This window comes from Schistocerca nitens, chromosome 3 (genome assembly GCF_023898315.1).
Source record: "Schistocerca nitens isolate TAMUIC-IGC-003100 chromosome 3, iqSchNite1.1, whole genome shotgun sequence".
Classification (NCBI taxonomy): domain Eukaryota; kingdom Metazoa; phylum Arthropoda; class Insecta; order Orthoptera; family Acrididae; genus Schistocerca; species Schistocerca nitens.
The window spans coordinates 310,411,761-310,655,553 of record NC_064616.1 but is presented as its reverse complement, the minus strand read 5'-3'; the positions used below and the strand labels follow the sequence as shown (position 1 = coordinate 310,655,553).

Sequence of the window (243,793 nt, the reverse complement as noted above, 5' to 3'; positions counted from 1 at the left end):
TTCACACTTTTAGTAACAGAATGCCCATCTAGTTATGAAGAATGAATAAAAATATTGTCTATGGCTGTGCTACTGTTCCCCTGCACCATAGTTGGGAAAAACACAGACTGCATCAGATCATATGAATTTAGGAGATCTACCAACATCCTTTTTCTTGCACCAGCGTATACAAAATTAATATTGAAATCACCAAATATAGCTAATTTCTGGTACTTCCTACAAAGTGAATCAAGAACCCTCTCTAGCTTGAGCAGAAATGCTCTGAAGTTGGAGTTAGGGGCCCTATAAACAACAACAATTAGAAGTTTAGTTTCACTAAATTCAACTGTCCCTGCACAACATTCAAATATCTGTTCAGCACAGTGTCGTGATATGTCTATGGATTATAAATGGAATACTGTTTTTTATGTACGTAGCCACTCCCCCACCCCACAAGGAACTTGTTGAGAAACAGCCAGCTAATCTGTATCCTAATAAAGGAAGCCTCTGAATTGTCAAATTATTTAAGTGGTGCTCTGAAATACCAACAGTTTCAGAGTCAACATCTATAAGCAGTTTACTAACTTTATTTCTAATACCTCTAATATTTTGATGAAATCCTTCTCAACTTGGAAACATTACATCCTCGGAAGGTGAGCCCTTAGTTAGAGGGACTTTCTTTAAGCAGTTATACCTATCAGCTGACTTCAATCTAAAAAAGGTGCAGCTCTAACACCAACTACTACAGGAATTTTTCCACGAGTGACCCCACCACCACCACCACCACCACTACCACTACACTGTCACCTATACGCTTTGCCAGCCTCCCCTTCCAATACCTGTTGAGGTCCAGGCCATGCCTAGTGAAACCTGATCTACTGATAGACCCAACTGGCCCACTGACAATGAGATGTGACCCATGCCCTCTGCCATCAGTGCTCTCCCCAGCCACATTAAGGTGAAGCCGATCGTGACACTGAAACAATTGCATGAAATGCACATTAGTGCCACCAGTTTGAGTAGCTATCTTTACCAGATCACCACCTACATCATATTCCCCGTCCCTATCAAGACTGTTTCTTGCTCCACCCACTAGCACTACCTGATCCTCCTTTGTAAAATTACTACGTAACTCCCCTATGCTGTCAGTCACTTGAGCCAACCCTGCACTAGGCTTCACAATGCTGGTGACCTGGTACTCACTCCCCAACACTTCCTACAACTGCTGGCCCACACCTCTACCATGAGAACTAGCTAGTAGCAGAACCTTCTTCTTTCTGTTAGACTTTGCAACTAACCCAAGCCTCCTAACTGCTGAGGACTGCTGCATGTTCCCTACATCTACAGCTACACGAGGCTCCTCTCCACTCAACTCGGACAGTTGGTCAAATCTATTGCATATATGCAAAGTAAAACTGTCTGAATACCTCTTCTTCCTAGCTGCCTTCTTGCCAACTGCCAGTTCCCATTCCCCACCACCCTTCACCCTCCTCAACCTATCTAGTTCCTCCTTTGCGCATTGTAACTGCACCTGAAGGGCACAGATCTTATGCTCCTACTTCTCTATCAACTTATTTCTATACAGGTTATGCATTCCCAGGAGAGGATCTCACTAGAATGCCCACTGACTTCCCCACTGCATTCCTCCCAATGAAAATACTTTGAACAAATCCCACACCGTAATTCACTACTCAAAAACCTATGGCAGAGCCCACACCTCTCACTCATGGTAAAATTTTCCAGTTAGTGGGAAAAAAAAACCTATATGTCTATGTTACCAAAGTTCAGTTACACCAACAGAATTATTTATAGAACTAACAATAGCGGTCTCGAAATTCTCTGTCTACTAAGAAAGCCACTACTTGTTTTAATACTACTACACCACAGCTAATACCAATACCAACAAAACTTCACAAAATTAGTAGCTAAAACCAAAAAATTCAAATGGCCACTGGAACACTAAACGCAGTTAAAACACTGAACGAAAATTTTACTGAAATATTTCACTAGAAACGATAAGAAATGTCAGTTGAAAACTAAAGCAACAGATTTACTAAATGACTTCAATGCACAGAAAACTATAAAAAAACGCAGCGAGCGAACATTTCCAAAAGTTTATTAAATCATTATTTCGCCACAAAACACTACTGAAAACTATTAAATTTAATAACTGTATAACAGTGCACAAATAAGTTTTTAGTAGAATGAGCAGAGACACCTGATATTTTATAAATAGTTAACAATTTTCCTGTCAATATCTGCAAGCACATGTTCTAAGACTCATGCTGAACTTTGATACCCTAGTAGCAGTGTTCACCATTTATGCCACACCAAAAATGTTCAAAATGTTGAAGGACTTATTACTAGTTTCACCCTCAACACATTTTAATATTCATGTCTGTACATATTGTTATATTAGTTTTGGGAGCTGAGACTTTTTCTAGAGCTGCAGTAAACTTTCTGAAAAAGAGCTTTCACATTACCACTGGGTGATTAATACACAGACAGAATGGGTTTCTTATTATGGATGTCTGGCTCTGTTAGTTCTAAGGCTTTCAGCTAAGAATGATCTCGTGGTCGTGCGGTAGTGTTCTCGCTTCCCACGCCCGGGTTCCCGGGTTCGATTCCCGGCGGGGTCAGGGATTTTCTCTGCCTCGTGATGGCTGGGTGTTGTGTGGTGTCCTTAGGTTAGTTAGGTTTAAGTAGTTCTAAGTTCTAGGGGACTTATGACCACAGCAGTTGAGTCCCATAGTGCTCAGAGCCATTTGAACCATTTGAGCTAAGAATGTTTATCTACACTGTTGTGATCAGATCTTATCTAGATTTAAAATGTGTCCCCTTACTGATATAAATACATGATCCCCCATCCTTTAATTTACCCGTAATTGTACAGTAGCAACTTGCGCATTCACATCATAGTATTAAACATGGTATTTTGTTTTATCTACACCAGTGGTCTATAATGCATAGGCCTACCAGCATGATATTCAAACACTGTAATTCAACTTCAAACTAGTGTACTTTATTTTTAGTAGACTGCACATTTTGGTGAAGAATATGCGATTCTGATCAAATTTCTGTGGTGTTTGTGTGCTCCAGTCTATCTTTTGTGTACACTCTCACGTAATCTCTAAACTGGTTGAGGCCCTTGTAAGAAAGGGGAGCCTGTTGTCATGATATACCCTAAACAAATGCCTACTCCTCCTACCGATAACAAGCTTGTATTAGAAACCATTGATTTGTGACAGTACGCACCAGTACACTGTACGTACTTCTGATGAGGAAAATCAGAGCGGCACATTCTGAGACGTGCTACGATAGAACCTCTACTGCAGATGAAGCAATGTAAAACAAATACTGCCTTCACAATTTTAAAATCCTCAGATAAGTAATAAAATAATGTTTTCCTAAGTCAAAATGTCAAAAACGCACACTGAAAGGTTACAGTACCCCGGAACCTCTCTTTTTACAAATCAAGCACTGTAAGAGCGATTCAGCTGCCCCTACCGATATCGTTTTATGCAACCCGCAATGTTATATCAGGCCTTCATAAACAACGCTCGAGATTTTCTTATTCTCTCGCTCGCTACGCGCAAACTATTAGCCCTACAGAAAGAATGAACAGCGCCTTTCATAGGAAATGTAATGTATTTAGTGTTGTACTGGGATACTTTCTGCTAGAGGCCGTAGTTTTCGAGAAAAACGTACAAAGGTGACCTACAAACGTACACCGACTCCCACAATCAAGCCCCACCGATCAGTATTATTTTATTGGAGGCACGAAAAATCTGACACATTTATTTTCTTAAGCAACACTTCTGGTGGCTTTCTGTTCAGAGGCAGTGAGCTTCGCAATCAGCACAGGTGTGTGTGTTTTTGTACATATCATCTCTGAGGCACCGAGTGCGATGTTACGTATTTCTGTCGGCGGAAATGACGCCAAAGCTGCACATGCGCGGCTGAAGCAAACTAATTCTTTCCGCTTCGCTTCCTTGCTTGTAGACGCTTTCGCCGTACTGGATTTTGTAGCCTGATTAATCAATAACTAAACAGCTGTCGGAGCATTCGCCGTCAATATCATTTTGTGCTGCTACTCGGCAAACCAGACGGACGTGTTTGCACATAAACTTTGTTGAATCAATACAGCTACATGCGAAAGCATCAATACAGGTTTGACAGTCATGGCGCCTCAGCTCGCATTTGCATGAACTATTTTTATTTTCTTCAAGCAGTATGTCTCATTACTATTCTCTGAGAGCACTTTCCGCGTATCATTTTTGCAAACCATGTTTTCGACGGTGAGCTGCACTGTGCCACAGCCTTATGGCCGAAAGCTTTGATGTTACTTTGCTTTTATTTAAATATATTACTCTGTATACAATTTGTCTCGCAAGTACCGAATCAGTGAACAAATGGGAAAATCTAATCGTTTAGATATGTTATTTTATTATGTGTGAATTTGTTCTAAGTGCATGCTCGTATTTAGATGCGCCCAGTGGTGCTAGCAACAGGCCCAGCTTACGACAATTTATGGAGGTTTAAAAAAAATTGCAAGTCTCAACAATTAGAGTCGTCTTGCATTTGATTGTTATCCTCATCAGACAAATTCTGAAAAAGCTTTTTCTGTTCCATTAATGATCTAATAATTTTGAAAACTTCCGTCCATTTCTCGCGTCCTGTGAATTTGGAGATACATTTTTCTGCAAGCGGCGGTCAACATTACAGGAACAATACAATGTTTCGGTGGCTCCATGAGATTCGACTAGACGTTGTGAAACACCTCTGCCATCTCGGAAATAAATACTTCTTGACTTAAAAGGGCGTACCGCAAAGTAATTCAGGACCTTTAACAAATAGCACGAAGATCATCCCTGTTCGAAAACATGGCACAATTCGTCCAGTACAAGAATTGTTAGATGAAAACTAGTGACATTTAATCCAAGTGTACAGTCCTTGTAAATGCAGTTCGTACCGTACTGACAGAATTTCTATCTGAACCCTATTCATTACAACAAACTTGATTTCATCATGAAGCAGCTGTAGATAAGTCTCCGATTTTGAGCGCTGATATCTGTAGAGCTTAAATTCCCTGTCTCACTACTTCAGACTTGCTATATTGTGCAGATCTTTTTTTTTTTTTTTTGGACAGCACGTAGGTTTAGTTCATCGTTTGTAACACACACGCTCACGGAATCTACGACGTCATCGAAAATTATTTTTATTGAAATTTTTGTAGCGATTTGCTCACTGCCTTCCCTTCAAGCGGGGCCTAGCTTTGATTGATGGCTGCTGTGTGTGTCTTGCAAAAGGAAACAGCAATTCTACTTGTTGAATTGCACATAACGTCCATGCTGGCTGGGTAGGAAACACCAGTTTTGTTACTACCCAACGGTTTCTGATGACGTTAATTTGTTTCTCTGGATTTGTGAACACCATTACAGTGGAACCGTTATCTACATGTTGTGCACAAAATGATCCTAGAGTTTCGTGACCTATGGGAATCTCTTGATAAACGGGGTTATGTTGAGGCACGTAACGTCGTTTTGCACACGTATAGTTCGCGCAGTAACGAAAGGAGACCTAAACAGCTCATTTATTTCTCGTCTGCTGACCACAAATGAAAACAATAACAAGCAGAAAGCCCGCTCGAAATGCTGCGTTCTGCGCATGCGTATTTACACCTACTGACCATGCGCAGAACCACGGCAAACTACACTTCCTATTGAAACTTCCTGGCAGATTAAAACTGTGTGCCCGACCGAGACTCGAACTCGGGACCTTTGCCTTTCGCGGGCAAGGTTCGCAGGAGAGCTTCTGTAAAGTTTGGAAGGTAGGAGACGAGGTACTGGCAGAAGTAAAGCTGTGAGTACCGGGCGTGAGTCGTGCTTCGGTAGCTCAGATGTTAGAGCACTTGCCCGCGAAAGGCAAAGGTCCCGAGTTCGAGTCTCGGTCGGGCACACAGTTTTAATCTGCCAGGAAGTTTCATATCAGCGCACACTCCGCTGCAGAGTGAAAATCTACACTTCCTATTACTCCCCGGTGGATAAATCGTCCGCTAAATCCACAAGTTCACCATAGTGTTAGAAATGACCATGGCACAAGTGCCGTTCCCTGTACGCAAGCTCCGCCCCCTGCCCTCCACAAACCCTGCCCAACCGTACTTTACATCAAAATTGATACAGGCGCAGATATGAAAACCAAGGTTATATTATCGAAGGATTACGTTAAATACACAGACATGCTAAAAATATTCAGTAATTAGTACGAAATTTAAGTGCATTCCTATACTATTTTAAAAATTAATGTGTGTTATTAACAAAAATAAAAGTATCTTTAGCGAATTCAATAGCTGAAAAAATCACCTTCAGTAGAAAAAACTGAAGTATGAGTGTGACATCTGTTAATTCTAATGGGCGACGATTTTTGTAAAGTAATTCTCATAATATAATATAGTCACGCAAGGAAATATCAGAGATTGTAAATCAAGAAGAACTAATGCTAGTAAAAATGTTACGTTGGTAATAAAACTGAGGATACAGTCGATAAATTCGATTTTCCTAATAGACTGTGGTTGTACAAAAAAATAAATAAAGACTTCAGACCTTTTGGTTATATGTATGTGAATTCTGAGTAACTCATCAAAACTAAAGAATATAAGAGTGGCTTAAAGTAGAAATGCATGATAACAGCAGGAAGATATTGCAATACGTGTGATTATGTAGTTCATTAGTATTTGCGTCAGTAATACTTGAATATTAACTTACGAAGTTTTTATAAATGAAATTTAACTTGTGAAATGGGTTTCCTGCCACGTTAGGAACAAGGGATTAATTTAAGGGACTTTAAGTCATTGTGGCTGCTGCTGTGTGATCTGCTGGTGTAGAGAGAGCTGTTGAAAACAATGGAAACGCCTCAGTTAGATCATCTGTTTTTGTCAGTATTAGAATTGCTGTGCCCACAGTTCCGCAACGGTTTCAATTTCGTCAGTGTGATTCCGACCAGATAGTTTTGTCACACAAAGGGCCGCGTGAATATAAGAGACGCGCTGGAGGGTGGGATCATGTGGCACTAATGAATGCTCATACTTGATCGCTTTCCATCCATGAAATTCTTACGTGGATCGTACTGCAACAGCTTGAGTGACGCTGAGAAGAACACAGTGATCTAACTGCCCAGTGAAAATATAGTCAAAATTTGTATTTTATCATATATACTGCCTGAATTCCACCCGCCAACTACTCAACAATTCTGCTTTCCCAAAGTTCTTCCAATCATTCATATTTCAGGTTGTCACATAACATGCATCAGAACCAAGACTGCAGTTTTCTGTTTTTGCCTTGTGTTTTTTGTGTGGCTGTGCTTGCTGTCTGCAGATGGGGTTGTGTTGTGTGTTAATGTAAAGCCCTACTAAATTTGTTTTCCAGTTGACTCTGCTTAGTCCCAGAGTCATAGTAATGTATTTTGAAGTGTATTTAACTTTCATAATTTTCATACTTTACAGACCAGTAATTTCCCAAGGACTTGTCATGTATCTTCACAGACTGGGGGTCCTTTCATATCTTGCCAGGGTTACTGAATGTAGAAAATGTGAAATAAATCAGTAATCCATTAATGGGCCTGTTTTCATTGCAAAATTAAGCAGTTAGTCTCTTCCCCTGACCCCTTCCTTTTCTAAACCCTGTGACCTAAAATAATTCTTTGCAAGTTTTATGAAAAAGTGGGACAAGTAATTTAGCTGAGTAAGAACCTACATTCCTCTCTTGGCCCCCCCCCTCCCCTGCACTCTTCACTTTATACAGGTTCTTGGAATGTAGTAAGTAGGCTCTCACTGTATGATTGGCATCTGATGTGAAGCATGTGCCAATCTAGGTTCTTCAGCATTTCTGTGACACACTCCTGATAGTCACGTAAACCTGTGACAATTTGTGCTGGCCTTCTTTGCAAACAACCAATATTGGCAGTTAGCCTTGTTTGGTATGGGTCTTGCACAATTGTGCAATATTCCGATATGGGATGCAGAAGTGATTTATAAGCTATCACCTTTACAAGCAGATTGTGTTTCCCAGTTTTCTGCCAACAAACCAAAGTCTGCCACCTGCCTTGCCTACTATGGAGCGAATGTGATCATTTCATTCGTATCCCTTAAAATTTTTACACCCAAATATTTGTACGAGTTGACTGACTACAAATGTGACTCATTGATGTTGTAGTCACATGTTACTACATTTCCCAATTTTTGGAAGTGCACAATTTTACATTTCTGGGCATTTAAAACGAGTTGCCAGTCTTTTTATCACTTTGCAATCTTACCAAAATGTGACTGGATATTTGTACAGCTTTCTCCGGACATTAATTGCTGTAAACAACTGCCTCATCTGCAAAAACTCTTGAGGTTACTAGTAATATTGTCTACCAGGTCATAGATATACAACATGAGAAGCAAGGGTCTCAACTCACATTCCTGGGGCACACTTGATGTTACCTATACTTCTGCCAATGACCCTCCATCTCAGATAATATGCTGCATCCACCCTACGAATAAATCCTCAAACGAGTCTAGAATTATGTCTGATATCACATAAAATTGTGTTTTGGTTGTAACTGGTGGAGTACCAACTTGACAATAAATCCGTCTCTTTTGAAGCGTAAGAATTCACCTGCTAACACTGACAGGCAATGCTAGCAACATAAATTGGCCATGTGGTGCTTGTATCACATTGCACAGAAATTTGATGAACTTATATATGCTGGATGAGTCGAACAGCAGGGCTATGGTAATAATACTTCAGAAATTATGTAGCAACAACTCTTTTGTACCATTTTAGGATGCTTTTGTGCCATCTTCTGAAACTGTGCTTTTTATGCCATACTAACACATTTTAGATGTACTGAAACATGCATCCCTATCTTCCATTGTGTGACAGTAACTAGTATTCGTTGTACTGAGAAACGGTCATGAATATTTATTATGTCGTGTGGACAATAGTTATCCTGTAAAGATGCAGCTCCAGAAATACATTGAAATGAAAAACAGTTACCACTTCGAGGTCTACAGTGTCCCGGACGTAGTGGTCACTGTTGAGGATATCCAAATTTTGAAATAATACCCAGTGGGGATCCAGATCATTGCACCAAATGTGTATTCAGTATTATGCTTGATAACAATGTGGGCAACAACTTTCATAAGTGCAGTATCACATGAATGCTCCACTATCATTGCAGTCCAAACTGTAGTAAAGATCCTTTAATAACAGTCAGTACACTAGTGCCTGTATGGATATATTTGTCGTGCCAAAGGTGTCTTTTGTATGATACCAGGGGTATCTGCACAGAAAAGTAGATGCAGAGAAAATGTTGTACTATAGTACCAAAGTAGATGCCGAGAAAATGTTGATGTACTATATTAAAAAAAAGTAAAATATGTACCTGTGCTTCTAGATTGTAGCCATATGCAAGGTGATGTTCATTATTCTAGCTCAGTCATCCTGAGCTTGTATCAGGTTTCGTGATGCAATGTTGAATTTTTAACGTCTGAGGTCCCAATGGCCCGCATTTTTTTTTCACAAATGTGTTGTAGTGTCACTAAGCCTTTTTTCTAGGCTTTAAATTACGACACAACAAACCACTACCACAAAGGCTGATCAAATTCACATTGAAGTTCTGTTAGCTGACAATATGACATCTACAGTGAAAATAATTTAACACAAAATTGAGTAAACTGTAATTTCTTGTGTAATAAAGTATGCAAAAAGGAACAAGAAAACAGTATTGTATTTTTGATCTTGTAAAATTTTATAGAGTTCTGTAATTCAGTTTTCTTGCAAAAATTTACTTGTAGTTACATACTGTATATGGAAAGTGGAGAAAGGAACTACAATGTTGATACTAATGTCAAATTTCCTGTCATGATCTTCATTGGTGTGATATTTCGTGGTGTGAATGATCTCCAGAATGTTTTTGTCTGTTGTAATCAGTGCTGTGCACACATCATCAATTACAAATTTGACCGGTGGCACTATAGGAAGTGATTTCCCTAAATCGTTTGAGGCAAATGCCGGGATGGTTCCTTTGAAAGGGCACGGCCGATTTCCTTCCCAATCCTTCCCTAACCCGAGCCTGCGCTCCGTCTCTAATGACCTCGTTGTCGACGGGATGTTAAACACTAACCACCACCACCACCACTATAGGAAAGTCTTAACAATGTAGAAACTTGTCAACAATTAGTTGCACCTTCACATTTTTCTTGTAGAAATAACTGATGCAAATAGAGAATACAGTTGGTGAACGTGAAGGCCATCCATGCTATCTTTTTCACCATATATTCCACTGGTAGTGTTCTCAAAATCTTAAAACAGCACAGTGTTTAACTTTTCCCAGTGATAAGGGTAGCTTTAGAGATCAATTGAAATTGCATCGTACCAATAACATATTTCTTTTCTTATAGGTTTTTACTTCTTATCCTGAACAATAAAACATTTATTGGATAAGCAGTAGTAAAATAAGGCAGTTTTGTCAGCTTTGATGTGTCACGATATTTGAGTGATGATTGCAATGTAGACTGCAACCAATCTGTAGTCATAGTAAAGCTTGGTTATCTTTATTGCGAACTGTATTGTTCTATTTCTTGAACCTTACCAACCAAACCCTTAAGGTTTGCTGTTTTCTACCTCTATATTTCATTAACTGTCTAAAGCAGATTTACCTTCCATTTAAGTGAAATAGCATTTTGTTTTCATCTTGATTTCTCTGCCAATGCACACAAAAAATAAATGTACAGTACCTGTATTTAGAAACAAAACAAAATAAATGTACTGTACCTGTATTTAAAAACAAAAACACACAACATGATCTTGACACAGAATCTATTGATTTCAACTCACAGTTCACCAAGTTCGACATATCCATCACTGGGTTCAAAAACTGACTGAAGTGTTTTCATAATGGCGGAGACAAAAGGCAAACAGTAACTTAACAACAGTAGCAACCACTGGGTTCTTTGTTTCATTTGTGGCAGTCCCCTACTTGTGTTATCCTGAATGACCAGATCCAGTTTGACATTTGTGTATCATATGCAGGTAGGTACTGCACACTCCCATCTCCATTCATAATCCAGGTAACACCATTTCAGAAGAGTGACACAAGAATCAGTGAACACACTGTAGAGTTGACACAGTGGAAGTACATCATAACAAGCACAGTGCACACATTTTTGATATGTAGAAAGGTATCAGCTTGATTAAAATATGCAGGAACTAGGTTTCCCAGGGCAGTTACACTTAGATGTTGCATGTTTGCTATCACACACAATTGTAACATGAGATGTTACACAATGACTAGTTTGCTCGAGACTTTTTGTCTAATAGTCTGGCATAGGTATTACCTGTAAGCTTTTGGACTGTGGACTCATTACATGCAAACTGACATAATTGTTACTCATGTGATATCGAGTGCAGACTCACATGGTTGTTAAATCAAGCACCAACTGATTATTTTGGGGTGGGACTTGACTATTTAAAGCCCGACCTAAGGATATTTGTTGATTTCAGAAACTGCTTAACAATTTGAAAAATGTCTAGGTTAGATTTTAATTTCTAACTGGGTTTTATACCAATAAAGTAATGTCATTTATAAAATATGCTGAAAATTATTAAATTATAAACACACATAGAACCATCTTACATAAGTGCACTGGGAATATCCTACTTATGAGTGTGGCAGCCATCTTGAAAATGATAGTAAATTATGCAACATTGTTAATTTGTGGATTTATTAATTAGTGAATTGTCTCATGTTACACAGAAAAGTTAGATCACCAAAAGTATAATATCAAAGTTCAGAATGTAGCGAGTACATAGGTAAAAACAGCAACAGAAAATTGTGAATGTCTGGAGTTCCAGTGTCAGTTATCGTATAAGTTAATTAGTTTCAGGTAATTTAAATTATCTTACTGCAAATTTGCATGCCAGCCTTTTTAATATGCTGATTAGCTCACTACATATTGCACATAATGAACGGCAATATTACATTTTAACCATATTTTCTAATTAATAATGTTCTAATGAAAGCTAGCTATCTTAATGAAATCAGCATAACCAAAATAATCACTTAAACAATGAATTTAAGTGAATCTCAGTCTAATTACTGATTTGAAGTATCTGTGTGTATGTTACATATATATTACACAGTTAACAATATGAAAAGTGAATAATAATCAGATAAAAAAATTAATAATTTAAAAAGTGCAGAAACATAACAGATGGAAAGATTCCATCTTGCTATGTCACAAGTCTAATAATAATAAATAATAATAATAATAATAATAGAAAGGCTAACAAATTTAGGTGACATAATGACTGCAGAAAGCAGGTATATTTGTTTATGTGAGAAGAAAAATCTTTTCATGTTACATGATTTTTGTTTTATGTCAAAAGTATATGTAATTACATAGTATTTTGTCTGGACTGCAGTATTATTTTGTGTTAACTAATGTTTATGATAAGCATTTTTTCTGTGCCTCTATAAAGACTTGATCTTCAGCGGGTTTCCATAACAATTTGGACATCAATACTGTTGGAGATGAAATGTCATATTTATTAAATCTGCACTGGGCAGCTAACTTTTGAAATTGGTAAGTTTTAGAAAGCATAGACAAGGAAAAATGTACGCACTGCCTGGGTGGCGCATATTCATAGTGCGCATGCTAATATACAATGTAGTAATTACCTTGGTGAATAGAGGGAATTGTGGAGGGTAAAAATGCAGGGAAAGACAGAAGTCACTGATGTTGTTGAGGTGAATGGAGAGTTTAGCAAAGGAAAGAAGTAACTGGAAAATGGTCTCAAACTGTGGCATATGGACACATTTGTTTACACCCAAAGCTTTACTGAAAATTGTGACACTCAAACCTTATGGTTTACCAATCTTTACTGTAATGATTCTGTTATAACTAAGTGCAGTGCAATTAATTTTTTGTCCTTTTTTATACTTTTGTTCACTTGAACTTTACGTTACTATGCAAATACATTGTTCAGTAACAGTGCAAAATAAAAGTTGGTCATTATTGGATCCTCTTTCAAATATTCAATCACAGTCATACCCTATATGTCCAATAAATCAACCTATTTTTTCCTGCTGACTAAAGGGGTTTTGATATTTTGGGCACTTTCACTTTGCCAGCCCACTGTTTAAAGTGCAGTTTTGTCACGAAGGTGTGATGGAATCACAATTTATTTAAGTCAAAAATTCAGATTATGATTCAGCTTTTTCTAATAATGTTTTGAAATTGCTTTGGCTGAGAAATTTTGGCTCTGGCATCAATTGCGTATTGAGCTGCTTCGTTTGCAGAACTTAATTCAGGATATTATGTATCCAATCATAAGAGGTGCCTTCCCTCTCAACAGTCTTGTAAATCTTATGGCAAGTCTCTTCTTTCCTGATATCATGAATGTTGTCAAATATTTCTTCAGAGATTTATATATTTTATTCATTGATAAATGGTTTTCCATCTCCACAGAAGGCAGTCATTGTGTCCAACTGCCATGCAGAGGACTGGCATTCAATTCCAGGCACTGTTAGGGTCTTTGATGAGAGGACTGGAATACGGTGCACTCATCCTTGTAAGGACAATTGAAGAGCTAGATGAGCGAGAAGTGGAAGCTCCAAGTTCTGGAAAGCTGACAACAGACAGGATAGTGATGTGCAGAACCATGCCCATCCATAACTCAACCAAATGTCACCATATGACAGAGTATGGCAAGGCGGGTGGTCAGCATCACTAGTTCCTCTGGGCATGGTCGTGGAGTTACTGATAAAATGTTATGAATGCTGGCAAAATTTTTTCCACTAAATTCCCTCTAATTGAGTTGTATCTAGGCCATAGTTCACTCCTTTAAATAAAAATATTTCTTCGCTGAACAAGAACCATCTTTGTCACTTTTTATGAAATGTTTGACATTGATCACATCAGATAGCTGCCAACAAACAACTGCATGTTGCCTCTGTTTGAAAGCTAGCTAAAACTCGTTATAAGAACCACAATTCCCATCAATAATGCCACTTAACAAAAATTTCCTGTTGGTTTTATAGAAGTTTATCAGACTTACCACGCCACACCTGTATTGTGTCAGGGGTTACAGTCAAATGTTTCTCAAATATCTGGCCTTCCTAAACACTGAAATTACACAACTCTTAATTGACCCAAATCAGATAATCACTCTCTAAGCATCAGATTTAAACTTGTGAGCAATTATATGTGCCTGCTCAGTAGCATGCAGCATCCCCCTTCATTTGGATATTGATGGCAATATGTCATACGCTGGAGTCCACAAGACGTCAGAAGTGTTTGGGAGCCATTCTGAACCATGAGTCCACTTGCTTAGCTGAGTGGTAACATGTTTGCCTGCCATGCAGCAGGCCTGGGTTTGATTCCTGGCCGGTCTCCGCTCGTGGACTGGGTGTTGTGTTGTCCTCATCATCATTGATGCGCAAGTCACCTGAAGTGGTTTCACCCAAAATAAGACTTGCAACCTGACGCCCGAACCTCCCCACATGGGGTGTCCTGGCCATCAATGCCACACGATCATTTCATTTTTTTCTGAACCATGAAAACTCAATTGTGGCCCACAACTCACAGGGACTGGTTGGAGTTGGATGTAAGGTACACACTTCTTGCTTACTGTTGTCCCAGATGTGGTCAATAGAACTGAGGTCAAGTGGCCTGGGGTGAGATACAAGTACCTTCATGTGCATGTAGCATCCTTCAAATTATTCCAATATGATTTAAACACAGTAGAGTGATGTGCATGATTGGAAGGTTTGTTTAATCTCAAATAATGTCATTATATTTAAATCATAGGATGAGACAAGCACCTAAATTTCTCCAATGAATTGTCTTTAACACATGACTGAAAGAACTTTGAACACCTTCCAATAATCCGAAACATCACTGGGATAAATTTGTGCTGAATCACATTTGTTACCTTTTTGAAAGTTGTAGATTATTCGTGGGTTTAATTTGGGTTAATCCAAAATGTTTCAGGAGGAGCCATAATTGATTAAGAAGTTGATAATTGTATATCCAGTTTTAACAGAAAGTTCAAATGATTGTATCTTCAGTTTTCATGAAGTTTTGACTGCTAGCCATTCTAATGATCAAGAACACACAAGTGACTTATAAGTGGAACACCATTAAAATTTCTAGTTGTTTAAATTAACTCGGTTCTCTTGATTGTAGTACAAGTAGCACCTCTGGTGGTGTTACAACAGAGGCAGTTGTCATGACATAAGCCAGCAACTACTATTGTTTGCACCCTTTTGTTGTATTTAGGCCTTCATTGTTTGTCATTGAGCCATCACAAAAAATCTGAGGAGTAAAATCCAAGGACCGTGTTAACCAACTCCACTCATTATGATAATAAGGAATGACATTCTGGGACAGTGCTACATTAAGGTATGAAGTAGTTGTGCACAACAGCATGCAGTTAGAATTTTATGTGATGCACATTCCCAGACCACCTATAAACAAACTGTCTTTACGTAACCTGTAATCATCCATTGTAACTAGGTGCCCATACCATCTTAACAGATATTTAATAAGAAGGGACACTATGCTGTGCATATTTATCTTCATAGAATTTTGGTATTTGGTACATGGTCTTATCATTTCATTTTAAAATGGTAGATATCTTCAAGACAGAGGATCTTGAGGATAATTCATTGACGGGCACTGTGTTTGGCTCTAAAGCATGAGATGTCAAAGTCATCACTGCCACATCTAATTTTGAAGTTAATTTATTCATTGCCTTTCTTGAGGTCATCAGACATCACATCAGAAAAATAGAGGGTGAAACCCATCCCTGCTTGACACAATTTATGAGTGGAAACTGACCTGTGAGGCTGTTGTCATGCTATATGCAGACAGCTGTGAATGTGTGTATGGGCTGCTGAACTCAAAAAAGACATTATGCCATCACTCAGCTTTCGAGAGAAGGTTGTGATCAGACCGGGGCTATGGCCCCATCTAATAAAGGAATAGGTTGCTTGGAAAATTCCAGTTCTTGCTCCCTAGCTGCAAGCCTATCACGCAAGTCTGCATTATCTGCTTTCAATTGCACCAGTTCAGTAACCAATGCTTGAACTGCTTCCCAACTAGTGAGACCCTATGCTTGAGACACTGTCATTGCATAACCATAACCTCCTGTACACACTAAAGAACACAAAATACACTTAAAACAGGCTGTATGACACAATACATATATATAATAGAGGGAAACATTCCACGTGGGAAAAATATATCTAAAAACAAAGATGATGTGACTTACCGAACGAAAGCGCTGGCAGGTCGATAGACACACAAACAAGCACAAACACACACACAAAATTCAAGCTTTCGCAACAAACTGTTGGCTCATCAGGAAAGAGGGAAGGAGAGGGAAAGACGAGAGGATGTGGGTTTTAAGGGAGAGGGTAAGGAGTCATTCCAATCCCGGGAGCGGAAAGACTTACCTTAGGGGGAAAAAAGGACGGGTATACACTCGCACACACACACATATCCATCCACACATATACAGACACAAGCAGACATCTCATATGTCTGCTTGTGAGATGTCTGCTTGTGTCTGTATATGTGTGGATGGATATGTGTGTGTGTGCGAGTGTATACCCGTCCTTTTTTCCCCCTAAGGTAAGTCTTTCCGCTCCCGGGATTGGAATGACTCCTTACCCTCTCCCTTAAAACCCACATCCTCTCGTCTTTCCCTCTCCTTCCCTCTTTCCTGATGAGCCAACAGTTTGTTGCGAAAGCTTGAATTTTGTGTGTGTGTTTGTGTTTGTTTGTGTGTCTATCGACCTGCCAGCGCTTTCGTTCGGTAAGTCACATCATCTTTGTTTTTAGATATATATATATATATCTCATGTCTTATCATTTTCATCATCCATTTTGACTATGTTCACTGATTGTCCATAGGTGGTCTGTTAAAAAAATTCCAGAACTTTGTCCACAAAATTTTTCTACTCTTACCTTTTATTTATTGTGCATGGTCTCCTTCAAGATACTCTCCTCTACAACTGATACACTGCTCCAAATTCTGTTTCCATTTCTGGAAGTAGTCTTGGCACACTGCTTGTTGGATCGCATGAAGCACCGTCTGCAAATGTTCTTTTATCTCATCTATCGTTGCAAATCTTCGTCCTTTCAATTGGGTTTTCAACTTTGGAAATAAAAAATGTCCACAGGGGCCAAGTCTAGAGAGTATGGAGGATGAGGCAGCACAGTGATTTCGTTTTTTGTGCAACAGTCATGCACCAACAGGATGAAACTGCGGGTGCGTTACCATGATGCGAGAGCCATGAATTGTCTTGCCACATTTCAGGCCATTTTGTTCTCACATTGTCTCATAGGCATCACAACACGTCCCGATAGTACCACCAATTAACAGTTTGTCCCTGTGGCATGAATTAACGATGAACTAATCCTTCAAAATCAAAGAAAACTATCAGCATGGCTTTGACATTCGACTTGACCAACCTTTCCAGACCCATTGTGAAGATTGAACCTTGGTCTCTCAATATCATAACTGTAGACCCACGTCTCATCACCAGTTATGATTCTCTTAAGGAACATATTGTTCTCATTTGTGTGATCCAAAAGCTTTTCACAGATTGCTAGGTGAAGGTCTTTCTGGTCTTGACTCATGAGTTTTGGGACAAAGTTGGCAGCAACAAAATGCATTCCAAGCTGATGTATCAGGATTTCATGACATGATCCAACTGAAATGTTACATTCTTCTGTAATCTCCTTGATTGGCATGCACAGTTTCATTGATGTTCCTGACATGAGCATTGTCGGTAGATGTTGAAGGGCACCCTGAAAAAAGGTCATCTTTATATTTTTAAACCATGAGAACCATTTATAACATCGAGTATGGCTTAAGCACCGTAAGCTTCCTGCATCATATGATGTGTCTCTGTAAAGGATTTCTTGAGTTTCATGCAAAATTTAATGCAGACATGTTGCTCTTCTAACTCTGCCACCTTGAAATTCACAAACTGTGTGACACAATGTTCTACTCAATACAGAACTGAACAATATATAACAGGCATACAACAGTGAAATGTCTGGCAGTTACACATTAAACACAGGCATGTGCAGCGATCCAACCACATTTTGCTCCAACACATCATTGGCGCGAAATTATGAATGCTCCAGAATTTTTTGAACAGACCTCGTATACTCATACTGATGACAGTTAACAAAAGTTACTGATATTGACGCCGTACAGGGTGCTGACTGCCCTGTCAAGTTAAGACTAAGCATATCTCACAGGTTGTAAATAGTGCTCCTTTGTATTACCATGGAATTCTGAAAAATCAGTGTTTCCCTGGCTGTATAAATGTAACCCTCAAATCCTTGTGCATCACTCACTTAGAACCCATGACCTCTGGATATAAAACAAGGAAAAAACCATAAAAACCAATAGTCTGTTCACTCACCCCACTGTTTGATGAAAGTGCGTGCTGTGGTAGCAAAACTGTGCTGTGTGGAGGTTGACTGTGCTGGTATGAGTTGCCAGACGAGGTCCACAAATACTTCTGGGATTGTGGTGGTTCTGGTCAGGGGTGGCTAGGAAAACTCAACTGCAAAATAAAAATATTTTATTTGAACTTGAGTTCCAACATTGGTGGGCTGCGCCACTCCTGGATATGCCGTCTGCAGGTGCATGGTACACTGGTGGCTGATGGTGTCGGAAGGTCATGATGCCAGGATGGCCATTTGATGTGTGTATCCTGCTTTGCTGACACTGTCACTTAGCAACACCTACCAGAGTTGTCATTACATGGCCATGAGTGGGCAGTGCAAGCAATGCATAAGTCTGCTGAATTTTCTTAAGCACCCACTGCTACTGGGTTAGAAGCTTGCCCTGATGCAGAAGGATGGCAGCAGTACTGCCCTGGCTGTGAACCACTGCCCTCCAAGGTAGAAGTTCGGGGCTGCCATGAAGTCTGGGGAACAGCTCATCTGTTGTGTTATTCTAAATCTACAGGTGCAGACTTAGAACTGTGAGCTGATCTGGTGGAGTTGGCTGCCCAGACCAGCATAAGCTTCTGGCTGGCCCATAGTGTGATGAACACTTGTGCAATTCTAGTGTCGCAGAGGATGCTGTCAGACAGCATATAACTGTGCTAGAACCAGAGAGTATTCATAGTGGTCAATAGCACACTTGTTGTGTTGATACATTGCTTCCAGGCACGTCCTTTTGTGTTTCTGTGGTGTGCAAATAGTCCACAGGGTGGCTAATAGTTGCATGGCCTTTCTGCAATGCCACCACGATTGTACGGCATGGTCTGACCACCTTGCAGCACATACACAGGCTTGCTTGTGAAACTACATACCAGTGCCTGCCTGTTTGCCTCACACACGGCTGCAATGGAGCTTCTTTTAATTCAGTAATGCCCAAAATTTATTGACGGCATTACAAAATGATGACAACATCCACATAGTGTTTTTTGTAAATGGTATTTTGCTTTAGCGTACTATATTTTTGAAAGAACTTGTTTTCCAGATAATTGACAAATATTTCAGCAAAGGTGCCAGAAAAACTATTGCCCATAGTGAGCTCCTGTTTTCGGTGATAAATCTTTGCATTAAAAGTAAAATAGTTTTACATTAGTGACAGCTCAATCAGCTCTGTGACTTCACCTGTACTGTTCTCCTTAGGTGACGGCAAATTTGTATTAATGTGTATAGATTTAAGAATAAGAATAAGAATCTTTATTAGCCGTTCAGTATTTTCTTATACAATGGATTTCGTCAATAAGTTCAATTACAGTATAAAGATGGTTATATTCTCATAACAATGTATATATAAATCATATGAAATTTAGTGTAGTACAATAGCACACATTTGGAATTTTATATATTATTAATTTTACTATAAAAAGGAAAACATTATACAGATTTATATTAAGCAGGGAGTATTCATGTTGATGACACTATGTCATTATCATATACATGTTGATAACACTGTCATTATCCTAAGCTACTGATACAAATTTAGGTCCTGCTACAGGCAGAGGTACCTTTCTCTATGTTAAAACAGCAAATCTGCCATATTACAATCTTTAAATTCATCAACTGAGTAAAATGCTTTACCTTTGAGCCATTGACCCAATGTTGTCTTAAATTTACTTTTAGATGCTGTTTGTACAATTTTAGGGAGCATATTAAACAGTTCGAGGCCTACATACTTATAACTATTATGTATCTTAGACAGTCTAGAGTATGGCAGATCAATTGTGTGGTTTCGTCTTGTATTGTGGGTGTGGACAGATGACCTAAGGGGATATTGAGCTATGTTTTCTTTTACGTGTAGTAAGCAATAATAGATGTACAAACAAGGAACTGTCATGATGTTAAGTTTTTTGAAATGTTCCCTGCATGTATCCTAGGAGATAAACCCACTACACATCGAAGAGCTTTTTTTTTGCCATCTGAAAATTGATATTGAATTGGGAGAATTTCCCCAGAGCAGAATACCATATGAAAGATGGGGGTGGATATAAGCAAAATATGAATGCAGCAGTAAGTTTTGGCTGACATTACTCCTAAACTTATAAAGTAGGAACATAGCACGTGCAAGTTTAGAACAGACGTATGTGATATGTTTATCCCAGCTAAGTTTCTGGTCAATCATCATTCCTAGCAGTTTAATGGACTTATTTTCTTTGTTTGATACCTTCAAATTAAAGAACATTTCCTCAGTTTTTGTTTCATTTATGAATAGGGAGTTTGCACTAAACCAATGAACTGATTTTTCAAATATTATATATCTTTTTTCTCGTACAGATTCAAGAGTCTGTCCTGAATTGATAAAAGTTGTATCGTCTGCATAGAGGACTGTTTTACAGGGTAAATACTGTGGCATATCATTAACATACACTACAAACAGGAAGGGCCCAAGTATGGAGCCCTGTGGCACACCTCTTGTTTGTGGGTTTGACAGCTGCCCATTTACACTAACAAATTGTACTCTGTTGCTTAAGTAGGATTCTAATAATTTCAGGGTGTCCTCTTCCATGCCGTAGTGTCTTAATTTCATGATCAAAGTACTATGAGATACAGTGTCAAATGCTTTACTCAGGTCTAGGAGAGTAGCACATGAGATTAATTTATTTTCAAAGCCATCATATATATCACTAACAATATTTTCAACTGCTTTAACTGTGGATAGTTTAGACCTGAATCCATACTGTGAGTTACTTAACAAATTATTCCTCTCAAAATAGTGATTCATTTGTTGGTGAACACAGTCTTCGATTATTTTAGATATTATTGGGATTAATGAGATAGGGTGATAGTTACTTGGATTTGATTTATCTCCTTTCTTAAATATGGGAATAGTTACTCCTATTTTCAAACAGTCGGGGAAAATCCCTTGCTGTAATATACAGTTAATGAGAGTGGTTAGAGGGGGCAGAAGATCACTTGATATCTTCTTTATGACAAAGTTTGACAGACCATAAAAGTCCTCTGCTCTGGAACTCCTTAGTTTGCCTATTGCTTTGCTAACATCATTTTCAGTTAGATTTTGTGATTGGAACATTTGTAAGTCAGTTGTCAGTGTCTAGAGATACTCATTTTGCAAGATGTTATGAACATGCTTTACCTACAACTGAGTCTGTGTGATCATTCTTTTTCATAACCCTACAAACTCTTAGATCATGGTATTTGTATTATTTGACCAGTTACAATTGTGACTCATTGATATGGTTTTCATAGCATAATATATGTTTTGGATTTTTGAAGTGCACGATATCACATTTCTTAACATTTAAAGCAAGTTGCCAATCTTTGCACCACTTTAAGTCTTATCAAGATCTGATAGAATATCTGTGCAGCTTTTCTCAGCCAGTACTTCATTATACACTGAAGAGCCAAAGAAACTGGTACACCTGCCTAATATTGTGTAGGGCCCCAGCGAGCTTACAGAAGTGCTGCAACACGATGTGGCATGGACTTGAGTAATGTCTGAAGTATTTCTGGAGGGAATTGACACCATGAATCTTGCAGGGCTGTCCATAAATGCATAAGAGTACGTGGGGGTGGAGATCTCTTCTGAACAATGCATTGCAAGGCATCTCAGATATGCTCAATAATAGTCATGTCTGAGGAGTCTGGTGGCCAGTGGAAGTGTTTAAACTCAGAAGAGTGTTCCTGGAGCCACTCTATAGCAATTATGGACATGTAGGGTGCCGCATTGACCTACTGGAATTGTCCAAGTCCGTCGGAATGCACAATGGACATGAACGGATGCAGGTAATCAGACAGGATGCTTACATATGTGTCACCTATCAGAGTCATATCTAGATGTATCAGGGGTCCCATATCACTCCAACTGCACATGACCCACACCGTTACAGAGCCTCCACCAGCTTGAACAGTCCCCTGCTGATATGCTGGGTTCATGGATTCATGAGGTTGTCTCCATACCTGTACACGTCCATCCGCTCGATAAAATTTGAAACAAGACTTCTCTGACCAGGTAATATGTTTCCAGTCATCAACAGTCCTATGTCTGTGTTGGCAGGCCCAGGCGAGGCGTAAAGCTTTGTGTTGTGTAGTCATCAAGGGTACACGAGTGGGCCTTTGGCTCCAAAAGCCCATATCTATGATATTTCGTTGAATGGTTCGCACACTGACACTTGTTGGTGGTCCATCATTGAAAAGCCCATATCTATGATGTTTCGTTGAATGGTTCGCACACTGACACTTTTTGCTGGTCCAGCATTCAAATATGCAGCAATTTGCGGAAGAATAGCACTTCTGTCACATTTAATGATTTTCTTAAGTTGTCCTTGGTCCCTTTCTTGCACAATCTTTTTCTGGCCGCAGTGATGTCAGAGATTTGATGTTTTACCATATTCCTGATATTCACGGTACACTCATGAAATGATTGTACAGGAAAATCCCCACTTCATCACTACTCGGAGCTCGGAGATGTTGTGTCTCATTGTTTGTGCACCGACTATATCACCACTTTCAAACTCACGTAAATCTTGATAATTTGCCATTTTAGCAACAGTAACAGATCTAACTACTGTGCCAGACACTTGTTGTCTTATATGGGCATTGCGGACCACAGTGTCATATTCTGCCTGTTTACGTATCCCTGTATTTGAATACACATGTCTATACAAAGGTGTTCTGTAGGATTAAAGTCAGGACTTTGTGCAGGCCAGTCCATTACAGAGACATTAATGTCATGTAACCACTCCATCACAGGCGTGCATTATGAACAGATGATTGATCGTGTTGGAAGATGCACTCGCCATCCCCGAATTGCTCTACACCAGTGGGGCATAAGAAGGTGCTTAAAATATCAATGCAGGCCTATGCTGTGATAGTGCCATGCAAAACAACAAGGGGTGCAAGCCTCCTCCATGAAAAACACGACCACACCATAACACCACAGCCTCCGAATTGTTCTGTTGGCACTACACATGCTAGCAGATGATGTTCACCGGGCATTTGCCATACCCCACCCTGCCATCAGATCACCACATTGTGTACCGTGATTCTTCACTCCCCACAACGTATTTCCACTGTTCAATCGTCCAATGTTTATGCTCCTTACACCAAGTGAGGTGTCGTTTGGCATTTACCGGCGTGATGTGTGGCTTATGAGCAGCTGCTTGACCATGAAATCCAAGTTTTCTCACTTCCTGCCTAACTATCATAGTATTTGCAGTGGATCCTGATGCAGTTTGGAATTCCTGTGTGATGGTCTGGATAGACGTCTGCCTATTACACATTACAACCCTCTTCAACTGTCAGCGGTCTCTGTCACTCAACAGATGAGGTCAGCCTATACGCTTCTGCGCTGTATGTGTCCCTTCACATTTCCACTTCACTATCACGTCAGAAACAGTGGACCTAGGAATGTTTAGGAGTGTGAAAACCTCACGTACAGATGTATGACGCAAGTGACACCCAATCACCTGACCAAGTTCAAAGCCTGTGACTTCTGTGGAGCACCCCATTCTGCTCTCTCATGATGTCTAGCAGCACAATGCATCTAATATGAAAACGTTTTTTTTTTTTTTGGGGGGGGGGGGTGTCCGGTTGCTTTTGATCACATAGTGTATGTATTCCACTCATATTTACAGTGATACAAGTGTTAAATTTGGGCAGTCCTCTTGAATCTGATTTTGCAAAGGAACATTTGAAATCAGGGTTCACAATTTTTGCTGCTATTTTTGTTTGAACACTATGCTGTTTCATTGAATACTGACATTCTGCTCCCGTGGCTGTGTACAAAATACAGGTTGATTCTTGCAAAGAAGATAACAGCAACCACTCACTTTTTATAGTGCTATTTATTTATTTGAATAGTGCTGTTACTGGTTTTGAACTGATAGGTTGATCATCAGATGGCATGTTCACATTCAGATACATTCTTGTTACTCTACATTAGCTGAATGTGAACAAGCTGTCTGATGATGAACCTATCTGTTCGAAACCAGTAATAGTGCTGTTAAAATAAATAAATATTGCTCTAAAAAGTGGCTGGTTGTTGCTATCTTCTCTGCAAGAATCAACCTGTTTTGACACTAACTTTGGCGCCACTACTACCTTTAAATATTACTAGAATTTATTTGGGTTTTGTGAGAGAACTTTTGATAATATTCTGCTACAGTAGTCATTGAAGGCCTTATGTATTGCCTTCTTAACAGCCAAACCTGTCTCATTCCTCATCTCTCTAGCTGTAGCCCTATACTTGGTTTTAGACCTATTATGCAGTTGTCTCCGTTTCTTTAGAAGTTCCTTTACAGTGACTGTATAGCATGGAGGGTCCCTCCAATCATGAACTGTTCTAGGTAAATGTCTGTCAAATGTCTGGTCAACTATTGTTCTGTGTTTGAGCCACAGTTCTTCTGAATGATCCTGTCTAAAGCTAAATGTTTCAAGTTACTCATTCAATATGACACTACTGCCTGTATCTTAGTGTGCTGAGCATATAGATCTCTCTACTTGTTTTAATTGTCCTTTGCACTTTGGTAATTAGTATTGCTACAACTGACTCACAATCGCTGGTGCAATGTGGACATTGTCAAAGAGATCAAGTGTATTTGTTGCAATTATAACTAATAAATTTTCATCACAAGTGGGCTTCTGAAGTAGCTGGTCAAGGTTTTCAGGGAAGGCATTTAGTAATCTTTCACAGGATGTCTGGTTACACTCACCACTTGCAAAACCGTAATCATCCCAGCTGATTGATGGATAATTTAAGTCTCTTCCAGTGATAATTGTATGATGTACATAGTAGCAAAATGAGGTTTTCTCTAAAGTTTTTGGTTACATTTGGGGCTCAGCGTGTTGGTCAACAGAAAGATCCAGCTATAAGTGTATGCCTTCCCTTGATATAAGTCTTGCCTAAACAATGAATTTCGTTTCCTGCTGCATCATTTTCAACAACTAAATCTATATCTACTCACATAAGTTGTAAACCAGTGTGGAGTATTTAGTAATATTTTTATTGAATAAATTTTGTTGTTGGTAAATTATCACTGTGCTCATTATCACTGTTAAAATGTGCTTGCAACAACCTTAAAACGTTTTTATCTGCATTAATGGAACTGCTAATGTGGTGCTTTAATTTATTTGCAGAGTAGCACATTTAAACTGCCTAGTTAGTTAGCACAGCCGGGGAATGCTCGGGATCCCTGGGGCTTGGTGCATGACAAAAAATGCAAGAAACTATCAAACATTGAACTAACAACAATATCATGGAAAGGATAGATTGCTTCTCATCCCTTAGGGGAGACACTGAGCTGCAGACAGGCACAGTAAAAAAGACTGCTAAAATATATACTCATAAGCAAGTCGTCCTCCTGAAGTAGAACACACAATGGGTCAGGCCTGGTGTGTGTGTGTGTGTGTGTGTTTGTGTGTGTGTGTGTGTGTGTGTGAATAGTAATTTGTCATTTCTGTAATTACCAATTCAAGAAACTATTTTGTTTTAGATCATTTCCAAGTTTTATTACATATCAAATAATACACTTCAGTCAATCATATCTGTGACTCTAATGGTCTAGTCAATGAAGGAAAAATAGGGGAAGAAGTTCGAGTAGTCACAAATTTTGGTACAGTGGTTCAGGGTTGTATTGCGAACAACATACTAAAAATCCTGACCAGAGAGATGTGGACATGGGGGTGAGAGGGCGTGTAGAAGCCACTTTTTAGGTTTTTCTTTAATATCTCAAAAACCATAGCAGAGGATGGAAAAATTGCAGATTATTAAATATAATGTTTTCATAGTATAAAACTAATGTATACAATTAAATAACATGGATTAAGAACAAATATTAAATTTTTGTACCACTTAAGAATGCAGTAGAACTGTATTAAGTGATAAATTGTGTTCTGGGGGTGTAACAGTGTGGAAAAACAGGTTGGAGGTTGGAAGTTTGAGGGAAAGTAGGTCGCCAGATTGTGGTCGTGCACTTCCCTCTTTCATAGACCTGCAAAATTGAAAGCAACTTGGAAATTTCCCATACTCTCTAGTGCATTATGTCACAAAAGGCAACTATGAAGTGTTTCACAAAGTTATGCCAACGCTTTCACAGCTTGCCTTATGAAACACTGACAAACACTGTGCACAGACATGCCCTTGGATATTTATTTTCCACAAAGTTTGTTAACACTACATGGAATGCCGATACAAATTACTAACAATGCTAACACAAAAATGCATATTGGGCATAATCTATGTACATCTCTGCACACTATTTTACAATGCTAGATGGAAATTGATTCTCAGTCATCCTGTACAGCAGCTGTAACATTTGTAGCATTCTTATGGGAATGACATCTCCCCCCCACCCGGACATCATGAGTGCTGCACTTCTTTCAGTTTGCAGACAGACTGTACCTTCCCAGCATTTCATGTCCAGTTCTCTCATGTGAATAGAAAAAAATAACTTCATTTGAGTTATTTTCAGTTTACTGAGTGAGTACTTATTTGTGCATGTGTGGTAAGCAACTCCACTCATTGCAGCCCGCTCTACAACTGCCAGCAAATCCTGAATGGAAGAGATTTATGCAGTCTACTAGTAACACAATTAATGGTGAGAGAAGTGCAGTAACTTTCTGGTATTCATTAATTCACCACCAAATGACTACATCATGGTTTTACAGCTTTAAATATGCCATCAGTGACAGACAGCAGCCAGATGCCACATTTACCAATCTAATCCCTTTCCCACCAAGTCTACATAGGCCAATGACAATATCACACTTACAGATTAAACCTTCACCAGCCACTGTTTATAGAAAAGTATTTTATATAAAAAGCTCACTTAACAACTTCAAGTAAGTTCTCACTTAATAAACTGAAAACAGCTCCACTGCACAAACACGAGCTCAGTGAAGTTCTTTTGTCTACTTATGTATGAGAACTGGACAGGAAATGCTGGGGCGGTATAGTCTGTCTGCAAACTAAAAAGCAAGTAACACTCATGGTGTAGGAAATCATCTTTCCCATAAGAATGCTACACATGCTGTGCAGAATGACTAAGAATCAGTTTCAACCGTAGCAATGTAGAACAGTGTGCAGAGATTTCCATAGAATCTGTTCATATGCTTTTCTTGCATTTGTATTATTCGCAACTCATATCTGTATTCGATGTTACATTAACACACTTTGTGGAAAATCTATACCTCCCGCCCCCATCCCCACCCTCTCTCCCCTGGGAGTGTCTGTGCACTGTGTTGCCAGAAATTCATAAGGCAAGATGTGAAAGGTTCAGTAGAACTTCATGAAATACCCTGCAGTTGCTTTTTGTGACATAGTGTCGTAGAGAGTAAAGGGAAATATTTGCTCACTCTTTGTTTTGGAGGCCTATGAAGGAGGGAACTGCATGACCACAATCCAATGACCTACCTTCCCTCATGCTTCTAACCTCCATCCTCACCTTACCACCCTCTCACACTCCCAGAACACAATTTATCACTCATGTGGTTCTACTGCACTTTGATGTGGTACACATGTTTAATATTTGTTCTTAACCCACGTTGTTTAACAATATTCACTAATATTATACCATTAAATTATTATTTTTAATAATCTGGTGCTTTTTCATTCCCTGTAATGTTAGAACTATTAGTACTAGAGAAAAATTGAATAGCAACTTTTTGTTGGAAATTTAATGAAGTTTAATTTTAATTTGGTACTGGGAAACATTTTTGCTAGATGCTGTGGTTTTCAAGATATTCATGAAAAACAAAAAAAAAGTTAACTTTGTGTGTGTCCCCCTCCTCCCTCCCACCCGCCACCCCTCCATCCGCATGCTAACACCCCACTGGTCAGGATTTTTAGTATGCTGTTCATTGTACTCTCCCCTACCGCTGTACCAAACTTTGTAACTACACAAATTTTTTCCCAGTTGACACATTTTGGATTTTATTGACTGGACTATGAAACAAAAGCAAAACAATAATGAGCTGCTAGTCACATGTGCATGAGCTATTTATAAAATTTTAATTAAACAGAAGCGTACTTAATTGTTAACATGTCTAGTTACAGTCAAAACTATGAGGGCATGCCGAAAGGTAGTGAATGCCTGCATATTTTTTACGTGAAAACTCTTAGGGCTCTAAAATAAAACATATACTATTAAAATTCCACATATTTATTCTTCATGTTCAAATACCACTAATTATTTCTCAACAAAATTACCCTGGCAACAAATACAGTTCTTCCAACAAGAGACCAGTTTGTTGATACTGTCACTGTAGAAAGTTTGGTTTTGTTGACTCTCGTGTGTTGTCTGGCATTGTCATGCTGAAGGAGAAGGTGCTCCACAGCATGCTGTTACTCATGCACCGACACGGTTAAGTTATACGCTGCCATGTTACATGCAAAAATTCTGAGCTCACTAGCGACAGAGGCTGCAAATATGTAGGAGTGAAGAATAAAGATGTAGAATGTTAATAACATTTTTTTCATTTAAAAAGCTTTAAGAGTTTTCACATAAAAAATTTAAAGGCATTACTTTTCAGCATGCCCTCATATTGATTTACAAAATGTTACAAATTTTTCATAATGTCTTTGTGTGACTTAACTTCAGTCTGAATGTTCAAAAGTGTAACTGTTTGTGAATATACATAAATAACTAATGAATTACTTAAAGGATTGTGAATTTACCAGTCTAGTTTTCATATTAACAATTTACATATAAATCCATTCCAGATTTGGTACTAACATTTTCACAATGATTATTCATCATCCTTTACATTTCTGGATATGAAGTTTGTTAAAAAATTATCAAACCATCTCCTTAACTCATAACCTAATGTAGCATGGAAGACTGCCTTCAGTGAAGATGTGGTGGGGACATTCATGCCCAGTCATGAACCTGTTCCTGCCAGCAGAAGTCATCAGCTGCAGGCAGTTGGCCATTGAATGAGGACGTGTAGTGAGCAGTAGTTGGTGTATAGTAAAATGATGAAACAAATTGAGCAGCAATATTGCACCAAATTTTGCTAAAAACTTGACAACACCCAAGTGGAAACCATGCACAAGATTCAACAGACTTTTAGGATGATGCTGTGAAAATTGTTGGTCTACTTTAAATAATTTCATAGATTATAAGTGATTAACACTTTATTTTTTATTAACTACACTTTGCACTAAGTAGAACACTTTAACTACATAATCAAAATGTGGACCATCACAAACAAGTACCAAAGTGGCTAGTACTATCAAAACCAAAGCCAATTTGGATATCGCAAATGAATTACTATTTTAATGTTTGCATTTGAGCTCTGTTGACTTCCTTTATTGCCGTCACTACATCAGACTCCCTCCCCCCCTCCCCTCTCACTCCCCCCTCCCCCTTCCACTTTTTTCAGAGAACTGTGGCTTGGAAGACCTTGCAAAACATCACAAATATTACCCATGGAGTTCACTCCTCACTTGACAGAATTAGAAAATCCAGGAGCTCCTCTAAATAGTGGCTACTTAAAAGCTACCTGTCTGTCAGACAGCATATACCCTAAATGGTTTATAGAAGGGTTTGGAATAGATGCCACATCTGACACATCATGCATTACATTTTGTGACTGAGGTATGGGTCAGATGGGCCAAGTGTCATTGGTGTAAGCAGGCTTGAGAAATTCAGTTAATACAGTATCTCGTTTCCTGTTATTTTCAGTTATGAATTTTTTATCCCTGTGATCTATGACCTTAAAGGGGTCTATATACTGTGGAAAATGTGGTGCTTCAACTGTATCATCTCTCAGCCACACAAAATCTCATCTGAATAAATATTTGTGAAAGAAAATGGACCTGTCACAATGTCAAAAAATATATGTTGGCAAGAGGTGATGCATGTGCGACTGAAATCTGTGTAAGAATGCACCCAACTCCCCAACCAGTAGCCTAGGCTCAAGTGTGGGTAAGAAAAATTCACCAGGGATCTTTAATTGCTCACCAAAGACAAGCTGAATAGGCGAGCAACCCAAGTCATCCTACAGGACAGTGTGTAGCCCTAGCAGTACTACAGGCAGTGCATCCGACCAGGCCTGATGTGGTAGGCAAAAGTTGTCTTCAATGTGTGACACATATGCTCTACCATCCAGTTACTAGATGGTGGTAGTTCATGGTTTGAATATGTTTTCAACTGTACCATCTCATAAGCTCTTCAACAATTGGGATACTTGTGGAATGCCAAATCTTGAGAACCAGCTATTTAGGAGGGTCATGGTGACAGAGACTGCAGAAATATCGGGTAACTGCACAGCCACAGGCAACCTAGTGAATCTATCTACCATAGTCACCAAAAAGCAAAACCCATCAGAGAGGGTTAGAGGACCCACAATATCAATATATAAATGGGAGAATCTCCCCGAAGGTGATGAAAAGGAGCCTATGGGGGCAAAAACATGTCAAGAAATCTTGCAACACGGGAACTTCCGCAACACTGTGCCCAGCACTGATTATGTTTTTGCATTCCTGGCCTAACCACTTTGTCTCTCACCAGTTTAGCAGAAGCTTTGATACCAGGGTGTGATAAAGTGAGAAAGGCATTGAAAACAGTGCATCAACATCTTGCAGGAATGAATCTTGTTGTTTGAAGCATAGTGCTACACCTGTTCACTCATTCCATGCATTGGTCAGCATAAGCTTGTCAATTCAGGATTCGCATGATGATGTAGAAGGAAGGTATCTGTCTCTTGCTGTGCTTCAGTTGCCGCCCAGTCAGTAGCAGCGAAAGTTGCACAGTTTTGAGACAGTCAGCCAAAATATTACCTTGCCCCACAATGTGATTAATGTCCATTGTGAATTGAGCAATGAATGTAGCATGTCTACATCATCATGGTGAATTAAGTTGTCACATGCTGGAATATGGATGTTAAAGGCTGTGATCACTGAAAATTTTAAAAACTTGTCCCTCCAGCCATGACCATAAATGCTTTACATGGAAGTACATTGCAACAATCTCCCTGTCAAATGCACTCCACTGTTGTTGCTGTGTACACAGGTTCTTTGAAAAGAAAGACAAAGGCTGCCAGATCCACAGCTGTTTGGCATGTGCCCACCAATGAAGCAATGAGGGCACCAGAAACAGTGTATGCCAACATGATAGCATTAGCTAATACAGTTTTTAGATATTGAAAAGCATTTTGAGCTTCATGAGTCCAAGGAATGTTTTTACTGCCAGATGTGTTTTTGCCTGCAAGCAGCTTATTTATTGGTTCTTGTATCTCAGCTAAATGTGGTAAGTGTTGCCAGTAATAGTTTAATATTCGGTGAAAAGCCTGTGCGAGAGGCTGCATATGCTACAAATTGTACTTCTCAGTAAACCATGGCACCATAGCTCTCTAGCCATTTAAATAGTGCATGTAAATATCTGAAGTGTTCATCTTTGATTTTAGAATATGCTAATATGTCATCCATGTAATAGAATATGAACGGAAGCCCTTGGATCACTTCATACATGAAATGCTGCCAAGTTTAGGCAGCATTTTGTAGTCCGAAGGGCATTGTGTTATGTTCAAAGAGCCCAAAGGGTGTAGTCAGTGCAGTTTTATGCTTGTTGTTTCTGGCTGTGGGGTTTTGTGAGGAAGCATTTTAACCATCTGTCATGCTGAAAAAACAAGCACCTGCCACACTGTTGTTCAAGTTGGCAATGTTAGGAACCAGGTATCTGTCCAGAATTTTGTGAGTGTTTAAACTCCTTTAATCACTACACATTCTTCATGAGCCATCCTTCTTCTTTACCATCTGCAAGGGTAATGCCCATGCACTGAGAGATCTTGTCACAGATCTGTTGGAAATCATCTTCTCGAGCTCAGATTGCACAGGATGTAACTTATTGGGAAGTAATCACCAAAGTCTAGGGGCCACTTGTTTCCTTGTGTTGCTTGGATATGGCGTTGAGTTGAATGGCCTCTTTTTCTCTTCGTCGTTACTGAGTCTGTTAGCGCTGCATATTCTTGCAACAGCTGTTGGACAAGGTCACTGCCCACCTTTGCCGCATCCTTGACAGCGTGAGTGAGGGTAGCCACCTGGTCCATGATGCAACAGTGCAGTATAAATGGCAGAAAAGTTCAGGTGTTTTGGTTAACTCACATTATGTTGCAGAAACTTTTCTCTTCAGTTCAGCATTGCCATCTTGTAACACCAAAATGGCAAACTGCTCTTTATTAAATAATACATTGACTTCACAAATCTTTGCTTTAAGTACCTCACATGTCCCTCTCAACTGTGAGGCTTCCATGAGTGCAGGCGATGTAGAATGAGGAATTATCTTGTGTAACACAAATGTGAGCTTTCCGCATCTAGGCAGTAGCAACAATGAATGTTTAACACATGGCATGGAAGACTTCAAGTGATGTAGATCAGTGGCATTGTGCAACACATGACATAACAAGTTAGAAAGAAGAGGAGAGAGAGGCACTCTGTTAAGCAATGGTTTAGCAGACCTGGAATAACACAAAAATGATGGAGAAAATTGGCCCTCGATATTGGCCCACTCACATCAGTGATAATAAATGTCAAAGTAGGGCAAAAGTCATCATCCGGTTCTAAAAGTCTTCCTGAATGTCTCAACTGCCGAATTGTTATCAGTGTTGAAAAGTGGAACTGTTGTAGATGGGCAGCATTCATTCAACCTCTTTGGATCTACACTTATCTCAGACCCAGTGTCAATCAAGAATAGGTCACCAGATTTATTAATAGTGTAGTCCAGACTGTAACTGCAGACACCATTGCATTTCTGTTGCACTTTCAGTGTTCTGTGTGAGTGCATGTGCTTAATGGCACTTGTAATTTACGTTTTGGGTAGAGGCATGGCTTTGTGCACTATCTTACTGCCTCACCGAAGTGTCTGCAGTACTCGCCACATTAAATTTTGTTGGTTACTATTATGGCCTTGAAAACTTCTGTTGTCCTCCTGCCCCTGTAGCCTCGCATTCAGCCTAGCAAACTCATGCACCAGTTGGCTCGTAGATGGCTCTGTTGCAGTGCTTGCATTTATGGTGAAGTAATGTGTGTATCTGGCCTCCCTGCCACTGCAAATGGCTGAATGCATGGTTTGGGGTCTCCTGTCATAAACTCTTTAACTGCTGCACATGTTCGCGTGAATTATTGTCCATACATGCAATGGTAATAGTATTCACTTTATGTGTCAGCTCATCAATAGAGAGCTCAGTGAAGATGATAAAATAGCCCCAACATTCTGTGGCAATCTATGTATCCAAAAAATCCTCAGAGATTGTTCAGACAAGAGTTCATTTCCAACCACCATGTGTAGCGAATCAAGTACTTGTAAACAAGAACCACTGGAACGTATGTCACTTTCAATAATTCTGTGAAGCTGTGATTCAGGTGGTATCACAAAATGTTGGAGCACTGCCTCCTTAAGAACTATATATGACTTGTTAGAAAACATCATCAAATTGTTCTTTAACTCTCAAATACAGCTGTGCTATAAGCACTGTAAATTGTTTGAAGTCCGACACTGGTCCATGTAAACAGAAAATGCCTTCCATCTGGGTCAGCTGTAGCTCATACTTTATGGACCAAAAAGACAGAAGTCTGATATTATTCATCAGTAAAGACTTCCGGGCTAAGCTGCTGTGGTCGATCTGTAAAACTTCTTCTCCCTGACGTTTTGTTCTCAACTACGGAGAACATCTTCAGAGGTGAGTCGACGACTGGCTGCTAGGAGCTGGGGCCGCTGCTTATATGGAGATTGTAGAGGGCACCACCGCACGTCACGTGGCGTCGATGTGTAGCTATCTCTGGCTATCGTCTGTTCTCTCGATTGCAGGCAATCGATTGTCACGTGATTGATGCAACATCGACCGCCACCCCTGGGGTGGCTAGGGGGAAAGTACTAGCCAAGTTTCAGGTGGAGACTATTTTCAGACCTACTAAGAAAATTAGTGAATGCCTAAGATCAACAAAAGATGCTCGTCACCCCCTAGCCACCCCAGGGATATATAAAATTCCGTGTAGTTGTGGCAGGGTTTACATAGGAACTACAAAAAGAAGCATCAATACACGGTTGACGGAGCACAAAAGAAACTGTCACTTGGGACATATCGACAAATCGGCAGTAGCGGAACATGTTTTTAAGGATGGAGATCACGAAATAAAATTTGGTGAGACAAGCGTGCTAGCGAGGACGTCGCATTATTATACACGTATGTATAGAGAGGCAATTGAAATCCACAAACATCAATACAATTTTAATCGTAAAGAAGAAGGATTAAAATGTAAAGAAGAAGGATTAAAATTGGACAAGATATGGCGGTCGACGTTGCATCAATCACGTGACAATCGATTGCCTGCAATCGAGAGAACAGACGATAGCCAGAGATAGCTACACATCGACGCCACATGACGTGCGGTGGCGCCCTCTACGATCTCCATATAAGCGGCGGCCACAGCTCCTAGCAGCAAGTCATCGACTCACCTCGGAAGATGCTCTCCATAGTTGAGAACGAAACGTCAGGGAGAAGAAGTTTTACAGATCGACCACAGCAACTTAGCCCGGAAGTGTTTACTGATGAAGACGCCGGACGTGAAAGCCAACATGGGATGATTCTGATATTATTGTTCATGTTGCTGTTGCCTGAGTCATTGTTGTCACTTGATGTAGCCGTTGAAAGCATAATGTTGCTATTACTGGCAGGCTCTAGGGCTCCTCTTTCACTGCTGTGTTATCAGTGGGGTCCACTGTTCCACTTGTAAGTATAGAACATCGGTTTAAACATTCAGTACAGGGTCACCACTGTGGGAATTGTTGATCCATTTTAAATAAATATGTGGTTGATAAACAATTAACACTTTATTTTTTATTAATTACACTTTGCACAAAGTAGAACACTTTTACTACACAACCAAAACATGGCCCATGAAACACAGGTACCAAAGAAGCTAGTGCTACCAAAAACAAAGACGATTTGCATATCACAGATGACTCACTATTTTAATGTTTGCATTGTTTGTTCTCTGATGCTTCCACAATGCCATGAGGAACTCATGGATAAGTGACTAGTACAACCACTTCAAAGATTGCCGCACATCAGTGGACAGCAGTCTGCAATGCTCAAAAATCCAAAATTATATCACTGAGCAAGTGTGGATTTGGGTCATGGTAAACCATCCTATCACATTACAAGAACTTGCAAACAATGTAGGGGTAAGCAGTGGATTGGTACATTCAATTTTGGCTGATGATTTTTGTATGAGGAGAATGTCTATGAAATCAGTATTAAAACTGCTGACAATGGAGCAGTAATGCCATCTGGAAATCATACAGTATATGCTGGACACTGCAAACAGTATGCTCATCTCAATGTGACTTTTGCCTATTTTCCCAGTGAAAATGCCCCTGAAAGGAATACAATTTCAGTCCAGAAGAGTCATGATGTGGAATGTTATTGCCCAGCTGATCAAAATACCACAATTTGTGTGGGACTGATGACCTTAGCTGTTTAGTCCCCCTTAAACATCCCAACAACCAACCAAACCACAATTTGTGTTCCTGACAATGGTTTAAGTGCTAGGAGAAGTTTTTGCGTTATCAAGGTGACTACTCTGAAGGGGATTAGGCCTCTGTACTTCCAAATCAATAAATGTATTTCTGTCAGAAGTGGGGTGGTTAGGTGAATGATGGATCAATGACAACCAAGAAGATACAAGGAGTGCTGATGGTAGAAGTTTGTTAGCAGTGATTTAAAACAATGCACATCTTCTATTTATTAGCAAGTATTATGAAGTGATCCCAAGTAGGACTAATGGGGAACATTGACTGTATACAGAGCAGGGCAGCATGAGTGATCACAGGTTTGTTTGACCCATGGGAAATTGTCATGGAGATACTGAAGAAGCTGAACTGGCCGACACTTGAAGATGCAAACTATCACAAGAAAGTCTAACTTACAAAATTTCAAGAGGAACCTTTGAAAGATGAATCAAGGAATATACTACAACCCCTTACAGATAGATTCCAGGGATTGAGAGGACTAGATCAGATTAATTATGGTGAGCAGAGAGGCATTCAAACAGTCATTCTTCACATGCTCCATACATGAATGGAATGGGAAGAAGCACTAATAACTAGTACTATGGGAAGTAGTGTCTGCCATGCAGTTCACAGTGGTTTGCAGAGTATGGATGGAGATGTAGATTTAGAAATGTAACATGTTATAAAAATTGAAATTAACACCAAATAAACATAAAACATAATTTGGTATGCAGAATTCGGAATCATACCCATTGGGCACCAAAATGTAGCATGATCTGAGGTAGATGTGGGAAAACCAGAGCTAAACAGGAACACTTCTTGCTTCCCAGGATGGGTTAGAGTATTTCTGTGGGTGTGGTAGTATCTGTAGATACACTCCTGGAAATTGAAATAAGAACACCGTGAATTCATTGTCCCAGGAAGGGGAAACTTTATTGACACATTCCTGGGGTCAGATACATCACATGATCACACTGACAGAACCACAGGCACATGGACACAGGCAACAGAGCATGCACAATGTCGGCACTAGTACAGTGTATATCCACCTTTCGCAGCAATGCAGGCTGCTATTCTCCCATGGAGACGATCGTAGAGATGCTGGATGTAGTCCTGTGGAACGGCTTGCCATGCCATTTCCACCTGGCGCCTCAGTTGGACCAGCGTTCGTGCTGGACGTGCAGACCGCGTGAGATGACGCTTCATCCAGTCCCAAACATGCTCAATGGGGGACAGATCCGGAGATCTTGCTGGCCAGGGTAGTTGACTTACACCTTCTAGAGCACGTTGGGTGGCATGGGATACATGCGGACGTGCATTGTCCTGTGTGAACAGCAAGTTCCCTTGCCGGTCTAGGAATGGTAGAACGATGGGTTCGATGGCGGTTTGGATGTACTGTGCACTATTCAGTGTCCCCTCGATGATCACCAGTGGTGTACGGCCAGTGTAGGAGATCGCTCCCCACACCATGATGCTGGGTGTTGGCCCTGTGTGCCTCGGTCGTATGCAGTCCTGATTGTGGCGCTCACCTGCACGGCGCCAAACACGCATACGACCGTCATTGGCACCAAGGCAGAAGCGACTCTCATCGCTGAAGACGACACGTCTCCATTCGTCCCTCCATTCACGCCTGTCGCGACACCACTGGAGGCGGGCTGCACGATGTTGGGGCGTGAGCGGAAGATGGCCTAACGGTGTGCGGGACCGTAGCCCAGCTTCATGGAGACGGTTGCGAATGGTCCTCGCCGATACCCCAGGAGCAACAGTGTCCCTAATTTGCTGGGAAGTGGCGGTGCGGTCCCCTACGGCACTGCGTAGGATCCTACGGTCTTGGCGTGCATCCGTGCGTCGCTGCAGTCCGGTCCCAGGTCGACGGGCACGTGCACCTTCCGCCAACCGCTGGCGACAACATCGATGTACTGTGGAGACCTCACGCCCCACGTGTTGAGCAATTCGGCGGTACGTCCACCCGGCCTCCCGCATGCCCACTATATGCCCTCGCTCAAAGTCCGTCAACTGCACATACGGTTCACGTCCACGCTGTCGCGGCATGCTACCAGTGTTAAAGACTGCGATGGAGCTCCGTATGCCACGGCAAAGTGGCTGACACTGACGGCGGCGGTGCACAAATGCTGCGCAGCTAGCGCCATTCGACGGCCAACACCGCAGTTCCTGGTGTGTCCGCTGTGCCGTGTGTGTGATCATTGCTTGTACAGCCCTCTCGCAGTGTCCGGAGCAAGTATGGTGGGTCTGACACACCGGTGTCAATGTGTTCTTTTTTCCATTTCCAGGAGTGTAGTTTGGGAAACATGGGGAAGCAGTAGACAGACCAGCAGTGGACATATGCACAGTACTTTAATTAAACATTCAACTTGATTCTTCCATAAACATGAAAAAGTATTTAATTAGTCCATCTGGCTAGTACAGTCAGTGCAGGCTTCTTCACATGGTATTCCATGCTGAGTGGCAGATGTGGCAAAAGACAGTGATGCAGAGAGGTGAAGTGCTTACTCAGTGGAGCATCAATGTGGTGCACTGATTGGTGATGATGGCACAGATGCCGCACGAGACTTCATATGGCCGTGGAGCACAGCAAGGCCAGCTAACAGCATCTTCTGTCTTTATGGTGGGCTGTGGTGTTTCTGGTGGTGAAGCGATGGTGTTGGCCAGGAACAACCTGTGGACCAACGAGTAGAGAACAGAGGTGGGCAGCTGGTAGTATGTTGGCCATCTGGGCTGGGCAGACAGGCAGCTGTCATTGTTTCATGACCCAGTGGCAGCAGAGTGAGGGTGACAGCTCTGATTGACGCATACTGGGTTTCATATATTTCCCAGCTGGCCGAGTGATGCCAAGTTGTTTTGGCCATGGTTAAATACTTCTTCCTCCTACTGATTTCTGCTGTGTACATATGTTATTGTTGTACAAAATTGTCTGGGTGTGTTGGTGATCACCCTCCCTTCCTCGCAGTAGTTACTTGGAGATGAAGAGGCTTGAATAGGCTAGAGTAGCATGGAGAGTTGTATCAAACCAGTCTTTGGTCTGAAGACCACAACAACAACAACAACAACAACAACAACTTCATGTGTCCCACATTCTCATATTGCTTATATCGAAATTTCTCTAACAACTTAAAAAGCAGTTTCAAATATCATGCTAAGTCATACCCCACATGTACACAAACCCTATGACATGCTATTAAAAGAAAAGAAAAGAAAAAACTAGGCACTTCTTGACCTGTACTTTTCTTTTCATTAATCTATACACATACTATCCTATTGCTTTAGCACTATGGCTTAGTAAATGGTGAAAACTGTCTGCATATTTATGCTAATATCTTACAACTGATGAACAAGGAGAATACATGTACTGTGGCTACATTCTACCTTAACCAAGATGGAACAGAACTGACCTATGCATCAGAATTATTTGTGAATTGCCCTATTGTTTAGTGATACTGGCCTGCATGAACTCTGCAGTTGTGTATGTCCTTTTGCTCCATATTCTTATACCTTAGCAATTCGGAAAAGTTTATTTACAACAGTAGGAGATCTATGGTAGCCTTGCTTGGGTCACAGTTTCAAGACACCTTGACTTGGGTATCTAACTAAACTTTGTTCCTCTTTTCACACATTATTAATTTCTTAATTAATTCCTCTCATTCTGAGAGATTTATCCAATGGCCCCACTTCAAGTGCGTTTTGATACTACTGACCCAGCTACAGGTGCTATAACAGATCCATCTGTACTGTATTTACCAGACAGAGGAGCTATAAGAGCCTAACCTGTGCTGTCCAATAGCATATAACTTCCCAGTCACAGGTACTATAACAGCCCCACCTGTGCTGTCCTTGATTCTTCCCCAAACCTCATGTGCTATAACAGCCTCACTTGTGCTGTGCTTAATTCTTCCCCAATCGCAGGTGCTATAACAGCTCCACATGTGTCATACAATAAAAAATATCTTTAATTCCATTACTTCCACATCTCTTCCAACATATGACAGATTTTCTCATTTTTGTCACTTGTTTTGCTTGGTCAGCTATTGCTGGTGGATCTAACACCATCATGAGCATTGCTTCTTGGGGTCCTGCAATGCCTGAATGGACGACATCACAGCCAATGATGTGTTTTGCATCCATTTGGTATCTCAGCACTTTGGCTGTACTGAGACAATGCCACATGATGTGAAGATAGTGAAACCTTACAAAAAAATACTGGTTTGACTCTTTATTCTACTCCTACTCCATTGGCATTGTACCACAGCTTAAACCTATATTAACAAACTAAGTACTACCTGTTAACTACACACATCAAAAAAATTTTTGCATCACCTCGGTTCCGAGAGTTCCGGAACCTGTACAGAAAACTGGAATAGAGATCAACATAAACATCATTTCCACCCCTTTTATTGTTCATGATAATCCCACATTGCGCATTGCACCACCATACAGCGAGACTTTCAGAGGTGGTGGTCCAGATTGCTGTACAAACTGGTATCTCTAATACCTAGTAGCACGTCCTCTTGCATTGATGCATGCCTGTATTCGTCATGGCATACTATCCACAAGTTCATCAAGGCACTGCTGGTCCAGATTGTCCCACTCACCAACGGCGATTTGGTGGGTGGGTCATGTCGTTCATAAACAGTCCTTTTCAATCCATCCCAGGCATGTTCAATAGGGTTCATGTGTGGAGAACATGCTGGCCACCCTAGCTGAGCAATGTCATTATCCTGAAGGTTATCATTCACAAGATGTGCACAATGGGGGCACGAATTGTAGTCCTTGAAGACGAATGCCTTGCCAATATGCTGCCAATATGGTTGCACTATCGGTTGGAGGATGGCATTCACATATTGTACAGGCATTACAGCACATTCCACGACCACCAGCAGTGTATATAGGCCCCACATAATGCCACCCCAAAACAGCTGGAAACCTTCACCTTGCTGCACTCGCTGGACAGTGTATCTAAGGCATTCAGCGTGACCGGGTTGCCTCCAAACATGTCTCCAATGATTTTCTGGTTGAAGGCATATGTGACACTCATTGGTGAAGAGATCACGATGCCAATCCTGAGCGATCCATTCCACATGTTGTTGGGCCCATCTGTACCACGCTGCATGGTGTCGTGGTTGCAAAGATGGACCTCACCATGGACGTCAGGAGTGAAGTTGCGCATCATGAATCCCATTGCGCACAGTTTGAGTCGTAACATAAAGTCCTGTGGCTGCACGAAAAGCATTATTCAACATGGTGGCATTGCTGTCAGGGTTCCTCCGAGCCATAATCCACAGGTAATGGTCATACATGCCTGAGCAAGGCATGTCATTGACAGTTCCTGTCTCTCTGTATCACCTCCATGTCTGAACAACATCACTTTGGTTTATTCCAAGATGCCTGGACAGTCCCCTTGTTGAGAGCCCTTCCCGGCACAAAGTAGCAATTCGGACATGATTGAACTGCAGTACTGACCGTCTAGGCATGGTTGAACTACAGATAACATGAGCCGTGTACCTCCTTTCTGGTGGAATAACTGGAACTGATCGGCTGTCGGACCCTCTCCGTCTAGTAGGCGCTGCTCGTGTATTGTTGTTTACATCTTTGGGTGGGTTTAGTGACATCACTGAACTGTCAAAGGGACAGTGTCTGTGATACAATATCCACAGTCAGTGTCTATCTTCAGGAGCTCTGGGAACTGGGGTGATGCAAAACTTTATTTGATTTGTGTATTTTCCCATGGTGTCACATTTTCCATGTTACATCTCCTACTTTTCCTGGCTTACCCATGACCTTAAATCCTATATTGCATGTCAGTAACTTCTCATATATATTTGTACTCTTATTGTCATTTTTCATCCTAAAACGTTTGCTTTAAACAATTCCTTATTTACTACAAAAGTCCTTAGTCCTCTTCTGACTTATCCTTATGAAAATAACATAGTTTATGAAGTACTCAAGGTTTTCCACACTTAAGCCAGGCACACTCCCTGTGCTGGCTGGCATAATTCCCATGATTATGCCAAACCCAACATACTATGGGCTGTGAATCTGAGCTTGGGGTGAAGTGCCCAGGTAAACTGTACTGGATGCATATTGCTGGAGCTAATATTTCAGCCCTCGGGCCCTTACCAAATGCTACAGTGGTACCTAGTCCTGAGATTATAGAAAACAGCAGAGGAAGGCAAACCAAAGGAAGTAGGGAACCCCACAAGTGAAAGTAAAAAGATTGGTGCAGCTACTTATATATATTGCTATTCCTGTTGAATCACTGCTAGCAAACTTCTGCCATCAGCGCACCATGTATCTTCTTGGTTGTCATTAATCCATCAGTCTGCTAACCACACCATCTCTGACACCAAATATAGTTGGTAGACCACAGAGTCATCCCCTAGGGTGCCAAAATGTAGGCATGTTCTGACGTAGCTGTGGAAAAACCAGAGTTAATCAAGACCAGTTCTTGGTTGGCAGAATGGGTTCAAGTCTTCCTGTGGGTGTGATAGGGCCCATAGATGGTTTTGAAGGCACTGGAGACTTGTGGGGAAGGGGCATACAGACCAGCGGTAGATATATACATAGTCCTTTATTTAATCATTCAACCTGACTCCTCTGCGAAAATGTGTTTAATCATTCCATCTGGCTAGTACAGTCAATATGATGTGTTTCCTTCTTAATGTAATATTCCACACTGAAAGACAGGTGTGGTAATGACCAGTGGCACAAAGAGGTGAGCTGATTACTCAGTGGAGCATTGACCCAGTGAGCGGACTCGGTGATGGTGACACAGACGCTCCATGAGGCTTCACAAGGCTGTGGTGCAGAGCAAGTTCAGCCAGCAGCATATTCTGTCTGCATGGCAGCTGTGCTGTGCCTGGTGGTGCAACAGTGGTGTTTGCTGGGGTCAACCAGTGGACTGACGACTGGACAGGAGAGTTGAGCAAGCAACTGGTTGAGTGTTAACGGTCCAGGCTGGGTGGACATGTGGTGGTCATGTGGTCATTGTTTCGTGACCCAGTGGCGTGGTGATGGTTCCAAATGAAACAGACTGAGCATCACATATTGCCCAGCTGGCTGACGTTTGAAGAGCTGGTTTGGCCATGTTTAAATACTGCTTCTACCTGCTGATTTCTACTGTTTACGTTTGTTATTGTTGTTGTACCAAATGGTTTGGATGTGTGAGCCCCCCCCCCCCACCCCCACCCCCCACCCCCCCAATGTCATAATTGGGTTTCAGTACTCATGCAGGCTGCAGCACACATCTGTGGCAAGTGTGGTCTGTTACCACAAATGTATTGTGGAGCTGCTGATCATGCAGTCCCCTTGCCGGCTGTGACCAACTTGGTGGTCACTGGTTTCATCATGGCACTCTTCTGCTGCCTTCTGCTGGTTCCAAGCCTTGTTTATAACTTTATCCCTTTACACACACAAAGCAAGCATAAAACACACAAGGTAAATACAGCTCATTGTAGTGAAATGAAATATCTTTGCTGAGCAAAATGGTGTAATTATGAAAAAATACACATGGTATCAAATACTTTCATAAGTACTCAGTAGTGGTATTCAATTATGATCTTGTATCAACAGTTAGATCCCACTGTGAACATGAATACTGCTGAAAAAGTGTCTCAATAGCTGTTTCCATCACCAGCAAGCCATGGCAAACAACGCTCAAAATCCACAAGAGTTAATGTTGGTCTAAATTATGTGGAAGAGGCACCAACTGCTGGATGTTTTTCTAGTGTCCAAATGTTATGCATAATTGGGAAAAGAGCAAAATGCACAGAGTTGAAGTGAAGTGAGCACTTATTGTGAATGACTACTCACGTTTTGAAATAAGCAGCAATTGTGCTATCCCTATGTGAAAAGTGGTCATTCAAAGATGCTAAAACACACAATGTCTCAGTTTTGTTTGCTGTTTTATTGTGAAGTTTATAACATAATGCCACAACAGTATCATATGGACACTGCTTTGTGGGTAGACTCTTCAGACTACTTAAAATAAGTCAGATGTAGATTGCAACCACAGTAGTGTTGAATGTGCCTCAATGTGTCATTTTAATGTTTTGGAAATGGTTCTGAGACACAAGAGTATTCATCAAAGCCCAAACAAGGTTGACCAAAAGTAAGCACTTGAAAACAGGACCAATAGTCGTCCTTAGCTACATGATGAAATTAAATGATATTTCTAAGATAATTGTATGCAGATCTTATAACTGTCACAGGATTATCCAGAAAACTATATCTTAGAAACTCAAAATAGCTGGCCTCCATGAATGCCATTTTAGTTTACAGAATGAACTCCATTGCAAGTTTATCTGGAGGGAAATTAGTAGCCGATACAATCCTAGGTGTATAATCAAAATAGACCACTTTGATTGTGGTGGTGCCCTGGTTTGTGGGGTGACCCAGACCTTCACATTTGTGATGGCTTGAGAAATACTGAGTTAATGTCCAAATGTGCATTGATGATGCACTGCAACCACAAGTAAAATTTTTTAGAGGTGCAATTGGTCCAGATTTTCTCTTCATGGACGATAATGCCTCTTTAATGAATAAACTTCTCCCAGGTGAAGATATCCTCTGCACAGACTAGTCTCTGAAGACTCTGCAACATACCTGATCTGGAATTCATCCTTGGTGGTCTCATAATCTGATGTCCTTAATTACTCTTTTGTCATTAATTGGTTTGAATAACATTCATTAAAGAACATGCACTACACTGCAGTACATAGTTTTCAATTCCTTCAGTTCCTTCATATTTACTGAAATGCAAGTTTACTTTTATGATGATCATCATTTTAACAGTCAGGAGTCTCAATATTTAAACCAGATCAGTAAACTGCACTTGTTAACAAAGTCTCACATTTCACTGGTGGCAGATTAAATCAGTGGTACATGAGTATGATACAAATAGGTACTTCTCCCACACATGCTGATTCATAATTAAATGATGTTAACATAATGTTCGATACCGCAGAGTAATGACATCATGTTGTTGTGATTCACTCACAAGGAAGTATATATTATGACAGCTAACCATGCACTGTCTGATGACAACACAGAGATGCTAACATTTTGATGGCTAAACAAGAACTGACTTTAATACTGGTTACAAGGTGTAGATGCAGGTAATGTGAAGTGTTGACTGACTGGGTCAGTGTCCTGCACACTTACTTATAGATGAACATGAGAATAAAAATAAAAATCTGGTGTTACATATAAATTATTGACAGAATAGGTAACAAACTGAGTACACAAAATTGTGACAGGTAAAACAGTAAGTCTGTTTAAATTTGATCTGTATTGTCAGAAAGAAGCCAGAATTATAGGTACAATTTTATGGTATTCACAGAGCCCACCATGATAATGAGAGCTTTTGAACTACCTATACCAATTTAGAAACAAACATCTATTAGCTCACTCATGTGTTCTTGACAAATCTCAAATTATGACTATTTATTTATGAAAATTGTTTCCAGTTAAACTAACCACACTATTGTCATCATTAATTGGGAAATTACACTTTGAATAATAAAATTTTAGGAATCCCTGCTTGACTATGGAAGCAACTATTTGTGTAATTGTCATATATGTGCTATTAATAAAACTAGAGCAACCTTCATTGGGTTGTATAGATAAATATTGAAAAATATATAACCGGGTAATCCAATGTAAAAGACAAATTAGTCACACACATACACATAGTAGTAGCACCTATCAACTCAACACAGAAATTTTTAAGTGAACCATAACCACTACATACAGTATATAATTTTGTAGCAAAGTTCTGGTAGAATGTAAATACTTTAAGAGTAAAGGAGACAACTAACGGTAAAGCAGAAGCATTGATTAATTGACAGGCGCACACAAAAAGGTGCGTATGCCCCTACAAATTACAGATTTCTTATGTGTTGTAGGAAAGTTCTTGTAGAGTGTAAATATTTTTGGATTAAAGGAGATTATTCAGTTATGACTTCCAGTGAGTGGTCTCCTTTAATCCAAAAGTATTTATAAATTTCTTATGTTGCTATAATTATAATTTTAAATTTTTGGAAAATGTGTTTTTCATAAATAAATCTGAAATACTTTTTCCTTAACTCTGCCACACTCACTGCACTGTTGAATTCATTTCTCCAGATGTCCATTTCTTAGCATGACCCCCAGCATTCACAAGATCTTGGGGAAGAGTCCTTTCTAGTCTTTCATGGCACTTTCAGCACATAACTCAGGGTCCATGTTTGCAGGTACATGGAAACTAACAAAAAAACATACATTACCAAGCTGTATTATAAATTTACAACATACTTTTTAAAAAGTTTAGGTTGCTATCACAAAAACGTAAGTTCTCAATTCAGTATTATAAATTTTAAATTAAGCAGTTGGAAGCACATCCTAATTGTAGTACCTGGCCACTTGCCTGGCCATAACCACCAAGAAACACATCCACAACCAGTGCGTTGCCATACCCCTAGGCATCTTCGGCCTAAGGCAGACACATGCTACAATTCAAATTCTGGTTGTACACACCATGTTCTTACAAACTGTGGCAGATGTTAACAGCAACATGCCATTCCATGCACTTGTTGGACTCCTGCAGGCTCCACGAGAGGCACCAGCATTGCCCACCAGCAGGGCACACAGCTGACCATGGTGCTGTGAACATGGTACTACATTTTGTCTGCATCCCACATGTAATGCAGCCGCATGTCACATAACACCACATGAAAATCCTTCTGCTGGATTGTGTGAGATGATGCACAGCCACTAACAGAACTTATGCTGTGGGCTCAATGCCAGCTGTTCCCCGCCATTCATCTGTCAGTAATGTCTTCAGTAGCAGTCTTCAGCACCACCTAGATTGTTGAACCAGGACTACAACCAGCCTGCACATGACCAAATCAGACACCAACCTGGACACTGGCTGGAACACCATTTAGGACACTGACCAGACACTGAGCTATACATCAGTGAGAGACATTATCATTCTAACAGAATATATATTATTTCCTGTTTTATGCTATAACTGTGAACTGTTCATTTGTGTGTTTACTAATAAAGTGTTTCTTTCATTGCAATGTGTGGACCATCATTATTGTGTGCTGTCCTTGCCACCTCGTCAGTACTAAGCTGTAAGAGTAACACCTCCACATCTGCACCCACTATTCGAGAACAAGTAATGGATTACCTGGAACATTCTGGTCATCCTGCACCATTTGGCACAGACTAGCAACTGCTGGAATGTGGAACCCCACAACATGACCATCTGTGTTTGGAGTGATGCTGTGACCAGAAAGCTTTGACTACTGATGAATGGTAACACACTGTGTTCAGTGATGAATCGCAATTGTGCACTACGCCGAATGACCATTGTCGATGAGTGTGGTGTGACCTGGGGAGAGGCCCCACTCTTCCAGAGTTTTGGAGAGACACAGCAGTGTTGCTCCTGCCATCATGCTTTTGGGAACCATTGGGCATGACTTGAGGTCATGGGTGATAGTGATTGAGGGAACTGTGATGACAATGGTACATCACCGGCATCCAATGTCCTCACGTGTTATGTCTCATAAGACAGTATCATGGTGCCATTTTTCAACAAGACAATGCTCATCCATATAAGGCATGTTCTCTGTGAACTGTCTGCATGATGTTGATGTACTCTTGTGGCCAGTAAGATCCACAGATCTGACCTTAATTGAACATGGGTGGGACCAGCTCAGATGTCAACTTTGTGCCAGTGCCAGTATCTAGTATATGAAGGACCAGTTACAACAGTAGTGGGCCAGCTTGCCTTTCGAGAGGATGCAGTGTCTTCATGACACTTGTCTCTACTGAATCAGTGCATGCATTCAGGCCAGAGAGGTTGCAGTGTCTTACTGATTTGGGGGGGGGGGGGGCTGTGGCTCATACTGCCAAGTTATTTGACTTGATTTTATAATCACAGAAATAACATCACATACATTCTCAACCCATGAAGTTCATTTAATTCCTCCTTCCATTATGGGTGCTTAACTTTTTTGTCGGGCAGGGGCAGTGTATCTTAGCGGTCATGTAATTACTTTCCCACAACCGCATGGACTACCGCAGCATGCCTCCCTTTAAACCCAAATTCTCAGCTTATACCACATACTACTGATGTAGTGCCTCTGTTCATTAGCCTCATTGCTCATGGCATCTCGCTGATTCCTGTAAGAGTTCAAGTTTGGTATGCATCTGCTCTGAAGGAATCACTGGATGACATCACCTTAATTATAAATATGTGTATTTTCATCCTGTAGTCATTATGAATCAAGAAACAAAGGAATTACAGATATTAGCTGCCAGTGGAAATTGATTTATATCAATGGGGCAAGCTGGAAATTTGTACTGGACTGAGATTCGAACCCAGGTCTCCTGCTTACTAGGCAGATGCACTGACTGCTGCACCATCTGGACACAATGGTCACCAGACCTGTATGGACTACTGCAGCGTGCCTCCCATTTGAACCACATTCTCAACTTATACCACACACTACTCATCTAGTGCCTGTGCTCATTAGTTCCATTACTTGTGGCATCTTACTGATTCCTGTTAGGGTTTGAGATTGGTGTGCATCTACACTGAAAGTGTGGGGCTCTTCTGTTATGTTAATTTCATTCATAACAGGGTATCTGAACCCTGATTCTAACCTAAAGAAGTTACCTCCCTGATACCAGTAACCACAGGGATCTTGCTTTGTATGACGATGGCTCATCGAACATTTTCTGCAAGACATTCAGCCAACCTAGCTTACCTTCTCTTATTCTACTGTGGGCCATGTCTAGTATACCCTGCCCCTCAGTTGTAGCAACAGACACTGCACTCATATGAGACTTCATATCGTTCAGCAGCAGCTTGCTCAGCTCAGTGTTCATGCGGCCCACAGCACTGGTAACCCAAGGCTGTTCAAGGTGCTGTAAGAGCTCCACAAAACCCATAGTTGTGTGAGTAGTTAGTATACCTATTTTATCATTGTCACCCCTGTAGCTACAATATCTGTCTTTAGCCAGGCTGTTCCCTGCTCCACCTCCTATAATAACCTGATCCTATTTGTCAAAAACCTTTACATAGGTTTCCTATGTACTATTAACACTTGAATTCACAATACTTGTAGTCTGGTACCCTGTTCCTTGTTTGTCCTGTACCATTTGTACATTACCTCTGCCATGGCCACTACCTAACAGCAAGATTGTCTTCCTGCTGCTCTCTTTTGGTACTGACCTACATTTAGTTTCTTAGGTAGACATCTGCTGCACCTTACTGTGACCAATAGCTGGATAGTGCCATTATGTCTTGGCATTGATTCTGGAATAACTAGAAAGGTATCAGTGGCATTTTGAAATGATGAAGTGTGTTTGGATGGCTGAAATGGTAGATGCTGCACACAAAAAATAGATATCCAGCTGCAAGTCCCATTCACATTCACAGTTTCAACTTGTAACATGCAAACCACAATGTCTTTTCTTGTTCTTCCACTCCTCTAAATGAAGATGAGTTTTTAGCAGTGGAAGAAATTTATCCGAAATGAGAATAAATGAAACATATAGGATATTTTCATATTGGTGACACAAAGTTTTGGTGATTTGTACAGGCTTCCAACTTGGAAGAGTACTTGTTCAAGCAAATAATATCACTGAGATATGAAGAATAGATTAAGGGCAGACTGAAAATTTCACAGTCAGACGGTGGCTTGTTGTAGCAACCTCTTGGTTTTCTGGCACATATTTTACCAATAGAGCACCAGGGCCAACAGTGATTTGGACGAGAAGCCATCAATCAGCATTCAGTCAGTTGCAAATGAAATGGGTAATACATAAAGTATTGTATCGAAAGTGATACAGAAAACACAACTACCATTCACAGGAAGTACATACTTTTAACTCCTTATGAGGTTAGGAGAGCTCAGTGTTACTCCTGCTAGTGAATGACATATGTAGCATGCTATTGCTCCATGCTGGTCCAGTGTGCCAAGTGTGCTGGACTGCAGCAGAGCAAAGGCTGCACAAAGAAGAAAGAAGACCAGCTGTGCAGCAACTGCAGCAAGCCACCTGTCTCAAGTCACAGAGGCTGCAGTGCGTTCAAGAGACACGGAGCAGCAAAAAGACTGCAATGAGACACCATCTTTACAGACATGACCAGGGGGAAGGCACCTGCCTGCCCCCATCAGCAAATGTTGTCTGCTCCACTTGCAACAGCAGTCATATGTGGTCACATTATAGGTTGCAGCAAGTGGTTGTAGACATTGTACAGGGCTTCCTAACCCCACAAGGCCAGACAGCAGTCATCAGCCGCTGCCCAGTAATGGTCCACTGTCCCAGTTGGTTGGTTGGTTTTTGGAGGAAGAGACCAAACAGCGAGGTCATCGGTCTCATCGGATTAGGGAAGGAAGTCAGCCGTGCCCTTTCAGAGGTACCATCCCGGCATTTGCCTGGAGCGATTTAGGGAAATCACGGAAAACCTAAATCAGGATGACCGGACGCGGGATTGAACCATCGTCCTCCCGAATGCGAGTCCAGTGTGCTAACCACTGCGCCACCTCGCTCGGTCACTGTCCCAGTACTGGAGTTCGCCGCCACGGCCACCCTTGCCCTGAGGAAGGCTGGTAGTGACCTTAGAGTGCTCCTACAGTCACTGAACGCGTTCCTGAGTCAGCTACCATTCCTTGTCAACACAGTTACGCTGCGGCCACCAGCAACTAGACTCATCATGGATAATGGCCATACCCATGGACTAAGCATTTGCGTGTATAATGCAAATAGGGAAAGTTTTGCCAATTCCTACAGTATGAGGCAATTGATATACATTTCGTATAAGAAATTTTCCTCAAACCTGGGGTCAACATGCTGGCAGCCAGTTACAGCTGCTACCAGACTGACAGGCCAGCTATGGGATTCCACACTTCCATCTACGTCAAGATGTTGCTACGACATCACCAAGTCCAACTGCCGGAGTTAGGCCTGCTGGAAGCCACAGGAGTAGCTGTCAACCCTGCCGCTGCAAAGATCGTCTTTGTTGCAGTCTACAGGCCTTCCAAAGGACTGCTCCAGGAGGTGAACTTCAATGCCTTTCTGGCCCTCGGGTGTCGACATTTCATTGTAGGTGATTTCAATGCAAAGAACATGGAACAGATTTCTCATCTCACCAATACCAGTGGGCATTGTCTTATCCATGATGTGCCACAAAACGGCACTGTCAACCAGGGGCCATTCGACCCCTGCTGCTTTCCCAGCAGAGGCCTGCTGCACGTGCTCGACATTGCCCTGCTGAAGAGCGTTGGGCATTTCAAGTCCACTATTATCTGATCACATCCCATTATTTTCGACATGGGCGTTGTCAGCCAGCACTGGCATCCAGCCAACCGACAATACTACTGAAACATGGATGCTGAGCATTTCTGACGATGTACCTGACCCTGATCGAGTGGGGTCCGATGCAGCGCTGGTCTGTCACAGCTGTAGAATACTCTTTAGCAGCAGATCCAGCCTCCCTAAGGTGGCTACAATGGCTGTGATACTTACCACACTCAATCCTGAGGATGGCAGCTCCTGGAGAGTTGTCAAAAACTCCATGCTTCGTGAGCCAGATGCCAAGGTCAGCATGCTGTCTGACATTAACGGCCAACTTCACGCCAGTGGCCAACATTGTAGAAGAGAATCACATCCGTCAGGTCAAATAATAGCCGCGCACCTTCCTGGCAGCCAGGGCAGAAGAAGACGTCATTCAACCAATCGCAGAGAAAGAAGTAGCTGCACACCTCCAGTCTCTGAATGCCAGGAGGCAGTCATAGGATCAACAACCATCTGCTGAAGAACGTTTCACTAGGGTCCATCAGCCGTTAACCAATATCTTCAATCACAATCTTTCGTCAAGGTGTACCCCTCCGCAAGCAAATATGAGGAAGTGGTGGCTATCCCAACAACTGACAAGGATCCAAGTCAGGCAGCCCACTACAACAGGCCCATCAGCTTGCTCCTGTTCCTCTTAAACGTGTTAAAGAGGCTATATTTGAAGACACAGTTGCAACACGTCACTCGAGAGAGTGTCAGACCAGATGAATAGTTTGGATTCGGAGTAGCCACTCCAACTGTCACCAGCTGCTGCGGCTGGAGGAGCCAGTGATGAAGGTGCTGGAAACAAGAAATTACCTTGGGGTGGTGCTTCTCGATGTGTCCAGGGCATTTGATTACATGTTCTACGATGGCTTCATGTGGAAACTCATTGTCCTCGGTATACCCAGGTCACACGAGGTCCTTTGGTCCTTCCTTGCTGGGAGGTTCTTCCACGTGAGAGCAGACCATGAGTCATCCATAGTGCGGCAGATACGTGCAGGGGTCCTGCAGGGGTCGGTGCTTGGCCCCCTTGTTGTACTCTCCCTACATTGCCGACGCACCGCGGGTGGCGTGTGTAGAATTGGCGCTTTACGCTGACGATAGAACGCTGTTTATCCACAGCATCAACGTCCACGCAGTGAGACGCCACCTGTAACTTGGAAGCGATGCAATGGGAGCATGAGCTACGAAGTGGCGACTTAAATTCAACACCGCCAAGAGCCAGGCAGTAGTCTTCACCCAAAGGATGCTGCCGCCAGATCTGCCGCCTGACAACATCATGGGAGGCCCCATCCCATGGGCAAAGACCGTGAAATACCTTGAGGTGATCCTCGACCAGAGGCTCACCAGGGCGCAGCATGTATGTGACGTTAGAAGCAGAGCAGTGGGACGTCTCTGCACTCTGTATCCTTTGCTTAATTCAAAGTCGTCGCTGCCTGAGCACTATGGCATTACACTCTACCTAGCACTAGTCAGACCAGTGCTAGTGTGCGCTGCCGTGGTATGGGGGCTGCAAAGCGTGCGGAACTGAGCTATGAAACTCGCTCTGCACCCTCCGAATCTGTATTCTACTCGTCTGCAGCGCGAAGAAACGGGCATCTTGCTGCTGCGGGACAGAATGCGGCAGACTGCTGGCGCCTTCTACGAGAAATCTGTTCAATGCCGCAATCGTCTCGTCTTGGAACTGAGCCACCAACAACACCGCAGGTCAACAACACATTGCCTGCTGCAAGAATAAATTTCTCCGGAGCAGCCTGAGGACAACTCACGACCACATCACCAGAGGCCAATCTTGTTGCGAGAATAATTTTCTCCACAAGGATCTCCACATCACCTGAGGCCAATCCAGTAAGTCAGGACCTCATGAAACCACACCGAGAGGTTCAGCAGGATTAACATTTTAATATTTGAACTGCACGCATGCCGAGGAAGGAATGCTCTCCAGATAAGCGACTAGCGACTTGGAGGTTATGAATGTGTAATGTTGAAGGTATGTGACGTTATAGGCATGGCATTGTACACTGATTTAAAAATTGCGGAAGGCGATGCAGTTGTTAGTATTGAGGCTACGTAATTTATAAAATATGCGTAGGTGTTATGTATGGATGACGATACAGACAAACGTACTGAGCTGTTAAAAGATTTGTGTATAGAGAAGTACTGTAAGTGGAGTGCACGGTCTTCAGGATTTGGCAGAAGTGACGGATTGGATCAGTTAAAAACTTTATGATTCTCAGTAACAGTTACAGTTCCAACATGCGAGTGGTTATTATATTCGTCTATTCTGAGCATTCTGTTGACTGGGTAGTTGGTAGCTTTGGTTGATTTGGGGGAGGGGACCAAACAGCGAGGTCATCTGTCCTATCGGATTAAGGAAGGATGGGCAAGGACGTCGGGAAGTTTGCTGTGCCCTTTCAAACGAACCATCCCGGCATTTGCCTGAAGCAATTTAGGGAAATTACAGAAAACCTAAATCAGGATGGCCGGACGCGGGTTTAAACTGTCGTCCTCCCGAAAGCGAGTCCAGTGTGCTGACCGCTGCGCCACTTCGCTCGGTCGGTAGCTTTCAAATGGCTGTTAGTGGCTCAAATGGCTCTGAGCACTATGGGACTTAACATCTGAGGTCATCAGTCCCCTAGAACTTAGAACTACTTAAACCCAACTAACCTAAGGACATCACACACATCCATGCCAGAGGCAGGATTCGAATCTGCGACCGTAGCAGTCGCGCGGTTCCGGACTGGAGCGCCTAGAACCGCTCGGCCACCGCGGCCGGCGGCTGTTAGTCACAAGGTATTTTTGAGTGTTGTGTTTTTACTGCAGTATTCAGAAATCAGTAAACTTGTAGAGATAACATGTCAGTAATAAATGATCTTCTAGCAGGCGAAACTAGGATATCTTTTTTGCACACTCTGCCCAAGAGCAGTATAATTTATTCCCTATTCTCACACGACAAAAAAAAAAAAAAAGACGTATACACGTTATCTGCGGTACTGTACTCGTTATGTTTTGTTTATCTGCTAGCATATGGGATTGCAACTCATAACGCGATACTGCTGAATTTTATATAATACGTCCCTGCCGGACGATGTCACATTCAAGTAAGCCGAGCGTGTCGCTAGTTTCTCCTGTCTCCTGTCGCGTTAAGATGTTCCATCCGGCGTATTTTCTATACGTATCGGCAGAGGGTGCTACAATCTCTGGTATGAGGCCATAAATGCCATTTAACGCTTGTAGACGGAGCATACCACACCCAGGCGTCGAGCCGAGATGGGACTAGGGTATCATGGATGTTACGAATTCCCCCCACTCCACAAACATGACTCAGTAGATGTATGCTTCGTCACTACTAAATAGCGAATCTATTCCACTCCAGGGCACTCCTTACAGTCCAATATCTGATTTCGGAATCTCTGTTTGATCTTACTAATCCAGGTGGAATCTTTCCATGTTTCCAGACCTTGTCTAAGTATATATTCTCCACTTGTGATTTTTGAGCAATGTATTCGCTATTACTAACTGAAATTTATTACAGATCTCAACTGGTATTTCTCCTCTGTTATTCCTCCTATCGAGAGCAAATTCTCCCTTAACTTTGTCGTCCGTTCCGGCCACTAGTACTGTGTTCCAGTAACCCATTATTATTAGATTTCACCTCCCTTTACATGCCAGTTTCCAAGTTCAGTATCGTCATACACTTTCTACATATCCTCGTCTTCTTGTGACGTCGGCATTTATACCTGAACTATTGCTCTGGTGTTGGTTGGCTGTCGATTCTGATGAGAATAATCTTATCACTGAGCTGTTCACAGTAACTTATTCTCCGTCATATTTTCCTATTTATGACGAATCATACTCCCGTTACAGAATTTATGCTGCTGTTGGTATTGCTCTGTATTCATCTGTCCAGAAACTCTTATCTCCTTTCTATTTCACTTCGCTGACCCCCACCTTACCTAGATTGAGCCTTTGCATTTCCCTTTTTAGTTCTCAAGCTTCCTTATCATATTCGGACTTCTGACATGCCAGACTCCGACTATTGGTATATTATCCTTTCATCGACTATTCAGTTTTTCCTCACGGTCATCTCCGCCATGGCAGTCCCCTCCCAGAGTTCCGAATGGGGGACTAATGTGGAATCTTTTGCCAATGGAGAGATCGTTATAACGGTTTTTTTATTACATGCCCCATTTGCTGTGGATGTACAGTAAGCGTCTTTAATGCAGGAGTTTCCATTGCTCTCTGCATCCTCATGTCGTTGGTCACTGCTGATTTTTCAGATTTCCGAGGCCAGTTTTCCGCCCCAAGGGCAAGAAGATGTCCCCAACCTCTATCCGCTTCTTCGCCCTCTTTGACAAGGCCGTTGGCAGAACGAGGGTGATTCCTTACACTGGAAGTATTCCGCCGCCATTACTGATGATTTTTTTTCAGAATATAAATAGTGGCTAGGATCGAACCCTAGACCCAGGGAGCTTTAAGCACTACTCAAAGCCTCAACCCATAGATTTCCTATAAGGGGAAAAACCCAGACAGACTGGCTTCCCAAACGTAGACGGAAACGACTGAAAGAAAAAAGAAACAGCGTTCCCCTAATTTACACTCTCACATAGCCGTAGTCTTCCGACCTCTTCCAGTCATAGCGCTAAGTGGAATACTGATAATGGTGAGGACACACTTTTAGTTTATGCAGCGTAAAAGTAAATTAAGTACATGGTACATTTTGCTCTCAAATTTTTGAACGGGTGGTTTTCAATCGCAAATTGCAATTGAATTCCAATTTATTGGATTTTATAATAAAGCGGTGTGCTGTACTAAGTACTGATGTAAACAAAATACCACTATTTTTCTCCCGTTAAGGGCCATTAGATTCCACCCCAAGTGGAAGTCTTTTTCTCCACCTCAAAAACGTTTCATTCTTCCTTTGGCTGCCTGCTTCCTCTTCCCTGCCCACCTACTGTTCTGTTTCTGCTCATCGCGGAAGCCCTTCAAGTTGTTGATCACTGACCTGTACTTCGAGCGGTTAGAGCTCTCTATTGTGCCTTGTTGTTTATTCCAGTTCGATAGTTTCCTCTGTGAGTTACTGATATGGTGTCCTACTCGGAAAAGTGGCCACACTACTCTTCATGAAAAATGCCCAAAATGTTTGACTTAATAACAGTTAGTTACTTCCGTATATCACGCATAATACCACAAATCAGACTGACTTCTAAATAGTTTTATATACGAAGCTATCATACAGCAATCTATCCCTTTGAGATGATTTTGAATTAATGAATGTATATTACTTAAAGCCGTCTCTGTTCTGTTATATTTTTTATAAAACGAAAATCGTATTGAATACAGTCCGTACCAGCCGCTTGGTATTGCTTCAGATACTAGGACATCAAGATTCTTAGAAAATCTGTCCGAAAATCAAAAAGACAAACACTGGATATTGTTGAGATGGTACTGGCTACTTTAACACCCTCCCCCCCCCCCCCCCCCCCCACGTAAGGGAACTGGTCACTTCGTAAGCCTTCAGAAAAATTAATATAGTTCCTATATATTATTTTTTCTTTCGCTTAAAAACATTTACCTTATACGGTCGCAGGTTCGAATCCTGCCTCGGGCATGGATGTGTGTGATGTCGTTAGGTTAGTTAGGTTTAAGCAGTTCTAAGTTCTAGAGGATTGATGACCTCAGAAGTTAAGTCCCATTTTGCTCAGAGCCATTTGAACCATTTTTTTTTATATACCTTATAATATGTAACTTCAAAATGTGTAAGCGCCAAGTTTCTACCAATAACCATGGTATGGTGAAAAATGCAATTTCCCTTACAGCGTCCACTTTACACCCCCTTCCCCCATATAAAGAAAAAAAAAACATACTACTGGAAATAGAGAAGTGACAGAATATTAATGACAGTCTCTGCATATAACGCTAGAAAACGTAAGTAGAGAAGCAGTAACAGCATAATTGATAGGTTAGAAGAGCTCGGTAACTTCGAACGTGGACTAAACATTGGATGTCACCTGACTTACCCGCCCGGTGTCAGGCACCTTCGCCTTGACACTGTTCGCCTGTTCGCACGCGGCTCCCGCTCCGCCCCCCCCCCCCCCCCCCCTTTCCCCCACGGAAGTTCGAGCCCTCCCTCTGGCATGGATGTGTCGGTTGTCCTTAACGTAAGCTAGTTTAAGTTAGATTAAGTAGTGTGTAAGCCTAGGGACCGATGACCTCAGCAGTTTGGTCCCACAGGAACTTACCACCAGCATCAGAGAAATTTCAACCCTTCTAAAGCTCCGCAAGTCAAGTGGAAATGAGAAAGGACAACCATAGCTAAACCAAGGCCTCAAGTACTGACGGACAGGCACCGTCGAGCATTGCGGCCGGAGCCTATTGAAAATCGCATGAAATCAGCGGAAAGAATCACTCGTGAGTTCCCAAGTGCTATTAGCAGTCCAGCTAGCACAATGGATATTCGATCGGCTTCTCATAAGCCACACACATATTTCTGTAGTCAGTACTAAGCGACGCTTGAGACGGTGTAAAGAGCGACGCCACTGGACAGTGGATGACTGGAAACGAGTGATTTGGAGTGACGAATCACGCTGTAACCTTTGGCTATACGATGGAAGGGTTTGGGTGTGCCTAAAGCTTGGAGAACGTTACTCTTTGTCACATGTAAAGCCAGCAGTGAAGTACTTCCTTATTGCGCTTAATGTAGAAACGCTAAATGTAGAAGGATACGAGCACATTTTACAGTATTGTGTACAACGTACAGTACAGAAACAGATCTGACACGATGACTGTTTCTGTCACCATGACAATGCACATGGTCATAAAACAACATCTATGAAGCAATGGTTTGTGAACAATAACACTCCTGTAATGGACTGTCCCGACCTGAGTCCAGTAGGTCACCTTTAGAATGAGTTAGAACGTCGACTTCGCTCCAGACCCTAGTTTCCAACATTACTACATTCTCTGCTTTTTGGCTCTTGAGGAAGAATGGGCTGCCATTCCTTCACAGAGAGACATCTTATTCAAAGTGTTGCCAGCAGAGTTCAGGCTGCCACAAAGACGAAGGGTGGACACACACAGTATTGTCTGTTAATAGGTGCCCCAATACATTTGATCAGATAGTGTATAGTTGGCTTGATAATAGCTATTTGAGAAAAATGGCGAGCAAGATGAAACTTACGACAAATTAATACTGTGCTGAAACGAGTCTTGAACATTGGACCATTCCAGGACTCGGCGACCGCTCTTAATAAGAGTCCCTGTCTGGCACATAATTATTATATGTCCTTCAGTATCAGTACAACGCACTTACAGGTTCACCCACAGTGCATTGTTCCTGTGAGATCAAAATAATACATTCTTGTGTAAGTCTCTTTCTCGTATAGCTAATCAGAGTTAGTCTTGCTTCAATTTTTTTAGCTGTTATAGAATAGCATCGTGTTAGAGGTAGCCAGATATGATGAGATCTTCTAATCACTGGAAGCTAGATGGATTGTTTCTGCGAAGATTTCTACTTCTGCACTATTATTGACAATCTGCATGCACAGCGCAGCTTTTACACAGTTTTACGGGCCGATTACACAAAATTTCAGGGCTGATGGTGAAGGGAAACTGTATCAATCTATGATCGGGAACCCCCTCCCAGAAACAATTGACTCGAAAGGTATAAGCAAAACTGAGAAATTTTCAGTTTTATCTTTGTTCTACTCATGATGATAAAAATGCCAGTAGACACATTTTTATAATAATTTTATTCGTTCGCACGAGTTGCTACATTCATGGCGATTCAAAGTTGTATCCCACAGCTCCCATGCAGGCTTGACAAAATAGCACAAAATTCTGTCGTATCCGTTCGAACAACCGCGGTAGGTTGCAACAATGCCACTGTTAGTGAATATTCTTGCCGCCCGATTCTCTGTAGTCTCATCATGTCTTTCTCACACAAAACAGTTCATATCACCCACTCGAAGAAATCAAGTCAGATTACCTGAACATTAATTTGCGGACAGTGTAACGTGGAAGTCAGTCGCGAGCATAAACATGCGAGAGCTCCGATCGCCCGAACGGGGAAGGGGCAGCTGTGCGAGGGAACAAGCCCCGCCTCCGGCTCGCAGGGCTGGCAGCCTACGTCCGTGTTCCGTGCTCCTGCAAAACAGAAGTGACACATTGTCCCACAGACCACCGATCCCTTCTGGTGTTGCGACTGTCGTGCTCGAACGCCATGATGGACCAGGATTAGTCTGTTCACTCATTTCAAAATAAGAAATGAAAACAAATAGCGACAGCGACGCACCAGCCACGGATCCATGGTTAGGTTTTGGGGGAAGAGGAAGGGTCAAAGTATCTTACATACTTTCCTCCCCCTTCGTCTGATCCAATGTATAATTTAGTCTCACTCAGACTTTTAAAGTACCACAGTTGTCTAGGATTTAATAATAGCAACAAATATGTGAAACTTTTATTAGAATAATAATTTGTTCACGTTAATGCAATAAATCGCTTTAGCGTAACTTACAAGAATTGTTGTTTTTTAATTGAATTGTGTTTTATTCATATCATGACCTACATTTGCAATCCATTTGTTTTACGTACAGGAGACATGTCAAAAATTTATAAAACAGTTACAATGATTTTTACGTTAATGCATAATAGCACTATAATAAACAATAACACTATAAGAATATTTCTTGGAATGTGTAACACATTGTATCTAGCTCAAATTTCCAGTTTGTCCTACATGAATTCATCCACTGAGTAATAACATTTCAGTGTCAGTGCCTCTTATAGCTTTCTTTTAAGTGGGTGGGGAGCATAAAATTTGCTTTGTTTCTAGTATCATGTGAATGGACAAAATGGTTTCTCTCAAATAATTCATGTCTGGTGTACAAAAATATAATAATCTCATATATGTATAAGGATGGCAGAGTTAATATTTTTAAGTTTCCTAAAGAATGGTCGACATGGTTCTTTGTGATTTGCAGTGCACATATTTCGAACGATTTTTTTCTGTATTTTTAGTATCCGCACTATGTTTGTCGAGTTACCTAAAAAAACAATACCATGCCTAATAATGGATTCGAAGTAGTTTGTATATGCTACTTTTCGTGTCTCCATGTCAGCTGCAGTTGATAATTTTGCGTTGCAAATGCAAAGCTGCTCAGTTTGTTTGCCAGATATTCAATGTGTGCCTGCCAGCTCAAATTTTTATCTACATTTAAACCTAAGAATTTGACTCAGTCAGCTTCTTCTATACCTTGGTTGATGTGTACAATCTTAATCTGCTCACATTTTGACTGTTTGGTTTCGAACTGCATCACGTGAATCTTAGATATGTTTACATTCAACCCATTTAGCTGAAACCAAGTTTCTGATGTACTGAGGGTACTGATCACAGATTTGGGATTTTTTTCCGAATCCTGATCTTCGTCGCACGGTCAGTGGCGTCTTGTCAAGGTCCGGGCGGCTTCCACCGTCGGAGGTTCGAGTCCTCCCTCGGGCATGGGTGTGTGTGTTGTCCTTAGCGTAAGTTAGTTTGAGTTACATAAAGTAGTGCGTAAGCTTAGGGACTGATGACCTCAGCAGTTTGTTCCCATAAGACCTTACCACAAATTTCCAAAATTTTCCCGATCTTCAACTAAGACAGAAGTATCATCAGCGAACGGAGCTGATGGGGAGCTGATATTTAATGGTAAGTCATTAACATAAAAGAGAAATAGGACTGCGCCTAATATGGAGCCTTGTAGAACACGCTGAGGTATTTTTTTTCCAGTCAGAAAATAACATGCGTCATTTGGAGAAATGCTAACTCTTTGCTTTCTGTTGGATAAGTATGATTTAAGCCATTGTAGGGCACTGCCGCTAATACCATACTTTTCAAGTTTGTAAACAAGCAGTGCATGGTTTACAGAATCAAACGCCTTTGTGAGGTCGCAGAAAATTCTTGCCACCTTATTTCTCTTGTCTAATTATGTACTTATTTTCTCAATGAAACTGTTTACTGCGTCTATGGTGTTTTTCCCCTGCTGCAAACCAAATTGATTGTTTAGAATAACAGAATATTTTGCAATGAAGGTTTGGATTTGTGCAACAGCAAGTTTTTCCAATATTTTAGACAGGTCTGAGAGAATCGAGATAGGACGATAATTTCCCATGATCTCTTTTGATCCCTTCTTGAAGAGTGGTTTGACTTCAGCATATTTCAGTACCTCTGGTAAACAGCCCTCTTCAAAATATTGATTTATTATTTGAGCTAGTGGGTTTTCAATTCTATTGTGTACCACTTTAATAACTTTGGTGGGTATTCCATCCCAATCTGCAGATTTTTTGTTTCTTAATGTTGGGATAGCATTTTCTACATCCTCCATAGAAACTTTTATGAGTTTTCAGAGTTTTCACGTACGCCAAAGGGATTTACTTTGTTGTGATAATCTATTACATCTGCATCATACTTTGCTACATTTATAAGGAATTCATTAAAGTACTCTGGTATTTGAGATGTATTTACAATAGTATTTCCTTCAATGTCAATTTTTGAAATTTCTTGGCTACAGGCTTTAACACCTAACTCAGATTTAATGACTGACCACAAAGTCTTTGTCTAATTTATATGATTTAAAATTAACATGTTATTTGCCAGTTGCTTTGCTGTCCAGATAACTCTTTTAAATATAGCTTTATAGAGTCTAACATATTTAATGAAATCGATATCTTTATTATATTTTAGTTCTCTGTGCAGTTGCCTTTTCCTTATGAGGTTTATTTTTATGCCCTGGGTAATTCACTTTACTTTATTTGTTATTTTATTGCTGCAGAGTCTAGGTGGAAATGTTTCATTAAAGACACCAAGAAAACTATTTAGGAATTTCTCAAAGTTTTCGTCACTTGATCAAAAGGCCATGTTTTCTCTTTTAGCTTCTCACTAAATGTTAACAAGTTTTCTTTGCTAAAGTTCCCACTCACACGGGTTCTCATACGTGAAATGGTCCTGTCTGTCTGTGGCAGCTCAATGAACAATGCACAATGATCTGAAATATTTAGATCTATACAAAATTTATACACATCTTCATATACAGGGTGTTTCAAAAATGACTGGTATATTTGAAACGGCAATAAAAACTAAACGAGCAGCGATAGAAATACACCGTTTGTTGCAATATGCTTGGGACAACAGTACATTTTCAGGCGGACAAACTTTCGAAATTACAGTAGTTACAGTTTTCAACAACAGATGGCGCTGCAAGTGATGTGAAAGATATAGAAGACAACGCAGTCTGTGGGTGCGCCATTCTGTACGTCGTCTTTCTGCTGTAAGCGTGTGCTGTTCACAACGTGCACGTGTGCTGTAGACAACATGGTTTATTCCTTAGAACAGAGGATTTTTCTGGTGTTGGAATTCCACCGCCTAGAACAGAGTGTTGTTGCAACAAGACGAAGTTTTCAACGGAGGTTTAATGTAACCAAAGGACCGAAAAGCGATACAATAAATGATCTGTTTGAAAAATTTCAATGGACTGGGAACGTGACGGATGAACGTGCTGGAAAGGTAGGGCGACCGCGTACGGCAACCACAGAGGGCAACGCGCAGCTAGTGCAGCAGGTGATCCAACAGCAGCCTCGGGTTTCCGTTCACCGTGTTGCAGCTGCGGTCCAAATGACGCCAACGTCCACGTATCGTCTCATGCGCCAGAGTTTACACCTCTATCCATACAAAATTCAAACGCGGCAACCCCTCAGCGCCGCTACCATTGCTGCACGAGAGACATTCGCTAACGATATAGTGCACAGGATTGATGACGGCGATATGCATGTGGGCAGCATTTGGTTTACTGACGAAGCTTATTTTTACCTGGACGGCTTCGTCAATAAACAGAACTGGCGCATATGGGGAACCGAAAAGCCCCATGTTGCAGTCCCATCGTCCCTGCATCCTCAAAAAGTACTGGTCTGGGCCGCCATTTCTTCCAAAGGAATCATTGGCCCATTTTTCAGATCCGAAACGATTACTGCATCACGCTATCTGGACATTCTTCGTGAATTTGTGGCGGTACAAACTGCCTTAGACGACACTGCGAACACCTCGTGGTTTATGCAAGATGGTGCCCGGCCACATCGCACGGCCGACGTCTTTAATTTCCTGAATGAATATTTCGATGATCGTATGATTGCTTTGGGCTATCCGAAACATACAGGAGGCGGCGTGGATTGGCCTCCCTATTCGCCAGACATGAACCCCTGTGACTTCTTTCTGTGGGGACACTTGAAAGACCAGGTGTACCGCCAGAATCCAGAAACAATTGAACAGCTGAAGCAGTACATCTCATCTGCATGTGAAGCCATTCCGCCAGACACGTTGTCAAAGGTTTCGGGTAATTTCATTCAGAGACTACGCCATATTATTGCTACGCATGGTGGATATGTGGAAAATATAGTACTATAGAGTTTCCCAGACCGCAGCGCCATCTGTTGTTGAAAATTGTAACTACTGTAATTTCGAAAGTTTGTCTGCCTGAAAATGTACTGTTGTCCCAAGCATATTGCAACAAACGGTGTATTTCTATCGCTGCTCGTTTAGTTTTTATTGCCGTTTCAAATATACCGGTCATTTTTGAAACACCCTGTACATAATTAGTTAGAACTTTGTCAATACATGTTGCTGAGTGCCCGTTGACTCTGGTAGATTCAAGAAAATTCAATTTGAAACCATATTTCTTTACCAAGTCAGTGAGTGAATCTTGAAGCGTGATATCAATATTAAAATCAGCAGCTATCACATTTTTTCTTTTTTCCTCTACAAAGGTCTTCTAGCATAATTTGAAGCTGAGATAAGAATAGTCCTGTTGTTGACGTCCCTGGAATTCTGTATATTGAGGTTATTATAGCATTTTCTAGTGAGTCCACTATTTCTACACAACAGCTCTCAAACACACATTCTTCATTTAAATTATTAAAACAGTTTCTGGTCTCATGATTTAAATCACTATGTAGAAGTATATATGAGACTCCACGTGACTTGTTTCTTCTGCAAAAGCTACTTGCTAATCTGAAGTTCCCTATTTTGTTTAGAATTTTAATTGTGTCCTCAGTAAACCAATGCTCATTTAAACAAACAACTCTAATATTTGCACATTCCGACAGAATGATTTCCAATTCATCTATTTTGGAGCTTTTGTTGTTAGAAGCATCAGTGTTTAAATCATTTATATTCCAGGGGATAACGTACCTCTGAGGCTCTGAGCACTATGGGACTCAACATCTGTGGTCGTCAGTCGTTTAACATACCTACTTTGACTATTAGTTATGGGCTGTAGCACATTTCTTGCCAGATAATGGTTTAGTTTTGTCTTTAATAATGCTACACAAGTGTTTTCACCCCCATCACTACTTATCAGTTTCCCTTATTTTCTGTACTAGTTTCTAAAGACAAGTCGTCGTTTAACGTTGTTCCCAAAAATCTGAAAATGTACTTACCCCTCTATTTCAAATTTTTACACGAGTCGAAAGGACGTAGGCTATATATATTTTTTAATATATGAATATATATGTTGTATGTAAAAGGGAAACGTTGTTGCCAAAAATTTCGAAAAGTTGTTGATCGATTTACTTAAGATTTTTGCATATTTCTCTAACGAACATTCAGACAGACATGGTTTATATAAACTCTAAGGGGAGAGGGGGGAACGACGCACCACGAAGGCATTACTCGAACGGGACGGATATCGGTAGTTGTGGTGTATATGCACAAACAAACAAAGGATTACGATTTCAGAAGAATTGGATGATTTACTCAAGAAAAAGAACTTCACAATGTGACCAAGTCAGTAATGTGTTGGTCCACCTCTGGCCCTTATGGAAGCAGTTATTCATCTTGACAGTGATTGAAACAGTTGTTGGATGTACTCCTGAGGGATATCGTGCCAAATGCTGCCACAATGGCGCGTTAGTCGTCAGAATCCCGAGATGGTTGGATAATGCTCCAAACGTCCTTAATTGGTGAGAGAACTGATGAACTTGCCGGCCAAGGTAGGATTTGACAACCACAAAGACATGCAGTACAAACTTTCGCCGTGTGCGGGCGGGTATTATCTTGCTGAAATGTAAGTCCAGGATGACTTGCCATGAAGGGAAACAAAACGGGGAGTAGAATATCGTCGACTTACTGCTGTGCTGCAATGGTGCCGCGGATGATAACCAAAGACGTCTTGCTATGAGAAGAAATGCCACCCCAGACCATTACTCCTGGTTGTCGGGCTGTGTGGCGGACAACAGTCGGGTTGATATCCCACCACTGTCCGGGGCGTCTGCAAAGACGTCTTCGCTGGTGATCGGGACTCAGTTCGAAGCGTGACTCATCACTGAAGTCAGTTCAACCCCAATCAATGATGTCTGGAGACGCTTCGGACAGCAGTGGGATACCAGTCTATCATTCGCCGCACTGCCCGACAACCAGGAGCGACGGTCGAAGGTGCCATTTCTTTTCATAGCAGACTCTTTTTGGTTGCTCAATTTGTGAAGCTCTTTCTCTTGAATAAACCAATCAATTTTTTTGAAATCGTGATCCTTCGTTTATCTGTTCTCGTACATCACATCTACCGATTTCCGTCCCATTCTAATAATTCCTTCGTGGTGCGTCGTTTTTTTGTCTTTAAGTGTATTTTTAATATATATAATACATATAGAACACAAACATAATACAGAACAGTTAATAAAACAAAGTATGGAAAAATTAAAAGAATTGATAGATTCAAATACCTGGGGGAGTGGATCCAAGCCAATGGACTGGATAACACAACAAATAAAGAAAGAATAAAAAAGTTGGAATTTGCATATAAATTAACACAAAACTACTACAATAAGAAATCAATATTCATACAAGCAAAGATTAAACATTATAATTCAGTTATTAGAACACAAGCAACATATGGATCAGATTGCCTAACATTGAATAAGAAAGGCGAATTAAGAGAACTAGAAAAAAGAGAGAGAAAAATATTAAGAAAAATTCTAGGTGGATTAAAAGGTTGATTAAAAGGAGAAATGAAGACCTATACAAAAATACAGAAAAGATCACAGGTTCAATGAGGAAGAGACGGCTAAAATTTTACGGACATTTAAAAAGAATGGAAGAAACACGGATTACAAAGAAAATTTTTAATTACGTTAGTAAGCTGAAAAAAACTATAGGATGGATAGAAGCAGTAAAGAAAGACGCCAACAAAATAGGTGTTACAGAAGAAATAATACGTGACAGGAATAACTTTGGGCTACTTATAGGAAACGCAAACTTTGAAGAAGATGCGCCAAAACCTCGACCCAGGAGAGTGTGGACAGATGAGCAGAGACGAGCAGTTGGCGAGAAAATGAAGAAGTACTGGGAAGAACGGAAGAAAAAGAAACACCATAAGTCTTAAGTTGTATGCGGTCCATAGCTAGCCAAATTCATAAAAAAATACATAAAAATATATGTAATATATAAAGGGAAGACATACTTACCAAAAATATTGAAAAGTTCTTTACCGAATTACTTCAGATTATTAGACAATACTCTAATGAACTGGGGTCAGGGATTTTCTCTGCCTCGTGATGGCTGGGTGTTGTGTGTGATGTCCTTACGTTAGTTAGGTTTAAGTAGTTCTAAGTTCTAGGGGACTGATGACCATAGATGTTAAGTCCCATAGTGCTCAGAGCCATTTGAACCATTTTCGAATGAACTCTCGGACGGCCGCGACTAAATATATTTTTTAATATGTAGCAAAGAAAAGCGGAGTACACAATGAATTTGGTAATGGCCACCGTGAAGTTGCTTGCTTGGGTTGACATTGTCGTGAACATTGCAGTTCAAGCAGGGTGAGGAACAAATCATGAATTTTTAATTCTGATTTATCCATGAAAGGCGATGTCTCTTCTCTATACAAATCTCTTACTTGCTGAAAATCCTGAAGTATTGGATGATAGTTGATTTCCACGTAGAACAGTATGTGTTGTATACACTGCACTTCTTCGGCATAGAACAATGAAAACTAAGAAACGCGCTGTCTGTGCTAATAAAGCGTAAGCTCTAAATAACCATTATGCTTGTATCACTGGTGTTCGTACCGTTGAAAAAATAAAAAGATGTTATAAAATCACTGAAAAATTTGACTAGCGTTTCATCTTCAAATCCTTAAGCCCAACTATCATTTTTACTAGCGGCAAAGGCGTGTAGTTGTTCCTGGCCTTGGGGTACGCTGTTCGTTGTGACAAGAATGAATGATGGCAGAGGTTTAGTCACATTAAATTAAGGCATAAAACTGTAGAAAAAGTTATCACGAAAAATTAAAAACCTACCTTAATATTAAATCAAATTGTTCAAATGGCTCTGAGCACTATGGGACATAACATCTGAGGTCATCAGTCCCCTAGAACTTAGAACTACTTAAACCTAACTAATCTAAGGACATCACACACATCCACACCCGAGGCAGGATTCGAACCAGCGCGGTTCCAGACGGAAGCGCCTAGAACTGCTCGGCCACACCGGCCGGCAATATTAAATCAGTTCTGACTATCGTAATAACATCCCGTTGGGCATTAAGCTAGTGCGTTCTGTAAATCTAGACAGGACCGACTTGCACAAGGCCTCTTTAGAGCAGCGAAACGGATTTTGTCACCCTGAAGAATACTGTTGCAAGTCGATCGAAACGTCGGCGTTTATCCTTTACTTCCTGTTTAGTTGGGCAGAATGGAGATGCCTAATGCCCAGACAAACGCCGTCCGAACAGGCCTTGAAGGCCCAAAGATACCGACCGGCCACCGCGTCATCCTCAGGTCTTAGGCGTCATCGGATGCGGATACGGAGGGGCATCTGGTCAGCACACCGCTCTCCCGGCCGTTCTCAGTTTTCGTGATCGGCTAATGCCCAATAATATTTTGATCAGATTGGCAATGATCGCGGAAGCCTACACACTCATTTGAAATTCGTGCAGCTTCGTAACTTAGACCTCTCACCGCCCTGACCGTGTTTCACATTCTAATATTTCATTCATGTAGCCCCTTCCCTCGTCCCCGTTGTTTCATTTTTTGTAGCGTATTTATATATAAAATTCATTCGTTTTTATTATTGAGTGATTATGCAATCGACATTTTAATATTGTAGAGGTACCCTTACGGTGAAAAATTCAATTAGTCATAAGGACATGAGTGACAAACCCGATAAGTTCTTGAAATGCTTTGAACTGTTTTTAATCTTTTCTTGGTGGAAAATTACATTCTTTCTGGATCTGTTATACACAATACACATGTCTACTTTCGGAGCTGGGGTGTAATTGGACCTAAATTTCGTCTTTTTGCGGATCAAGCCAGCGAGGTGACAATGGGTTCGTCTGTGGGAAGAATCCCGTCCGGTATTCCGTGATTCTCCCAAATAACTCACGATAAATGCTGTGGTGGTTCCTTTGAAGAGTGCGTCGCCTGTTTCTTTCTCTACCCGCGCTTGTGCTCAATCTGTTCACGGGACGTTAAATTCATAGCTACCTCCCTCAATGAACACTGGCTGATAGCGAAGTTTTCCAATGAATTCTTCAAATCGATTTAATTCGTTAGTCAGATAAAATCAAAGTTATCTTTGTGAATTTATTACATTTCTAAATACAGAGACAGGAAACTTGTCACTGTATACTTTGTAACTGGAAGAAGCAAAGAGAAACGCAAACTGCAAATAGTGTATGGGGCCACTGTTTCCTTCATTTCTATGAACATGTTGTCAAATATCCCGTCGTAAAGATCTTTCCTTAAAAGCGCATGTTCATGTGCCTCTCTACATTTCCATTTAGCATGACTGTCTTCAGAACTGTAAAATGTTCGCTGTTCTTTCGTAGTCTAGTGTTGCTTTCTTCGTTTATTGAACTTCCTTTGAACAAAACATTTAGTAATACACGTGCAGACAAGGAGGTGGCTCTGTTCTAGTCCGAAAAGTCTTCCGGGAAAACGGGTACAGCCACGGACATGTGTCACAGGCTATATCTGGTGTGACACGCAAGAAACACACCAACAGAGAAGAGAACACCACCGAAGAAGAAAGCAAGAAACTTGTGTTTTTGCCTTTCTGTGATACAGTGTCGGGAAAGATTAGCCGGCTCCTGAAGAGATACAACATTTCATCGGTGTTCAGGCCCCCCAGCAAAAATTCGACAGCTCACGAGGCCTGTGAAGGACCATGTAGGGCTTAGAACGCCTGGAGTGTACAAGATACCATGTCAGTGTGGCTGTTACGACGTAGGCCAAACAGTACGCACTGTGGAGCACGCCGAACGGAACCCGAGAGGTGCTTACGCCTACGCTATCCAGAAAAATCAGCCGTGGCAGAACACGCCTCAGAAAATGGACACCGAATTCTATTCGACGAAACATCTGTCGTTATGAGAACGAAGGGATTTTGGGATAGCGTCATAAAAGAAGCTATTGGAATAAAAACATCTGAAAACACCATCAACAAGGACGGCGGTTTGCAGCTCAGCACAGCATGGGACCCGGCCATCGCGAGGTTAATACGGGCGCGACGGACGCGGGATGAAAACATTACCATATATGGCGAGGAAGAGAGCACTAGTGACGTCACAGCCAGCAGTGCGGCTATATAACGACGCGGCCACGGCGACACAGCAGTTATTCTTCGCACTTGACAATGACTGAGGAGAGCTCGGTCGAAAGCTCGTGGGATTTTAACCACCTGACGCGGGCCGGCCGCGGTGGTCTAGCGGTTCTGGCGCTGCAGTCCGGAACCGCGGGACTGCTACGGTCGCAGGTTCGAATCCTGCCTCGGGCATGGGTGTGTGTGATGTCCTTAGGTTAGTTAGGTTTAAGTAGTTCTAAGTTCTAGGGGACTTATGACCTAAGATGTTGAGTCCCATAGTGCTCAGAGCCATTTTTAAACCTGACGAGGCTGGAAGCCCGAGAAAATTTTACTAAGTCTCAGGTGTATCGCAACAACCCTCATAATCCTCAATAAATGCAGCAAAACATTTCAGATGAGACTGCAGCAATTCCAGCAGTCCAGCTTCGAACCGCCTTCGGCAACTCGCTGACCAGGGCCCAGAAAGAAATGAATGGTGGTCACTATCAATATCTGCTATAGTCAAGTTAGTACTATTTCCTTTCCTCTGCTGTGCTTCTTTTTAACCTGGAACTATGTTCTCCGGGCCACTTTTATTTGCCCCGCCCTGTAGCGGCAGTGTCACCCAACAGGCTAGAGAGCATCATAACGCAACTTTTTCATCAGTTGGTGGGTAGAGTGTGCGCAAGTATCGGAGTTCTCGGCTACACCCCGTTACGTCGGAGTCTGGATCAAGGGCTATTCTGCAGACGACATGTTTTCGCTGGGTTTTTGCAGATATTTGGACGACTCTCTAGAGGCGTATTTTGTATCACTGTGCTACTAATGAAGTGTCGTTGGTTGGAGGCACCAGAATTTCATTGCGATGTCACATAATCTAGTACTGTAGTGTGGTATTTCTTATACAATATCTTTGGTTAGAAATGGGTAGTGCTTATAGCATTTTCTACGACGTCATCAACATGACGTCACTGTTTCTGTCAATGTGTTCCTTTCTAACATTATGACGTCACATACTAGTAATGGAGTGGCGGCTTTGCAGTCATACATAAATCGGGGTAATGATGAAGTGATGTCGTGAAGTGACGCGATGTAATTACAACACATGACTCTCGAACTTGCGTAAAATTGTAGAAAAAGAAGAATAATTATATATCTGTCTGAGTGTGGCGTCTGCTGGTGCCTCAGAATATCAATTTTCTATTAAAAATGGATGTTATTTGATGTAATTTGTTATTAAAAAGAGTCTAGAACGTATCCCTATGGTGAACAGCCCCATACAATCCCAGTTATAAAAGATGGAGTTGGGTTGATGTGCTTCAATATTAGGGTATCTAATTCGGTCACATACTACATTGCGATTGCCTGAGAGCATCATGACGTCGACACGGCGTTGGAACAGTCTTTCATAACTGGGCGTAAAATTGTGGGAAAATCCTGTAAAAATGCGTAAAATTGAGGAAAACGTTGGAAAATACGTAAAAATGACAGTATATTTGTATCAGGCTGGGTGTGGTGCCACGAAATATTGTTATTAACAAATAGATCTAGGGTGACGTAATTTGTAGTTGGCATGTAGACACAGCCTTCTCCAGAGTACAACCAATTATAAAAATGGGAAAACTACGAAAAATATGTAAAAATTTGTATACTTACATATCTACGTGGATGTTTCTCGCCTGGTGCCTCGTAATAGTGGTATTGACAAATAGAATTCAGATGGCATAATTTGTTATTAACAAATAGACCTCGGGTCACGTAATTTTTTATGAACAAATAGACACATCCTAAACCTCTTCCGAAGGTATCCAGCTCCAGAGTGCCTCCAGTTATATAATACCAAAAATGTGGAATTATGAGAGTACTTACATATCTGGCTGGATGTGGTATTTGCTGGTGTCATGTAATATTGTTATTAACGTATCCTCTACCTGTGCTGTCCAAACCTATAGTAACCCCTCCCCTATAATGTCCCAGTTCTAAAAGCTGAAGATGTGGAGGAAATGCATGATCGTCATTGGTCCGGTGGGGTGGGAGGAGAAGATGGAGAGGAGGGGAGGGTCTGGTGATTCCCCTGGGTGACTTCGATCACTTCCTGGTGGCAGTCTGGGAAAGAGGGAGTGGGGGCACCAAGGAGCTCAAGTGTGTAGTCTGAGTCTGGATGTGTAACACGGTGCCAGATATGATACGAAAGATATCTTGTTTCTTATGCCCACTGGTATCCTACTTACAGACCATATTGGCCATCTTGGACCATACTGGCCCATTAGTTGAACTGTGCCCCGTCACACGTCTACTGCAGTCTCCAATACTGGGCAAGGTAAAGTAGGTCAAAGATGAAATTTGAGCCCAATTACCTGGGGACTTAATCGTACAGTCTAAATTTCAGATACATTTCTACTAATCAGAGCAATATTTCTAACTGAAAATCAGCGACACGAGTCAGATGCTTGCTATTGGATGTTATTAACCTCAATTTATGTAAATTTCAACTGCTCATGACAACAAAATCCGAGCACTTCGCCAGTGCTGAGGAATAAACTGTTTTCGGACAGAATGACGGGCCCTAGCCAGCTTTGGCACCTCCCTCCCCTTCCCCATTGCAGAGCCGAGAATTACATCGCCACAATCTGGCTGCGACATATGAGTTCGGATGCAGTGTGTAATTGGCCTCCTAGGACGCTCTTGTTCCATACTGCCACATTATTCTGTGTCCGTCTGTCCAGCTCTTTTGTGAAATTAATCTGTGTTTTTACTGTATTCACAACAACAAGCGAACTGAAAAAAATATGCCTGTAAAAAGAAACTATCTGGCGCATGTTATCGAAAAAGAAGAGAACAGGAAAGGAAAGAAAATGAAGACCAACCTAAGAACAAAGAAGCTTTTTTACGTCGCTTTTTACAAGCAGCGAAAAATCTCGTAAACATATTATTTCTCCTAATAGAAATTCCGCGAGCTTAGACGGTGACCTCGCTACAGCTACCACTGACCCTTCTTGAGTTGAACCATTGCTGGTGCAGGTAAGAGGATTTTTTGTGTGGGCCTACTAGCTGCCTAATTTAGTTTCTTGTTCCAAAAAAACCTAATTTACTATGAGTAATTGAATTTTATTAGTGTAATTCTTTGTTATTGCAATCAGCACATAGATTTGTAATCAAATAAGTAAAAGTAATATGATATTTCATAATGAAAAAAAAATTAAATGAAGTGATCGTATGCCATTGGTGGCCGGGAGGCCCCATGTGGGGAAGTTCGACCGCCGTATTGCAAGTCCTTTTTAGTTGACGCCACTTCGGAGGCTAGCGAGTCAATAATGATGAAGAACACACAACACCCAGTCATCACGAGGCAAAGAAAATCCCTGACCCAGCCGGGAAACGAACCCGGGACCCCGTGCGCCGGTAGCGAGAACGCTACCGCAAGACCACTTTTTTTATTTTTTTTTTATTTTTGTTTTTAATAGAGACCGAGATTCGATCTCGGGACCTTTGATTTCGCGGGCAAGTGCTCTACCAACTTTTTTTTTCTTTTTTCGCGGGCAAGTGCTCTACCACCTTTTTTTATTTTTTTTATTTTTAGGATGGTCAGGGCGTGGTACACGGCGCACTAGCAGTGGGGTTTCTTCACGGCACTGCCAGTGCGTCGAGGCCCAAACCCCTCCCACCCCTTTTTTCATGTTCCCTGTTGGGTCATAGCACTAAGTGTGCAGAAATCTTAACACAATATTCCCATTCTTCGATGTAAGAAAGACAAAGAAACTTCTGATAAAAACTTAACAATTCTTCTTAAATCACACAAATACTTTGGAAGTCGAACACGGGTAATTCTGAACAAAATGTTTTGAAGAATAAAAAAAAAACATTTCGTGTAACATAGAAGTTCCGGAAGCAAGGTAAAAGTAAATAATAAGAAGAAACAAAGTGACTTTTAATTTTCTTCTGTTCGTTCTCGTTCAAGGTGTTGTAGTGGTTCCACATATTTAACCAACACCCATTCTTTCAGACATGATCTTCAGTATGTTGCCGTAGTGCTTCTTGTGGTTGCGATACGTGCTGATTTTTGCATATTCACCCTTCATGTAAACGCGCAATTCTATCTCGTTGTCCGACCCAAATTTGTGGATGACATAACTATCATATTTTCCCAGTAACCAGTTAATGGCGCTGGTTTTTAATTTCGGAATGTGTGTCATGTCTGGTCTCAGGAGGAGCGATGGCGTTATATATTACGTAGACGATCTGGTGAGAAAGGCGATTTGTTGCCTGATCCAATTCCAGTTATGCACATTGCCACCACAGGTGAATCTGTGGATGAGTGTATCCACCAGATTGCATTTTCCACAAAGGTGTGTCTGGTTTAAACCGATCCCATATAGTCTCTCGTTGGTGCTGATGACATTGTTAACTGTTTTGTACCATGCGGAAATAGCGTCTGTAGATAGCCCGGCATAGTTGATGTTCCGCCATACAGGTTTCCAGTCAAAATTTGGGAATTTCGTTTCAATTTTGTTTCTGCCCTCATTTAACTTCCTTTCAAGTATGATGTCGCACGCTGTGATACATGTGTTGCTTCTGATTTCGTCACTAAGACAACTTGCGTCGAGGAAAAAGTTCCTCACATACTGGAGACGGGCACTAATCCTTCGCACATCAATCGGTGCTTGCAGGCTATGGGGTGTCACAGCCTCAAAGAGCTTTGCGGTTATACATTGTGGAAGTTCTCTGAGTATACGGAAAGTCCGTTTGAGGAACAGAGCAGACCCTTTATTGCGAACATCCACCAAACCGAGGTCCCCGTTCCTGACATTCAGTATAACGGTAGTCACACCAACCCTGAATATGTCTCCTCGCCATAAATAATTGGTAACAGCGGACATGATCCCTTTCGCTACTAGTTTAGGGATTGGAAATACCTGCGCAATGAAATACGCTTTAGACAAAACGCAGGAGTTGATGAATCTGACTTTTTGCACCAGGTCCATAGTTCGATGGATGTTCTCCATTACAGCACCATGAACTTTCCTCCTAGTTTCCGTCCAGTTAAAAGCAGCCATCCTCATCGGACATGCCATTAAGGTTATTCCCAAAGTTTTTTGTTTGTTGTCTTGTTTTGCCCATGCCAGTCGGAGGTGATCTAGGCCCTATAGATTCAATATTTTACTTTTGTTTTCATTTGTTGTCGCTCCCGACGCTAGACAATACCTTTGGATTTCTCGTTCCCGTGTAACTGTCTCCTCCTTATTCCTTATTACAACGCCCACGTCATCAGCATAAGCTCGTATAACAGTTTTCTCACCACTCAATGTTATGCCTGTTAATCTTGCGTGGACAGTGCGGAGGAAGGGCTCTAAAGATACGGAAAATAAAAACATAGATAAGGGACTGCCCTGTGGAACCCCTCGCCTTATCTGTATGGGTTTAGATGTTTGGCCATTGATTGTTTTTTTCGCATTTATACCTGTTGCAATATTTCTTAGCATGTTGACAATCTGGGGGTGGAAAGCCATTCTTGACAGCGTCGCAAAGAGGTATCTATGACTAACACGGTCAAAAGCTTTGTTGAAATCTATAAAGATTAAAGCACATTTTATACTTGTCACTGAGGTAATTGCAATGACGTCTCTGTGTGCAGATAGACTTTCGAATATCGTTCTGGTCGTAGAATAAGATTGATGATGACTCAATATCTTGTTGGAAAAGGCCGAGAGTCTTTTGTTGATAATACACGAAATTATTTTGTAATCAGAATTTAGTAGCGAAAGAGGCCGAAAATTGTTTAAGTTGGTTTTGCCTTTACTCTTAGGAATCAGTACTATTTTACTTTCCTTAAACTCTGCAGGGACCGTTTTTCCGTTCAGGACCTCATTTGCCATGGAAGTGACCTTGTCCCCAATTATAGACCAGTAGCGGGCATAAAACTCCGCAGGGAGGCCATCAAGTCCCGGAGATTTTTTGAGAGGTGAGTTACGCACTGCCTCATGCACTTCATCTTTAGTAATAGGTGACAGGATGTCAGCGTTGTCTGTTCTCGACAATTGTGGACATAAAATAGTGAGAAAGTCCTCGAGAGCTGCATCTTCCACTGTGGCAGGGGCATATAAGGTTTCATAGTACCTGTGGACTTCGTCCAGTATTTCTTTCTGGCATGTGAGCCTCGTACCAGTATGCGTCTGGACTTCATCAATAAAAGATTGACGTCTGTTTTTAGCATGCCGCACCAGGTGATACAGAGAAGCTGTTTCATCTGCTACGACTGATGTGTCTTTCGATTTAATTTTTAGTCCCTCCATCTGTTGCCGTTTAATGCTTAATAACTTGGCTTTTATTTTTTTGATATCATTCAGACGAATTACGTCATCATGGGCCTGTTGATATGTCTCTTAACACTTTATAATAAAACTCCATTGTATTCCTCAACTCCCTGTGCCTCGCTGCACTATACTGCATGACAACTTCCCGCAGCCTTGGTTTAGCCCTCCTAGTCCACATGCACAAGAAAGGAGAAAGGGGGGGGGACCAAGAGCGCGAAATGATATTTTGCTTGTGTGGAAAAATGTTCTAGAACTAGCCCTGGTAGACAGGTGTAGGTAGTATAAGTATAGAGCTCTGTTAGGAAGTATCTACATTTCTGAATTTTTGCCTCATAAATCTGGTTCTTTCTAGCTTTGTACCTACTTCTACTTTGTATCTTACGAGCGTATACTTACTCGCAGTTGAAAAGTTTCTGAGAGCAGTCGTATCCTTTACAATTTCTTTACCATATGATAAAATGTAATCTCTGTCATTTCTAGACCCATTTGCTCCTCGCCAAGTATAATATGGTCACTAAATATTTGCCAGCGACCATTATGCAGACTTTAAGATTTGCTAGTAAAGTAGTCCAGCTGTTGGGTTTGTTGCATTGTACATATTTCAAAATTTATGGACAATTTGGCAATATTTTGACGAATAAATTACAATATCTGTAAATAAAGACTCACAATTTATCGAATAATATACACTTAAGAAGTAAGAACAGATAGTTACGTAACGTGATCACGTAATTTATTAAGCTTTGTTTAGTGTATTAAGGGCAATGTTGTAGTCAGTTAGTGATATTTGCATATTTCAGGGTGATATAGTGTTGATGCACTGCAGTTAATTCCGGTTGTATGGGTGATGTGACTTAGAGCCATATAAATAATTAAATAAAAATCTGGGATACGGCTGCTCTTGGCCAAATGGCTACCTACGCCACGCTAATAAATGCATGTGTAGCTCCCGCAAATCATCACACGCCACGCCGTACCGGTTCCACATGTATCCGCCAGAGATGCTCGCGGCAATGTGACGATATTCCTCGTGTTGGAAAGTGGAGGTACAAAAGGGTGTGGGAGGGAGGGGGAGGTTGTTGGGGAGGGGGGTGAGGAGAGTGATATAAATAAGCAGAATGAAAATTAAAGTGAAGGAAAGTAACTGTGATGCTTCCTCGCTTCTTCTCCTGGATAAGTAACGCTTACTTATCACATCACGCCCCACCTACACCTCGTGCTATGCTACATATCGGTCTACTATCACACAGTAGGCAATGACGGTCGAGAACTTTTCTGTGTGCACTCGCTAAGAAAGGCTGAGATATTAAACTTCAGCCGCATGCCGCGATAGTTCTTTTAACTAATTCATGGGCTACTTGGTTACAATGCCGTCTCCAATGCGCACGGTATTTTGAGAACTTAAAAATAATTTTCATCGTCCTCTAACACCGGAGAGTCAGTAAAGGTGTAGTAGGTAAGATCACCGTGTAATGTTGAGAGCACGACTGCAAACAGTGCTGCGCAAACAAATCAAATGTTGTAGTACTTACATGGATATAGAAGTGTTGTTCTTATGTAACAACCTTTGTATGTGCGATGTGTGGAATTAATCACCGGCGTTCGTATCAAGGGATATTCTAAATTGACATAAGATCACAAACATATTCTGTGTGCGTTGTTCTGTAGCATATGTGGTCGGATGTCGTTTCTGTCACCCCACCCACCTGCTGGGACGGAATTTGTGGGCCCCATTTGTCTACGTCCAGTGTTATCCCATGTCAAAGTGTGAGAACGTTTCCAAAGTGCTTGTGAATCGTGTAGGATGGAGATGGATACCAGCCCGGTATTCACGAAGTTGGATGTGGGAAACCGCCTAAAAACCATATCCAGACTGGCTGGCACACTGGTCGTCGTCACTAATCCACCGGGCGGTTCTATACAGGTCCGATACATTTTCCCGAATCTCGAAAGTGGCGTGCTAACGCTCGTGGTGATCCGGGCAGGTTACACGAATTACTATATACATGCGGTATGATCTCTACAGGCTTCGACACTACGTACAGGATTGGCTGCAGGGTGCACATTTTACATCATTGTCATGTTCCCTCAGTTAATTCGCAGTGGCTCAGTAAGGAAAGATATGGTCTGGCAAGAACAGATTTACAATGTGTCCACTTATTCTTGAACGGTCTTGTGTGTGTGGGCATGAAGGCCGGTTGGTGGGTGTGGGGAGGGGGGTGGAAGTTGGTGAGACAAAAAGGAGAAGCGAGCTCAGCTCCGTGGACACACTCGTAAGCAAAAAAAAGAGAGAGCACTCCTGTCGCTATGGTTAAAGCAATAGTTGATTACGTCCCGTGACTGGGATATCGCCAGGTATCATACAAACCGTCGGCGTGGCAGTCGAGTCAAGGATAGGCAAGACGTGCGATATCAGCGCATTTGATCGCGGCCAGATCGTGAGCGCCTGACGCATCGCACACTCCGTCTTCGAGATAGTACAACCTGTGAGTTTTTCACGTGCTCTCGTGCCATAGCTGTACCGTAAGTACCTCGTTTTGGAGAGCACCACTGGTGCCATAGTCAGCAGTCAGGGGAATGTGTCAGTGATAGGAGACGAGCGATTACTCGACAACAGCATGGAGGACTGGTATCTCATTTGCTTCGTCCACAGTGTTGACTCGACATTGAAACAACGATTTAAGGAAACCACGGAAAACCTAAATTTGAACCACTTTCCTCCAGAATGCGCATCGAGTGCTGACCACTGCGCCACCTCGTTCGGTCGACGATGCGAAACAGTGCGTTTGGCCGTATGCGTGCCAAACTTCGGTTCTATCGTCCAAATGCACAGATGCCTCAGACTGCAATGGAAACGTTGACAAAAAGTGAGTAAGGTATATAAGGGATTAACCCCTGTCATTAGGGACTGAGCACGAGCTCAGACGGGGTTTGGACGGGGAAGTTTCAAAGGAACAATCCCGGCGATTTAGGGTAATCACGGAAAACCAGTATCTGGATACTCGGACGGACATTTGAAACAGTGTCCTTCCGCATACGAGTCCAGTGTCTTCCAATGCGTCACATCGCATGGTGAGCTCAGGAGAGGGGTGTACAATTTCGGATTGGACAAGGATAGAGGAAGTAATCAACTCTGTCATTCGCCTTAAGTGTTTAAGGGAAAACAAGCGAATTCTTTTTATATTCATTGGTATTTATAGTGAGTTACGTGATCTGGATTCGCACAGTCTGCAAAAAGTATATCAACATTGACAGTTACATGGCTTAGCCTGAAGTATGAATGTGAACATGTAAATAAATGCAGAATGGTCGTAAATACAATTAATGCATCATTCGTATTAACCTGAGCAGAATTTCTTTTCAATTTAAGTCATTATTTAACAGCAAGTACTTACAATAAACTGGTTGTTAGTTATGTCATAATTACATACTTATGATTGTGAACTTGTGATTAAAATGTCAATGACTCATGTCCCAGTTTTAACTATATACAGTAAATGAAAGGGTCTAATATTGGTATTCAATCGGAAGCACGAAAACATAATAACAAAACTTTAGTTGCAGCTAATTCGCAATGCCAAACCTAACTTATCGGTTACTCTCACTTACAGGAAATGCAAATCATCCTAACCGACGTAGTGTCCGTGCTATTAGTATAAAAAGCGTTTTTTGTTTATAAGTCGGACACAAGAGAAGTATCGAAATAGCGGTCGAGGCACGGAACAAGCTGACATAAGTCTTCTTCTTCGGTTATCAACCCACAGGTTGGTTGGCAGCAGCACGCCATTCCGTTCTTTTGTCAACTTTCTTCTTCATATCTGCATAGGTCTGGCACCCGATGTCATTTATTACTTGTTGAATGTAGCTTAATCTAGGTCGTCCTCGGCGAGTTCTTCCTTCAATGATTCCTTCTAATATTCTCTTAATGAAATTGTTATGCCGTAAAATGTGACCTATGAAGGTTATTCTTCTTTTCTGTATATTTCGCCAAAGAGATCTGTTTTCTTTCACTCTTCTGAGGACATCTTCGTTTGTAGCCTTGTCTCGCCAGCTGATTTTTTCCATTCTCCGGTAGCACCACATTTCGAATGCCTCTAATCTTCTCTTTTCTTCTTTTCCACTAGTCCAAGTTTCACATCCGTAAAGGGCTGTACTCCACACATAGGTTTTCATGACTCTCTTTCTTACGTCTAAACTAACATTTCTACTCGTCAGTAAGTTTCTTTTTCCATTGAATGCTATTTTGGCAAGTTGTATTCTGTTTTTAATGTCACTTTTGCTCCTTCCATCTGCTGTTATTTTGCTACCTAAGTAGTTAAATTCTGTAACCTGCCCTAGTTTCTCTCCCTTTATTGTTATTCGTATGGGTTCATTGTAGTTCAGGGCGCCACTCACCATCACTTTAGTCTTTTTCTTATTTATTTTCATTCCATACTGTTCTTTTAAGGTGTTTTCCATTTCATTGAGTGCGGCTTCTAAATCTTCTTTCCTTTCTGTAATTATGGCGATATCATCTGCATATCGCAACATATCTATTTTCATTCCGTTAAGTTTTATTCCTACTTCAATATTCTCTCTTGGATATATGCGTTGAAAATTACTGGAGATAGTGGGCATCCCTGTCTCACTCCTTTCCTTATTCTTGCTGTTTCTTCTTTGTTTTCCTTCTTAACTAAGGCTGTTTCATTTTGGTATATTTTAAAGATTATCCTTCTATCATTATATTTCAGACCAGCCTTCTTCAGAATTCTAAACATTTCTGGCCATACAACATTGTCAAATGCCTTTTCGAGGTCTACGAAGGCTATAAATACTTGTTTGTTTTTGGAAATTTGTTTCTCAATTATTAGTCTTAAAGATAAGATTGCTTCCCTCGTCCCTACACCGCTTCTAAAACCGAATTGGTCTTCACTTAGAGTGCTATTCAATTGGTTTTCAACTCTTTTCAAAATTATTCTTATTAGAATTTTTGATGCGTGTGAAAGAAGACTGAGTGTTCGATGGTTTTCACAGTCCATAGTAGATGCTTTCTTAGGTATGGGGAATATGATGCATTTCTGATAGTCTTCAGGAACTTCACCTGTTTTGTATATTTTCTGTATGAGTTGCAGTAATGTAGCTTTCATTTTGTCTCCTGATTTCTTAATTAGTTCAGAAGGTATATCATCAACACCTGCCGCTTTCTTATCTGGTAGTTCTTTTAGTGCTTTTTCAAATTCATCTTTCAGAATTGTGTCCCCTAGTTCTTCTTTCTCTACTTCTTCGCTTAATTCTATCATATTATCTGTTAGAGGGTCTCCTTGATATAGCTCTTCAATGTATTCTTGCCATCTCTTCAGCGTGTCATATCCAAATAGTACCTTGCCCTCTTTGTTCTTTATAGTTCCTGAAGATTTTACTTTCCGTTTAGCAAAGTTTTGTTTTATTGTTCTGTAGGCCAAGTCAGTTTTTCCTTTAACCATGTTTTCCTCCACCTCTTTACAAATGCTGTTGAGGTAATTTTCTTTTGCTTTCCTAGATTCTCTGTTTATTTGGTTTCTAAGCTTTCTATATTTGTTTTCGCTTTGCTCGTCAGAGGCATTTTTGTATAGTCTTCTTTCTTCCATTAGACAAATTATTTCAGGTGTTATCCACTCTTTCCTGTTTACAGGTTTGGCTTTCCCAATAAATTCTTCTGCTGCTTTATGTATGCCTTCTTTGATTTGTTTCCACTCCTCGTTAGTACTCCCGGGAATAATGTTTGATGCCATCTCATCAGTTTTCCGTGCATAAGGGATCACTAGTTCTTCAGACTTTAGGTTATCTCTGTTCCATACTTTGTTCGTTTTTCTCTCTAATCGCTTGAGTTTGAGTAAGCATTTCATCATTACAAGGTTGTGATCACTATTAATATCCGCAGACGGGTAGCTTCTGCAATCCTTGATTTGGTTTTTAAAACGCGATTTTACTAATATATAGTCGATTTGGTGTCTTCTAGTATCTCCTGGGGCTTTCCACGTGTACCTTCTTCTTTTATGGTGGTTGAAAAGGGAGTTCGCTATGACCAACTTGTTTTTGGCACAAAATTCAATTAGCCGGCTTCCTCTTTCGTTCCTATCTCCTAGACCATATTTCCCTACAATTCCGTCAACTTTCTCTTCTCCAACACTAGCATTCCAATCTCCCATTATAATTAAGTTCTCTTCACCTTTGACATAATTTATAACTTTGTTGATGTCTTCATACACTGTTTCTATTACATCGTCTTCTTCTGCCGATGTCGGCATATAGACTTGTACTATTACCGTGTTCTTTGGTTTGGTTCCAATTTTGACTAGTATTATCCTAGAGTTAAATTGCACATATCCTGTGACTAGATTCCCGAGTTTTCCTTTTAGAATTATTCCAACTCCACCGATTCCAGTTGTTCCTTGGTTAGTACCTGTATGAATGATACGATAATTTCCTGATCTGAAGTCTCCTGGTTCAGGCCATCGCATCTCAGATATTCCTATTATGTCTGTTCCCATTCTGTCCATCTCTAGTTTGAGGTTCTCTAATTTCCCGCATTGGAGGTCTGACATAAGTAACGCAATATTATGATCGCACTACATGCCTTCAGAAAGTACGGAGGTCATTTTAAATGTCACTGAAGAGAAAACCACAACTAGCCACAATTTTGGAATGAATGATTTATCTCACCGTTACTAGTTACGGATCAAGGCCCACTGTCACAAATAAGCGACATTTTTCGTACAAATTTAGAATTTTTGTCGTGTAATAGAATATATATGATTTTGTGTTTTGTAAAATCTTTGACGTTATATGCAAGGTCTACACATTTTAATCACTTGAGCAAAATTTTTACTTCATACATTAGAACATAGAGGTCTGTGTAATTGATATGAAATAGACAGAACCATGAACTTCGTTATGGAGAAGATGGTGGGCATATGTGTTTACGTATTTAATGTTTATATGTGACGACACGTCGGGAAAGTAATTTGGTTTGCTGTACCAAAGTTCAAGATGATAGAGTCATGGAATCTTCTACATCGATGATGTCACTGAAGACATCACGATGAAAGCTATGAATTTAATTTTTAAAATTAGTGACATTGTCGAGTCATAATTTTTTGTTTGTTTTGGTTTTTGGCAGGTTACTGTTTAGTTTTCCTTTTTCACTTACTAAGCTAACTACAGCATAATACATGTTAGATGTATCAATACAAAATTCTAAGAGTTGGTGAGGTTACATTTGGTTTCTTAAATCTTGTTGGTCATTCAAGGTGCGGTCTGGATTCAATGGGGCTGAATATTTCTAATTCTTGTAACAAATTCACCTGTACTCCTTTCTCAGCAAAATGTAGTATTTATACGTTTTAGGCAATGGTATTCTTTGTGTCTGCATGCTGGACCATGTCAGCAGCAAAAGTTGATTTATTTAAGTTGTTCTGGTGCTATGGGTATTGCATCCTACGAGCTTGGTCAATATAAATTTGGTTTATAAATGTTAAATTATTGGTGTGCTGCATTCTTTAAATTTAATATATGAATTAGTTTATTGTACATTTTATTATTCAGGGAAAAACTAATCTTAATCTTGTTAGCAAGGAAGATGTTTGCAATCTGATCCTACACCTTGTCAATGAATGGCATGCAGACGTACATATGCGGAGGGGGGGATAGGGAGAGGTGGGGCGGGGGGATGTGGTAAAACGTTTATTGCAGGAGTGGAGACTAGAACGACAGAATTCTTGGCTGCTGCTTTAGCTAGTTGCGCAACTGTCGGTGCTCGACGGCTTGTGCTTTTCATATGGTTTTCAACAGGCTCGTAAAACTTTGAACCTCGATTTCTCGGAAACACCTGAGAAGTAAATCGCACTATAGCACCATCTGTCGCTTTTAAGTATGTTCTGAAGTGTGCGAAAAATGAGCAAGATCGGTGGTCCGTCGCGTGTATGCGTCCTGTGTTAGATAAAACTTAGCAACCAACTTTTAATTTTGTTTCTGAAACGATTTAGTCCGCTCTTACTTTTGTTACTGTCACAGCAGTATTTAAATTTTATAGTTATCAATGCTATATGCATACAGAAATGACACTCTCTGTTAAGATCCGTCTGAAGCCTCTTCTCTGACTTTTGGGGATATGTTGTTAGCTGATTTTTGAAGTGAAGGTGAACCCAACTCAAAAACAGACTGCTCATCGTGTCTTACTGAAAGTGTAATTTGATGTACTCATTCAGCACGAAAACCTCAAACTGGTATAACGCGATATTGTATATGAAGTTCTCAGTATATAGGTCGTGTCAGATTTAAGTGGGAACTGTGTAAAAGAAGACAACGTGAACTCCACGGCGAAGCTGCGCTATCTCGACTGCTGACCCTGAGAAGGGGCGGAGCCGTGGCTCTCCGTCGCTCATTGGCCGCACTTCGGGCTTGTGCAAACTTTATCATTGGCTACTGTACAATACCGGGAAACGGTACAGAATTCTACATCTACGGCGTACATACTGGAAACTGTATTTTATTTCCCGATTAAACTCATAACATTCGTTATTTCATTCAAGTATATTTACGAATGATTATAGCAAATCACATGTAATAGCATTTAAAGCAGTTTCTATGTATAACTATTGTCTTGTCTGACTGTAAAGACAGAGAGGCACCGCAGGTGCCCTCGCAGTCTATATACAGTGACGGAAAAAAGTCGCAACATCAAAAATTAATTAATGTAGAGTAATGAAAGTCTGGGAATACCTTTGTCTAGGTAAATATATTTAAGTTATTAACATTACAAGATCAGAGGTTAATGCAAGCGCGAGATCAGCCATTGCAAATGTGAAACGCTGGTGCATTAATAACCGTGTAACAAACAGACTGTTGAATGCAAGCATGCAAATGTGCATGCAATGTGTTGTACAGGTGCCGGATATCAGTTCGTGGAATGGAGTTCCATGCCTGTCGCCCTTGGTCAGTCAGTACAGGACGGTTAATGCTGTTTGTGAATGACGCTGGAGTTGTCGTATGATGATGTTCCAAATGTGGTCGACTAGGACAGACCTGGTGATCGAACAGGCCAAGGCAACATATCGACACTCTGTAGAGCACGTTGAGTTACAACATCGGGTATGTGGGCGAGCGTTATCCTGTTGGAAAACAACCCCCTGGAGGGCTTTTCACAAATGGCACCAGACAGGTCGAATCACCACACTGACGTACAGTTTTGCAAGCGGGGTGCCACGCCAGACCGCAATCCCAGGTTTGGTTCAAATGGCTCTGAGCACTATGGGACTCAACTTCTGAGGTCATTAGTCCCCTAGAACTTAGAACTAGTTAAACCTAACTAACCTAAAGACATCACAAACATCCATGCCCGAGGCAGGATTCGAACCTGCGACCGTAGCGGTCTTGCGGTTCCAGACTGCAGCGCCTTTAACCGCACGGCCACTTCGGCCGGCTCCCAGGTTTCGGTCCAGTGTGTCTAACATGCAAACAGATGGACTGCAGGCCTTCAACTAGCCTCGTTCGAGCAAGATACGGCAATCTCTAGCACCAAGGCTGAACAATCTTTCATCAGAAAACACAACAGACCTCTACCCAACCCTTCAATGAGCTCTCGCTTCACACCACTGAAGTCGCAAATGGCAGTGGTTTGGGGTCGGTGTAATACACGCTACAAGGTGTTTGAATCAGAACTGCCCTTAAAGAAACCGATTTGTAACAGTTATTTTATGTCACTGTGGTGCCAGCCGCTGCTCACATTGCTACTGCAGCCAGTGACCACCATTGCCAGCAATCATGTACAGTGGCTACATTCCTGGGAAGTCTTCTGCAGTATCGGAGAAGGACCATCCAGCTTCTCGTAGCCCTATTGCACTACCACATTCAAACCCAGTGAGGTGTTGATAATGGCAACTTTGTCGCCTTAAAGTCATTCTTCATTAACATCAACTCACCACGTCCAATTTCAAAGCTAACTAACTCTCACCACCGTTACAGCGCGTATTTAAAGCAACTTGATTTATATCCTCATAATGGTGTTACTAGCGCCATTCTTATGCGACTGATGTGAAATCTCAATAGACATCATCTTTCAGATGTAGAAACACGCCTATCAAATTTCGTTTGTGCCGTAGAGCTCCTTTTTGGTGCTACGATTTTTCCTCGGTGTATCTACATACAGGGTGATACTGAGTTCTACCAACAAAATTTCGGAAGTTGTTCAGGGATATTTACTGATTATTTTGGTGTAAGGGACGCAAGGTCTCCTGTGATTCGTTACAGAATAATTGCATTTCGTTCTTTTTCTTTTCCCATTTATTTTGTATCTATTTTGCACTGAAAATACACTATGTGATCTAAAGTATCCGGACACTTCCAAAAACAATTTTTTTTATATTAGGTGCATTGTGCTGCCACCTACTGCCAAGTACTCAATATCAGCGACCTCACTAGTCATTAGATATCGTGAGAGACCAGAATGGGGCACCCCGCGGAACTTATGGACTTCGAACGTGGTCAGGTGATTGGGTGTCACTTGTGTCATACGTCTGTACGCGAGATTTCCACACTCCTAAACATCCATAGGTCCACTGTTTCCGATGTGATAGTGAAGTGGAAACGTGAAGGGACACATACAGCGCAGAAGCGTACAGGCCGACCTCATCTGTTGAGTGACAGAGACCGCTGACAGTTGAAGAGGAAGGCAATGTGTAATAGGCAGACGTCTATCCAGACCATCACACAGAAATTCCAAACTGCATCAGGATCCACTGCAAATACTATGACAGTTAGGCAGGAAGTGAGAAAACTTGGATTTCATGGTCGAGCGGCTGCTCATAAGCCAACCATCACGCCGGTAAATGCCAAACGACACCCCACTTGGTTTAAGGAGCGTAAGCATTGGACGATTGAACAGTGGAAAAACGTTGTGTGGAGTGACGAATCACGGTACACAATGTGCAGGGTGTGGGTATGACGCATGCTCGGTGGACGTCATCTGCCACCGTGTGTAGTGCCAACAGTAAAATTCGGAGGCGGTGATGTGGTCGTGTTTTTCATGGAGGGGGCTTGCACCCCTTGCTGTTTTGCGTGGCACTATCACAGACCAGGCGTACGCTGATGTTTTAAGCATCTTCTTGCTTCCCACTGTTGACGAGCAATTCGGGGATGGCGATTGCATCTTTCAACACGATCGACCACCTGTTCATAATGCATGGCTTGTGGCGGAGTGGTTACCCGACAATAACATTCATGTAATGGACTGGCCTGCACAGAGTCCTGACCTGAATCCTATAGAACACCTTTGTGATGTTCTGGAACGCCGACTTCGTGCCAGACCTCACCGACCGACATCGATATCTCTCCTCAGTGCAGCACTCCGTGGAGAATGAGCTGCTATTCCCCAAGAAATCTTCCAGCACATGATTGAACGTATTCCTGCGAGAGTGAAAGCTGTCATCAAGGCTGAGGGTGATCCAACTCCATATTTAATTCCAGCATTACTGATGGAGGGTACTACGATCTTGTAAGTCATTTTCAGCCAGTGTCCGGATACTTTTGATTACATAGTAGCCGGCCTGGGTGGCCGAGCGGTTCTAGGCGTTAGAGTCTGGAACCGCGCGACCCCTACGATCGCAGGTTCGAATCCTGCCACGGGCATGGATGTGTGTGATGTCCTTAGGTTAGTTAGGTGTAAGTAGTTCTAAGTTCTAGGGGACTGATGACCTTAGCAGTTAAGTCCCATAGTGCTCAGAGCCATTTGATTACATATTGTATGTGAACAACAGCGTAAATGTAGGCTTTGAAGACTTTCTGAGTCGTTAGACTGCATGGTACTCAAACTTCTTCAGTAATCGTCTTTGCTGACATCTTCTTCAGGATTCCACTGGCGTCACTGTTTTGCCGAGAACTGTCGAAAGAGAGTGTCACGTTCACTTGCGCTTTTTCGGAGGTGTGGAGTTACTGGGTAAATATCTTCATGCTGCTGTTGGTGCGCCGTCGTCATAGGGTAAATATTGAAAACAGATGTTCTACTGAAAGAGAGGTGGAATTAAAAATGTTATTATTGCTTCGCTTCGATGGTTTTCTGGTGGCTATTGACGTTCAGTCCTCGCCGTGGCTGGTTGTTTACTTCCGTGATAGCGGGTAGCAACGACTATGCAAGCCTGTAGCCGTCATCTCTATCGAAATTGTATTCATTGTTCGATCTTTCGACTGCTTGAGGGACTTTTCTTCTACAAATATTACTTTCTCTTGCTAGCACACTTATGTTCTCAAAATCCATAACATGATCACATTCCACTTGATGCTCCGCTATTACTGATTTTACATCTTGTCTTAACCCTAGATTACTAAACCCTTATAAAATTTAAGATTGCTATTTGAACGAATCTGGTACTGTCAGTGTAGGGTGTAAAACAGAATGTATTGTACTTCTTTTGTATGTGACATACAATTGGAGACATTATAATTATAATTAACTAGTGCATAAACTAAAAATTATGGCTTCTTTTGGAGTAGTAAAATTTACCATGGTTTATTAAAAATGTAACATTTTCCCCACTTTAGTGTTCTAGGGTTAAACGTATGTGACGTTCTTTTGTTGTTCTTCCAGTTTCGCCGTTACATACAAAAATGGTTCAAATGGCTCTGAGCACTATGGGACTTAACATCTGAGGTCATCAGTCCCCTAGAACTTAGAACTACTTAAACCTAACTAACCTAAGGACATCACACACATCCATGCCCGAGGCAGGATTCGAACCTGCGACCGTAGCGGGTGCGCGGTTCCAGACTGTAGCGCCTATAACCGCTCGGTCACTCCGGCCGGCCGTTACATACAGAGTGTTATAATTCAACTTTCGCTACTTGAGAGGGCCTCCATTAAAAACTAGTGATCTTAGGACAATAAAAGGTAGTGGAAACGTTTGTAAGGATATGCGGGAGAGAAATAACGAATAAACCATTAAAAAACAGATTTTAATTTCCACGTGAGAGGATAACATTTGTTAATTGCGTACTATGTTTACGTCCTAGGCTATAAACGTTGGTCAGTGTGACGAACATCTATATCCACGACAGCCTGGGACCGCACTAGAGATTGCTCTACTGCTGCCCGAAACATCTCAGGTGGGATGTTGGCTATCTCCCTCGGTATGCTCTTCTTCAGCCTCCAACGTATGTTAGTGTCCCGTTGATAAACCGTCCTTCAGATAACCCCACAGCCACGGTTTCAAACATGGCAATCTAGGCGGCCACAGGAACAATTCCCAAATCGCCCGTTAATTCGAACTTACGAATCATGTTCTTCATCCTCAGTGCGTAAATAAGACCTCTCCATATTCCTTTAACACGTTGAAACTCGCGAAGAGCAGAAGCACTACTGCTGTCGTTTTGATAAAACAGCTTCACGAGTAAAGCCCCACTCTCCTTATCCAGACCAATGTTGACTGTCTGTAACTGTAATTCACACTATTGCTTGTGTTTCAGCTTTACGAAGCAGTACCAACTTAGGCGCCTAACGGCAGATCATTACACTAACATTACTAACGACGCAAATTCTGCAGCATACAATGTGACGGTGATTTCTATAAAGTTGTGTACCCATACGGTAAATGGTTTTCCGTCTACACCGGCTCAAGTAGCGAAAGTTTAATCATAACCACCCGGTACTTTACCACAGCTACAAGTCACTTCATATACTCCCGCAGTGTGGAGGCAGTCAGGAACATTCGTTATCGGTCGGAAAAAGTCTTTTATCTTCTGCTGACTGAAAAACGTTGTTCGTATACCATTTTTCCGAAGGATTCTGCCTATGTGGTCGCTTACGCCAAATGGTTCAAATGACTTTGAGCACTATGGGACTTAACATCTGAGGTCATCAGTCCCCTAGAACTTAGAACTACTTAGACCTAACTAACCTAAGGACATCACACACATCCATGCCTCAGGCAGGATTCGAACCTGCGACCGTAGCGGTCACGCGGTTCCAGACTGTAGCGCCTAGAACCGCTCGGCCACCCCGGCCGGCCATACTCTTGCAGTAGTTCTGAACTGTGCGTGACGGTCAGAGGCTACTGCACCAATGTAATTGATTCAATGGATAGTTTATTGGAAGCTCTGCGATACTCTTAGATTTATATTATGGAGGTATAGCCCACTTGAAAAAAAAGGTTCAAATGGCTCTAAGCACTAAGGGACTTAACATCTGAGGTCATCAGTACCCTAGACTTAGAACTACTTAAACCTAACTAACCTAAAGACATTACAAACATCCATGCCCGAGGCAGGATTCGAACCTGCGACCGTAGCACCAGCAGGGGAATTTGGTGGTCAAGAGAGTGCGATAAACTCATCCTGGTGCTCTCCACACCATGCATGCACACTGCAAACTGTGTGACACGTTGTGTTTCCCTACAGGTAGATGCTATAGTGCTGAGGAAAACCAAACTGCATGTTCAAAAAATGTTCAAATGTGTGGGAAATATTATGGGACTTAACTGCTAAGGTCATCAGTCCCTAAGCTTACACACTACTTAACCTAAATTATCATAAGGACAAACACACACACCAATGCCCGAGGGAGGACTCGAACCTCCGCCGGGATCAGCCGCACAGTCCAAAACTGCAACGCCTGAGACCGCTCGGCTACTCCCGCGCGGCCAAACTGCATGTAAGGGTGGACGTGGTCCCCCAAGGATAAATGCATACTTGTATCGATCTACTGTGTCTCCGTGGAAATACCATGAAAGCATTCCCCAGATAACAGGGCTCCGTCCTCCGACGATTGTTGCAGGGTGTTTGCTTTCAGATGTTTCTCGCTGTACGCACCAGCTGCCACTGGTCCTATGGAGCATAAAACGTGATTCATCTGAAAATATCACATGTCGCCACTCAGTACTGGTTTCAAAATTCCAGCTAATGATCAGCAGTCAGCATAGGTGCATGAACCAGGCGCCTGCAGCGAGGACCCACACGCGGCATCATTCGCAGAGTGGATATTGAGCGGAGACTGTTGGTAGCCCTGGACGGTCAGCTGCACAACAGTTGCACGTCTATTCGCCTGTACACATCTCCGCAGCTGTCGTTCATCCCTGCCATCTATGGTCCTCGGTGCACCACAGTTGCCTCAGGGCCGGTTTTGGATATCGCCGTTTTGCGATGCACTGTATATTTTAATCACGATGGCACACGAACAGTTCACAAACTTAGCCGGCCGCTGTGGCCGAGCGGTTCTAGACGCTTCAGTCTGGAACCGCGCGACCGCTACGGTCGCAGGGTCGAATCCTGCCTCGGGCATGGTTGTGTCTGATGTCCTTAGGTTAGTTAGGTTGAAATAGTTCTAAGTTCTAGGGGACTGATGACCTCAGATGTTAAGTTCAAATGGTTCAAATGGCTCTGAGCACTATGGGACTTAACATCTTAGGTCATCAGTCCCCTAGAACTTAGAACTACTTAAACCTAACTAACCTAAGGACATCACACACATCCATGCCCGAGGCAGGATTCGAACCTGCGACCGTAGCAGTCCCGCGGTTCCGGACTGCAGCGCTAGAACCGCACGACCACCGCGGCCGGCTCAGATGTTAAGTCCCTTAGTGCTCAGAGCCATTTTTTGATTTCACAGACTTAGCCGTTTCGGAAATGCTTCTACCTTTGGCCCGAAAGACAATGCTTATGCCCTTTTGGACGTCAGATAAATCTCTCCGTTTCCGCATTACGACAACGAATGCACCCTTTTCCCGGTCCCCTCGACACGCTTTATATACTGTTGAGAGCTAGTGCTGCCACCTACCGTCTGTGAGTGGTTATTGCGCTTTGACGTCGATCACAGGCGATGGTCACATTATTGTGACTGGTGTGTGTGTGTGTATTGCGTTGGTTCTGATTGTTTAAGCGTTCAAATCCTGCTTTCCTTCGTTTATGATGTATACTGTGACCTAATATAAAAAACATTTTATTTTTTGTAACCTCAAAAATTTTGTTCAATTGTTATTACATGAGTTACGTTATGATGCATACTCTGTCCATTTACAGAAACTTACCTAATATATAATTTTATAATTCTTGTATGTCTTCCACGTGGCAATAATGACAATACTATGTTGAATTACACTCTAAGAAAAAAAAATTCAGCATGAAGGAGTTATCCGAATGGGACGGAAATCGGTAAATGTGATGGACATATACAGAAAAACACATGATTACAGTTTCAAAAAAATTGGAAGATTTATTCGAGCGTATGAGTTTTATTAATTAAACAAGTCAATAACACGATTCGAAAGCTCAACACCACATAGTCGCTGTCACCAACCATGTGAGCCCACATCGGTTTGTGTTACGTGGCTGATCTGCGTAGCAGAAGCATCATCTGGATGCTGCTAGGATCATATAGGTTGGCACACTCCATTCGAATATTCAACGCAAAATATATCTCTGGGAAAGACGACGTATTTCTTCCAGAAACATAGTGGTAATTTTTGGAAATTTGTGGTAAGATCTTATGGGACCAAACTGTTGAGGTCATCGGTCCCTAAGCCTACACACTATTTAATCTAACTTACACTAACGTACGCTATGGACAACACACACACCCATGCCAGAAGGAGGACTCGAACCTCCGACGGGGGGAGCCGCATGTACCGTGACAAGGCGCCCATAGACCGCGCGGCTACCCCGCGCGGTAAAAATAATGGTGGTTTAGGGTACGCATGGAAGTATATACACAGTCATTTTTTGACTCGATAAGTGCATTAGATTGGGATAGATGGGTAATAATACTAGTGTGAGGTACCATCTACCATGCACTGTACAGCGGCTTGCGGCGTATTTGTTTTAGATGTAGGATGTTCGTAGGTGATGGAGTTGTCTACAAGCGAATGGGAAGATCTGTGGTTGGGCTGGTAGTTGATCTGAACGTAACTTAATCTATTGCACATTAATAGGACTAGAAATGACGCACACTGCAATCGGAAGCTTTAACTGCAGTAAAACGCCTAGCTGTAAGCATCTGGAGCGAGATGAAGGAGAACTCGTATGTCGGACTCAGATTTATTTGCTGTCGGCCTGTCACCTAGAGACTGTAACACTATAATCCGGGCCGAGGCGTAAGGGACACTAAAATGACTGCTGTTTCTGGAGGAAATACCGACACTGATTTGGTCTGGCTTGTACTTGTTGGTTAATTGGCTCTCAATGTACGATAGTCGGATAAGCATCTAAGTACTGGGTTTGCTTAAACATAAGTAACTACCACAGCGCATATGTGTACTACCAATGTGAATATACTCTGCTCTAGACGGAGTACGGTACTACTAACGAATAGCGCGTGGGGAACGGGGGTGGGGTGGGGGAGGGGGAAGTGAATAATGCTGTGGTTTAGCCCCGAATCTTATCATTCTCTGGCAAAATGGTTCAAATGGCTCCGAGCCATTAACTTCTGAGGTCATCAGTCCCCTAGAACGTAGAACTACTTAAACCTAAATAATCTAAGGACATTACCCACGCCCATGCTCGGGGCAGGATTCGAACCTGCGACCGTAGCGGTCGCGCGGTTCCAGACTGTAGCGCCTAGAACCGCTCGGTCACCACGGCCGGACATACTCTTGCAGTAGTTCTGAATTGTGCGTGGCGGTCAGAGGCTATTGCACCAATGTAATTGATTCAATGGATAGTTTATTGGAAGCTCTGTGATACTGTTAGATTTATATTATGGAGGTATAGCCAGCTTGAAAAGAAGGTGATGTATTTCTCACGAAACACTATGGTGTCAACGAAGACTGACACCATTACGCTGTCGTATGTCTAGCGTAGTGATCATAGGAATACGATGATGGAGATTAGAACATGTAAAGGGACATATTTATAGGTAGTCATTTGATATCGACAAAATGCAAGTCTTATTTATTAGATTTTCTTGGTGCAGTCCTCGTATACTAAAGGTGCAGTAGGAAGGCATCCTTGGTCATTAAAAAAGCTATATCTGGCGTAACGATCATAGAAGAGATTACGGAGGATACGTACAGAGGTAAATAGATAATCATTTTTACTCAATCATAACGTGTGTGAGTGGGATAGCAATGAAAAATCGATAATACGGCTACGATATAGCCCATACCGCGCAGTGGTTTGCGGAATATGTATTTAGATGTAGGTTCCTGTCTATAGCAGGGTTCCGACACCGGTAGGATATAGCGATTTGCAGAGGACTGGTGGGAGCTGGAGCTGAATGTGGATGAATGTAATTACTGAGTCTAAAATAGTCTAAGAGATCTGCTATTGTTCTATCACGCGATTTACTACAGGTCACTAGAAGAAGTGCCAATCGTAAGAAATATCTGGATATAAGCATCCACATGGTAGTGAATTTCTTCCTGAACGTTAGTGTGCTATTATTTCTCGTTGTGTCAGCTCTCTAGATAACCAGTGACAGGCAGAGGGCTAGATAGCCTTCTAACTAACGGGACAGAGCTGTCGCAACATGATGGGATTTCGAGAGAATTAGCAGGGGTCTGTGACTTGGCTGGGAGTACCCAGAGACAGCCTTACTCCCTCTCACATACGTCTCGCAAAGTGACCGCAATCAGAAAATTAGCGACTATACGTGAATTGATTGACGAATTTATCAAGGAAGTACAAAAATATTCACGAAAAGACAGAAATACAACTATACAAATACCTCAGGAATGAAATACATAGGAGGTGTAGGGCAGCCAAGGCGATATGGGTGCAAGAAAAAAAACTGAAGAAATCTAAAAAGAAATGATCGTCGGAAGGACTAACTTAGCGCCGGCCGGAATGGCCGAGCGGTTCTAGGCGCTTCAGTCTGGAACCGCGCGACAGCTACGGTCGCAGGTTCGAATCATGCCTCGGGCATGGATGTGTGTGTCGTCCTTAGGTTAGTTAGGTTTAAGTGGTTCTAAGTTCTAGGGAACTGATGACCTCAGATGTTGAGTACCATAGTGCTCAGAGCCATTTGAACCATATGAACTAACTTAGCTTATAGAAAAGTCAAAACAACCTTCGATGAAATTAAAAGCAAGGGTGGTGACATTAAGAGTGTAGTGGGAACCCCCTATTAAACGCAGAGAAAAGAACGGTTAGGTGGAAAGAGTGCATGTAAGGACACTATGAGGGGGAGAATTTGTCTGATGACGTGATAGGTGAAGAAACAGGAGTCGATAAGGAAGACACAGGGGATCCAGTATTAGTCACAATTTAAAAGAGCTCTGGAAGTCTTGGGATCCACATAAATCAGAAGGGATAGATAACATTCTAAAATCATTATGGGAAAAGGCGACCAAACGACTATTCAAGTTGGTGTACAAAATCTATGAGACTGGCGGTCTACCATCAGACTTTCGGAAAACACAACCACTCAATGCCAAGATATAGCAAGGGTAGATAGGTTCGAAAACTATCGCACAATCAGGCTAACATCTCACGTATCCAAACTGCTGGCAAGATTAGTATACAGAAGAACGGAAAAAGAAAATTGAGGATCTGTGGCGATATGTTTTCGGTATTGTGGGAAAAACTACGTTTACACATATGCATCGGTCAGGTACGTGACATAGTTGTGCGAACAGCTGTACAATAATGATTGGAAAATTCGATTTCACTAAAAGTTGCTGATGATTCATTAAAAACTACAGCTTTCGAGATATACATTTCAAAATCAGGATTAAGTAAGTTAGGAATGTATATGTTGTAACCCACAAAAATATTCACTAATTGGTGTTGGCATACTTTTAATAGGAAAGTGTTACGGGTGCATGTATCGATTTCGTCGGTGTATTGGAAGTCCATCTCCTCGGAGGTTGCTAAATCCATTCACGAATGTGACCGAAGCTCATATTTTTTATTCGCTCAAACGAATCAGTGCAATCAAGGAAATCGTTCGCTGAATGGAGTGCAGGCCTATGTGGAGAAAGATCGTCTTCCCTATGACCCTCTCATCTATTTCACGAAAATCCAAAAATGACTGACTCTCCTTTCAAAAACTTTTTTATGTGTCATCCGTCAATCCTATTTGGTAATGATTCTATACCACGCAGAAATAATCGAGAGAAGGGGTGAACAAGCGTGGTGCATGCTAATCTTTTTTTGTATGGATTTTCTGCATCTTCCAAGTGTCATGAGAATAAAAGTGTCTTCGTCCTATCCTTCTCCATGTTGTAAACATATTATTTTGTCTCCGTTTTGTGTATTTAGAAGAGGAAATACATTAAGCACTGTCGAAATGTTACTGTTGTATTACGCTATACTGTCTTGGAAAAATAAAGCATTTACAGTGCCTCGCAGATCTTGCGCACGCGTCTCAGACTTGTCTGCCACGTTCTTTTTCTCTTTCATCAGTAGACAGATCTCGTATTTATGTCTGCTAGTAAGTGTCCGGATACTTAAGATCAGAGAGTCTGTAGAATACAGATTGCATATCGCAAATTCGCACATACGGTCTGCTCGAATACGTAGGATGAGAGAAAGTGGCTCTGAGCACTATGGGACTTAACATCTCTGGTCATTAGTCCCCTAGACTGAGCGCCTAGAACCGCCTAGAACCGCCTAGAACCGCTAGACCACCGCGGCCGGCTGAGAGAAAGTGGTCACAGCAAATTTATTAATCGTGATAAGTGCGGGAGGCTTTCGTAGAGTCTGACAAGAGATGTACTGTCTCGCACGCGGAGGCAAAGCGGCATCACATTGGCACGCGACCAGCCGCAAGAGGTTACACAAAGCACTTCTGTCTTTACGCCCGCTGCCTGCAGAGGGTAGGGGACAGCATTGCTCCTGCGAGGCGGCGCGGCGTCTCATTACAGGCACACACTCTGTGACGTGCGATGCAGTGTGGTGAAGACACAGTGTGTTCTGCTGTGTGATACGGGTTGCTGCGCGGCGTAGGGAAATTTTTTTGTTTTTTACATGGTTTTTCTTAAGGGACCACTGCATTGTGTGGTATTTGTTTAGATATATACGTTATAATTATTCTAATGTTAACCCAGTAGTTATCTCGCGGCGGTACTAAAATGCGAACTGTGGCATATTTATATATGGTTTTAAAATTTTGACTATACCTGTTATGTATTCAGGTGAAAAATGTATTATGTTTCGACTAGACCGATGTCGCTCAAATTTCCTTTTAACCACATGTAAGTTAACAGTTTCTTCTGAAGAGGGCACCCCTAGTTGGCGTTGAAAACTAGTTAAAGAATTTTAAATTCTATTTGCAACCGGTTGGCTGTAAATTTGTGACATTGTAAAATTAGTCACTAAAGCAATATTTACATGTGTCTTTTTAAAAAGTGGGGGAGGACAGCAACGAAACCCGTATGTACATGTATTTTGGGGAAAATAGCCATGAAATGTACACCTTCTTTAAAAATTAGTAGAAATTATCCACGAAACCGTAAATAGCGTCGTATGTTGCAGAAAATAGCGTCAGGTGCCAAACATTTGTGAAACCTAGGCCGAAACCGCTGTGTGCTATGCTACGCTGAAAATTTGCATAACCTTAATTTACTGATACTGCTGCGGTTCCTGTGAGATCCACATTAAGAAATGACAATCTCATTGATGCTAGTGAGCAGTGGGGGCAGTGGTGTTGGTAGGGGAACGACCAATGCAGTGGGGAGCTGTCATTTTTTGGGTCGTAAGTTGCCATAATTAAAAATGACAGTTATCACTTTTAGCTAAAAGCATTGAACACCGCCGGCCGAAGTGGCCGTGCGGTTAAAGGCGCTGCAGCCTGGACCGCTACGGTCGCAGGTTCGAATCCTGCCTCGGGCATGGATGTTTGTGATGTCCTTAGGTTAGTTAGGTTTAACTAGTTCTAGGGGACTAATGACCTCAGCAGTTGAGTCCCATAGTGCTCAGAGCCATTTTGAACACCTGAGTAAACATGCTGCCATTTTGCACGCAAATTATGGTAATTATCGTGACAATTATTGCTCATTAATTATGAGATGAATAAACAAAACATGCACCCAAGGGAAAAGTTCGTTTACATAAGGGTCATTAATTTAGGCTAGCGCAAGTGGCTGGTTTGATTACTAAAGAAGAACAAGGCCCCTAACTCACCAACAACACACTTTCGCCTGTTACGGTTGTTATCTTTGTGTGAATGTACATAAAAGAATTAATAAAATTAGAGAATATGTTATGCTTTGTTATTCACTGGCCAGGCAAAATCCTAAAAAATCCCCCAGTTACGACGATGTATGTGTGTGGGATGTGGGTAGTTGCAGGATGCTGAAAAGTAGCTGACACTATATAATTGAAAGCGTAGTAACCTCCTATATGACTTCGAAGTACCACATCTCCGGCTTTCTTACATAACACATTAACGGTGCTTAGGGACTTATTACTCAGTATACAAACTGTGGAACACTACACACAGGTTGACATGTTTTCTGTATGCAGAGAGGTTCATAATGGGAATATGACAGCAGGCTGCTGTGGAGCGTTTCTGAATTACCGTTGCAAGCTGGTGATATATTATCAATTTTAAATTCTGGAAATGCTTGTTGTGTTCATTGCCAAAACTTTACTTGCAGCTCGCACATATTGGGTTAGAATACCACTGCATTCAGAATCCAAATAAAGGGTCTAATAGAATCTTATAGCTGCGGACAGGATGGACCATGTGCTCTAACTTTAAGTGTACTAAACACCACCTGACAGTATTTATAATGTGTTCCTCTCTACTCCGAGCCACTTGTTTCCATGTGGTGTCAATTAACGAATAATTTGCAGGACAGTCGCTATATTGTGTTTAACAACGTTTCTACTGATTGTCTGTACCTTACCTGTAGACTCTGTCTGCATACAGCTATAATAACCTACTCTGAATCCGACAGAAGTGCTGTGTTAAAACAGGGGAAGCGTTGTTCTCCACAGTACCGTCAGCGGTACACTCTGTACTTCGCGATTCGATACTCTGTCACACACAAATCGCAGTATTTACCAATAAATTATCCTATTACTTTATTTTTCGCCGCCATGTTTTTGCTGAATATGCTATGACACCATTAATTTATACAGAGCACATGTGGAATTAACATACTATTCTACCTCATGGAAGTACAGTAGAAATCTACATTAACGGAAACAGCCAGCTTCGGTAGCTCTATAAAGTTTCTCCTAGGGTGGAGCGTAATGTTCGCTTGGAGGTGACGTCTCGCATATACAGCGACAACTAGGGTTATGTTATACGATATGGATGTTGGGGTTGACTGTTTTACGTGGATGCCTTCCAATTGTAGAGTAAAAATTATGCAACATATTTATGTGTGAAACCAAAAGCCCAGGATTGAGCAAAGTTATTGGTAACTACCTCATAGATTTTGTAAAGTGTCCACACATGCGACTACGGGAAAATTTTGTCTTTCTTGGCTAAAGAACATGGTATTACCAGGTTGGAGGCCACTACACAATGGGTGGTTGTTTGATCCCTGTGAAAGATTGTTTGGACGTGTAAACGATGACTTTTCTATTTCTTTTCAACTACTCTGTTATGGGATATAATTACGTCACTTCTGAAATTACTGGTAATTCCTCTCTATTATTGCTGCTGTAATCACTTTATTTCGTCTCTGTATTTGGTGTATTACAACGTCAATAACTTAGTCTCTGCAAACCGGCACTGTCATGCTGTCACACTGCAGTATTGACGTATCATTTTGGTACCATTTTGTTTAAGCTTTGGTTGTTGGAATTCTGAACATGAATGAAGTGGCTGAGGGCTTGATGTTAAGCGTATATTTCAACTGAGGCAGCATCATGCATTGGTGGATTCTCTAACGTCATTTCCGATTGTGATCCACTAAATTTTAGAACACGACGACTTTCACATCTACATCTACATATCTGTATGTTATAGAGGATAATATCACTTTAATACGTGGTGTGGTTTTTGTTTAGCATTTGTAGCAATGGATGGTGGTCTAAAATGTCTTGCGTTAGAAATTACGTGTATTTTGATGCTTCATTTTGCTTGCAAGGTTTACGAAATATAATTTTCATAGCGATTTAGCTTATACTATAATAAAAATGTATTTTAATGAGTTATGTGGACAATTTAGATTTGCTAATATTTAGTTTCTGCTTAGAAATTGTGAGACGCCTTACAATATACGGTAAGTAGTTTTTCCGAGATATCGCCTCTGAAATTGTGTTTGGAAATGTCACATCTCTCTCTGTTATCGTCTTTGGTCGTGCATTTGGAAGCAGTGCATATTCCTGTTGCGGTCTAGTGATGTTTTGGTAATAAAAGCACCTCATTCCTTCCTTCCTTCCTTCCCTAATAAGACGGTTGCGTTGTGTGTGTGTCTGTGGTGGTGTTGTTCGCTACAGGCTTTATTGTCGCAAGCTATAGTTTTCAGAAAGGCAACTTCACAGATTGGACACACACCTTGTGTATTTAAATGCAACTGAAACGTGAGCTTCGGACTTTTGGGACTGCTGACGTATATTTATCATATTAGGAGCAATATTATAGGAAAAATGCAGTCTATAAAGCTTTTAGGGAACCTGCTGACTGCAGACTTCTGTTATTGTGCATAGCCTTCAGTAGGTCAGTGTCATTTGTAGTAATAGCAGTAATTCTCAATTAATATTATCGATTATATTTTTTCTTGTGAATAAAATGATGCATTATCTATATCCTTCCTAAGACGGTGCATGGTAACAATTTAAAAGTGGGAATTTGTACTTTGAAGGTGTGTTGTGATTTATATCAAGAGTAGGCCTAATTAGTTGCATTCAGTTTGTTTATTTACCTGCTTAGCTAACACATATTTATCTGCAGTTATATGCCTGGTCTGGTTAGACATTGGATTATTATGTCTAACTTCTAAAATGTCAACTGCTATTAGACATGGAAATCGAGCACTGGAGTACACACTTTAGAATAGTGGGCACTAATTTGGCGAATATACGTATATGTGGAAATTAACGCTCACTTTCTTTTACATTGCAGATGTAAAAGATGAGCCAAAACAAATGACCACCGGCTTACTGGTTTGTTTGTCCGTCTTTGGAACGAAAAACATCACTGATTCTGGGTACGAGGGATCCAACAGTTTTTTGGTAGGTTTGTGGAGGTATGTGACATTAGATGTCTACGCACATGTCATGTAATTCGCGTAAATAACGGGTCGCTGCTTTGCATTCACGGTCATGACACCCTATAGCGACCCAGATTGGTGCCATAGGATTTACATCAGGCGATTTTAGTTGTCGAGACATCAACGTGAGTCCTTAAACCACTGTAACACGGTTCTGCCTCCGAGACATGGACAATTGTACTGCTGAAAGATGACATCACCGTCGTGGAAGACATAAAACATGAAGGGGTACAGATGGTACACAGCTGTCAGCATGTCTTAGGTTACTACTACAGGTCTCATGAGAGTGAAGGAGAATGTCTCCCATAGTATAATACTGCTCCCACCAGCCTGCGACCGTGGCGCGCTGCACGTTTCGAGTCGCCGCTCATCTCGATGACGACGTATGTGGAGACGACCATCGACCAAATGTAGCAAAAATGTGATTCACCCGAAAATTCGACACGTTTCCATTGATCGGCGGTCGAATCCCGATGGGCCCGTGCCCACTGCAATGGTAATTGACGACGTCGTTGGGTCAACGTGACCACGTAGGGTTGGTCTGCTGCGAGCTCCATGTTCAACAATGTACGATGAGCATTATCTTCCGTACAGCATTGTGCTCTTTCGGCAGAGATGCCACAGAGCAGACAAGCCTGCAAACCTCACATTCTGTGAAGAGTCGTGGACGTCCAACCATGTAGCGCGTAATGGTAGCTTCACTGTCCTACCTCTTTCGGTAGAAAGTGGCACGTAAAGTTTCGACCAGCTTCACCGTTTTTGAGATACTCGCTCACAGGCTCCGCGTAGTAATGATCTGTCTTTTGTCAACGTAGCTTACCTCTATTAATTTCCCCATTTGCAGCTCATACCTTCGCGATGGTATTCCCCCGTCCGTGTCTGTCCCGCTTACATACTTTTGTTACCGGTCATGTGTCCGTAGCGCCACCAGGCGGCAACCACCGTCGCGGTGACCATGGTCATATTTTGGTTGATCAGTATATGTGACGTCATATTAATTGCTTTGAGTCCTATAGCCTTTTTTTCATGTATTAACCTCAAGTAGCAATGTAAACATCACGTTTTTCACGCTGCCGACGTATTTTGCGAACATTTTTGTATTTTTTCAACATCTTAAACGTGGAAGAAATTATTTTACGACTCTGTTGCGTTTTTTTAACTGTGCAGCAATCTGTTGGCTTCAGTATAAAATCGTGATATATAGATCCGACATCCCTCGATTTTACAGTTCAGATATTGCTGAAGGCGCTAAGAACTCGTTTTCTACAGTGCAGTCATCTACTGGTGACAAGAGCAAGCAAGATGTGAAACAGGGCTTGCTTTTATTTCACGTTTCAGGGTAGGCATATTGGTAGGCATGTTTCTACGTCTGAAAGATGATGTTTCATCAGATTTCACACCAGTCGCATACGAGTGGCGCTAGTAGCGCCACTATGAGGATGCAAATCTGGTTTGCTTTAAATACACGCCGTGACGGTCGTGAGCGTTAGTTACCTTTGAGATTGGACGTGGTGAGTTGATGTTAGTCAAGACTGCCTTTAAGGCGACGAAAAAAGCCATTATCAACACTTCACTGAGTTTGAAGGAGGTCGTATAATAAGGCTACGAAAATCTGGATGTTCCTTCTGCGACATTGCAGAGTGACTTGGCAGAAATGTAGCCACTGTACAGGCTTTCTGGCTATGGTGGTTGCAGGAATGTGCTGTCGCAAGATGACAGGGCTCTGAATGACCATGTGGCATTACCGAGAGGGAAGACCATCGCGTTCGGCATATGGCTTTGGCACCAGAGTTATATAACGAACTGTTACAGATTTATTACTTCAAGGACAGCTCCGAGCCAGATGCCCTGTAGCGTACATTCCACTGATCCCAAACCACCGCCATTTTCGACTTCAGTGGTGTTCACCTAGAGCTCATTGGAGGACAGGATGGAGGTCTGTTGCGTTTTCTGATGAAAACTGGTTCTGCTTCGGTATCAATGATGACTGTGTGTTGGTTAGGAGGACAGTTGACGGCCTGCAGCCAACCTGTCTGCGTGCTAGGCACACTGGACCTGCACCTGGAGCTATGGTCTAGGGTGCGATTTCGTATGATAGCAGGAGCACTCTCGTGGTTACCCCACGCATGCCATTCACGAGCAGCATTCCAGGCAGAGGGTGTTTTCCAACAGGATAACGCTCACCCACATACAGCTGTTGCAACTCAACATGTTCTACAGAATGTCGCCTTGGCCTGTTCGATCACGAGATCTGTCTCCAATGGTGGACATATGGGACATTATCGGATGACAACTCTAGCGTCATCCACAACCGACGTAAGCCGTCCCTGCATTGACTGATCAAGCGCAACAGGCATGGAGCTGGACATCTGGCACCGGTACAACAGAATTAAACATTTGCAATTGCGTACCTCGTGTTTACATGAACTTGTGATCTTGAAATGTTAATCACTTAAATATGTTACCTAGACAAATGTATTCCCGAAACTTCATTATTCAACATTAATTATTTTTTGGCGTTGTGATTATTTTTCTGTCTGTGTATTTGTAGAGAAATATGCTGTTTACTCGTTCTAATACTCCATGGCGAATTATTTATAGCTTCAAATGAAATCTACCATTGCGACTGGTGAGCCAGTCTTTAAACGAATTTTTGGACGTCAGTAATGCAAACGTAGTTGACAAAATTTTCAGTAATTCAGATACCTCGTCGTATTTGGCCACAGAGCACGGGCGTGTGAAACGTGTGGTGGGTGTGGGGTGTGGGGATCTCCCCTCCCCTTCTCAGTTAAATGCCCTTAGCACGTGGCCTTATGAGACGATACTGATTTTTGGAATGGCGTTGTGGATGAGTATGTGCTGATGTTGCGGTCAGCGAAATACTACATGCGCAGCTGCGTCGTTTCGCAATAATTGAAATTGCTGACCTAAAGGTCATTTGAAGGTTATTTAGCTCTCTCCTGGTCCTACTGCTTACAGCAGTGGCATTGAGGAACAAATATTGTACCATGAAATGGATATGATCAGCCAAAATGCTCATATAGTCGTCGGCAGTAATGCGAATTTGCAGAGTAACCACGTAGCCCATGGAATAGCACGATACGGGAGTCCAAATCATCACCAAATACCCACAATGTTTCCTTTTGGGATGGAAACTCGACTAGAGGTTAGAAATAACGTGAAACAAGACTCATCGGATCAAATTATTTTCTTCCCTTGCTCCAAAGTCCAAGTTATATGCCTTCGGCACTAAGCTTTCCTCTTACAGGCATTTGTATCACAGATGAGTAGTATTGGAAATCCAGTTCGCGCTGCAGTTCCCTGCTTACGGAGGTTCCTTCGCGCTGCTTTGCTGTTGGCAGGGTTCACAAGTGCGACGTTCAGTTCTGCAGTGACTTTTGTAGCTGTCGTCGTCTTATATTTCATTACAGTTATCTTCAATGATGGTCTGTCACGATCACTCAACACACACTTTCGTCCGCGTTGTGACTTAGCGAATGAGGTTTTTCTGCTTTCCCTGTATACGGTATAAATTTTCGATACGGTGTCTCTTGAAACATCGAATCCTTCGGCTACCTTGGTTACAGAACCAGCTACCATACGAGTACCAACAATTTGCCCACGTTAGAATTCCCTTTGCTCCTATATAATGCACTCACAATTACACAGAACACTGTTCTGACCACGAGTGACACTTGCAACGTATTGAGGATATAGCACAGGTACCATTCGTAGTAAAATACAACAGAGCAACCTGCGGCCTTGGGTACCATTTGCGTTTATGTTCAAGCAAGCTTTCCTCGCGGAGTTTCCATATTTTTGTCCAACCCATGTACTTGTGCTATATTTATCAAGATGTGTCTTAAAGAGTTATGCAGACATGTTTATCGATAATAGAGTTGACATCTACATCTACTCCCGTGCTCTGTAAACCACTGTGATGTACTTAACAAAAGGTACTCCCCACTGTACTACGTTTGTTCATCTGATTTTTTTCATAAACGGAGCGCACTGTGGTTTAGTGAACAAGATACGAGCTTACGAGTATCGAACTAGATTCCTGATTAGACTCAGGACTTTGTAAGAGACAAATCTCTTTATTTCTTCTTAACGGGGTGAAATCGATAGATGTAGAGAGAATTTCTGGAGTATCTCAAGGGAGTGTTATAGGACCATTACTGTCTATAATATAGATAAATGAACTAGTAGATAACAATGGAAGCTACGCGAGTCTTTTTACAGACGATACTGTTGTCTTGAGAAGCACGCGATCATGTGGCGCTCAGAAGGCCTGTCTGTGCACCCTCTACTTTGACTCTGCAGACAGTAGTTATGCTGAGGTTAGAGGTGGAAATGTTTCCAAGATTCATTCAAGAGTTCAGTCATGCCCGCCGACGAGTATGTTCGCCTGCTGAATTTGAATAGGTAGCATCGTGGACCTGCTGGAAGCTGGATGGACGTATCGAGGGATTGCTGCACGTGTTGAGTACAGTGTATCGATAGTGTGTCGCTGCTTTCAATAGTGGCCTGTGGAATATTTCCAAAACTGTAGACCAGATTCTGGACGCCCGTATAGTACAGACGCACGTCTAGTCCGGCACGCTGTGCGAGCAGCGGTGGCCAACCGGACGTCATCCAGAGCGAAATCCGGACACATGTTGCACCTGCCTTGTCATCAGGGACCACTGGCAACCGTCTGCTCGCAGCAGGATTAAGGTGACTAGTACCTCTGGCCGGGCTACCACTGACCCCGCGACACTGCCAAGTATGGTAACTCTGGTGTCGTGAAAGAGCTGACTGGAGAGTGGAATGGTGCTCTGTTGTCTTCAGTGATGAGAGTACGTTCTGTCTGTATGCAAGTGATGGACGTACACGTGTATGGTGTAGACCTGGTGAGCTGCCCGTTCCAGAGTGCATTTTCCCACGAAACACAGATCCCATCCTAGGATTCATCAGGTACTACTCATGGTCATACCTGGTGTTTCTACAGATTAAAGTAACCAGTGCCCGCTGCATTGCACAGGCTTTTATTCCCGTGCTAGTGCCCTTTCTCGACACGAAGGTGGTGTGTATTTTTTTTTCAACAGTGCAATGCAAGTCTATATGTGCTGCCCTGGCCTGCAAGACCATCAGATCTCTCACCAGTTGAACACGTATGGAACATCACGAAGAGGGAATTTACTCGTTCTCCACGGCCTGAGAGAACCATTGCCGAACTGCGACAAAAGGCGTAACATAGGGCAATCTATAGCAGGACGCCATTTGGCCCCTTTATGAGGGTTAGCAAGTAAGGATACACGCCTGCGTTTCCACCAGAGGGGGATACGTTGTTTATTGACGTGGCTGTTTGGGAACCCTTTACTGTGACAGGTGTGTTGAACTTGGTCTGAATTTGTCATCGTATACTACTACAATGATGAACTATCTGTCACATTAAATAAAAAACAAACACCGTCAGAACTCGCCTTGAAGGTCGATAAAGTGACCTTGTCCTTGAGGGTGTTGCTTTTTTGCCGGCAGTGTAAATCTTAAAAACAGTTGCGTGACACACTTACTTTTCAAATTTTTGGACAAATGATATTCATATAATTTATTTTTCCGAACTGCTGTTTTTTGGAAGTCGCACTGAAGCACTGTACTAAGCACAGTTGTAAATAGATGTTTTAATACGATGATAATGTTTTACTATTATTTTTAAAATACTAGGCATCTGTAGCTCGTTAAAAGTTAGCGTGATGGCTCAAATGGGTCTGAGCACTATGGGACTCAACATCTTAGGTCATCAGTCCCCTGGAACTTAGAACTACTTAAACCTAACTAACCTAAGGACGTCACACACATCCATGCCCGAGGGAGGATTCGAACCTGCGACGGTAGCAGTCGCGAGTTTCCGGATTGAAGCGCCTAGAACCGCTCGGCCACCGCGACCGGCTAGCGTGACAGCAAGTTATATTTGGGGGTAGGAGGAGCGGGAGGGGGGACAAACTGTGTAACACCCCATCCCCCGCAGAACCGAACCGTAGATACGCACCTGGTTTTATAACTTTGTACATCATTATAACCTGTGCAGTTCATTGAGATTTTTGTTGTTGAGATAGATGCCCTGTTTGGTACACTTGGAATTAATTTAGTTTAAAATATATCATTTTTCCATGTGGTATTTTATGACTGTTTGTTCCCGCAGCCAGCTGAAGTCGCCCGCGTGATCACTGGTTATTTACAACGGCGGGAGGGTCCTCGATGCTACCTCTCCGAGCTGCCCGCTCAGCTTCTGCTATCCGGCGCCTAGCTCCGCCTCCACGCTGCGCGTGGCCGGTTTGGCCACGCCTCCCGACTTGCTTACCACGCTTTCCGTCTCACTCTAGCGGTCGGGCCTCCGTCAACTTACCCTTATCAGGTCTTACTTTAAGCGAAAGACTTCAATTACCTCCAAAAATAAATTCCGTATGCTGTTCGTGCGTCAGGTAAAGCAATAAGCAGCGTTTCTGCTGAGAGAGCAGGTCTGGAGCGACGATAGGGAAGCGCCAAGTCGGCACTTGACTGCTGATACCGGGGCGAGCGAGCAGCGCCGGGTTCCTGCTACCACACTTCCTGCGGATTCGCAGAACTCGCTGCGGTAGTACGGCTTCAGTCGCTCCACTGCCGAGGGTCCAGTGCTCTTCCTGACACGCCGCCGGAAACTTCTGCTGCACCTGAATCCTCAACCATTCAGCCATGGACAACCAGGATCCTAACAACGAAGAAGCCTTTAAGGCGGGCATTCGTAGGTGAGGAAACGAACATAGCCAAGCGTTGCATGCAGTGTGCCATCATCCAAGCGGACGTGTGGGATTGGAATCCGACTCGGAGATGTGTGTGGGATTGAAATGGGTCGTTACTGTGCATGGCCGATGTATACAGCTGAATGTCCGACATATCATACCATTACACATAAATTCTACAAGCCATGTTTCGGTGTGTGGCGGAGAGTACTTCTAGTACTACTATGATGCAGTATTTCTTGACATCGTAAAAGCATTTGACTCAGTAGGACACCTACGCTTATTATGATAGGTACTATCGTATGAGGTTTTAAGGGAAATTTTTCATTGAATTGAAGATTTAGTGCCGGCCGCGGAGGCCGAGCGTTTCTAGGCACTTCAGCCCGGAACCGCGCGACTGCTATGGTCGCAGGTTCGAATCCTGCCTCGGGCATGGCTGTGTGTGATGTCCTTAGGTTAGTTAGGTTTAAGTAGTTCTAAGTTCTAGGGGACTGATGACCTCAGATGTTAAGTCCCATAGTGCTCACAGCCATTTGAACCATTTTTGAAGATTTCGTGATAGGGACGACGCAGCATGCTACCTTACATGGTGATTCATCGACAATTGTAGAAGTAACTTCAGATATTTCTCGGGGAAATGTGTCTGAAATCTTATTGTTCAAGTTGTATATTAATGACTCTGTAGGCTATATTAATAGCAACCTCACACGTTTCGCGGATGATGCGGTTATCTATAATGAAATATGGTGTGAATAAGGCTGCAAAACATTTTAAGATTTCAAAGTTTTGTAATTTAAATATTATAACCTTCCTTTAAATGTTCAGAAATTTATAATTGTCTACTTAACAAATCGAATATCAGTGAATCACAATTGGAATAGAACTCATACTACTTGAGTGCAACAATTTAAGGGGCTATGAAAAGGAACGATCATATAGGCTCAGTCGTAGGTAAAGCTGGTGGCTGGCGTCAAATATTCAAATGTGTGTGAATGCGTAAGGGGCCAAACTGCTGAGGTCATCGATCCCTAGACTTAAACAGTGCTTAAACTAACTTATGTTAAGAACACACACACACACACCCATCACCGAGGGAGGACTCGAACCTCCAGTGGAAGGGGCCGCGCAATCCGTGACATGGCGCCTCAAACCGCGCGGCCACTCCTCGTGGCTGGCAGGCTTCGATTCATTGGTAGGATACTAAGGAACTGTCATCAGTCTGCTAAGAAGATTGCTTACAAAGCACTCGTCCACCCATCCTAGAATACTGCTGGAATATGTGAGACTTGTACCAAACAGGACTAACAGATGGTATTTAACGTATACACAGAAGGGCAGCACGAATGGTCACAGGTTTGTCTGATTCACAGCAGAGTATCACGGATATACTAAAGAAATTTATTTGGAAGACTCTTGAAAACAGACGCAAACTATCCCAAGAAATCCTGCTTACAAAGTTTCAAGAACCAATTATAAGTGATGAATCTAGGAATATACTACAACTTCTATGTATCCCTCCCGTATGGACAGCGAGGACAAGATTAGACAAATTACAGCGCGCACAGTGTCCTTTAAACAATCATTCTTCCCGCGCCCTATACGTGAAGGGAACGTATAGAGGTCCTAGTAACTGTTACAGTAGGAGGTGCTCTCTGCAATACACTTTTCATGGTTTGCCGAGTATGGATGTAGATGAATAGGAAGATAATCTTTTCCTGCTCCAGTCGCGAATGGTGCTCTCTGCCACTGGAGTTTGATTAGCATCTTCATGACGCTCTCATGCTTACTAAACAGAACCGTGACTAAACTCGCCGCTGTTCTTTGGATCCTCATAGAATAAAAGTAAAATTTCATCAAGGAATTTATCATATGACTTTATATATTGCTTCACTCGTTCTGAAAGTGTATAAAACTATACAGTATCTCAAAGGGCGGTTTAGGTGACTTCGTCACTCTGTGACACAGGCAAGTTTCATCCAAGTAGAGCTGGACAGTGTATACACTTTTCTCTATTGACATATTTTCTGTTTTAAGATTACTGTCCAATAGTTGGAATTAACAGCCTTTCCATCTGTCAATCCAATGTCTGGAATTAACAGCCTTGCCATCTGATTTTCGGCTTTCGCTTTAAAAAGTCTATTAGTTTCGCAATTTTGGTCCAGAAATATTATCTTTCCTAAGAAACTGTGGTGTGACCCGGTCCTTGGTTCATATGGTCAATGGTCACATAGAGGCTGTTTTTTGTTTCTTGTATCTGTCTCCATGCAATACACACTCTTGCGCAGAACAGTTCCAGCGAGAGCTTACATTCGGTGGACGGTAATTGGCTTGTGACATGCAGTAATGAGGCGCAGCGTTTCACTGAGGCCTATTACCATGTACCTTACGTGAGAGATTGCACTCCGTACTGAAACAGCATAGTTGGCTGTGGCGTAGCAGAGTATCACGACTGAAGGTTTCAGCACCGAGGCCTATGCCACTCAGGCTTCCCAAGCTAAGGTTGTTTCTACTGTTCACCTTTCTTCTTTTCTCGTGACTGTGTTGCCTGAATGTTGCAGGTATCACGGGTGGAAGCTATGTTTTAAGTCTCGGTCACACAAAAATACATTAGGTTACAGGAGGTACTTCTTTCATTCAAATAACGAGTTTTATCATATGGTCACTACGCCCAATTCACGGAAGTGTTGTGGAAGAAATGATTGAGTCTAAACCAAACTATAGGCTATAATGTAATCTCGTCTCAGATTTGTGTGCTGGTCGTGGTGGCTGAGCGGTTCTAGGCGCTACGTCTGGAACCGCGCGACAACTACGGTCGCAGGTTCGAATCCTGCCTCGGGCATGTATGTGTGTGATGTCCTTAGGTTGGTTAGGTTTAAGTAGTTCTAAGTTCTAGGGGACTGATGACCTCAGATATTAAGTCCCATAGTGCTCACAGCCATTTGAACCATTTATGTGTATGCTATGGCAGCAAAATGCTTTATGCATCTAACTGAAGTATACTTCCTGACGTTACAGTTTGTCCAGTGGCAACCTGCTTCTTACATTCAGCATTTACGAATTAAAACTGTCCAATGCGGGTTTAATATTTTTACAAATACTTCCGAAGATTAAGCGTAAATGGGGTAGTGAAAAATGAAATGAGAAACGTAACCAACAACGGAAACATCCCCAAAATCAATCTCACAAAACAGAATTTTCGGATCTGTACAAGACGGTAGGTCTCGGCGTTTCATATAGGCAAGACATTCGATACTAGTGAGAAACCGTTTTTACACTCTACGAAAAAAAAAAAAAATAATAATAATAAAAAGAAAGAAAGAAAAAAGATACGATGCGCCACGAAGGAGTTACGCAAATTAGTCACATATTGATATTCATACAGGTATAGACGGAAAATGCAAAACTGTAAACTTTGGCGGGCAATGGATGAATATGTGACGCTGTGACCCATCACTGCGTAGCTGGCAAGGATAGTAAATACTGGACATGTCGATACCAGGACATTAAGTCTTTGCGAATTCCATTCCTTGTACTCAGTTGGACAGCAACTATTCGTCGCAGATACGCGCGTGAACAATATATGCCGATGCCAGCGTATGAGAGAGGACGAGTAGTAGGGCTCAAAGAAGCCAATCGGCAGATCGCTCGACATTTGAATGGCAGCGATGCTCCTATTTGACAGTGTGAACCTTGGCCAAACACAGCGTCAAGGAGGGCATAATGTGCCTAGAGAGACTACAGAACGTGAGGACCGAAAACAGTCAGGGAGGCGCTCAGAACCCTGGATTCATCATCATTACCGATCCGATGTGCAGATGGTGCTTCAGTGACGACAAGGACCATTAACAGGCGGTTCACAGAAAGGGGGCTGAATTCATGACATCCCCTCGCCAGCTACCATTGACCTCCGTACACAAGCCCGTTTGCAGTGGTGTCTGGCACATTCGACCTGGAACCTCATTGGTTGGAGTAGAATTGCCTTCAGTGATGAGTCCTGCTTCTAACTGAGCCCCGATGATCAAGAAGACGTGTCTAGAGACGCCCCGGACTGCGGTGGGATACCAGCCTGAGTGTCGCCCGCCATACAGCCCAGCAAAAAGGAGTGACGGTCTAGGATGCCATCACAGGACCTCTTTGGTTCTCATCCGCCGCACCCTTGCAGCACAGCGGTACGTCGACGATTATCTGAGCCTCGTTTTGTTCCCTCATGACACGCCATCCTGGGCTTACATTTCAGCAAGATAATACTCACACGCACACGGCGATAGTTCATACTGCTTATTTTCGTGCCTGCCAAATCCTACCTTGGCCAGCAAGTTCCGCGGATCTCTCCCCCTATTGAGAAAGTTTGGAGCATTGTGTGCATGGCATATCAACCAGCTCAAGATTTTGGCGATCTGACGCGTCAATTGGACAGGATTTGGCGTGATATCCCTCAGGAGAACACCCAAAAACTTTATCAATCAAATCAGTCAGTGCCAAACCCAATAACTGCTTGCATAAGGGCCAGAGTTGGACCATCACGTTACTGACTTGATCAATTTGTGGAGCTCTTTCTCTTGAATAAATCACCAAATTTTGGAACTGTACTCATTTGTTTGTCTGCACATGTGCGTCACGTCTACCGATATCCGTCCCATTTGGATAATACCTTCATGGTGCATCTTTTTTTTATCGTAGAGTGTGTATGACCATAGTCATGACTTAGTCAACGTCACAACATTATGCTATAAAGCTATCATTTTTACGGTTTTTTAGTATAGATCCTTAGACACCTTCCAGCACCCCAGACGCAGACCTCAATTTCAAAGGCGGTGAATCACCACAAAGAGTACCACGTTTATGATACGCCTGCGTCGTGAGCCAGTAAAAGCGTGCCCACAACACAACCGCAGTCTGGCTATTAACTGGTGGATGACTCTGGACGATGTCCCCAGGATAACTTTGTCTACAGAGTTTAGGACAGTTTCAGCAGTAGCTGGTCTGCACGTGAGACATTCGAAGGTGTGTCCCGCTCACGGCAGGTCCGAGAGCAACATCGAAATGGAACAATAAAGTGCTCTTCTCTCCCAGTTTGCAGAATAATTCGCGCACCACATTCTGGTTCCGCACGTCGTGGAAAGAAACTAGTTTAACGGTGGCGGGGATAGCCATGTGAAGTTGGCACCCGAATTTCGAGAAATATATATATTTTTTCGGAGTTCTTGATAGACACGCCATAGTTCTAGAGTTCGGATTACAAAATTTGAGTAATTCAAAAAATTTCGCGAAGAAAACAATGGCAGGCACTCCGTCTTCAGGTCACAAGTGGCCCACCGGGACCATCCGACCGCCGTGTCATCCTCAGTTGAGGATGCGGATAGGAGGGGCGTGTGGTCAGCACACCGCTCTCCCGGTTGTTACGATGGTTTTCTTTGACCGGAGTCGGTACTATTCGGTTGAGTAGCTCCTCAATTGGCGTCACGAGGCTGAGTGCACCCAGAAAAATGGCAACAGCACATGGCGGCCCGGCCGGTGTGGCCGTGCGGTTCTAGGCGCTACAGTCTGGAACCGCGTGACCGCTACGGTCGCAGGTTCGAATCCTGCCTTGGGCATGGATGTGTGTGATGTCCTTAGGTTGGTTAGGTTTAGGTAGTTCTAAGTTCTAGGGGACTGATGACCTCAGTAGTTAAGTCCCATAGTGCTCAGAGCCATTTGGACCATTTGAACCATGGCGGCCCGGATGGTCACCCATCCAAGTGCCGGTGATGCCCGACAGCGCTTAACTTCGGTGATCTGACGGGAACCGGTGTCTCCACTGCGGCAAGGCCGTTGCCCAAGAAAACAATAGTACTTTGGAAAATTTTAATCTTATTCAAAAAAATAATTACAAGATAGGAGAAAAAATTAATAATCTCGTTTCTGAATAGCTCGCGAAGAGTTCTACAGGAAATCCTAATGATATTTTTTGTGCAGATAATAGTTTATGAGATAATTGCAAAAATGAGGTACTCATTTGCACAGTCATGTGAATTTGACAACCGATTTTCGAGAAATATACATTTCTTCAGGGATCTTGTACGTATGCTGTAGTTCTAGAGTTCTCTGTAAGAATTTTTAATAGTTCTGTAGAATTTTTCGAAAAAAAACCATGATCATAATTCTGAATAGCTGAATAGCTGTGAAGCTAGCAACCGATTATTGAGAAATGTATGTTTTTTTTCAGAGTTCTATGTACGACAAGTTTTGAATAGTTTTGTAGAATTTGACGAAAATACTATTTGGAAAGAAAATACTATCGAAAATACTATTTGGAAAGAAAATACTGTTTGGAAAGAAATACCGTGGGGGTAAGAGCCAGCAACCTGCTACTGGGGTGGGGGTGATAATCTGGAGAGAGAAGTGGAGGATATGAACAGACAGAGAGGGGAAAGGAGAAGATGGACACATGTAGGGGAGAGGTGGAGGTGGACAGACAGAGGGGGAAGATGAGAAGTTGGACAGAGACAACAGGGAGGAGGAAATGTACAGAGAAAGGACAGAGGAGGAGATGGACAGGAGAATGGGTGGAGGAGATGGAAAGTAAGAGGGGCAGAGAGTGGGGAAGGAGAAGATGGACAGAGAGGGGGCAGAGGAGATGACAGAGAGAGGAGGAAGGAGGAGATGGACTGATAGAGCTAAAATAAATACATACTCCGGCAACACTGGGTATTGAACTGGTGTAAAAATACAAAAACTTTGACTGGAATCAATACTGTTTACGCCACGTCCGGCTTCTCAAATGGTTCAAATGGCTCTGAGCACTATGGGACTTAATATCTGAGGTCATCAGTCCCCTAGAAGTTAGAACTACTTAAAACTAACTAACCTAAGGACATCACACACATCCATGCCCGAGGCAGGATTCGAACCTGCGACCGTAGCGGTCGCGCGGTTCCAGACTGAATCGCCTAGAACCGTTCGGCCACTCCGGCCGGCCCGGCTTCTCAACTGTGTGGGTGCTCCATAGAGGTTAATGCCCGTCCCCATGGGGCTGCTCTGGTAGATCGGTTTAAGATAAGCACTGGTTAGTACAGAATCCTATAAAACAGATCGGGAATATCTTGGGGAGACGTATTGTTGATCAATTCTTCCTGACCTCTGCACAACGTTTTCCTGAGGAAGGGTGTCAACCGTAAAGAAAACTCTGCATTGATGTCAAGCATGTGTGGCAGTCAGGGGCAATCATATTCCCTTTTAAATGTTTTGTTCTCATGGAAGAGATTTTCTTGCTCTGGTTACTTTTTCATAGTTTCAGGATTTATTTGATTTCGTATTAAATCCACAACATCGCGCGATTTAGTTCCACCTTGTTCCGAAATACTTCTTACATACTGTTCAGGAAATGTGTCCCGATTTCTTCATTATACTTATGTTGTGGTCAAAAGTCTACCTGAATGAAATGAAACAAATAGATGATTGTTATTGTAGACTATGATATCTGGGATGGAGCACAAGCTCGTATTGGACAAGACTGCAGTTAGAAATCGGCGATGCCAGTGTTCATATTAAAGAAACCTGCGATTCCTCAAATCTCACGCTGTTGTCGAAGACACACACCCTACATGGTGTTACTAAAGGCGAACAGGGAGGGCGGAAGATGGGTAGCAAAGCCTTCTGTCTCGATACATGCTTCGATACTAGATAACAGGCCGCGAAGGACTGTAAATCTAATCACAGATGACAGAAGAACTTAAAGCCAAGCGCTACGTTTTCTAGCCATCCTTTCGGGCTTGTTCGAACTCTACAAAAACTAGTTTTCAAACCGGAACAAAGTCCCTTGTCGCTATACATCGGAAATTGTTATCTAGTGTAACACGAGTGCTGTTAGATTCCATCAGCAAATTTACACAGTCTGCTCTCAGAGAATGCATTACATAGAACGTATTCAGTGAGCTAATTATCCTTCCGGGCAGCTATACGGAAACCTATTACGGCCCCGAGAGGGGCGGCGCAGTGGTTAGCACACTAGACTCGCATTCGGGAGGACGAAGGTTCAAACCCGCGTCCGGCCATCCAGATTTAGGTTTTCCGTGATTTCCTTAAATCGCTACAGGCAAATTCCGGGATGATTCCTTTGAAGGGACATGGCCTATTTCCTTTCCCTTCCTTGACATTATGCGAGCTTGCGCTCCGTCTCTAATGACCTCGATGTCGACGGGAGTTTAAACCCAATCTTCATTTCTTCCTATTACGGCAACGTTATATATAATGAGAACGTTCTTTACATGAGTGTAATTTTCTCTGGTGCGCTTGACGTTACTTCCCCTTATCTATCCTCTGAGTCTGAATGCAACTCCAGCTCTCGTTTTTGATACTAGGTACTTTACGTATGTGCAACGAGTGTGCGACTGTCTCATCGGCAACGAAACTGGCAGTCACCGCTATTAGTATCATCGCAACAGCAAATTTTTAAAATGCCTCACTTGATTGGAGCTGACGTCACCGTCGCAGTTAGTATTGTAGGTCTCTGACCTGGCAACATTACAGTGCCACTACCGGTTCACTGCTTTTATTCAAATTTCTTATTTCAGGTTTGTTAATTTTTACATCGTATGAAATAGTTAATATTCACTGGATATTTATCCGCCCCAGCTTCCAAGCCTCTTCGCAGTATCCCACTGAGGGGGGGGGGGGGGGCATGTGGCACAGCTGATTGTGATTCTTCCCCTGAATGGGGACGTTAAGCTGGGCGGCCCCTCTGATATTACAGCGCTGGCCATTAAAACTGCAACACGATGAAGGATAGCAAACAACGAAATTTTCCTTGTTATACGAATACAGTATAGTAGGAAGAACAGATAATTAAATTTTCGGTTTATTTGGGAGAATAAGAGTTGCAAAGGAAGCGACTACGACTGTAATCTAGGTGTCCATCGAGAAGAACTGAACTTGGGTGACAGATACAGGTACGTCTTTCCATGATGCATCAGCTCTATGCCAGAATTCATCTTCTGTACTGCCTAAGGAGTAGAGCTGCGCTCTACCAAAACTACGGTTCAGTAGTTTTAGTACACTACATAAATGACGTAGTAAATGGTAGGATTACCAGAAGTATTGGTAGAGAAAGAAACATAAATGAATGTATAAGAGACAAAATGGGAGTCGACGACTTGTCTCTGTTTTTCCGTTTGCGTTATCGTTAGAAGAAGAAGTAACATTTGGGGGATCGTCTAGACAGTTCGCACATAATTAGAACAACACATCAGTCAGTGTTAGTCCATTGTATATTTTATATCCTTGCAGAATATAAATTGCATTTTATATGTATTAAAAATAATTAATCGTCTAACTTCTCTGCTTTTATGTAACCAAGGAATATATACAACACTCCCAATGTACAGGTAATGCGGGTATGAAGTTAACCGACCAGAGCTACTAGGAGAACTACGCTTACTTATAGCAGTCTACGGTAGATCTATAACTCTACTAGGGAGTGACAGTGTGCCATTCTCTGATCTACATACGACCAAACGATTCCAACGGGTCAAAGATTTTGGATCCTGCTGGCCAAGAAAAAGTCGAACACCATCGTTATAGATGTAGTAGGTCAGGACAGCTCGAAGAACACGCGGTCCTGCGTTATCGTTAGAAGAAGAAGTAACATCCTGGGGATCTTCTAGACAGTTCGCAGCCACCCGTCTTTGCTTGTCAGAAATGTAACGTTTGTTCACCACAGTACCTTCTATTCGAACCAGAAGGGACCGCATTGTGTACCCATAGTACCAAGGTAAATGCGACGTTCGTTTCTCCTCGGAACCTTGCACACGTGGTTACGTTCATCATGATGCTGTATGCAGAACCGTCGCTCGTCTGAAAAGACGACGTGGTATCACTCTTGCGTCCAGTGTAGATCGTACCACTGTGTGTGTGTGTGTGTGTGTGTGTGTGTGTGTGTGTGTGTGTGTGAATTCCTAAGGTACCAGACCGCTGAGGTCATCGGTCCTGCACCACTGTCGGCGTGCCGTAACAATTCAGAATGGTTCAAATGGCTCTAAGCACTATGGGACTTAACATCTGAGGTCATCTGTCCCCTAGACTTAGAACTACTTAAACTTAACTAACTTAAGAGCATCACACACATCCATGCCCGAGGCAGGATTCGAAAATGGCTCTGAGCACTATGGGACTCAACTGCTGAGGTCATTAGTCCCCTAGAACTTAGAACTAGTTAAACCTAACTAACCTAAGGACATCACAAACATCCATGCCCGAGGCAGGATTCGAACCTGCGACCGTAGCAGCAGCGCGGTTCCGGACTGAAGTGCCTAGAACCGCTCGGCAACAACGGCGAAGCCGCAACAATGATCGACGTGCTGGCACTACTGTGCTGCTCCAGTTGTCGTCGCACTGTCCGTGAAGATACTTGTAAAAACGCAAGCCGATTTGTTGACACAAGGTATCTGACGTCACTGCGCGGACAAGCGAACAATTTCTTTCCTCTGTTGTTAGTCGTGAGGGAGCCGTTGAGGTCCTACATGGCGTTAAGTATTGTCCCTCTGAACCCTTCAGTTCCACGTTCGCATTGCCGTCGTGAGATCCCGACCAACACGTGCATGCTGGCAGATGTCTCTCTTACACGCCATAACACGATCTACTCGCAAACAACTTCAAATTCGATTTTTGAACGAGATTCCACATGCGTAAACTTTCTTTGTACAGGGTTTTCAGAAACAGTCTGAAAACCTTACAAGGTTCTTCCAGGATAAGTTGCGCTGATAAATAACTGTTAAAAAAATTCGATTCCTTGCACCGTTTCCGAGTTAATTAGCTTGAAGGCAGCCAACCAGGCCGTTGTGCGCGCAAATTCAAACGGCCCGCCAGAGGCAGTCTCGCCAAGCGTGTCTTTGGTTTGGTTCCCTAAAACCGAACAATAGAGAGGTACAAAAGTTGGACACGAGACAGTAGTAAGACTCGAACTCGAGTCAAAAGCTGAACAGTCTCGTGCGTTATCATCTACGCTGTAACAGCTGACACTAATTATATCTGTCGAGCCACTTGAATTTATGCGCGCAGCGCCCTGATTGGTTAATTTCAATGCTAATTAACTCGGAAACGGCGCAAAGTATCGAATTATTTCTTAACAATTAGTTCTCAGGACAACCTACCCTACAACACCCTTACAAGCTTTTCAGAATTTTTCTGACCACCCTGTATACAGAATAGAGGTGCTTTTACTCCTACCTACTTAGCGCGGTTGGGCTGAAAAGCTAATCCTATGCATATTCAGGATTGTAGTACACTTCACGCCAATTGAATGTTTATTGTCTGCCTACTATATAGTGTTGCAATTTTAATGGCAAGCACTTTATTCAAGAGCAGTAAGCTATGTGCAGACACCCTCTCACTTCCGTCATCATCATCATCAGCACCACCACCACCAGCAGCAGCAGCACAAATGCGATACGCCTCTCTACACGCATTCATAAGTCACTTAACCTGAGAGTATCACATTTAAGAGACAAAATTCACACTTCTAAAAGCAACAGTGCCCAATGAATGCGAATGAACAAGGACTTCTCGATTTAGGTTGCTGAATGCCGATGGGATATTCCGGGTAAAAATGCCATACCATATTTACATTTAGTACAAGTATTGCTTTCAGATATCTTAAACACCGTAGTACTGTGTGTAAATTTATTATATCTGGTTTATTTATGTCTCTGCCCGTGAGTTTCCTCTTTAGGTGTTTCAGACTATTTTGGAGTAGGTGACATTCCAAAGTGGTTTGATCCTATATGCACACGCCTGTATTTATTGTTAACTTCAATGTTACAGGTCCAAGCTACTGGAATAAACTTGATATCTTAACGTTACTTAAAATATTAGTTTTTATCCGTAGCTCTTAGCTACAGATATAACAGCCAGAACGCAAAAAATAGCAGAAAAGCAAACTTGTCATTTAACAGGCAACGTTCAAAAGTCTGGTTTAGGACTACGGCATTCTCTAATTCCAAGCAACAAGAATCAAAGGAGTGACTAGTACTGCAGTTTTGCTTCACCGTCATCAGTTCGCTCATTGAGTATTCATATGCAGTACTGTTACTAGTGACGAGTTATAATGAGTTTATGTTAAACTATTAAGAAGAAATTGTCGGCTGAGCCCAAACAAAAGGCATATACTCGAGCAAAGGTCAATGTGAACATAATATTTTGCATCTGGTGGCTCAAAAAGCGTGTTGTGTACTACGAACTCCTCCTCAGGAAGCATACCAGCTGATGTGTTCCTTGAGCAGGCTCGGAAGTGACTACAGCTTGCATCTCAAAGACGAGGATGCCTGAGCTTCGTTAACGCTTTCTGCTGACTTCACAAGCAAAACTCTCCAGGAGGTTGTTTGGGAAATCATCCCTCGTTCACGTATTTTTATGACCTTGTGCCCTCAAATGTTAACTTTTCCAATTCGTTCTAGACTAACCATCAAGCAAAGGCCTTTTCGGTCAAATATACAGTTCAGACCTGGTTTGATGACATCGTTATCTCAGAGCCAGTAGATTTCTACAGGCACACACTGTTTTAGATGATGTGAGAGAATATATTGTTGCACAATTTTTCTGTGATGATTACTATTGTGTTGAATAAATTAATGGAAAACGCAGTTGAAATATGCACTGTGCTAATACAAACGAAATATAGCTTACCACGATAACCTTACGGCGAACTTCTATTTTATTAAAACATACAGAATCTGTAACATGAGCATGCCTGTATCGAAACGACTTATTAAAATATTTCTAACTTTGTTTTTCGCCCGTTCACTGTGGGTTATTGAAAGAAGTAGGACGATTTTTGATGGATACGTACTCGTAAGATATTCTTATCGACTTAAGTTGTGGGAACGACCGAATGAAAACAATAGATTTAGTCGACTGTTGGAAAACAGTTGACTCATTCGGTTGTAATTTTACATATCGGTTGAATGTTTCATTCATTCTTTTGAGTGAAACGAGTCTATAAGAGTAATCGAATGAAAGCAATCGATTGAGCCGGCTGCAACTTTATGTGTCGGTTGGCCTATTCATTCTTTCATGCGTTCACTCATTCATTCATCCATTCTTTTCAGTGAACCAGTCTGTGGGAGCAACCGAATAAAAATAGTCGACGCAGTCCGGCACATTCAGTTCTGAGCGGAAACATTCGATCGTTTTGCCATTGTTAAATCTTTATTATTGTTTGCACTCTGTTGTCACCTGGCGTCACTGTTACTGCCGTTCCTATATTTGACTTTTATTCAGTGCCAATAAGTAGCGTTTAGCACAGTTATTCATTCGTGTTTATGAATAGGTGTTTTCGTGATAGTGAACTTCGTGTGTGGATCACAATGTCGAAATGATCAGTGACGTGGGAATGGAAGAAATCGTATGAGTGGATAGAAAGTTATTCTGAGGGTAAATTCAATGTGATATACAAAATCTGCCAGGATGATTCATAACATGAAACTCTATTAATTGAAGAAATTCAAACAAAATTGGCGAACGATGACTAATATTTCTCGCAAAAGAATACTTCTCGGAATTTACGGTGTATGCTTAAAAAGTAAGTGACTAAGTTAACAAACAATTTTAAAAATGTATCTTATATGCTTTTTGTTCACGTCACATTAACATTCAACTAAATGAATTATCGATTATGGGCAAAAATCAGCGGGAGGACAGAGAGAAAGAGAGAGAGAGAGATAGAGAGACAGAGAGAGAGACAGACAGAGCCTCAATAAATGTGAATAAAAATTAATTGTTCATTTACTTAAACATAGTTTTATAATGCAGCACCAGTTATTACCCTTTTGAAACCAACAAAACCCCGTTTTTAATGTTAGAAGTACAAAAAGTTTGTAATTAACTAAATAAATACCTGTTGTTGTTGTTGTGGTCTTCAGTCCTGAGACTGGTTTGATGCAGCTCTCCATGCTACTCTATCCTGTGCAAGCTTCTTCATCTCCCAGTACTTACTGTAACCTACATCCTTCTGAATCTGCTTAGTGTATTCATCTGTCGGTCTCCCTCTACGATTTTTACCCTCCACGCTGCCCTCCAATGCCAAATTTGTGATCCCCTGATGCCTCAGAACATGTCCTACCAACCGGTCCCTTCTTCTTGTCAAGTTGTGCCACAAACTCCTCTTCTCCCCAATTCTATTCTATACCTCCTCATTAGTTATGTCATCTGTAACACCAGATTTCGAAAGCTTCTATTCTCTTCTTGTCCAAACTATTTATCGTCCACGTTTCACATCCATACATGGCTACACTCCATACAAATACTTTCAGAAACGACTTGCTGACACTTAAATCTACACTCGATGTTAACAAATTTCTCTTCTTCAGAAACGCTTTCCTTGCCATTGGCAGTCTACATTTTATATCCTCTCTACTTCAACCATCATCAGTTATTTTGCTCCCCAAATAGCAAAACTCCTTTACTACTTTAAGTGTCTCATTTCCTAATCTAATTCCCTCAGCATGACCCGACTTAATTCGACTACATTCCATTATGCTCGTTTTGCTTTTGTTGATGTTCATCTTATATCCTCCTTTCAAGACTCTGTTCATTCCGTTCAACAGCTCCTCCAAGTCCTTTGCTGTCTCTGACAGAATTACAATGTCATCGACGAACCTCAAAGTTTTTATTTCTTCTCCGTGGATTTTAATACTTACTCCGAATTTTTCTTTTGTTTCCTTTACTGCTTGCTCAATATACAGATTGAATAATATCGGGGAGAGGCTACAACCCTGTCTCACTCCCTTCCCAACCACTGCTTCCCTTTCATGCTCCTCAACTCTTATAACTGCCATCTGGTTTCTGTACAAATTGTAAATAGGCTTTCGCTCCCTGTATTTTACTCCTGCCACCTTTAGAATTTGAAAGAGAGTATTCCAGTCAACATTGTCAAAAGCTTTCACTAAGTCTACAAATGCTAGAAACGTACCATTTCTTCTAATATAAGTCGTAAGGTCAGTATTCCCTCACGTGTTCCAACATTTCTACGGAATCCAAACTGATCTTCCCCGAGGTCGGCTTCTACCAGTTTTTCCATTCGTCTGTAAAGAATTCGTGTTAGTATTTTGCAGCTGTGACTTATTAAACTGATAGGTAATTTTCACATCTGTCAACACCTGTTTTCTTTGGGATTGGGATTATTATATTCTTCTTGAAGTCTGAGGGTATTTCGTCTTTATCATACATCTTGCTCACCAGATGGTAGAGTTTTGTCAGGACTGGCTCTCCCAAGGCCGTCAGTACTTCTAATGGAATGTTGTCTATTCCCGGGGCCTTGTTTCGACTCAGGTCTTTCAGTGCTCTGTCAAACTCTTCACGCAGTATCGTATCTCTCATTTCATCTTTATCTACATCCTCTTCCATTTCCATAATATTGTCCTCAAGTACATCGCCCTTGTATAGACCCTCTATATACTCAATCCACCTTTCTGCTTTCCCTTCTTTGCTTAGAACTGGGTTTCCATCTGAGCTCTTGATGTTCATGCAAGTGGTTCTCTTATCTCCAAAGGTCTCTTTAATTTTCCTGTAGGAAGTATCTATCTTACCCCTGGTTAGATAAGCCTCTACATCCTTACATTTGTCCTCTAGCCATCCCTGCTTAGCCATTTTGCACTTCCTGTCGATCTCATTTTTGAGACGTTTGTATTCCTTTTTGCCTGCTTCATTTACTGCATTTTTATATTTTCTCCTTTCATCAATTAAATTCAATATTTCTTCTGTTACCCAAGGATTGCTACGAGCCCTCGTCTTTTTACCTACTTGATGCTCTGTTGCCTTCACTATTTCATCCCTCAAAGCTACCCATTCTTCTTCTACCGTATTTCTCTCCCCTATTCCTGTCAATTGTTCCCTTATGCTCTCCCTGCAACTCTGTACAACCTCTGGTTTAGTCAGTTTATCCAGGTCCCACTCCTTAAATTCGCACCTTTTTGCAGTTTCTTCAGTTTTAATCTACAGTTCATAACCAATAAATTGTGGTCAGAGTCCACATCTGCCCCTGGAAATGTCTTACAATTTAAAACCTGGTTCCTAAATCTCTGTCTTACCATTATATAATCTATCTGATACCTTCTAGTATCTCCAGGATTCTTCCATCTATACAACTTTCTTTCATGATTCTTGAACCAAGTGTTAGCTATGATTAAGTTATGCTCTGTGCAAAATTCTACCAGGCAGCCTCCTCTTTCATTTCTTACCCCCAATCCATATTCACCCACTATGTTTCCTTCTCTCCCTTTTCCTACTCTCGAATTCCAGTCACTCCTGACTATTAAATTTTCGTCTCCCTTCACTACCTTAATAATTTCTTTTATAAATACATTTTGAAAAATACTCTATTTTTAGAAATGTGACTGTTATCCGCCTCACCTTGAAGTAAGAGACGTTACTTGTCTCTAAAAAGTTGGCACGTTTGACCGAAAACATTGAAAAATCTTGTAATGAAACCACTCAAACCCGGAGACTGACTGGAAACATTCATGTAACTGATATGCCTAGCTGGACAATGGATCCACCTCCTTCATTGCGGATGCGCAAATACGTCCAATCTCCTGCGGGAATCTCAGAGTAGCTAACACGGAGTCAATGGACAGGGACTGCGGCTAGGGGGCGCTCGGTGTGAATGTGGATCGACCGTGAGGCGTGCAGAGATAGTCCGCGCAGTTGCGATAACGCTGTACCCTGAATGGCGGAGTGGTTAACGTACCTGCCTGCTAAGTAGAAGATCCCAGCTTCGAATCCCGGTCTGGTACGCATTTTCACTCGTCGCCGTTGATTCCGTGTAATGTCCAGCTGCAGCTGACTGCAGTGATCCCCTTCAATTTACACCCGTACGACTGCCATAACTGCCAGAGCAGTGTGCCAGTCAGTTGACTCACATTTATAAAACCACTCAAACCTGTACAGCGACTGAAAACGTTGAGCATCTGACCTGGCAGCACAGACTAGTTTCATTCGATTGTTCCATTCGACTGAAAAAAAAAAAAAGACTGAAGGAAGAAACAATCGACTGACCAATTGCTTGTTTAAACAAGTAGGCTGTCTCATCGGTGATAGATTTTCGATGTGGCTGCTTGTAGCTTTGTCACAGAAAGGCTAATATCCGGCCCTCAGAAATACTGAAATCGTGAGCCAAAGCAGCCTCCCATTTACAGGCGACCACATTACCTCAGACCTAGCGAAGATCTGCAGTATTCATTTCTCCATTATTGTCCCAGTGGTGGCTAGGATATATAAATCATAGTGCAAAAGTCGGGATTACTTGTAATTTCCGCGAGGAATGACTTTTCCGGACTCAAAACCATAAATTGATAACCTTATCTACATCTACATCTACATCCATACTCCGCAAGCCACCTGACGGTGTGTGGCGGAGGGTACCTTGAGTACCTCTATCGGTTCTCCCTTCTATTCCAGTCTCGAATTGTTCGTGAAAAGAAGGATTGCCGGTATGCTTCTGTGTGGGCTCTAATCTCTCTGATTTTATCCTCAGGGTCTCTTCGCGAGATATACGTAGGAGGGAGCAATATACTGCTTGACTCCTCGGTGAAGGTATGTTCTAGAAACTTCAACAAAAGCCCGTACCGAGCTACTGAGCGTCTCTCCTGCAGAGTCTTCCACTGGAGTTTATCTATCATCTCCGTAACGCTTTCGCGATTACTAAATGATCTTGTAACGAAGCGCGCTGCTCTCTGTTGGGTCTTCTCTTTCTCTTCTATCAACCCTATCTGGTACGGATCCCACACTGCTGAGCAGTATTCAAGAAGTGGGCGAACAAGCGTACTGTAACCTACTTCCTTTGTTTTCGGATTGCATTTCCTTAGGATTCTTCCAATGAATCTCAGTCTGGCATCTGCTTTACCGACGATCAACTTTATATGATCATTCCATTTTAAATCACTCGTAATGTGTACTCCCAGATAATTTATGGAATTAACTGCTTCCAGTTGCTGACCTGCTATACTGTAGCTAAATGATGAGGGACCTTTCTTTCTATGTATTCGCAGCACATTACACTTGTGTAAATTGAGATTCAATTGCCATTCCCTGCACCATGCGTCAATTCGCTGCAGATCCTCCTGCATTTCAGTACAACTTTCCATTGTTACAACCTCTCGATATACCACAGCATCATCCGCAAAAAGCCTCAGTGAACTTCCGATGTCATCCACAAGGTCATTTATGTATATTGTGAATAGCAACGGTACTACGACACTCTCCTGCGGCGCACCTGAAATCACTCACCTTATGTGAAAATCACGCAGATAATTCGGTGGAAATGGCACGAAAAATCATGCGAATTTATCAGAATAATTCTATGGCAACCAGGAGGTAACTCTTCGGTCACAGAGTTGCCAAACGTTTTTCCGCGTTGTTGCCAAGATTCACTCATACTACCAGCAGGAAGTATACTAAAAAATGGTTCAAATGGCTCTGAGCACTATGGGACTTAACATCTGTGGTCATCAGTCCACTAGAACTTAGCACTACTTAAACCTAACTATCGACATCACACACATCCATGCCCGAGGCAGGATTCGAATCTGCGACCGAAGCAGTCGCGCGGTTCCGGACTGAAGCGCTTAGAACCGCTCGGCCACCACGGCCGACGAAGTATACTAACTGATGTGTTTCTTGAGCAGGAAGTGAATACACGTACGTCTCGAAAATGAGAATGCCGAGGGTCGGAATAACAGAAGTATATGTCACCAATTTTTATTATCATTTCTGTATCTTGGTTTAGGGACTAGAGCACAGTTACAAATAACACTCAGATGCAGAGACTGCAAAATAAACATCATAGATCAAACAACTGTCACAATTATTTGTGATCTTATTTCTTAAGCAGTCTGAAATCTAAAAAGTTCATTTAGCAGACGGGCTTCAATTTTTAGACCATTCTAGTGGTTCTGCTGTAAACATTGTAAGTAGCTGCACGTCTTTTGATCATTACAGACTTTGAAAACATTTTTCTTAAGTACGCTGTCTTTGGCACTATTCGCAAAACATAGGGACGCATATGAGTTGATAACACCACAGCACTGATTGCAAAACGTGAACATCCACAGAGAGACTTCAAATGTTCGAATGTGTGTGAATTCTTAAGGGACTAAACTGCTGAGGTTATCGATCCCTAGACTTACACACTAATTAAACTAACTTACTCTAAGAACAACACACACACCCATGCCCAAGGAAGGACTAGAACCTCCGGCGGGAGGGGCCACGCAAGAGAGAGTTTACAAGCCAACCGCCGGCCGTTGTGGCCAAGCTGTTCTAGGCGCTTCTGTCCAGGACCGCGCTGCTGCTGCGGTCGCAGGTTCGAATCCTGCCTCGGGCATGGATATGTGTGATGTCCTTAGGTTAGTTAGGTTTAAGTAGTTCTGAGTCTAGGGGACTGATGACCTCAGATGTTAGGCCGGCCGAAGTGGCCGTGCGGTTAAAGGCGCTGCAGTCTGGAACCGCGCGACCGCTACGGTCGCAGGTTCGAATCCTGCCTCGGGCATGGATGTTTGTGATGTCCTTAGGTTAGTTAGGTTTAACTAGTTCTAAGTTCTAGGGGACTAATGACCTCAGCAGTCGAGTCCCATAGTGCTCAGAGCCATTTGAACCATTTTTTGAACCTCAGATGTTAAGTCCCATAGTGCTCAAAGCCATTTGAACCATTTGAACAAGCTAACCAGACGCCAACCATAAACGAAACCATAAGCCATGACTGAAAAAGTGGGCTAAAAAAAAGTGAAGAAAATCAAAACAGCTAACATGAAAGGAGTCACCTGTGGCCAGAACGTGAAACAAGGAACACAGGCCGTTCACTCGTATTTCAAATAAATGATCCTTAAGAAAAACTGCCATTCAGTCTATAAATACTCAAAGAACGACAGAAATCATCAACTCGTAATGATTAGAATATTACAACTTCTGTTGCTTTGTCACATAAAAGGGAAAAACGTCTGTGTTGAAGAGCTTCTCAACTTGCAGAGAGATACGAATTAAGCGTGGTGCTAATTTTCTATGTAACGCTTCACAGTCACCGCAGAGTGTCGTTATTTCAGTCCCTGATGGTTTCATACGAACGACGCCTCTAGGCTACCGCAATGTTCATATGAGAATTATCGAGGTATAATGTGACGGCTGTAGCAGTGGGTTGTTCCACCTCAAGATCCCGATGGGAGCAGGATCATCTCAAGCAGTGGTGACCCTGTACTTGAGCACTTGTTCTTCCTCAGCTCCATATCCTGTGCGGAACATGCCATAAAAATCTTATCCATCCAAATCTCTATTAATTCGTATACAATCGTTATCCTTTTCTCAACACACGCTGGAGCAACATGAGAAGATATTGTCTAAACCTTTCTCGAACAAAAATGTCAAACTTTAAAATACCACATCTCAGGGAAATACAGCTGGAGCTTCATGCAACTGAAATGCTAATGATTTGCATATCCAAGCATGTGGTACACTTTATGCTAATTTGACGTATGATGTATGCGCCTTCATGGAGTTGGAATTTTAATGGCCAGCAGTGTGCCTACTTACAGGCCTAGTTTTACAAGGATAGAACAGGTAGCCGACTGTGATCTTACAGTGGGAACAGCCAAGCATTTACCCTAAGGGGCTCGGGAAACCAAGGGAAACCCAAATCAGGACTTCTGGATGGAGAGCATAGCCTCGTACTTTCCTGCAAATAGTTTGCTTGATAATGTGAAAACTAGTGCTACATTCTTAATTCATTCCTCAGTATTGATCACTACACACACTATACACACATTATGTGATAATGTAAATAGCAGTTTCAACATAGTCATTCATTTGACAACACCAACACGGTATACACTCATCATCAGATAGAAGATAAAAAGTAAAATGCACTGTCTCGTCACATTAATGTGATCAACATCAAGAACGCGACGATAATGTTTGGTTTCCATTTTGTCTATCGGAACTTCCCATTCATTTGCCTGAAAAACTGAGTCAGCGTTCCTCCATAATGAGTGAGATGATGAGCTCAGAAAGTGTAAAATATGTTAGTATTCTCCATTTCAGATCTTTAGTGTACTCCGCAGCTCGTGATTTAGTGGCAGTCGACTCTCAGCCGTGTTGTGAAGCGGGACGTGCGCGGGGTTCTGTGCGGCGCTCCGCAAGAGGGCCGTTGTTTACTCGTGCAGGTAATGGTATTGCAGTGTAAACAGATCACCTCGAACGACGTCGGCGCTTTCTTATAGAAAGGCCACGATTAAATTAACGTTCCATGCCCAGTACGCAAGACCTAAGGCATACGGTGTAGAGCGTTTCCTGCGTGAAGTAATGCACGTCGATCCACGGGGACTTCTCGGTATACATCTTTCGGTCGTATCCAGCACAGTTTACATGAAATTTGTCGATGAAGTAGCGTGCGAATGGCTTATTCGCCGTTCCACCGATGGATATCGTTTCCACCACTCGGACGGCAACGTGGGTGTCGTGATTGTCGACCATGAAGGACTCGGCGTTCGGAACATACAAATCTTCGAGCTACCGTTTGAAGTTCAGGCCACGCTTGTCGTTAACGCGCTGCGGCCTTACGGGGAAGTACTAAGACACGTGGAAGAAAAGTGGCATACGTTCGAGACGTATCCTGTTCTGAATGGAGTGCGTCAGGTGCGAATCGAACAGCGCAAACACATCCCGTCTTACGTGACCGTTGGTGGCTGTCGAGCGATCGTCATTTATGACTGTCAACAGCGGACTTGTTCAGGGTGCGGACAGGAAGGACATGTACTCTCTGAATGTCTGCAGAGACGCCTCGTCCAGATACCACGTGCAGACACGACGCCTGCATCGCCACCGACAACGCTGCCTATGACATACGTTGAAGCAGCGAGGAACATGACGGACGCGGACGTTGTTCCGTTCCAGTTACCGACCCCGCGGGACCGGTCTCCGAGCCCAAGACTACGCAGTCTCCATCGGAACCGTCGCCGTGCTCGACAGCAGTGACCACGTCTGCACTCGAGCCGTGTGAGGCTGATCGATTCGAGCAGCAGATCGATTCGACCTCGGACACGGATATGCGGGAGGTGCCTACGGTTTGTCGTGATCCACATGACGCGGACACGCGTTCCCGCAAGCAGAAGTCGCCCAAGCGACGAAAGAAGTGGAGTCTGTCTGCAGGAAATGCTTCGCGAGATGGTGACTGACACGTTGCAGGAGGATGAGGAAAATCCATCTGCGGCCCGGGCTGTGGACCCCACTCCAACGGCTCCTGATTAGCTGCTGGCAACGTCCGCCCACGGACAAAGCCACATTGACGATGCTCAACTCACCGACGAGCCCCCTGGCGATTTTGCGGCTAAGATACCAGTTGAAAGTCATGCGTCCCATAACGTACCACACCTCCAGCTTGATGACTGGGCGTCCGAGATGGAGATGGAAAGAATGATATCAGACCCGAGCGACAACCTGATGCCCGCGGCCGGCGGGTCGTCGGACGGACATCTTGGCTCTGCCGATCAGTAATATCTATGGTGCGGGGGGAAGGACAGTCGGACAGGCGACGTGGCGCTTGCTGGCTTAAACGAGTGCACGATACGTCATTGTACTATCTAATAACCCAGGTGTATCGGTTAGGTACAGTCAATGTCAACGGCATTAGTTCCGCGATCAAAATCCAGCTTTTGAAGGACACGATTCGGGCGGCGGACATTGATATCGTGTTTCTTCAAGAAGTACGCCCTGATCTGCACCTGGATGTTTATGGATAGGCGTCTTACGTCAACTCAACATCCGACGGCGGTGGTGGTACGGCCATAGTACTACGCGATGGCATCGAACCAACGGATATTAAGTTTTTGCCATCAGCGAGAGGCATTGCGCGTACCATCGGCGCAGTCCGTCTTGTGAATCTGTATGCCCCGTCTGGTACTGCGAAGCGTCGAGAGCGAACGATCTATTAATCCACTGAGGTAGCTCCACTGTTTCAAGGCGCTACAGAGCACCTGGTGGTGGGCGGGGATTTTAACAGCGTCTTACGCCCTGAGGATCAGATCCCTCACCATGTCCAGCTCTTCAAGCTATGGTCAGAGATCTCGCTTTGCATGATACATGGACGCTAATCCACGGTGACCGACGCGGATATACACACTTCACCAGCACTCGGCCAGCAGTTAGGACAGGATTTATGTCTCCCAAGGTCTTCGGGTAGCAACTGTCGGTGCCGAGCTGTGGCCCACTGCATTCACCGACCACCAGGCCTTCATCTGCGCCGTGATTCTGCCACGACAACAGACGAGCCGTGGTAGAGGACCTTGGATTCTTAACGTCAACATTCTCCGGGGAGAGGATTGTCACTACTACCTGGCACACATGTGAGCGACGGCGTCATACCTATGATTCCACGACACGATGGTGGACATAACTGCGCTAAACCAGCTCTTCGCCGCACGCTCATGGCGCATGGACGAGACAGGGCGCTTTGGCTCCGATCGACCCCTGAGTTTTACTGCACAGTCTTGCGAGAACTAGAGTCGCAACAACGTTCGTCAGAGCGTCAAACGGCCATCCACCAGACACAGGCACGGCTTCTGCAGATCACAGCTGACAGATTAAACGGCACGCGGGTTCGCGCGAGACTGCAAGATTCCATCCCAGAGGAACGAATCTCTCTTTGTAACATCGTCAGAGAACGGAGACATCGTAAGAAACGACTCATCACGGCAGTTATTTCGGAGGACGGGCAGCGTGCCAGAGACACACAAAGCCATCTCCCGTGAACTCAAAGATTATTACCGCACTCTCTATCTTGCAGGTCAGCGGCATGACGATGACACTGAGGACGTCCTGCACAACCTTCCACTTTCAGGTAGGGCGCAAGGAGACGCCACATTCTTGGAGGCCGTCACGTGGGCAGAAATGCACATGGCCCTGTCATGGGGCGCTAGAAACAAATCCTGCCGGCCGCGGTGGTCTCGCGGTTCTAGGCGCGCAGTCCGGAACCGTGCGACTGCTACGGTCGCAGGTTCGAATCCTGCCTCGGGCATGGATGTGTGTTATGTCCTTAGGTTAGTTAGGTTTAAGTAGTTCTAAGTTCTAGGGGACTTATGACCACAGTAGTTGAGTCCCATAGTGCTCAGAGCCATTTGAACCATTTTGAACCAAGCCATTTAGAAACAAATCCTCTGGACCTGATGATCTTCCGCTTGAATTTTATAGCACCTTTCCTGACCTGATGGGGGAAGTTTGGCGGCAGATGTGCTGCGAACTCTTGGATCCCCCCCCCTCCCCCACCCACCCCCGAATTTTTGGAGGGCATGATCATCCCTGTCCCAAAACTAAACGGGGGTAGCAGACCGCAAGACTTCCGGCCGTTGACGTTAGTGAATTCAGATTACAAGCTGTTCGTCCGCATTCTTCGTGCTCGCGTCCTCGCTGTTGTCAAAGATGCCACTTATGCCGACCAAACATGTTTGGGAGACGGCAGTAATATACACGCGGCGTTAAGCTCTTATAGAGATGTGGTGGCGCTCATGTCGGCATGCCGCTTAGAAGGCACCCACGTGGCAGTTGACCTAGACCACGCAATTGACCGAGTTGAGCGCCATTTCTTGCAGGCTGTCTTAGAGAAGACGGGACTGTCCCCAACATCGGCAGGTGCGGTTCTCCGTGTCATCCACGGAGCCCCTTCCACAGTCCTGGTCAATGGCTACCGCTCGCAACCATTCATTATTGAGCGGTCAGTGCGACAAGGATGCCCTCTGTCAGCTTTTCTCCTCGCCGTCGCCCTCGAGTCTGCACTTCATGGTCTACGACAGCGTTTGGAGGACATTCGCCTTCGCAATATACATTTTAAATGTTATACCTATGCGGACGATATAGTTTTCTTGGCAAGGTTGGCAGAAGATACATGTACGGCTATGGCGTGGCTTCAGCGACACGACGAGGTGGCCAGAAGCCGCATCAACCTGCGTAAGTCGAACTACATGGATGAGGGCAGAGGACTGAATATGACTACACCAGTGCCCACTACCAAGGTCCCTGCGATGAAATGTTTGGGAATGACCTTCCGTGGGAACGTGCAGCATACAGCAGCAGATACATATCGTAGACTATTTAATGTGATCCGCATGCAAGTTCGTCTCCATAACTTTCGAACACTTGACCTGATCATGCGGGTACGTTTTGTCAACGTCTGCCCCGCTCCGAAACTTAATCGTTACACACACGTTCTCCCAATGACCTCTACGGTAACTGCCAAGTTCCAGGCGGCCTTAGGTCATTTCGTAAGCGACGGTAGGGTGTTCCAGGCCCGTTACGAGACGCTAACGTTGCTCGCACACGCAGGTGGCATTGGAATGATAAACGTACACAACAGGGCGCCCGCTCTCTTTCTGCGGACGATGCATCGCCTACGTACTTCGGACAGACACCCTGCTTGGTAGCCGGTCGGTGTGGCCAAGCGGTTCTAGGCGCTTCAGTCTGGAACCGCGCGACCGCTACGGTCGCAGGTTCGAATCCTGCCTCGGACATGGATGTGTGTGATGTCTTTATGTTAGTTAGGTTTAAGTAGTTCTAAGCTCTAGGGGACTGATGACCTCAGATGTTAAGTCCCATAGTGCTCAGAGCTATTTGAACCATTTTTGAACTGTGTCATGTTCGCACCTATCTGGTCGACATGAGTTATCTGTTGGATGTCTTGCCGACCACGCGGGATCCTAGAAACAAGGACGTCTACCGCTACTTTCAGCGGACACTGCCTGATAATGTGGTGAAACGCCGACATCCGACAGTTGGTTGGAGGGGGGGTGTAGAGTAACATCCACTCGCTTTTCCTTCCCTCTACGGCCAGGGCGCTGTGGTATGTGAATAGCAATTGAAAAATTTCCCACCCGACAACGTTTACACATGATACATCTTGCCGAGGACCCTCTCTGTCCCAGATGCAACTCTGTCGACACCGACATGCACCGTTTCGTTTGTGGTGCGGCTGTCGACTGCTGGCTCCTCACACGGCGCATATGGGCATTGTTGCTGCGACGGACGCCTCAGTCCGTAGAGCCCACCGAACTGATCCATCCTGAAGTCATTTACTACCTTGCTATCGTCATAACGCCACGGTATGGGTTAAGAGTATGGCAGTGTTATTCTTTTTTAGTAAAGACATTGCAGTAACAAAATTTGCACATGTTGTGTATCACGAAGGTTCAAATGGCTCTGAGTACTATGGGACTTAACATCTGTGGTCATCAGTCCCCTAGAACTTAGAACTACTTAAACTTAACTAACCTACGGACATCACACACATCCATGCCCGAGGCAGGATTCGAACCTGCGACCGTAGCGGTCACGCGGTTCCATGTATCACGAAGGCTTTAGTTTTAGTGGGACATATGTTTATGGTGAGAATATGGCGAAAGGCTGTAACATGCAGCAATAGTCTGAAAAGGAGGGGGGGGGGGGGCTGACAGACAAAGCTAAGGTGAATTGTCTGACACTTTTTTGAAGTGTTTTGCAGTATTTTGTTAACAATTTCTCGCAATCTAAACGCTGTTGTAGGGGATGTTCGAGAGGCCGACACGTCTCATATCGATGTCCACTAATAGTTGCCTGCATACTTTTGGTCAGGTTGTGTATGTAGAATGTGGATTGCACATCAGTAAAATAGAAGCAAATTCTCGAATAAGTTTTGCAGTCTGACTGGTTAGTGCTGCTTCTGGTGGCTGGTGAGAAGAGGAATGGCGGAACTGCTCCCAGTGTGGCCTGCATACTAAGATGCAGGCCCCTTTTTCCAGGCAAGCATATTAGGTGGGGCTAATTATAGATATCGACACCTGTCCGCGCGTGATCCAAGCAGTCACAGAGACAGCAGAGCAGCAAGCCGTGCTATCAGTTAGTCATTCAGTTTCACAGCCTCCGACTCAGATCTCAAGCGATGGCATAGCCGTGGTAGTGTGCAGGTGCAACAGGTGGCAGTGGCAGTAGCCGGCTTCCACGCAACTGGTGGCCGTGACAGAAGTCGCCAACGGAGACAGGCCAGCTCCCGGTCGAGTGCAGTCGACCACGGAAGAGACAGCCTGCATTTAGCGTGTTTTTAAATAAAGATGTAATTGCCCTATCCCAGTGATAGTGACACAAGTGTGTAAATTGTTTGCAGTGTAATTTAGCGGTGTCATGTATATGTTCATACTTGCCTGCAGAAACGTTCCTATTTGATTTTTTCTTGATTTTCCAATGCTATTTACAAGTCAACATTAGTCTTATAGTGTCAGACTCCGCCATTGCATCCTGATAGTGATATCATTGTTTTTTTTTCTTTTTTGGGCCTCGCTACTAATGCAAGGATGAATTCCTTACAGTGAAACATAGACTTGGCACATAGCAGGAGGGTGTTTGCTACACTGTATTAATTGTTAAACGCCAATTATTGGGACATCAGGAAATTTGTATCGAGCGTGGGAAGCGCAGTGGTTAGCACACTGGAATCGCATTCGGGAGATGACGGTTCAAACCCGCGTCCCGCCATCCTGATTTTGGTTTTCCGGGATTTCCCTTAATCGCTTAAGGTAGATGTCGAATAGTTCTTTCGAAAGGGCACGACCGCTTTCCTTCTCCACCCTTCCATAATCCGAGCTGCTGCTCCGTCTCTAATGACCTCGTTGTCGACGGGACGTTAAGCATTAATCTCCTCCTGTTCCTCCAGGAAATCTGTTCGAATAATCCATCGTGGTGATAATTGTTAAACATTTTAAGTCGCATGTTAACCTGTGTCTTCTTGAAAGATGGAGAAAATCGGCAAAATTGTGACAGATTGCCCCGAAACTGTAAATAGCAGTGGAGCAGTGGAACGTGATTATACGTTGGTGTGCTTGCAGAAAGTGCCATTGGACGCAATACTCTACTGCAACTTACAAAAACTAAACTGCAGATATCAGCTATAGTGTCAAAGTATCTGATGTCATTTTTGGATAATAAATTATATCACATAACATAATTCAACCTGACCTGACATTCATACGTCACCCGGTTGGTCTAGAGCGATGGTAGAGGTATAGTGCCCATTCTTTTGGGTCATAATTTTGGTAATTATGATTAGACTTGAATAAACATAACTCAGTTTACTCAGAGAGTCATGACAGCCATTTTGGGTCACGAATTATGGTAATTAAAATGACAGTCATGTTATTATACTGAGTCAGAAATTATCATCATTAGGGTTAAAAGCATTTGGCCACAAATTAGACTTTTGTAAACATTACTAAGCGCACAAGTGAGGAGTTTGTTTACATGAGGGTCATAAACTACACAAGTCTGTTTACATAAGGACGACAAGCCAATTGGCCCCCAAAGTACAGTTACCCCATAGCTTATTTTGTGAGCGCCTATCTACATTGCTCCTGGGCCTATAAATACCCTCCCCACTACTCATATAAGCTTGTCCTGTTGCAATGGTTGTTTGTTTCATGTCTGTCTTGGCTAAGATAATGCATTCACAATGTTGCTTGTTGTAGCTTATCCACATCCCTATTTTCTTATTAATTTTTGTCCTATTCCTTCATTACCACAGACTGATTTTGTATTTACACTGAAGAGCCAAAGAAACTGGTACACCTGCCTAATATCGCGTAGGGCCCCCGCGAGCAAGCAGAAGTGCCGCGACACGACGTTGCATGGACTCGACTAATATCTGACGTAGTGCTGGAGGGAATTGACACCATGAATCCTGCAGGGCTGTCCATAAATCAATAAGAGTACAAGGGGGTGGAGATCTCTTCTGAACAGCAGGTTGCAAGGCATCCCAGATATGCTCAGTAATGTTCATGTCTGGGGAGTTTGGTGGCCAGCGGAAGTGTTTGAACTCAAGAGTGTTCCTGGAGCCACTCTGTAGCAATTCTGGATGTGTGGGGTGTCGCATTGTCCTGCTGGGATTGCCAAAGTCCGTCGGAATGCACAATGAACGTGAATGGATGCAGGTGATCAGACTGGATGCTTGCGTACTTGGCATCTGTCAGAGTCGTATCTAGACATATCAGAGACCCCACATCACTCCAACTGCACACGCCCCACACCATTACAAAGCCTCCACCAGCGTGAACAGTGCCCTGCTGACATGCAGGGTCCATGGATTCATGAGGTTCTCTCCATACATGTACACGTCCATCCTCTCGATACAATCTGAAACGAGACTCGTTCGATCAGGCAACATGTTTCCAAACATCAACTTGACGGGCCTAGGCGAGGCTTAAAGCTTTGTGTCGTGCAGTCATCAATGGTACACGAGTGGACGTTAGGCTGCAAAAGCCCATATCGATGATGTTTCGTTGAATGGTTCGCACGCTGACACTTGTTGATGGCTTAGTACTGAAGTCTGCAGTAATTTGCGGAAGGGTTGTACGTTACGTTGAACGATTGTCTTCAGTCGTTGTTGGTCCCGTTCTTGCAGGATCTTTTTCCGGTCGCAGCGAGGTCGGAGATTTGATGTTTTACCGGATTCCTGATATTCACGGTACACTCGTGAAATGGTCGTACGGGAAAATCCCCACTTCAAATGGCTCTGAGCACTATGGGACTTAACATCTGTGGTCATCAGTCCCCTAGAACTTAGAACTACTTAAACCTAACTAACCTAAGGACATCACACACATCCATGCCCGAATCCCCACTTCATCGCACCCTCGGAGATTATGTGTGCCATCGCCCGTGCGCCGACTATAACACCACGTTCAAACTCACTTAAATCTTTATAACCTACCATTGTAGCAGCAGTAACCGATATAACAACTGCGCTAGACACTTGTTGTCTTATAAAGGCGTTGCCGACCGTAGCGCCGTATTCTGCCTGTGTACATATCTCTGTATTTGAATACGCATGCCTATACCATTTTCTTTAGCGCTTCAGTGTGTGACGCACCACTGACGTATCTAGAAGTCCTGTTCTTCTTGCCACTGCACTTCTCTAAATGAACCGGTCTCTAATTTCGATATGCGCATTTTTCCTTTCTTTAAATGCTCTAATTTACCTACCCAGTTTAGGGATGTAACTTTCCACGTTTCGATCCACAGAATGCCAGTTTTGTTTTTCATGATGACGACGTCATCTCCTCTGTAGTCCTTGCACAGAGATCCGAATGAAGGACTCTTTTACCCTCAGAATATATTATACAAGAGGAAGCCGTCACTATTAAGCCACACAGTACAGCTGCATGTGTTCGGGAAACGTTCCTGCTGTAGTTTCCCCATTTTTCAGCTATTCGCAGTACCAACACAGCAAGCCCATGTTAGCTAAATGATACAAGGGCAGATCAGTTAATCATCCAGACTATTAGCAACTACTGAAACAGCTGCTACCCTTCTTCAGGAACCACACGTTTGTCTGGCCTCTCCATAGATACCTCTCCGTTGTGATTGCATGTACGGTACGGCTATCTGTATTGTTGAGGCACTCAAGACAGCATCAGATGTAAAGGCAACTTCGAGCATACCGCAAGAGACTGTTATAGGACCATTACTTTTCACAATATACATAAGCGACTTAGTGGATAACAACGGAAGTTACACGAGGCTTTTTGTGGATGATACTGTTGTATACAGAGAAGTCGCATAGCTAGAAAACTGTAGCAAAACGCAGGAATGCTACAGAGGATCAACGCTTGTCGCATTGATTGCCAGTTGACCCTCACCATAATCAAATGTAGCTTATTGCGAAAAAATAGACGGAAAGACCCATTATAGTATGATTACACGATTGCGAAACATTCACTGGAAGCAGTCGCATCCGTAAAATATCTAAGAGTAAGTGTATGGAGTGATTTAAAGTGGAAGCCCACATAAAACTAATCGCAGGTGAGGCAGATGCCAAACTGAGATTCATTGGAAGACTCCTCAGGAAGTCTTGTCCACTCGAAAAGGAGGTATGCTAAAACTCCTTGTTCGACCAAAACTTGAATATTGCTCGACTTAGGGCTGGTAGAGGAAATAGAATAGACCGAAAGAAGAGCAGCGTGTTTCGTTGCATGTTCATTTAGTAAGCACGAAAGTGTCACGGATATGCTGAGCCAACTCAAGTGACAGGTTTTGCAAGAAAAGTTTTATGCATCACGGTATGATTTACTGTCAAAGATCCGAGAGGGTACATTCTTAGAAGAGTCAATCAATATATTGCTAGCTGCTACCTGTATCTCGCGAAAATTAGAGAGATTCGAGCCCACACGAGGGCTTACCAACAATCGTTCTTTCCGCGAACAATTGGTGACTGATACAGGAAAGTGGAAAGTGTAAGTAATAAATAAAGTATCCTCCGTCAAACACAATAAGGTGGCTTGTGGAATACAGATACAGAAGCCACACCAGCTGAGCCAGGTCCATGGTTCATAGGGGGATGTCAGGAGAACTAGTATCCTAGCATTTCTTGTATGGACCCTGGCCGAGCTTCGTATGCCTCCAACCTCTAGGTCCCTTCTATTGCTTCTAACAAGGGGAGGCCACGACGTTTGGAAAGCGGATTTACTGCAAACTTCGTATACTCGTAGTACTCCATTAGGACAACAAAATGGGTAATCAATAGCGCGTACTTCTCAAGCGTTATTGAGAAAATCGCAAGATAATTTCGACCATCAAATGTCGACAAATATATACACCTGTGCGTGGCCGTTTTTACCAGGAAGCGCCGGCAGCCGAGTGATGCCGGCACGGTAGCTCAGCGTGTTCGGTCAGAGGGTTAGCTACCCTCTGTAATAAAAAAAAAAAGAAATAAATAAAAAAAATGAGTGAATGAGTCAACGAAAAATCTGAACGGGTGCCATGGGACGTCCGCCTCGAACATATACAACGAACAATATAGAACAAAATGAGATTAAAAACAAAAAGAGTGGTTAGCGTTCAAGTCCCGTAGTCGCTGGATCGAGTCCCGCTCGTCAGTTTTTTTTTTATTTCTAACACAGTCATTTTCTTTGCTATTTATATTACAGTTGTTGTAATGGGAAAAATACGTGTAATCGGATGAGCTTGTTGTTTTCTTCCAGTAAATAAGGATCATAGATACAATATTTTCCTTGGTCATTTTCTTCGTCGTTTCTCGGGTCGTGAGTGATAGCACGTATCTTTAGATAATTTTGCAAGAAGTTTGCTCACGGACTCATTCTTATTATCACTGCATTGCGATCGCGCGCCTGTGTTCTCACAGAGCCGGCCAAATAAATCCCTGCGTCGGCATGCATATGCATTCCTCCGCGGTTCTCGGAAAACTTGCTGGTCGTTCTGGCGGGGCACTCCGCCATCGCAACGGTAATTGTACTCGTAGAAACGTCGCTGCTGTATTTTACGCTGTTCAGTACCGCTTTTGAGGATCTCTCGTCCTTCTCATATATCGTCATGGGACCTAAACACTCCAATAAAATCTAATTTGCTTCTAAATCCGGTAAACTTTCTACGAACATTCACTGGAAAATGTCTTCTTAATGCGTTGCGTCATTTGGACTCTGAACTGCATTGTCTGGGTGGCCAGGAAGTACCGCGTCAAGCTATTTTACTTTTGTTGTGAGATAAACTATGTTGAATATTTTGACATAAATCTAGAGCCCCATCTAGCAGTTTGTCAAATCCACTACTCCCTTGGATACGTATTAGTGAGGGACGAAAAACCTTAGATTCTTTTTCGAAATTGTAATACTGCGAAAAAGATGCGAATTAGGGACATAAGACAAAGGAAAAAAGAAATCAAATAGCTCTATGGGTTGCAAAAACTTGCAAAATCTCGCATTTTTACAATAGTTTTTAATATTTTTCATCTGGCCACCATCAGAATGTGGCTAAATTGTTATTTATTAGTACAACAGAAAATACTCTTAAAATATTACTTGAAGTTATCAAGGTCGCGCATTTCCTTCAAAGCCGATGAAACAATGTAAACATTACTTTAAAATAAGGGGAAAAGGTAGGTCACAGATAATGGATAAAACTATTAACAACTTATAGGTTTCTTGGCGTTTATTTTTATTCTTTATCGTTTTATTTTAAAATATTTCAAAAGAATTTGTTTGTCTAGCTGTCGACGTATAGGGACATAGACGTGTGTGTGTGTGTGTGTGTGTGTGTGTGTGTGTGTGTGTGTTTGTGTGTATTTGCACTGTAGCTTGAAAAAGAATTACTGCGAAAGCTAGCAAGTTTTCTTTCTTTCTTTTCTTTTTTGTGTATGCCTGTCGACGAGTCAACGCTTCTTCTTTTCGGTGAGTGGTCTCATTTTTACCATAGTATTTACATTCTAAGCCCTCGTAGATAAACGTTGCTAACAGTTTTAGTGCCAAGCACTCCCCACCGCTCCACCGTTCTCAATAGACCAATCAAAAACAAGATCGCCCTTCTCCAACCCCAACCATAGTGCTGTTTTAAAATTTACGTGGGCGTCTCCATTTTTGGAAGGTAACACTCCCAGATGGAATGAAGACACGTAATTACGATGTCTAAAGAGAATAAACCTAGCAATAATATTAGAAAATGTGAGATTATTTTAAGTCTCGTACATTAACTACTGGAAAATCCGACTATGGTTATTGATAATAACGTAATTTTGACTGATCCACAGAATTCCAAAGACACGTGGAGGATAGTTTAAAAAATTATTGCTGCGAAAAATTATTTGAACATTATTCATATGTGTTCTTCAAAGATGGGCAGGAGTGGTGCAACTGACATATCCCCCACTACACGCGAGCCATACTGGGTACATTGGGAGTAAATTTAGTGATAAAATACATCCTGGAACCACATTGAAGGTGAACTAGATCTTCCAGTGTACCCAGACATATAACTCTCACAATATTACAGTGCGGCGTCACTATGAGACTCGTAAATAGATGCGGAAATACTCCGAAGTATATACATCCTCACACTCCCAAACGAAACTGAGCAATGACCATACTATTCCTACATCCACAATCTTAGACTCATAGAGGTAATAGCACTATAAAGACTGTATGAATAAAAACGTTCTAATATCATTTTTATTACACGTCTATGAGCTGTTGGATTTTCCCGTACAGTCTTATTATTAACAAAACTGCATTATTTAGTAGCAAAAAACATCCCACTTGTACTGGTTACAATAATATCACCAGGTCTATAGTTTTGGACGTTAAGATTTCACCACGATTCCATCTCTCGCCCGGTTTCCCATACATCAATAGAGCTGTCACAACATCCCGTCTATGACACTGTCATCAATGCCGAATAGCAAATCAGGTAATATCAGAGTCAAGTTCAGTGTCTGATATTTCTGAGAGAGGATAAGGCTGTAGAAAGGATATTACTAAATTTTTTCATCATTCTCTTCTAAGACAGTAAATGTGACTCCTCGTTTGGAAAAAATGCACATAGTCCTTGCATGTAATGTATTCCTCTGCTGGATAATTTGCTTATGGATCATACATTAAAGATAGGGTGTGCAATAATTAAATCCACACATATGAAGCGAACCTGGTGTGGGTCAGACTGACGAGCAAATCGCGTAATGTTGTTTTATGAGCTTGATGACCACACTTCGTAGCAGTGAATTTTTTGTGACTGTAACACACAGCTTATTAGAGGTAGAAGACTCCCCCGCTTAACCCCCCCCCCCCCCCCCCCCGCCACACACACACACACACCAAAAAAAAACGACAGTGACGTAAAGCTGGACTTGGTACCAGTAGTTTCAGTAAACACACAACTTCTGTATTACGTGACCTCAAATTGGACTACGTTCTTTTCGCAAAAAACGGTATTGAGAAGTGACATTTTTAGTCAGCATTAGAGAAATAACGACGCTTTCACCCCTCTCTCTAGACCGTTTTCTTTTTTTTGGGAGTACCACATGGTACCATGCGAAATGTGTGTTTAAGAGTGTGTGTGAAAGTGTTCTAGATACACTGGCACCCAAAATTGAAGCAACAAATCGCTATGTGTCTAATTCACGATGTAAATGTAAATTAATGCAGATGAATAGGAAAAAGAATCCTGTAACGTTTGAATACTCCATTAGTAGTGAAGCGCTTGACACAGTCACGTCGATTAAATATTTGGGCGTAACATTGCAGAGCGATATGAAGTGGGACAAGCATGTAATGACAGTTGTGGGGAAGGCGGATAGTCCTCTTCGGTTCATTGGTAGAATTTTGGGAAGATGTGGTTCATCTGTAAAGGAGACCAATTATAAAACACTAATACGACCTATTCTTGAGTACTGCTCGAGCGTTTGGGATCCCTATCAGGTCGGATTGAGGGAGGACATAGAAGCAATTCAGAGGCGGGCTGCTAGATTTGTTACTGGTAGGTTTGATCATCACGCGAGTGTTACGGAAATGCTTCAGGAACTCGGGTGGGAGTCTAGAGGAAAGGAGGCGTTCTTTTCGTGAATCGCTACTGGGGAAATTTAGAGAACCAGCATTTGAGGCTGACTGCAGTACAATTTTACTGCCGCCAACTTACATTTCGCGGAAAGACCACAAAGATAAGATAAGAGACATTAGGGCTCGTACAGAGGCAAATAGGCAGTCATTTTTCCCTCGTTCTGTTTGGGAGTGGGACAGGGAGAGAAGATGCTAGTTGTGGTACGAGGTACCCTCCGCCACGCACCGTATGGTGGATTGCGGAGTATGTATGTAGATGTAGATGTAATTATACAAACTGTGAACAGATGTTCGTACGATCATGTTCTGTGCGGAAGGTGGCATTCCGGTCAACGGACAATCACGCCAACGATGACGACAGGGCACATATCAAACAGGTTAGTGTTTGCCGGGTAGTCCAGCATCCATAACTGCTGTGTACAGAGTCACAGACGATACAGTATGACACAGAGAAGACGCCTACCAGACACACTGCAGTGGATGGCTATAGGAAGGATGGTAGCAGGACAGACGCAAACTGATGTGGCCCGATGGCTTAATGTGAATCGTTCTATTGTTACTTGCATGTAGTGACAGTTTATAGAGACCGAAACTGTATCCCGAAGACCAGGGCAGGGCCGATAACTTGTGGCATCAAAAAGAGAGGACCGCTGTTTGACTGTAAGCTCATGACGGTGCCACCTTAGTAGTGCACGGCAACTGGCATCTGAGCCCGCAGCATCCACTTAACGTGTTGTATCGAGGCAAACGGTGTACAGAAGGCTTCGGCAGAATGGCCTTTATTGTCGGAGATCTGCTGTTTGTGTACCTCTGACGCGTCGTCACAGAAGGGAACGTCTAGAGTGGAGTAGTTACCATGCCACCTGGATGGTCGAAGAGTGGGTCAATGTTTTTTTCACATATGAGTCCCGATTTGGTCTGGAGAGTGATTCTCGACAGATTCGCATCTGGAGGGAACGTGGAACTCGATTTTGGGACCCAAACACTTTCCAAAGAGACTGATACAGAGGAGTACCCCTAATGGTGTGGGCAGGGATTAGGTTAACCACACGAACACGTCTTCGCGAAATTGTAAGAGTGAATCGGCAAGGTTTAACTGCTGTCAGGTATCGTTGGGAGGTCTTGGGACTTCATGTACGGCTGTTGTGAGGTGCTGTGGGCCCAGACTTCGTATAGATGGACGATAATGCTCAACGTCAAAGAGCACGGGTGGTTGATGTTTTGTTGGAAACGGAAGATATTGCACCCATCGCGTGGCCTGCTCGCTCTCTCGATTTGAATCCCATAGAGCACGTTTGGGATGCAGGGGGAGACGGGTTGCAATCACATCACTTCCACCAATCATTCTCCAAGACTTGCGAGCAGCTCTGCAGTAGGAACGGGCGTTATTGCTTCAACATAAGATTGATGACATCATTCGCAGCATGCTCCGTCGTTGTTATGCCTGTATTGCTGCCAGGGGTGGTCACACCCTGTACTGAGCACATTAACTCGTTCTCACAATGTGTGTGCAAATCCGTTAAGTTGGAGAAAACGAAGAACATTTTTATCTACCGTTATACATGTTGCAGTTGTCTACGTTATGTAATTGTGTCTACTTTACTATAACCTGTTTGTACTGTTTTGTGGCAAAATAAACGCAACCTTGCAATATTCCCGCTTGTTGCTTTAATTTTGGTCACCGGTGTACTATTAGGAATAGACATCAAAATAGCGTTATCCACTTACACGCGATCTGAGTTCGTATAAGCGTTTCAAAAATATATTGAATCCGTGCATAATATTTGTTCGGAATTATAAGTACGTAAAGCACTGGACGGTCAGTAAAATAGACTTCTATGGAAGCGGTTCTTACGATAATTATAGCCCACATACATTAAACCGGCCTGGTAAGTGTCTCAGACTGTCGATCAAACCTCATATTTTGTCGTAACATACCACGAAAACCCTAAGCACGCTATGTATGTGGTAAATAATTATTGATTCGAAGAGCAATCATAGGTATTTATTTACAACACCATACTGACGGTAACAAAAATGGTTCAAATGGCTCTGAGCACTATGGGACTTAACATCTGTGGTCATCAGTCCCCTAGAACTTAGAACTACTTAAACCTAACTAACCTAAGGACATCACACACATCCATGCCCGAGGCAGGATTCGAACCTGCGACAGTAGCAGTCGCGCGGTTCCGGACTGAGCGCCTAGAACCGCTAGACCACCACGGCCGGCGACCGACGGTAACACTGCTTAGTGGAATCGTGACACATCTGGAAAGACAATGTATCCGCCAGTCACATCTGCAAGTGAGTAAGAAATGTGGTTCTCCAGTCTTAGTTCTGTAGGGAGTAACAACGTAGACGAAAATTCCACCATTCCTAAACAGATGCCAGTATTGCAGTTTCTGACGTAATCAATCTCCACGTTAAAGCTATACGCATAGAGCGAATAGTTTTATAAACAACTGTAGGTCCTGATTTTCTTTCTGTCAAGTACAGTATCTAGGTATTACATCACACTATTACATAATAATCCATTAAAACTACAGTGTTCGACAACTTTTACACATCCAGCTAAAAGTATAGAATGTATTCCAATTCTAGGAGTCATAATAGTAAAAAGACGTCGTGATCAACAACATCTAATCTATTATTACTCCCCCAGTAGGCAAGTTGTTGCAGAGGATCTTTGGGATACATATACGAAAACCTTAATAGGTAATGGTCTAAGTCTGCTCGAAAATTCCTCGTTCGACGTGGTTCGAGGATTGTACACACATCAAAAAATGTTTTCCATCGCCGCGGTTCCCAGAACTCCTGAAGATAGACGTTGACTGTGGATGTTGTATCATAGACTCAGTTTCTTTGACTGTTCAGAGATGTCACTAAACCCGCCCAAAGATGTAAACAACCACGCATGAGCAGCGCCTATTAGACGGAGGGGGTCCGACAGCCGATCATTTCCAGTCATTCCACCAGGAACGAGGTACACGGCTCGTGTTGTCTGTAGTTCAACCATGCCTAGATGGTCAATATCGCAGTTCGATCGCGTCCGCATTGTTACTTTGTGCCAGGAAGGGCTCTCAACAAGGGAAGTGTCCAGGCGTCTCGGAGTGAATCAAAGCGATGTTGTTCGGACATGGGGGTGATACAGAGAGACAGGAACTGTCCATGACGTGCCTCGCTCAGGCCGCCCAAGTGCGACTACTGCAGTGGATGAGCACTACCTACGGACTGTGACTCGGACGAACCCTGACAGCAACGCCATCATGTTGAATAATGCTTTTCGTGCAGCCACAGGACATCGTGTTACGACTCAAACTGTGCGCAATAGGCTGTATGATGCACAACTTCACTCCCGACGTCTATGGCGAGATCCATCTTTGCAACCACGACACCATGCAACGCGGTACAGATGGGGCCAAAAACATGCCGAATTGACCGCTCGGCATTGGCGTCACATTCTCTTCACCGATGAGTGTCGCATATGCCTTCAACCAGACAATGGTCAGAGACGTGTTTGGAGGCAACCCGGTCAGGCTGAACGCTTTAGGCACATTGTCCAGCGGGTGCAGCAGTGTGGAGGTTTCTTGCTGTTTTCGGATGGCATTATGTGGGGCTGACGTACGCCGCTGGAGGTCATAGAAGGCGCCGTAACAGCTGTACGATATGTGAATGCCATCCTCCGACCGATTGTGCAATCATATCGGCAGCATATTGGCGAGGCATTCGTATTCATGGACGATAATTCGTGCCCCCATCGTGCACGTATTGTGTATGACTTCCTTCAGGATAACGACATCGCTCGACTAGAGTGGTCAACATGTTCTCCAGACATGAACCGTATCGAACATGCCTGGTATAGATTGAAAAGGGCTGTTTATGGACGACGTGACCCACCAACCACTCTGAGGGATCTACGCCGAATCGCCGTAGAGGAGTGGGACAATCTGTACCAACAGTGCCTTGATGAACTTGTGGATAGTATTCCATGACGAATACACGCATGCATCAATGCAACAGGAGGTGCTAATGGGTATTACAGGTACCAGTGTGTACAGCAATCCGGACCACCACCTCTGAAGGTCTCGCTGTATGGTGGTACAACATGGAATGTGTGGTTTTCATGAGCAATAAAAAGGGTGGAAATGATGTTTATGTCGATCTCTATTACAGTTTTTGGTACCGATTCCAGAACTCTCGGAATCGAGGTGACGCAAAACTTTTTTTGATGTGTGTATAGTATCGCTAAATTTATTCCCGATATACCCGGTATGGTTCACTTGTAGTGGGGAATATGTCAGTTACACCAGTCCCGCCCACGTTTGAAGAATACTCATTAATAATGCCCAGATAAATTTTCGTAGCAATAATTTGTTAAACACTGCAGTGTGCTAAGTATCCAGCATGTGTCTTTGGAATTCTATGGATCAATCGAAATTTCTTTAATAGCAATGCCCATACTCGGATATTCCTGTAGTTAATATACGAGATTTATTGTAATATCACATATACTAAAACTATTGAAGGGTTTATTTTGTTTAGAGATTGTAACAACGTGTCTTCATTCCACCAGGGAGTGCCTTCTGACTCAAATTATGTCACCCACGCAAATTTTAAAAGCATGATGTTTGCGGATGGAGGAGGGCGAGTTTGTTTTTGATTGGTCTAGAGAGAAAGGGGGAGGGGACTGGAGTCCTTGGCATTGAAATTGTTGGCAACGTTTATCTGAAAATGCGTTGGCTCTTTATGACAGGTTTGCTGTGACGGGACGACACCTCCCTGAACGACTGAGTGCCATTTGTGCTAGTTACTAGATCGCTCGCATGGGAGGCGATTACTCATACATATTGTTTCAATAACGCACGTGGAGAGGTGGCTTGGACTAGTGTTAGGAAGACATGTGGGACTCTCCCATTCACGACCTGGTGGCTGTGACCGTCCGAGGAGTTGCATTCTCTGTCGGCATTATCAAGGGAATACAGGGGAGGAGCTCATTGTAACCTTGGTGTGTATTTGTAGCAGTCTTTGATATTTCCACCGACGTGTTGGGATCTGTTTGTCATTACAACTGCGGGTGAGAGACCCCTTGGTCTGAACTGAAATAGCAGCAGTATAACTTCCTCAGCCATTGTCGGGTAGTGTGCCCGCAACCATCCTGCGAGCATCTGTGTTCCTGCTATACCACACACATCTGATTTCGACTGGTGGTCTACCCTGCAGGCGACATACTGTTCACAAGTATCTTTAGCTGGAAGCATCAAAATTTTACTATGACGTCACATAGTCTGATAATATAGAAATGGTTTGGCAGGAAGTTTATCTACCGTGGTGTGGTATTTCTTTTACATACAGTATCCTTGTTTAGAAATTAGCAATGGATATAGAATTCTCTATGACGTCATTGACATGACCACGATTTCTACCAATGTGCTCGTTTCTAACACTGTGACATATTTCTCCCTCCCCCCCTCTCTCTTTCTCTCTCTCTCTCTCTCTTCCTCCGTCCCTCTCTCTCTCTCTCTCTCTCTCTCTCTCTCTCTCTCTCTCTCTCTCACACACACACACACACACACACACACTAGTAATGGAGTAGTGGCTTAGCAATGATACAGTAGTCAGGATCATGCTGCCATGTGACTGGCTGAGAGCATCGTGACGTCGACCGGACGCGATGCGATGTGACGTTGACACGATATCAGGATGCGAAGCTATGTTGACGTTGACACACAACTCACGTAATTGGGTAAAATGCCTAAAATTTTAGAAAATGTGGAAAAATGGGAGTAATTACATATCTGTCTGGGTGAGGTGTCTGCTGGTGCCTCTAATGACTAAATACTAATTTTTTATAGCAAACAGATCTCGAGTGACGTAATTTTTTTGACAAATAGGCACAGTCTACAACCTAGCTGTATGGTGACCAGTGAGATGTTCCAGTTATGAAAGATAGAGTTGGAGAGCTGTGCTTCAATATCAGTGCCCTCTTATTCGGGCACGAACTGCACGTGATTGCCTGAGAGCATCATGACGTCGATATAACGTCGCGAACAGTGGGATGGATCTTGCGTAAATGAAAAAAAAATACGTAAAATTGTGGACAACCCGGTAAAGAAATGGGTGAAAAATACGTAAAATTGTGGAAATTACAAAAATATGGAAAAAATGCCTAAAAATGAAAATATTTATCGCACTTTACGGGCTATAACACTATACGGACTATAAGACGCACCTTAATTTTCAAGCATTTTTTTAAAATAACATGTTTACAATTTTTATTATTATATTGGAAAGCCAGTCTAAAAAAAGTCTTAGTTTATAAAACGGAACTGATCTTTAAAATCCCTGAAAGTCGTCATATGAACTTTCTTCTTCTCCTTCTCCTTCTCCTTCTTCTTCTTCTTCTTCCTCTACGTCGTCATCGTTGCCCTCTTCATATATAAGATGGTATTCACTGCCGCATTTCTTTAAAGATTTAACAATTATGTCTTCTCTCACTCTCGGTCACGATTGTTTCATTTTTGGATTTATCCATCATCCATTTGTTCCATTCATCTCTCATATAAACTTTAAATGGTTTATTTATCGAGCCATCAAGAGTTGCAGTTGTGAAGTAAGTCTTTCCAGAATAACAGCAAGCTCTGTATTTCCCTGCGTTAATTTCTCTTTCACATAGTTTTTCAAATGACTACTGCACTGATCTAGCACAAGAAGAGAATTCTTCTTCAATAAAGCACCTTTCTTCCCTTCCACACTTTGTTAATCCATGATTTCATACCAGTCGCGTCCATCCAACCATTTGCATGTACATGAACAGCACCTGGCGGTATTTCAGAAGGTTTTGTAATTGTTTTTCGCTTGAAAATGATCACTGGATTAAGTTTAGTACCGTCAGTACAACATGAAAGAAAAACAGTGCAGTGAAGTTTTTCTATAGTTACAATTTTAGTACCTTTCATGGCAACAGTTCTGTTGCTAAGCACATCAAATGTCAGAGGAGTTTCGTCTATATTTGCTATTTGGCTTAGTTCCACACTGGTTTTCTTTCGATGTTGAATAAAAAATCGACGGAAAGATATTTTCTCTTCATACTCTTGTGACATTTCCTGGGATATTTTCGTTTTGGTTCTCACGCTAAGTCCATGACGCTTCATAAACCTGTAGCACTAACCAACTCCACCCTTAAAGTCTGTTAAGTTCCACTGTAGCGCTAGCTTACGATCGGGTATTTGAATCATTTTTGTATTAATTCCAATGACATTTTTACGGTGGCCTTGAATCCATTTCAATGCGTCATCTTTTAGTTTTGGCCATTTTGCATTGAGTCGTGTACCTGCCGGTGTGGCCGTGCGGTTCTAGCGCTTCAGTTTGGAACCGCGCGACCGCTACGGTTGCAGGTTCGAATCCTGCCTCGGGCATGGATGTGTGTAAGGTCCTTATGTTAGATAGGTTTAAGTAGTTCTAAGTTCTAGGGGACTGATGACCTCATATGTTAAGTCCCATAGTGCTCAGAGCCATTTGAACCATTGAGTCGTGTGTTTGCACAATTGGTCTTCCGCATTTTTTTTTTCAGTTCTTCTCTACTAGCCCGTCAATCACGAATAGATTTCTCTGTTGGTTGAGTGCCGAAATGAAGCTCAGCTTCTCTGTTTCCATGTTCTTATGGATATGCTATTATTTTCAATTTATAGCCCGCATTATATAAATACCTTTTATTTTTTCATTACGAAACTAGCTACTAACAAAAATATTGTTCTCTTACCGGTAAGACATATCACTTTCAAGTTCACTGGCACTGTAGATTGCAATGATGCATAATAGGCTAGACAGTGTTCTGGGTTTGTGATAGCGGGGCAGGAGGGAGACTGTGTTAGGAAGTTGTGAATCACCGCAACTCGTATTCGTGCACTGCTACTGCAGGTTGAATCCAATGTTGCCAGCTGCAGCTAGGTTTCCCGCGGCATCGAATATATGGGCATTTTTAAGATGGCGGGAATTTTAAATCAAACACTGTATGTTTTCGTATTAATTTCGAGTATAAGACGCGCCTGAATTTTGGAGGCAGTTTTTCGAAGAAAAAAGTAAGTCTTACAGTCCGTAAAATTCGGTACATTCTCTCTGGGTGTGGTCTGTGCCGGTACCTCGAAGGACGTAATATATATTACATTCGTATAAAAAATAGAACTCAACTGATGTGACTTAATGTTATTTTTATTAACGAACAGACACATTCTACAACTTTTCTCTATGTTGCTCAACTGCAGAGTGAATCCCTCTCACTCAGGTGTCCCATTTATAAAAGATGAAGGTGTAGAAGGAGTGCTTGACCCTAATTGGTCCAGAGGGGAGGGGAGGAAGTCGCCCAAGTATGTATCCTGACACTGGATGTGTAACATGACATAGGATGTTGATACGATCATTATCTCAGCCCGCATTCGTAATGCTGCAATCCTGTATCACTCTCTTCTCAGCTACTGCCTTCTTACCTTGGTCTCCTGTAACTGCAGTCTAGTTTCTGTACAAGTTGTAGATAAACTTTACTTCCATGTATTTTAAAACTGCTACCCTAATAATTTCAAAGAGTGTAATCCAGTCGACATTGTCAAAAGCTTTCTCTATATCTACAAGTTATGTAAATGTCGGTTTTCTTTTCTCCAGTCTGTGTTCTAAGATAAGCCCTAGGGTCAGTACAGCCTCGCGTGTCCGTATGTTTCCTCGGAACCTAAAGTATACCTTTCTGAGGTTGGCTTCTACCAATCTTTCGATTCTTCTGTAAATAATTTGAGTCAGTATTTTTTAACAGTGGTTTTTAAACTGATGGCCCTGCAACGTTAACACCTGTTGTCATCTGCCTTCTTTGGAATAGGAATTAGGACATTCTGTTTTAAGTCTGAAGGTATTTCGCCTCTCACATGTCATGGTATGTTCTCCCAAGAACATTAATGATTCTGAGGAAATGTCGTCTACTGCAGGTGCCTTGTTTCGACTCAGGTCTTTCAGTGTTCTATCAAGCACTTCTCGCACTATCATATCTCCCATTTCCTTTTCATCTACTTCCTCTCCCCTTTCCACAATATTGTCTTCAAGTTCTTTATATACCTTCCACCTCTCTGCTTTCCCTTCTTTTATTTGTACTGGGTTTTCATTTGGTCTCTTACCTTCTGCTAACTGTTCACCAGTATTTGAATTTGTAATGAGGGTGAATGTCCTTCATTCAGAGTCTGGAGTGGGGGGGGGGGGGGGGAGCGCTCTAAAGGGAGGTGTGTTTTTAATCTGCTATAACACCAAATACAATACCCAGAAAATTTTCGAGACTGTTAAGTCTGAAAGCTATGTTGCAAAGAATATTTTTCTTCTTAGAGATTAAGAAGAAACCTCATTGCCGACCCCCCCCCCCCAATTCCTCTCTTGCATTGTACGCTCAAAGCTGTTTCCTTTCTTTATTCAATTAATTCTAGTCAGATACTTGAGTTTCCTTCGCGTAAGACGTAACATCATTGCAGCTGGAGGAGATCTCAAATGATTGCGATGAGCACGTAATGGTTGTGACTGGCGTGGGTGGTAAGCCCCCTGTCGTTCATCAGCGGCCTGCAACGGGGTCCCGGTGCCTCACAATATTCAAGCTCGCCGTATGTGAACATTACGTGAACTTCAGACGGGATTTCTTGTTCATTAAGTCAGGGCCCCACAACTCAGTTTAAACTTAAGAACCAGATTTCTTACCGCTGTATGATGAATGGCGATTTGTGCAAAATATTATCCAAAAATACCTATTGCTTGCTGGTGAAAGGGAAGAAAACTCTGCTGAGAAACACCGAACGAGGATGCAAAGTGGACCCGCATTCGGGTAAAGCAGAGTTCAAATCCTCGTGCGATCATTCACATTTATGTTTCCATTACTTCCATAACATGGCTTAAAGCGAATACCGGGATGTTTCCTCAGAAAAAAACACTTTCGACTTCCTTCTACTTCTCGATTAATTCCTGCTCCTACTCAGTCTCTAGAGACCTCGTTGTCTATGGGACGTATAAGAGTAACCTTCAGTTTATTGGGAACAGGCTAGTTCAGAGATAGCTTCCTGCTATTTCTTTCGCTTATGTAATCCTGGGGAACCACACATTCTACTTTACTGGATAGTAATGATGCGGTTGGTTAGTGCAAAGGAAAACGAAAGATAATTTGCCCCGAATGGAGCACGTAAGCGTGTAACGTACCGTATGAAAATAAAGCAGGCGTTTCAGAGATTGTCACATACTAGCGGAAGAGCTGTCTCCCCTCCCGAGCCCTCTGCCCCCACCCTCTACTCCTACTACTCTGTCGCGCAAGTGCCTCAGTAGCCTTCAGACGACGCAAGTCTGCGGTTGTTTTGCGTCCCGTTGCCATTCAGCGCTACCATGAGCCCAGCAAGAAATTGCACTTTGGAGGATGTAATTCGTCGGTGAGTTATAGTTCGCCCGCGCACAGGCGTTGTTCGTTTTCACCTACAATAGCGACACCGTTTGCCGCAAAGAGTAAATTTCCGGACAGGAGGATGTAGGAATAAGCCTCCAGTGTTTCACTTTTTTCTTTTAATTTTCATTGCCGTGAACTCTCACCACGACACTTTGATTAAGTAAATGCTTCTAACTTTGTAGCTTCCTTCTGTAAAATTTCTACACGCTGGTAATCGAGGATTTTCAGTTTCTTTCGTCGCTTCACTCATGATATAAAAACTTTATGTTTTTAGACGGATAGTGCTAATTCCCTATCGAATTTCTGGAGAAATGTTTCCATACATACTCCACTCCAGTTTCTTTTGGAGCCTGTATGCAATTGGCTTCACTAAAATAAGTATATCGTTATTCTGTTTAATCTGGAGGATCGTTCCGTCACTTGCAGGCATAGCCTCTCACTCCATGAGTGGCCTTTGATCAGACTGTGGGAAGGCTCAACGCGAAACTTCTGGAAGCGGTACTGCGTCAGACTGCACGTCATTTTTTAATGACTGCATTACATTTCAGTAAACCTAGAAATAGATGCTGACCTCAAGTTTGCAAATGTCGTTCCTATGTTAAGCATTGCTATAAGTCAGTACAACACCAAAGTCTGATAAGTGTAATTCTTCTAATGGTTTGCACTGTTCGAGCAGAATTTTCTGTAGCAAAATTAAAAACAGACTATATGCACAGATACCGGTAATGAAGAATGCGCTATTAACGTAGCGAAATGTCGGAGATGTTAGTGTTTTATTGGATTACACTATGTATTTCGGGCATTCTCGGAAAAGTGTGCCCCTCTGACAGTAATACAGGGTGAATCAAAAAGGACTTTACAACTTTGGAATGCTATGGAAATTTAATGAGATAACTTACAGAATCGGTAGTTGTGTCGTTTTGTAGTAAACAACCTCAAGTTTGGTTCACGTAGTGCATCAGTACCTCATTTCACCACCAGGAACACCTGCGTAGTGCATAGTTAAAATGGCTACTTACACCTGACCACCTCGCTCCCCACACTTGACACTATTGGGTTTCCTTCTCCGGGATTTCATTAAAGACCGTGCGTATGTTCCTTCCCGTAGAAAACAATTGAGCAGACCTGATAAAACGAATCTACGCTGCCGTACACAAATTACGCCCAATTTGCTGCAACGTGTGTGGGAAGAAATTGATTACCGGTGGGATGTTTACCGCATCACAAATGGTAGTCACATCAAACCAAAACGGCACATTAGGTTGTTTGCTACAAAATGGCACATGTACCGATTCTGTAAGTTATCTCAATAAATTTCTATATCACTCCCAAAATACTTGGAACTTCTGTGGAATGCAGTGGATGAGATGATCTAGCAAAGAGGCTGTGTACGTGGTTTCACACTTGGATAACAGTTTTATTTGTTTGTTCTTGATGGACAAATCTATTTTTGATCAAATTTTGCTAGGTCGCTAGGACAGAGACATGACCTGGTCGCTCGACCACCAAGGTTGCCACAGTGAACTTCCCCTGTTTATCCTCTCGGGGTAAGACTGTTGTACAATGGCATGTGAAATTAAGACTGTACATCTACATTGATACCCCGCAAGGCATCGTACAGTGTGTGGCTGAGGGTACCATGTACCACTACTAGTCATTTCCTTCTAGTCATTTCCTTCGCAAATAGTGTGAGGGAAAAACGACAATCTATATGACTTCATATGACCCGTAATTTCTCATATCTTATTTTCGTGGTCCTTAAGCGCGATGTGTGTTGGTGGCGGTGGAATCATTCGGCAATCAGCTTCAAATGCCGGTTCTCTAAATTATCTCAGTAGTGTTCCTTGAGAAGAACGTCGCCTTTCCCGTCAGTGATTCCCATTTGAGGTCCCGGAGCACCTCCGTAACACTTACGTGTTCTTCGAACTTACCGGTAACAAATCTAGCATACCGCCTTTGAATTGTTTCGATGTCCTCCTTCAGTCCGACCTGGTGCAGATCCCAAACACAAATAAACCACACTTTCCTAAAATTCTCCCAATAAACCGAAGTCGACCATCCTCCTTCCCTACCACACTCCTCACATGCTGGTTCCATTTCATATCCAAGTATTTATTCTGGTATCTAAGTACTTAACAACCCATTTTCCAGTGAAGGGTATCGTGTTGTCAATATTTCTCTTACCTTAAAACGGGAACCAATAACGTGGAGACTGTTTGCACGTGAAATACTCTTACCTTCTTACTTCACCTGGTCTGACTCACTGAGCCTTGCTGCTTCTGAATCTCTCTCCTATATTCGAAACTCCATAGAAACTCCTCTGTACTTTTGCTTGGCTACCATTTGTGAGTACGAGGATTTTTCAAAGAGTACCTTCTTTATGCTGTAGAATTTATACAGGGTGTTACAAAAAGGTACGGCCAAACTTTTAGGAAACATTCCTTACACACAAATAAAGAAAAGATGTTATGTGGACATGTGTCCGGAAACGCTTAATTTCCATGTTAGAGCTCATTTTAGTTTCGTCAGTATGTACTGTACTTCCTCGATTCACCGCCAGTTGGCCCAATTGAAGGAAAGTAATGTTGACTTCGGTGCTTGTGTTGACTTGCGACTCCTTGCTCTACCGTACTAGCATCAAGAACATCAGTACGTAGCATCAACAGATTAGTGTTCATCACGAACGTGGTTTTGCAGTCAGTGCAATGTTTACAAATGCGGAGTTGGAAGATACCCATTTGATGATTGGATTAGCACGGGGCAATAGCCGTGGCACGGTACGTTTGTATCGAGACAGATTTCCAGAACGAAGGTGTCCCGACGGGAAGACGTTCGAAGCAATTGAGCAGCGTCTTAGGGAGCACGGAATATTCCAGCCTATGACTCGCGACTGGGGAAGACCTAGAACGACGAGGACACCTGCAATGGTCGAGGCAATTCTTCGTGCAGTTGACGATAACCCTAATGTCAGCGTCAGAGAAGTTGCTGCGGTACAAGGTAACGTTGACCACGTCACTGTATGGAGAGTGCTACAGGGGAACCAGATGTTTCCGTACCATGTACAGCGTGTGCAGGCGCTATCAGCAGCTGATTGGCCTCCACGGGTACACTTCTGCGAATGATTCATCCAACAATGTGTCAATCCTCATTTCAGTGCAAATGTTCTCTTTACGGATGAGGCTTCATTCCAACGTGATCAAATTGTAAACTTTCACAATCAACATGTGTGGGCTGACGAGAATCCGCACGCAATTGTGCAATCACGTCATCAACACAGATGTTCTGTGAACGTTTGGGCAGTCATTGTTGGTGATGTCTTGATTGGGCCCCATGTTCTTCCACCTACGCTCAATGGAGCACGTTATCATGATTTCATGCGGGATACTCTACCTGTGCTGCTAGAACATGTGCCTTTACAAGTACGACACAACATGTGGTTCATGCACGATGGAGCTCCTGCACATTTCAGTCGAAGTGTTCGTACGCTTCTTAACAATAGATTCGGTGACCAATGAATTGGTAGGGGCGGACCAATTCCATGGCCTCCACACTCTCCTGACCTCAACCCTCTTGACTTTTTTTTAATGGGGGATTTGAAAGCTCTTGTCTACGCAACCCCGGTACCAAATGTAGAGACTCTTCGTGCTCGTATTGTGGACGGCTGTGATACAATACGCCATTCTCCAGGGCTGCATCAGCGCACCAGGGATTCCATGCGACGGAGGGTGGATGCATGTATCCTCGCTAACGGAGGACATTTAGAACATTTCCTGTAACAAAGTGTTTGAAGTCACGCTGGTACGTTCTGTTGCTGTGTGTTTCCATTCCATGATTAATGTGATTTGAAGAGAAGTAATAAAATGAGCTCTAACATGGAAAGTAAGCGTTTCCGGACACAAGTCCACATAACATAATTTCTTTCTTTGTGTGTGAGTGATGTTTCCTGAAAGTTTGGCCGTACCTTTTTGTAACACCCTGTATACAGCCTGCGGTATTCACTAGACAGCGTACGGTATCCTTTTGTGAACCATGTAGCAAGTTTAATAGCGTGGACTAATGGTAAAACTGTAACCCGATATCAGTCCGGAGATTATGACGCACCTGTTGCACGAACGTGTGATTTACTTAATTTAAAACACAACACATTTCGGGAAGTCATAATCCCATTATCAAATTCAATATATAAGGAAAACAAAATAATTATTTCGCGTTGTTTTACATACTAACATACATATAACGGAAACTGGTCTGTATTGTCCAAACAGCATTACGTACGTTAAAAGTATTATGCCATTAGGCACGGGCAAAAATAAGCAAGCAGTAAACATGCATTGTCAGGCACATATTACTCTCCACTACACATATCATGGTATAACGTTCGTAGTTACTTTGGCATTCAACACTCTTACAAAGCTCTTTTTACAGACTAACGAAAGCAACTGCAATTTGCCTAACAAAGATTGTAATACCTTATTATGAATACGCCAGGGTCAACCAGTGGTACAACGGTAGACTCAAAGACCTCTAAATGGTTATACATACGTCACAGTAAAACCTAAAACCAATCAGAATGAAAATGTTTACAACTGTTGAAATATGAAATAATATTCACTGGTATATCGTCTAAATTGCGCAACCCTTGGCAGCCAATAAATCCTGATGACTGGCGCTTGATACACATTGCAAAATGTGCTCACTACATACGTTGTAAATTACAAACTACAAACACAAAAACTTAATTACTACTAAGGAGATTAGCAGATTGAAGAGCCTTATACAGTATGTTTGACACTGCATGTTTGCTGCTTGCTTATTTTTAATTGTGCCTAATGGTATAATACTTTAAAGGTGTATGATACTACATTGACAATATAGACAGATTTCCTTTACAAGAACGTAAGCAAGTACAAAAATGCGAAGTAATGATTTGTGTTTGCTTTGTTTATAGAACTTGATAATGAGATCATGTCTTCGCGAAACTTGTTCTTTCACATTAAATAAATGACTGGTGTGTCATAATATTCGGACTATTTAATAGCATTAGCTGCAGCAGGATTCGAATCTGATCTCTTGCCTATAGTGGGCAATGTTGATACTAAATTATCCAGGAACAAATTTTCCGTCCCTCTCAGAGGTTTCTTTGGCCAGTATCTCTTTATGTTCCAAAACCCATGCACTTCTTACTAGACTAGCACTCCTGCTTACAAAGATATTGCGGAGAATATCTTCGTCGTACTAAGGGATATGTTGGTAGTATCTTGGTATTGAGAATTTAGACTTTCTTGGCGAATTTCGACGATGAAGTCTTCTCGGGTTACCAGCCGTATCACGGCGTCATTCTGCGGCAACATTTCAACAAGTTTCCTACTTCTCATCTTCAGGCTGACTGATTCGCCTGAGGATGACTCGGCTGATAACCCGAGAAGACTTCATCATATTGATATTGTGTTCTGCGTAACCTGGACCGTTCCTGTCTCGGGTAGTGTTCTCCCCGACTCATCTGCGCAGAATCTATGGTGCAGAATAAAACCAACAACCATTCTTTCAAAATCTGATCTAACATGTGTTTGTGTCTGAAGTACAATCATTGACTTAGACGTAGTTCAATGGAACAGAAAGTACGTACAGTATATTTTTCTACCAGATTATTGATTTTACCCGTAACCTGATGAACAATATTTTAGAATATTAAATTACTCGTCTCTTTCAAAATGCGTAAATGTTGTCGAGTCTACGCTGTTACACAATGAAAAAAACAGCATAATTCGTCGAAACATAGAGTGTACATTACTTTTATGATCAGAGCTTGAATGAGCAATTCGTCTGACACAGGTCTCGTGTTAAAATTGGAAATGATTAATCAGAATTCGTGCTGCCAACTCGTTTAAGCTTTTAGTGCTGGAAGAATAGGTGTATCGACCATTGAGAACCACTAACTGTCGACTTTTAAACATCATTCCCGCTTCACAGGGCCGAAAAGTTACCTCCTAAACCGCAGAACTCCATGTGCTACAAGAAATTCCTGGAACTGTTTAAACATCAGGCTGTTCAGCTAGTCAGCCTCAGTAGCTTAGTGCAGGCATTCCCAACGGTCATCTCCGACTGCCATTATTATTACTCCTCTCCTCCCAGGGCTTCTCACAAGTTTATTTCCATCTTAGAGTAACCAACGACCCACCATCCTCGATTTCAAGTACGGATACGTAAACTGCTTGAGGAAGAATGGGCAGAGGACTGGCGCCTTTCAATCTACATAAAAATCAATACTACGCTGCGATACAACAATTAATTAGAAGCTTCCCCTGCTATCGAAAATTTCAGGCAAGCAGGAAGCTAATAACTACCTTGGCATGAATGCGTGCCAACCGTGGTTCAACTCCTTTCGACATACATCCGATAGGCATCAAGGGCGACTCTTTCTGCGACTATGAGAAGAAAGGAAAAGGGGCTATAAACAACTTGCTGTTTTCCTACAGTATCTTCGGAGCACGGCAAACCCTTTTACTCAAAGCATTGTAAAACTGGAAGTGCCCCTTCCAACAAGTGCTCTGGCTTTATTGTGTCATTAAGATCCTCAAAGATACGAAACCCTTTTTATCATCTTTGTACTCTTTCTAGTTTATGGCTCATCATTAAGCATTCACATGCACATAAACATTCTGGTTTTACCACCTTGGTATAATTTTTTAGTTTTGTTTTTCGATATATACATTTCTTTTTGTAGACAGTTTTTGTCAAACCATATGCTCTTCCCATTGTATTAACTGTTAAACCCACTGCAGATTTTTCTAGTTCATTCTGCTCAATAGTTTCTCCAACATATTTAAATTTTCTAACATGTCCTGTTTTATCCATTTGTGTTTCTATGTATTTTGGTATAGTTTTCATATTTTTTGTGAATTTTGTTATTTCAACTAAAATTTTGAGACCAGTTCTGTTGAGATGAATTATTTGAGTAAGTACTAGCGACAAATTTTTTGTATTTATAGAGAAATAGCCTGCAAAAGCCAGCAGTTTCTCTTAATTCCAATTATTTTACTTTCCACGATTAATAGATCAATTTTGTAATTTTTTAACTCCTACTGTCAGATGCCTACAATTTTTCTAAAACGCAGATAAACAGTAATGATGACTAGCCTTCTCATTGCCTAAAACTAGTTTTTATTTAAAATGGCTTATCTGATAAATTTAACTGTAGATATCATCTCTGTTAGTTTCACGAATTACATTTGTTAATTTTGCTTTAATACCGAACATTATAATGTGTTTATCTATTGTTTCTCTGTGTGTCGAATCGAATGTTGTCTTGAAATCAGTAAATGATATTGTGTTAGGTTCGCTGGTTAACATTCCCTGGTAAATTATTGATTTTAAGTTAAAAATCTGTTGTCAGCAGGAGAGTCCCTTTCGGAAACCACTCTGATGTCCTCTCAGCTGTTAGTCTAAACTATCTTCAACTCTGACCAGGAAAAATTTTGATAACATTTGGTATGCCACTGGCAGAAGTGGCACTCCTCTATTATTTTTGACTTTTGTTTGTCTCTCTTTTCATGTTATGGGTGGATTAATGCTGTTTTCCACGCTTCTGGAATCTTTTCTATTTTCAAAACTTTCTCAAAGAGTAAGTGTAGATCCCTTACAGTCTTTGGTTCTGGCCATTTCAACAGTTCTGCTGTGAATAAGTGTTCAGGACGTGCTTTGTTGTTTTTGAGTGTTTTGATGGCCTCATGAATTCCAAGCTCTGTTGATGGGAAGTATTTTTCAAGATGTCCCAGCATTCCTGGAAATTCTGATGTAACTGTTGGAATTGAACAGTTTAAGAGTCTGTCAAAAACTATTGCTAATATTTCGCCGTTTTCCTTATTATTTAATACTATTTTACCATTTTCATCTTTGAAACAAATACCTGGTGCTTAATGCCATTAAGTATTTGTTTAAAAGTGTGGTAAACATTTATGTTATTGCTTTTGGTGAAATTTTCTTGTATTTCTGCAAGCTGCAGTTTTTGAAAGACTCTTTTGATTTTCCAGGTTATTTTTTTATATTTCTTTCGTTTGTTGTCTGAATTTTTCTACATGTTCATCTTTTTTTTAACATCTCCATTTTGTTCATTTTGAGCCCTTTGTTGTGGTACTTCTTGATACTCCTCATCCCATCTTGTCTTCTTTTTGTTCTTGGCCAGTCCTAAATTATTCTCTGCCACTTTAGTAATTTGTACTTCAAGTTAATTCCAATCACCTTTTTAGTTGTATCAATATCTTCTCTAAATTTTTCTTTATTTTCTATTGTAATACTGGCTTTACTGGAGTTGTATCTCATTACTTCCTGGATTTTCTTTTCAGTTTTATATGGGAGAAATTTTATGTTAAGCCTTTTTTATTTTATACGAGATAATAACATGAGTGTATGAAATTTGATGTCCTATGCGTGGTTGCATAAACACTTTAATCATCAGGTGTACACTTTCCCGCTTCTACTGAGGTCTTTTTTATTTTCTGGTTTCTCAAAAGTCGATATGTCAAGATTCCTCCTCTATAAGTATAGTACCTATTCGGACATTTTTAAATAATCTTAAATTGTTGCTCAAACTGTTTATATTTTGATTTCTCTGTACGGTGTATATGGTTTTACATTTGTACCACGCTGTTGGCAGTATGATTCAACAAACCCAATGCAAATAAAAATAAAGAAAATTTAGAGATACCAGAAGTCGTAGGTAATGTCTAGCCAGCCTAGTAGCCTCTGACTACAACATTCGGCATGTATTACGTGTCTCCGCTACAGCATACACGAATAATTGAGCAACCAAGCCATCAGCGCTTGGCTGCACGAAATCAAATTCCGCCGGATGTCAGGCGATGACTCTTGTGTCGCTAACAGCCAAGAGGAAATCCTGATGGTCTGTCCGTCTATTGCGTCAGACTTGAAAGGAATAACATTCCTTCCCATGTCGAAGTTCGAATAGGAACATTCTTCCTCCGAACCCCAAATGCAAGGGAATGATAAGTTACACGTTGCCAGACCAACTTCAAAGGAAGTAAAAGAACATATTTCCCTCCCCTCTCAAAACGAGGTCATACTGCAAAAGCACTGCTTTTAAATGAGATTTGGCCATGGCCATCTGGTCATCAGTGTCGTATACATATTATCATTCTTGTTTATATTCTTTCATACATTTCATTAATTACTTCAAATTATTCTTACAAGGATGCAACCATGGAATATTCAAAGGAATCCTCGAGGCTTTTGCTTGAGGTAGAGTGAGGGAAACCATAGAAAAGGAAATGTCTGCAGTAAACTGTATGTCAGTTCCCACTGATTGGGTATATACTGCTGCTAATCAAAATTTTAACACTAGGAAAGAAAGAAAGTAGCGAAATATTGCTTGTAGTGTGTAAAAAGTATAGGAGGAAGAATACATTATCAAATTTTGAGACGATTTGTAAGTACACAGGGTGCGAAATTTAAGTCACATAGCAGCTATTTCTGGCGTGGCTGTGCACCAAGTCGAACTGACTTTAGATGGCAGATACAGGTTCATGATTCCATACGACTTGACATCTATGCCAAAGTTCATGAATCGTAGTGGTTGGCGAGTAGCAGCATGGCAGTCTGTTGACATGCCTCATGACCAAATGTTTTCAGCGCGTGAGGAATCCTCATAAAGTTCTAGGCGGGGTAACAGTCGAACATCTCTATATCGTGGTAGGTCAGCAGAGCACAGGCAACATGCACTCTTGCATTACCTTGTTGAAAGATAGACCTTGACCACTGACCTTAACACGTGAGAAATGTGCCCTGTTGAGCCAACACATTATGAACACTACCCAACGAGAGATAGAATGCCGACTGGCGGCATTGGGGATACGTGAGGCGCTAAGGAAACTACGTTAAGTGGAGAAAAGACGAATGGGGAATCATTCTAGTGACGATATGGACCACAAATGGAGAAACCCATTGATATCAGAGACACTGACAGTGGGAAGATTGTTACGGCCGGGCACCTGGGAACGAAAATCTGGAAAACGGCGAAGTTGGTCATCTGTTCACGTGCAGTTGTCGTGAGCATCTATGGAATGTGGTTGAAGGAGGATGAAACCACGAGTAGGAGACAAGATGTTGAACACCTACGCTCCATGACAGGATGGTGACATCGGAGGCATGCTGGTGGCTCTGTAAAGCGGGATAGCCGGCGAGCTGTTGCACATCTGGCGTCTGACAGTCAGTACAATGCTAGTGGTAGGATAAGCGTAACGGAGCACGCCATACGACACACTTCGTTGGAAATTGAGCTCCGCAGGCGACAACCTCTTTATGTTCCCACGCTAGCCTGCCGACATCGTCAGATATGATTGTAGTGGAGATGGGGTCATCGAGATTGGACCGTGGAACAATAAAAATGTATCGTCTAATCGAATAAATCAAGTTTCTTGTCACAACAGATCGAAGGTCGAATCTGGATATACTGTTATCCAGATGAACAGTTGCCTGAAACATTCACTGCGCCACGGCGTAGGTTGCTGAGGGCAGTATTATGCTATTACGGACATTCACCTGGGGTCTCATGGGACCTGTGGTAGTACTCGAATGCACCATGATGGCTGCTGGCTGTGTGACCATTACTGCGGTCCACCTTCATCACTTGATGTTTGATGCATTCTCAGACGGCAACGGCATCTTCACACAGGCAAAAAAAAAAAAAAAAAAAAAAAAAAAAAAAAAAAAAAAAAAAATGCTACAGTGGTTTGAAGAACGTGATAATGAATTCACGTTGTTGTCTTGTTAACCAAATTCGCCTGATATGAAACCGATGGAACACATTTGGGACGCTATCGGATACCAGGTCCACACCCACAAACCACCGGCCCGTAATTTGCGGGAGTTGTATGACATGTGCACAGACATATCGTGCCACATACCTCCGAAAAACTATCATGGCCTTGAAGAATCCATATCACTCATATTACCTACCAAAGGTGGACCACCTCGCTACTAAACAGATGCTCGGATGTTTTGGCTCGTCATTGTATGTGTGTCCTCTCGGGCGTTAGGAGCGTAGGGCTATCGAGATCGTATGTAGCTTTGAGTGTAGTCCTTCTGAATCCTTCGATCCATATTGGTAAAACAGTCGTAGGAAGCTAGCGAATGCTAGCAGTAATATCGTTGAACGATAAACCACGGTCTCGAGAGGTTACGACCGCTGCCGAATTACGAGAAACGTACTCGTATGTTGCAGACTCTGTATAATGGCCATCAGTCTAGAGCCGAAACAAGCGATAACTTCGCCCTCCCGAGGGGTGATGAGCGGTGTGGGATGACAGCCCCCGCCTACATGACTGTCATGTGGGCATAGGAATTGCCAGTCTACTCTGGTGTTGTGACAGTCGTACTCCTACCCCGTCATGTATCAGGATGGGTCCCTTTACTCATCTTAAAATTAGAAAAGAGAACAACGATCAACAGAAATCCATGCAGAATACACAAAACATTTGGTAACAGAACAGTGGAGTTGTTTGCAGAAGGTGGCAGTGTAGTAACTTGGTACTCAAGGCCCGATCTTTACCAGTATGTTAAGCAACCTTAATTCAAGTCACCAACGAGCTGAAAATGTCGCGTTAAGGTGTCCACATTACAGACTTTTCTTCTTCTTCACGAGGTATAACACAATCTTCTCATTAACAAAAAACATTCAAATGCGATTTTTCAGTGAGAAACCCACTGCACAATTTTTGCTTGTATACGGAACGCAGATGGCGTTAATCCTACCTACTCTGGGCGGTACCTCTGAAATATTGATCGTTTCCATTTGGAAGCATGTGGTATACTTCAAGCTAAATTGACATTGTTTCATGCCGCCTTTATGGAGTTGTAATTTTAATGGACAACAATGTATTGTAATGGAACCTCCCACAGTGTAAGGGCACAGTCCCACACCACAGCACAGCCGATAGATCCGAGCAGTCTCGTTACTTTTATGTCCGTCTAGTATTCCGGACGTGACTGTTATTACTAAATCAGATACAGGTACTACAGAGACTTCTCATAGTTTTGTACAAAAACTTATTTTCGGATTTTACATGCCACTCTCGATCCCCCGAAGTTAGCATTAATTGGTAAATTTCACGGAAAATGTTGTAATTAGTTCCTGCGAGGAAAGTAACAATGACCACTCCAGTATCAGGCCAGACACACTGGGGTACTCAAGTGTTCAGTAATACCTAATACCTACCAGTATGCCATGGTATATGATTTGTATTATAATAACAAGACTCAGTGCTGCAGTTTAAAGTGCAGGTTGTTCATACTCCTCATAACATAGATAGTTACTTCATCATAAACAGGTTCAATGATCCTGGTTGTAACTCCCCTTAACGACACGCTGGAAAGACCCACTCTGCCTCGTCTTCCGCATCCTGCTATCTTTCCCATCTCGCATCCTATACCAGCTCATCCACTTCCCACAACTTCTCCTCTTTCTGGAGCACCTTCGGACCCAATATATTAATCGTAAAACTCAGTCCCAGCACATCCGAGATATACCCTACTTTCCTGTCCTAGCCACTTCGGCCCACCTCGTGTCGCTATTCCATTTTCTTCCCTCTCCCTTCCTCCACCTCAATGATTACTAGCTATCTGCGGTTCTACTGGACACCATATTCAGACTCGTCATTCCACGTCCATCATGATCATGATCATTTTCATTCACCACCAGAACCACCATTATACCACAGCACCATTGATCCTATCTTCAGTGATTATATTTCAGCTGTAGGGAGAAATCACCAAAAAGTTTTCTAAATCATAAAAACCGTCCATCAATGTGTTTTTTTTAATAAATTTGTTGTCATCTGTTTCTTACTTGTTTCAAAACTTATTTTCAGTACGTGTAACCTTTGGCTGTAGAGTGAAAAAAAAAAAAAAAAGAAAATCTAGCTGGAACATATGTCGGCATCCTTTCGAATATTCTGTTGACTTCAGATATGGTTTACATACAGTACACATATGGCCAATTACATGCAAATAACACGGTTTTAATTATGTTATTAATGTACTTTTATGGCCCTAGCCAAGGTCGCGTGAAGAGCGGGATTTGTGATTCTGTAGAGCGCCAGGACGCTAATGAAACATCATTCAATTAACAATCATTATTTGGCGAGAATTTTACAATCACTCTGTCTTCTTCCCAGCGCTGCCTGGCTGCGACCGGAATTTGTCTACACTGCTTGAAAGCACGAGGTGGCATGTCAGTGTCCGGCGATGAACTTGTTGAATACAGGTCCTAGCATTGGCTGTGGTCAGTGATGCGGCCCCGTCGCAGGAGGATGCAGCGGCTATGCGTCTCCGCAGCCTGGCATGGCTATGCGTGTCCGGCAGAACCTCAGCGCTCTAAAAAATGGACTGGATTATCTGGTCCAACTGAACCGATCATTGACTGTAAATGGTTATGTTCGGCTATTTGGAGACCATTTGCAGCCATTTATGGACTTCATTATCCCCCCCCCCCCCAAAAAAAAAAATGGTTCAAATGGCTCTGAGCACTATGGGACTTAACATCTGTGGTCATCAGTCCCCTAGAACTTAGAACTACTTAAACCTAACTAACCTAAGGACAACACACACATCCATGCCCGAGGCAGGATTCGAACCTGCGACCGTAGCAGTCGCGCGGTTCCGGACTGAGCGCCTAGAACCGCTAGACCACCGCGGCCGGCTCAGCGTTCTAGATGAGTGAATCTGCGCTTGGGCTCGGTCCCAGGAATCTGCATGCCCCTGTGGTCGGCTGTTGAGATGGCGTGTAGGTAAAAAACCCAGCAGAAACGTGAAGGACAGCCTGAGCGACAGTCCCAGCATGCAGCCGGTAAGAAGGTACTCGTACTGCCCCAGTAGTGGTCACACAGGTGCCCAGTGGGTCAGTTGAACAGCTTGCAGACGGCCAGATCGGTCTTAATCCACCGAACATCAGCCCGGCCCCCATCTTAAGTCACTCACTGTTGTGCCCTGCAGGATTGCAGCTTGCAGATCAGAATTCGCCTCCATTGCTGGGCGGTTGTGGGTTTGGAGCAGTGGACCCAAAGTCGGCGGCAGGTTGTAGACGCTTGTTGAATTCACCAGAGCATCCTGAAACTTAATACAGCTCCGTCTGTATCCGCAATGCAGATGGAATGACCTAACTCTGAGAATGAGCCTGTGCTCTCGCTTCCTGAGCCTGCTCTCCGCTGCTTTGGTGTTTAACTTCAGGATTACAGAGTGTTACTTTACGCAAAGTTTGCATCCTGAAAGATATTCTTAAGACATCCCTAGTTGAAGTTACTACATGTAGCCTTGTTACAGGTGGAGCGTCCTATTTGCTCCACACTGTAGTCAAAGTGCTGAATCAGTTGCTCTTGGCTTCTCTGTCGCATAGTCTGATGAAACGAGCTCCCAGTTTGTTTGTACTTTCGGCTTCCCATATTGACTTTCGGTTACTACACCGTTGCGTAGCCGGCAGATGCGCCCCACTTAGCGATGTCTCCGTCAGTTCTTAACAAAATTTTATTTCTGCACCTACTTACTTTTAACTGTGAAACAGTGTTATCTGTGGGTGACAGTTTAAATCTCCCAGGAAGTTTCATTTTTCTTACCTGAGACATAACCAGGATTTTTCTTTGTATTTAACGTTACGTGTTTGATTCATGTTTGTCTGTTCTATGTTAATCGGCAAATTCTTGTTAATGACCATGAATCTAAAACTGTCCAAAAAGTTTAGTTAATAAATGGTCATTCAGATTTTAAGGTTAAATGTCAGTGGTGTCTGCTTGTTACAGATACATCGAAAGATACCCAGATCGAGTAGATATGCTACTCACGCTGATGGAATTTTGGTCCAGACTTCACTCACTGAACGAGAACATCAGCGAACTGCTGCATGAACTGCGCCGTGAAAATGCCCGGATGGCGGCTGAGGCTGCCGCCGTGGATGCTGCCGCTGCGAATGGGGGCCCCATTGTAGAATTCCCTCCGGATTCCGACGACAAGCCGGAGGAGAAGCACCAGCAGGCGGAGGAGGACGACACAGAGGAGGGCGCCACCGGCGGCCAGCCCCGCTAGTCAGGTCAGTCCGCACACTATTTTCAAGTAGATCTCCAGGCTAGTTCATCCTATGCAAGCCTCTTCATCTATGCACAGCTGCTGCAACCAACGTCCATTTAAATCTCCTTGCTGTAGTCAGTCTTTGATCTCCTCCTATAATAACGCCCCCCTCCCCCTACCCCGCCCAAACTTCCCTCTATGAACAAACTGATGACTACTTGTTGCCGCAGAATGTGTTCCATTTACATCTACATCTACATGGATACTCTGAAAATCACATTCAAGTGCCTGGCAGAGGGTTCATCGAACCACCTTCACAAATCTCTATTATTCCAATCTCGTATAGCGCGCGGAAAGAATGGACACCTATATCTTTCCGTACGAGCTCTGATTTCCCTTATTTTATCGTGGTGATCGTTCCTCCCTATGTAGGTCGGTGTCAACAAAATATTTTCGCATTCGGAGGAGAAAGTTGGTGATTGGAATTTCGTGAGAAGATTCCGTCGCAACGAAAAACGCCTTTCTTTTAATGATTTCCAGCCCAAATCCTGTATCATTTCTGTAACACTCTTTCCCATTTTTCGCGATAATACAAAACGTGCTGCCGTTCTTTTAGCTTTTTCGATGTACTCCGTCAGTCCTATCTGGTAAGGATCCCATACGGCGCAGCAGTATTCTAAAAGAGGACGGACAAGCGTAGTATAGGCAGTCTCCTTAGTAGGTCTGTTACATTTTCTAAGTAGCCTGCCAATAAACCACAGTCTTTGGTTAGCCTTCCCCACAACATTTTCTATGTGTTCCTTCCAATTTAAGTTGTTCGTAATCGTAATACTCAGGTATTTAGTTGAATTTACGGTTTTTAGATTAGACTGATTTATCGTGTAACCGAAGTTTAACGAGTTCCTTTTCGTACTCATGTGGATGACCTCACACTTTTCGTTATATAGGGTCAACTGCCACTTTTCGCACCATTCAGATATCTTTTCTAAATCCTTTTGCAGTTTGTTTTGATCTTCTGATGACTTTATTAGTCGATAAACGACAGCGTCATCTGTAAACAACCGAAGACGGCTGCTCAGATTGTCTCCCAAATCGTTTATATAGATAAGGAACAGCAAAGGGCCTATAACACTACCTTGGGGAACGCCAGAAATCACTTCTGTTTTACTCGATAACTTTCCGTCAATTACTACGAACTGTGACGTCTCTTACAGTAAATCACAAATCCAGTTACATAACTGAGACGATGTTCCATAAGCACGCAATACGAGCCGCTTGTGTGGTACAGTGTGAAAAGTCTTCTAGAAATCCAGAAATACGGAATCGATCTGAAATCCCTTGTCAATAGCACTCAACACTTCATATGAATAAAGAGCTAGTTGTGTTTCACAGGAACGATGTTTTCTAAACCCATGTTGACTGTGTGTCAATAGACCGTTTTCTTCGAGGTAATTCATAATGTTCGAACACACTATATGTTCTAAAATCCTGCTGCGTATCGACGTTAACTATACGGGGCTGTAATTTAGTGGATTACTCCTACTATCTTTCTTGAATATTGGTGTGACCTGTGCAACTTTCCAGTCTTTGGGTACGGATCTTTCGTCGATCGAACGGTTGTATATGATTGTTAAGTATGGAGCTAATGCATCAGCATACTCCGAAAGGAACCTAATTGGTGTACAGTCTGGACCAGAAGACTTGCTTTTATTAAGTGATTTAAGTTGCTTCACTACTCCGAGGATATTTAGTTCTACGTTACTCATGTTGACAGCTGTTCTCGATTCGAATTCTGGAATATTTACTTCGTCTTCTTTTGTTAAGGCATTTCGGAAGGCTGTGTTTAGTAACTCTGCTTTGGCAGCATTGTCTTCGATAGTATCTCCATTGCTACTGCGCAGAGAAGGCATTGATTGTTTCTTGCCGCTAACATACTTCACATACGATCAGAAACTCTTTGGATTTTCTGCCAGGTTTCGAGACAAAGTTTCGTTGTGGAAACTGTAATAGGCATCTCGCATTGAAGACCGCGCTAAATTTCGAGCTTCTGTAAAAGACCGCCAATCTTGGGGATTTTGCGTGTGCTTAAATTTGGCATGTTTGTTTCGTTGTTTCTACAACAGTGTTCTAACCCGTTTTGTGTACCAAGGACGATAAGCTCCGTCGTTAGTTAATTTATTTGGTATAAATCTCTCAATTGCTGCCGATACTATTTCTTTGAATTTAAGCCACATCAGATCTACGCTTATATTATTAATTTGGAATGAGTGGAGATTGTCTCTTAGGAAGGCGTCAAGTAAATTTTTATCTGCTTTTTTGAATAGGTATATTTTTCGCTTATTTTTCGAGGATTTGGGGATTACAATATTCAATCTCGCTACATCCCTGTGTTCACTAATCCCTGAATCGGTTTTTATGCTCGTTATTAACTCCGGATAATTTGTTGATGAGAGCTCAAGTGTGTTTTCACAACCGTTTACTATTCGCGTGGACTCATGAACTAACTGCTCTAAATAATTTTCAGAGAATGCGTTTAGCACAAGTACGGGTGATATTTTATGCGTACCTCAGGAATTAAACATGTATTTTCGCCAACATATCGAGAGTAAATTAAAGTCACCGCCAACTCTATTGTCGTATGAGTCGTGTACGTGTCTGAAATCAGATTCACGTTTTCTTTGAACCTTTCAGCAACTGTATAATCCGAATTGGGAGATCGGTAAAAGGATCCAATTATTATTTTATTCCGGTTGCCAACAATGACCTATGCCCATACCAACTCAAAGGAAGAATCTACTTCAATTTCGCGACAAGATAAACTACTTCTGACAGCAACAACCACGCCACAGCCGACCGTGTTTAGCCTATCCTTTCGGAACAGCGTTAGGTTCTTCGCAAAAATTTCGGCTGAGCTTATATCCGGCTTCAGCCAGCTTTCAGTGCCTGTAACGATTTGAGAATCAGTGCTTTCTATTAGCCCTTGGAGCTCTGGTACTTTCCCAACACAGCTACGACAATTTACAACTGTTATACCAATAGTTCCTGAATCAACGTTCTTCCTGAGTTCAGCCTGCACCCTTTGTGGCTGAAGCCCTTCTTTTTTTTCCCGAGACCCTCTAACCTAAAAAACCGCCCAGTCCACGCCACACAACGCCTGCTACCCGTGTAGCCGCTTCGTGCGTATAGTGATCACCTGACCTATTCAGCAGAAACCGAAACCCAACCACCCTTTGGCACAAGTCGGGGAATCTGGAGCCTACACGGTCGCAGAACCGTCTGAGCCTCTGATTCAGACCCTCCACTCGGCTCTGTACCAGACGTCCGCAATCGGTCCTGTCGACTACGCTGAAAATGGTCAGCTCTGCTTTCATCTTGCAAGCAAGACTGGTAGCCTTTACCACTTCTGTTAGCCGCTCGAAACCAGAGAGAATCTCTTCTGATCCGAAGTGACACATGTCATTGGTACCGACGTGAATAACCAACGGGTATTCATTGGATGTAGGGTATCGCAGGGATCGAATAAAGGGTAGAGCCACGGGTCGTAACACATCTGAAATGTAACGTCCACTGTTCAAAGATCCGTCAATGCGAACAAGAGATGACCGAGACGTGTAACCAATGGCACCTCATATCATCAAGCCGGGTGATATGCCAGTATGGCGATGACGAATACACGCTTCCAATGTGCGCTCACCGTGATGTCGCCAAACACGGATGCGACCATCATGATGCTGTAAACAGAACCTGGATTCATCCGAAAACATGACGTTTTGCCATTCGTGCACCCAGGTTCGTCGTTGAGTACACCATCGCAGGCGCTCCTGTCTGTGATGCAGCGTCAAGGGTAACCGCAGCCATGGTCTCCGAGCTGATAGTCGATGCTGCTGTAAACGTCGTAGAACTGTTCGTGCAGATGGTCGTTGTCTTGCAAACGTTCCCATCTGTTGACGCAGGGATCGAGACGTGGCTGCACGATCCGTTACGGCCATGCGGATAAGATGCCTGTCATCTCGACTGCTAGTGATACGAGGCCGTTGGGATCCAGCACGGCGTTCCGTATTACCCTCCTGAACCCACCGATTCCATATTCTGCTAACAGTCATTGGATCTCGACCAACGCGAGCAGCAATGTCGCGATACGATAAAGCGCAATCGCGAGAGGCTACAATCCGACCTTTATCAAAGTCTGAAACGTGATGATACGAATTTCTCCTCCATACACGAGGCATCACAACAACGTTACACCAGGCAACGCCGGTCAACTGTTGTTTGTGTATGAGAAATCGGTTGGAAACTTTCCTCATGTCAGCACGTTGTTGGTGTCGCCACCGGCGCCAACCTTGAGTGAATGCTCTGTAAAACTAATCATTTGCATATCACAGCATCTTCTTCCTGTCGGTTAAATTTCGCGTCTGTAGCACATCATCTTCGTGGTGTTGCAGTTTTAATGGCCAGTAGTGTATCTCTTTCTATGGCGACCCAGATGTGCTCAGAAAGTTTGAGGTCTTTCCTCCGAGTTTTTCTCAAACCATTCTAACGCAGCTTACCCATCGTATTCTTGCATATTGAGCGTATTAAGGAAAAAGAGTACTTTGACGCAAATAGACGTTGCTTGTTACTAGACAACACTGCACCTAGCCAACACGAATTGTCGTCGTCTTATGTAGCGAACGGGATAATGGACTGAAACTTCCCAGCACATTAAAATTATGTGACGGACCGGTACACTAAATCAGAACCGCACTTTTCGTAAAACATGTTGTTACAGACTGATCTACCAGATTGGATTCGGATACGAAATAGAGAAGATTCACAAAGGAGCAGCGCGTTTCGCCATGGGTTGGTTTAGTAAGCATGAAAGTGTCATCGAGATGCTCACCCAACTCCAGTGACAGGCACTGTCAAAAACGGCGTCGTGCATCATGATATGGTTTGTTGTCAGAATTCCGACAGCGTAAGTTCGTAGAAAACTTCAACCAATTTGTTGTTTCCTCTGACGTGTCTTTTGTGAAAGGACCAAGAAAGCAAAGTTAGAGGGATTCGAGTTCGCACGTAGTTTTTCCAACAAACATTTTTGCCGGACATCATTCACGATTGGAACGGGAAAGGGGGGAAGTGACAGTGGTATAGAACTACCGTCCGCCAGAAACCGCATTCACAGTATAGATGTAGATGTAGATCTCCTTCCATGCTTGGAGTCTACATTGGGGGTGTTCCGACCCACATGCCGTCTATGTGCCTTGAGACGTGGAGCGGTCATAGAGACACATGGCTTCTCTAACCACAGCAAGGAGATAGTTACGGATGGAATGGCTTCTCACTGATTTTTGTTGGTCAGCACTGAAATGATGAATGATTTGCTGCAATTTGGCCCTCATATACTATGATACGATCTGGGACAGTCGAACACGACCCTTGTCATCAATATTTTGTTGACCATGGCGGTGTCAGTTTCTTTCCGAATCTAGGCACGATCCACATGATGGCGCCTGAGGAACTCAGTGCCTACACGATCTCGGAGATTATCTCCCATCGGTTGGACACCTGCTGTGTGGTCATGGTCAAATGTTTCCTTGTTGAACATCTTGCTAACAGTGTGCTCGACTGTTACGCATATAACGAGAAAAAGGTCATACGTATCAGTCACGTGACGCGCCTAAGTATTCCATTCGCCGTGGCTGCTTGAGCGTTTTCTTTCCGAGACGGCATCGTGGTTGAAGAAATTACGAGAGAGCACATTCCGGGAAGAGATGGGCAACATATTACTACCGCCCACATATATCTCGCGTAATGATCACAACGAAAAGATCCGAGAAATTAGAGCAAATACGGAGACTTACAAGCAGTCGTTCTTCCCACGCACAATTCGTGAATGGAACAGGGAAGGGGGGATCAGATAGTGGTACAATAAGTACCCTCCGCCACACACCGTAAGGTGGCTCGCGGAGTATAGATGTAGATGTAGATGTAGATGTAGCTGACTCTGTGTCGAATTGGCGTGTAAATGCAAAAGCATGCACAGCACAGAATTATGCATGCTACGTTTATCATCGTGTTGGAAAACACCTCTTGTCTCAAAGCTTCAGTTGATGGAAGAGAACACCGTCTCAGAAGGCAATCTTTTCACCGAAAAAGAAATCGGTGAGCAATTGAAAGTGGTGATGTGTTTTGGAGAGCGGTTGACAACTACCATCCATTGCACCAATCGTCCATCTTGTGTAGGTCTACATTTCAGTATTGTTTTCTGGCGTTGCGACCTCGCTATAGACAACAGCATTATCAGTGAATAGCTTCACCGAGCTTCCGGCACTCCATTTACTCGGTATTTCATTCTTTTGTAATAATGCAGAATTTACTCCTTTTTTATATTGTCTGACTTACGTGGTATCTTTTCAGCTACATTTTCATAGTGAAGAACTGAAAACTAGTCACCCCCGTGGCCAACAGAAGGTATGCCAGCTGACCGAAGTACGAAATATCGGAAAAGGCATCCACGCGGTATTGTTTCTTCAAAGACGATATGAGGAGAACTGGAATTTTTTAACTTCACGTGTTTCATTCACCACTCATCTGAACCTTCAGGAAGAAGATTTTACTCAGTTTTATCAGTGACTGACTCACAATTGCGTCCATTATTTTTCTGAATGTCCAATCAACTACATTTTCAATGTCTACCGGCATTTGAAGCTCACTGGAGAACGATTCTACTGTCGCCAACGTACTTTTCGTGCAAGATCCACGAAGACAAGATAAGAGAATTTAGGGCTGGCGCGGAGGCATATACGCAGACAGTAGTTTTTCCCACGTTCTGTGAGTGTAACAGGAAAGGAAGTAAGTAGGAGTAGTACTAGGTACTCTCCGCCATGTACCATACCATGACTTGCGGATTATGTATGTACATGTAATGTCTTAGCTTTGGCTATTTTTTGTGTTCGTATTTCAAAAACATTGTATGCAAAACACTGTATGAATAAATTGGATATGCATGTTGTATGGGTCATACATGTTAGTGCAACGGAAAGGGGGTTGGAATGTGATTTGATGTTCATTAATGTTTTTCAATCAGTGACTATGGATAAAGTATTCTAAACGCAGCATCTAGGGCAGTACTAAAATGTACGTTTAACAACTTCACTCATGAGTAAGTCAACCTAATCATTCTTGCCCTCCCCACAACATTGAAAAAGCCTACAATGAGTGATCACCAAAGTAAACAACAAAAACACTGAGTAATATGACAAGCTATAGGTACAGATACAAAAGAACTGTGATTTGTTTGCCGTCGCTGCGCGAACAGTTCGGCATAGCGTCGTAGTGCTGTCTTTCCATTTCATTCAGTGAACACATACGCGAGGTGCATACTGGCCAACTCCCAGACAGTAAACCCATTCGTACTGCTGCATATCACTCTTAACGTACCACTAAAAGTAACCAAAAGTACAGAAAAAGAAACCCGTAGCAGAGCCGAGCAGTACTGAATGAGAGCTTGAGAGCAATGATGAAAGTGGCTATTCCTGTTGTCGGATGCTAGTGTTGTGAGTGAATGCAATACGTTTGCTTCCAAACAAGACACGCAGTATATACCTTCAACATTTGCACTGTTTTCCAGATTGTTTCAGTACAGTATCAATTCAAAGATGAATGGGTTCAATAAATCAAACGGAATACAATTACACCAACGGAGACAACGAGTCCCTTGTATCGAAATTTTGTCAGTAAACTTTGGGTTCACTTTGTATTCCAGTGGAAGTGGTACGAAGGTAACACACTTGACTAGCTTTCAGGTGGACGTCGGCTCAAACCCCCATCTGGTTAATCAGACTGGGCTAACAGTGACTTCCCAGAATCGCTCAGGACAAATTCCCGGATTGTTCTCGTCAGAAGAACTCGTCGGAGTTCCTTTTCTATTCCCCTCCATTGAGAGCTTCTGCTCCTCCTGTAATGACCTTCCCGTCGACAGAATATCAAACCCTAACATGCAACAGTTTATTTTTAAGAATAAAATATTCAGCAATGTACATACAACATGTTATGATTTTATGACGTAATGTGCTTCCCATAACAATGAAAGTAATAATAACAGCACATATCTGGTACGGATGTCATTCTTCATAAGCACGAGGCCAAAAAGTTAGTCATCCACAGGAGACATCACACTAATACCGAGTAACGCCGCCTCTAGTCTTGATAGTGACCTCACTTCGGCAAGGAAAGCAGTATGGAAGTATCCTCAGAAATGCCATATCCAGATGAAGACTCTCCTACCTGATTATACAGGGTGGTCAGAAACAGTCTGAAAAGCTTGTAAGGGCGTTGCAGGGTAGGTTGTGCTGAGAAATAACTGTTTAAAAAAATTCGATGCGTTGCGCTGTTTCAGATTTAATTAGTATACAAATTAGCCCATCAGTTCGCTGCACTCGCAAATCTAAGCAGCCTGCCAGAGGCTGTGTTGCCAAACATGTTCTTCCTTTGCTTAGTAAAAAAACAAAGCGGAAAACCATTGAACGGTAGAGAGTTCGGTACTTGCTAGAGTTCAAAGTTCAGTTTTTGTATCGTTATCTAATTAGGTTTGAGGAAACCAAACGAAGAACACGTTTTTTAACACCGACTCTGACAGGCTGCTTGAATCTGCACGAGCAATGCCTTGATTGCCTGGCTTCAGTGTTAATTAAATCAGAAGCGGCGCAGCGTATCGAAATTTTTTTGTTAACAGTTGTTTCTTAGCACAACCTACCTTGCAACACCCTTACAAGCTTTTAATACTGTTTATGACCCCCCTGTATACTGTTGAGCTACTGTACTGCAGGCATACGGAATGCTACGTTTCACTCACTGTTCCAAATAGTTCCAGACATTTTCTTTGCAGTTATGACCATGTGACGTACGAGGAATGTTCATTATAATGCAATCCCTTACTTATAGTCCACTTATTACCAAGCACAATTATTACGTTGTAAGTAATAACTATCTCATAGTTTAAACAACGTTGAAGTATGTAGTAAGAACAAATGCGTCATATTTGCAGATGAATAGTACTTATCTTGCAAAGTTGGTCTCAGTGTCAGGACTGGTTCCTTTGTTCCTGTATAAACTATTGAAAAGATTTTGTCCAGGTTCGTTCAAATGACAATTTGCTGGCACATTATGTTGCTTTTAACCATTTTCTTCTTTTATTTGCGTGTTATTGAAACATAATTTACCCCAACATAATTGACACTTTTCGAATATACATTGTGCAGCTTGCTTGAACCATACAAAGAACATAATCGATGAGACATCAACATGTACCAAACTCAACAGATGCTAAACCCACTCTGACGTGTTTGCCCCAAAAACTTGTATGTATATTACGAACCCAGCTTCCAGTACCTTCTAGAGCGGGATATAGTCCAAATTAGTGCTAACACGACTGTCTTAATTGGCATTGTTTTTCAGATTTAATTTATATCTTTTTTCTGAAAATAATTATTTATGGAAGGTTCTATATCCTTAATGATTAGTAACAAAGGATGCAAATTTTGACAATATGAAAAATAGTACTTCTTCTTAATTTATAAAATCGATTTCATTATCGATGGCAACATTAGAAATCTTGTAAATGAAGATAGAAATTTCGTTTGCAGGAAAACTGAAGCATAAAAATAATATATTTAGTGTAAATTTGTTTTTTGATAATTTAAGTTGACAATTATGATTACTATTGTAATTTTCGTAGTACAAGATCGATATTACAAGATGGGTCGATATGAATGATAAAAATATATTATCAGAAAAATAGTTTTTGGTAATCAAATATTTTCAGAGATATCTTCAGATGATGAATATATAAGTTAAGTAAGAAAATTAACCCAAGTCTGGCCTCACTTTATACAGAATCGAACATTTAGATTAACCTACGAAAGTTCCGAGGAAGTAAGGTTCATTACATCATTAAACCAGAAACGTATGCTTGCAGCCCTGTGAACACCCCTGAATGATAGGAGTGTCCATAGAATACTCATCATGAAGATGTAGAAGAAAGGTCAGCCTTTGTTCACCGAAAATGTTGAAATAAACATCCTACTTCATGTTCACAGTAAAATGTTTGAGCGGACACTAGACATGGCACGGGAAACACCTCAAAAACTTCACAGAACAACATCCGGCCTGAACTACAGCCTCCACGCACTGCGTGTTAAACACCTCACAATGCCGTTGGTACGCTTGACAACTCGCATCATTTGAAAAGAGGGAAAATCGCGATTCGTCGCACCCACACCACATGTTTCCGATTAGTTACCTAAGGTGCTTTCATATTGTTGTTTGACACATCGAACACGGGCAGTTGTAAATGTTTCTGCGAGCTACCTGACTACAAAATTCCATTTTACGCAGTTCTCTGTGCAATGATCGCTCGGGAAGTAGCTCAGAGGGGCCTGCATTCATTAATAGCAGCAATTCCTGTCTGGTTTGAAACTGATTATCACTGACAATGTCTGATACTCGTCTTCGGTCTCTAGCAGCTAAGATCTTTAAACGACTACTGGCTACAATTGGCACCCTCTTCCTTGTCGACACATTGCACAGTCCGAGTTTATACACCAACAAATCGGACAATTTCATTCACGGTGTTGTCACGGGCACGTCCAAACGCGATAGCCATTCTGTCACGCCTCCCACGTCTGCGCCGATAATGAACAACCGACTAGCATGTACACTCACGTTAACTGTCATTACTTAAATCAGCAGTGACGTTTGACATGGCCGCCTAGTAGCACTCTTATACTATGTACAGCTCTCCAGAGTGACCAATGCACTCTGTTAACGGGATGACTATTATCTTGTCTGGCGAGCTTATCTGCTTTGTTACCTTTTGGACTGAAGAAAATAATATTTCTGCGTTTCTTCTTTTGTAGTACAGTATTTCACTTTTGCAGCAAATGTACTCTATGAGCCGTCCGCTGTGGCCGAGCGGTTCTAGGCGCTTCAGTCTGGGACCGCGCGACTGCCTCGGGCATGGATGTGTGTGATGTCCTTGGGTTAGTTAGGTTTAAGCAGTTCTAAGTTCTATGGGACTGATAACCTCAGATGTTAAGTCCCGTAGTGCTCAGAGCCATTTGAACCATTTGTACTCTGTGATAAACGAAACGTGTTTACTCTTGTTTACACAGGGCAGCTGGAGCCACGTGGGAAAGGCGATTTGTGCGCAGCGACTTCTTGGCCATCCACCTAACGGCAACACAGCAAGGCAGCTCACAGGAAGTCGAGCTATTTTAATTTTGAAAATGGATTATGCAAAGTTGACTTTTGTTACTCATTGTTAGAGAAATAAATATTTGAGTTTCTAAGAACTGACACTTTTTTCAGTTAGTTGTTTCATAGATTCACCTAATCTGTGTGCTGTATTAAAACGTTTTACCAATAATTCGTATAAATTTCCATCTAATATATTCATGGATGTCAACAAGAATCCTGTCCTTTTCGTGTCACATGAAAAGTTGGAAATTTCATACCATTGAAATGCGACAGTTATGGAAGTTGTACTAGTCGTAGTTTAGAAACGCGTGGGTTTGACTGAATTTCACTCGTGTACTTCATAATCGTAGCCCTGTGTGCCCATCGGATAAGTTATGCTCAAACAATGGGCCTGACACAATAAATAAGACGATACTTCCGTATTTTGTGCCCAGCAGATAACTATGATAAATACCTTCTGAATACACAACAGGCGTGTGGGGAAGGGAGCTGACGACAAGAGCAGTGCAATACTTCGTCTACTTATCAATTTTTCTTTCACCAAACCACCCTTTCCTTCACTCAGGACAAGTTCTGAATCTCAGCTTAAAGTATGTTCTTTGGAGTCTCAAACAGCATGAATTTGTGAGAGAGAGTTCGGATTACTTGGATACGACAAATCACCGGCAGATTCATTAACCAAGAGTTGAGTTTTATACATCTAATACCATTCGTCACAAAACATGAAAATAATCACGGGGTTTAGATCTAACATAAATTAACACAAAGACAAGAAAAATACTATTCCATTCTGATCCCTAAGTGAACGACTGTTTGTAAAATACGAGGAACACAACGAATCATATTATCCAGCACAGTCCGTTGTTTAAGGATTAGAAAGCGATACAGGAAAACGGAAATGGATAATTTTCACTTATTCATTTATGGATACACACAAGGCTCCAACAACACCTGCCGGCCGCGGTGGCCGTGCGGTTCTAAGCGCTCCAGTCCGGAGCCGCGCTGCTGCTGCGATCGCAGGTTCGAATCCTGCCTCGGGCATGGGTGTATGTGATGTCCTTAGGTTAGTTAGGTTTAAGTAGTTCTAAGTTCTAGGGGACTGATGACCACAGCAGTTGAGTCCCATAGTGCTCAGAGCCATTTGAACCATCCAACAACACCAATTTTACTATCCACTAGCTTATTCAGACGCAGAGTGGAAGTATCAGGGCCATGTGTCTGGCTGGGCTGGACATATCTACGATAATCACGCAAAGTAGTACAAATACACTGACGGAAAAAAATCACAACACCAAGAAGGAGTTGTGCGACATAAACGAAAGTTGGTAGATTTGTTTCTACATCTGAAAGATGACGTTTATTCATATTTCGCGCCAATCGCATAAGAATTGAGGATACAAATCATGTTTACTTTAAATAAACTCTGTAATGGTCGTGAGCGTTAGTTACCTTTGAGACTGGACGTGGTGAGTTGATGTTAGTCAAGAATGCCTTTAAGCCGACAACGACGCCATTATCAACACCTTACTGATTTGAACGGGGTCGTATAATACGGCTACGAGAAGCTGATGTTCCTTGTGTGATATTGCAGAAAGACTTGACAGGAATATATGAAGATAGTAACTGTTCTCGAAAGAACAGATACCATTGATGACCGTGCAGCTTCTCTAGAATAAACGAGAATTGATTGAAACCCTCAGCTGCCGACAGGTGTTGTTGATATACCTCCATGGGGACAGCTGAAAATGTGTGCCTCGAGCGGGACTCGAACCCGGAATCTCCTGTTTACATGGCAGACGCTCTGTCCATCTGAGCCACCGAGGACACAGATGAATAGCGTGACTGCAGGGACCTATCCCTCGCACGCCTCCCGTGAGACCTACATTCCCAACTGTCCACAATCACATATGTAATGTTCCTAATAGATATTTGCCTATTCACTCATTACTCTCGCCCACTATGGTGACGATTCCCGTAAGAGTTCGGGCAACCTGTGCGCATTCGCACAGACGAAGGTCAATGGCCGGGTAGCCACTTAACTATATATGAAGATAATAACTGTTCTAGAAAGAACAGATACCATTTACGACCGTGCAGCTTCTCTAGAATAAATGATAATTGATTGAAACCCTCAGCTGCCGGGTTCGAGTCCCGGTCGGGGCACACATTTTCGGCTGTCCCCATCGAGGTATATCAACAACACCTGTCGGCAGCTGAGTGTTTCAATCAATCATCGTTTATGTCAGGAATATACCCACTGTACATAATCGCTGGCAGCGGTGGTCACGAGAATGTACGGTACAAGAAGACCGGCCAACTGGCACTCCCGAGTACTCGGCGTATGGCTCTGGCACACCGTACTGCGTCTGCAGCAGCAATTCGAGCAGCAGTTGGTACCACAGTGACACAACGAACTGTTACAAATCGGTTACTTCAAGACCACTTCCTAGCCAGACGACCTGTAGCGTGCATTTTACTGACGCCTAAGGAACCGCCATTTGCCACTTCATTTGTGTTAAGCGAGAGCTCATTGGAGGGTAGGGTGGAGGTCTGATGTGTTTTCTGATGAAAGCTGGTCGAACGCCGGTGGCAGTGATAGCTGTGTGTTCGTTAGAAGGAGGGCAGCAAACAACCTGTCTGCGACCTAGACACATTCGACATACACCTGGAGCTTTGGTCTGTAGTGCCATTTAGTATGTATGACAGCAGGAGCACTGTCGTGGTTATCCGACGCACCCTGACTGCAAATTTGTGCCGGCCGCGGTGGTCTAGCGGTTCTAGGCGCGCAGTCCGGAACCGCGCGACTGCTGCGGTCGCAGGTTCGAATCCTGCCTCGGGCATGGATGTGTGTGATGTCCTTAGGTTAGTTAGGTTTAAGTAGTTCTAAGTTCTAGGGGACTGATGACCACAGATGTTAATTCCCATAGTGCTCAGAACCATTTGAACCATTTTTTGCAAATTTGTACGTCAGCCTGGTGATTCGACCTATTGTGCTGCCATTCGTGAACAGCAACCAGGAGACGTTTTCCAAACAGGATGGCTCTCGTTCACGTACCGCTGTTGTAACCCAACATGCTGTACAGGGTGTCGACATGTTGCCTTGGCCTGCTCGATCATCAAATCTGCCTCCAGTTGAGCACACGTGGGACATCATCGGACGATAACTCCAGCATCATCCAAAACCAGCATTAACCAGCCCTGACTGACCGACCAAGTGCAACTGGCTAGGAACTCCATCCCACAAACTGAAATCCTGGTCCTGTACAACACAATGCACGCACGTTTTCATGCATGCATTCAACATTCTGGCGGCTACACCGGTTATTAAAGTACCAGCGTTTCACATTTTCAATGGCTCATCTCTCGCTTATACTAACCTGCGATCTTGCAATGTTAATCATTTAAGTATATTAGCTAGGCAAATGTCTTTCCGAAATTTCATTATTCCACATACATTATTTTTTGGTGTTTAGATTTTTTCTGTCAGTGTATGTAGAAATAGGTAACGAATACGAATTTACCACATGTGTAGGTAGCCACTGTGTTCAAAATTAATCACTCTCATATACTGTTTGTATTGGGCTTTGGTGGTAATCAGGATCAATGCACTTCGTCGGCTTTAGGTTAGAATTTAGGCCAACAAATTAAAAAACGGCGAAAATAATATAAATTCGATCTGCATATGGGTATTCGTTAAGCTCACGGGTTTGAGTTCTGTCGTTTGAGCTAGGTCATGCGCCATGCATCCTAAGGTAATGGTTACACGATCAGCTAAAGACCAGACCTTACGCAAAATCCATTACGTTCAAAATCTGTGAAAAAAATAAAAATTCCACTTGCATGTGAATATTCAATATGCTCAGGTCCAAACTTTTAGGCTAGGCGGCGGTTCAATGGTCTTTAAGTAGTGGCCACATGATCAGGTGAAGACCAGAATCAAGGCAGAGTCCAATACATTCATAACCAGTTCAGCAAATAAAATTTACACAGGTATGTGAATATTCATCACACTCAGGGCTTTAAGTTCTGTATTTTAAGCTAGGCCATTCACCAATAATCTTTAAGTAATGGGCACATGAAGGGCTGATGATCAGAATATAGTCAGTCACAAAGCAAACTCTATCAACATCCACGATAATACACAGCTCAGAACTTTGCACGTTAACAAAATAAATAAATTAATTAATTAAAAATTAAAAAAAGAGATAGCAAGACAGTGCAAATAGAGCTGTTGATGATACTTTAACATCACACTAGCAAGAACACATGTGTAACGGCTTCCCTAATGACAAAAAGTGAATTGCACAAAGTTACATTTACCACATCAATTGAAAGAGAAAAAATTAAGAGTTATAAGGGATCGCAAAACGTTTGTCTAACCTCTGCAAAGAAATGAAAGGAATTGCCTGTACCTTCAGTTTAAACCAAATCAACCGAATACACGCCCAGTAGAAGAATGTCCATACTTCCCCTGTCCGAGACCGACCATCCTGCACAAAGTGGAGGGAGTGCTGTCCATTTCCATTTTTCCACCTGAGCCATGCAAAAACAAACTTCCACCCCAAGCCACCGACCAACCTCTCTTGTTTCAGCACTCCCTATCTACAAATGAAGTTGGCACTACCATTTCACCACTCTGTGAGAACTGTAGTCATACTGGAGCGAACTTCAAAATACTCACATTTTTCTTATTTACTCATTCACACAGGGTGAAGCGGTAAACATAATGGACTGTGAAAGGAAAAATAAATAAACACAGATATTCTTCTCTGCTCTAGAGGCTATGTGTTACTGTGACAGCGTGAAATAGCAAAAGGACTAGACACTGCCAGCATACTAAGGCACAAGGTACACTTAACACACTTTAACACACTTTTTAATAGAAGAACAACCTCAATATTTCTTTATGCATACTCTCATTAAACAATGAAAAGGGGATTAAAGCTCCTCCTGAAAACCACTCACAGTGACAAACATACAAACACATTACAATACATTTCGTAAGTAAACATTACAGATAATTTAATCATATGGCAGATGAATCAGTCATTGAATACAGTGGAGCAGAGATTAAAATTATACACTAGAATGAGTTCATGATAACTCTTTGTTCTGAAGAACTCAAAATTTACAAAATCAATGAAATTCAGGGAGAGATGTATTTGTCTCCTTCATGCCGTGAAGTTAACAAGGGCATAAGTAAAACGAGAAAGACTTTTAATTAACTATTACACAAGGTTCCTCACCCTTTCCAACTAATCGAAGTAAAATCACAAAAAAATCATAAAAAAATCGCAAGACAAGAAGGTTGACATAAATAAGATGACATACAGAGTGAATCCCCTGAAACTTGCACTGAAAATATTGCGGAAATGTAAAGTGCTACTGATGTGCCCTTTTCGCAGAATGGATTGGTAGTAAGGGGCTCGTATTGTTAGCCAATAAACAGATTGTAATAATACTTAAAAAGTGTATTTTTTGTGCAACCATTCACTTTTTAAATGGAAAAATATTTATTGACATTAACAAACTAAAAATAGGATAAATTAGAATGTCAGTGATGTTTGTTGCAGGAATCTAGTGTGTGTCGTTTACGAGATACCATCAAAAGTTTTCACACCAACACTTATTTGTGCCATTCAATCTGAATAGTCGCTACGTACGATATTGTTATGTTTGCTTACAGTGTGCTTGTGTCTTCCTTGAATGAAGTGCGACTTACTAGTCAGTCAGTGTGTTGCAATCGAAGCAGTACGTCGTGAGTGGCTGCTGAAGTTTAACAATGCAGAAAAAAAGCCGACTTGCTCATGGTGTGTGGAGGGTGTATGAAGAATGCAGTTAGTTCATGTGCGGTGTATGCGGCAGGATATCGCAAGAGATGTCAACTATCTCGGCAATGATTCATCAGTCTCTTCAACAGTTACCTGAAAGTGGTAAAGTCCTAGACGACGTATCAGAAGGAAACAAATGACGACAGAAGAAGAGGAAGTCAATGTTCTTGCTGTCGTTGCAGTTCATCAAGGCGTTAGCTCCCTCGCAATCGTACGAGGAAGTGACACGAGTCACGCAAGTGTCTACGCATTCTTCATCGACATAGGTTTCGTCCCTTTTCACGTCTCTCTACATCAAGAGCTGCCCGGAAATGATTATGATAATCGTGCTAACTTCTGTACATAGGAATTAAGACAGAATACTCCAGATGTCTCATATATCTTGATTAGTTCAAAAATGGTTCAAATGGCTCTGAGCACTATGGGACTCAACATCTTAGGTCATAAGTCCCCTAGAACTTAGAACTACTTAAACCTAACTAACCTAAGGACATCACACACACCCATGCCCGAGGCAGGATTCGAACCTGCGACCGCAGCATATCTTGATTAGTGATGCAGCTACATTTACCAGTCATGACCAGGTAAACTGCGGAAACATGCACTATAGGTCTGCTGACAATCCCTGTTGGCTTCGTCAGGTGGAATGTTAGTGTCCAAGTAGTGTAAACGTATGGTGTGGGATACCATCAGCTCATAGGCCCCTGTGTCATAGATGGAATACTGAACGCGCACAAGTATCGCATCCTCCTAACAGACCGTCTTCCACGGGTGCTAGAAGACGTTCCTCTGCAGACTAGGAGAGACCTGTGGTACCAACATGATGGTTGTCCAGCCCATAGTGCACGAAGTACAACAGCATGTCTTCACAAATTGTTTCCAACTCGTTGGACTGCACGCAGAGTACCTGTACCTCCGCTGGCCCATTCCCCGGACTTTTTCTGCGGGGAAAACTGAAAGACGCTGTCTATAAGGCCTTACCAACTACATCCTTTAATATGCAACGACGTATTACTGCAACTTGCCCAGACATCTCCCCTGAAGCGATAGCAGGCGTGCAGCAGTCGTTCCGTACCAGGCTGGAAGTGTGTTTTGCCGCTGCCAGTGGTCATTTTGAACACAACCTGTGATGGTCAATTATCTCGTTACTGGTCAGAATCCACATAATTACTGTATGAACTAGTGTTGTTCTTTAGCATATGCTCAAGTATTGCACAAATATCGGTTTTGGAAGATTTCGAAATACGATATCTCGTTAGAGGCTTGCACTAGAATCCTGTAACGAACACGACTGACATTCTAATTCACCCTACTTTTAGTTTGTTAATGTCAATAGCCACTGTCCCATTTAATAAAGTGCAAGCTTGCACAAAAATACACTTTACAAGTATTACTACAATCTGCTTATAGGCTAAGAATATGAACCCTGACTACCAATCTATTCTGTGAAAACGGGACATCAATAGCACTTTCTATTTCCACAATATCTGCTGTGCAAGTTTTAGGTGATTCGCCCTGTATACATGTTTTGATCACCATGTGAGAGTAAAGCACGGAAGTATTGTCAGCTGTTTAGCTCATATGCACAAAGTAGACTACAATAATTACAAGAAACACATGCAAGAAGTCAAATAATTCAGAATGATAAGTACTATAGTGCGAAGACATTTCCACGACCTTAACTTAATACTTAACTGATTATTACTAATGCTTCTATTGGAGTGCTTTTAATTTTTTGATAGGAGAGGGTATATTACTTCTTTGAAGTGCAGCTCCAGTAAGGTTTCATTAACAAGAATTTGTGTAATTTCCCCCCAAAAGAACATAAACACATAAAATCCACTTCAACTACAAAGCAACATGACAGAAAATCAGAGACACTTACATGGATGTCATTGACATAGACATGCACAAAAGGATTCGCATAATCAAAGAATGAAAAACCAAATACTTGAAAAAAGATGAACAGCGCAAATCAGGCGTGGAACAGTCACAAATGAGTGGTGCACGATGTAGTTTATAATAGTTTCTGTTGGTGGGTGCGTGACATCAAGAAATAAATGAATACATAATGTGCACGCTAGCAAAACGACTCCAGATCTTACATATAGCACATTTGACACATAACTTGCTCAGCAACAAGATTACTAGAATATTTGATTTCATTGTCCTCTGTGAACAAATAATCTCTATGTGGCATCAAAGTTGATTTCATAACATTTACTCAATGAGAGCACTATGATTTTGGGCAGATTGGTCTGAGAGGAGGGAATACTTCACACGATGTTCTTGAGGGAGACCCAGATGCTACCTTGTCAGCATCTGTCGCCTCCACCTCTCACCTCAATTTTCAGGTGCAGACTTCTGTTGAACTCCTCACACCATCAGACTACTTGTGCAGGTCTAATCAATAACCTGGTGGACCGAGACTTGGATGGAGGACCAGCGAGATCGTGTCCCAGAGAGGTGCCAGCAAGCACTAGGTGCTCGTGTCCCAGCCCGGCGATGATTCTGTGAGGTCAAACCCGTCCATGTGAAAGTCAGCCGACCAAATGACGAATATCAAACGGCACCGCCTGCTCCACACAGGACTATGGTGAAGACTTGTTGAACTCTGACGTATTTCTTCTGTGCTCAGGGTGGTTGAGCTCATTGACATTACAGCCTATTGAGGGGAGAAGGGCACTGAACATGCTAGCCAGGCTATCTCACTTCCTTTGAGATAAAACTACTGGAGAACTTTCTTCGCATCCACCATAATGCATGGCATGTACGAGAATTGCATAGGCATAGTTCAGGCATCATGATATCTCGGACTGAGTGCGGTACTGAGCACATCAAGCAAGAAACTTCCCTTCTAATAACATAAGGCTGCCCCTAAATTTTCCTCACATCTGTTGTAAGCGTAGTGTGTAAGAGAATTGTACGTGAAATGTCAAAACTTTGTTGGCACATGCCGAAGGGGCGTGCCCCTCGTGTGCTCCGAAGCCAAAGAGGGTATGGCTTCGCCGTGGGTGCTGCCACTAGGCCGATAACATCTTGCCTCACGACGTTGCAGCATCTGTGACGGTCCTTCCTCTGTTACTCTGTGCGTTGGCTCGCCTCAAGCTGCCGGGTTTGGCCGCTCTTCTCACGAAGTTGTTCGCGTGCCTGACACTCACACAAACTATCATTTTTCATTTTTTTTAAGAAAAACATCAATACAGACTGATAAATACACAAACACATCAATATTTACTCATTTCTACCCGTGTACATGAAAAGGAAGTTACACCGGACAGGCCCAAGTGGTTGTCAACAAACTGGTACATAATAACAATGGAAGTTTACAGTGCAGGCATGACAGCAAAGATTCATCCCCTCTGGGACCAAGACACAGTTTCTGACAAATAGTTACCAAGCGTTAACAGTATGTGCTTGCCTTTAAAAAGATTCGCAGAAAAAATGGAAAAAATGCCACAATGAAGTGCCTCTTGGCACTATTGACAAGAAGGCACCTTAAACAATGCAATAAAAAATCGTCTTTCCATACCTGTAAGTAAATGGACTAAGATGAGGGCTGAGGAGAATGCTCTACTTCCTGCTAGTGCTACTTACCTCAATCTACACCACAATTTCGGCTACGTACGTTCCCTATGCACTACTTTTAAGATTTCCACAAAATAGAGATGCTCATGAAAACTACTATGGTAGAACTACTTGCAGCAACTAGTTAGTCCAACTAAGTCTACTTTTTCGCATAACCCTCTTGTTACGGATCATATGGTACGTTCAAATCTCCTTCTCGATTACTACTACTGTTTCGCGAGGACTCGTGAAAGCCCTCACGTCTTCGTGACATGTCCTCGATCTTCATTGGCCAAGGAACAAAGACACCACTTCTCATCACAGTAAACCTGTGGTTGGAAAAGCACCTATAACATAAACATTAAGACATGTGACAATGCATAAATTTACGTATACTGACGAAACATTTATATGTAAATTACATACTTCAAATTCAAAAAAACATACCTGCCTTTTCTCCTTACCAGTGTAGTTCCACACGTGGCACTGACTATCTCACACCAGGATTGTTTATGGTGGACATTGTTGCCTCTTGCTTTAGTGAGCCTCTTGTCAATATAAGTGTTCTCCTCGTTTAGCCAAAATATTTCCGAAAATTTTTACACACAGTCGGCGTTGTCACAATTATTCTCATTATGCTCTTCAAAAACATGGCTCAGTGGTCATCCTGGATTCAGGGTTCCATAGCAAAAAGAATAAAACAAAATCACAATACACTTTTAATCTGCAAAAAGATACCTTGCGTCATCTCACTATACAACTTCAAAGGTCTACTCACCCCATTTACTTGCACTTTTATCCCACCTTCAGTCACGTCTCCCATAGGGAGCTGCAGCTTCCCCAGGGGCCGGCAAATAAAACTTTAAAAGATGTATCGCTTCCCGGCCTGATCTGGTTAGACGAGTCCCGTTTTCAGTTGGTAAGAACCGATGATGGAGTATGGCGCAGACCATTAGAAGCCATGGACTCAAGTTGTCAATATGCCACTGTGCAAGCTGGTGGTCGCTCCATAATGGTGAGGGCTGTTGTATACGTGGAATGGACTGGATTATCTGGTCCAACTGAACCGATCATTGACTGTAAATGGTTATGTTCGGCTATTTGGAGACCATTTGCAGCCATTTATGGACTTCATTATTCCCCCCCCCCCCCAAAAAAAAAAATGGTTCAAATGGCTCTGAGCACTATGGGACTTAACATCTATGGTCATCAGTCCCCTAGAACTTAGAACTACTTAAACCTAACTAACCTAAGGACATCACACAACACCCAGCCATCACGAGGCAGAGAAAATCCCTGACCCCGCCGGGAATCGAACCCGGGAACCCGGGCGTGGGAAGCGAGAACGCTACCGCACGACCACGAGATGCGGGCTTATTCTCAAACAAAGATGGGCCATTTCACGTGGCCACAATTGTTCATGGTTGGTTTGAAAAACATTCTGGACAGTCTGAGCGAATGATTTGGCCACCCAGATCGACATGAATCACATCGATCATTTATGCTCACAAAGTCCTACACTGGCAACACTTTCTCTGTAATGGACGGCTATAGAGGCAGCATTGCTCAATATTTTTGGAGGAGACTTCCAACTACTTGATGAGTTTCTGCACTGCGATGGGTAAAAGGAGGTCCAACACGATATTAGGAGGTATCAAATGACTTTTGTCACCTTAGTATACGACGATTGAGCGATAATCTGTTTCAGTGATGCGGTAGCCTACATTGATGTAAATGTGTAATTGTATGTAGAGGGAGCAAGCAAGTTATGTTTCCTGGTATGGAATATGCGACAAGCAGCCAGTCGAAGTTGGAAAAAAAGTCCAAACGAGTCAGTGAAGTTTGTATCGGAGGAGGGCATTCTTTTGCCGGGCACGCTAGTCCACAGCAGATTATGATAGAGCTATCAACGTTTTTGTAAGGTGGAGGGCAACGAGAAACAAGTCAGTGTTGTAACAAAGATGTGGCCCGCATCTCGTGGTCGTGCGGTAGCGTTCTCGCTTCCCACGCCCGGGTTCCCGGGTTCGATTCCCGGCGGGCTCAGGGATTTTCTCTGCCTCGTGATGGCTGGGTGTTGTGTGCTGTCCTTAGGTTAGTTAGGTTTAAGTAGTTCTAAGTTCTAGGGGACTTATGACCACAGCAGTTGAGTCCCATAGTGCTCAGAGCCATTTGAACCATTTGAACAAAGATGTGGATCAAGTTTCGTACTGAACTTGATAAGGAATTTAAATGGTGGTCTGACAGCAAATCAAAATGTAATGGAATATTGGTAAGCCTACAGTGATAATCGAGACCAACATATGGGGTCTACGCTGACAAAAGCAGTACAGCAGAAAGTGACTGCAGCATTGCATCAATGTGAAGAGCCTTGCCTTCCCATGTTCCTTAATGTGTGTACAGTGTAGAGTGATGTTCCGTGTGCAGACACGGTATAAAGTGAAAGTGGTGTGTAGAGGGTAAAGATGGGATTGTCTATAAAAGTATGTATCTGAAGGAAAGCAATGAGACTGTGAAAACTCATTTTAATGTTAGAATTAGTCTATCATGTGTGCCAGATAATAAGTAATCAAGAATTAAGAAATTAGAGGTAAAGTTGGATGTTAAGCCACAGTGGGGAAAAAAGGTACCCACTTAATAGCTATGAGGTCCAAAAGGTTAACTGGTGGTAATGTTCTTTAAGAATATTACAGACTTCGAAAACAGTAGGGTCAGAGTGTGAGGAGGAAATGTATTATAGTACCGCACACTCTCAAAGTCTCTATGAAAGAAATATAAGATTTTGTTATCAAATCATGAAAGTTAGCTATTTAAAAACCCATGTCTGTAAAGTAGTGAATTATGAAGAGTCAAACGGTGAAAACAGCTTGGAGATTGGACTGTGGGTATGGCTCTCAGTTTAATTCTATGGTTATATTAAAATTAGAGCGGCGATAACAGGCGCTAGTGGCGGCCGGTGGCGTGCCGACGGCGCAGCGTGGGTTACCAGCTTCCAGTGTTGAAAGTCAGCATGATGGCGAGTAATCGCAGGGCTCGTAGCTGGCACACAGTTGCACAAGGATACCGAAGGAGGACTAAAACAGAAAGTTACGACGTAGTTTCAGAGGGAGGACATACCTTTACTTGGATTAGGATGGAAGAGTCTATGGGGTGTCGCATTTCGTGGGAAAAATAATCTCTTCTAAGGATTGTTGTGGCGGATGGTGGGAGACTGGCCACCTTCATGTAAATTCCGTTGCATTTTCTGCTCTATGTACCTATATAATGTAGTAGGTCAGAGCTACAAGCTTATCTGATATCCAGTTAATGACGGTGACAGACTTCACTCTCAGCTTTCAGTCGTGGGGAGAGGGTCGCACGGCCATTGTTAGAGGAGACGCGGAGGATCGCTCGACTCGGAGGGACGTGTGAAAGTGGTTCTCTGTCAGAATGACCGAATTAGCTTTGTTAATGCTTATCCCAAGTAAGAAGTGAATGCTATAACAGTTACATTCGCAAAGGAAATCGCTTTTAATATGTGCAACAAGTGTATTTTGCTGGTGAGTAACTGAAGATGGAAGCAATTAGTGAAAGAGCCAAACGAATGTTTGTTACGTCATACCACATCTAAGGATGCACTGGAGGTGGTTTTCGGAATGCTTGGAGGCTGTGCAGTACTCAAGTATTGTGTTGAGAACGTCGCTGAGGACCGTATGTCGCATCTCGTCGTTTATCGTGTAGTGACGTCAATTTGGGGAATAATAAGCTGTTGCTTTCGGTCGTCCAAAATATCTCGGACGAATTTCACAAGTCCCGCATGGCGAGGTAAGGCGAGGTAAGGCAAGGCAAAGTACTGAAGAAGCTTCGCAACATGGATTAGCTATGTTGTGGCTTTTAAACTCTTACGTGAGCGAAGGGTCGTGCAAAGCATTGTTCTGTTGCTAGTGACCCGCTCTCGTCGGAGTCTGCTCCTTGAATTCTGATACGTGCCATCTTGAAGGGTGTGTTTTTGTAAGGCAGGTTGAACGATCATTGCTTTTTGAGGACATTGGGTCTTCATATTGCAGCTCACTTCTACCAGAATTAGGGGCCTTTTTATTTAGTAGAGGTTCACCTCTTCCTAATTGTGGTCGTGTATAAATAGGTAACAGCAGAATTCACATGTTGGAGCGCGGCGTTCCGAGATCTCTACGAAAGGTACGTCAGTAAGATTGACAGGTGGGTGACGTGTGGCAGATATGCAAGCAAACAGCGCTGACAGTTAGGTACCACCAAAGATGACGCAGAGCTATATTTTAAGATGCACTGCCGAGTAGGTTTTGCGTTATACGTCATGAACCAGTTCACATCGACGCAGCAGACGACCGAAACAGATTTCAGCCTGGTTGCACAGTTGGAAAATGTTTCAGGGTTATTTGAAAATAATTTAAACTGCAAAGTGTTAGGGGATATTTACGTGGGCTGTTCGGAAAGTAAGGTCCGATCGGTCGCGAAATGAAAACCACAGTCAAAGTAAAAAACTTTTTTTTCGCAACAGTTAGGCCCAGCTATCTCTCTAAATACATTTGCCGTGGCGTTGTACAAACTTTCCAGTACCCTCGTCACAGAATGCAGCCGCCTGTGCTTTCCCCCAATTCTCTACGCTGTTCTGCCTTTCGTTGTTTGTGCCAAAATGTTGTCTTCGTAGTCTGCGGTTCATGCGAATAGAGGTGAACAACGGAGGGAGCCAATTAAGGACTGTATTGTGGGTGATCAAACACGTCCCATCGGAAACACTGCAGGAGCGTCTTCATTGCCCCTGCAGAATGCGGCTGACAGTTGTCTTGAAGAAAGAAACGAATGACATTTATGGCTCTGAGCACTATGGGACTTAACATCTATGGTCATCAGTCCCCTAGAACGTAGAACTAGTTAAACCTAACTAACGTAAGGACATCACACAACACCCAGTCATCACGAGGTGACATTTATGGTATGTGGGCTGCATAGCTTCAGGCGAAATCTCTCACCAGATCCACATACTTGGCGGGAGACACTGTTGTTTTAGGCATTTCTACGTGATCACTTTGCGCTCTGAACTGAAAAGAGCGATGTGAAGCGATCGACAGGCACACTAAAGATATCGCCCAACACATCTTCCAAAGTTCCATCGGATTTTCAGGGTGGTTTCCATTTCGCGCCTAATCGGACCTTACTTTCCGAATACGTCTCGTACTAGTCAGGTAAGTTTTTCTTTTATGTAACACATAAAGTTGGCAGGGAAAGATAATAAAGTTTTGAATTATTAATGTATGTGGGTGAAGATAATTCAGTGTAATAACTTTGGAGGGGAGCATTGTGATATAAAGTTCATTGAACGGTTATTTATCAACTGTTCAAATTGAAAAAAAAATGAGTAAATAAAACTGAGCTAAATTATATCTCAATTTGAGAGATTAAAAGATGAATATAATAAAGTTAAAAGTGAGTCGTTGCTAGTCAACAAAGTTGCTCACACAACCTGTTTTCGTGTGGGAATATGGGGCGAGTGTCGACCGAGTTATTGATGATTGAGGGTTTGCTTTGTCTGAATATCATAACTGCCTGGAACTGCCATTTAGTTAATTTTTGTTACGATTCCATTGGTGAGGGCACTCAGGGCCTAAACCATAGGGATTCGTGGTGGTCTATCAGTGTCGTTAACTATACCAAAGTCATGTTCCGACAGCAAGCTCACTCTTCAATCCTGACGACTGCAGAATAACGCAGAGTAGGGCACAGTGCATGGTTGATGGAGCTAGAACGACCAATATTAGCCTAAGACAATGGACGATTCGGTAAATCGACGCCAATGTATCACTAAAGTCTGGTAAGCGCAAGTGAATCTACGGTACTACAAAAGGTTGAAGTGTTGTCGAAGTTTAAGACTGACAAATGCCTTCAAAGTTAGATAAACTCAGTAAACCATACTATTACAATATGTATTCCTAAGCATAAATGCCACGGTATCAAAGGCTTGAAAGATAGATATCATGAAAAGTTTATTAAGTTCGAACATTTACTTAACATGTAGAAGTTTTTATTTCTTTTATGGTGGCATAAGAATTGTGTCATAGGTTAAGTTCATTTCACTTTGTCGAAGTTCATGCCGGTCACACACCATTACAGAAGGAAAACACTACTGGTCTGCCGCTCATTCATATTTTATGCAGTTGTAATTTATTTATTTATTTGTGCTACTTCATGTGACTGTTTATAAGCTAAATGCCGCATTAAGTGGAGGTAATGTAACATAATACATATGCAGAAGAAGGCCCAGCCACTTAAATTAAGATCTTAAAATCTTGAGGGCATGAAAGTATTCTGAGGGCCGCGGCGGCGACGCTGGGCCACCAGCTTGAGCACCACTGAGGAATTCCTAACCCAGCGGGGTTAGCGAGTTGAAACATAGGACTGGTTAGCACAGATACAAGGCTGTCAGTTACATGCTCGTTAAAGGAACAGTAGCAAACAGAATGCTTGGCCAACGTTAAGAACTGAGGCTTCTGATATTTTTAGAAGTGAAGGAATATCCTAATATTAAACACTCAACAGACATTCAACCGCTCATCGTAGAATTAATCTGAGTACACCAAACTCAACAAGTAGTCATAATGCTGTTGAAATACTGATATCTGTGATATCTCTAATAATATGTGAGTTATCTTTTGAATGCCAGCAAATCAGCAGAGAAATATTGGGTTGGTGCGTAAGTTCGTAGCCTTATTAATAAGTTTAATAAACACAACACAGACACATAACAGAGACTTAAATCACAATAACATATGCTCCTTATATTTACAACAGCTTGCCGGCGCTGGAGTGACTTTTCGATTCCGCCACTGAGGCGAAGAACAAATCGAGCCATGTTTAGATAGCATTTTCGTCCAGAAAGGAAGTTCCTTGAAGGTTATTCGATAGAAACTGGTAAAGATGAAAATCTGAGAGCGCAAGATCAGGTGAATAAGGTTGGTGCCGAACGACGTCCCAACCCAACTCCCATATAGCGTTTTTTGTCAGTGTAGGAGAATGCGGGCAGGTGTTGTCTTGGAGTAGCATCACTTCCTGTGCTATGTTCTTGGACTGCGTCTGCAAGACGTCTCAGTTGCTGACAATAAGTGTCAGCAGTGATGGTTACACCTTGGGGAAGCAGTTCGTAGTACATCACATTAGATGTTGCATAACATTACATTTTGTGGATGCGTGTAGATCTTTGTGCGGAGTTGCTGATATGTCTGGGCTCAAAAATTCCTTTCTTTTTCTTATGTTAGCTTAATAATACCATTTCTCGTCACCAGTAACGACACAGGATAGGAATGGTCGGTATTTTTCACGATCCAATTGATGGCGAGCAAGCAGAGGTGCACATATAGCCACCTGCTGACTTTTGTGATTTTGACTTATAGCATGCTTGGTTTTTGAATCTTCCCCATTGCATGCAAATGTCCCACGGTTGTAGAATGATTACCGTTCATCACATTTGCCAGTTCTTGAGTACACCGATGTGGATTAATGTGTTTAATCGACCTTCGTCAAACACTGAAGGTCTCCCTCAATGTGTAGAGTCACTAATTTCAACACGATCCTCCTTAAAATGAGAAAACCATTTTCTTGCCATACTCTGTTCTCTGGCATTATCCCTATATACGGCGCAAATGTTTCTGGCTGCATCCGCTGAAATCATCCCTCTATTAAGCTCATACAGAAGAATGTGTCAGAAATGTTCCTATGTCTGCACTTGGCACTCCATTATCTAGCGTCCACAGCTCCACTCACATTCACCAAATGACAAAGTGATGATATACAAACTCAAATAACAACAGTGAACCACAAATACAAAGTATCAATCGATAAATACACCTAAAGCAACCGGAATGCCAATATGCAGACCAAAAACGCTACGAAATTATGCACAACCTAATATTTCATCAGCAATCATCCATGCATTTTAGTTGTTAATTATTTCTTTAATGCTGTTCTGTGGAGAAATACATTATTAATTATTTATATGAAGTTATTGAAAGTAATATAAGTTGTCTGTTACCGTTCGAATCAGGAAGAGCTGAACTTTTAGATAATGGAAGTACTTTCATTATAATAGTATTAGTAAAGCGTGGTGGTCGTCCATTTTATTATGTATTGCATTTTATTAAGCATTCCGTTTTATTAAGCATTAAATTTAGGAAGGATTGTATTTTGGAAGGGAGACTGACTGTAGCCCACTGGGGCGGACCAATATGTGGTCGTGCGTATTATTGGCAGCTAGTGTTAGTGGGGCGTCAAGAGGCCAGCTGGTAGACAGCAGAGAGTGTGAAAGGTGGAGTTCATATTACGGGAGGAAAGAGACAGTTACGTTCGTGGAGTCAAAAGAACAGTTTCCAAGTGATGGTTTAACTTGGGCTTCATGTGGTAGCACTTGTTACTTTAACAATTGTCGGGACTCTGAAAATATTCATGTAATGTGGAACTTACTCAAAACGCAGCAGTTGAGGCGTTTTGTCAAGTTGAGTTCAGGGCGCGCGGGATTATCCGAGCGGTCTCAGGCGCTGCAGTCATGGACTGTGCGGCTGTTCCCGGCGGAGGTTCGAGTCCTCCCTCGGGCATGGGTGTGTGTGTTTGTCCTTAGGTTAATTTAGGTTAAGTAGTGTGTAAGCTTAGGGACTGATGACCTTAGCAGTTAAGTCCCATAAGATTTCACACATTTGAACATTTTTGAACAGTTGAGCTCTATAAACAGTTAGCATTGGGGAATCCGATACATTTGCATATTAATGCACTGTAACAAGCTTCACTGTGAGATTTATTTCATTATTAATTATTTATATAATCTATGTAGGACCACCATCTTTAATTATTTCAGAGAGGTACTGAATGAATAAACCAATCATTTCAGTCAAAAACTTCTTGGTCGACTACATCATTTAATGGCGACATCACCTGATAATATTTATTTCAGTTAATGCAACTAGATGTACTCTATATTACACATTATTCAGAATGACTTGACAATATCAGGTAAATCGGGTTGTAAGGTCATTGGCAATTGATATATATTACGCAGTCAAGCTACTGCAGGATGTTAACGCTGACAGGTATGGCGCAAGGTCTATGACAGCAGTGAGCCAAATTTTGTGAAGTTTTGTTGATATTGATATTAGCTGTGGTTTAATAGAATTAATAAAAGCAGTTGCTTTCTTAGTAGTGAGAGACTTTCGAGACCGCTATTGTTAGCTGTACCGAGCGAGGTGGCGCAGTGGTTAGCACACTGGACTCGCATTCGGGAGGACGACGGTTCAATCCCGTCTCCAGCCATCCTGATTTAGGTTTTCCGTGATTTCCCTAAATCGTTTCAGGCAAATGCCGGGATGGTTCCTTTGAAAGGGAACGGCCGATTTCCTTCCCAATCCTTCCCTAACCCGAGCTTGCGCTCCGTCTCTAATGACCTCGTTGTCGACGGGACGTTAAACACTAACCACCACCACCACCATGTTAGTTGTATAAATAGTTCTGTTGGTGTAACTGAACTTAGGTAACGTAGACGTATAGTTTTTTTCAGTAACTGTAAAATTTTACCATGAGTGAGAAGTGTGGGCTCTGTCGTAGGCTTATGAGTAGTGGGTTGCGGTGGGTGATTTGTTCAAAGTATTTTCATTGGGGGCAATGCAGTGGGGAAGCCAATGGCATTCTAGCGAGATCCTCTCAAGGGAATGCAGAATTTGTAATAGAAATAAATTGATAGAGGAGCAGGAGCGTAAGATCTGTGCCTTTCAGGTGCAGCTATAATACGCAAAGGAGGAACTAGATAGGTTGAGGAGGGTGAAGGACGCTAGGGAATGGGAACTGGCAGCTGGCAAGAAGGCAGCTAGGAGGAGGAGATATTCAGACAGTTTTACTTTGCGTTTGTGCAATAGATTTGACCAACTGTTAGAGTTTAGTGGAGAGGAGCCTCTTGTAGCTACCGAGCGAGGTGGCGCAGTGGTTAGCACACTGGACTCGCATTCGGGAGGACGACGGTTCAATCCCGCGTCCGGCCAACCTGATTTAGGTTTTCCGTGATTTCCCTAAATCGCTCGAGGCAAATGCCGGGATGGTTCCTTTGAAAGGGCACGGCCGAATTCCTTCCCTAATCCGACGAGACCGATGACCTCGTAGTTTGGTCTCTTCCCCCAAAACAACCAACCAACCAACCTCTTGTAGCTGTAGGTGTAGGGAACATGCAGCAGTCCTCAGCAGTTAGGAGGCCTTGGTCAGTTGCTAAGTCTAATAGAAAGAAGAAGGTTCTGCTGATAGGTAGTTCGCACGGTAGAGGTGTTGGCCAGCAGTTGCAGGAATGTTGGGTTTCAAAATGGTTCAAATGGCTCTGAGCACTATGGGACTCAACTGCTGTGGTTATCAGTCCCCTAGAACTTAGAACTACTTAAACCTAACTAACCTAAGGACATCACACACATCCATGCCCGAGGCAGGATTCGAACCTGCGACCGTAGCAGTCCCACGGTTCCGGACTGCGCGCCTAGAACCGCGAGACCACCGCGGCCGGCTAGGAATGTTGGGGAGTGAATACCAGATCACCAGCATTGTGAAGCCTAGCGCAGGCTGAGGTGACTGACAGCATACAGCATAGGGGAGTTACGTAAGAAGTTTACAAAGGAACATCAGGTAGTGATAGTGGGTGGATCAGGGAACAGTCTTGATAGGGACGGGGAATATGATGTATGTGGTGGCCTGGTAAAAATAGTTACTCAAACTGGTGGCACTAATGTGGATTTCGTGCAACTGTTTCAGCGTCGTGATCGGCCTCACCTTAATGAGGCTGTTAGGCGCGTTAAAATGGGGCTGTAATAGGCATTGATGGCAAAGGGCATGGGTAAGATTGCAGTGGTGCCAGTTGAGTCTATCAGTAGATCAGGTTTTACTAGGCATGGCTTGCACCTCAATAGGTATGGGAAGGGGAGGCTGGCAAAGCTTATTGGTGACAGTGTAGTGGATGATGGTGGGATCACTCGTGGAAAAATTCCTGTAGTAGTTGGTGTTAGAGCTGCACCTTTTTTAGATTGAAGTCAGCTGATAGGTACACCAGCTTAAAGGAAGTCCCTCTGACTAAGGGCTCACCTTCAGAGGACGTCATGTTTCCAAGTAGAGAAGGAATTAGCATATTTCATCAAAATATAAGGGTATTAGAGATAAAGTTAGTGAACTGCTTATAGATGTCGACTCTGAAATTATTGTTATATCGGAGCATCACTTAAATATTTTGACAATTCAGAGGCTTCCTTTACCAGGATACAGATTAGCTGGTTGTTTTTCAAGGAGTTCCTTGCGGGGTGGGGGAGTGGCCATGTACGTAAAAAAACAGTCTCCCATTTGAGTCCGTAGACGTATCACGGCACTGCACTGAACAGATATTTGAATTTTGTGCAGGGACAGTTGAATTTAGTGAAACTAAACTTCTAATTTTTGTTTTTTATAGGTCCCCTAGTTCTGACTTCAGAGCATTTCTGCTCAAGCTAGAGAGAGGGTGGTGGTGGTGGTTAGTGTTTAACGTCCCGTCGACAGCGAGGTCATTAGAGACGGAGCGCAAGCTCGGGCTAGGGAAGGATTGGGAAGGAAATCGGCCGTGCCCTTTCAAAGGAATCATCCCGGCATTTGCCTGAAACGATTTAGGGATATCACGGAAAACCTAAATCAGGATGGCTGGAGACGGGATTGAACCGTCGTCCTCCCGAATGCGAGTCCAGTGTGCTAACCACTGCGCCATCTCGCTCGGTAGCTAGAGAGGGCAGATGAGCTTTATTCGTTTATTATCAATCATCACAAAACACGAAAAGAATGCTGGGGTTTATTCCCGATATACATCAACACAAAGAAAAAAAACGCTGTTTTAATCTGAATCACGTTAATTATTCTTTATGAAATATGAGGAATGTAATGAATAACATTATCTGACACAGTCCTTTGTTTAAGAATTGGAGAGCAGTATAGGAAAACGGAAACGCGGATCATCACTTATTCATGTATGAACACATACAATGTTCCACCAACACAACTCACACTGTCCACTAGCTTACAGAGACTCAAAGAATGAGTGGGGCATGAGTCCATGGCCAGATAAGATGTATCTCCAACGATCACATAAAGTGGGCAAATGTATAAATATGGGTATCAAAATGACATTCCACATATACAGAAGGCACCGTATTCACAGTTAATCAGTCTCACGTACTATTTGCATTGAGGTGTGGTGGTAATAACGCTCAGTGTACCTCTGTGCCTGGACGCCAGATTTTTGGTTGGTTGATTCGGGGGAGGGGACAAAACGGCGAGGTCATCGATCCCATCGGAATAGGGAAGGATGGGGAAGGAAGTCGGCAGTGCCTTTTAGAAGGAACCACTCCGGCAATTTCTTGGAATGATTTAGGGAAATTACGGAAAACCTAAATCAGGATGGCCGGACGCTGGTTTGAATCGTCGTCCTCCCGAATGCGAGTCCAGTGTGCTAACCACTGCGCCACTTCGCTCGGTCAGATTTTAGGAAACTATCGAATAAATTACAGATCCGTAAAACAAATAAAATTTCCACATATAAGTGAGTTTTAATTACAGTCCGAGCTCTAAGCTCTATCGTTTAAGCTACGTCAAGGATTAAAAACCTTTAAGTAATGGCCTTATGGTCGGCTGAAATTCAGTATTTAGTCAAAGGGTCAATAAACAAACTCCATAGAAATTCGCGAAAATATACTGCTTAGAACTCTGCACATAAATGACAAAAAGGTAGGAACACAATTCAAGTAGAGCTGTTGATGATTCTGTAACATTATACTGAAAACAGCACAAGTTCTCTAATGGCACAATGTGGATCACACAAAGTTACATTTACCACACGGATTTTGGTAAGAAAATTAAAAATCATAAGGGATTACGAAACGTTTGCCTTACCTCTGCAAAGAAATAAAAGAACTGACTGTAACTTCAGTTTGCTGTAAATCAACCGAATACACGCCCAATGGAAGAATTCCCACACTTACCGTGTCCCGCAGCGGATGGGGTTTCCGTCACCTGCTGCCCACCTGAGCCATGGAAAAACTTACTTCCACCTCAGGCCACTGATCAACCTCTCTGGTTTCAGTATTGTCCATCTACAAGTTAAGTTGACACTACCATTTCATCTCTCTACGAAAACTCTGGCCGTATTAGAGTGAACTCCAAAATATTCGGATTTTCTCGTTTACTCACACAGGGTGAAGTAGTAAACTGAACGACTCGTCTCTTCTCCAGAGGCTGTGTGTTACTGTGTCAGCGTGAAGTAGAAGAAAGACTAGATTCTGCCAGAACGCTAAGACACCAAGCGCACTTAACTTATATGAAACGGATACTATAGCTCTGTTCCACCATCTCAAAAGAATTCCTGTCTGGCAAGTGCTGTGTATTGCCTCCCCAACTAGACACTGTGGATGCTGCGTCAGACAATAGTAAAAGACTGTTCAGACTTAGTACCAACTTTGTAAATCGTTAATGCGTATTTGTACACCAATTCAGGAAAACTTCTGCAGCGTTTCCCTATATTTGAAGCTATAAAGAATTTTCAGTTCATCACATTGACTAGAAGCATGCTGTCGCCCCTCCAACAGAGTTTGGACTGAGAACAGAGAACCTTGAATTCTTGTGATTTGCTTCCCGGCTTTCGGGCTGTGCTGACTGTGCAATTTGAAGATGTAAGTGTCACTTTTTGTTAAAAGCATGAGGTTCTAGTTTCATGTTTCAGTGCCCGTACTCTGAGCAGTTAGCTGGTTCTTTGTGCATGTTTGATGAGGAGTTCATTAGGATGTTTCTCGAGTTTATTTCAAAATGCGGGTTGCGCAGATTAGGATCTCTGATTTTGTTCTTCTTTCAGTTTTCGTAAAGACGTTAATCGAAGTCCCCCCATAATTGGCTTCACTATTCTACGTCACTTTTCTGCGCTTTGTTTTTTAGGAGTAGCATTGCAGTAAGATTACATGTTGGGTTTTTATATTTGAATAAAAATTTGGTAATTGTGAAATAGGTATCCACTTAGTAGCCCTAATTCCTAAAACTTGTCCCACTCCTATTTAACAAGTATAATCAGGAAGACTTATTGTATCAATGTGAAGGTGTTTCTGTTGTGTGCACGGACAAATTATCAATGTAGTGTTGCATGATACACAAAGCTGTTTAACATGGTGACGAGTGAGCACTCGCATGTTTATATTTCAGAGCTCAAACCAGTTACTATTGCAGATTAGTTTCATGAAAGAAACTTCAGAGGAGGCAGAGAGGATAATAAAATGTGGGAACGTCCCCCTCTCCCCCCCCCCCCCCGCCCCTCCCTCCCACCAGCAAGGTGCAAATGCTGAATCTACGTTTGAAAGAAAGGAAGGAAGATTACTATTTAGCGCCTGATACAGAGCAGAAGTTGGTAGGCAAAGCGAGTTAGGGACTTAGAGCAATGTTGACAGATTCTCCCCATCCCTATGACATCATCGGTGATGTCGAGTATTATTGCCAGGTTTCTCTTATATATATAAAATAGCAGTTAATTCAAAAAATTACAGGAAATTCAAGGTAGCCTATTTGTGTTAGTGGGTTCCCCCCTCCCCACACCTACGAAGTCACTGTGGAAGTAGGACTGTTGTACTAATCATAAATTAGCGGGAAATTGAAAAGACCAAGACGGTGAATTGTCATGTCGGTGGAAGTAGTTCACTTACGCTAAACATAGAATCAAGATGGAGATCCAAGATAGAGGACCCGAATTACTGGCACAGCTCTAGGACGTCAGAATCAAAGATGCTAGGACAAAGAGAGAGTAACTAGTCTGACCTACTTAACATGTTTGCGCCAAACTGTTCTTCACTCTGACATGCTCAGCTATTTATAGTAGTCAAGTCACTTGTTCAAAGTACAGAATTCCCATGTTTTCTCACCCTAAGTTTAAGTTTGGTAGGAAATTAAAAATGGCCAACGCATATGTCATACAGCATCGTGTTTTTGCAATTCGGTAATCAGGAGCACACATTTTCCCTAAGTCCACTTGTGCTTAAACAATTTTTTTATCAACCCCTCTGACGTTACAGTATAAACCATATCTCCTCCTCCTCCCCCCCCCCCCCCCCACACACACACGCTAGTTACCATATACTTAGGTGACAAAACGTCATGGGATACCACCTAATATCGTACTGGACCTTCTTTTTCCCGGCGTAGCGCAGCAACTCGACGTAGCATGGACACAAGTCTTTGGAAGTTCCCTGCAGAAATACTGAGTCATGCTGCCGGTATAGCCGTCCATAATTCCGAAAGCGTTGCAGGTGCAAGATTTTGTGCACGAACTGACCTCTCCATTATGTCCCAAAACTTTCGATTGGATTAATGTCTGGCGATTTGGATGGCCAAACCATTCACTCGAATTATTTAGAATGTTCTTCAAACCAATCACGAACAGTCAAATTGTAGCCCAGCGACATGGCGTATTGTCATCAACAAAAATGTTTTCGTTGTTTGGGAACATGACGGCCATGAATGGCTGCAGTGATCTCCAAGTAGCCGAATGTCGAGAGGATCCAGTTCATACCATGTAAACACAGCCCACGCCGTTATGGAGCCACCACTAGCTTGCACAGTGCCTTGTTGACAACTTGGGCGCATGGCTTTGTTGAGTCTGCGCCACATTCGAACCCTACCATCAGCTCTTACCAACTGAAATCGGAACTCATCCGACCAGGCTTCAGTTTCCAGTCATCTAAGGTCCAAACAATATCGTCACAAACTCAGGAAAGGCGCTGGAGGCGATGTCGTGCGTTTAGTAAAGGCCTCGTCTGCTGTCATAGCCCATTAACGCCATATTTCGCCGCATTGTCCAAACGGATACGTTCGTGATAAGTCCCACAGCTATTTCATGTGGTGTCTCAGCAGTTATTTTGCGTGGTGTTGCTTATCTGTTAGCATTGACAACGCTATGCAAACGCAGCTGCTGTCGATCGTAAAGTGAAGGACGTCGGCCACTGCGCTGTCCGTGGTGAAAGGTAATGCCTGAAACTTGGTATCCTCAGCACATTCTTGTCACTGTGGATCGCGAAATATTGTGTTCCCTAACTATTTCCGAAACGAAATATCCCATGGGTCTAGCTTCAAATACCTTTCCGCGTTCAAAGTCTGTTAATCCCCGTTGTGCGGTCATAATCACGTGAAAACCTATTCACATTAATCAACTGAGTACAAATGACAGCCCCGCCAGTGCCCTTTAAAACTTGTGTATGCGATACTACCGTCATTTGTATATGTGCATATCGTTATCGCATGACTTTTGTCACCTCAGTGAGAGTTTGAAATGGCGAGGAAATCCACATACCGCAAGTTTAATATACCATACTGTTCACTCACGTTATGGCCTGTCAAATGACAGCGTGGATGTCATACCGTCATAAAAACAGTGTACAGCGCCAGATTTGCATCTGGTGGCCACAATTGGACCTAATTATTTTTCTAGCGTGAATCGGTTCCGCTTTAACGCACTAGTATATCTCCCAAGCTTCGCTGGCATACGACAATTACAGCTCACACTGGAACTCCGTGCGTAGCAGCGCTGTAATTATAACCACCTACAAATGGCTTGTGTCATCCAGAATTATCGCTGTATGCAATGTGAAAGGTATACAAATACGTTATTATGCGTATCTTCAGTTGTGCCATACATATTGCCCCCATACAATGAAAAACACTTATAGCTAAAGAATAATACAGGTCTCTATCGTAGGTGGTGAATGGAAATAAGGTTGCACATGTACAAAAATTGTTAACCAGACTCCACAAAGATCGCCTGTCATTTCGATGCCTCAGTGGCTAAAATGGCCACCCTTATTCGTTTCAGGAGAAGTAGAGTGTCAACCACACTGAAGAACCAATGAAACCTGCCTAATATCGTGTAGGGTCCCCGCGACCACGCAGAAGTGCCGCAACACGACGTGGCATGGACTCGACTAATGTCTGAAGTAGTGCTGGAGGGAACTGATACCAGGAATCCTGCAGGGCTGTCCATAAATCCGTAAGAGTACGGAGAGGTGGAGATTGCTTCTGAACAGCACGTTGCAAGGCGTCCCAGATATGATCAATAATGTTCATGTCTTGGGGATTTGGTGGCCAGCGGCAATGTATAAACTTAGAACAATGTTCCTGGAGGCACTCTGTAGCAATTCTGGACTTGTGTGTTCCTGCTGGAATTTCCCAAGTCCGTCGGAATTCACAATGGACATGAATGGATGCAGGTGATCAGACAGGATGCTTACGTACGTGTCACCTCAGAGTCGTATCTAGACGTATCTGGGGTCCCATGTCTCTCCAACCGCACACTGTCCAGACCATTACAGAGCCTCCACCAGCTTGAACATTCTCCTGCTGACATGCAGGGTCCATGGATACATGAGGTTGTCTCCATACCCGTTCAAGTCCATCCGCTTGATGCAATTTGAAACGAGACTTGTCCGACCAGGCAACATTTTTCCCTTCATCAATAGTCCAATGTCGGTGTTGACGGGTCCAGGCGAGGCGTAAAGCTTTGCGTCGTGCAGTCATCAAGGGTACACGGGTAGGCCTTCAAATCTGAAAGCCCATATCGATGATGTTTCGTCGAATGGTTCGCACGCTGACACTTGTTGATAGCCCAGCACTGAATTCTGCAGCAATTTGCGGAAGGGTTGCCCTTCTGCCACGTTGAACGATTCACTTCAGTCATCGTTGGTCCCGTTCTTGCTGGATCTTTTTCCGACCGCAGCGATGTCAGATATTTTATGTTATACCGGATAAGTGCTATTCACGGTACACTCGTGAAATGGTCGTACGGGAAAATTCCCACTTCATATAGCTACCTCGGCGATGCTGTGTCCCATCGCTCGTGCGCCGACTATAACACCACGTACAAACTCACTGAAATCTTGATAACCTGCCATTGTAGCAGGTAGGCGTTGCCGAGCGCAGCGCCGTATTCTGCCTGTTCACATATCTCTGTAGTTGAATACGCATGCCTACACCAGTTTCTTTGGCGCTTCAGTGTATAATGACAGCCTAAAACAAACAAGGGAAAAATCGTTCAAGCACAATTATGGCCGAAAGTCTAAGCTGACAGAGAATGACAGAAGGGCTTTGAAGAAGATTGTAACGATGGAGCACTACATAGTACCATCCAATATAACACATGAGATGAAAACACATTTACATGAAACCGTATCATCTCAAATTATTAGACGTGATCTGCATGCGATTAACATTCACGGTAGAGCAGCTGTTTCACAATCTTCATGTCATTCATCGCCTTGAAACAATGAAATTGGTGCAGCGAGAATACAATTTGGGCATAACAAAAGGTCAATGTCGATAAGTCAGGTAGATCGTAGAAAGCGTTATTTACGACCAGTGGTCGTGTTTACATTTGGAGGACGTCAGCAGAAGCCTATCATGTGTGACAGTCTCTTCCTATTACGAAGGAAGCGACTGTCGTCTTGGTCGACTTGTAATCCAGTATGGGCAGGCTACACAACGGGATTACGTCAGTGGCACTTTAAAACAGAAACTACAGTTAGGAATAAGTGTAACTCAGCATCAGCTAGGACCCGAACTTGGTGTTGTGTGGTAATCTGGAGGCAAAACATGGGAATATTACCAAATTGAACTTGGAAACAGGCAAGCTGCACATCGCTTATTCGTGTTATACAGTTAAGCAGATACTTTCAAATGACAGACTACATCGACAATGCATGCATGCAACGTACCATAGACTGCTTCATAGTCAGGCAAATCAAGCACGACAGTATCAACAGGCTATATTTCTTACACAGAAAGGGGGATAATCCACACTCAAGCAGATAATTTGTTTTTATTTTGTCCAAGTACTCATTAGGCATCAAGAATGTTATCAGAACTAATTGAGTGATACCAAATTATATTCTCTGGATGGAGAAGGAAAATGGATTGGACTAGAGGGCTTTTTGCGGAATTCAATGAAAACGGCGTTAACATAATGCGTAATAATATTATAGTGACGTACCAGTGGACGTTATTGGCAAGCTGAAGTAATATCTTACGACTTGTATTAGTTAAACAGTTATTTATTGAAGACAAAGGACGAACAATGTGATATGCAATATAAAATGACATCTCAAAACATTAACCTCCACCTCCGTCACTATTGTCATCATTTTCTCTCTCATAGTCACAATTGGTTGTAGGTGAATCAGCTGATGCAGATGTGCCAAAGTCTTGAGTAGTTCTCTTTGCTTGCATGATTTTCGAGGTAACCTGTAAGTTTCAATACGTCTTTAACCTTCGCAGCTTTAACTCCAGAAGGCGATGTGAAAGCTATTGTGTCCGGAATTTTGAACTTCGGAGCTGTGATGATGTGACGCCTCCAGGTAGCATAGTACGCGTCTCGCAGACATACAGCTTTGATTTTGAAGTCAAACTGCATAGATCGAACACTCTGAAGCCTGTAAACAGGCTTTGGTATTTTTAAAAACTAACTGGTGGTTGCTTTTTTTGAAATCCTTGAAATCATGGTGAGTAAAATCTAAAACAAAAAACAAAAAATCGAGATGCATGGGTTCGAGCTTTCAGAATCCTGTCATCCCAGTTTTCGGGAAATTCGGTGGTGGCAGTCTTAGTGCGCTGAAAAGAAGTAAGTGAAAAATTCCAGTCATTTGGCAGGTAACAGTGACCATGAACGGAGAAAAGGTATGTAACTCTTTAAAAAACTTTGAAAATGTGCACCGCACAGATGAGGAAGTAAACCATAGTTTTATTTTTGTTTTGTCCAGGACAACTGACACTTATTAAAACCAGCTCCTACGTTAACAATGAGTGTCTGATCCTGTTTATGGAATGTAGCAGTATTGATATTCTTATTGGGACCCTTCTTTCCCTCATTTTCCAAACATTTGTATGTTTTGACATTTCCTGTTCCAAAAAGTCGTATATCCCAAAGACCTAATACCACAACTGGCGCATGCAATACACAACACTTCTTACTAAATGAGGAAGAGGTAATTCTGCATAAAATCAATCGAAACTTTACCCTGTCTGGCTTTCATAATAAATGATCTTGTTTCACACAAGAAAGCCTCCACTTTTCTGAGGCAAACAGTTTTCTGTTCCTCAAAAGTTTCTCTGTCTGCGTTTATTTTTTGTTGAAGTGAATCGCATTCTTTGCAAGTGTCAGATCTGCGACGTCCGAAAGTTTTGCAAATGTGCCAGTAAAGTGTGTAAGGCACATTTATTCGATAGGCGTTAAGGAAATCCGTCATGCACATCCTCGACGGTGAGGTTTTCTGGCAAACAGAGCCTATTGGCAGTATCTCTGAGTGTGCAGTGGGATTTCCGCGCAGGAAAGTACATGACATGGGCTTCAATAACCTGTACAAGCTCTTCTGGTACTTGGCGTGGCTGGTTTGAATATTTACCACCATTGTCTGCTGGAGAGCTCCCACAATGAACTAAGTTATTTTTCAGTCTTCTCAATCCGTCGCAATTAAGTCCAATCAAACTTAAAAAAGCATTTTTGCAAACCATATAATCTTCTCATGTTACCCGCACATTGTAGGAGAATGTCGCGGCCCAATGTGTCATATTGTCCCTGCCATCCGTTCGTGATCACAAATTGACGATACCGTGCAAGACTATCAAACCACTGGGATGACTATCTTGGGCGTCTTTCGACATCATTTTGTTAAAATCTTCAACGATAATGCGCCGAGCTTCTTTCCTCACTTTCTCAAAACAGCGTAGCCTCCAATATTTAGCCAAAAACAGACAGGAAAGAACTGTTCATCTTTTAAAGATAGACTGATTAGGGACTGCATTTTCCTTAGGTAGGACAGGTGTACCACAATCAAAGAAATAATAGAAACTAACAATAACAGTGTTGATAATTAAGGTGGCCATTCGTACTAGTTTTACCAGAACAGTATTGGTTCTTTGATCAATGTCCTTGATTGTTGTAAAATAAAACTAATACGGTTGTGAAATTTAAAAAAAAAGCAGGAAGCATTTAAATATCAAATAACATTTTACTTTGCAAAATTACTTTCATAATATAAATAAAACAAGTACATTTTATGGTTTCCTTTCTCTTCAATTTAAAAGAATAATAAAGACAGATGGAGATAAATCTAACATCAGAGTTATTTCAAATGTACTAGTTTGGGATTTTTTAAAAAAGTGGTCACCTTATGATGTATGCGATACCAGTGAATAATGGCAATACAATAAATACGTAATGCTACGAACCTGCTGTCCTCTCCGGTCATGCGAGTTGGTACCAGTTTTCTGATGTGATTAATGTGTTCTTCACTACGCAATTCGCCATCACGAATATTATCCTCATTTTTCGTCTTTCTTACTCTTCTTCGCTGCTACACTGGACCATTTGCGTCCATATTAACGTAAAAGCTTGGAGAACAGGAGTATAACCAAGAAGTACGAGAGCGGTTGCAAACAAAGTGTAGCGTTTCAGTCGTTGATAGGGAGTTCAGCAGAGCCTCTCGCAGCAGCTGCCTGAAGCATTATAGACTAGTGGTGTTCTTGCTGGTAACAGTTTTTGCAGAATCGCCATATTTTTAGAGGCTTATACAGTACGACTTAAGGTGTTTTCGACAAAAGTTGTTGTGTAATCATATGCGAAATGCTGAACACTACATGATGGTGCCTCTGACTCATTTTCGATTTTTTTGACTAATGGGGTTTTTGTAGCAACCCCTCAATTGTGGTACTCAACACCAGGACACCGAAATTAATGAAACAGTTATACACCTGGACACACATATACTTTGCACTCACACTAACACGTCACAAAATAGGAATGAAATACAAAGCAGTAACACATCCACAGCAGACACCGAGATCCAACAAAATGTAGACCTTACATAGGGCATGCTTTGCTTATGCACGATGTACACACAGTCAACACATTCAAGTACCTGCAATAGGCAGCTCAGCAACAAGCGGTCAGAACACAAATAAATCAAAGATTGAAACAACGCCAGTAACAGTTGGTGGGAGGGAAGGCAACAGTAGTGTAGATGTCACAAACACTTACACGGACACGAAATCCACACACACATATAAAACACATTAAAATACAAACACTGCAAACAAAGACAATCCATAGCCATCTGTGCTGCTTTTAAAAGCAGACGCAGAATATCTTAAGCAAATACCAGAAACAGATATACTCTGATCAGTCAGAACATTATGACCATCGACCTACTGTCGAAATAAACTCGTCCAGGCGATAGCAACGTCACTGGTGAGGAACGACTGTTAGTCAGACACACGCACGGTGCATGTAGTATCAGTGAGTGTGTAGAATGAGAAAGGCGCGCGAACTATCTGAGTCTGAGTGAGAGCAGATTGTGATGCTCCGGAGGTTCGGCACGAGCATTTCGGAAACTGTATGTGTTCGAGCTGTGCTGTGGTGTCTTCAACACGTGGCGAAACCAAGATGAAACTAAGTCCAGGCGTCGTGGGGTTGGGCGGCCACCCCAATAGAAGAGCAAAGTTGGTTTCAGTGCAAATTGCGGGTTGCCTGCATCAGGGGCAAGTATAAATTCAGGGGCAAACCTATTGCTGTGCTATGAGGATTCTGACTACCTGGGGTAATCCTTCCCTTTCACTGACAGGTCATGACCCTCTGGGGATAATCTTTCCTTTTGATTGACAGGTCCTGAACCTATTGCTCCCCCACACCTTCCGCTCCTCCTCCTCCCCTCTCTACTTCCTCCTCCCCTCGCCAATACAAACACACTTTTGATATCAATTTGAATGATTAATTAATGAAATCTATCAATTAATTAAATCCATCCTCTGGTAAACCCCCAGACGTCCCCCTCCCCTCCCCCTCCCTGGAATTGGTGGGAAAAAGACTCAGTTGATTTGTCTTTTGGAGGGAAATCGATTGCAGTATATGGAATATTGTTTAAACAATTTAGACAATGTGTGGACTATTGTTTATTTAAACAATTTCTGGTATTCAAGGCAGTCTATAGAATTTAGTTTATTTATTTAGTTAAATAATTTGTCAGGAAATTGATTGCAATGCAAGGAATATTGTTTAAACAATTTAGACAATGTGTATAATATTGTATATTTAAACAGTTTTCAGAATACAATATGGTGTATGGAATAAAGTTTATTTAAAAAATTTGTCAGAAAATCGAGTGCAATATGGAATATTTAAACAGCTGCATCGACTTTTTTGTTCTGATCGTGCTTGGAAACGCTGAGTAGGCTCGGTTTATATTTGCTGCCGGAGTCAGGGATGTTAAGACTCTTATTATTTATTTTCCTCACTTTTCGAAGCACACTGGTGTCTAAGCACAAATGGGAAAATCAGAACATTTACATATCGAAAAGTTCATGACATATTTCGAAACCCAGTGTCATTTTCTGCAGATGGACAAATTACTAGAATCTCAGTGGCAAACTATTTTGTACAGATCGAGAAATCTGTACAAATCGGCCTTTATGTTCTGGTTTGCATTTTTCACTGCGTTTGCATATTTTTATTCAACCTCTATAGGGTTGCTGTGCTTTCAAAGTAAGCAAGTTGTTATAGCGACCCCATGCTAGGGTGTTAACTTTGTCTTGTAGTACAAAACGTCTGCTATCTTCTGCTGATAATACACAACATTACAGGACAGTAGTAATGTGTTTTTGTATAGGTACAAAACTAAAGTTGATGTGCTTTCAGCTACCTACTTTTAAAGTCAGCCAAACATTATTGTGACCCCATGCTTGGGTACTAGCTTTATCTGACAGTACAAAATGTTTCTTATCTTCTGCTGGTAATGCTAAGTCATGGTGTCACACAGTGGAAACTACTGTCTCTGAACTATGAAACTTCCCCTTTGTATGTAAAGAATGATAGTGCTGGAAAAATTCTTACGTTATTTGATTGTGAAACAGATCAGCAAACCTGAACGTACTCAGACAGTTCTCTCTTCACTTATGCTGATCATCACTAAACTGACAAACAATATTTTTAGCGCAACGCAATTTGACTCTCAATAATCCCTACAAAAGAATGGCTCTGACTAACAATAACCTATAACTTTCCTGAATTACTTACCTACAAAAGTCTTCGTTACTCGAACTACTGCAATACAGCGAGCGCCAATACTGCCAGCTAAATAAAAGATTCTAACTACTGAAGGCACTAACTACTGATAGGCATAGTTAGCAAATGAAAGATGTGATAGAGAACAAACAATGTATTTACCTTAATAGTGTTCAAAAGTCCAATCAGCCACAGACTGCACACAGCGCAGTCGGCGATTTTCATACAGAGCACTACGTGGCATTACCAACATAAAAACCTAAACATCCTACTTACATAGCCGCCACGCTCCCCACACGAAATTTTACAAATTGTTTTGGGCAGTGGCCAACAGTTATTTGCTAACATTTTCTTATATTAACGATAACAAATATATCAAATGCACACACTTATTGATACACTGTTGGTCAAAAGCAAAAATTGTTCTCACAGTCCATAAAAACAGTCCTTCCTGATCATTCATCACAGTAGTAATTGCAGTTTTATGCACGAAGTTTGAGCAGTAAAGGAAAGTGCACATGGAAGTAGTGGATTTACATACAGTCTTGAAGAAGTAGTGTTGTCCTTCTAATGGGAAGGCAGTGCTGGCTCTTGACATGCAGACAGGTAAGGCGCCACAACAGAGCAAACCCACAGCAGAGTCAGTCGAAGGTTTGAAGAATATTGGTAGGTAGGCCCTCACAGAGCAGAACCATAGTATTTGTCGTAGAGATAATGGTATTGGTGGGCCACCAAAAGTGCATATCCATTGCACTCCTTGTAGAGATAATGGTATTGGTGGGCCACCACAGGTGCAGGCCCAGAGTAGTCCTTGTAGAGATGGCTAGCAGCCATCCGTTGCGACTGTGTGGGTGCACAATCACCATCGAAGAGTCTTGCGGATAATATAGTCCATGAATAAAAATCTCTCGGTGTACATGCCGCGTCAATTCTGGATAAAAACTCCAAGCTTTCGACCACTACCTCCATGGTCGTCGTCAGGGCTAAAACTGACTGTCGTGAGCTAGCGAGGTTCCCACTTTTATATGCCAAGGACGGCTTCTGATTGGCTGGAATACGTCATAGCAACAGCGATATGGCGCGTAGTGAAGTGGTGCCCTCTACTTCCATAGATGTAATTTCTATCCTGCGTTGCTTGCAGCGCCATCCCTTGAATCAGGAGGTAAAGTGCGGGAAGTTTTTCTCTGCGATTTTTCTTTATGCAGTGCACTCTTCCAAGTGTTGCTAAGTGCATAGCCGTTGTCTCTGTTAAAGTTATTATCGCTGAGTCTAATTTCGACTGCTTCCCGGATCACAGAGTCCCAGTAATTCGATGCGTGGGCTATTACTCTGGTTTCTTCAAATAAAATCTTATGCTTGTTAAGCAGGCTATGTTCAGCCACCGCTGATTTTTCCAAATACCTGTATTTTAGGTGGCGCTGGTGCTCGATGCAGCGGTCGGCAACGGTTCTTACAGACTGGCCCACGTAATTCTTGCCGCATTCGCAAGGAATAGTATAAATTCCCGGCACTCTTAAGCCGAGACTATCCTTGACTGATCTCAACATTTCCTTAATTTTCCTAGGTGGTCGGAAAACTGGTTTTATTCCTTGCCTCTTCAGGACTCTGGCTATCTTGCTCGTTGTAGCACCGAAAAAAGGAAGCCGCGCTATGTGTTGGTCCTCTTCTTGTATATGGCTGGCATCGTGTCTTACTTTCTTGGAAAAAACTGATTTAATTTCACCGGCAGAATAACCATTCCTGTTGAAAACAGTCGTCAAATGGTTAATCTCGGGAACGAGGTGGTCCTTGTCGGAAATAGTCCTGGCTCTGTGTATTAAAGTATTCAGCATAGCTCTCTTCTGAGACGGATGATGGAAGCTATGGCTATGCAGATATAAGTCTGTATGGGTTGGCTTCCTGTACACAGAATGGCCCAGTCGTCCATCCGGCTTTCGCTCTACCAACACATCTAAAAAGGGTAACTTCCCTTCCTTCTCTACCTCCAATGTAAACTTTATGTTTGGATGTACACCATTTAAATGTTCGACGAACTGCTGCAGCGTGTCGCTGCCGTGTGGCCAGATTAGAAAAGTATCGTCGACGTATCCGTAGAAGCATGATGGGCGGAGGTGAGCACTGTTCAACGCTCGTTCTTCAAAGTCCTCCATGAAAAAATTCGCTATAGCTGGTGACAACGGCGAACCCATAGCTGTTCCATTCGTCATTTCATAATAATTTCCACTGTATAAAAAGTAAGTGGTCGTCAAGGTGTGCCGGAACAACCTCAAAATTTCTGAGGAAAAATGAGCAGCCAACAGTTGTAAGGTGTCATCCACAGGTACTTTGGTGAACAGAGAAACCACGTCGAGGCTGACCATGATATCACTTGGGCCTATCTTCATCTGTTTTATGATATCAACAAACATTTTTGAATTCTTAATATGATGTGGGCAGTGACCAACTATAGGCGCCAACAATTTAGTTAAGTGTTTTGCAAGCCTGTACGTAGGAGAGCCAATAGCGCTAACAATCGGTCTCAACGGGACGTCCTCCTTATGAACCTTTGGCAAACCGTACAGTCTTGGTGGCCTAGGCGCTCTCGGCCGTAAGTTCTTCACCAGTTCGTCGGAGAGGCCAGAGTTTTTTAGTAGCTCCCTTGTCTTCCTGCTGAGCGCCGATGTGGGATCCCGTCTGAGAATCCGGTATGTGCTATCCTCCAATAATAATCCAACTTTATTGTGGTAATCTGTAGCATTGAGGATTACCGTGGCGTTTCCCTTGTCAGCAGGTAGAACAACCAGATCTTCGTCTTTCTGCAACAATTTCAGTCCGTGTCTCTCCTCTCTGCTGATGTTTGACTTAGGCGGCTTGGATGTCGCTAAAATCCGGCTAGTAGCAAGCCTTACGTCGTCCGCTGCTTCTTGAGGAAGATGACGAACTGCTTGTTCCACTCCACTAATAATCTCAACCACCGGTAACTTACGTGGAGCTGGGGCAAAGTTCAATCCTTTACTGAGAGCCGAGATGGTAGCTTCATCAAGTTCCTTGTCAGAGAAGTTGATAACAGTGCGGTGAATGCCGTTGGACCCAGTAGTTTCTTGATCACGGTTAAGCCGCTCAAATTTATCGGCCTGTTTCACCGTAGTCCTGCTTAAATTGGCTCGTTGGTGTGCCGCCAAAGTGATATCCACCCATTCCCAGTCCAATGGTGAGAGGACTCCGGCCAGAAGTAAATGGCAACTAAATAACAGACGAGCGTTCACGTCTAGTTCATACCTGGTATGACGTATCCTCTCTTTCACAATAGCATGGCTGGTCTTTCGTAAAATTCTATTTACTGCAGCGGTTCTGATGTGGTGTTTGACGACTGCAAACTTCGGTACTACCTCCTTGTCACGACAGCGTTGTAAAAAAGCCAGATTGCTCAGCAACTGCTCAGCTACAACGAGCAAGATAGCCAGAGTCCTGAAGAGGCAAGGAATAAAACCAGTTTTCCGACCACCTAGGAAAATTAAGGAAATGTTGAGATCAGTCAAGGATAGTCTCGGCTTAAGAGTGCCGGGAATTTATACTATTCCTTGCGAATGCGGCAAGAATTACGTGGGCCAGTCTGTAAGAACCGTTGCCGACCGCTGCATCGAGCACCAGCGCCACCTAAAATACAGGTATTTGGAAAAATCAGCGGTGGCTGAACATAGCCTGCTTAACAAGCATAAGATTTTATTTGAAGAAACCAGAGTAATAGCCCACGCATCGAATTACTGGGACTTTGTGATCCGGGAAGCAGTCGAAATTAGACTCAGCGATAATAACTTTAACAGAGACAACGGCTATGCACTTAGCAACACTTGGAAGAGTGCACTGCATAAAGAAAAATCGCAGAGAAAAACTTCCCGCACTTTACCTCCTGATTCAAGGGATGGCGCTGCAAGCAACGCAGGATAGAAATTACATCTATGGAAGTAGAGGGCACCACTTCACTACGCGCCATATCGCTGTTGCTATGACGTATTCCAGCCAATCAGAAGCCGTCCTTGGCATATAAAAGTGGGAACCTCGCTAGCTCACGACAGTCAGTTTTAGCCCTGACGACGACCATGGAGGTAGTGGTCGAAAGCTTGGAGTTTTATCCAGAATTGACGCGGCATGTACACCGAGAGATTTTTATTCAAGAAATTCGTCGCGAAAGACTTCGTAGCAATATAGTCCATGATCCACCATTTGTGTACTCACAAACTTTTTAGAATGTCCTTAGAACCAGCAATGCTGTTAACCAGTCCCTTAAATAAATGAGAAATGAGAATAGCTTTCGAAACATTAACTTCACACATGAGCATTAAAACAGAACAGAATAAATTATGTCTAAACATCTTTAAAGTAAAGAGCATATTATTAATGCAAATTATATTTGAGGATAATAGTATCTCATCATAGTGAATGTAGCTTAGTATTAGAAAAATTGTACAATATAACTCTTATCAGATAAACACATAAAAACAGGAAGAACACAAATACACAAGTGTAGACAAACACATAGCGGAATAACACAAAAGGAAAGGACAGGGTTTGTTTTCAGTGTAACATCTGGTACTGCAGTCCAACCCAAAACTTCATTCCACAGATCTTTCCTCTTGTTTCAACATTTTTTTCGCAAAGAGGTCCTATCTAAGCATCCTTTCTGTATTTTCCATAATCTTACCACATCATTAGTTTCCAAGAAAATCCTACCTAAACCTGAGGCCCCTAAACCCTACTTTTTTGTTCATATCCTCTTTCAAAATAATTATTCTTCATTGTACACTACTTCTTTTGGCCAAACCTTTTTCTTATAGTTTCTCAATGCATTTCTTCCAATTCATCACAACTCATTCTCTTATATAGCCTATCCCCTCGTAAGCTAACTTAAATCTACTGAGCTCAGATATATATACTAGAGAATGAGGCATTGCAGCAGCATGAACATTAACACAAACAAGAACGAGAAAAAAATGCAAAGTGGCAAAACAAGCAGCAATAAATATAAATTAGCAAAGCAAATGCAACATTACAACTAATATGAGCCAATGTGCAGCAACAAGAAAAATAAATCAGTAGTAAAGCTGGCTTAACAGAGTAATACAAACTGAAATTCAGTAGGACTATGCCTGGCAAACAGTAGCAGCAAATGCAGTAAACTATACCTAAACATGACAAAGCTCAAGCATAAAAAATATTACAGTAAAGATAGGAAATATCTAATACCTATGTCACATCTTAACACTAGAGAGATGCATCACAATAACTTACTCTACCAAACAAGTTACCAAGTCCTTAAAAAATTATGTATGCAATTCCTGAGAAGGGAAATGTCTATTTGTGCTCCCTTTTCCTTTTTTTTTAAAAAAGGAAGTAGAACATAAAATTATTGTTTGATGGCTCTGTAGACAGAAAATATTTACGTTAGTACATCTATTAAATTTTATTTTAACCAATGATGCAGTGCAGCTAGAAACTAGATATTAAGCAAAATAGGCAAATATACAAATTAAGCAAAGCATGAAACATCATTCACTAGCCATATGGCATTTCATAAGGCAGTAAAAAAAATCTCTCAACTAGAAAGACAGTAATCATAATCAGGTGTACAGACAAAATATTTCTCATCATTTCATTAGGCATTTTCGTAAATATCATAAATTACGAGCTCCAAAGTGTAATCATATGTTTTCATGTATGAGAGTGTCGTATTTGTGATGCTTCCTACAAAGAAATGTCAATAGCGAGGTTAATGGCCTTTTTTCCTACACCTGAAAGGCACACACTAATGGTTTTTTTCCAGGAGACTGTCACGCAGCTGGGCGTCCACAGAACATTATGTCAAGTTCACTTACCTTCTTTACTGAAACATTTACAACAGCGGTTTCCGCTACAGTGACAGTCTCATATAAAAAATTTCACAGGTTGAAAATTTATGTTAGAAGTGTGTAGAAACAAAATCTTATATATAACAGTGTCCAAAACTTTTTTTCAGCAGTGGAGTACTCACATTCACATATGTACACACATTTCATAGCTCTTAAAGTACGATTCTTGGTTTCCAACATCCTTTTTCACAAACCACAGTCCCTAACCCCTACTTATTATTCATATACATATAAACATGTAGTCACATTCCTCATATAGCGTCATCTTATTGGTCATAAACATACCTCACGTCTGCCCCTGGTAGCTGAGTGGTCAGCGTGACAGACTGTCAATCCTAAGGGCCCGGGTTCGATTCCCGGCTGGGTCGGAGATTTTCTCCAGTCAGGGAATGGGTGTTGTGTTGTCCTAATCATCATCATTTCATCCCCATCGACACGCAAGTCGCCATGTGGCGTCAAATCGAAAGACTTGCACCAGGCGAGCGGTCTACCCGATGGGAGGCCTTCGTCACACGCCATTATTATTATAGCAGCATAATACACATCGTTGTCATAATAATACCGTCATAGCACATCGATCACATCTCAAAATCGTCGCAGCTTCTTTCAATAATTTCAAAACCTAAAAAAAATTCTCTGCTCGTTTCAATAGTGTCAGCTACCTCAAACGTACTTCAGAAATCATGATCCCATACCAAATACATCATTCAAAGCTCTCATAGTATCACAATGGTTCCAAACAAATATGAACAGTTCACAAAGTACAGAAAAAATACAATTTTATAAGTGTGAATTCACAGACAAAGTAAAAAAAAAAATGTTTGTCTCTCGTAAATGATCAGATAGTGGTGTAACTCTGTGTTAGTGAAATATGGTACTGATGTGTAAAGCTGAATAAGCAAAGACCATATTAGCTAGGGCTCCTAGCGCTTGTCACATGCTTAGTACACAAAGCAGGCATGTACCGCCTGAGGATTAATGTAATTATACACTCAGATGTTACAGATTACAGCAACGGAATGAAATGTCTCACCGACAGCCTTCTTTGTATCTCTGTAATTCAAGAATCTTTCTAATAATGTCCTCAGCACAAAAATTTAATCACTCAAATGCGTTTACCGTAGCGCTAAACTGTGCGTCTTGCTGTAAGATAATTTCTGTCATCACTTGACGATAAAAATGTGCCAAGTGTCGTAGTTATTGTCCTCCATAAGCAAAGTTCTGCAGAAGTCAATGTAATTACCTCATCATAAACAAAATTGAAATGCTATGCGTATAGATATCGTAGTTATTATGCTTATTGCCGTGATCAAGAAAGTACTATACTGTAACGTATTGTTGTGCTACAAAAAAGGCTGTCTCATTGTAGCTATACCACAAAAGTTACTACTAAAACATGTTTTACTTTAGATAAGAATATAGGAAAACTGTGCAGATATAAAACAGATACAGCGCAAAAACAATAATTTAAAATGTGTCACTCATTAGTAGCGTCGTGATATAATCGTGTAGCTGTCAAACAAACCAAATACTAAGTCTTCAGTAATCTCTGAGGAAGTACTTTAAATCCAGAATGTATTTTCAAGTAAACCAAAATGTTGCATTAAAATCTCATTAGCAGTATATGTTCCAATTATGTAAGCCTTATAGTCGTTATGTAATCGTGCAACTAACAAGTAAGAATATACACACAATAACACACTATAACAATGCATTCGTAATTACAGTGTGAATAAGTTCCCTAGGTTCTTGCCTGGATAGTTAACTTCAAAACATTGTTGCATATTAATAGTTTCTAAGTGTGACAAAGTGCACTAGTAACTTGAAGTGAAAAATTTTATGGCAAAGACTAAGCTAAAAAGCAGATTATCTCTCAATAAACGGTTTTAGATGTGAAATGTGGTGTAATCCTTTACCATTCATAGTACGCAGAGTTTCAACTTCAACACAATTATCATGTGCTATACTTTGGTAAAGAATACTGGAATTATTCTCAAGGTTAACTTATATTATTTTTCTCAAGCCCAGCGGGCGCACGTGGCCGCCTGTGGTGTGAGTCATTGTCTGTTACCTCTTTGTTGTCGTGTGTCGTTACTGGGATTTGGAGATCTAACTTCTACAAATTCACCTTGTCGAGAGGGTCCTGCCCTGTTTGAATCATGCCAATTCTGGTTCAATTCTGGTCTGCTGTTAAGATTATATCGACTGTCATCATGTCGGTAATTTCTGTAATTTCTTTTTTGTCGATCACGTGGTGAAGGATTAACCCTGAATCGTAACTGTGCGGTGGCCTGTTGCATCTGAAGTTATTCTGTCTCCCTTGATAATAATAGTTCCCATATTGTCTGTTTCTATGATTGTCTCAGTCATAGTCATTACTGTGGAGAGGTGATCTGTCCCTGTAATTGTTTCTACTCTGCCAACGGTTGTCATACGGGTGGTGTCTGTTTTGGTCACGATTTGCGTTGTAAGAATAGCCTTGTCTTGTCCAGTTATTATTTCTGTAGTCACGGAATTGTGACGGATGTGACCTGTAATTGTTGTTTTCCTGGTTTTGCGACCTGTGATTGTCAGCGTCAATTTCCGATTCTCGTAAGGGTCCCCGAAAAGTTTCAGTGTCGTCTTTGCAACGTCCTGCCAAAATAATAAGTCATAAATGTTCAGGCAATTTAATTAAGCAAATGTGAAAAAGTTCTGAGGGCCTGTACGGATTTGTCAAATACTGATTTTTGTGCAACGTGTCATCAAAATATTCACTGACTGGAAAATTCAGATTGTTCGAAATGTTTCATCATTATGATGTTATGTTTTACTCGATCTTGAGTCGCTTGAGACCAATATACTGAGTGGAATTGTTGTTTTCCTGGTTTTGCGACCTGTGATTGTCAGTTTCAATTTCCAATTCTTGTAAGAGTCCCTGAAAAGCCTCAGTGTCGTCTTTGCAACGTCCTACCAAAATAATAAGTCATAAATTTTCAGGCAATTTAATTAAGCAAATGTGAATAAATTCTGAGGGGCTGTACGGATTTGTCAAATACTGATTTTTGTGCAACGTGTCTTCAAAATATTCACGGACTGGAAAATTCAGATTCTTCGAAATGTTTGATCATTATGATGTTATGTTTTACTCGATCTTGAGTAGCTTGAGACCAATATACTGAGAGAAAGACATGATAAAATTCTCCTTCACTGTGACAATCGCGAATGATCGAAGGCATTCTCATAGCAGGTTCATTTTCCAAACAGCCACACATAAATTCCAATCTGTGCTCTAATGACCAGTTGGGAGGAAATCAATGAGAGAATTGATGAAGCCATGCTTGTGGATGAATATCGATGCCGGAATTCTTAAATGTTTTGAATTTACGTGTAGTAATGAACAGCTTATAGTCAAAATCATCATGTCAGAGGGTCGCAAATCGGTCATTGTTACGTCGCATCGGCGGTTCCATCTCAAAATTTAGTCCACCTTGCCAATTTCTTTCAAAATTTCCACAATACCCTGTGTTGTTGTTTTGTGACTTTTCCTTGTTTCTGTATCCCTCTTCCCGTGTCGGAGCGCGAGTGTCCTCTGAAATATGTAGTTCTTGCATTACGTGTGTCAACTAATCTTGTACTTCCTGCATTTCTCTTTTGTACTGTGTATTGATTTGATTCTGATTTTGTTTAAATTTCTTAATTTTTTCATACTCTTCTGTGTCAGTGAAGGCTACCGGTCTGGTGTCATTCAGATCATCATCTACCTTTGTAGGTAAGTTAGTGAACTGATCCGAAAGATCGGCAACTTTCTCCGATAATGAATTGATTTGCTCCGTGTGTTTTTCTGAACCAAGTTTTAGAGTATGTACTGTATCCTTTAAGTTTTCCTGAGTTTTTGTTAGTTGCGTAAACGAATCGGATGCAACTGAGTAAAGTTTAGTCCACAAGGTGTCGTGATTTTCATGAACAATAGTTTGCAGTTCTTTTATAGCTGCTTCGTGATTCTGTAATGCATTTTCATGAGGAGAAAATATAAGTTGAAAATTCTCACAAATTTGTGTTTTTACGTCATTACAAACTTTTTGACATTTCGATTCGATTTTAAGTAATTCAGCAGTTATACCGTCACTTGTTTGGTCAAGTGTGGTGTCAAACTTTTGAAGATTTTGTTCCATTGTGTCTAACTTGTGAAGCCTTTGTTTCGTATGTTTTTGATTTTGTTTAATTTGTTGCATTAATTGCAATAACAATGTATTAGTGTCTGGAACCTGTTCCCCTGTACTTTTCGGCAGTGCATTTGCACCGGCAGCATTCGCATTTTGAAAAGTAGAAAATGTATCTTGACTTGATTGAGAAAAGAGTAATGATGCAAAACCTGAATGTATAGTATTTGCAAGATTTGTCCTGTCATTTCGGATTCCTGAGGCGAGTTATTGCCGACCGATCGATCGACAATACTACCCTGTTCACTAGCTGTTTCACTGTCTACACCATTATTTACCGCCTGGTCCATTTCCCTATGCACAATTACCAAATTACTACTTTGAATGTCTGTTAATTCATTACACGTTGGTGCTGATAAGCTACGCTCGTTGTCACTATCATTTCTCAATTTACTTTGGAGCCTGGTGTTACGTTTTTCACACGTCATAATTATCACATATTTTACACGATAACACAGAAAAGTACAATTTGAAGAGCAAAAATAAGAAAACACATTAACATAGCACTGAAAATAATATCCAGTTAATTGCTATCATGGCTGCGAAATATCTGGTGCAAATCTACATGCATGCCACAACTGTTTTCCTGTACAACTACAAAGGAATTCTCTCTACAGTTACGAGCTAGCAATAAACAATATGTACACCACTTACTCAAACTACAAGAAAAAAATCAGAAGATTCCAGTGAGGTATCCTCGCTAAGGGCCGACATATGAAACATCACCTTTGTATGTAAAGTATGACAGTGCTGGAAAAACTCTTACGTTATTTAATTTTCAAATAGCTGAGCAAAACTGAACGTACTCAGACAGTTCTCTCTTTACTTATTCTGATCATCACTAAACTGACAAACAATATTTTTAGCGCAACGCAATCTGACTCTCAATAATCCCTCCAAAAGAATAGCCCTGACTAACAATAACCTATACCTTTCCTGAATCACTTACCTCACAAAAATCTTCGTTACTCGAACTACTGCAACACAGCGATCGCCAATACTGCCAGCTAAATAAAAGATTCTAACTACTGAAGGCACTAACTACTGATAGGCACAGTCAGCAAATGAAAGATATGATAGAGAACAAACAATGTATTTACCTTAATAGTGGTCAAAAGTCATTATATATATATATATATATATATATATATATATATATATATCAGCTCATGACATCCAGTCTTACAAATTTCCTTTTTCTGACGGACACACGTCCAGATCGTCCGCTAACAGTAACCTCTCAAAACTCTGCCATCTCTCTCCCCACATCCACCACTGCTGGGGGCTCACCTCCAACTGCCCAACGCTACGGGCTGTTCACATGCAACTGCCCAGCATTACACTAGCGAATAATCCAACAATGAGTCCAACCAGCCACTGACTGAACATAGCGCAGTCAGCGATTTTCACGCGGAGGGCTACGTGGCGTTATCAACAGAAAAAGCTAAATAGCCTGCTTACAATTGGATATTTTCCGGAAATATTATATATCAGAGTTGTTCTGGGAAATCTGTAAAATTTACAAGCACTTTTTATGGGGAGTCAGCCAGTGAAGGGTACAGCTACTGATGGATTTCAGATACTGGGGGCTTTTCCACTGTAATCGGTCGATGGGTAACAGGTGATTGGATAAACAGCTAAACAAATAAATGGGTAAATAGATAAAAGATAACAGGGAATGCATACTGGCTAAATGGGTAAAACGTTGCTCATTGCTCAATGACCACTGACCATTCACCATTGACCACTGACCAGTCACCATTAACCATTAACCATTACCCAGTTCGAAGATAGTAGTTTCCTCAGTGTAACAGCGTGATGTAGCATCATCGGAAGTAGCTGAGAAAACTTTTTGTACTGCAATACGAAGTTAATACCCTATACTGTGATGTAATACTGACTTTGAATGTGAGTAATTTAAACCATAGCAGCACTTGTTCCTGACCTGTATGCATGTGTGTTACTAATGTAGGCTTACTGCAATTTCCGGCATTATCAGTAAAAAATGGCAAACATATTGACTTGCAAAATGAAGCTGATACCCCAGCATGAGGTCATAGTAATGTTTATACGACTTTGATTTATGTTTCAGAGATGCGTTTTGACGAATTTAGATGTGGGAATAATATTACTTATTTTGATAACTCTCATCAACAAGTGCACTTTAGACTGTAAGTTAGATTAAGAGTTGTGTTCACTTGTATTTTGCAACGCAGCATAACTGTCTAATTATGCGGAACTGAGAGTCAGTTGTTCTTGATGTCAGCAAGACAAGAATTGTCAGAAGCAAAACGCTCAGTCAGTGAGTTCAGTCCTGCTGATACTTGCCTCCCTACCTTGTGAAATTTGAATGTGAGGCTCTGACACAAGAAAATTAAGAGCATTCAGATACCTTTGAGCACTGAGATGGCTGCATTGTGATTGGCTGTTTCATTTTTAATGGTGTGTAAAGTACTACATACTGACTGTAGGAGAGTGGGGAGGGGAGGTGAGGGGGGGGGGGGGAGGAAGGTAGGTGGAAGGTGTTGCAGTGCACAACTGGGCTAATTCTACCATATTGGATTTTAAAAAAATTGTAATCTATCTTCAATTTTTCAGATTCCTACCATATACCATCTTTAATTTTTATTTTTACCACCATCCTCCATCTTTAGTTTTTAATTTTCTTGCTATCTGCTATCTTCATGACATCATGCATTTAAGGCCGTTGATGAAATTTGGAAATTTGTGGTAAGGTCTTATGGGAACAAACTGCTGAGTTAATCGGTCCCTAAGCTTACACACTACTTCAGCTAACTTAAACTAACTTACGCTAAGGACAACACACATACCCATCCCAGTGGGAGGAATCAAACCTCCGATGGGGGGAGCCGCGTGGACCGTGATATTGATGACATCACTGCCCCTGGCATGCAGGCAACCTGCATAAACACTTGCACTTTTCAATATCAAGTAGCTGCCATCTTGGGTTCTGATATCATTGGTATGGTATAATTCAATAATGCATGTAAGTGCATAATACTCCACAACATACATAGCATTTCCATTGTATGTTTCATGTAACTACCAGCACAAAATAACTGCCAGGGCTATGTCACACAAACACACTGCCTCAAAAGAAAAAACTGAATCACCTAGAAGACATTATAGTAACTTCATACGCCTACACACCATTGGGAGGAATGTAAACGATTAGAGTTACAAAGCTCTGTGACAGGTAGAACGCCCACGAGAGTGCATTAGTCTTGTTCGTGTTTAGTATTGTTACCAGGCCTGGTAGCCTGTGTATGCAGCACAAACATCATTAGATGTTGAGTTATGAATGGAGTAGACAGGGGGATGCTGCCATACACATGTAAGAATGTGTTGTTAGCACCTGAAAGAGTTTGAAAGGGGCCTCATTGTGGATCTCCATTTAGCTACCGAATTCTGCAACATCCAGATTTGTGGGACATTCAGATGTGACAGTGGCCCAATAACAGACTGCATGGGATCGTGAGAATAGGCGTACTCATCGATCAGGTTCCGATCGACTACGTCTGGCCACAACAAGGGAGGATCGCGATATTGTGCACTAGTCACATCATAACCTCTGCACATTTGTTGCTGTCATCTGAGATGAAGTCACAGACTCCCTGCAACATTCTGTGACATCCCGCAACATTGATCGGAGACTGGAAGCAATCAGACTCAGGAATTACTGTCCAATGCCTATGCTGCTGTTAAAGTAAAAGGCTGCTTTTGGAGTGGTGCTGTGATCGGGAGACACGGATTTCTAGTGAATGGTGTCGCATTGTTCAGCAATGATGGCGGTTTTGTATCAACTCAGATGTTGTTCGTCGGCAAGTATGACGGCGACCGGAAGAGAGGTCTCATTCTTCCAAAGTTTTGGAAAGGCAAAGCGGTGTTACACTTGGCGTCATAGAGGAGGAAGCCATCGAGTATGACTTCAGACCTTGGCTGGTAGTGATTGAGGGAACTCTGACAGCACAACAGTGCGTCACCGATATCCTGCTTTCTCATGTTTTACCTCTCGTGCGACAGTAGTGTGGTGCCATTTTTCAAGAGAACAATGCTCGCCCACACATGGCACGTGTCTCTGTGATCTGTCTGCGTGATGTTGAAGTATTTAAGTGCCAGTAAGATCCCCAGGCCAGTTCCGATACAACAAGTGTGGGATCACCTCCTTCCAGTGCCAGCATCCAGGATTATGAAGGACAAGTTACAACAGCTGTGGGCTATCTTGCCTCAAGAGTAGATACATCGGTTGTATGACATCCTTCCCACCTGAATCACTGCATGCACCCAGGCTACAGGAGGTCCATATCATTCCGATAAGTGGGCCTATACTGCCAAGTTCTTTGTAAATCTGACTCGGTTTTGTAATCACGGGTAACATCACATACCCACTCAACCAGTGAAGTTTCATTTGGCTTCCTTCTCCCTTTCCAAGAGCTTTGTCAGGCAGTGTATAATAGTGTAATTATCTTGTGTTGCGAAGTAGTTTTGCGGGCTTAACATTTGATAAACAGCATAAGTAGCGAGCCAGCCGGAGTGGCTCTGCGGTTCTAGGCGCTACAGTCTGGAGCCGAGGGACCGCTACGGTCGCAGGTTCGAATCCTGCCTCGGGCATGGATGTGTGTGATGTCCTTAGGTTAGTTAGGTTTAATTAGTTCTAGGTTCTAGGCGACTGATGACCTCAGAAGTTAAGTCGCATAGTGCTCAGAGCCATAAGTAGCGAACGTATATTACTACTGAATGACCCCTCTATGTAAGGTGTGTCTCGGCCTTTAGCTACATATACTAGATAGGTCACGAAACATGTAGCACTCGTTTTATTTCGTGAACGGTTCAGGATATCGAAACAAGGTGTAACGCAGAAAATTATTACGAGTTGTCATCATGCATTGAAAGCGTAGCTTGCCATGGAGCCAGGAAGAGAGCGGATGTTTGGTTCTCACGCAGACACAGCTGACGCTGGCTACTGGGTCGAGCGAGCCGAATACTTGCTTACCGCAAGCAATACGTTAGACGTACTGTAATCTCAATGAATCTGAAAAAGTACTATTAAATATTAATCGATCGTTTTCGTATCAATAACTTCAATATTTTTGGAAATATAAATTTTTACCTAAAACACACAATAACCGTGCTGTCATTGTGAAACCGAGTTAGGGACTGTAATGTATTCATCTATAGTATCAACTGAAACTACAGCCAAAAGGGTAGGTTCACATAATCTAATTTTCTGGAATTTTCTTTAGTTTCACTACCACAGATTTCGGACGTAATTAAAAGTACTTTAGGAAATTATTATTTCATCGTGTGTGCGTGTTTTGGAGAGACTGAGACAGTGAATGGAGGGCATACGTAACGTGAGAGTGTGATTTTGTATTATAACTATGTAAATGTATGCGTGAAAAGTTGTTGTGGAATATGGGATTTTGTGGCCTATGTCTGAGCGAGCTTGATTTTGTAAAAGGCAGCCAGAAGGGGCGTTAAGTATAAAATTTATCAGTAATTTATTTTGTGTAAAGGAATCGTATTGTATTTCATTAAATTTTAACTACGAAATTTCTAGTCTAAATTACCTGTGGTAATCTGATTGGCGGACATTAGAAACACCACGAGTATAGAAGCGCTCGAGATGATCTGATTGGTTGCTTAACATACTAGTCAATAGCAATTCAGCATTTCCCACGCGTTTGAGTAGGATTTGGTGCCTCGAATCTGTGAGTCGATTGAGTAGCTCGTGAGCCGTCTTCTGGTAAACCGCGCTGATCAAATTTTGTATCAAAATGTTTGATCGGTTCTCGTGTCGTTGACCAAAAGCGACTACAATATTGAGTATTTTGTGGAATATTGAGCTTTGTAAGTAGTTTATTTTGTGAGATATTTGCATGTGAACATTTCATGTCGTATATAAACTCCGAGTGGTGCGTTTCGAGCAGATAACGAAAAGCCTACTGAACAACTGAACGGGTTAACTCGCAAGTAGTCGTGGATCAACGACTGTTTAGGACGTTTAAAATATCGGGTCGGACTAAATATCCTCGGTTCACTTTCGAGTGTGAACTTGTAAGAGAGACAATCAGTAACATTGCATAAATGATATCGGAATATTAAATAGGGATTTGACACCTATTCTCTGTGTTTTAAAGACAATAAATCAACTTAAAGGAAATTTTAGACGTTTTTACAAAGGATTCACGCAAGAATGCCGAACTATTGATAGTTTAACTAACTTTCAGCTACTACCTATAGACTGGAGTTATGTGGCCTTTGCGTGGTAGGTATTTAGTCGAATTTTCGTCAACGCTGCTTTTCTCGCCTACACCAGTAGGTACTGGTACCATCACAGGGTGAAGGGGCCGGCGACCTGAAACCTATCCTGGTAGATGGACTGATTGTTTAATGGATAGTGAGAGACCAACCCGCCTCGCCGCAGAGATTTTTGTCAAATGATAGTAGATAAAGTGGCGTGTAATTTAGTTGCATGGTTAATATGATTCAACCTTATATCAACCCAGTTATTGATGCAAATATGTCTCTTTAAACGAAACGATATACCTTTTTAAAAGGCGTCCGAGAACTGTTAAAAATACGAATGCACTGAAAAAATATTTGTTATGTTGGCGTTGAAACGTTTCGCAACAGTTTCAGAGAAATAAGCTACAATTGAAAGGAAAAGTGGCCGGAGTCGGGTATCGTGGCGCAATCCACCAAATGGGCTGTTATGCCACGTTCCGTCGTTATACGTAACAAGAAGAAGGACCTATGTCACTAAAAATAATGTACAGCGTTTCCTATTTGTTCTACTTTGTGCAGCCTAATGGGTGTCATCTATAATCTGTTAATAATCAGCTCAATGACTTGCTTTCAGTCAAAATTACATTCACTTCAATGTCAATATGAATACGGCATCGTAATGGGAAACATGAACACAGACTTGTTGAGAGACAATCCATCCACAACAAACCTAAGAAGATTGTTTAATTTCAACTAGATGAACATACTCCCATTACAACCTGCATACCACACAGCGCACAGGCACACTCTTACTGATGTTATTGCAAGTAAAGAGATTGAGAAAGTAAGAGATATAGCTCAGACGAAGGCTCCAGACCTCTCAGCACGTGATGTAGTATTCCTGGTCCATTCCTCACAATCCCCAAAGCTCATAATTACCGCCTGACATAACTTGTGGAAATGTTAAACATATGGATCGTGAAGCTCTAACAGCTGACTTCTCAGAAACCTCATAGCGTCAAATAATCGGACGGCCCATAATTAATGGTAAAATCCATGATTACTAGTAAACTCATTACTCTCCACGACAAACGTGCTCCTATACATACAACCCGTGTAAGCGAAACTCCTTCTTCTTGGCTGACAACAAAATTACGTCAAATAATGAACAATAGGAATGTTGTTCATAGACATTTCAAGACAAATTCAAAACTCGAACATTATGAGGAATACAGAAAACAGCGAAGCAGAATAAAGCAATGCGTTCCCAATGCGAAAATCAGTGGGCGGAGGACCCATTCCTCGCGAAACCGGGTAGATTAGCAGGTAACAGGACCCACTCCTCCTGAACTAGCCTAATGGCCTACAGGTAATAGCAGTTTCTGGGCTCATGTCTCAGTCTACGGCAGATCATTTTAGAGTGAACATGTCCTCCGACGCACTTGCAGTTTCACTAAGTAGAATGGGAGGGAAAATGTTAGTTCTGAAGGATAACACCTTCAGGTTTCAAAAATTGTTGAAAAGTGGAGTAGCGCAATGGATGTGCAACATTAAGGTTTTCAGAAGCTATTAAAACGGTTTATATTGAGGATCTGCGTGTTGTGGAGATTGAAGAAGACCACAATTACGCGGAAATACTTGGTAACAAAATTCAGAGGAAAAAAAAAATTGTAATCTGAGGAGACAAGTCACAGAAGATATTTGTGAGAGACCATCGAAGCTAATTTACAATCAGATAAAAGGAGAATATACGCAAGACGTAACAAAACTTTCATAAATCTATTTACACCAATATTTTCTTTCTTTATTGAACAACAAGAAAACTTAGTCGTATCAGTACGTCTTTTAAAGAGCTGTCTATAAATGTAATGATTTAGGTCTGAAATGTTCACCATGAACGATGTTTTCAGACTTCGAAGACAGCATAATGAACGCTGGAAGCGAAGTCTGGACTGATATAAGAATCCAAGAATGTAAATTTCATTTAACCCTGAGCTGGTGGCGAAAAATACAAACACTGGGCCTGCACAAGACAGTTACGAAAGAAATGAAATTGGAAGATCTCTGTCTTATGTATTTGGTTTGCTGATCCCGAGATAGCTGAATACTGTTTTGTTGAGGATTTCATGTCAGCGATGCCTGCAGTGGAAAAATGGCAAATGTTCTGTTATTACTTAGTGTAAACATACGTAGAAGAAAACGCACTCTTTCCTCCATCTATGTAGGCAGAACTAAGTTGTAATAGGCAGCGAACCACCAATGGTTGTGAAAGTTTCCACAGCAAATATAATAGTCAGTTCTACTCCTGCAGTCCAGACATTTAAAAACTTCTTGAGGTAATAAAGCACATTCTACTCGACTTTAAAATCGCAATAGATCCGTCAGGAACTAAGAAAAGATTTCAATATATAAAATCGGCTTCTTAAAAATCAAATCAGGAAGTACACAGTTACAAAAAAGAAAGAAATTGTCATTTTTAGATGTACATATACATTTTACGATATAAATGAAGAAATTTTGTAAATAATTATTTAAAATAAAAAAATTAAATATATAAGTATTTTTGGGGTGCGAATCAGTTCGTTTCCTCGTGATGCACCCTGGGTACCGGTAAACGAACTGGCATTCTGAATATGCGTTTTCTTTAATGACATTTGTTTTTAACAACATTGAGCCTATTCTCAAGAGTTAGCAGCTTTCATTCAATTAATACTAAGCAGAAATTCAATCTGCGTTTGGATCACACTTTCAGGACTCTTGTGCAGAAAGATGTATAGCGTTCTCTTGCATTCCTTTTTAGTAAGATACCACGAGACGTCAAAGATCTTAGCGGTAATCCTCGCACTTTCCAATCTAAACTGAAGAATATCCTCATGGCACACTCCTTTCATTGTGTCTATTAGTTCCTAGGAGAAATTTCAGCCAGTTGCTGTGTTTGATTGCTGTTGTGCCAGTTTATATCCAGCCGTTTTACGGACTTCTTACGGTCTAACGGAACTTGACGAATAAAAAATGAAATCCACATGTCACATTTATATTCAGGATAAACGCGAAAAAGTGTTACAGCTTCTACTACAAGTACATATGCTAGAAAGCTTTGCTTGCCTGGAGTGTTCATAAAGTTTAGACTGAAGAGTGGGTCGGGATGAGCGCGTCTTCTAGGTTTAAAAAATCCCGTGCGAGAACGCTAACGGTTCCGCGGGCTGGTCTCACACTCCGGCCTCTTCGCCAGATGCGCTGAAGGGCTGTCACCAGCTGCGAGATACGTCTGCCTGATTTAAACGGGGGGGATGGGTCCCTTCTTTTTCCCGACCCTTGGGGGCTCGGGAGGGAAGGGTCCCATTTTTGTGACCGCGGGATGAATGAGTCCTGCTACCAAATTAGGCACTTTCGTTCCTTTATGTGCAGAGATACGGCACCTGCGACTCTGTAGAATAATCTCCGCAGCTTAGGAATCGCAAAGGCATCAGAAACTGCTTTTTAGGTCTCAGCTGACGAAGTGAATGAATTTTTCTCACCGCCAGTCAACTCTCCAGCTACAAAGGACTGACGTCCACAAGAGAGACCGCAGACTACCAAGCTGTCCTAAAACACGTAACAATAAATACAACAAGGGAAACGGTAACGAGAATCTCTTCTGAAGAGGCGGGCAACGACGGTACCATGATCAAAGATGTTGTACAAAGCTTAGTACCTGCCTTACGAGGCATTTTAAATTTTCCTCTCGTTGACGGAACGTATCCCACTCCACGGAAAAGGAGCACAGTCCGACTTCTCCTAAGATCAAAACCCCGCAGTCGCTTTGTGATTACCGAACAATCAGCATGTTACCCGCTATATCCAACGCCCTGGAGTGTATTGCTCACGATCAAATTACTGAACGCTTAGGCGAATTCAACTTATGTGATAGATATCACTCTGGCTTTTGTAAACACAATAGCACAAACACTGCGTTAATTACGGTAACTTATGACCTGAAATATACTGTGGACAATGACACTGTTAGACTTCATCAAAGCTTCTGATACTGTTTCTTTGATATACTGCTGGAAAAATGCGATAGCTAAAGTTTTCAGACAGTTCATCGAAGTGATCTCAAAACAAATTGAAAAAGAAATAATAATGTATTATCTGTGAGATTAAAACTTCGTCATGGAAGCATGTTATGTCAAATAGTACGGCAAGCTGATAAAGAGAGAGTTAGAGACAAGTGATATATACGTTTGTGATATAAACCCTTTCCTTCAAAAACATTTCTCTCCTTCACACCTCCTCTGTGTCGCTGATCTCATTTGTACTAAGATTGCAGTGCACGCGAGGTGCCTATTTTCTTCCACCCCCAGAGTAGAATGCATAAGTTCTAATAAAAGTTCACCAATCTGCAGCCTTCTATAGTTGTTGTCCCCTGCGCAGAAAACAGCACGTTGGTCGTGAATCCGTAAAAAAATGGTTCAAATGGCTCTGATCACTATGGGACTTAACAGCTATGGTCATCAGTCCCCTAGAACTTAGAACTACTTAAACCTAACTAATCTAAGGACATCACACAACACCCAGTCATCACGAGGCAGAGAAAATCCCTGACCCCGCAGGGAATCGAACCCGGAACCCGGGCGCGGGAATGTGAATCCGTAATCTTGAGGCTGTAAGGAACTCTTAGCGAGGAACTATTATTTTAGAAATAATTAAATTTCCAATAAGTTTGTTTATACGGGACGCCACTCGATTTTCATTAGCAGAACACGAGAAACTGCACAATTACATTCCACTTTAGAGTCACAAATGGTTTCTATTTTTCAACAAATTAATGTACTGCGTATTTTTGCAAGTACACTCACAATGTTCTCAGCTACACGTCCATATACCCATACTTGCTAATAAAGTCTTAACCTGACACCGACCGCGGCAGACAACGTGTCTGTCCTCCGAGACTGTCGAACCAGCTCTATTCACAAACTAGACATTGCAAATTAAATCTTAACTGATACCGCAGCGGACAACATGTCCGTCCTCCGAGCCTGCCGAACCAGCTCTTATCTTACAGCCGAACCACTTCACCCGCCATCCAAGTTAGGCGCGATCCGAAGAGCACCGAAGTGCTTCGTCTGCCTTTTTTCTCGAAGCTGTTTTTTATTTTGCTGGTTACTAATACTTGTAAATTAATGGAACGATAGCACGCTGCTGAAAGCTGTTTTAAATATGAAATTCAAGTAAATACGCTGTTTAGTTTTCTTAATATTAATAACAGAAAATTGTCGTTTTGGCGCGCAACTACCGAACGCAGCAGCCAATCGTGGTGAAGGACCACAATTTAGGCGGTCTTTCTCATGATACCCTTACCTAACAAGCCATCTGTCATCGGTACCTCACACCAAATTACGTCATCTTGCCACTTCTGCCTTCTCACCTGCTCTAAGAAGAGCTTCTTGTACCTGATAATGATGGCTGCAAAGACTGATGTGGCAAGTACCCACTTTTATTTTCCTTGTGTGTCAGTGACATTTCGTCGTTTCTGTCCTGAAAATATCACTTCTGCGCCGACGACATCCAAGTGCCACAACTGGAGCTATCAGTACTGTGGTCGTGCAAATAGGAGTTAAACAGACTGCAAATAGGTCACAAGTGGTCTTAGTGGCGCATCATAAATTAATAAGTTCGGAATGATCCGATCAGTTGTCTCGTATTCTGCTCGATAGTATTCCAATACCGTATGAGCATTTCAACAAGGCAGAAAATACTGTCTCCACCTGCAAGAAGACTACCACTTGTCCATAAGACCTGAAAAAGTTTCGGAACAGATTTCCAGAGGATGTGAAATGTAAACTCGTGTAATCACTTGTTCAACTGAACCTTCCCTACTGTGATGTAATTCAGCATGGCACGAGTAGTGAAAACACTAGACGGTTCGAGCTAAACATGAATGGAGATTCGCTACATCTGCAACATTCGTCGATATGACCATGTTAGTGTTTCATAGGCCCAGTTAGGGTGGCTGTGGCAAGACAAGTTATACGACTACCACACGCAATGTTTACTTCATCGACTCTTCAGTGCGCAAGCACCTCAGTACTTCGCATCAGAGATTAAATACCTGTCGTCTCATCATAAACGAAACACGAGGTACTCGTAAAACGAAAAAATTCGCAAATTCATTCTCTGTTAGTGCTGTCCTCCTCTGGAACAAAGCGCGCGCCATTCAAAGCCCTGTTGCTTTTAACATGTTCAAATGTGTGTGAATTCCTAAGGGACCAAACTGCTCAGATCATCGGTCGCTATACTTACACACTACTTATACTAAGAACAACACACACAACTATGCTCGAGGGAGGACTCGAAAGTCTGGCGGGAGGGGCCGCGCAATCCGTGACATGGCGCCTCTAACCACGCGGCCATCCGCGCGGCTTGATTTTAAGAAGCAGTTGACGTACTTTCTTCCCTCTCCCTCATAACGCTTCTACAAAAACGGGGCCAGTTCCTCCTTTGTCAAATAGAACGCCAGTGCTCGTGCCTGCTCTCAATTATGATTTTAACTCTTTTCGTTTCCCTGTCAGTCACGCCATTCCCTTTTCCTTATATTCATAAAGTCTGAGTTGTCACATTCCTCTTTCTCTCCCTGTCCTATTCCTTTCTCTCGTGCTCATTGCCGGTAAAACTCATAGCTAAAACAAACCTTTTTGTAATTTCCGTTTTTTGTTATACTTCTCATTAAGTGTCTTTTTATCTGCACTATTATGATTTTTAATTTCGAAATGTAGTATACCATGCTTATTGTTATACGTATATGTAACGTGGAATATGTAGTAACATCTTCAACTTTTGCAATGCATCAGGTGCATGTAATATTACAGCATGTTCATAATTTTTACTGTTGGACCGTCTAATCACATCGAATGAAACACTATTTTCGTGCCATACGCGTTTCGCCTTTATTCCTTGCAATGTAGCTTCAGTGGCATGTTCCGCGTATGTTGTTCTACTTCGAAGCGCCAAAGAAAATCGTATAGGCGAGCGTATTCAAATACAGAGATATGTAAACAGGCAACATACGGAGCTGCGGTCGGCAACGCGTATATAAGACAACAAGCGTCTGGCGCGGTTGTCAGATCTGTTACTGCTGCTACAATGGCAGGTTATCAAGATTTTAATGAGTTTGAACGTGGTGTTATAGTCGGCGCACTAGCGATGGGACACAGCATCTCCGAGGTAGCGATGAAGTGGGGATTTTCCCGTACGACCATTTCACGAGTGTACAGTGAATATCAGGAATCCGGTTAAGATCCTGAAAGAACGGGATCAACGACGACATGAATCCGTGGAACCTGCATGTCAGCAGGGGATTGTACAAGCTGGTAGGCTCTGTAATGGAGTGGGGCGTGCGCTGTTGGAATGATATGGGATCCCTGATACGTCTATATACGACTCTGACAGATGACACGTACGTAAGTATGCTGTCTGATCACCTGCATTCATTCATGTCCGTTGTGCATTCCGACAGACATGGGCATTCCAGCAGGACAATGCGAACACCCCACACATCCAGAATTGCTACAGAGTGACTCCAGGAACACTCTTCTGAGTTTAAGCACTTCCTCTGGCCACCAAACTTTCCAGACATGAACATTATTGAGCATATCTGGGATGCCTTGCAGCGAGTTGTTCAGAAAAGATCTACACTCCTTCGTACTCTTAAGGATTTATTGACAGTCCTGCAGGATTCATGGAGTCAGTTCCCTCCAGCATTACTTCAGACGTCGTGTTGCGGCACTTCTGCCTGCTCGCGGGGGCCGTACGCGATATTACGCAAATGTATCCGTTTCTTTGGCTCTTCAGTGTACATATTGTGTGTTCATTACATTTTTGACGCTGTTCTTCGTCTTATAATTGCCATTTGAAATTTTGTTTTCCAGGCTTCACAGAATTAGGAACTGAGCACTTGTTTTTATGCTATGTTTTGGTTGATGTTGCCGACAGTTGACTGTGGACAGTCGGTAACAGCAACCAAGACATAGCATCAAATCAAGTGTTCATTTCCTAATGTCGAGAAGTCTGAAAAACAAAATTTCAAATGGCAATTATAAGAAGAAGAACAGCGTAAAAAATGGAACAAAAATACAAAATGTCGAACAACGTCCACGGAACCTGCCGCTTAAGATGCCTTGCAAAGAATAAAGACGAAGCGCGTATGGACCGAATATTGTGCTCTATTCAGTTGTAATTAGACGTTCCAAAAGTAAAAATTATCAACATCGTAAAATATGTACAATGACTGGTTACGTGTACGAGGGCATGATGAGGAGTAATGCCTCCGAATTTTGTACATGGAAAGGTTTAAAGCTTTTTAAATAAAAGAAACGTTATTACATTCTACATCTTTATTCTTCAGGTCCACACATTTATTTCTAAACATATTCATCCCTGTGAAGAACACATTTCTCCCAACGAGCAGTCATGTAGAATGTTTGCATTTGTTGGCGGAGCTTGCACCGCTTCAGCACTATGAAAGTGAAGTCCTCGAAGGTGTTCTTTAAGTTTTGGGAACAGATTGAAATCGGAAATCGGATGGGGACAGTCGGAAGTGTATGGTGGATGATCGATGACACTGAACCCAAGGCATCGGATTGTTACAGAGGTCTCAGTGCTCTTGTGTGGACTGTCGTTTTTATGCTGAAAGAGAGCGTGCTTCATCAGTGGACGAGCTCTTCGAATACGAAACTGGATTACAGTATGCTGTTTCTCACGCTCTGACATACTTGTTAGTAGTTACATTGCACACCGCCATGTCGCACGCTACAATTTGGAGCCCTATAGCGGCAGAAGACTGCAAATACAATACAGAGACATGAGGAATAAAGGCGTAGAATGTTAATAACATTTTTTGTATTTAAAAAGGTTTAAGTCTTCACATTAAAAATTCGGAGCCACTACTTTTTAGCACTTTTTTGGAAATGGAAAATGTAGCGGTGAAATATGCTAAAATTGAAAGGTAAGGTGGCCGGATTCGGCCATTGGGATTTAATCGCCGCCAGCAGGGGATCTTATGCCAGGCTCGGCTATTCGGCTATTGTATCAGTCCTTTCGACTGTTAACTTGTTTCCTCAGAAGCCTTACACATACGCATAAGTAAGTACACACAATTTAAATATTATGCTGGTAATTGTCACTTCTACACACAGCTGAGTAAAACCATTTAATATGCTGATTACGCTAATCTTGCAACGTTAAATAAATAAATAAATACATGGATATAAAGTTACCTATGATTGTTGTAAATTGAATTTTATGTTAAATTCTAGCGCATCAAAAGGGGCTTAGATAAACTATTTCAGATTTAATATCTTCAACGTTCATTGTCCTGTTGTTTGTAATATTATGTTTATAGTTGTCACTTTAGGTCTGTCTGTGTGCAACTGAATAAAAGCAATATTATCATTCCATAGCATATTAAATGGTTTTACTCAGCTGTGTGTAGAAGTGACAATTACCAGCATAATATTTAAATTGTGTGTACTTACTTATGCGTATGTGTAAGGCTTCTGAGGAAACAAGTTAACAGTCGAAAGGACTGATACAATAGCCGAATAGCCGAGCCTGGCATAAGATCCCCTGCTGGCGGCGATTAAATCCCAATGGCCGAATCCGGCCACCTTACCTTTCAATTTTAGCATATTTCACCGCTACATTTTCCATTTCCAAAATCTGATACCTACGTTAACTAGCGTTATATTACCGTACTTTTCTTTTCAAAAGCTTTCGAATGACGTTAAAAAAGTACATTGGATCATTAAAAAGAGGCATACTTGCTCTCACGTGTTGGAATGTCCGGAACTGGTTTACTGAACATGATGATCAAGTACAAAACCTCGTGTGCCCCCTCCCTCCATCACTCCTCTAATCCGAATATAATTAAACTTTTGTACGGTATCTTGGAGGACAAATTTCGCAGTCAGTTTCCTCTTCTCAATTAGTGTCTTTTTGAAGAAGTGGGAACATATTACGGTGACTGTTGTTCATGACTTATATTTATCGGTTTACTGTGAGCACAAAAATTACATATGTGATATAGGTATATGAAATCAGATGAATCACTCTTAAAATGAGCTAGAGTGAACTTGTAAATTTGAATTTGCCTGTTAATTTACACGAGCTAATACAGTAACCAAAAGTGACTCATCTAGGACCTATACAGCATGTTTATTGGTAGTAATTCTATCAGTAAAGTAAGTCTACTTATTATCTCGTTATAGAATGTGTCCCTTACACTGCGATTTTATCTTTCTCTATTTTACTCTCGCTCTCTTTTTTTAACTGACCAATGCAATACCGCATGCTGTCTAAATCTGAACCTTCATTTTAATTAGTTATATCTCTCCACGTACATAAGCAAAAATGTCATATCCGACCTACTTAACCTAATGAACTCACATTCAAATACCCTATGGGTTGCTGTAAAATCAGATTTAATACATACTGATTGTTTCACGTATCAGCTAGTATGATTGTTGGGTATGACAGACTTCAAAAAAATCTTCTAAATATGGAGCAATACCACACTTTTTACACTGGCATGCACTTTCCTTCTTTTTCCTCTTGAGGAGCACATAACACGCCTTTTCGTGACATATTTTTTCTTCTGAGTTGAGGGTATGTGTACTGAGAAATGAGCCCACGGTGCTGCGTGAAGTCTCATAGCGGTGGTACTCTTCGATGGTCGCCTCCGAACAGAGCAATCAGGTAACTGTGCATTCTCTAGCAAAATTGGTTCAAATGGCTCTAAGCACTATGAGACTTAACATCTGCGGTCATCAGTCCCCTAGACTTAGAACTACTTAAACTTAACTGACCTAAGGACATCACACACATCCACGCCCAAGGCAGGATTCGAACCTGCGACCGTAGCAGCATCGCGGTTCCGGACTGAAGCGCCTAGAACCGCTCGGCCACAACGGCCTGCATTCTCTAACAGTTGCTGTAAACTCTCCTCATCAGTACCACTAACTAATTTCTCGGTCATGCTTGCGAAGTAAACATACAAATATAGAAGAAGCAGTCTAGAGCTCACCCCTCAACTCGTATTTCGTCAGAGTATCAAAAATGGTTCAAATGGCTCTGAGCACTATGGGACTTAACTTCTGAGGTCATCAGTACCCTAGAACTTAGAACTACTTAAAACTAACTAACCTAAGAACATAACACACATCCATGCCCGAGGCAGGATTCGAACCTGCGACCGTAGCGGTTGCGCGGCTCCAGACTGTAGCGCCTAGAACCGCTCGGCCGCTTCCGCCGGTCTCAGAGTATCACTACCTACTGTATTCTCACGAATCTTACAGTCTTCGATATATAGCATTTGAATCCCCATGATTTACAAGGAAAGAATTTCCTACCCCGGCCTGCGCCGCGTTTTAGAACACACTGAATAACCATCTTTTAGATATACACGTATACTGAAGCACCCATTTGCGGACCGAGCTCGTCGTACAAACGAAATGCCACACAACTTCATGTGACTACGTCTTGTCATTTGATGTTATTGGATTAAATCAGTTAAAAACCATGCTTAGTCGTTTTAAGAATGAAGCACTAAAGATTAGAAATTATACACTCCTGGAAATGGAAAAAAGAACACATTGACACCGGTGTGTCAGACCCACCATACTTGCTCCGGACACTGCGAGAGGGCTGTACAAGCAATGATCACACGCACGGCACAGCGGACACACCAGGAACCGCGGTGTTGGCCGTCGAATGGCGCTAGCTGCGCAGCATTTGTGCACCGCCGCCGTCAGTGTCAGCCAGTTTGCCGTGGCATACGGAGCTCCATCGCAGTCTTTAACACTGGTAGCATGCCGCGACAGCGTGGACGTGAACCGTATGTGCAGTTGACGGACTTTGAGCGAGGGCGTATAGTGGGCATGCGGGAGGCCGGGTGGACGTACCGCCGAATTGCTCAACACGTGGGGCGTGATGTCTCCACAGTATATCGATGTTGTCGCCAGTGGTCGGCGGAAGGTGCACGTGCCCGTCGACCTGGGACCGGACCGCAGCGACGCACGGATGCACGCCAAGACCGTAGGATCCTACGCAGTGCCGTAGGGGACCGCACCGCCACTTCCCAGCAAATTAGGGACACTGTTGCTCCTGGGGTATCGGCGAGGACCATTCGCAACCGTCTCCATGAAGCTGGGCTACGGTCCCGCACACCGTTAGGCCGTCTTCCGCTCACGCCCCAACATCGTGCAGCCCGCCTCCAGTGGTGTCGCGACAGGCGTGAATGGAGGGACGAATGGAGACGTGTCGTCTTCAGCGATGAGAGTCGCTTCTGCCTTGGTGCCAATGATGGGCGTATGCGTGTTTGGCGCCGTACAGGTGAGCGCCACAATCAGGACTGCATACGACCGAGGCACACAGGGCCAACACCCGGCATCATGGTGTGGGGAGTGATCTCCTACACTGGCCGTACACCACTGGTGATCGTCGAGGGGACACTGAATAGTGCACGGTACATCCAAACCGTCATCGAACCCATCGTTCTACCATTCCTAGACCGGCAAGGGAACTTGCTGTTCCAACAGGATAAAGCACGTCCGCATGTATCCCGTGCCACCGAACGTGCTCTAGAAGGTGTAAGTCAACTACCCTGGCCAGCAAGATCTCCGGATCTGTCCCCCATTGAGCATGTTTGGGACTGGATGAAGCGTCGTCTCACGCGGTCTGCACGTCCAGCACGAACGCTGGTCCAACTGAGGCGCCAGGTGGAAATGGCATGGCAAGCCGTTCCACAGGACTACATCCAGCATCTCTACGATCATCTCCATGGGAGAATAGCAGCCTGCATTGCAGCGAAAGGTGGATATACACTGTACTAGTGCCGACATTGTGCATGCTCTGTTGCCTGTGTCTATGTGCCTGTGGTTCTGTCAGTGTGATCATGTGATGTATCTGACCCCAGGAATGTGTCAATAAAGTTTCCCCTTCCTGGGACAATGAATTCACGGTGTTCTTATTTCAATTTCCAGGAGTGTATTATTGAGGAACGCTTAAGACCAAAGGCTGTAACGTGCTTAGTTCAAATCAGCATCAACGTGGAGCACCGGATGATGCTCGTTTAGAAGTACAAAAGACTATGAATAAGCCGAAGAAATCATTACGAGAGGAAGAGACTTCGATTTCTAAAATGTATACCGAAGAGTTAGGTGACTTGTATAATCGAGGGTACAGTTTTGTTACTGAAATACCAGAACAGCAAGTAACGAAGAGGACATTATGCAACCACCGGGCCAAATTACACGGAAATAAGAAAGAACCATTAACATTGCAAGAAGTTGTTCTTCAAGCAGTGATACTACCTATGAATGACGGTAGCAGTTTTCTCTTAAGTGACGACACCTTGGAGACAGGATGATAGTGTCAAGTCTGTTTTTTGAATGGGGCCCTCAAATCCTGTAGCAAGCTATTATACGCTATTCACGCTGAGTTTGGAAGTTCAAAGTATGAAACAAACATCTATCCAGTGGCCTTGGCATTATTACCCAACAAAGGAAGAGAGACATATATCTGTCTTTTCCGAGATATTATGAATAACGTACCAGAATGGAACCCTAAAAATGTCACCATTGATTCCGAATCAGCTGTGATTTGTGCGCTAGAAGTTTTGCTCCCATCGGTTGACGTGCTTGGCTGCCATTTCCATATGAAAAAATCTCTCT

The 243,793-nt window shown here is 42.3% G+C and overlaps 1 protein-coding gene across 1 annotated transcript; it reads left to right on the top strand.

The window, feature by feature from the left end:
• Positions 1-3,932: 3,932 nt before the first annotated feature.
• On the top strand, positions 3,933-180,345 carry LOC126249580 (uncharacterized). Its single transcript, XM_049951245.1, has 3 exons — positions 3,933-4,149; positions 168,745-169,031; positions 180,160-180,345. Exons 1-2 carry the CDS (start codon positions 4,130-4,132, stop codon positions 169,025-169,027), a joined length of 303 nt encoding a protein of 100 aa, XP_049807202.1. The 5' UTR covers positions 3,933-4,129; the 3' UTR covers positions 169,028-169,031; positions 180,160-180,345.
• Positions 180,346-243,793: the final 63,448 nt, after the last annotated feature.

Bases quoted from the DNA above. Each gene is read 5' to 3' on its own strand.
- LOC126249580 (XM_049951245.1), top strand. From the start codon at position 4,130: ATGCGAAAGCATCAATACAG. The intron at 4,150-168,744 runs GTTTGACAGTCA...TGCTTGTTACAG, and splicing joins ATGCGAAAGCATCAATACAG to ATACATCGAAAGATACCCAG.